A 268,488-nucleotide genomic window follows, 5' to 3' on the forward strand; every position below is an offset into this window, starting at 1 on the left:
CCTTTTGGGTTTTGTTTCTATGTATACCTATTTTACTATGCATTTATAATTAAGCTGGGTGTGCATTTTTAACACATTTATGTAGGTCAAGTAATAAATATAACATTGGGCTGCTCAGTACTGAAAATAGAAAAGCATACAATCCTAATAAAATGGATTTTTAGTTTTCCCATACCTGGTTAAGTCAATTCTTTCTTCTTCAATTCCCTTCTGCTGTTTTAGAGGCTGAATCATTTAAATCATTGATTCTCTAACTTTTCTGTGTATCTGATAAATTCAGTGTGTATTAGAACCACCTGGTAAAGGGGGCCTGGTGAAATAAGATTGCTTGGCCCCACCCCAGAGTCTCTCTGATGTAGTAGGTCTGGGGAGCATCTGGAGAATTTGCTTTTTTTTTTTTTTTTGCATTTCTTACCTTATTGTAAGGTTGTGTGTGTGTGTGTGTGTGTGTGTAAGAGTTTATGTATGTATGTATGTATGTATGTATGTATGTGAGAGGATGGGGAAGGGCAGAGGGAAAGACTCCATGCTGAGTGCAGAGCCTGACGCAGAGCTGGATCCCATGACCCAGATGAGCCGAAATCAAGAGTTAAATGTTCAACCGATGAGTCACCCAGGCACCCCTGGAGAATTTGCGTTTCTAACATGTTCCCAGATGATGCTGATTATGCCCATCTGTGAATTGCCCTCAGAGGCTACTGATCTCTCCAGATAGTTTCCTAAGTCCCCTTAATTTTTTGTCATATATTACACTAAAACAGCCTGTATTATATTTGATGTTAATTAAGTTTATGAAGCAACAATACTTTTCTTTGTATATGCCTTCTGAAAATTTTCAATTTATTGTTTTTAAGTTGCAAGGAGCATTTAGTATTATTTTATATAAATTAGGGACCCTAATTAATGACTGGTTTTCTATTTTTTGTTATTCGTATTTTTCTCATCAGGCTGACAGGCTAGGTATGATTTCAGTAGGGGGATAAGGAAAGATATTGAAAGGTAATGAGGTACAGTGGAGGATGCAAGCAAGGTGATTTGAACTCAAGAACAAACGCTTATAATTTAGATAATATACTTCCTCGGCTACACTTTTTTTATTGAAATATATTTGGCATACAACATTGTGTGATATTTAAGGTATATATGTTAATTTGATACATTTATAAATGTATGATTGCCATTGCAACAATAATTATCAGCTTTACTTTTCTTATCTATAATGAGTTTAAAAATTAATAAAAATATTTTTGTTGTATTCTTCTGGAAATATTTATATCCTTTGCAAATTCTTGAATCCTTTCCTGAATGCAAAATCTTTTGTTGTAGGATATTTGGGAAAGAAGGGAAATCCAGCTCCCCATTCTAAAATTTAAGAGCCAGGAACATGATTAAACCTGTTCATCTGGGAAATGATCTGGTGTCCACTTATTTGGGAGAGAGAGATTCATTGAAGAGTTAGTCAAGCCATTTACACAACCTGTGGGAGGAGTAATTCTAGAATGCACAGAGCTATTTTTGTTTAAGCTATACAATTTAAAATTGATTGCTTATTTAAGTGTAAATAAATAGCTGTTATTATAGCAATCTTTGGAAACCCCTAATTTATTTGGAAAAGCATGGCATTATGAAAAAGTAGTATTTTCAGAATCTGCTATAAAAATTGGTAAAGATTGCAGGAAGCTTGTCAAAAGGACACTGAAAAATGAATATAATTTGCTATATCAGAAAAATGTTTTTCCAAAAGAGAAAGTGAGAGAGACAAACAAAAGGGAGAATTTCCAGGATGAAGAGAGAGATGGCATGGGATTGGGGATGAAAAATAATGATGTTGATACTAAATACAGATAAAGGAATAGGAAATTTAGGTAGAATTCAGATTTTAAAAATAAATAAACATATAGAGTTTGTTATTGCACATTACATTTACAGTAAATGCCAGTATTTTGATCATCTTATGTTTTTGGCTCCAATTTATCTTTTAGATTTCTGGCCTTTAAAATGGCCACTTGAAATAATTTTTTACCAATATTCTATAGAAAGGAAGTCTAATAAGCATACCAACTAGGGAAAGACAGTCTATTCAAAAATAATATCTGGCTGAGTGAAGTAAGTCAGTCGGAGAAGGACAAACATTATATGTTCTCATTCATTTGGGGAATATAAATAATAGTGAAAGGGAATATAGGGGAAGGTAGAAGAAATGTGTGGGAAATATCAGAAAGGGAGACAGAACGTAAAGACTGCTAACTCTGGGAAACGAACTAGGGGTGGTAGAAGGGGAGGAGGGCGGGGGGTGGGAGTGATAGGGTGACGGGCACTGGGGGTTATTCTGTACGTTGGTAAATTGAACACCAATAAAAAATAAATTTAAAAAAAACTAATAAAAAAAATAATATCTGGCTGGAGATCCTAAATTGAACATTTCCTTTTGGTTTCCTAATTAATATCAGTAGCTAAAAAATTAATGTCATTTAAAAGTATTAACTGCTATATGATTAATTTTAAGCTTAAGATAAAATTGGATGTTCCACGTTAAGCCAGGTATTTCTGTCCAGTTGCACGATTCAAGGTACAGATACACGGCTATGAATCAAATAGCCAATGAAATTAAGAAATTAAAATTAGTTCTGGATCCATGACAATTTAATGATTCCTATTCTTCAGGGGAAATTTTTTGCATTACTTCCCCAGGATTCATATAGAGTAGTAGTTCTCAATGTTGGCTGCCATTAGAATTACTTGGGATGGCTCAGGCTCTATCCAGATTTATTGAAACAGAATTTCTAGAGATGGAGCCTGGATGGAGCATTCTTGCTTGATTTCCCTGTGGTTGTTATTGTTGTTTTAAACTCTTTGTGGTATACAGCCAGAATTGGGAACAACTGATTTATTCTACAGTATGCTAAATCCAAGGAAGCAGATGGAAATCCTGTTTTGTTTCTGAAGGCAAATAGCTTCGTCTCTTAACAAACCTATGCTCAGAAATGTAAAGGGACTCTGTCACTTTGGAAACCAGTTTGATGGTTCCTCAAAAAGTTAAACATAGAATAACCAGAAGACCCAGTAATTTCACTCCTAGGTACATACTCCAAACAATTGAAAACAGGGACTCAAACAAATACTTGTACACATATGTTCAGAGCAGCACTATTCATGTTTGCCAGAAAGTGGAAACAACCCAAATGGATAAACAAATTTTAATAGTTCACCCATACAGTGGAATATTACTCTGTCATTAAAAGGAAGGAAGTGTTGGTACATTTCACATTACGATATGGATAAATCTTGAAAATATGTTAAGTGAAAGAAGCCTGACATAAAGAGTGGGCTTCATAGGATTCCATACGAAATATCCAGAATAAGTAAATCCATACAGATAGATTGCAAATTGTTGGTTGCCAGGAGCTGGAGAAGAGGGAAGGGGGAGTACTGCTTGATAGCTATGGAGTTTTCTTTTGGGATTACGAGAATGTGCTGAACTAGAGAGCAGTGGTGGTTGAACAACATTATGAATGTAGTATCTGCTACTAAATTAATTGTTCACTTTAAAGTGGTTAATTTCATGTTATATAAATTTTGCTTTAATTAAAAAAAAAGCTATGCACAAACATCAGATCTTTACATTTAATAATGTGATCTTCAACCCTGCACACCTTGGTTGTGGAGCAACCTATGGGGGTCTCCTCTGCAAATGGGCTCCTAGTGTCTCTGTCCCCGCCACCTGTAATTGTGTGCTGATTCCTGGGAGACATCACCCTCAAGGTTTCCATCAGCCCACAAGTGACAGCATGACAACCTTCCCTTCCAGTGGTAGGCTCATGGCCCCTTATAACTATCACCAGGCCTGCCTGGGTTCCAGTTCCAGTAACAGCTCCTGCAGAAGTGCAGAGCATCCTGGGGAAGCCATCCTTCACCACCCTGGTCTCCCCACAGCAACCCACACCCCACGGCCTGGTGAGCAAGCTTCTTTTTCAAGAAATCCACTCTGCCATACAGTCTTGGAGTCCCCAGAATGCTTGGACTCTTCCCAGGCCTCCAATAACATGATCACCTACCTGAGACTTGGCTCTGGAAGCCATGAGGGAGCAGCCTAGTGGCCAGCCTGGCAAAGCCAACACCAGACCCCAATCTAGAGTGGCCACACCAGGCTTAAGGAGGCACTAAACCCTCCTCTTTTGTCCCTTCTGCCCCTCCCTGTAGATTAGGCAGGCTGCAGCAAGCAGAAGCAATTGGGTTCTTTTTTTTTTTTTTAAGATTTTATTTATTCATGAGAGACACAGAGAGAGAGAGAGGTAGAGACATAGGCCGAGGGAGAAGCAGGCTTCATGCAGGGAGCCCAACGTGGGACTCGATCCCGGGTCTCCAGGATCAGGCCCTGGGCCGAAGGTGGCGCTAAACCACTGAGCCACCCAGGCTGCCCCACAATTGGGTTCTTTTATATCAAAACAGCAAAACAAAACAAAACACACACACACACGCAAAACAGCAAAACATCACAAAGTGAGTTGAGAGATCCTGTAATTATGTGCCTTGCACCAAGTGGAAAATAAACTCCAAGCAGCCAGTAAAAATAAATAAAATAAAATAAAATAAAATAAAATAAAATAAAATAAAATAAAATAAAATAAAATGTGATTTTCCTGTTAAAATTAGCTCTTCCAAAAATTAGATTAAAGCCTGTCATTAAACACAACTAATGAACCTAATTAATCATGTGATCTCATAGATAGCCTTAGGTAGAAGCTGTGACCTACCTGTTACTCAGAATATATTCTGAATATATCTAAGAATATACTGTATCGGTATCTGGAGATTTGAATTTCCTTATAACTGGGTGTTTAGGCCTTCAATGAGGAGCATGCAGGGACCAAAGGGTATTACTTGTCCCAATAATTAGTGATTTCAAAATTTCTGGCCCTGTCCTCAAAGAGTAAATGATTAATGATACTGTTTTCTCTAAAGGGCAGAGAAGAAGCAAAGCAAAGAGAGAAAAGGAAATTAAGGAAAATAAGGAGAGAATAGGAAAAGTCAGAGCAGTAGGGTTGAGAGATGTGAATATTGTCTTAAGTAACTGCAGACTTAGAGGGTGGTTTTGTTTTTTTTTTTTTAAACACACCAGAAATGTGAATTTTTCTTAAAAAAAAAAAAAGATATAAAGATGTTCTTATGATATTTTAAAATGCCAGGCAATGGGATATATTTGGAACCTAGGAAAAAGTTGCTGTTTGAGAAACAATCTTATGAAAGAGTGAATATTGTGGGTAATGTAACTATTCTACTGCAAGATTCAGTGATCAACACACAGGATCACACACATAGGGCAGAAGTGGTCAGAGGCCTGGCACCTGCCCTTGGATTCTTTCTAGCTGAACCCCCCAATCCTCAGGAAGATGGTAGGTATAACATGGAGCTGAGGCCTCAACATACCCTGGTTACATCAGCCCTTTTAAACTCTAAGTCTAGGGAACCCTGGGTGGCGCAGCGGTTTAGCGCCTGCCTTTGGCCCAGGGCGTGATCCTGGAGACACGGAGTTGAATCCCACGTCGGGCTCCCGGTGCATGGAGCCTGCTTCTCCCTCTGCCTATGCCTCTGCCTCTCTCTCTCTCTGTATGACTATTATAAATAAATAAAAATTTAAAAATAAAATAAAAATAAACCCTAAGTCTAGTCCTGAAGATAGAACACATTTTGACCTTCCCAGTTAATGTGTAAAAAATATGCTATTTGTAGGAAATCCTGCTATATTGCCATTTTGATTCATAAAAAGTGAATTGCCATGCATACCTAATAACCAGCAATTCCCTCCCCTGTTCTCCTGCTAGTCTTTGTCTTTTCAAGAAAATCATATTAAATGTAAAGATTTTGTAACATAAGCTTCTTTTCCTTCAAAATAATTACAGATTTATGGGAGAGTGCAAAGAAATGTGCAGGGAATTCCCATGTACTCTTCTCCTGGCCTCCCCACAACACTAACATCTTACACAACTATGGTATAATATCAATGCCAAGAAATCAATATTGGTACAATCCACACAGGTTATTCAGATTTTCAGATTTCACCTGTTACAGAGATACTTGTGTGTATGTGTGTGTGTGTGTGTGTGAGTAGAACTGTAAGCAATTCTATCAGACTTAGCCTTGCATAACAACCACTGCAATCAAGATACTCAACCATTTCATCCCAAGACTCTGGTAACATTCCCTTATAGCCACATTCATCCTCTCCTTCACCATCTCTAACCTTTGGCAACCACTAATCTGTTCTTCATCTCTATAATGATGTTATTTCTTGAATCTTAAGTTAATGGAACCATGTAGTATGTAACCTTTCAGCACTAGCTTTTTTTACTCAGCATAATTCCTTTTAGGAGTTTCATCCATGTTGTTGCATGTGGCAATAGCTTGTTCCTTTTTATTGCCGAGTAGCATTCCATGGTATGGATGTACCACAATTTGTTTAACCATCCCCAAGGGCGGGACATTTAGGTGGTTTCCAGTTTAGGGTTATTAAGAATAAAGCTTCTGGGGCATATGGGTGGCTCAGTGGTTGAGCGGCTGCCTTTGGCTCAGGTCATGATCCCGGCGTCCTAGGATTGAGTCTTGCATCAGGCTCCTCATGGGGAGCCTGCTTCTCTCTCTGCCTATGTCTCTGCTTCTGTCTCTCCTGAATAAATAAATAAAATCTTTAAAAAAAAAGAATAAAGGTTCTATGAACATTCATATACAAGTTCCTGTGTGAAAATCACTCTTCATTTCTCTAGGATAAATACCTAAGGGTGCCACTGGTACATAGTATGTAAGCCTATTTGTAGTTTAAAAAGAATGGCCAAATATTTTCTAGTATATGCATAGGCTTTTAAGATGGGAAAATAATCACTTTTAGAAATAATGAATTTCCCAAATGAAGTCTCCCATATTTCCGTAAATAAGAGAGATTTTTAAGGAAGAAGAGAAAGGAAATTTGTTCTTAAAATATAGGGGTGTCTGAGTGGCTCAGTCAGTCAAGTGTCCGACTCTTGGTTTTGGATGAGGCCATGATCTCATGAGATCAAACCCAGCAGTAGGCTCCTCACTCAGCAGGGAGTCTGCTTGAAGATTCTCTCCCTGCTCCTCCCCCTACTATCTCTCTCAAATAAATAAATGTTTTTTTTTAAAGATTTTATTTATTTATTCATGAGAGACACAGAGAGAGGGAGGCAGAGAGAGACACAGGCAGAGGGAGAAGCAGGCTCCATGCAGGGAGCCTGATGTGGGACTCGATCCTGAGTCTCCAGGATCACATCCTGGGCCGAAGGCAGCGCTAAACCGCTGAGCCACCCCAGCTGCCCCTCAAATAAATAAATCTTTAAAAAAAAAAAAACAGATATAGTGCTTGGATTAATTGTATGTTAAGTTTCGTGATTTGAACATTTTATTTTTGTACTTCCTCTGTAATGATTCAGATGTTGCTGAAAGCAGTTGATCCTGTGTGAGTTATGGTCTTACAGCATGTGAACATAGCACAACAGCAGAGATGGTTGTCAGTGAGTCAGCGATAAAAATAAATTTTTGTCTTTGGTTACAATAATCATGAAAACAATATTTTCAAAGAAAGATTTATGAAAGAAGAGAATAATAGTTACTATTTGCCCACTGACTTGTAAATAAAGAATCTCTCCTAGTTCAGGATTATAAAACTTCATATAATCAAACTGTGGCGGCCGCTAGCCTTCTTAAATAATGAAGGAGGGAATGAAGGACATGGAGCATTTAGTAGTTAGTATATTAGACCAGGGGGATATGGCATATTTAGAACGGGACACAGTAGATGACAGGCTAGAGAAATAAGGTATTCAGCATAAATTAACCTGTTCCTGAATCTTGTGATTTTTAAGTTTAAACTTAAAAAATTTTCTGTGCATCTTTTCACCTTCTTCGTTCCTGTCTCCTTGTCCTTTTCTCTGCCCTGGAAATCATAACCATCTGAAAAATAAGCTTTTCCCTTGGTTCATCACTAACAAAACGTTTTAAAATGCAAATATCACCTTAAACTCATAAAAATGTTAATTCCAGAGGTTTTGGCATTTCTTTCCATGCCTTCAGTCACTTTCTCTTATCTCTTCCACAGGAAGGAGGATCAATTTTCTCCAAAGAATTTCTTGAAAGGAACAGAAAACTAAATTTTGTCTGCTTCATTTGTTCTATCACAAACATGGTCATTTTCATAAACTCTATCTCATAGGGATGGAGCTATATGCAGAGAAGCTGTCCTTGGCAATTCTGAAATTAGATGTGCAGTTTTCAAAAATCAATTATTTGCAGATGATTTGCAGTTCCACTCATGTTTCCTACGCATCTAAGGAAGGCAAGAAATTGACTTTGTGGAAAACTGAAAGGAGGAGGCCTAAAATACAGAGAACATATGTCGAGGTGAAAACAGCCTTTTAAAAAAATATATTTCACTAATTGTGAAACAATTGGAGAGTTACAGAAACACGACTTTTTTTCTGAAGTGTATGAGAGTACGTCGCTAGCATAATGGTCCATCACCCCAGAATACTCTGTATTTCCTACAAACATACTTCAGTATAAAACCACAATACAACCATAAGACATCAGGAAGTTCACACGATACATTTCTGTCACCTAATTGTCTCTAAAATGTCTTTTATGGTAAAAGCATTCAATCCAGGTTCATGCATTTCATTTAGTTGTCCTGTTTCTTTAAGTCTTCAAGCTGGTATAGCTGCTCAATCTTGACTTTCAAGCCTCATCACATTTGAAGATTCCAGGCTGGTTATTTTGTAGAATGACCCTCAATTTTACTTTGTCTAACATTTTGTCATGATTAGATTCAGGCTATGCATCTTTGTCAGGAATATCACAGGAGGGATGGTGTGTTCTTCTCATCCCAGCCTCTTACGTGGCATAAGATTTTGATTTGTCCCATTACTGATGATAATCACTTTGATTACTTGATTAAAGTGGTGTCTGCCGGGCTTCTCAAATTAACATTACTCTTTGCCCTTTGTAATAAATGAATATTTTGGAGGGAGATACTTCAAAACTATGTAAATGTCTTGTTCCTCATCAAGCCTTCAGTTTATGTGTTTTAATATCTGTAGGGGTTCATATTTTATTCAAAGGGTTATAGTTCATTACTGTCATTTATTTTTTTAATTTCTCTTTTAAAAGATTTTATTTATTCATGAGAGACACAGAGAGGGGGTTGCGGGCAGAGACACAGGCAGAGGGAGAAGCAGGATCCATGCAGGGAGCCCGATGTGGGACTCGATCCCAGGAGCCCAGGATCACGCCCTGGGCTGAAAGCAGGAGCCAAACCGCTGAGCTACCCAGGTGTCCCCATTACTGTCATTTATTTGTATGCTTAAATCGGCTCCAGTTTGTTTAGTGGAAGCCCCTCCAAGCTGGCTTCCATGTCCTTTTGCCATGTCCCTAACATTTTTTGAGCACAACATTGTTTACTGACACAATAAGATGTTTTAGGCTTGCCTTGTATTTCTCCTGCCCCAATTCTGGAACCAGGCATTTTGCCAAGAATCTTTCATTTCCTGTTAGAAAATGGTATTTAGAAGCCAAGATCTGGGCACAAGGTGTGATCACTGCTATTCTCAGGCTCTGTGGAGAGTGCTAGGGAATATTTGTCCATTTGTCTATCTATCTAGCTAAAATAAACTAGCTTGAACTGTGAGTTCACACAGATGCATCCAATCCCAGTTCAACACGAGGATTCATTCTAGTTTTTACCTTTTCTGTATTTATAACTCCCTTTTTGGGATGCCTGGGTGGCTCAGTGATTGTCTACCTTCAGCTCAGGTTGTGATCCCAGAGTTCTGGAATGGAGTCCAGCATCAGGCTCCCTACAGGGAGCCTGCTTCTCCCTCTGCCTGTCTCTGCTTCTTTCTTTGTGTCTCTCATGAATAAATAAATCCATATATATATATATATATATATATATATATATATATATATATATTCTCCAACAGTGAGAATCTGATGCTTCATTATCCTTCATGTAATTACTATTTGATTAATCCTCTTTAACCATTTTGGGACCAATCTCAATGTCTGTGGGGTTTTTTTCCACACCATCAAGTAATTCTCAGACACCAGCTAAGTATCCTACAATTCAACTCAATTCTGACACTATCTGGAGCTAGTGTCAGATCCCACAGGTTAAGGGCTCAGTCCCACAAGATTGTGGCTCCCATTCCCCCAATTCAGACACTAATCATAAGTCCAAGTTGCCACCTGTGCTTCTGACCAACTTGGCTGTAGATTGGAGTTTCCAACAACCCCTCCTAGAGTGGCTCACAGAAACATTTTACTTAACAGTTGGTTAGAAAAGGATAGAACTCAGGAAGAGCCAGGTGGAAAAGATGCATAGAGTAGGAGAGCTTACCTCAAGGTGTGGAACTCCTAATACACTCTCCAAGCTGCCATTTTCCTCAATTCTCCACCAACCCAGAAACTCTCCAAACGCCATTCTTTTTGGTTTTTTGGGGACTTGTGACTTCTTAGGCAAGATTGATTACATCATTGGCTTCTAGTGATTGAATTCAATCTAGGTCAAGGGGTGGGGCTGAAAGTCCCAATCATCTATTCATCTGGTAGGTGCCCCTGGCAACCAGCCCCCAGCCTTCGGGTTTTCCAAAAGTCACCTCATTAACATAACAAAAGACACCTTCAGTGCCCTCTTGTAATTGGGAAATTAGAAGTGTTTTAGGAGCTCTGTACCAGAAACTGGAAGGAAGACAAAAAGATGTACGTTTCTTATAAATTACAATATCTCACCCTTGTAAGCACACACTTTCCAATCCCTGTCCCAACTCTCTCTGTGCCTGGATCCCTGCAGCTCCCTGCTGGGCTCTGACTCCCGTTTCTAGGCTGTCCCCCTGGGATAACTTTCTCACTCTGCTCTGTCTCCGTCTTGCCCAACCAGGCTGCCCCACGGTGTGGTTACCCTCCTGCTTGGACCCCAGCACCTGGGCCACACTGGGCCACCCTGTCTTCCTTCAACACCACTGCTCATACTATCCTTGTCATGTTCCACTTAATAGCTTTAGATTGCATTATTAGGGAAAGAAAATGCTTTTTTTTAATTAAAATATTTATTTATTTATTTATTTATTTATTTATTTATTTATTTATTTATTTATTTGATAGAGCAAGAGAGCAAAGGCAGGAGGAGTAGCAGAGGGAGAGGGAGAAGCAGGCTCCTTGCCGAGTAGGAAGTCCGGTGTATGTGGGGCTCAGTCCCAGACCCTGGGATCATGACCTAAGCTGAAGGCAGCCGCTTAACCCACTGAACCACACAGGCATCTCGGAAAATGCTTTTTTAAAAAATGAGTTTTAAATTACTTAAATACTATCTCTGTTTGTGTTTGAATAGATTCACTCTCAGTCATTCTGGGTCTCTTACCTAGTTTTAAATTGGCTCGGCAACAAAATCAGATGGTACTTTAGGCTGACATTACTAGTGAGCAATGTGCATTTTTCAAGGGCTGTTTTTTTACTTTCAGAAGCCATATAAAGCTTGAACTTTTGTTCCCTGCTCTTTATTTTCCCCTTTTCTGTTCAACTCCATGATGTCCCCTGTAAACTTTTTTTTTCCTTTGTCATCTCATCTTCTTTCATTTCTTTCTCTTTTCTTCCATTATTTAGTGAGCTCATTTCTTCCTGTTTCTCCAGGGAAGGGCCCAGAGGTTGCTATGACAGTCGAGATTGCCAGAATGGGTTTTGCTGTTATTATTAGTTCCCACGGAAAAGGAAAAGGAAGAGAACATCTCTTTCCCCTTCCCCACTGACCTCTGGTAGGGAACATGAGATTTATCTCCATGTCTGTGTTGAATTTCTAAGTCTGAGGTTTAATTGGGGATGGGCGAGGGAATCAGATCATGGAAGAAGAGAAATAGATGCTACACATTTGTTTTTTAAACTGAGATATAGCTTAATCCAGTGCCCCACTTTTAAGTATACATGTTTACATATTTATACACCTATCTAACCATTACCAGATCAAGATGTCAAACATCCCATCACCTCAAAAGTTACTGTCTTGCCCACTTATATTAATTACTCCTTCAAAGCTAAGAACTATTCTGATGCTACATCTATGAGATTCACCCATGTTAATATGAATTAGTTGGTTCTTTTTTATTGGTGAGTAATTGTTCATTGTGTCAATAAACCACTTCATCCATTTTCTGTTTTAGGACATTGGGGTCATTTCTAGCTTTGGACTATTATACATTAAGCTGCTATGAACATTCTCTTTCATGTATTTTGATAGAGATAAGCACTCATTTCTGTTTAGTATATATTCTGGAGTGGAATTGCAGGAAGGTAGGGTTTATTTGTACTTAGGATTAGTAGGTACTGAAAAACATTTTTACAAAGTGGTTATATTAATTTAGACTCCCACCAACAATGTGTAAGAGTTTTAACTGTTCTGTCCTTAAACCAACATGCAGTATGGCCAGTTTTTTAAAACCGTATTTATTTTAGTGTGGTGTACAGTGAATGCTATGCCAGTTTTAACTTGCATTTATCTAATGACTAATGATGTTGAGCACCTTTGCGTGTATTTATTAGATACTTTGATATTTTTTTTGTGAATTGCCTTCATGTCTTTTGCTTAAGTTTTAATTGAGTTAACCCCACAACTTTAAATCCTGCAGAGGTTCTTTCTTGTGCACAGAAGCATGGCACTGTTGCATCAGATCAAGCACTTTCTGCTGCAGGCAGTCATGAACTCAGTTTGGATAGTATGAGAGGCAGGACACTTTCTGGAAATGTGAGGGAAATGATCTAGCACTTTCTGGAAATGTGAGGGAAATGATCAAGCCCAGCATGTTTCTATCCTAAGTTCTGCAACTATCAGAACACTGCTTATGTCTTGAAGGAGAAAAGAAACAATTTTCAGCAGATCTTTTTTTTTTTTTAAAGATTTCTATTTATCTATTCATGAGAGACACACAGAGAGAGAAAGGCAGAGAGACACAGGCAGAGGGAGAAGCAGGCTCCATGCAGGGAGCCCGATACGGGATTTGATCCCAGGTCCCCAGGATCAGGCCCTGGGCTGAAGCGGCGCTAAACCGCTGAGCCACCTGGGCTGCCCCATTTTTTTTCTTTGTTGACAACATCTATGACTCAATTTAACAGGAAAAATTAAATTCCTTTCCAGATGCTTTTTTTTTTTTCCAGATGCTTTATAAAAATAAGATAAAGTTATTTTGGGGGGGATGTGAATCAATGAAATTACAGTCTCATCAGACCTCACTTAGATTCCTATTTTTTCTCTGGGGGATGAGTCACACACTTCTCCATTATCTACACAACCTGGCTCAGTGTGGCTCTTGGACCCTCTTCTTGATGGTGCACTGGTGCCCACAGCACCAGCGCCTGAGACTTGCTTGTGCATCTCTTTCCAACTTTGCATTTCATGACATCAAGTTGGTAGCTTGAAATTGTTACCTGGTGGGAGTATTGATACCACTAAAATTGGCAAATGCACAAATCAGAGAATGTTTTTCCCCCCACTGAGATTCATTGTTAAACATTTACCAAGACACAGCTGCTTCTTCTTCATGCAAACTGGTCATTGCCAAAGCAGTGGTCAATTTTAAATTCCCCACTTTCCCGTATAATCAGGTTTTTAAAATCTTATTTTATTTTTATTTATTCATGAGAGACAGAGAGAGAGAGGCAGAGACACAGGCAGAGAGAGAAGCAGGCTCCCTGAGGAGAGCCCATGTGGGACTAGATCCCAGGACCATGGGATCATGATCTGATCCAAAGGCAGATGCTCAACCACAGAGCCACCCAGGTGCTCCCTGTATATTTAAGTTTTGTAGCTGTCCTGGCTTAGGTCAGGTCATGAGGGTGCAGGGTGAGGGCTTGTATCATGATGGTAATATGCCCCAAAGTAGGGAAAACACAGAAGTATAAGAAAGTAGAGGAGAAGTAGCTCATATATGAAAGAAACTTAGTGCGAATCTTTCCCAACTCTAAATATTTACACAATATGACCAATAATGAGTTGCGAAGCTGGATGGAGTGTTTATAAACTATGAGCAATAAACAACAAATTATGATCAACTATGCTAGAGGAAAGTAAATTATCTTACTACCTTTCTATACTTTCTATAGAAAATATTAGAAAATTATTGCCATATGAAGAGGTGATCAGTAAGTAGGCAACCAAAAACTCTAGGAGAAATGTATTCTAGAGGTATGTCAGGCAGTTCATAAAATTATTTCCTTCCATAACTCAGATCTTGTATATATTTAACAAATGTTTACCTAACTAAACTAATTTCTGCAAATATTTGCTTGTCTACAATCTGTTTATGTGGGGGTCTTTAAATTTTAATATATTATTTGGGGTGCACTGACCATGGAAGGAACTCTTGTGCTTCTTATTTTAGGAATAATACTTCTTCCTCTGAATTCTTCTGAAGTTTATAATCTATCCCAGTTGTTACTTCTTGTACTGGGATTATCCATCAATATGCTTCTTTTCTACTAAAATGTTTCCCTCCTTTGCCTCCTTTTGTATTACAGGGAATCACATATGTGAAGGACTGTCAGGGACACCATAATGGCTAGTCGTCTGTGCCCCACCAGCTTGTGAGCTCCTTATGGTCATTGAAGGGTTAGGGACTATGTCCTTTGGTTTCTTCAGCACTCAGCACACAGTGGAGATCACGCACACACACACGCTTGTTAAAATGGGTTGAATGATCCTCTTTCTTTTATTCTATATTTTCAGACTATATCTTGATTCACCTGCCCCTTGTACTACTCATAGTCATATATGCCAGTTTTCAATTTATGGCTTCTCACTTCTCGTCTCTAATCTTCATTACCTGCTCTGTGAAAATGGAGATGGGTCTTTTTCTTCTTTTTCCAGCTGGCACAATGTTAAATGCTGGAGACATGGAAGGAGGAAGGGGCTAGGCAATCTACTGCAGCCCCTGAGTGTCCCTATTCACCACTATTAACCCGGGGCATTTCTCAGGGTTGTGTGGGTAGGAGTAACCTCGAGGACAAAGAGTAGGGTTGTCTACTATTTACTATAAAATCAGTGAATTCCCCAAGCTCGGTGGATTCCCCATCTGCTCCTGTGACTTTTGGGGGCAAGAGGAATTAACCCAAACTAGAATAGTCACACTTGTTTTTTTACTTTGGGTGAAAAGGCCATTTTCTCTGCCCCAGTTAAGTGTTCTCTGCTAGCATCCACGAAACAGTAACAGGCTAATTTACTAGCCTGCAAGTAGGGCAGTCAAATCCCAGACCATGATAACCAGCCAATCCTGCGTGAGTCTAACGGTCTGTAATGGTACATAATTCTCTATACCAAACCTCTGTTCCAGTGATAGTGCGGTTTCTGTCTCCCTGACTGATACAGTACCGCTACAGAATCCTCCTCCTCACATCCTTAGAATTTTAAAGCACTTGTCTCTCTTAAATTATATTAAATTGTAAACAATGGATTTATGACTTTCTCCTAATGGCTCATTCTGTCATTTCCATTCATTACTGCTCCACCCAGCATCCCTGCTCTTTGCTCTATTGACAGTAACAGTTCTCTGCACCTGGGTCATTAAATATGCCATCCTCACTAAAATGCCCTTCTTTTGTCCTCTCATAACAGAGCGGCACTTATTAAGGGCCTGTTTGTGTGCGTGTGCATATGCACTCATGCACATAATAGGAAGAATTACATATCCTGTTCCTACTCATTAAAAGCGAACATTTAAAATATGGCACAGATGTGATGAGGACACTATCACAACATCTGACCTTGGCATCCAGTTTGTGGTCATCCTATGTAATAAGACAGCTGAAGCTCACCTCCATGTGGCAGTCTTGCATAGGTTTTTAAAAAACCTCTAAGGTCATACGGATCTGGTTGGTATTTATTTATTTATTTATTTATTTATTTATTTATTTATTTATTTTCTTTTTAAGATTTTTATTTATTCATTCATGAGAGACACACAGAGAGAGAGTTGCATAGACACAGGCAGAGGGAGAAGCAGGCTCCGTGCAGGGAGCCCGACTCGATCCCGGGTCCCCAGGATCACACTCCCGGCTGCAGGCAGCGCTAAATCGCTGTGCCACCGGGGCTGCCCTCTTGTTGGTTTTTAAATTTGCCTGTGCCATTTACTAGCTAATTTCCACACCATTAAGTGGGAATAGTCATATCTACTTCATAGGGTTACTGTAAAAACCTTAAAAATTATCATGTATATGAAGTGCTTAGCACAGTAACTGCCACATAATTAACTCAAACTCTCTATATTTCAGTAAACAAATGACCAAGTCTGAGGCAATTTAATAAAAAAAAAAAAAAAAAAAAAAGCTTTTAACCCAATTTCACTTGGCTGCCTCACAGCTAAGAGAGTCTCTAATCATCCTCCGGCCCACAGAAGACTTCCCCAGAGACTCAGTGGGGAGGCCAGACATTCCTCAGACTTTCCTCCTCTGTCTTCTTCCAATCATTCTTGCTATTGAAAGCTCCCTCTTGGTTTACCAGCTTCTTTGTTATGTATTTTTCTCATTTCCACCCTCTCAGAGGTCTTATCTCCTAAGTGATTGAAAAATGATTCTTTATGCACAGGTTGGCAAACTTTTTCTGTAAATGTCAAGAAAAAGATATGGTTTCTGTCACAACGACTCAATTTGCTGTCATGCACTAAAGCAGCCATAGACAATATGTAAACAGGCCCATCTGTGTTCCAATAACACTTCACTTATACCGTAAATGGCAGACAGATTTGCCCTCTGGGTTATAGTCTGTTGACCTTCAATCTGTAGTTTCTCTGCCTTTTAGCCTTTGGACCTAGAGATCTGAAGTATCATTTTGAGTTGGCCATTTTTCTCTGTGTTTGCTGGTCAAAAGAGGAACTCATTTATGGAACTTCGCCTCGCCACAGGTAAAATATTCATTTTAAAAATATTCCCGGGATCCCTGGGTGGCGCAGCGGTTTGGCGCCTGCCTTTGGCCCAGGGCGCGATCCTGGAGACCCAGGATCGAGTCCCACATCGGGCTCCCGGTGCATGGAGCCTGCTTCTCCCTCTGCCTGTGTCTCTGCCTCTCTCTCTCTCTCTCTCTCTCTCTCTCTCTGTGACTATCATAAATAAATACAAATCAAAAAAATAAAAATAAAAATATTCCCTATTCCAGTAGTACTTCTTATATTTTATCATGGACCTTCATTGAATGGTTCTCCCTGGTTACCTGAAATTCTATAGTCACAGGTTATTTATTATATGGATGTAGGTGATTAGATAAAAATACCTTTGGCTCAAATCTTTTTATTTTAAGATTTTTATTTATTTATTTATTCATGAGAGACACACAGAGAGAGGCAGAGACATAGGCAAAGGAAGAAGTAGGCTCCCTGTGGGGAGCCTGATGTGGGACTTGATCCCAGGATCCAGGGATCACACCCTGAGCTGAAGGCAGATGCTCAACCACTGAGTCACCCAGGCCCCCCATTAGCTCAAATCTTAAAACACTATGCAATTAATGAAAAAAAATGGCAATGTACTGAACAGCATTAACTATATAGTATCAATGAACAACTCAGAATCGGCACAATTTTAATACTTTGATGGAATATTAGGAAGTCCACAATCTAAAATTTCTCCTGCATTAAGACAAAGACTGAATGATTTTTATCAGTAAGAGAGAATGATTTCAAAATAATGACTATTAAAATGTTTAATATTAATTAAGTCTTTTTTTTTTTTTTTTTTTTGGTCAAAGAACTTGTCACCATTATGCAGTCATGGATATATTGGGATTTGGGTTCTCTTAACTAGCCTGTCGATATTTTGTAGGTTTTACAATTCTTTCTGAATACTCAAACATTATATAACATGATTATACTAATGGCAGTCATTGTAGTGAACCATATAGAAGACTAGATAGAATTTGAGAATTATCTTTCACCGTATTTTGAGTAATTACAGAATTAGTTTAATAAAATTAATAAAGTTTGGTATTGTTGAAAGTCATATGAATGAGAGAAATATTTTATCGAAATTGTGTAGATAGGACATTTCTTTGACCATTTTTCTGAAAATAATTTCCTGAGCACATATTACTATGTTTAAATACATTTCAGAAAGACAGTCTTCCTTGACTGCTAGAAATTGCCGATGAAAATATGGCCTGGAGTTTTCTTTGTGAGATTTTCTTTAAATGATTATAGAACTGTTCAGACTCCCTAGGTCTCCTGTAAAGTAAATCTGGGCTACAGCTTTATGGTAGGTGTGTGTATGTGTGTGTGTGTGTGTGGCTTGTGGTCACCTGTTCTTAGAGATCTCAAGGCATTTTTTTTTCTCCTTTTCTCTTTCTCTTCCTTTTTCCTGTATTTTTTTCTTTCTTTCTTCTTTCTCCTTCCTTCCTTCCTTCCTTCCTTCCTTCCTTCCTTCCTTCCTTCCTTCCTTCCTTCCTTCTTTCTTTCCCTCCCTCCCTCCCTCCATCCTTCCTTCTTTCCTTCCTTCCTTCCTTCCTTCCTTCCTTCCTTCCTTCCTTCCTTCCTTCCTTCCTCTTTCTTTTTCAATCTCCTAATAATGGAGAATGAGGTAGGTATTATCTTGGTTTGCCATTTCCCTTTCCCTTGAGCTGTAGCATGTTGAGGTCTCAGCTTTATAGAATAGAGTCTTTCTACCTTGGGCATATCTTGGGTTTTGACTTTCCTGGCCCATACCCTAGGAGGCCAACAAAATCAAAGGAAAAGTCCCGGAGTTTGGGGAATGCTCTTAGGGTAAAAGAGGTTCAGTGCTCAGCTCATCTTTCTGGGTCTTTCCTTTCACTTAGCTTTTTGTCTTCATAATCTTTAATATTTTGTTTGTTCTTTAATGCATTAAGGAGAATGTATTTTATTCAGAATTTTTGGTTGTTTTAAGCAGGATGATTCATCTAAATAGTCTACTCAACCATATTACCAGAAACAGAAGTCTGCTCTGAGTTGGTCATGTTTTTTCAAAGCTGTTCTTCATTTTAGACCATCAAAAATATCTTCTTAAATAACTTTGTTAAAAATATTCCATTTCTTCTACAAAAATACTATATAGCCTCACTGATTTGGTATAATTTGGGAAAAGCTCATGTAAATTGCGAAAACCTCTAAATGGTATGTTATTTTAAAATAAATTGTGTACTTTGCACATGCTAAATAAAGCTAGCAAAATATCTCGTAGTGGTCCTTGGGGGAACTTGAGCAGATAAAAATGATTTGCAATCTCATAATTATGTGACTAAATGGCTCTCCTAGAAGTGTTTGAGGGTGCTTGAAAAGTTTGTTCTTGGTATAGCACTGTGGTAGTCTGTTCCAGCTACTATAAAGAGAATATCACAGACCAGATGATTTATAAACAACAGAAATTTATTGCTTATAGTTCTGGAGGCTAGAAGTTCAAGATCAGGGGCCACATGGTGAGTGAGGACCCTCTTCTGGTTGCAGACTTCTGGGGATATCCTCACAAGGCAGAAGGATCTAGGGATCTCTTTGGAGCCTTTATTTAAGACACTAACCCCATCCAGGAGGCTTTATTCCCTCATGACTTATAAGCACTTCCCAAAGGCTCTACCTACTAATACCATAGCTTTTGGGGAATAGGATCTTAACACACGACTACTGAGGGGACAAAACCACTCTGACTATAGCAAGCACAAGGGCCTTGGTGTGAAGAAGTTGGCAAGCAGTGACATAGTCTGAAGGGAGTGAAGCCACAGCATGTGACATTGACTTAGGTAATGGTTCTCTATTGTGGCTACACATTAGGATCACTTCTGGCTGCGACTGACATCCTGAGATGGCACCAGGAGTCTTTTTAAAATTCATCAAGTAATCCTGATGTGATGCCATGGCTGAGAATCACTGGACTAGACAGTGCTAGCAATGGGGTGATCACTTCATAGCATTCTGGTTCTGGCTGGTTTAGTATCCCCAACTATCATATCTGGTGGATGGGAGTGCTGAGAGATAGTCAGATGATATTCAACAAACATTTAAAAATTTTTTTTATTTATTTGACACAGAGAGAGCACATCAGGGGGAGTGGCAGGCTAGAGGGAGCAGCAGTTCTCTCGCGGAGTGGGGAGCTTGACACAGGGCCTTGATCTCAGGACCCTGAGATTGTGACCTGAACCAAAGGCAGACCCTACTGAGTCACCCAGGCACTCCTGGGTGACTCCAGCTCCATTAACTTACGTTAATGAATACTGGAGCTGGAAGGGACCTGAGCAGTCATCTAGTACAATCTTTGCAAAGACTATTTCTTACACAAGATTTATCTAACAGGGAAAATACAAAATTTCCCTACCACCCAAATATTGAGTTAAATGTCCATGATATTTGAAAATTGTAATTGTTGGGGCTCCCGGGAGGCTCAATCGGTTATGCATTGGCCTTTGGCTCAGGTCATGATCTCAACAATATATAACCTAGCTTCAGGCTCCCTGCTCAATGAGGAGGCCTGCTTCTCCCTCTCCCCTCCATAAACCCCACCTCCACACCACGGCTCATGCTCTCTTGCTCTCTCTCACTCTCTTAAATAAATAAATAAAATCTTAAAAAAAAAAGAAAATTGTAATTGTTGTAATATTGCTGGGAGAAGAGAAAACAGACCATTTAGTTGATACATTTTAGCTGAAAGTGGTCCATATGGCTACTTAAACAAGGTCAGAGGGCAAGAGCAGGTCGACAGAGTATAATGGAGGCCTACCTGGAGACTGCATCCCTAGCAGTTAGTTATAACCATCTGGAGCTTTTTCATATTATTTTAGAGATCGTGTGCAGATAGAAATGATGTCTGTCATTCTTAATTTGAATAAAACAACAAATTAGCCAATATTTCTCTCCATCGCCTGCATGTATCTCATGCAGCAGTCAGCTTGGGTTGATCCTTCCTTCCTGTACATATTCTAGTTTTCTCACTCCCAGGCTCATGCTTTCTACCCCTCTCCTAATGTCATAACCCTCTTTCAAAATGTGAACAAGGATGGGATCCTTGGGTGGCGCAGTGGTTTGGCGCCTGCCTTTGGCCCAGGGCGCGATCCTGGAGACCCGGGATCGAATCCCACATCGGGCTCCCGGTGCATGGAGCCTGCTTCTCCCTCTGCCTATGTCTCTGCCTCTCTCTCTCTCTCTCTCTGTGACTATCATAAATAAATAAAAAATTAAAAAAAAAAAAACAAAATGTGAACAAGGAAATCTCATAAATTCTTTTTATTCTCTTTCAGAATCTGTTACTATAAACCCATAATTCAATACCCCCGTAGTGATTGATCTCAAAGACCAAGTCTATTCCATATTTACATCAACCAATAATTAGCAAGAGCCTATTATGTGAATGTGCAACAGTGGGTAAAATGCTAAGTGCTGCAGTAGATACAGAAATACACCCCAGTATGTGCCTTTAAGGAACTCACATTCTTTCCATCCTTTGTGTCATAATCAATGATTGTATAAGATTTTAGTCTCCCTACTGCTCTGCTCAATGCCTTATTGATCAGAAAGTTTATGAGATAAATGAATTCTCAATTGGATTAGCTCCCCCCACCCCCAGTCCTTTTCTGCAGCTTTGCTACTGAGTTTGTAATACAGAGACAGGTAAGTAGGTCAGCTTTTGCCAAACTTACTACCTAGCATTTTCTTTCTTTGAAGTTCTCACACAGCCCAGCTATTCTTGTCACTGACACAGACAGCTCTTTCAATGACAGCTTCTCTCTAACCTCATTGTTCCCGCTACGACTAAGCAAGGACCTCTTTCCTTCTACAAACTTTACTCCATCTAAGTCTCTTTTGAACTGCTCAGTTTATCATATATTTAGATTTGTAAAGATGCATAACTTTAAAGAAAACTGTTTGAAAAATTTAGTTGATTCTACTTCTCAATTTCAATGGAGTGTTTGTACTCTCTTAAAAAGTGACCATAGATTTTCCAAGTAGAATTCACTCAGAAAAATAGAAATAAACAATCTGACTAGTTTTGAAAACTAGTGTAGTCATGATAATTTTAATACCTTGAGCATGCCACCACTCCTGGTATAACCAAATGGTCACTGAGTCATTGTTTGCCTTCCCAGTCTCTATTATTTTTTAGGCAGAAACATATTATATAAGTAGCATTCATTCAACAATATAGAACTATTTAAAAATATATCAATTAAATATATGTGTACTATCCACAAAGAAATGTCACCGAATTGAACCAATTTCAGCTTGGGCAAAGATGGAATGCACTGAACATGGTTCTCATGCTTCCTTGGCTTCACCCCTTAGATATGTCTCATTAGCCAAAGGAAATAATTACCCAGGGCTGGGGGAAAATAGGGTAGAGTAAATGCTAGTCATGATGTTCATACCTACATCAATCAATACTGCATTTCTTCAAGAGATTCACAAAATGCCAGAGTTGCTCAGGCCCAGGAGAAGATACAAAACAAACATGGTATATTCTTAAGTTTCAGAGTCTCTGATAGGGGAATTGGTCCATTTTTATAAATCATGGAAGGTATCTGAGATTGAGAAGGATGAAAATGCCAAAAGTAGGCTTTAATTTTTCATGGCATTTGATTTTTTTACTCCAATTAAAAAATGAAATAGAATGAAAATATTACAGGGAAATTTATAATCCAGAGTAAAATGTCATTTTACTGAATATTTGTTCCTCAATAACAGTTAAGATAGCATAACAATTTTTTTTTAAAGATTTATTATTTTATTTATTCATAGAGACACACAGAGAGAGGCAGAGACACAGGCAGAGGGAGAAGCAGGCTCCATGCAGGGAGCCCAACTTGGGACTCGATCCCTAGTCTCCAGGATCACACCCCGGGCTGCAGGTGGCACTAAACTGCTGTACCACCGGGGCTGCCCACAATTTCAAGCATTATACAGAGTTTATGAAAAGATACTTACTTGTACTTTTAACATTAATGGAATGCCTGTTGTATACCAGGCATTGCTAAAGAGCTTCCAATCAAAATTTCCTCTTTGTCATCATTTCTCACTCTTAGACTAGAATTACAATCTAAAGAGATTTTCTCTCAGACTTTAAAAAAATCCATTTACTTGTAGATTACATTTAGAAAAAATCTCTTTTGGGATGAATATAAATGCAGAGTTTCAATCCTAGTAATACAGAGAGAATGCCCATTGTTATGCATTGAAATAACAATTTTAAATGTACCTATTAAGGTTTTTATTGTTGTAAAATATACATAAAATTTGTCATAAGTGGCAGTCAGTACCTTCCCATGTTGTGTAATCATCTCTAGTTCCAGAACATTTTTATCACCCTGAAAGGAAACTCCTTACTCATTAAGCAGTCATCCCCCACTCCCTCTTCCTTTCACATTTTGCCTGGTTCCACAAATTTGCCTATCTTGTATATTTCATATAAATGGAAGATACAATAAGTGGTCTTTCATGTCTGGCTTATTTTACTTAGCATAATGTTTTCAAGGTTCAGTGTTGTCGTATGTATCTGTACTTCTTTTTATGGCTGAAAAATATTATGTTATGCACCACAATTTGTTTATTCATCAGCTGATGGACATTTAGGTTGTTTCTACCTTTTGGCTACTATAAATAATGTTGCTATGAATATTTTTGTGGAAATTTTTGTTTGAACATCTATTTTCAGGGTTTCTTATTTTAGTGGGAGTATATATATATACCCAAGGGTGGAATTGCTTGGTCACATGGCAATTCTATGTTTAATTTATTGAGGATCCACCAAATTGTTTTCCACTATACCTATACCATTTAACCATCCCACAAGCAATGTACAAAAGTTCCAATTTCTCCACATTCTCTCCAACACTTATTTTCTGTTTTAAAAATTATAGTCACCCTAGTGGATTTTAAATGGTATCAAAGTATGGTTTTGATTGCACTTCCCTAATGAGTAATTATGTTGAGCATCTGTTCATGTGCTTGTTGACCACTTACCTTCATTGGAGAAATGTCTATTCAAGTACTTTGCTCATTTTTAAATGGGTTGTTTAGCTGTTTGTTGTTGAGTGTAGGGTTTTTTTTACTTATTTTGGATAGAATCTTACATGATTTGCAAATGTTTTCTCATTCTGTGGGCTGTCTTTTCATTTTTTTTTGTCTTTTCACTTTCTTGATAGTGTTCTGTGATGCATAGAAGCTTTTAATTTTGATGAAGTCCAACTTATCTATTTTTTGTTGCCTTATGCTTTTAGTATAAAATATGTGAAACCATTGCCAAATCCAAGGTCATGAAGATTTATGCCTATATTTTCTCTTCAGAGTTTTATGGTTTTATCTCTTATATGTAGATCTTTGATTTATTTTGGGTTAAAATTTATACATTTGTGAATTAAGTGTCCAATTTCATTCTTTTCCACATGAATAATGTTGTTTCAGCACCATTTGGTGAAGAGACTATTCTTTTTTTTTTTTTTTTTTTTGAGACCATTCTTTATTGAACAGTCTTGGTACCCTTGTTGAAAATCATTTGCTCATAGTGTATTGACCATAGTTTATTTCTGGACTTTGTATTTCATAATACTGGTCTATGTATTTATCCTCATACCAGTTTTTAATCACTGTAGCTTTGTAATACATTTTGAAGTCAGGAAATGGGAGTCCTTTAACTTTGTTTTTTTAAAGATTATTTTAGCTCTTTGGGTCACTTGCAGTCTCATATGAATTTTAGGATTAGCTTTTCCATTTCTTTTTTTTTTTTTTTTAGCTTTTCCATTTCTGCAAAAAAAGGGCCATTGGATTTTTGATAGGGATTGCACTGAATCTGTAGACTACTTTGGAGACTAAAGTCATCTAAACAATAAGTCTTCTAATCCATGAACGTGGGATGTCTTTCCATTTATTTAGATCTTTATCTCAGCAATGCTTTGCACTTTTCATTGTGTAAGCCTTGCACTTCCTCAGTTAAATTTATTACCAAGTACTTTATTCTTTGTGATGCTACTATAAATGGGCTTGTTTTTTAAAATTTCCTTCTTGGATTTTTAAAAATTTCCTTCTTGTCTTGTATAGACATTTGTTGTTGTTGTTTTTTTTTTTTTGTATAGACATTTGTGTGTTGATCTTGTATCTTGTAACATTACTGAATTTATTAGCTCTCAAGTTTTGTTGTGTGTGTGTGTATGAATTCTTTAGAATTTTTAATATATAGGATCATGTCAGCTACAGTCTTACTTCTTCCTAATTGAGATTCCTTTTATTTCTTTTTCTTGCCTAACTGCTCTTGCTAGAACTTCTGGTGCAATGTTGACTAGCAGTGGTTAAGAGGGCTTTTTCCTGATCTTAAAGAGATAGTTTTCAATCTTTCACCATTTAGTATGTTGTTAACTGTGGGTTTTTCACGAATGCCTTTCAATAGTTTGAGGAAATTCCATTTCTCCCTAGTTTGTGGAATGTTTTTTTAACATGAAAGGGTGTTGGATTTTGTCAAATTATTTTTCTTATCAATTGAGATGATCATGTTGTTCATATCTCCCTTCATTCTTCTTATAATAAAGAGCTTTGTTTTCAAGTCATTGTCCTAGTTTCTTCTAGCTGTTGATTCCTTCATGCTACTAATGTGATATATTACATTGATTGATTTTCATATGGTGAAACATCCTTGTATTCCTACAATAAATATTACTTTGTCATAGTGTATACTCTTTGTCTGGCTTGGTATCAAAGTAATGCTAGTCTTATTGAATAAATTAGGAAGTGTTCCTCCTATTTTTTTTTTTTTGGACGAGTTTAAGAAGAATTGCTGTTAACTTCTCTTTAAATGTTTGGTAGAATTCACTAGTGAATCCACCTGCTGCTGTACCTTCTTTGTTGGGAGATTTTGATTATTGATTCAATCACTTTACTTGTTTTAGGTCTGTTCAGACTTTTTATTTCTTTTTGAGTCAGTTTTGGTATTTTGTGTTTCTAGGAATTTGCCCATTTCATCTAGGTTATCTAATTTTTTTGGCAATAAAGCCTTTTTGATAAGTAAATTTGTTTATGGTTCAGTCATCCAAAATGCCATGCAATTTATCTAATATTTATAAAATGTGAAGTATATACACGTTTTCTTACATTTACCTTTCTAAAGCAAATTGTATGTAAAATTCCATGAGATTTAAACAAAATTTCCCCACGAGGCTAAAGAACCAAAATTTTCTGAGAGGAGTATGACCAGTATAAATTTTACTTCTAAAAAGCATAAACTTTTTTCATTTTCTTTTTGTTAAAATAAATGATTGTTCATTTATTAAAATGAAACCTCTCTTTTTCTACCTAGAGAAAGAAATGAGTATGGACTCTCATGCAGAGTGCCTGCATTCAAATTCCTGTCCTACCACTTACTTGCTATTTGTGAGCATAGGGTAACTTCTCTGTGCCTCGGTCTCCTTACCTGTAAGAATGAGAATAATAATAGAACCTACCTCATAAGGCTGTTGTGATGGTTAAGTGCATTAATGCGTGCAAAAAACTTAGTTCTTAATTCATAATAAGCATTCAGTATTAACAAACATTATTTTTATAAGGTATCAGTAATTGAGGTTAAAATAAAGAACATCTAGACATAATCATCAATGAAAAAGCAAGTAAAAGGCAGCAATGTTGGATGATGGGTACAAAAAAGAGTCATATTTTCCTCTAGATTTATAAGACCCCAGACTAGGAGAAGAATGAATGTTTTGGCAAGTGTTCTGTCACTAGAAAAGAAATGGTTCTCTTAATTGGTATTCAGGAAAGCAGGTCCTCTTGACTATAGTTGACCTTTGAGCAACATGGGTTTGAATGGTACGGGTCCACTTATATGAGGATTTTTTTGATCAATATAGTACTGTACATGTATTTTTCTCTTCCTTATGATTTTTTATATAACATTTTCTTTTCTGTAGCATTCTTTAAGAATACAGTATATAATACATGCAATATACAAAATGTGTGTTAGCCATCCGTTTGTATTATTAAGGCTTCTTGGTCAACGGTAAGCTATCAGTAGTTAAGTTTTGAGGGAGTCAAAGTTGTATGCAGATTTTTTGCTGTGCAGGGAGTTGGCACCCCTAAACCCTGTGTTGTTCAAGGGTCAACTGTACAAAACTGTATTAAAAAGGCTCTCTCTCAGGGTAGAAAAATCAAAGGCACTATTCATGAATCCCATAAAGGAAAGGAAGGTCCTCAGAGAGGAGAATCAGTTCTTTTAAAATGAGTCTGGCCTCCACCATGGGCCACAGGTAATCAGAGAGTGGATGGTGAGTGTTCAAAGGAATAATCACAACTATAAGTACTTCCTTTCAAATTGCAGGCCTATGCCTCTTAGGAAAGCGATGATGTACTAACACAGTTCTGCTTTTGATTGTTTTGTTTTGTTTCTTAGATCTTTTGCTTTCTCTTCTCCTAGGTACATAAATATACTCTAAGGCTGATCCCTCCTTGTCATGAATACAATTGAATTTATATCCATAATATAATGAATAGATAAAACATTAATTATTGAATTATTTTCACTATCACTATTATTTTCTTTGTGGCCACACCAATAAAACGACCACAAGGTTTGTTTTGGGAATGGAAGTACTCAGTTTCTTGGTTTCCAAGGAAGAAACATTTTAAGAGCATTCAAAATCGGCTCCCTCTGCACCCCCAAAAAGAGCTTGGTTTAATTTTTTAGAGAAATCAACTAAAATGAGTCTACCTTGATATAAAATGTAAATCACATCAACCACAGCAGTGTATTTTAAAAGATGGGAATTTAGATTATGCTCATTTTTATAGTAAGACATAAGTTAATGACTTTAATATCTTAAAGGATTTATCATAAAATGTTACTGCCCAATGAGTTTTTTGCAGACAATAAACAATTCACTGAGAGTATTAACATTCACATGTGTAATTGGCGTTTACAAATGTACAAAACTTTGGGTAATAAACACTTTAAACTTATTTTTCAAAATTCAATAAACCCATTCCCCTCAAACTGTTTGATTACAAAGAAGCACAAAAGGTTACTAACAGCAGCAAAATGTGAGAAACAAAGCAAGGGAGGCAAATCCAGACAAGAGAACATAAGAGTATCTGAAGAGTTTTGTTAATATCAAACGACAAAATCAAGACATCTTTTATAATATAAAGGAAAACAAATCCATATAATTATTACTTAGGCAAAAGAACATTATAGGGTATATAACATTTATTTACTCTACATAAATTTGCATATCTTAAATTTAATGCAAAACACCATGTTTCTTTTTTTTTTTTCTTCCATGTTTCAATTCTAATTTGAGAATATCATAACACGTAGCTCTTAGGAATCCTAAATATAACTGGGTGAATATTTTAAAAGACCTCAAAGATCATTTTGTTTTCAATTGGTCATTATTGTTTTAACTCTCATTTTTCTTCATTCATTAGACTAAGTCAATTTAGAAATAAAATCCACAAAGTGTATATAATGCAGCTATTTCTGAAAAAACTAAATATTAGCATAGTGTTTAGTATGTCATTAAAGTTGTAGTTGCAGTTAAACAAACGAATAAGAATTACTGCAACTAATGTATGATAAAGTTACAAAGCAAACATTAAAAGTGTCATCTGGTGTATGTGCACTGTAGTAAAAGAAATCTGGATAACGTGAGTAAAATGTGGTTGATTATTAATAAATGAAATTCCCAGCTAATACCACATTGCATTTAGGAGCAATGCATTTGTCCTCCCTCATATGTTACATCAGGAACATATGTTCACAATCCACCAGCTGTAGTTTTGATTTGCTGAGAAATGAATTCCTAAGAAATGGAGGATTTAATCCTGGTTCATCCACTTGTTCCTCCCTTGTTTTACCATCTTCACTTTGAGATTGGGCACCCTGTGCCCAGGAATGTGGCATTGCAAATTTACTAAAAATGTATCCATTGGTAGTAGAATAATTTTACTAAATTCATAAGGAAGACAATATCTTCATTTAGAAAACAAAGCATTATGTTATAATTTGACAGTTACAACGCAAGCCCCAGCTCTTCCTAGGCACAGTGGAGCAACCTAAAACAAAAACAAAAACAAAAAAGACATATTTGTTGGGTTTATAGGTACAGATGTTGATAAAACCATACCAGTAGGTCAAATACTGAAAGAGTATGTACTTGTCAAAGAGCTGCTGACAAACTGCTCCCCCACCCTTACTGTGGGCTGGGCCAGGGCCCTTCTTCCAAGCCCCCTGCTGATGTTAAAGTTCCACAGACTAAATTGTTCGGGTATATCACATTATTATGCAGTATTCCCTTTTCTTTAAAGGTAATTGTAAAAGAAAATTGCTCAGGACTTATTCTACCTGAAACACTTTATTTGGCCAAAATGATGCAGGATATGGATAATGAGGAAATGCTGAACACTTTAACTTTGTAACCAATGTGGTGAGAACATCAAGTATTATCTAGAGAGGCCCTGGAACAGATATCTCAGAACACACCAGATATGCTGCATGCCTGGCTGCTTATTCCAGGGGAACCAGTAATTTCACATTTACTGACTGCCTTCTCTGTGCATGGCTGGAAAGTCTAAACCCATTTTACTATTTTTTAGCACAGTAAATAAATAATAAATACTACTCCAACTCCCTAGGAGTAAAAACAAACTTGGTGAATGAACTCTATGACGATGAGACAGAAGTGCAGGGTGCTAGGGAAAGGAATATAATCTTAGTTTATGGATAAGGAATAATCTTTCACCTACTTTTTTTTTTTTTTTTTTTTTTGAGTACCCTAGACACTGGAAACTAAAAGTGTGGACAAGGATAGCTTTTAAAGGATTACTTCTTTGAGCACAGTAAGACCCAAGAATTAAAACAATAGTATTTAGGGAAGAAGTGACTAATCCAAAGCACTGAGAAAATTTCTTTTGTACTTTTATATGTGGGGGCATGTAATAAAGTGTTTTTGTCAAATACGGGATACTGAAATGCCTCCCTAATCAGTTTGGCCTCTCTCCCAACCTTTCTAGACCAGCAAGTGGATTTTAAGAACACACCTGATGTCAGCTGTCAGAATATACTCAGTTGTTCTCTATCTGAATCAGGTGTTTTGATCACTGTTCTATCTCCTTGAACAATCAAATCACCTACTTTAAAACCGTACCTATTTACAGTATTTCAGGAGTAACCTCTAAGTCATTTCAATCAAAATGTCTGTCTGTAATTAGCAGCTTTTCTTAAAACACTGAAGACCTGAAGTCTTTATACTGTAAAGAGTTGATGTTGCCATGACAACCAGCTAGAAAGTTCAGCTTAGCATATTTACTAAATACAATGCAGTCACCTCTGCTTTGGGTCAAGGTAGCAGGGTGGGTGATTGCTTTGGACTTTATAATCTCATTCCCTGAACAAACGTCCTCCTGTCCATTTGTTAGAACACTAAATGGAAAACATTCGTTTTCCAGATTCTACAGTTATAAGTTCAAATTTAAGTGCTTACAAATAGTAATAGAGGTGGCATGCAAACAAAATGGATATGTGGTCACAGATCATTAATTTTGATAAGAGAGTGATTCAGCATAAAGCATCTGTTACCTATAATAACAAGTCTCAAAAACAGGCCAAAAGATTTCCTTAAAACTAGGCTAAGAGCATATGTATGTCAAATACAGCTCAGGAAAAGAGATTCTTACATCTCTTTTTGGGCTCCTTGGTTATCATTCACATTGCCATGGTGAGAGGCTGATGGTAGAAAATCACATCATTTCTTCTTTTTAAATTGATTTATTTATATTAGGGAGGGGGTGCAGAGGGAGAGGAGGACAGAAAATCTCAAGCAGACTTCCTGCTGAGGGCAGAGTCTGACGTTGGGCTCCTTCTCACGACCCTGAGATCATGACCTGAGCTGAAACCAAGAGTCAGCTACTTAACCTAGTGAGTCACCTGGGTGCCCCAATCACACAATTTCTAATGAAATTCTGTAGCTCTGATTTAAAATCTCAAATGATCTCTTCTGATCCCAGTGACCCCACTTAAACTTAAGAAACAGGATCAAGGGTCACATAAAGTCCCTTTTTCTATCCTCCTCATTTAAAAATACCCTGTCCCTTCTATAAGTAAATACACAATATACTCATATTCTCATCTTTTCCTCCAGCCTTGGAAGAGATCTTTCCTCCAGCTTGAGGAAAACCAGAATTTGCTCTCAATTTGGTTTCCTGCTTTTCTTTCAGGAAAGAACCCTTCATTGTTGCTCTCTTTTTAGCATCTGAAATCTCTACTCTGTTTTCACCTCTATTGTGAAAAAGACCTATGGCTCAAATTTCTAACTTCAACATTGACTTACTGTGTGACTTGGGTCAACTATTTAACCTCTCTGCATCTCAGATTCCTCATCCAATAGAGCCTGGTCCATAAAATGTGTTCAACAGATGTTAACTTTCTATTATCATCATTATTTGAAAATTGTATGCCCCTCTAGCTCATGCATTTACTTATTTTTCTCTTTATTTTTCACCCTATATAGTGGCTTCTTCTAGCACATCCTCAAAGGTTCTTATAACTTCATGAATGGCAACTTAGCTTCATTCATCCTTATACTGTTGAAACCTTGTCTCCTCTCTCTAAATGCTCTATTCCATTATTTTATCTAAGCCACTCTCTGGTCTTTTATTTGCTATTTTCTTCAGAAGTTGAACCTTCAATCCTACCCAGTAAGTGTAGAAAGAATAGATAGGACTTGGTAATATCTCTTGAATCCACCTATAGAGTTGATACTCAAGCCCTACAAGTGCTTCTTCTAAATGTTTTATTTTTATCCAGTCTTTGCTTCCCCTGCCCCTAACCCAATTTATCCTGTTTCCAACTGCCACGTGAACTTTCTATTAGTGCATCACTCTCCTGGTTAAAAGTCTCGACCGTTTCCCACTATCAAATTCTTGAAGCATGGCCTTCAAAGATTTCCAACCTGACCCCAAACTTGTTCTCCAATAAGAACTTCTGCTCTTATTAAGCAAGTATCCCTATAACCAGCCATCCTTCTTAAACATATCTTGCATATTTCTGCTTCAGTGACATTTCTTTTGTGTTTTCTCACACAATTTCCCACCTCTTTCTGCCCTTTTGAATTGGATTTTGAATTCATTAAGGATTAGCTTAAATTCAACTTCTTCTCACTAAAGCACTCTTAACAGCCATTGTATTTTTTTCTCCTTGATTTCCTACACCACTCAATGCCTATACAATAGCGTACTTCCTACCAACTGTTCTACATTGTGGGTTCTACCCTTACACATGCAGATTATACCTACCTAAGTAGCTAAATTCTGTGGTAGCGGGGATTCTTTTAAGTTTCACTTTCTTGATAGTACTTACCATTTCTCCTTGTATGTAGGAAAACCTTGGCTCAATTAAACATCTGAGTGTCTTTCAGGTGCCAGATACCGAATTGGCATGAAAAATTCCTAATTCTTTTCTTGGTAATGATGGAAACAAAGATCTCAAAAGATCATTCTTAGAAGTGCTAAGCCCTCTGGAAATAGACACAGCTGAATGTCTTCTGTTTATAAGCTTACCAGGTCAAGTTTCTTACTTCTTAATGAAATTTAAAGTTGCCATCTTTGTTAGGTGATGACCAGACACTTGGTCTGCTCCCATATATCACTGGCTTGAATATTTCAAACATTATTGCTCATGTATGCGTAAGTGATTCACATTTTTCTGATTTCTATCTTTGTTTCTTATTTTCCACAATCTGCCCTCCCTTTGCCATAGTTCTCTTGTGGTCCTATCTACTCTATCTATACTAGAACATCTCATCAATTCCCAGCAAATGGTGGCAGATCAAAACTATTAATAATTCCTCTGAGCAGTAATTTATACTTTAAAGATAATTTTGGATTTTAATTATGTTATAAAATTAAACATTCCTTGTTTCCATATGTTTATCAAGAGGTGATTTTATCATGCTTATGTTGATATTGGACAAAATTAAGAGGATCTTTTTACCAAATGAATTGTTTTAATAAAAACAGAGAAGTGTAATAATGAAAAATGAAATGCCATACCTGGGTCCACTCATTTGTCTGGGGATCATAAGCCTCCACTGTATTAAGATAAGTTTGTCCATCATAGCCTCCAACAGCATATAATTTATCACCAAGTAAACAGACCCCTACTGCATCTCTGCTGATGCTCATAGATGCCACTGCAGTCCACATATCTGTTTTGGGATCATATCTGAAAGAAAATTTTAGAACTGGAGCTGACATTGTCCTCACAATATTTTTATGTAAAAATAGTTTATGAATGAAAGATTTGCATGTAAGACCTATATCATAAAACTCCTAGAAGAAAACATAGGGGGTAAACTTCTTGACACTGGTCTTGGCAATGATTTTTTGGATTTGACACCAAAAAGTAAATGCAATAAAAGTAAAAATAAACAAATGGGACGTCAAACTAAAAATCTTCTGCATAGTAAAGGAAATCATCAACAAAATGAAATGGCAACCTATGGAATGGGAAAAAAACATTCTCAAATCCTGTATTTGATAAGGGGTTAATATCTAGAAGATATAAAGAATTATACAACTCAATGACCCCCTCCAAACCCTCATATAAACCAATTAAAAACTGGGCAGAGGGTCTCAATAGACGTTTTTCCAAAGAAGACATATAGATAGCCAATAAGTACACGAAAACATCACTAATCATCAAGAAAATGTAAATCAAAACCACAATGGCTGTTATCAGAAAGATAATAAGTGTTGGTGAAGATGTGAAGAAAAGGGAACCCTCGTGTACTGTTGGTAATGTGAATTACTGCAACTGCTATAGAAAACAGTATGGAGAGGTACCTGGGTGGCTCAGTCCACTAAGCATCTGCCTTCAGCTCAGGTCATGATCACAGGGTCCTGGATCAAGCCCCATATAGGGCTCCCTGCTTAGCAGGGAGTCTGCTTCCCCTCTCCCTCTGCCCTTCCCTCCAGCTCGTGCTCACTCTCCTCTTTCAAATAAATAAATAAAATCTTAAAGAAAAAAAAACAGTATGGAGATTCGTGAAAAAATTAAAAATAGAAATACTATATGATCCAGTAATTCTATTTCTGGGTATTTATATAAAGAAAATGAAAATGAAAACACTAATTCGAAAAGATATACTTACCCCCATTTTCACTGTAGCATTATTTACAGTAGCCAAGACATGGAAACCTAAGTGTTCATCAATGGCTGAATGGGTAAAGAAAATGTGGTACATATAGAACACACACACACACACACACAACCAGAATATTATTTGCCCATAAAAACGAATGAAATCTTGCCACTTCAACAACATGGATGGATCTTGAGGGTATTATGCTAAATGAAATAAGCCAAAGAAAACAAATACCTATGATCTCACTTATATGTGGATTCTAAGACAAAAAAAACCCTAAGCTCATAGATTGGTGGTTGCCAGAGGTGGGGTGAAATGGGGGATGGGCATCAAAAGGGACAAATTTCTAGTTATAAAATACATTAGTTATGAGGATGTAATGTATAGCATTGTGATATAGTTAATAATACTGTACTGTATATTTGAAAGTTGCTAAGAAAGTAGAACTTAAAAGCTCTCATCACACACAAAAATTGTAACTATATATGGTGATGGATGTTAACTAGACTTACTGTACTCATTTTTCAATATATACAAATGTCAAATCATTGTTATACACTTAGATGAATATAATGTTATATGTCAATTACACCTCAATAAAAGAATACCTACATATTCAGAAACACCTGGGAGAGGCAGTATGCAAAATGGTTAGATAATGGGTTTAGATTTGAGCTGAAGAATCTCGAGTCCTTATTCTTCCAGTTACTCACTCTGTGGTATTGGAAAGTTACTTAAAATTGTTACATCTTAATTTCTTTATTGGTGAAAATACTACTCACCACCTAGCAAATGCACGGTAAGCACTCAATAAATGTCATCTTAAAGATGGGTTCATTTATTACAATTTTTTCCTATTGGCAAAGAATGCGTTCCTTTAACAAAAGTTCAAAGATTACAAAAATATATAAAAAATGCAATAGCTAGCCTCATTTCCTTCCAACTTTAATTACAGAGTCAAGTGGTAACCACTATTAACAATTTGGTTTGTATTTGATCTTCTAAATATTTCACTTTTTATTCTCAGGGCTTGAGAGGGTATTTCAGGACATGTTTTTTTTATTTAACTTAACGTTTTCTTTCCATGTAAACTTTAATATTTTTTTCTTTCAGCAAATACAAATAGTTTCATTCTTTAAGCCTACCTTTTATCTTATTACTGCTATCTAAAGTACATTTGAATGTATTTTAGAAAAAATATCAATATTTTCCTGCACACTTTTAACTTACAATATTAATAGATTCACTTAATAAATCCATAACACTTAACGTATTCAAAAGAGCTAAAGTAAATATTGAAAACTGCTTTAAGATTTTTCGATTGCCTACTGAAAATCTGAGGAAATCAATACGTGAAACTTACGTAAGATGGCTCACAGACACAATCATTACAGCTGTCCACTTTTGAACCTTGTTCCTCTCATGAAATATATTAACTAGAACAGCCCAAAATTGTCTATCTATGAGCAGATACTTCATGCTAAAGTGACCTATATTGCTTCTAATAGTTCTTTTTTTTTATTTTTTTAAAATTTATTTATGATAGTCACACAGAGAGAGAGAGAGAGGCAGAAGAGGCTGCATGAAGCAGGCTCCATGCACCGGGAGCCCAACGTGGGATTCGATCCCAGGTCTCCAGGATCGCGCCCTGGGCCAAAGGCAGGCGCCAAACCGCTGCGCCACCCAGGGATCCCTGTTTCTAATAGTTCTTGTACAATGAACAATTTTTCATTGGGTGTACTACTGCAGTGGACCTGTAATTTACAGGATAAAGTATACAAAGACATTCATATTCCTTTCCTGGAATATAACATGCAGCAAGTATAGACTGGATTACTTTCTCCCTAACACAGATGAAATGCTGGTATAACTTTCCAGCTTTTTCAAAAGACAACAAACTAACCCTCCTTATAATTTTGCAGAAAGCACTCATTGTCATCAAACTTAGATTTCACTTTTTACCTCTCTTCCAATCATGTATAATTAAACAACACGCACACACGTGAATGCTTACTAACTTCCCATTGCTCTTTAAAATCCAGAATCCTTAGGACTCTTCGTGATTTGTCCCCATCTCTACTCTAGTCCGCCTCCTTTCCTGCCACTGTTTCCCTCACTCTGTTCTCCAGACACACTAGCTGCCTTTTGGTTTTCTGAATGAACCATTTCCTTCCTGCTTTGGAGGGTTTGTACATGCTCTCGTTGACTCTATATCCTAACTCCATTCAATTTTCTCCATTCTTTGAACTGGACTAAAGATAACAGATGGGAGCCTGAACTATTATCCAAATTGTCCATTGATGTTAGGCTCTTTACCTGGCCCCCGACTTGAGTTTCATGAAGCCAGTTTGGATGACTTGTATAACCTTTTAAGCCATATTAGTTTTTTATTTTATTTTAGTATTTCATAGTATTTCGTTTTATCAAAACGTGTTAGAAATGTTCTCCTTTTCACTTCTTATTTAGCCTCCAGCACCTATGCCTTCTCTCTGAAATTCATCAAGCTCCTTTCCTTTTCTTGTCAGGTACAGTATCCAGTATAAAATATGCACACAACAAATATTTGTCATATGACTCAATTAATAAATTATATAATCAATTGTAAGGTAATATTCTAGGCAGTATTATGAGAGAGAATCTGAGTAGACTGTTAGGAGATAGACCAAGAGATGGCCAGAGCAGACAACCCAGTGTTTACCAAGCTGTGAAGAACTGCCTTGCATGTGGAAGATGTTCATTAAGAAGTCATTAATCTGTCTAGAAGTGTCAGGCAAAGTTTCCCTTCACAGGAAATTACCTCTCCACACAGTCTGAGAGTCTGGAAGTCAAGTTGGATGCAGGAGCATCGTGTCCTCCAATAGCATACAGCAATCCATTCCAGGTAGTTACTCCTACTCCCCCTCTCCTTTTGGACATTTGTGCACAGAGCGTCCATTTATTAGTATGAGGATCAAAACATTCTACTGATTTGAGGCAAGAACTTCCATCACGACCACCAACTGCATAAAGTCTATAAGAATAAATAAAATAATAAAAAAAATAGTGCCATTATTAAGATTAAGGCAGAGATTATTCTCAGAGTATTTCATCGAATTCGAGGTGCCACAGATTATAAAACACACTGTCAATTTACGTGCCATCAAGACAGAAGATATGCTACCAAAGTTATATGACATATGTATATGTCTATATATATATCATATGTATATGTCATATGTATATATCATATACATATCACTCTTATCACTCTGTCTATACATAAAAGAGAACAAACTCACATGAAAGCAATGACAACTATTTCTGACAAGTCACCACTGATTAAAAACATGCATCACAATTTTAGAGGTATAAAATGTGTCTTGGAATAGGGAAAATGTGGTATCTAAATATACCATGACTTATTTCTTAAATAACTAAAATAGGACTAGGTTATAAAGGAAAGAAACTAGCCTTCCCTGCACATACCATAGGCTAGACATTTTACCTGTATTAATTTAATCACCTCAATGATGCTATGAGAAGTGATTTATATTCCTGTTTCATGGGTGAAGAAACAGGCTCGTGGAGATTAAGAGGCTTATACAGGGTCAGAAGCAGAACCAGGACGCAGTTAGAGTAATGAACAGTTGTACTGTACTGTGAGCAGTCACCTGAGATGTTCTTGCAGTAGTGAAATATGAGAATAAAAGAATTGCTTGAAACAGTGGTATATAAATTAATATTTATTACAACTGAATAGTGATTCTTCATTAATTTAAATTACTGCAGAGAAGGATACTGTAAGTTATCTAAAATGAATACAGCATGTTAATGTCCTAAGTGTTGCCTAGTAGATAAATTTTAATTCATTACTAATCAATATACTGCATTAATTTAAGTCCTTTACTCAACTTGAAATATATAAAATACTATATTTTTCTAATAGTTTTTTCAAAAGAATAATAAATTCAGATCATTGCTTATTTAAAAGTCCTCACATTCTGAACTTACATATACATTAATTAATATTTAACTATATTTTTTACCTTAAGAAATAAAATTTGAACTATACCAAATGTCTGCCAATTAAAACTCTCAGTATTTACATTTACATATTTATATATATATGGTATCTTTAAGACATTTGTTAATTTTAATTCATAATGTAAAGTATACTATGCTACTTAAATTGGTTCTTAAGTGAGAAGATGACCATATCTTAGACAGCAACATATGGCTGTAGCAATATCTTATTCTAAACGTTGTATTAATAGTATGGAAACTGAAATTTATTTGCAACTTTGTTAAAATTATTTATCCATCAAAAACTACTTGCTTGTGTTAACTAACACTTGGTAGATTAATTGTCTGAATATGGATCACAGAATTTCAGAAGACATCAGCAATTAGAAAATATAACTAAAAAACCATGTACACACATGTGCACACACACACACACTAGGATTCAAGGCACCACCTCCTCTTCACAGTGAACACATGAGTCTTGACTGTGTAAAGTGGTGTATAACAGGGGTTAAGGGGTGGAGCCACAGTCTCAGGATTTGAATTTTGGTTCTCACACTTACTAATCCTGACTGTGGACAAGTTATTTAATCTCCGCCCGCTTGAATTTTATCATCCAAAACATCTCTAAGCTCTGCTTCATAGGATTATTGATGACCAAATTTAAAATAGTCTGAACAGTGCCTTCTACATGGTAAACATGGTGTTAAATGTTTAAGAGAAAAAAATGAATTCTGTCTCTGTATTCTTTTAGAAAATGGCATTTTTAGATCTTAAAGTTGTACAAACAACATGCATATTGAGCTAATGTTAAGGGGTAAAATGTATCAATAACATTTTCTAAAGAAATACTATCTCAAGCAATGGTTTTCAAATTTCTTTTTTTTCTTAAGAATTTATTTATTTGACAGAGAAAGAGCACAAGCAGCGGGAGTGGTAGGCAGAGAGAGGGGAGGAAGCAGGCTCTCCATTGAGCAGGGAGCCTGACAGATGTGGGGCTTGATCCCAGGACCTTGGAATCATGACTTGAGATGATGGCAGATGCTTAACCCACTGAGCCATCCAGGCATCCCTCAAATTGTTTTCTAATAATAGGATTCTGTGGATTATTTGAGGAGGTCCCAAAAATGGTGTATTTGAAATTCAAGTTGGGGGGCGGTTAGAGAGAGAAAGTGCATGTTACGCTCACACGTAAGTGAGGGGGGAGTGGCAGAGGGAGATGGGAGAAAGAGAATCTCAAGCAGGCTCCACACTCAACCCAGGGTCCATTATGGGGCTCGATCCCATGCCCCTGAGATCACAACGTGAGTGGAAATCAAGAGTCCAATGTCTAAATGACTAAGCTACCCAGGTTCCTCTGAAATTCAAGTTTTAATAAGTTTCAAAATAATTTTCACCTAGCTCAATTAAATGCCATGCAAAATTCAGAACTCATCTTTTTTCTCCATGACAGTATCTATTACAGTAAAAAGAAAAATATTACGTCAAATTGGAGATTGCATCAAATTGTATTGTATGATGTGCTTTAAAATAAGATTTAGTCTTGCCTGACTTAAAATTATGATCAAGGATGCAGGCGTTGGTGATATTGAGATTTAACTTAGAAAAAAATTTCTACTACTTTCAAACTACCTCAACAATTTAACTGAAAAGTTTCCCAAGATTCCAATTAAATTGCTCTAGTAGTTAAAGCAACTGTTCTCATTTCCAGCTACTTAGCTGTGAATCAGGATTTTCTTTAAACTGAACAAGAAAAACAAGACATAGAAATAATATAGATGTTCTTTAAAACAGATGTGGTCTTCTACATTGATTTTTATAATAAATCCATGCTACAAACTTGAACTTACAATGAATTTAAGATAGGTTCAGAATAAACTTGAATTTCCATTTGCATTAAGTATTGAGGTTTTTGCAAGGTTTCATTTGAAAGAAAGATTCTACTGCCAAAAATGTTTGCCAACAAGTGGCTTAAAAGTAGCCTGAGCAACTGGAATTCTAAATATAAATAAAGCTTTTTTTTAGAAAGAAAATTTTAACTCTTTGAAATTTTCAAGATACAAGATGTAACTCATAAAACATTCAAACAGTTCCTCCCTAAAGAAACAATTATATTTTGCATCAGGAAGTATTATAAAATAAGTTAAAATAACAAAAACAGTAGTTAATCTAGGCTTTATCATTCTGTAGATTAAAAGATTGAGGCACAGGGAAATGATTTGTTCTAAATCATAAAGGAGTAGTAAAGAGGCATAATTTTTTTTTTCAATCAGCTGCATATTTTTATAGAAAACAACATGATCTCTGTTTTTCCAGATTCTGGATATGTACCTAAAAATGGAAACCAACAAAATATTTTAAAATATTGCTGCTTTGTTTTAAACCAACTTTAGAAAAATGCTAGTTGATAGACTAACACATCCTCTTCTTGCGGGCGATTAAAATACCATTGCATCTAAGTGGTACCATAACATTTTTTTTTTATTTTTATTTATTTATGATAGTCACAGAGAGAGAGAGAGAGAGAGGCAGAGACATAGGCAGAGGGAGAAGCAGGCTCCATGCACCGGGAGCCCGATGTGGGATTCGATCCCGGGTCTCCAGGATCGCGCCCCAGGCCAAAGGCAGGCGCCAAACCGCTGCGCCACCCAGGGATCCCCCCCATAACATTCTTCAATAAGATTACACACTTCAGGTTATGTTCCAGGTACCATGCTAGGTATAAGGAACAAAATGTCAGACCAGATTATTCAAGACTGTAATCTACTATAGGAGATGGAGGAGTAAATAACAATAACAATAGAGTGCTTCATGCTCTAATACAATCATACACAAATTATGCACAGTAAAGATGCTGAGAATGGAATGGACAGTTAGAAGGTGGGGGGGGGGGGGGCGAGGGAGGGAGGGAAAGGTGGCTAGGAGATGGGAATGGAAATGGGAAAGTTTTCCAGAGATGACTTTTGAGTAAGTTTCAGGGATGCTGAATTTGCCAGGTTCAAAACTGGGGAGACAATACTCTAAGACAGATGGAATGGGTTAAAAGATAATGGTAGTGTGAAACAAAATGTATTTTTCACAAATAGGTTAGTTCTGCTGGAGTGTAATATGCAAGGGTAGAGAGGAATGGACAGAAGTGGACAGAAGCAAGACCATAAAGGAGCCTTGGTCACATAAGCTACTGAAACCTTTTAAGCAGGAAAATGACGTGGTCCTATTTGTATTTTAGGTAGAGTATTAGGTTAAGTCTTTAAAGTACGAAAGTGAGAGAGTTAAGATTTGGGGCAAAGTGACCAAAGGACACCATCCCCTCACTCTAGGAGTTTTAACTGAAGGGTCAAGACTGAAATGACACTGCTAGTTTTCTCTCTTTTTTCAGATTAATGAGCTTCTTTGGTGGCTGACTGCTACCAAAGAATGAGGAAAGATACCTAGTGATAAATTCTGAAGTTCTTTCTTTAGCTAAAACAAAGGAAGGGAGGGGTGTGGAGATCAGATTTATTTTATTTTATTTTAAGATTTTATTTATTTATTCACGAGAAACACATACAGAGAGAGGCAGAGACACAGGCAGAGGGAAAAGCAGGCTCCATGCAGGGAGTCTGATGCGGAACTTGATCCCAGGTATCCAGGATCAGGCCCTGGGCTGAAAGCGGCGCTAAGCTGCTGAGCCATGCAGGCTGCCCAATCAGGTCCATTTTAAAAAGTGGGTTTCTATTTCTCTAGCTCATCTCTTGTGATAGTGCTAAAAATGAATATAAATAAAATCTAAAAAGTGGAACATAATAGATCCCCAGGAACCAAAGCCTTTGGTCATAAAATATAAAAATTCTGCTAATATTTTCTCATTTTTCTTTTACCAATCAATAACACAATTCTATATCTAGTTTTAAGTCCCTTTCTGGAAATGAAAATAAAGCATTTTAAGTGAGGAAGGGTATGCAACAAACAGCTTTTATATAATAACCCTGTAGGGTTTCATTTAATGGAAGAAGGGCCTTTCATATGTAGTTAGTCCCTGACTTACCAAGAGCTGTATTGGTAATGGCTCTGTCCACATCTGTTAACTCTAGTTAGAGGAGCCAAGAGCCAAGAGAGCACCTTTCTAAATCTATTTCAGTTTTCAGATGTTTACCAAGATAAGAAAGGAGAAGTAAAGATAAGTCAGTAGAAGAGAGGGAAGGAATTATTTAGGAGAACACTGAGAGGGTCAATACTACATTTAAAACACTTTACGCGGGGATCCCTCAGTGGCTCAGCGGTTTGGCACCTGCCTTTGGCCTAGGGCGTGGTCCTGGAGTCCCGGGATGGAGTCCCACATCGGGCTCCCTGCATGGAGCCTGCTTCTTCCTGCTTCTCTACCTGTTTCTCTGCCTCTCTCTGTCTCTCATGAATAAACAAAATCTTAAAAAAAAAAAATTATATGCCTTTTTCCTTAAAATTTTTTAAATTTAAATTCAATTAATTAACACAGAATGTATTATTGGTTTTATTGGTATTATTATATATTATATGTTATATTATATAAAATATGTTATATGTTATATAATATATAGTAAGTATATATTATAAAATAATATAATGTATTATCGGTATTATTGGTTTCAGAGGTAGAGATCAGTGATCCATCACTTGTAGATAACACCCCATGCTCATCACATCATGTGCCCTCCTTACTGCCCATCACCCACTTAACCCCATCCCCTCCAGCAACCCTCAGTTTGTTTTCTACAGTTAAGAGTCTCTTATGGTTTGTCTCCCTCTCTGATTTCATTTTAAAACACTATATACTTTCAAAGCTATATAAACTACTGGATTTGTACTAAGTTGAATATGTATATAAAACTTCTTCACTCAAAATAACTTGAAATTTATAATATCTGCACATTAGAATAAAAACCTAACATGACTGAGTTATTTAAATTTAGTACTATGATAAAAAGAGACTATTTTAAAAGTTTGCATCACTCCAAGTTTTTTTTGTGATTTATTTATGTACTTTTTAATGTATATTTTTAAGTTAGAGCTCAATAAATTTGGTTTACTGTGTTTTAAATGGAATTTTAAATATTTCCTTACTTTCCACTTAGAACTGCTACACCTACTGTGCTTCTGGGGGTAGACATAGTGGCAACAAAATTCCACTGGCGAGCCTGAGGGTCCCATCTTTCCACTGTATTCAGGTAGCTCCAGCCATCGTGTCCACCTACTGCATACATGGGACCTTCCAATACAGCCACACCTACAAGGTGACAGGAAAGAAGCAAGGCCTTGAGATTTGCTGCCAAGTCTTAAAAATCACATTTTAATTGAAATATACAGTTTACCACTTAGTGTTTTCATCTGAGATTTATGGTTCCAAGTCTTATGGTCAAGTCTTTAATCCATCTTGAGTTTATATTTGTGTTTGCTGTAAGATAATGGTCCACTTTCATTCTTTTGCACTTGACTATCTAGTTTTCCCAGTACCATTTATTGAAGACTGTCCTTTCCCCATTGCTTATTCTTGGCTCCTTTGTTCTAAGCTAGTTGCCCACATAGGCATGGGGGTTATTTCTGGACTCTATTCTGTTCCATTGATCTATGTGTCTGGTTTTAAGCCAACTATCATAATGTCTTAATTCCTACAGCTTTGTAGTATAGTTTGAAATCAGGGAGTTTGGTGCCTCCAACTTTGTCCTTCTTTCTCAAGTTTACTTTGCTATTGTTTTTTTCTTTTTTTTTTTTGTGGCTTTGTACAAATTTTAGGATTATTTGTTCTATGTCTTTGAAAAATGTCATTGGAATTTTGATAGGGATTGCACTGAATTGGTAAATTGCTTTGGGTAGCACAATGAACCTTAAACATGCTAATTTAATTAAGGAAACATTTACGGTAAAGATAACTGGGTTTCCAGGGGATCTCTGGGTGGCTCAGTAGTTTAGCGCCTGCCTTTGGCCCAGGGCCTGATCCTGGAGTCCCGGGATCGAGTCCCACATCAGGCTCCCTGCATGGAGCCTGCTTCTCCCTCTGCCTGTGTCTCTGCCTCTCTTTCTCTCTCTCATGAATAAATAAATAAAATCTTAAAAAAAAAAAAAAAAGGTAACTGGTTCCCTTACAGCTCTTCCTGGTTGGTAGGTGGATAGGTGAGAGGGGGAAGCAGCACTACAGCTCTGCTCTATAAGTTTTAGAGGCAGGATCTTGAGGTCCAACAGTGGAAAGTTACTTAAAACTACACAAGATGCACACACTGCCATATTTAAAAGATTTTTCAATAATTCAGATTTAAGCTATATTTGAAAAATCACTTTTATTCCTTTCCCCCTATTTATTCAAATTCGTGAGATTTTATAGTAGTTAAATTTGATACCACAATCTATTGGTATGATTCATCACCAGGGAATCAAGCCAGATTCATTTGTTCCCTTATTCAACTAATATCTGTTTAGTTTTTATTAAGCACTTAATAGAAGATAACAGAAAGGGCCCTGCCATCATAACTATTCTAGTTAGTAAACAAGCAAAGTATATTTCAGGTATTCATCAAGGCCAACAAGAAAAATGGAATGGAGGAAAAGGGTAGAGAGGGTTAGGGGACACCTCTTGGGTAAAGAGACATTGGAACAGAAACATGAATAAAGTTAAGAAATCAGACACAGAGATATCAGAGAAGAGGTGAGGCAAAGGGAACAGTATATACAGACTACACACACACACACACGCAATCCAAGTGTGTGTGTGTATATATATATATATATATATACATATATATATATACATATATATATATATATACCCAATTATATGTGTATATGTATGTGTCTATAATTAATTAAAGAGCTGGAAGAAAAATTAATGAGTCCATCTAGTTCAACTCCTCAAACAATATTTTTGAAAATAAATTTTAGCAGAACTACTTCAAGATGAAATCTTTAATTCTCACATGTAAAAGAGATAAAAGGAGTGTTTCCTATATAAAAGTTTCTAAGTTCAAATTATAACACTGATTTATTATAAGGTAAATTAGTAAAAACGAAAATGACAGAAAGAGGGCAGCCCCGGTGGCTCAGCGGTTTAGCGCCACTTTCAGTCCAGGATGTGATCCTGGAGACCTGGGATCGAGTCCCATGTCAGGCTCCCTGCATGGAGCCTGCTTCTCCCTCTGCCTCTCTCTCTCTCTCTCTGTGTCTCTCATGAATAAATAAATAAAATCTTAAAAAAAAAAAAAAGAATGACAGAAAGATTTGGGAAAAAGCTTAAAGAAGACATTTGAACTATATGATTATACTCCTTCGAACTTGCTTCAATAAAACAGTTTGTATGGTACTTAGAATTAATGATAATACTCTATGCACAATCTAATCTGCACAAAACGTAGCTGGATCATGGGCATTCTCATTCTCTGTACTAGAAGAATTTGCCTTAAGTTAAAATTAAATTTCTTTTCTCCATAGTGGGGGAAGTATGCAGGTGCAAACTTGCACCTTGGAATTTTATGGATTTTATGGTCAACTCAAGTTTCATTCATGCTGCTTTTAAGATACATTCCCATTTTGTGCCTATGTAAGAAGTTGATTTTATGAACTCAAGATTAATATTTTATCAGTTAATTTTACGCTCTCCTCTCAGTACTTTACCCCAATCCTCTGGTTTTACTTCATTAGCGAACTTGAAACTTGATCACCTTGAACTGAAAACTAATTGCAAATAGTAGAATTACTTGTTTCTTTGATTTTTTTGCTATACCCATGATCAGACCAATTGTAATGCCTAGATAATTTTCATTACTGGCTATTGGCTTTTTTCTGGCAGCCTCTAGTCTGGTGCTCGACATTAATAAATTGAATGTAGTACAAAGCTACGCTATCTAAACTGAGCTAGAACTTCATTGCTACCTCATCCATCTTTTAACTCATCTTTTTGATGATTTATCAAAATTTTTATTGTAACTAATTTAAACCTTTTTCAGACTGTGATACACTGCAATATGACCATAAATTCTTCCTATCACTGAATGCATACATATTTTCATGGTGACTCTACAGCTTCTCCCACCAAGAAGAGTAGTGTCCATTAATAGATGAATGGATAAGAAAGATGTTGTATCTTTCTCACACACACACACACACAGAGGAATATCACACTGGAATATTATAAAATGATGAGATCATGCCATTTAAGACAACATGAATGGACCTAGGGGGTATTATGCTACGTGAAACAAGTCAGACTGAGAAAGACAAATACCATATGATTCTACTCATAAATGGAATCTAAGAAATGAATAAACAAAGGACAGAATCAGAACTATGAATATAGAAACAAACTGATGATTGAAGGAGGGGAGGGAGATGGAAGGCTGGGCAAAACAGGTGGAGAGGGAGACATAGGCTTCCAGTTACAGAATGAGTAGGTCACAGAATTAAGAGAGCAAAAGGAATACAGTCAATGATAATGATACAGGGATGTGTAATGGGACAGATGGTAGCTATACCTGTGGTGAACACAGAATAACGTATAAACTTATCAAATCACTTAGTTGTATACCTGAAACCAATGTAACATTGTGTATCAACTAGACTCAAATAAATATGATTATAAATAAAAATAAAAATATATATACATATACTATTATATATATAGTATATACTAATATATATATAGTCTTTTTCTCTAGTCTTGAATCTGGGCTTGCCCATGTGACTTGTTTTGGCCAGGGCAACATTAGCAAACATGATGCAAGCAGAAGTTTGAAAAGTTTGTGCACTGTGGCTTGCCTTATGCTGCTTTTGAAACCTTGTGACTGCTACCATGTGAAGAAGCCAGGTTAACCTGCTGAATGATTAGAGGCATGTGGCCCAGGTGTCTCGGTTGCCCAGGCCAACAACCTGCCTACCACTACACATGTGAATGAGGCCATTCTAGATCACCTAACTGACCTACCAGTCCACCGGAGATCCATGAGAAAACCCAGCAGAAATACTCCAAGGTAGCCTAAACCAGAAAAATGGCTCAGCTGACCCATAGATCCATGAGCTAAATATATCATTGTTGTTTTAAACCTCTATTTTGCTATGTAATGCAGGAAAAGTTGGGTGATACAGATACATGTCAAGCCCCATCAAATTTTATTCCCACCTGTTTCACTCTCATCAAACAGTTCTATTTCACCTATTCTTTCTCCTATCAAAAAAAAAAATAGATCATGTGCTACAAGATCCTAAATTATCTTCTGTCATCTCAGAGTGAGCCATCAGTTCCTTTAGAGTAAAGACAGTGTCTTCGTCATCTTTGTATACCTACTGAGCAAAGAGCATGGCACATAGTACATGTTAATCAATGTCAGTTCAGTGAAATGCTGAATGAAAGAACAAAAAGTCTTTATCATATTCTCTGTGCCACCTTATGATTTCTCTGGGTTTTTACTCATTTCTGCTGAAAAACCAAGGATATAGATGGGAACAATAATGCTAAAGATTTTAAATCACCATTTCACTCAGTTTAGATTAATACTGATTGTCAAAACAAAGCACATATTTAAAAAGGTGGCCTATCACTCCATCATGCTACAATCAAATCCTTAAATATCCATGTTTTTACTTGTGCTGGTTGCTGTTATATTTTTGTATATTCTTGTCTTCTCTGATGCTGTTTCTTAGTTCAGGAGCACATAAAGGAATGCTTGGTGACTAACTGTTGCTCACAATGGTCTACTTCTGCCTGGTATGGAATGGAAAAATGTAATGGATGCCTAATATATGATATCATGAATGAACCTGCATAATTATACTCACCAAGGCCATGCCTATGGGTGGACATAGGAGGCATCACACTCCAGGTTTTTGTTTTGGGGTTGTAGCATTCTACAGTGTTCAAAGTCTTCAGTCCATCTCTTCCTCCAACCACATACAGTTTGTCATCTAACACTGCAACACCAAACTGTAGCCTCCTCCCATTCATATTTGCTACAGGAGTCCACATATTTGTACGAAGATCATACTTTTCAATGCTTGTTGCTCCTTTAACAGTAATATATGGAAATTATGGAAATAAAAATCTCACCAGGTTTGAGTATTTTATGAATTCATACATATAAAACAAATCATGATTTTCTAGCATTGACAATAATAATTTTATTGTATTTCAATGAGCTTCTGCATGGTCAGGATTCTGCTTATATCTCTGACCCCATCTCCTCCTATTCTCTAGGCCATACACAAGGCTCTGTATTAAAAGGTCAAGTGAGAAAGGATTATTTGTAACGGCTAGAAGTTGGGGGAAAAGGAAGGTAGATTAGTGTCATGGAAGCCAACGTAAAAAAAAAATTGTAGCAGATCGTTTTGAAGGAAGATGGAGGCAGAGTAAGAGGACCCTAGGCTCCCCAACTCCCATGAATACAACTAGATAAACAGCAAATCCTAAATAGGAAAGAATCTGAAGACTGACAGAACAAATTCCACAACTAAAGGTAGGGAAGAGGCCACAATGAAGATGGCAGGACGTGTGGAGGCACGGCTTGGGAGAGAAATGGATTGTGGCTAATGCAGTGAGGAGGGAGCCATGGTCTCAGATAAGGGTAGGAGGCAAACTAGCACACAGGGGGTACATGGGAAAATAAATCCCCTTGGCAATTGGTTTGGCAAGTGAGAGGGCCTGAATTTCACGAGTTCTTGCAACCAGTGGGGCTTAAAGTCTGGAGTTTTAACAGTTAGCATGCTTGGCTCTGGGAGAGGTTGGAGGACACTGGGGCTGCCCCTGAAGAAGAGGCAAGGGAAACAGAATGCAGACGTACAACATGGAAACAGCGATCTGAAGAGCACCTGGGGCACACAGTGAGCATGTCCCAGGGAGGCAGCATTCATGGAGGCCTCTCCAGGAACAAAGGAATTGGTAGATGCCATGTCCTTCCTCTTGCTCCTCAGCAGAAGCATGGGGCTACCTACAGGAACCAGTGCAGTGCCAACACTTACCACCTACCTTATTTACACCAAGTTCTGTTCCCCCAAACTCCAGCAGAACTGCCCTTCCCAGTCACACTTGCCTCAGTCCCAGCACAGCAGGCCCCTTCCTCAGAAGACTAGCCCAAAACCCTGCCAACCAAGGAGTTTTGTGAGGCCTCAGTTCCAGTGGTGGTGGTGATAGGTCTCATTTCACAAGCAGACCAGAGCATGCCTAGTTCAAATGCACAACACTCAGGCCAGGCACCAAATGCTGCCTGTAACAAGCAAAGACAGCCTCTGCAGACAACTGGTCTGAAGGATAAAGTGACCAGGCCACAATAGCAGAGTACACACAGCACACTGGAGACATTCCCAGAAGCACAAGGCCCTGGAAACTATTCTGCCGGGCACTATAAGATCTCTTATTCAGGAGATGCAGCTGACTTTTCTAACATAGAGAAATAGGCACGGAGACTTAGACAAAATAAGAAGACAGGAATTGGATCCAAATGAAAGAATAGGACAAGATCACAGCTGGAGATCTAAGCAAAACAGATTTAAGTAACATGCCTGATGGAGAATTTAAAGCAATGATCATAAGGATACTCACTGGTCTTGAGAAAGGAGTGGAGGACATCAGTGAGACTGAGAATAAACTTAGAGAATTCAGTGACTCCATCAAACATAATTAAGATTCATATTATAGGAGTCCCAGAAGAAGAAGGGACAGAAAAAAGGGCAGAGACTTATTTAAAGAAATAATAGCTGAAAACTTCCCTAACTTGGGGAAGGAAACACATATCCAGATCCAGGAGGCACAGGATCCCCCAACAAAGTCAGTAAAAGCAGACCTACACCAAGGCTCTGTAACCCACACCAAAATATCTTGTAATTAAAATGGTAAAATATAATGATAAAAAATATTCAAGGCAGCAAGACAAAAGAACATAATTACATACAAAGAAACCCTATAATGCCAGCAGCAGATTTTTCAACAGAAACTGTCTATGCCAGAAACTTACCAGGCCAGAAAAGAATGGCATAATATATTCAAAGTACCAAGTGGGGAATATTTGCAACTAAGAATACTCTATCCAACAAGGCTATCATACAGAATAGAAGGAGAGATAAAGAGTTTCTCAGACAAACAAAAAATAAAGAAGTTCATGACCACTAAACCAGCCCTGTGAGAGATATAAAAGGGACTTTTTGATGGAAAGGAATGACAAAACAAAAAACAAACAACAACAACAACAAAACAGTATGAAGGTAGGACACACAAAAGCAGTAAAAAGAATATTTCTTTTAAAAGTTGGTTAAGAAACTCACAAATAAAAGGTTGTAAAATAGGATACCATATATCCAAAATGTAGGGAGGACAGAAGAATGAATGGGTTCAAACCTAAATGACCATCAACTTAATATAGACTGCTATATACAAACCTAATGGTAACCACAAATCAAAAAACATTAATAAATATGCAAAGAATAAAGAGAAAGAAATCCAAATATATCAAAATATATCACTAAAGAAAACAAGCAAACCATGAAAGAAAGACAAAGAATCAGAGAAAATCTCCAGAACAACCATAAAGCAAGTAATAAAATGGCAATAAATACGTATCAATAATTACTTTGAATGTAAATGGACAAATCAAAAGATAATCAAAAGATATAGTATGACAGAACGAATAAAAAAACAACAACCCATCTGTCTGCTGCCTAGAAGAAACTCATTTTTGACCTAAAGACATTTGCAGGTTGAAAGTGAGGGGGTAGAGAAACATTTATCCTGCAAATGGATGTCAAATAAAGCTGGCGTAGCAATACTTATATCAGAAAAAAACACACTTTAAAACAAAGATTGTAACAAGAGACAAAGAAGGACACTACTTAATAATAAAAAAGACAATCAAACAAGAAAATATAACAATGTAAATATTTATGCATGCAACACAGGAGAACCCAAATACATAAAACAATTAACAAACATAAAGGACCCAATTGATAACAATACAATAATAGCAGGGGGACTTTAACACCCCACTTATATCAATGGATAGATAATCTAAACATAAAATGAACAAGGAAACAATGGATTTAGATGACACAGTGGACCAGATGGATTTAGCAGTTATACACAGAACATTTCACCCTAAAACAATATAATATACATTCTTTTCAAGTACACATGGAACATTCTCCAGAACAGATCACATATGAGGCCACAAAACAAGTCTCAAAAAATTTAAAAAGACTGAAGTCATACCATAAATCTTTTCTGACTACAATATTTTGAAACTAGAAGTCAACCACAAGAAAATCTGGAAAGACCACAAATATATGAAGGTTAAATAACATGTTAACTAAACAATGAATGGGTCAACCAGGAAATAAAAGAAGAAATTTAAAAATACATGGAAACAAATGAAAATGAAAATATAATGTTTTAAAACCTTTGGGATATAGCAAAAGTGGTTCTAAGAGGGTAGTGTATAGTAATATAGGCCTATAAGAAAAATCTCAAATAAACACCTAGCTTTTTTTTTTTTTAATTTTTTATTTATTTATGATAGTCACAGAGAGAGAAAGAGAGAGAGGCAGAGACACAGGCAGAGGGAGAAGCAGGCTCCACGCACCACGAGCCTGATGTGGGATTCGATCCCGGGTCTCCAGGATTGCGCCCTGGGCCAACGGCAGGCGCCAAACCGCTGCGCCACCCAGGGATCCCAACACCTAGCTTTACACCTAAAGAATAAACAAAACCTAAAATCAGCAGAAGGAAGGAAATAAGAGAGATCAGAGCAGAAAGAAATGATATAGAAAATAAAAAAAAACAGATCAATGAAACCAGGAGATGGTTCTTTGAAAAAAATAAATCAATAAAATTGATAAATCTCTAGCCAGACTTATCAAGAAGAAAAGAGAAAGGATCCAAATAAATAAAATCACAAATGAGAATGTAGAAATAACAACCAATACCATAAAAATACAAGCAATTATAAGAGAATATTATGAAAAACTATATGCCCACAAATTGGACAACCTAGAAGAAATGGATAAATTCCTAGAAACATAAAACCTACCAAAAGTGAAACAGGAAGAAGTAGGAAATTTGAACAGACTAATAATCAGCAAAAAACTGAATCAGCAATCAAAAAACTCCTAGCAAACTAAAGTCCAGGACCAGATGGCTTCATGAGAAAAATCTACCAAACATTTAAAGAAGAGTTAATACCAATTTTTCTCAAACTATTCAAAAAAAGAGAAAAAGAAGGACAATTTCCAAATTCATTCTATGAGGCCAGTATTCCCCTGATACCAAAACCAGATAAAGCCACCATACACAAAAAAGAGTGACAGGACGATATCCCTGATGAACACAGATACAAAAATTCTCAACAAAATACTAGTAAATTGAATACAACAAATACATTTAAAAAATCAATCACCACGATCAAGTGGGATCTATTCCTGGGTTGCAAGGATGGTTCAATATTCACAAATCAACCAACATCACATCAATAAGAGAAAGGATACAAACCATATGATCATTTCTTTTCTTTCTTTTTTTTTTTTTTTAGAGAGAGAGAGCAAGAGCATGAGCATGTGAGTGAGTTAGAGGAGGGGGTGCATAGGGAAAATGAGCATGAGAATCTCAAGCAGCCTCCATGCCCAGGGTGGAGGCTGATGTAGAGCTCAATCTCATGACCCTGAGACCATGACCTGAGCTAAAATCAAGAGTCAGACACATTTAACTGACTGAGCCACCCAGGTGCCCCATTATCATTTCAATAGATGTAGAAAAAGCTTTATCAAGAAAAAAGGATTTTCTGGATAAAAATCCTCAACAAAGTAGCTTTAGAGGGAAGGTACCTCAACATAATAAAGGCCATGGCTAACATCATCCTCAATAGAGGAAAACTTAGGGAACAAGACAAGGATGAATACTCTAACCACTTTTATTCAACATAATACTAGAAGTCCTAGCTACAGCAGTCAGACAACAAAAAGAAAAAGGCATCCAAATTGGTAAAGAAGAAGCAAAAGTTCCACTATTTGCAGATGACATGATAATATATATAGAAAATCCAAAAGATAGAAAATCCAAAAGACTCCACCAAAAAACTGTTAGAAGTGATAAACGAATTCAGTAACAGGGTAAAAAATCAATTCTACAGAAATCTATTGCATTTTTATATGCCAATAATGAAGCAGAGAAAGAGAAATTAAGAAAACAATCCTATATACAATAACACCAAAAATAATAAGATATCTAGGAATAATCCTAACCAAAGAGATGAAAGACTTGTACTCTGAAAACTATAAAACATTTCTTTCTAATGAAAGAAATTGAAAATGACACAAAGAAATGGAAATACATTCCATGCTTATGGACTGGAAGACCAAATGTTGTAAAATGTCCACACTACCCAAAGCAGCTACTTTATAGCCTGCTATAAAGCAAGCTACCCTATCTATCTATCTATCTATCTATCTATCTATCTATCTATCTATCTATCTATCTATCCATCCATCCATCCATCTGTTTTTTTAAGTGGGCTCCATACCCAGCATGGAGCCCAACATGGGGCTTGAACTCACAACCCTGAGATCAAGGGCTCAGAGCAGAAGTTGGATACTTAACTGACTGAGCCACTGAGGTGCCTCTATCTATCTATCTATCTATCTATCTATCTATCTATCTATCTATCTATCATCTATCTATCTTTAAATAATCTCTATGCCCAATGCCCAATGTGGGGCTTGAACTCACAATCCCAGATCAAGAGTCACATGCTCTACTGTCTGAGCCAGCCAGACACCCCTGCAATCTATTCATTTAATGAAATTCCTCTCAAAATGCCAACAGCATTTTTCACAGAACTAGAACAACCCACCCTAAAATGTGTATGGAACCAGAAAAGACCCCAAATAGCCAAAGAAACCTTGAAAAAGAAGAGCAAAACTGGAGGCATCACAATTCCAGACCTCAAGTTATATTACAAAACTGTAGTGATCAAAATAGCATGTTACCGGCACAAAAATAACACATGTACATCAGCAGAATGGAATAAAAAATCCAGGAAAAAAACCCCACAGTTACATGGTCAATTAATCTTTGACAAAACAGGCAAGAATATCCAATGGGAAATATGCAGACTCTTCAACAAATTGTATTAGGAAAACCCGACAGCAACATGCAAAAGAATGAAACTGGACCACTTTCTTACGCTATATACAAAAACAAATTCAAAATGGATGAAAGCCCTAAATGTGAGACCTGAAACCATAAAAATCCTAGAAGAGAGCACAGGCAGTAATTTCTTTGACATTGGTTACAGCAACTTTTTTCTAGATAGATTCCCTGAGGCAAGGGAAAAAGCAAAAATAAACTATTGAGCCTATACCAAAATGAAGTTTCTGCACAGCAAAGGAAACAATCAACAAAACTAAAAGGCAACCTATGGAATGGGAGAAGATATTTGTAAATGACATATCTGATAAGGGGGGAGTATCCAAAATATATAAAAAAACTTATATAACTCAACATCCAGAAAACAAATAATCCAATTAAAAAATGGGTAGAAGACGTGAACAGATGTTTATTCAAAGAAGACAAACAGATGGCCAATGACACATGAAAAGATGCTCATCATCACTCACCATCAGGGAAATGCAAATCAAAACTACAATGAGATATCACTGCCCACCTGTCAGAATGGCTAAACTAAACAACACAAGAAACAACAGGTGTTGGTGAAGATGTGGAGAAAGAAGGACCCTCTTGCACGGTTGGTGGGAATGCAAACTGGTGTGGCCACCGTGGAAAGCAGTATGAAGGTTCCTCAAAAGGTTAAAAACAGAACTACTTTACAATCTAACAATTGCAGTATGGGGTATTTACCCAAAGAATACAAAAGCACTAATTCAGAGGTGCCTGGGTGGCTCAGTCAATTAAGCAATCGACTCTTGATCTCAGCTCAGGTCTCAATCTCAGGGTCATGTGTTCAAGCCCCACATTGGGCTCCATGCTAGGCATAGAGCCTACTTTAAAAAAATTAATTCAAAGGGATACATGTACCCCTATATTTATAACAGCATTATTTATGATAGCCAAGATATGGAAGAAGCCAGAATATCCACAAATTGATGAATGGATAAAGAAGCTGTGGTATATACGTACAATGAAATATTACTCAGCCATAAAAAATAATGAAATTTTGCCATTTGCAATGGCATGGATGGAGCCAGAGAGTATAATGGTAATGCTAAATGAAATAAGTCAGAGAAAGACAAATACCATGTGATTTCACTCATATCGGAATTTAATGAAAACAAAACAAACGAACATGGGGGAAAAGAAAAGAGGTAAACCAAGAAGCAGACTCTTAACTATAGAGAACAAAATGATGTTACCAGAGGAGAGGTGGGGGGATGGGTGAAATAGGTGATGGGGATTAAGGAATGCAATCATGATGAGTACCAGGTGATTAAAATAAAAACTTAAAAAAATTTTTTGTAGCAAGTAAAAACTACTAACAGTATTAAATGCTACCTAGGGGAGCAAGTAAGATTAAGACTACAAAGTATTATTGGATTTAGCTTCATGGAAGTCATTGACAACTTTATGGAGAGTCCCTTGTCTGACTGGCTAAGACATGATAGGGAGGTGAGAGGATGATAGATAATGAGCATAGATGATTCTATGAGAAGTTCAGCTATAAAAGGGAGGAGAGAGATGGGAGTTACTAGGTAGATTGAGAGAGGTTTTGTTTTGTTTTGAAAACTTGATAAATTTGAGTTTGCTTGAATGCTAATGGGAAGGATCTAGTTGGGAGGAAAGAAGCTGAAAATACAGATGGAAGGCATCCACTTAAGAAGAAGGTTCCTGAAAAAAAAAAAAAAAAAGAAAGAAAGAAAAAAGAAAAAAAAAAAGAAGGTTCCTGGGCAGCTCGGGTGGCTCAGCGGTTTAGCGCTGCCTTCAGCCCAGGGTGTGATCCTGGAGACCCGGGATTGAGTCCCACGTCACTGAGTTCCACTTCGGGCTCCCTGCATGGAGCCTGCTTCTCCCTCTGCCTGTGTCTCTGCCTCTCTCTCTCTGTGTCTCTCATAAATAATTTTTTTTTTTTTTTTAAAAAGAAGAAGGTTCCTGAGGAGGCAGGAAAGGGCAGTGTCAGAACACAGGTGTGGGGCTGGCTTTCCTAGGAGGAGGGAGGGGATACACATTCTGTTGCAACATGGAAGGACAAGAGTGTAAGTGCAAATCATGAACTTTGGAAACTAAGAATGTGGGAAGTCCAGGAGTAACTGTCTGTTCCTATCTACATTTTTTTAAGAATTAAAGTATTCCAGTCCATTAAGTGTTATCTGACTTTTGATTTCAGCTCAGGTCATTATCTCATGGTTGTGGGATCGATCCCCGCATCAGGCTCTGCACTCAGCATGGAGTCTGCTTCAGACTATCTCTCCCTCTCCCTCCCACTCACTCATTCACTCTCTCTCTCTCTTTTTCTCTCTCTGAAAATAATAAAGAAAATCTTAAGAAAAAAAGAATTAGAAGATTCCAATAACTCTTTTGTTTTCTTTATGAGGTGAGAAAGTTAAAAGCCTCACCCCTCTAAAATAATCCAACCTCCATTTATGAAGAGTTCAATTAGATTCTATTTTACTTCTCTCTTTCTAAGTGTCTAATACAACATGCAATCAGAGCTATTTTTAGAGAATTAGAATCAGGACAAATATTTATTCCAAAGTATTTGTTATAATTGGTTCATCAGAGCACCAATACTATTGATAGTCATATATATATAGATAGATATAGATACACATACACATACACAGAATATTCTATTTTCTGATGTTATGGTTTTTATTTTTTGATATACCCTACAAAATTCATAAGCTACTTGAAATATGTTCCAAATCTTTTTCCATCTCTGTATTCTTTTTGTTTTTTTTGTTTTTTTTTAAGATTTTAAGTAATCTCTACACCACCCAGCATGAGCTTGAACTCACAGCCCTGAGATCAAGAGCCACACATTCCACAGACCAAGCCAGCCAGGTGCCCCTATTTGTTTTCACAGCAACAAACAGAGTTCCTTGTATATAGTAGCTGTTCAAAAATAATTTTTTTTTAAATAATTTTTGAGCTTGAATAATCTTTATAATTTTTAGCTATAATGAGATTTTATTCATACACTCAGATTATTTTATGTAATAGGATAGTTTATACATCACTCTAAATTTGATGTTTAAAATTATCTTCATTCTGTCATACAAAAAATCCAGTTCACTAAGCAGCATCATGGTTCTACGAATTGGTAACTAAAATTTCCTTTGCTAACACCAAACAGATTCTTTTTTTTTTTTGACATTCATCTTCCAAATTTTATTCATAACTGTTGAATATGTGTGTAAGAATGCAAATACATCATTACTAGAAAGATAATTTAAATAGCTAAATAGACATGGTATAAATAACTGCAACACAATGATACTACTGAATAAGTCAAAGCATGATCTTTTATGACATTTTTGCAAAAAAAAAAAGGGATATTTTTTATGGGGTACTTTATATAATATTTATTTTTTAAAAAGATTTATTTATTTTAGGTGGGGGGTGCAGAGGGAGAGAGAAAATCTCAAGAAGACTTCCAGCTGAGCCCCACTTGGGGCTTAATCTCACCACCTGAGATCATGACCTGAGCTGAAATCAAGAGTCGGATACTTAACTGACTGAGGCACCCAGGTACCCCTATAATATTTCATTTAAAAAGAGGTAATATTGTTATCAGGGCTGTTGAACAGTGTTCTCCCCCCAAATCCATGTTTATCCAGAACCTCAGAATATAAACTATTTTGAAAATGTGGCTTTTTTTTTTTTTTGATATAATTAGTTAAGATGGCAACATGTCATGGAAAAGTATGTTTGTGTGAGCAAACATAATTCTTAAAAAAAATAAAACCCAAATATCTTCAAGTAACAAATTCCTAATAATTACAAAATTCTATATAAAAGGTTAAAACTTCCTTATACTAAAAGATTAACCTTTAAAAAAGTAAGCAGAAAAAAAAATTAAAAAGTAAGCAGAAATATATTCTAACTTTTTCTTAATGGCTATTTAGAAACATTTCCAGCTTATTTGTTGGGCCCTGTACTAAGGTATATGAAAGGACCAAGAACCCAATGATCCAGACTGGATGCAAATTGCTCTTCATTATAAAGACTTTGGGTATAAAATAAGTTATGGCCAGGGAAGATAGCTTGCATCGGATAGAAGGTGAGAACAACTGGCATCTAGGAAAGACTCAGAAATAAAGCTGGTCAAGTAATAATGGCCAGATTACAGAAAATCTTGGAAACTAGAAAGAGGATTTTACATCTTATGTGGTAAGAAATGAAGATCACTGTAGCGTTGAGCAGAGAAATGTTATGTAAACAGAAGAATTAATGAAGCAGAGGGTGTAGTCTCCAGAGTCCTTGCCTTATTTGAATCCTGATTCCATCACTCGTTAGCTGTGTACTCCTGGGAAAGACAGTTAACTTTTCTAGGGACAGGTATCCTAGGGCAATAACAACATTCAGCTCTTAGAATTATTATGAATATGAGATTAAAAATGATAGGTGAGGCACTTAGCATAATTCCGGGCACATAGTAACAACACAATGAATGAATGCTATTCACACTAAATGAACATGATTAAAAGATGTAGGCTGATAGGAGGCTACCAGGAACTGGAAAGTAGCAATGGAAATTTAGAAGGATAAGACCCATTTGAAAGAAGACTTGGTGATTGTCAGAAGATAAGATCTGGAAGGAAGAGAGGGAGGGAGGGAGGGAGGGAAGTGTATTATTTACTTTGGTACTTAGTAGCTGAGCTCCCCTGCTTATGCATGGGAACTTTTCCACTGTACAAAAGAGGTTTGATGAGAGGCAGGAACTGAATCTCCCATAAACCTGGAAAGACAGATATTTATTCTCACCGTCCTTAGAAGTTTAGGGTTCAGGACTACCCTAAAGCTAGTAACCTACCTTACTTGAACCTAGGATTTAAAATCCAAGGCAGGCATGATAAGTAAGGTACAGTGGATATAGTTCTTCACCATTTTGAACAGCCTTCTTTATCTGCTTAAATGAGCCAGGGATGATGTCCATTGATGCCATTGAAAAACAATGAATTGTAGTTCCAAGTCCTCAAGTCTGGGACACATGGTCAGAGAAGACTTGAATACACATAGTTTGAGATGAAAGCTGAGCAGTGAACAAGTATTTTATGCAAGTTGAAAATATGAGAATAAAAGCAACACAAGAGTACAAGCAATAGAGAAATAACAAAGCCTTGAAAAAGAGAGGAAAAGATAGAAAGGAAGGAGTGCTAGTAAGGACTACAAGGCTGAACACCAGTTCCAGGCATACAGTAAACAATAAGTATTTGCAAGTTGATTACCTGGACTGCGGCACTCTCTAAAAATTTCAAATATTTATACAATAACTCTCACCAGTTTTCTAACTTTACATATTTCTGTACCATTCAGTGATCAAGCCTTATTTAGACCTTAAGCATCTACAAATATAAAGCACCATATTATATGAGATAATATCTACATCCATATCTTTGTTACCATAAAGCTAAAAGTTAAATTACAGTAAAACTCTTCCAATTAGAGCTCCTATTTTTATATTCATTAAAGATGTCACATGGAAATCTTTAGATGTGAATAATGCATCGAGGGCTTCAGTCATACAAATAATTCAAGAAATGGGGAAGGACAACCTTCATTTATATGGCAAATATTTATTGATGCTGCCTATGTGCAAGGAACTGTTCTAGGTGCTGTGGGATATATTGTTGAGAAAAACAAAACAAAACAAGTTTCTTGCTTCCCAGAGCTTACTTGGGGGGAAGAAGTAGACAGATCAGGTGTTATGAAGAAATATAAGCAGAAGAATGAGATAGAAGGAGGTAGGCAAAAGATTAGAAAGTGATGGACAGGTGATGATTGGCCATGAAAGTCTTTTTTTTTTTTTTTTTTTTTTGTAAATTGATGTTTGGAGATGAGTGAATAATTTCTGCTAGGCATTCCAGGAGAGGGAACAGCTAATGGAGTAGCCCAGATGTGGGAGAATGTTTGACTTGTTCCATGAAGGAAGCGGAAGCCAGCAGGGCTAGAACTGGAAGAGTGAGGGGAGAAGTAGAATGAAGTGAGTTCAGAGATGTATTCCCAAGTCAGAGAGGTGCTGTCAGGGGATTGCAGGCTATCAGTGCTAGGAATTCAGAGGAAAGGAAGATCAATGTACTGAGAGATAATACACAGAAAGCTTCTAGCACACCACTTGGCAGAGGAGGCACTATACATGATGTTTGTTACTATTATTGTTGCTGTAACAACTGTTGCAAAAACAGTACAAAGAATTCCCAAATACCTTAACCCCAGATTTCCCAAATGTTGTTTTACATTTGCTTTTGCTGTATACGCGTGTGTATAATTTTTTTTTTCCTGAACTGTTTTAAGATCAAGTTGTAGAGATGATGCCCTTGTACTCTAAATATTTCAGTGTATCTTTCTCAAAGCAAGAAACCCTGTTACGGAACAATACAATCATCGAAATCTGGAACTTAACATTTACACAACGCTGTTATCTGACCAACAGACTTTATTTGGATGTTATCACCTGCTCCAGTTATGTCCTTTAGAGCAAAAGAAATTCAAGGTGATGCAGTATAATAGCTGTCATATCTCTTCAGTCTCCTGAAATGTGGCACGAATTCCTGAGTCTTTTCTGTATTTTGCGACATTAACATTTTGGAAAACTACAGACACAGAAGTCATTTTGGAGAACGTCTCTCAACTTGGATTTGTTTGTTTTTTCCTCACGATTAAATTTGAGTTGTTCACTTCTGGCGAGGATACCACAGATGTACAGCTGAGTTGTCCTTTGTATACTCCTAAGAGGCACATGCTGCTGATTAGTCTCATTACTGGCCATAGGATAATAGCTCATTCGGTTGATGTGCTGTCTGCCCCGTTTCTCCACTGTAAAGATACTAGTTTACCCTTTGTCACTAATAAGCAAGTGGTTGGAAGATACATTGAGTTGAAGCTAATTATCTGTTCTCAAACTTTCACCTACTGGTGGTAGCATCTATTGATAATTTTTGACTGAATTAGTTATCATGATAAATTATAATTTTTTTAGTCCTTTCTTTCTGTAATTATTAGTTGGCCTTCTAATAATAATTCTAAAGCTGTCCCTCCCCTCGTCTTTATTTGTACCAGTGTGGACTCATGAATACATACTGATTTAATAAATGATAATCTTTTATCATCATTATCTATTTTGGTGTTGAAATTATCCCAGATTTGGACAGTGGTGGTCCCTACAAACTGTCTCTTCTGTCCCTTGTACTGTCTTCAGTAGTTGTTGAGCACTTCTTTATTTTCTGGGACTATAAGATGTTCTGGGTTTACCTTGTATTTTTCCAGTCCTGGAACCAGCTGTTTCTCTAAAGAGCTCTTTGGTCATGTGTTGTTACTAACTAAAACTTCTTTTTTTTCCCCCTTGTTCCCCCAAATAAAAGATTATTTAATACCTTTTGTTGAATCCATTCCTCCAACTGCAAATAATGTTCCAACTGTTGACTTTCTAGGTTTTGTCCGAGGGCTTTGTAACATGGGTCGTCTCTCTGGTAATAAATGGTACTTCATTGCTTCCATAATAAGTTTCTGACATTCTATATCATCCCGAAAAAGTGCATTATTTTCCATGTCTGCCAGGAACTAGAAAAGAGTGGTGAGGATGTATACTAAATGAGCAAGAAAATAGTAATTAAAAGAACATATAGTTCACAAATGGAAATGATCTCACTAGGAAAAAAAAATCCAAGCCTGGACACTTTTTTTTTTTTAAGATTTTATTTATTTATTCATGAGACACACACACACAGAGGTAGAGACACAGACAGAGGGAGAAGCAGGCTCGATGCAGGGAGCCCAATGCAAGACTTGATCCCTGGACTCGGAATCACACCCTGAGCGAAAGGCAGATGCTCAACCGCTGAGCCACCCAGGTCTCCCCTGGACACCTATTTTTAACTAATATATTCAATATTTACAAGATCGGCATTTTAAGTTTCATTGAAAAATATAAATTGAAGAAGATAGGTGGTATGCTCTGAAACCTGAATAGTGCTTTTCTCTGGATAGTGGAGAAATTGGTGCTTTTTAATAATCTTTTTTACTGCTTTTCTAAAAAAATCACTTTATTTTTAAAATTAGAAATAATTTTAACTGAAGAAGAGTAATTATAAATAGAAATTGACTAATTAGACTGCATTTACCTGACCTCTCTAAACAGTGCTCAAAGAACAGCAGGGGTGCCTGGGTAACTCAATGGGTCAGCATCCAACTCTTGATTTTGGCCCAGGTCATGATCTCAGGGTCCTGAGATCTAACCCTTAGAAGGGCTCTGTGCTAGGCAGGGAGTCTGCTTGAGATTCTCTCTCTTCCTCTCCCTGTGCCCCTCCCCCTTCTAAAAAAAAAACAACAGCAAAAACACCTTACAGTTTCTTAAGGGCAAAGAACTCTAAATGGTGATTACCCTAAAAAAATTTAAATCCCTTCTGCTTCATTGAATCCAAGTTTTAAACTTTATGTAATTTTATACAAATGTATAGAAATGATTTCATCCTGACTTTTAAAAAATGCATTTCTTTTCCTTTTGTGTTTATTTCTCCAACTACCTCCCACCCCTCTTTTTGCTGTATTTCTTTTATTTACTATTGATTCATGTGAAATTAATTTTTAAATAGAGTATGAGCTGAAGAATATTTTAATTTCCTTCAAGGTAGATGGCCAGTTCTGTACCACCACCATTTATTAAATAATCTTCATTTTCAAGTGAATTGAACTTTGTTTATATATTATATTCTTATAAATATATCTCAGGATATATGAGACCTGTTTTCCGATTCTTTATTCTTTTCCATTGATCTATTTGTCTATTCCTACTCTAATATCAAATTTTTTAGTGTCTTTATAGCACACTCTGGTTTTCTGATATAAATCTATCCTTACTGTTCATTTTCATAGTTTTCTTGGCTATTTTTGAGTTTTTAACTTTCCATATAAGCTAAAGATAAATTTATCTAATTCCCCTTCACCATCTTGACCCTGTTGGAATTCTAATATGAACTGCATTAAATTATTTATTAATTGTGGAAGAATTTACATTTTTATGATATTGTCTTTCCATTCAGGAAGCCTTTCCATTTGCTGTATACCTTTCTTCATATAGGTCTTATGCCTTTCTTGTATTAAATATACATATTTAATATACATATTACAGATTTTATTATTTTTATTGCTATTGGGAATGGATTCTTAAATTTACATTCTGCAAATATTTTGCTGGAGAGAAAAACCTTTTGATTATTTTATCCTTATATTATAATCTATTATTTTACCACATTCCCTTATAAAACTGTAGTTATTAGGCATACAATCATAATCACCACCCTACAGGGATAGTTGACATCTCTTTCTAATGTGTATGCCAATTACTTCATTTGTATTTTATTATTACAATTGCTAAAACATAAAGCAATGTTAAATAATTAGTGATACAGAGTACCCCTTTTCTGGTTTGAATTGATATGGTTTTAGTGTTTGACTATTTAGGATGAAAGTTGCTATAGCATTTAGTAATCCATCTTTATTCTATTTAGGCTATTTTCTTCTCTTTCTATTTTACTTCAGAGTTTTAAAACTGAGAATGGTTCCCACATTTTTCCCAAATGCCTTTTACAAATGATATGATCATATGGCTTTTTCTCCTTTAACTTATTGATATAATTTTCTTGACAGATTTACTTATAATCACGGAAAAAGGAAAAAGGCTTGCCTGGTCATAGTGTATCATTCTTTTGATACACTGCAGGACAGTATTTGATAATATAAGACACATTTTACATATCACATGATTCACTATTTCAAGTATATAATTCAGTGGTTTTTTAGCAAATCTGCCAAGTTGTACAACCATGACCATAAACAGTTTTGGAACATTTTCATCACCCCAGTTAGAGCTCACATGCTGTTTGCTGTTTAAACTGTTTCCCATCTCCTGTCTCATGGGCTTATGTGTCTCTATAGATTTGCCTTTTTGGGGGGATGTTTTATATAAAGCCATACAATATGCTGACTTGCTTTTTAAAATTATGTTTTTAAGGTTTACCCATGTGTAGCATGTATCAGTACTTCATTTCTTTCATAAAAAATTTTTTTTATTGTAGTTGGTACACAGTGTACAACATTGTTTCAGGTGTACAACATAGTGATTCAACAACTCTATACATTATGCCCACCACAAGTGTATGCTTACCCACCATTGGTCACTGTTCAACACTGTTACAATACCACTGGCTATATTCCCTATGCTGTCTTTTTTACCCATGACTTATTTATTCCATATGCAGAACCCTATATCTCCCACTCCCCTTTACCCATTTTGTTCATCCCCCAACCTCTACTGCTCTGGCAACCATCAGTTTGTACTTATGGCTCTGATTCTTTTTGTTTTTAGATTCCACATAGAAGTTAAATCAATGGTATTTGTCTTTCTCTGTCTGACTTCTTTCACTCAGTGTAACACCTTCTAGGCCTATCTATATTGTCACAGATGGCAAGATCTCATCCATTTTTATGGCTGAATAATATTCTGGTGTGTGTGTGTGTGTGTGTATACCACATATTCTTTATCCACTCATCTATTGATGGAATCATGGGTTGCTTCCATATCTTAGCTATTTTAAGTAATGCTGCAATAAACACAGGATTGTGTATAATTTTTTGAATGAGTGTTGTTTTCTTTGGATAAATACTCAGTAGTGGAATTACTGGATCATATGGTATTTCTATTTTTAATGTTCTGAAGAACCTCCATACTGTCTTCCACAGTGGTGAGGCCAATTTAAATTTCCACCAACAGTGCATGAGTGTTCCTTAGTACTTCTTTTTATTGCTAAATGATATTCCATTTACGGATATACCACATTTTGTCTATCTGTTCACAGTTGATGGACACAGATTATTTCCAGTTTTTGGCTGTTATGAATAAAACTGCTACGAGCATTTGCATGCAAGTCTTTATGTAGATAAATGTTTTCATTTCTCTTGGGTAGATAACTAGAAATAGAATTGCTGGGTTATATGGTAAATACATGTTAACTTTTTAAGAAACTGCCAAACAATTTTCCAAGTAGCTACATCATTTTATGTTCCCACCAGCAATATATGAGGGTTCCTGTTCCTCCACATTTCTACTAACAGTTGTTACTATCTCCTTTTATTTTAGCCATTTGAGTGGGTGGGGAATGCAGTTTTACTTTGCAAATGCAAATGAGTAATAATGTTGAGAATATGTTCATATCTTGATAATGGAAGAGTCTCTAACAAAAGTCACTGTAAAAAAAAGTTCATGGTTTTTGGAAACTGAGAACAGCATGCTAACAGTAAAAAAGCCAAATTAAGACATAAGTCTCAGGACCTGTGCCAGAGTATATATTATGATATTAATTATTCCATATTTTTTCTACACACACAAAATATAGTTATATTTGCTATAGAAACCGTTGCTGAATATGCACTGAGTTGGCTCATTTTGACTGATCTTAATGTTTATATTACTTTTGCTATATGTAATTAGTCCTTTCTAAATAAAAATAAATGTGAAAAAATTATAGAAAGTAAAGTCTTGGGAGACTTAATAGTTACTGCAATTTGAAGTAAAAAAAATATATACATATTTTAAAATTTTTATTTATTTATGATAGTCACACACAGAGAGAGAGAGAGAGAGAGAGAGAGGCAGAGACATAGGCAGAGAGAGAAGCAGGCTCCATGCACCGGGAGCGCGACGTGGGACTCGATCCCAGATCTCCAGGATCGCGCCCTGGGCCAAAGGCAGGCGCTAAACTGCTGCGCCACCCAGGGATCCCTAAAATATATTTTTAATCATGCTAACAGTCTCTATACTTAATGAATAATGGGATTAATCATATTTAAGTAGGAGATGAGAGTAACAGAAGGGAATGTAAAACCATTAACCCACATATCAGATTAATCAAATGGAAGGTACCAGAAATCATTTGGAAAATCATTCAGAAGGCACTGAAAGAGAAAAAATACAGACTTGTATTCTCTGCATTTTAGGTGAACACTATGTGTCTTATCCACTATTAGAGAATGACAAATAACTTAAATGAAAATATGTAGAAAAAAGAAACATTTTCAATGTGTAAATTTTTATCCTTACTCACATACCTAATCTCCATATGATTATTTCTCTACAACTGTCCCAGTACTACTTAGTGTATAAAATAGAATGTGAATATTTCTGAATTCTACAGGTTTTAAAAATGTTTCGGCATCAAAAACAGGTAAATTAAAAGAATGGTAAAGGTAAATACTGGCTCATTTTATATTTTTGACTTTCAGTAAAAAACAGTAATGAGAATTGAGAACAGAATAGTGAAGACCAAGATACTTATAATGCAAGCTAACCATTGGGAACTTTAAGAATTTAGGTGTCAAAATATTTTAAATAATGTACACTTCTCCTAGTATTCCTATCCACATTGTTTGAAGCTTGATCAAATAGAAAAACTTGTGATGCATTCAAAGGTAAACAAAAATCCACAAACATGTATCTTCTGGATTATTCAGAATTAAAAAAAAAAACACATCACAACAAACCACACTAAATGATCATTTGGTAGAGGATGACAATTACATATATATTTCTTAGGTCATTTTAAGGATCTACTACGGGAGACACTATAAAAAATTACTATATATGTAAGTTACATCCTTTCTAGCTAGACTCAATAGTGTTTCATATTAACAAAGTAGGGTAAAAGCTCATTGGGAAAGAAACTATTTCACAAAATAAATTCTTTTTAAAAATTTTATTTATTGTTTTTAAATTTCATTTATTTTGTTTAATTCCACTATAATTAACATATAGTGTTATATTAGCTTCAGGTGTATAATATAATGATTTGGCAACTCTACATTACTCAGTGCTCATCATGATAAGTGTATTCTTAATCTGCTTCACCTATTTACAAAGTAAATTCTTTAGGTATTTTTAAATATTAGTCACTTATTATTTGATACCCACTGGACAGTTTAAATAATTGTCATATGTTTCTATCTTTTACAATAAAACATACAGAATATAATCCAATGTTTTCTTCATGAGAATAACTGGGTTAATCCAGTGGATCTTCTGTCCTTATCATGTCTCCTGTGTAATATCAGATTATGTTAAAATTTCCTCCTCCTTGACCTTAGAATCTATTTTATTTTATTTTATTTTATTTTATTTTATTTTATTTTATTTTATTATTTTAATTTAATTTTAAAATCTCTTTTTAATGGCCCTCCAGTTATTTAGGCAAATTTAGGAATTACTACTAAACACTACTGTTTCTGAGGGTTCCATCTCTAGTGCCCTTGCTTTTGCTTTGGCCAAGTCATTCTCTTCCTTTTGGCTGCAACAACCTAAATAAGAAGTTTTCAAAACTTCTTCCTAGACTCCAAGAGGATGAAAGGTACCAAGAAACTCTGGGAACACAATTCTTCCATCTTCTTTCCACTGTAAAATCAGCACTCCATTTTGTATTTTTTGCCTTAAATGACAGCACTTCCCTTAACTTAGTTGCACAAATCAGAATCATTCTGGATCCCCTTTTTTTTGTACCCCACACCTTTAAGTTGTACCAATTCTACATCCTAAACAGCTCTTGAGCCTGGTAATTTCTCTACCTGCACTGCCAGCAAGCACCTAATTCACTTGTCTGAATACAATAGTCTTCCTAATGGATTTCTACTTTGACTGCTCTAATTCAATTTCCGCAATACAGTTAGAGAGGATCCTTCTTCCTAAGCAAGATGGTACTTATATCATTCCCTGCTTAAAATCCTTTAGTGCTTCCCCACTGCTTTGGGGATAAAATGCAAACTCCTTGGCATAGCCAGAGATTCTTTGTCTTCCCACTCTGCCCTTTTATGTCTGCACTTGAGCCATTAAAGCTCTCTTGCTTGATGTATTTGCTCACGACTCCATAACTAGGTCCAGTCTCCTATCTCTCCTGGGCTATCATGCCCCAGTCTTCTGGGTAGCTACTCAGTATGCCGACCAAGTGACACTTCAGAAAGTTCTCCCAGCTTCCCCACCATCAGCCTGGGTGGGCTACTCCAATTATTTTTATAATGCCATATTCATATATTCATCACAGCCTTCCTCTCATTATATCATAATCACACATTTATTTTTTAACTTACTTCTTCCTCCACTTGATATACCTCCCCAACCCAGAAATTTTACACACAATATGTTCAAGGGGCAGAATGGTTCAGTGAAAAAGGCACAGAACTTAACTCTGTCTCTTATTAGCTCTATGTTAGCCAAGTAGCAAAGGCAAATAAAACTACAATGCAGAAGGACAGAAATTTATGCAATCACTTTAGGATTGTGAGCATATGGTTTTACTTTTTTGGCTGGTTACTTCATTTGTACAACAGGTGTTAGGCTAAATGAGTGCCTTTCCACTCTAAGATCTTGTGGTTATGATTATCAGCAGTATCCTGGATAACAGAAACGTGAAATGTCTCTAGGAATCATGCAAATATAGTATCATAAATATTTGAAACTGCAGGACTTAAGTCAATTGTCAGGTTATGGAATCACACAGATTCTTTTCAAAGTCTACTAGGATTTTTTAGATTTAATTTTCTTTAACCTAGAAAATGATAAGGAAAAAACTTCAGCTAGGTACCAGTAAAACAGAACTCTCTTTTTGAAATCTGATTTCAAGGGAAACGTTTTAGAATGTTAGTTTTCTTGAATTGTCAACATTTCATATGGTTTCACTTCTACGAATTCATATGATAGTTTACCTCTGAAAAGGAAGTCTTTCTTATTAAGGATTGGTAGTACTTTTTGTTTTTATAAGGTAGAGAGCAAACAGTGACTTCTGCTAACAACTGCTAGATGAAATACATAATCCTCAAGATAAATACAAATAAGATAAAATTTATGGCACTCGAACAACAAAAATCTGAGCTTGAGTAGTCACAGCTCATTCTTCTTGTACTTTCAAGGCCTCTTTCTCTAATTCAAGCCTTCAGGATAAGCAGTAAAGGAGGTAGAGGAAATTATAGTACAGTGGTCTCCCTTAACCATGGAGGATATGTTCCAAGAACCTCAGGGGATGCCTGAAACCACAAATAGTACTGAACCCCATATATATTTTTTTCCTATACATACATACCTATGATAAAGTTTAATTTAAAAGTCAGGCACAGTAAGAGAATAACAGATAATAAAATAGAACAATGAAACTGTAATAAAAGTTATGTGAATGTGGTCTAAGTATCTTATGCACCTTCCTTCCTCTCGTGATGACACGAGATGATAAAATGCCTATGTGATGAGATGAAGTGAAGTGAGTGACACAGGCTCTGTGATGTGTAGTTGGCTACCGCTGACCTTCCAACAAGAGGTCAGAAGGAGGATCACCTGCTTCCTGACCATGGCTGACCACGGGTAACTGACACCATGGGAACGTGAAACTGCAGATAAGGGGGGGGACCACAGTATATTCCGGTTAAAACTGTACAAAGGGGAAAGTATGCATGCAAATGTGTTCTGACTGATTGCCTTGAATACACTAACTAGATATCTCTCAATTCTAAAATAATGCTAATAATTCTACCATGATTATTTGTAGCACATTTGATCTCACCGAGCACTTTTATCATCTTTACAATAATCCTGAGAGATAGTCAAAGAGGATGTTATCTCCACCTAACAGATATAAGAGAATGGGGTGTGTGACTATGCCAAGACACAGAGTTTTAAAATGTCAGAGCTGGAGGGCAGTCCCAGTGGCCCAGCGGTTTAGCGCCACCTTCAGCCCGGAGTGTGATCCTGGAGACCCAGGATCGAGTCCCACGTCAGGATCCCTGCACGGAGCCTGCTTCTCCCTCTGCCTGTTTCTCTCTCTCTCTCTCTCTCTGTCATGAATAAATAAATAAAATCTAAAAAAAAATGCCAGAGCTGGAACTCTTACCATGCCTCAGTTAATACATCACCAGAATCTGGCATTTAACGGATACTTAATAGATGTGTAGCAAATGAATTAATTTACATTTTCTGGCTCCTGGCATCTACTGCAAATTTAACCCGCAGCTTTACTAATTCTCCAATTGCTAGGATAGGTTTGTAAGCTGAGTCAAATAAAATTACTAACCCCCTTAGGGACAATGTTATTTAATTGACGTAATTTAGGCAGCCAGACCTTCTGGGTCAAAAACACAAGCAGAAGTTTTTTTAGCTAAGTATCTTTTCACCTACACATTTCATAGGAGTATAGGTAAAATAGCCTTATTGAATAGAATAGCCAAAGGAAAAAACCTACAGACATGTACGTATTAACATGATTAACATAAAATCAATACCCAAATATTGTTGAAATTAGGATACTGATTTTAAATAATCAAAAATAGTTTACCTGGGGTGCAAGAAGAGGTAGCCTAATATAAGCCAAAAGTTTACTGAGATCTTTCCGTCTCTGTTCCAAATCATGACGAACCCAAGTAAGAAGTGCATTCAGTATTGTCTCCTCATTAGGAATGTTCATGTCATCACTCGCCAAAAGCTTTGCAATTTCACTGGCTGGTAATAATACAAATTCCTGGTTTCGAATTACTTCCATGAAATGCTCCTAGAAGGGAAAAGTAGCATATCAACAATGTCGTTTCTTCTATCCATCAGTTTATTTAAGAGTAAATACAAATTTTTGAATCAGGTGCTAAAACACATTTATATGTTCATTAGACCTTCCTTACAATAGCATTACTGTTTCCTAGAAAGAAACACAGTATAAAATAACATTAAACTGCAAATTATGTTGTTACACTGTAAGTGTCTCCATATCAATAGAATTAAATTTTACCTCTTGGTACATTTTATATTTTTTAAGATTTATTTATGAGGGGGGGAGGAGAGAAAAAGAGATAGCACTTGAGCAGGGGGAGGGGCAGAAGGAGAGGGACAGAAAGAATCCTCAAGCAGACTCCCCGATGAGTACGGAGACTGATGTGGGGCTTGATCCAAGGACTCTGAGATCATGACCTGAGTCAAAATCGAGAACCAGCCACTTATCTGACTGAGCCACCCAGGCGCCCTTACCATTTGGGACACTTTAAAAATGGAGCCGGGATTTTTAGGTTTTGCTTTGCTCAAGTTAGAGAATAGTTTTGGCAAGTCTTTCAGGAGGTGGAGGGTAGAAAAAAATGAATTAGACTCTGAGATGTAGGATAGTCTGACATCAAAGTCTAGTTACATTTGTGGTTGCTGAAGAATTTGGTTTATAGTGCAGCCAGTTACCTGGGTGAGTCATGAAGATTTCTCTTACCCAGAAATGACTGCCAGGCAGGCTGGATTTCCCAGGACCATCCTGTACCACAAAAATCTTCTCCGACTGCCCAGAGAAGACTATATATACTTAGGGCTATCCTGGCTCTGATTGGCCTTGGCCTGAAGAGTGTTTTAATGTAGTTCACAAAGCATTTTAGGTCAGTTTTAAAAATTTCTAAACTGATTTACGTCTGAAGTTCTTTTCATCTCAGAGAAAAAGAGCCAAAGCAAAAGTGTTAACATACAATGTACTGGGATTCCAGGACCTTGGACTGAAGATAATTCAGTTGCAGATACTACTAGAATTAGGCTCCTTATAATTTGAAATGGGGGACAGAAATGACTTTAGCTGTGCGATAATGACTTTTACTAGGTTGTTATGCTAAACAATCCAAAGATATGGGAAATTTACTCTCTGGAGTACAGGTTACAAGTCTTAATGCATGGATTGTTTACTTAGCTATAATATAAATGCAAATGCTACACAAATTGCCCCTTGATGTTTTTCTTATAGTTCCTAGTGTGCTGTGGCTGTCTCAGCATACATGGTTTTAGTGAAATAGCTAAGGCCACTTAAATTAGAGCTAGAGATAAGGATTACCAGTAACTATCTTCTATATTAAAATGAGAATTATATGTCCCATATACCTTGCAGTAACCCAAATTAGGTACTGATCTAAAATATATCTTGGGTTGAAATTCCTTTATTAGAAATTCTTAACAGGAAGCCATACATGAATAATTAACTAAATTCAATTGCTTCAATTCATCACGATTTGTTAAAAATGCCCAAATGTATCTATTTTAAATGACTATCATTTTCAGAAATATATTTTAATAAAACCTCAATGTTGGCTTCAAGCAAACTGTTCTACTCAACTGTGTACTGACATTATAAAATAATCTGGTAACACATTGCAAGAGCTATAAAAATGCTGAAGCTCTCAACCAGTTATCCTACTAGCAGTTTAATCCTTAATAAATAATTCACAAGAGGAAAAAAAAAGCTGATGCTTCCCTAATGATGCTTCTCTGTATTATTATTTATAATAGTATAAAATGGGAATTAGCCTAAAGGTCCAGCTATAGGGGGTTGTAACTCAATGGGCTATTAAGCAGGCATTAAACATTTCAAAAACAAAGATCACATAGATACATGGAAACACATTTATTATATAATGTTAAGTAAGATTCTCAAGAAATCAAAATAATCTACATTTCTAATTGCTCAATGGTAGTGTACAATATAATCAATATTTATAACATTTACACCATTCTGACCGTACTGATACAACTATTGCTTTGCATTCGAATGGTATTAATGGCATTACCAATGCAATGGTATTAATTCAAGCAGAAAAGAACTATTATATATATTATTATTTATTTGTTGATTTTCTATTTCAGAACTGTGCCCATTCTGACCTAGTACAATTCATTTTAAGTGAAAATTGAGTCTCTCAACAACTGAACTCAAGGTTAAATACAGAGTGTTTTTCAAAAGTATTACTTGGTGTTACACCAGGTATTTTAGCAGAATTCAGTCTTTTCTTCTAGGTTGAGAACCAAAATTCAAAAATTCAAAATTAAATGCTTATATTTATTTCACAAATCCATAATGCCATTAATTATTTGTAATGATATACCCAGTGTTAGACTTTTGGCAGAGGTTAAAGGACTCATGCCAGGTCACATTCAATGGCAGTCAGAGTAAGAACAAGCTCCTAGATTTCAGGATTATAAGAAGGAACTCCTCATTCTTTCCTACCTGTATTCATAGAGGATGAGTGAATGTCCCAAGTACGTGCAACATTTACTGATTGTGACAACTGAATTCACTATGTGGCATTATGCTTACTTCAGATTTTAAATCTTTTTTTGTGTTGTTGTATGAGCACAGGGTGATATATGGAATTACTGAATCACTAAATTGTACACCTGAAACTAATATAACACTGTATGTTAACTAACTGGAATTAAAATTAAAACTTAAAAAAATCTATTTTGTGATATAAATAGCTATCATGCTACCAAACACTTGCTAGCATTATGCCCTTTCTTCATTTGGAATTAGTTTTTAAGCAAATGAAATTACTGAGGGATTTATTTAAATTGAAGATTGAATTTTGGTATACATTTTCATTGGGTTCCCATAGCAACAATTCAAATCAGACAATCTGCCACTAAATGACTTATTGTTATTAGAATTAAATTTCACCTCTGTTGAAACTGAATAATGTCAGATAATAGCCTTGAGACAAAAAAACACTCAACTAATTGGCTATGAAAATAGCTTTAAAAACATTGAGCTAAATCAATAATAATGTAAAAACTCTGTATGGTTACAGAACATAACTACACTTATCATGGTAAGCCTTGTATAATGTATCGAATTGTTGAATCACTATGTTGTACACCTGAAACTAAAATAACACTGCATGTGAACTTTACTTTAATAATAAAAAGAAAGAGCCAAGGGCAGCCTGGGTGGCTCAGTGGTTTAGTGCCTGCCTTTGGCCCAGGGCATGATCCTGGAGACCCGGGATCGAGTCCCATGTCGGGGTCCCTGCATGGAGCCTGCTTCTCTCTCTGCCTGTGTCTCTGCCTCTCTCTTTCTCTCTCTCTCTGTGTCTCTCATGAATAAATAAAATCTTTAAAAAAAAATAGCCAATTTAAACTTATATCTAAGCCTTTATATCTATCAGCCACTGTGCCTCTACTGTAAACAACAGGAGTGACCAAAATGCATACAAATGTTTTCATGTGAATAAAACTCTTTTTTAGGAAAGAGATATTACTTAAATGATAAACTGATTCTGAAGAAAAGAAACCCAGCTTTATTTTAGTCATCTTACTCCTAAAATTATTTGAACCTAAAGTTTAAGGTCAAAATGAGATATCTGCAAGGAAAGATACAGACGTAGGTGGGGAAAAATCTTCCATGAGACTGAATTTAGAAGATGCTAGGTCTATCTGGTATTGCCTTTTGTATGAGGGCTTTTGTTCACTCACATCCAATTCTATGTATTGAATAGAGTAAATTTGTACAATGATGGTAACAGCAATGAGGATATCATTTATTGACTGGGGATACTGTGTGTCAATCACTATTTTAAGTGCGACACTTCTATTAACTCATTTAATCCTCATTTTGAGCTTATGAAGGAGGTAGAATTATCCTTCCCAAGAGTTGTAAACATCTGTTCTTATCATTTTTCACATCTCTATTTCTGTAGTGAAAAATTCCTAAAGTATTTGTCAGTCTCTTCACAGACAAACCAACTTAATGGAAGAATGGAGGAAAAGGTAGACAAAAGCATCTTCTTAATTTTGATACAATCAATAATATGGATAACTGGTATGTTTGTGAGAATGTTCACATTCTTTCTTAAGAGCTATATTGCCCTAATTTCAGGATTTAAAGCAATAGTCTTCGATTTTTGCCCAGCTGGGAAGACCTAACTGCCATAGTGTAACAAGATGGTCATTCCTTAAAAATCCAGATATCCCCACTTCTCCATGTCCCTGTACTATGAAGATTATGGGGCCTGGTCCTAACAATATGCCCTCAATATGCCCTTCTTTTCTTGCTATCCTAGATCAATCTATATCCATTATCCTCCTGAGTCTGAATGAGAACCTCCTCTGCGATTTATTTTGAGCACATAATTTGCTTCAATTCATAAGAACATCTTTCTACATAGCTAAAAAACACTTCTTACATATAATCTTACAATTGTCTTCTTACAATTATCTTACATATAATCTTACATATAATCACTTCTTACATATAATTTTTTAATAAAAAGCCTCCCTTTGATCCTATTGTCTGTACCGCACCAATACCCCACAATCACTGTCACCAATTTCCATCTGTAAATATGTGGGCCATTCTGAAATTCATCCAGTGCTACAAAGTAAAACGTAGGGGAAATCTTGCTCTGCAATGCAGTAGATCTGAAAAATCTTGAATAGGACAGTCCTTGACCACTGCTCTGCCTTTTAGCAACTGTAACAACTCAGGCTGGACTCATAGATCCAGGAGAAATATTACTTGGTGTTCTCTCCTTATAACTCAATGAAAATGTTCTGCAATAGACAGTGAACCTGAACCTCAAGACGTGTGGCAGAGCCATGGGAAAACAGCAGCACGTAGATAAACCTGCAGCATTAAGGAATGAGGTAAAGAGCATATGACTTTCTGCTTCTCAGAGAATACATACCATAGTATAATTGTGAGCCACTTTATGCAAATCTGTACAACCTTGGGCATCAGCAAAAGAACGGATTCCAAGACAGTTGGATGGGTGAAGCTGTTTCATCAAAAACTTACAGCAAGCTTCCACAACCTGTGAAAGCTGAAGGAGGCAAGCTGTAGACAGCAGGCACTCAATATTATCTTCTTTTAATTCAAGGCGGCCTTAATGACAAAAAGACATTCCATGAACCATAGAACTGTATAACTTTGATGTATAAAATAATCAGTGTTAACAGTAATAATTCTACACAAGAGCTCCTTATATGAATTCTAGACCTAGATGATTTCAGATTGAAAAGACAAAGTACAAAATGTGAAAAAACATGATTAGTTCTGTGACTTCTATTAAAATAAAAAACTAATGGTTTATTTTCAGAATTTTTAAATGATGCTTTAATTAAGTAGCATATCTATTATATATAACTCTCAAATTTTAGGTGCAATAATTTAAAAACATTATATAAGTCATCTAATTATTATATTAACATTTAAAAATACCAATCATAAGGCTAAGTATGACAATCATTTTATTTCATTTTTAAAATATTGTATTTATCCATTTGACAAAGAGAGCACAAGTGGGGGTACGGGAGTGGTAGGCAGAGGGAGAGGGAGAAGCAGATTCCCTGCCAACCAGGAAGCCTGATGGGGGGCTCCATCCCGGGACTCTGGGACCATGGGCTGAGCTGAAGGCAAACATTTAACCTAGTGAGCCACCCTTAACAACAGTTTTAAAGATTCTAATATAGAGATTTTAACTTTTATAAAGGTATCACCAGGAGTGATGATTACAATAGCAGAATTCACTGTTAGCTATGTATGGCAGGCTTTACTAAAAGCAGGAAACTGAAATCGAATTATACAACATAATTTTAAGAGGTTTTAGATTTATGTTTTCAGATTTATTACCTGTATATGCATACTGAATCAAAGACCAGAGTGAATTTGGTTCAACACCTTCCATTTTTATTTCTTCTTGTCTTGCTTCCCTGACATCATTAGTAAACATGGCAGCAAAATAATCCGAGACAGAGGAGAGCACCAATCTGAGAACGTACCAGAAGAAAAAAAAAATCAGTGACCACATTAAAGTTGATGTTCATTAATAAATACTGCTTCTTCTCTCTCTCCCTCTCTTTTTAAAATTTGTTACCCACAGAAAGTGCATGGTACTGGGAAATGCATTTTAAGTTTGACAAATTGCTTTATGCTCTAGTTCCTTCCATGGAGTAATAAATTACCATTACTGAAAATTTTCTGCTGAGGTAAATGATTTACCCATTCATTACTCAAATACCATTTTATAACATCCAGAAGAAAAGCTAAAGCCCACAGTGTTAAACTGACTATATAAAAAAAGAAAAAAATCATAAAGGTTATTTTCTGTTTATCCCTTTTGGAAATAACCTAAGGTTTATTTGGTTTTTGTTTTTATTCAATTTAATTGTAGAAGTAGTAGACATATGGGAGAAACTTGAGAATGGTTTTAGCAGGTTGTTTTTAATTTTTGTGATTTATTATTATTATTATAATGTTCACATTTTGTCATCAAATGATAATACTTTTGTTATAACACTACAAAACTATAATATTTTTATAATAGTACATTATTATATATTAGGTACATCTCTGACCAGATTTTTGATAGCCCTATATGAACAAAAATAGGTTATAAATATACATTTTGAAACGTAGATTTTATTTGATGTCTTGGAGATATTTCTATGTTGGCACATTTATATAGATTTACTTTATGTATGTATGTATGTATGTATTTATTTATTTTTAAAGAAATATGAACAGTGAACAGTTGAAGCTCCCTTGCGTTCCCCTCTACTTCCATTCTCCTCCGTCCCAGGAGTACACTGCGGGGTGGTTTGCCAGATTGCTCTCCAAGGTGCTGTGCCAATTTAGATCCCCAGCAGCATTGTACGAGAGAGAACACTTTCCCACAACATTGTCAGATGTTAAAATTTTTGGCCATCTGCAATGTGTTAAATGGTGTCTCGTTGTCATTTTAATCTTCATTCCTCCGATTGCTAGTGAGACTACAGATCTTTTCAAATGGATATTGATTGTTCAGGTTTCTTCTGAGAATTGCCTATTTATTCATCAACTCACTAAAGAAATTCACACCTAATAAGTACTGGGCACTGCTCTAGGTCCTTGGACACATGCGGTTCAAACAGAGTGCGCAAGGACAGAATGTCAGAGGGCAATGGCCATCACACAGGCCACTGGGCTCTCACAGTAATGTGAGGAGTCATTGGAAAGTTCGATCATAAGAGTGACCAGATCTGAGTTCTATTTTAAAGGATCACTCAGATAGCTGCAGAAAACAGAATGTAGGGGAAGAGAGTAAAAACAGGGAGACCAGTTTGCAGTTTCTGCCACTGGTAACCAGAATGAGATGGTAAGAGTTCACACATATGTGGTAGTGAAGTAATGAACTCTGTTGTAGAAACAAAGAATTTGAGATGTCTCTGAAATGCAGGTTGAGGCATCTTCATCTTTTCTAATAAAATGCAGGTTGAGGCATCTTCATCTTTTCTAATAAACCCACGCTCATAACACAAACTTTTTGTCATGTTCTAATAGCATCTCAATAAATGTATGCCCACTGAATCACTGGGAACTAAGACCAAGCCCATTTTTTCCTAATGATTTCACTTCCACTTTGGAAAGTTTAAGAAAATCTTTGGGACAGAATGTAATTAGTTTTTAAAAGCATTTAAAAAAAACCCTTAGGGGTCATAACAGTGATTAATACAGAACAATTCAATATGGAATTATCAAAAGAAACATAATGAATTGTTCTTTATTAAACATCTCTTTTCTTATTTAAAAAAAGATAGTACTTTATTTGTGTTAAAGGCTTTTGTTCCCTAACATCACTGCTTTTCTTACTTCTTGGAGATCAGGAAATAGAAGTTGGGATAGATGTTGCTATTTTAAAACTGCAGTTTTTGCCATTTCATTCCACTAGGTTTTCTGCTTCTAAATATTCAGCTCAAATTTCCATTGAGTTTGCTTATTTAATTGGTAGAATTTAAGAGAAAAACTGCTCATAGAAGCTGAAATCTATACCAAGTAATACTAACTGATCTGAGGTCAGTGTGTTTTGTTTTTGTGTTTCTACAAAGGAAAGTGACTCTTTTGGGGTCATTTAATATATAATAATTTCATGTGCACTGTTTTCTTCGTAGAAATCCCATGAAAGATATCCCTTTCCAAAAGCGTATGGAATAGTTAGTTGGAGCAATATCTCAATGTACATATAAGTAAATTAGTATGGAAATATTTCTCACATATAGAGATTTAGAAAACAATTACCTATGCGCTGGAATTCTGCGATCACCAGCAACTAGAATTACATCACACAACTGTTTATGCCTCAAATAGTTTTCCATCTTTTTAAATGTTTGTTCAGCATGATTAAGGGCTTGGAAAAATTCATCTGATGAACATGGCTCCATAGTATGGCAGGATGATAATGTCTGACTACTATTGGAAGTCCTGAAAAGAAAGACAACACATCTTTTGAAATATTGCTATCACATTGAAAAGATCTTTTCTATCAAGTCCTTTAAAAACCTTTAAATGTACTAGAAGTCATCAATGCTGCCAGTCAATAGTAACATGTAATCATTCATCATTTTTGGCTTTTAAATTCAATGATGGCTCAAATTCTAGGTGTGTCTTGTAAAAATTGTGAGTGAATGTGACATGTTAGTTAATTACTACATATATTCTTTGTGGTGTCTATTTTTGAGATTTTTTTGCTGGTCAAAATAATTTCTCTGTTGAAAAAGAGCCAAGCTATATTCATAATGATAGTATATCTCCTAACATTATATTTAAGGGTATAAGAGATCATTCTTTGGAAGCAGAAAGGCAATGAAACTATTTTAGAAACATAAGTCCAAGCCATCCTTAACTTAAAAATGGGTTATAGTCCACAGTTCATTTATAGGATAACTGTTAGAACATAAAACACAGTTGACCTTGGACCAATATGGGCTTAAATTGTCTGGGTCCACTTATACATGGATTTTTTCCAATAAACATAGTGCAGTACTAAAAATGTATTTTTCTTCCTTATATTAGTCTTAATAACATTTTCTTTATTCTAGTTTACTTTATTGTAAGAATATAGTATATAATACGTAAAACACAAAAATTTTATGGACTCTTCATAATATTTGTAAGGTTTCCAGTCAAGAGCAGGCTATTACTAGTTAAGTTTTCAGGGAGTAAAAAGTTCTATGTGGATTTTTTACTGTATGGGTGTTGGTGTCCCTAATTCCCACATTGTTCAAGGGTCAACGTATACTGTAATAAAAACAATGTTACAAATAATTCATTTGACTCTCTAGCCTGTCTTCAAAAGCCCAGATAACCTGTAACTTATATTATAGGTAAAAGAAATCTGATGGCCTAACTTAGGTATCTAAACATTATATGAAATTTCCAAATCATTAATTTGAAAGTAGGAGTTCTATGGTTTCATTTGATTTACTGATGGAAATGGTGAAAAAGTAAAAGGGTTACTATTAGGAACTAAGTCCTAGGTCTACCCCTCCCTGCACCGTCCCCCACCAGATCACTTGAATCATGTAATCAACATCCATTGGCTATGCAATTAACTACCAATAACACCATAACTTAATTCTCATTTCTTGTCAGATCCACTTTTAGGGATATTATGATTCTGACAAATGCTTTGTCGATTCAATCCTCACTGTATCTTGAGATTATTCTTAATATAAACATTTAATAATCCTATCAAAAAAGAAAGTCACTGGATCTTTCACTTTTAAAGTAGAGAAGGGAAGCCATGGAGATTAAGTGCTTTGCCAGGAGTCACGCAGTTTGTTCATGACAGAGACAGGGCTGTCACAGAGACCACTATGTGTTCACTTTTAAAGCCCTTTTTCTTTTTCTTTGGAGAATATAACTAGACCGCATTACCAGCCTCTCTAAGACAGGTGTGGTCTTATAATGGAAACAAACTGCATCACGTCCAGGGTACCGTGGCTAAGAGCAGGTGTTCCTTTCTCGTGCTTTCTTTCTCTTTACAGGAGCTGAGTGAAGAGGAGGGCTTAGAGGAAGGAACAGATAAACATACACATGGAAGGTCACCCAGGTAAGAACATTCACATAAGTTACACTCACAAGAATTCTCGCATTGTATGGAGATTTATCCATTTCAGCAGAAACTCTACCTAAATTCTCCCACCCAACACATTTTTAATGCATACAAATATGTAATGCATACAAAAATGTTCTTGGAAAATAATTGTCAATAACAATAATACAAGCAAAATATATATTATCTGGAATGCATGTGTTTATACACTATGAATATTATTGGTGTAAGGACTTGGAAAACCCAGGATAAGATACTCAACATCTAAGAGAATTATTATAAAACTATATTGAGTAATGTGTAATTATAGGTTGCTTACAGAAATGAATGAGAATTAAAAATCATTTTAAAATCTAGGAGAAGGGATCCCTGGGTGGTGCAGCGGTTTAGCGCCTGCCTTTGGCCCAGGGCGCGATCCTGGAGACCCGGGATCGAATCCCACATCGGGCTCCCGGTGCATGGAGCCTGCTTCTCCCTCTGCCTATGTCTCTGCCTCTCTCTCTCTCTCTCTCTCTCTCTATCATAAATAAATAAAAATTTAAAAAAAAATAAAATAAAGTCTAGGAGAAAACATAATATGAGCAATGACAGATGATGGTAATTTTGGTGAAGAACAATTTGAAGATTTAAAACATATTGCAATAAAATGAAGTTTTATATTGTCAAAATACTGACAAATGATTAGAAGAGTTTTACTAATCTAATAATGAAAGAAAATTAGAATTTTTAATTTTCATAAACCACAAATTCTTTCAAGAACAAGATTAAGTAAGGAAATCAAGTACTTCTTTCTTAGGGTTCCTATATTTTGTATTACATTTCTTATATTAAATTCTTATTGGTGGCAAGACAGTTGAATGTTTTTGAGTTAGTTGAATGTTTTTGAGTGATGAATTGCCATCATCCAAACATAAATGCTAATCAGTGTTAACTTTTGAAAGACCAATAGAATTTTATAATAGGATTACAAGGCTAGTTTTGATGTTGGTATATAAGCCTAATTAATAAATCAGCAATACCTTTTCCTATCAAGAACTTTCAGGATGCTTGGCTCTTTAACTTCTGGAATGAGTAAGAACAGCCTGAGGACACTTTCAGCATCTGTGTTCAGAGCCTCATTCCCTAAGACTGATTCGCTACGTCTGAGATGGAACCCGAACTTACATTTTTTGAAAGCCCTACAGATGATCTGAACACACATCACAGGCTGAAAAGCAGTGGTGTATACTTGAGGAAGAGATTACACAAATTAGCATGTGATGAACTTACAGGTTCAAAGCACCACTTTATACCATAGATACTTTATTTCAAACATGTGTAAACTGAATTTTTTTGACTTAAATATTTTAAATGAACTAGTTGAACTTAATGGAATATTTGTTATTTTTAAAATGAGCATAAAGGTAAAACATCAAAAATCATTTATATCTAAACATGTTAACAAACGGTAACATTTTTCTAAAATAACATTTCAAACTTTGTTATTTGCTTTCAAGACTTCTACTGCCATCATATGTTAAATAAGCATATTATTTCATTGTGACAATTAATTCACTGAGATTTCTGGGTACAGAAATCACTTCCATCCACTGCTACAAAAGGAATGCAGGCTTCTGATTTGTATCCTATGGAAAAGTGAAGCCACCCATTCACAAAAGGAGCATGAAAAAGTAAGAAACAGAGCTATTAAAAAGACTTGAAGTGGGGCAGCCCAGGTGGCTCAGTGGTTTAGTGCCGCCTTCAGCCCAGGGCCTGATCCTGGAGACCTGGGGATCAAGTCCCATGTCAGGCTCCCTGCATGGAGCCTGCTTCTCCCTCTGCCTGTGTCTCTGCCTCTCTCTGTGTCTCTCATTAATAAATAAAATCTTAAAAAAAAAAAAAAAAGACTTGAAGAGCTGCACAGCTTTCTGGCATTTCTTGTTTTGTTTTTAAGAAACTTGGGAGTTTATATATATAATTTTAATAATACAAGAATTTACTAAAAAAAATTACTGCATCACTATACAATTACAGGATATTGGCCATTAAAAATTTATATACAGAATTTTTACATCTAGGAGGAACCTATGCATTTAATTCAATTCCCTTATTTTGAGATGAGAAAATCTGAAGCCTAAAATGGACAAAGTAATCCACTAAAGACACATAGGCAGCCAGTTACAAAGCTAGGATCAGGAAGCCTTCAGAGAAAAAAAAAAAAAAAAAAAAAAGGAAGCCTTCAGAGTGTTGCCCAAACCACTCACAAATAAATGGAAATTCTTAGGCCTTTACCCTTAAGGTATCAGTGAGCTCAAGGGCTAAGGGTACGAAAGGAGAATGATAGTACAATATGAATGAAGGTAATCTCACAGAAAGAAAAGAGAATTAAGAATTTTAGACAAAATACCGCTATGTGGCTGCCCCTTTGTTGGGTATGAGAACAAGATGTCTTTTAGGTTTCCAAGGAACAGAGGTCACATCTATATCCCTGACTAATCAGACTGCTTTTAATACTATGGCTCCGTGTAATTTACAATATTAATATTTCCTTATTACTTCTTTTCCTATTATGTGCTTTGGTTTGGAGATTTGAATTGGAGAGGTGTAGTGTAGTGGTTAAGAACATTTTAGGAAAATTCTAGAGCTGTGCCGTCTAATACAATTACCACTAGCCTCATTGTGCTATTTTAATTTAATTACAATTATGTTAAAAACTCAGTTCTTTAGTTAGACGAGTCATATTTCAAATACTCAATCTCAGGAGGATAATGGCTGCCAAAATGAATAGTGCAGATTATAGGACATTTCTGTCAATGCAGAAAGTTCTATTAACTTTTTCCAATAGCAAAACGGGAATAAGTAACACATGGTACTTTCTTTAGTGGATACCTCATGGGGGAATCATTAAATGAAATGATGAATGCACCGCTCTAGCACACAATAAATACATAGTCAAGGTAAACTACTGTTGGTAGAACCTAGGTTTTCAATGGCAAATGGAAATGCCTATCTTTTGTCTTTACATAATGCTGTTTGGCTGGTTGGTTGGTTGGTTGGTTGTCTTTTAAAAAAATGATCCCCAGCATTATCAATTTTATAATTAATTCTCATACTTCCTAATTAAAGTGGTCTTTTAGTAAACCTGACAGACATCACAACACACAATACAAATATTTGGGAATAGGCCATTTATGGAGCATTTAATATATACTTCTTTCAATATATTCTACTCCATCTTTTACATGATTATAGAGGGAATACATCTAACCTCTCTGCTTCATTTTATTTATATGATGTTACTAGGATGGTAAATCATTAAAATCTTTCATAGGAGATGTTCACTGTAGAGAACTATGCATTGCTGAATATTTGCAGGCTATAACGAAACATTTAATTTTTAGCCTATTGTCCCTCTGCAGTAGGCAATGAACTTGTAAGTCAGAAAAACACCTAAACATAGAAAAGAGGCAAGTATCAAACAGAATCAAGTTATCAACGATTTACAGAGCAACTCCTATTATGCGATATTGCACCAGTTGTTAGAAACTGTGGAGATGCAAAGAAAGAGAGGATTCTTTAGTGAAGAAATCTGAAGAGTCAAGTTTCATGAACTGGAAAAAAAAAAATTAAATAGCAACATTGCCTAGCCCTTCAGATTTCATACATGTGCACACTTGCATATACACATACAAAGTATGTTCCAGGACTAATACTACCTTTTAGTAAAAACGACTTAGAGCTCTTCACTTTTGTCATCAGAATTTGCATTAGGCTTTCTTCATGGAGTAATTTTTCAAAATAAGTTTTAAAAATCACTTCATAAGAATTACATTGTATGTAGATTTGAGTAGAAAACAAAGCTGCATTGAGATTCTAACTGGTCTGTTTGGCTCACTCCCTCGGTAAGTGATTTACTCCCAGCTATCTGCCTCATAGCTTTTGGTATTCAGAATTCATGCTTTTGCAAAAGTGCAAACTACCGTATCATGAATCTTTTGGCATTCTCTACAAATATTCAAAACCACAAATGTAAAATAAGAATGTAAATTGCTTTGTATAGGCTAACAGTTTCTAAATCTTTTTTATGCATATCCTTTCCTGTATACTTTTAAGCATGTGCCCAAATATATGGATGTTTATCAGTTTATAAAAGATAGATACCACTGTACAATTATTGTTTGTATTCTAAAACATAGAAAAAAAAAGCTTTAAAGGGATAAAGGGATGCAGTTAATAATATTGTAACAACTTTGTATGGTGACAGATGGTAGCTAGATTTATCATAGTGATCACTTCATAATGTATATAAATGATCACTGTTGTACACCTGAAACTAAAATTGCATGTCAACTACATTTGAATAAAAAAGGCATCAAATGAAATGTAAATAGAAGCTCTATTTTTACCATCTCTCCAGCTGATCATTTTGTACATCCCCAATTGGAGTATAATTGCTATTAGAATACAGAGAAGGGAAAGATCAATATGAGCTAGTGTTTGGAAAGGCAACACGTACGAAGTGAGATCTGAAATGTGCCTTGGAATTAAGTGGGTAAGGTAAAAGAGGATTCAGGGTGTCTCCTTTAAGGGGAGGACAGAGCAGGTATATACGGAGAAACGACAAGAGGGAAGGAAAAAAGAATACGTTCACCTCTTCCCTTCTCAAGACAAAGATTTTTGATTTTGGAATTTAAAGGCATTTGTCCTGGTACTATGGCCAGAATATCTACAGTGAAGGGAATTAAATGTTTGTAAGAATCAAATTTTCTTAAATAATAGCCAGTGTGAAGGGGAAGGGCCAGGGGACAATTTTATACAACGCTCCTGAGAATGAAAATAATAGTAATGTTCCTGAAATAACTTTGAGAATATAAATCAAACATCCTAAAAATGCGCACATCCTTGGGACTTTATCCAAAGGAAACAATCATGTTTGTATACAGATCTCACTATATGGAGGGTTTATCACAGGTTGTTTCTTTTCTTTTTTTTTTTTTAAGATTTTATTTATTTATTCATGAGAGACAGAGAGAGAGAGGGAGTGACACAGGCAGAGGGAGAAGCAGGCTCCCTGCAGGGGGACCTGACATGGGACTTGATCCCCGGTCTCCAGGATCATGCCCTGGGCTGAAGGTGGCCCTAAACCACTGAGCCACCAGGGCTGCCCTCACAGGTTGTTTCTAACAGGAAAATATTGGAAACAATCTAAATCCCAAAAAGAAACAGAACATTGGTTAAACAAGAGATGTATCTGTGCATAGGAGGATGATGCAGCCATTTAAAAAGTGGATGACATGGAGAACTGTTTTAGTGGACATTGTTTTTGCCTCTCCAGGATTCTTTCTTATGGTGAGAGACTCATTTCTACCTTTTGGGAAACCATACATTCCCCAAGTCAGTCCACATGACATGGGGAGAGATGAATCTTCCCCTGGACAAAAATAAACAAGGGACTGGGACCTGGCTAGTAAAAGTATTGTATCTCCTGGCAGTTATGATTGTTTGACAGAACTCATGATTCAAATAAGGCCAATCAGAGTCAATTTTAAGATGTTGGTTGGCACTCTAGAAGAGTCACTCTCTTTCCACCGAGGTTGCTAATAAAAAGTAAACTTGCAGTTGCAAGTGGTTTTTGCTACCACACTGAGAGCCTGCGTGAGAAAATCCCATCACAAAGGAAAACAGAGTCTAGACAGGGAGAATAATCGATTTCTAGTGTTATTTGAGTATCTGAATTCAGCCATGAATAAAGCTAAGATCTATTCTTGGATTTTTTATTTACTTACATCAATAAAAAATTTCTAGTTTTTGCTTAAATCAGTTTGAGTTGGGTTTCTGTCTTGTGTGACAAGAGTCCTAATTTTAATATTTACATTAGAGTAAAAAAGTCGGTTACAAAATAGTAGGGACGCTAGGGTGGTTCAGTAGTTAAGCGTCTGCCTTCGGCTCAGGGCATGATCCTGGAGTTCCAGGATCGAGTCCCACATTGGGCTCCCTGCATGGAGCCTGCTTCTCCCTCTTCCTGTGTCTCTGCCTCTGTGTGTGTGTGTCTCTCATGAATAAATAAATAAAATCTTTTAAAAAAAATAGTATCTACAGTAAGGCTCAGATTTTCACTCTAAAGATACATATTTTTATTATACACGTACAGAAAATATACTGGAAGGACACTTCCCCAGATTGTCAGTGGCTGTTATTTTGGGGTGGCAGGGTTATTAGCGGTTGTTCTGTTTTTTTTAAAAAAATATTTATTTATTCATGAGAGACAGAGAGAGAGAGAGAGAGAGAGGCAGAGACGCAGACAGAGGAGAAGCAGGCTCCATGCAGGAAGCCTGATGTGGGACTCGATCCCGGGACTCCAGGATCACGCCGTGGGCCAAAGGCAGGCGCCAAACTGCTGAGCCACCCAGGGATCCCCTCTGTTTTTACCTATTTCTACTCTCCAATGTCTCTATGGTCAAAATATTACATAATGGGGGGGGGGGGGAGTTTAAAAATCCGTTCTGAAGAATTCTGTTCAGCTATCTTCACCTCTTGCACCTGTTGATTATAACTCCTAGATCATTCTTTCCTTCTACCACAGTAATGAGTTTTGCTGGACACTTGGCTATGCAGATAAAGATTACAGTAGTTCTGAGTCTTCCTTGCAGCTAATTGTGACCACATGTCTAGGTCTCACCAATAGGATGTCAACAGAGCTGATACATGCAACTTGTATTATTGGCCTAACGTCCTCCCTTTCCTTTTGCTGGGCTTTCCCACAGGCTGGAATGCAGAGAGGGAGTTGAGTAAGCTAGCTTTGAACATAAAGAAAGGATAATACCCTACAGGATGGAGAAACAGTATGGAAAGCATCTTGGTCTCTGAGTGAACTTGTGAAGCAGAGCTCCTTATCTGCCCTGAGCCACTTGCCCATCTGTTAGGAAATAGTGAAATAAACCTGTTTTATTTGAGTCACTGTATTTCTGAATCTCTTCTCATCTTAGCCTATTCTCTACTAATAGGCTCCCTAAAGTTAAATGACCAAATTACATGGCTATGCACATATGGGTGTATATGTAGGGTGTGTGTGTGTGATTGTTTTCATGCCTAATATACCTAATATTAAAAAATGTAAAACCTCACTATCTAGTTCCAAATGGATAAAAATGAAATATAAGCAGTAAGCGGCATAAAGGCAGTTTCTTCTGCCTGGAAAATCTGAAGTTAAAAGGGCCAGTTGTGTAACTGAACTGCCTATTCTTTGTCCTAGGCCGATTCTTCAGCTTTCCCAGCAGTTCTGGGAACTAATACAATTCCAGTAAATCCCCATTTTGTTTAAATCACCCAGTGAACTTCAGTGGCTTAAAGCTGAGAAGGGCAGCCTGGGTGGCTCAGCGGTTTAAGTGCCTGCCTTTGGCCCAGGGCGTGATCCTGGAGTCCCAGGATCGAGTCCCACGTCAGGCTCCCTGCATGGAGCCTGCATCTCCCTCTGCCTGTGTCTCTGCCTCTCTCTGTCTATCATGAATAAATAAATAAAAATCTTTAAAAAAACCTGATAAGTAAGAGTGATAAGAGCAGACAGAGATGCTTCAGAAGGTACATGAGCTCCTTGAACTGTAGAGAAAATATTTAACACTCACATGTGCACACACAGGCCTGCATATACCTGCAAATGCACACACAGTGTCTTGTGAGAAGATGTTCCAAGGTTTATGTCAAAGGAATTCCAGCTATGGCTTGGACATTTACATGTGAGGGAGGACATGCAATATAGTCTTCCCAGGTACTAGCGCATTATAGTTGAGCTTCTTTGCCAATTCTGGGAACAGAATTCGCTTCATGTGGAAATGTTGAGGATTTCATTTCAAACTGTACCAGAATTAGGGCAGCCCCAGTGGCTCAGCGGTTTAGCACCGCCTTCAGCCCAGGGCCTGATCCTGGAGACTCAGGATCGAGTCCCACGTCGAGCTCCCTGCACAGAGCCTGCTTCTCCCTCTGCCTGTGTCTCTGCCTCTCTCTCTCATTAATAAATAAATAAAATCTTAAAAAAAAAAAAAAAGATGTGATTCTTCACATCTCAACAAACTATACCAGAATTAATACACTGGTTCAAACAAGAAGATGCAGAGATAACATAAAGAAGGTCAAGAAAAAGAAGGTAGCACTTGAGAAAAGGTAAAGATCACTCCTTGTTGGGAGATGAGGAAGCCCTAAATGCCTTCAAGAGGCATCAAAGAAGAGTGTTGTGCATCTGCAGTTGAAATATGGGGGGAATAAGCCACCAAGTAACACGAGTCAGATAGATGGCTGTGGTTGAAGAGTTGTGGCCCCATTAAAAGACTATACCTGGGGCAGCTCCAGTGGCCCGGGGGTTTGGCGCCGCCTTCTGCCCAGGGCGTGATCCAGGGGAATCGGGATCGAGTCCCACGTCAGGCTCCCTGCATGGGGCCTGCTTCTCCCTCTGCCTGTGTCTCTGCCTCCCTCTCTCTGTCTGTCATGAATAAATAAATAAAATCTTTTTTAAAAAAAAAAAAGACTATACCTGTAAGCAAGCTAGGCTTGGCATTTTCAAGAACAGGCTGAGAAAATTAGCTGAGGAGAGAAGGTGAAAGTGGTTAGAGTGAATCATCAACTATTATGTTAATCCAAGTTGAACTTGGTGATGAAACAGTCATAGACAGCTGCCTACTGGTGTGTGAACATGAAATCGACATCTTAATTCTTTGGGTTCAAAATGCAGCTACTTCCAAATAATCAAGGTCAATATCAACAGCGTAAGTCAGGCTGATAGTATGCATCCTTGATGTGATGTGATGTGATGAAAATGCACTTTACACCTTTGTGGCCTTCCTCTGCAAACTCATAACCTCAGTTTAATCACAAAGAAAACATCATATAAATCTCAATTGAGAAAACATTCTACAAAACACTTGACCCCACTCCCCAAACTGCCAAGGTCATCAGAAACAATGGAAGTCTGAGAAACTATCGCAGCCCAGAGAAGCCAAAGGAGACATGATAACTAAATGTAACGTGGTATTCTGGATGGGATCTTACAACAGAAAAAGGACATTAGGTAGAAATTCAGAAAATGTGAATAAAGTATGGACTTTTGTTAATAATAATTTATCAATATTGGTTTATTAAGTAACACATGTGCCATACTAATATATTACACATAGGAGAAACTGGGTGTGGGGTATAAAGGAATTCACTATACTGTTTTTCAATTTTCCTATAAATCTAAAACAGTTGTAAAGATATAAAGTTTTTTTTAAGGCAGTTTTATTTCACTTACTGACCTTGAGCAAGTTATTTAGCTTTTCTGTTCCTCATTGGCTCATCTATAAAATTAGAATAACTGGCTAATTCTGGCTATCTCAGAAATTTGTTGTGAAGATTAAATGAATTAAATGAAATGCTTAAAACAGTGCTTTGCAGATACTAAGCACCCAGCTAGTATTAGCTATTGCTGTTTTTGAGTATTTATAAAGCACAGTAATATTTTACACATAGACTAAATATGTGACATACAGATCTGACATATAAAATATTAAATTCTATGAACAAAGCTTGAAATAGTGTAATTTCTCTTAAGATGTCAAAAAATCCATAACTTCAAAGCTGGCTCGTCAAGTGAAGTGTAAACTGTGTTTGTACTGTATGTGCTCACACAGTGGGTCACAATGTAAACTTTTCTGGCCCTGGAAAAAATTCATCCTGAATTAAGGTATTAGAAACCTACTGCACAGTGATAATCCCCCTTAGTGTCTAAAATTCCTCATAGTTTGAAAAATAAGGATTGTATTTCACTATCAAAGTAATGACTTAGATGATTCCCATGGAGAAACTGCTGGCTAGGCTACAGGCCTAAGATCTAAGCTAAAATACGAAAACTTCTGGGCACCTGTGTGGCTCAGTAGGTGAGCACCTGCTTTCAGCTCAGATTGTGATCCCAGGGTTCTGGGATCAAGTCCCGCATCCAGCTCCCTGCAGGAAGCTTGCTTCTTCCTTTGCGTATGTCTCTGCCTCTCTTCTGTGTCTCTCATGAATAAATAAATACAATCTTTTAAAAAATATGAAAACTTTTAAAGATTTTATTTATTTAGAGAGCAAGAGCAGGGAGGGGCAGAGGGAGCAGGAGAGAGAGAGAGAATCACAAGCAGACTCTATGTTCAGCATAGGACTGAATGTGAGGCTCCATCTCAAGACCTGAGCTGAAATCAAGAGGTGGACTCTCAACCAACCAAGCCACCCAGGTGCCTCCAAAAGATGAAAACTTTAAAATCACTTAGATGTGTGGCAGGAGAAATTAGCAGAAGTCAAAGGGCTTAGGTTGACATTTCTCCTAGTTAGAATGCAACTAATCAAACATATAAACAACATATGATGCCTTGAACATCTGTCTTAAATTGTGCAGATCCACTGTGGGTACTAAGATTTTGTGTAGGTAAAACCGCTCAGCTGTTTTCCCTTTTTTCTAATAATTCAAAATTTCAGTCTAAGTTCTGAGCTCTACCTAATTATTATGAATGCTTAAATTAGAAATTCTCCATATATCATGTTATATATTTCCTCGTTAGGTCTTTAATATTTTAAGATACCAATCTCTAACATACTCGCATGTTTACTATGTTTCATCTTTTGTAAATATTACATAAAAAAAAGTATTGTTCCCAAGTTCTATACAAAAATTTGATGTCAGTGTAGCTTCCTTTGACATTAACAGTGACAGCCTTTGATTTGTTTACAGAGGAAGGGCAACCACCTAAAGAGACTGCTCACTTAATCAAAAAGCTAGGGGCAAATAAATGTATCCTTACGACAAAGAGCTGAAGGACTGAAGGAAGATGAGAGAATCAGATATATTTAATCTAGAAAAAAACAGAAGAGGAGTAGTGTACACACAAATGACATTTCTAAATCTAGAATGGTTTGTCTTTTGGTTTTTTGCAGTAAGAAATTAGTATAGAAATTTCAAATCTTTGCGAATATCGAGTTGCTTTGAAACAAGTCTCCTCTTCTATCTAAAATTCAGAGACCTTTTAAAAGTACATTTTATTTTTGAAATAATATTTTAGGAATAGTTTGGCCACTGCAGATGTACACTATTTATTCCCAACTTATTATTTACTTTCTCAAGCTTCTTGATTAGCATTTTAAAAACAATTACATTTAGATTTTTTTAAATATCGTTGTCTTTCTTTTATATATCCTGTAAGTAAAAATGTCAATTTTAAGTCCTTGAAGTACACATATAGCAATCTCTCACTAAAAAAAAAAAAAAAAAAAAAAAAAAGTAGTCTTTTTCTTTCATACTGAATACCTCACTAAGATGGTATTTCGATATGGATACTAAAGAATACAATAACTTAATGTCAATAATCATTAGCTATGCATACTACCTTTGTTGTAAGGAAGTAAATTATAGGAACCAATGTGTGTATAACCTTTCCAACTTCATACATTGTATATAAATTTTATACTCGCATATGTATAACTCTCCAGGTAGTAGATGTATGTTAAGATTTTTATGATTTATGGTGATGAACGAATGTTTTGTTTTTCTGATTTTGTTAAAATAGTTTTGATACACTGCATTTATTTTCAAATGGAAAGATGGTTACTTTTTGGTTTTCCACAAAAATGATAAACCCTGAACCTTTTACTATATATATTATTATTCTCTTTATGGCAACAAGTCTCTAAAGAAAATACAAACCAATCATACCATACTAACTCAAACTGATCTCCATATTAAAATTATTTGTGGCTCTTATTCATCTAATGCCAAGTCACGAACTAATTAAAAACATTTTAAATTAAATACACTAGTTACCTATGTAAAGATATGCCCCTCTTTCCATTATACAAATGATTATAGATGGCTGGTCTATATTTATTATTATTCCAACACCACAGTTCAGAATTCCATGTTCTGAAGGTTAGAAAAGGAGAAGGCAATAAATATCCCCAAGTAAGAGATACGTGAATATATGAACTCATTTTGTCTCCATCTCTTATGATGTCTATAATTAAGAACCAACATACAAATTCCAAATGTTATCAAAACCTGCAGAGAAATTTTTTAAAAAGAATCCAGGAATCAAATTAGACAAATAGCCTTTAAATATTTAGAAATATTTTTGCATGAAAATGAACCAGAAAGATGATTTTCATGCTGTCACTTGTTACATAATATGCTACAGAAGTTTAAACTGATTGACAAGAAAATTCATTTCAAAGATAAAGCCAGGTTTCAAAAGGGAAGATGAATAAAGTCATTGAGAAATCAACCAATTTTTTTCCTTACGTTCTCTCCTCAAACTCACTCTCCCTTCTCCTCTCCCTGTTTCAGCAGCTGACCATATCTAGCCCCTGTGTTTCCTTAAACTCTCGTGAAGAATGTCCTTCACTTCCCTAAATAGCACAATTTTCAGTGAAGTGAAGGTAACGGGAATTAGAAGCTGTCATCTCAGAAAGAGACATGCTACTGTATTTTCTGCATTAGTCTGGAGGGCTGCAACATAGGACAAAGAGAAATAACCGTAAGAAAAATATTATTGTAACTACAATGGTGTAAAAAAATTTACTGACGACTACAATGTGCATCTCCTTGTAAAACCTTCCATTTTCATTAAAATTAAAAAATGACTCCATAATCTGTTGCAAAGTAAAATGTCATGTCTTCTATAGTTTTGCTATAACTATAGAAGGTAAATGAATGAAGCAAACTGCAAGGCAATGATGCATAAAATTGCTACTATGTATTATTTTCAAGGTAGAGCCATATCTATATATGGAACACAAGATATTTCAAAATGAATGCAACTTGTTGTCTTTACAATTTTATAGAATTAAAATTAATATTAGAACATTTTAGTAAACCCTAGCAAAAGTACCATATATGCATACCAGGATGTTATACATGTATATGTACATAGAGGTATGTATATTATCATAGATAAATAAATAATAATACTAAATTATTAACACTATAGAGAATATACCCCCACACCCCATTTCTAACGGTAAGAAAATAATCAACCTGCATGAACTGGAATCAGATTCATTTTCTTCTTCACTAGTGCCATCATCCACTTCTGGTCTATCCAGCCAATGTGCACCGCCACAATCTTCAGCTGTAAACTCAAATGCAGGGACTTCAGAGGTGGATGCCATTGGCCAAGAAGGTGAATTCTGAAAATCCAGTTGGCTGGACCTTCGGTAACCAATTGAAGCCAAAGGCAATTGTAGGCTACATGGATCTAAAAACTTTCTCCCACCGTTTGCTCCAGTCTGTCCTCGATTCCAAAATTCTCCCTGCTGGCTGTCAACTGTAGAATTAGATGATGCTTGATGGCTAAACCACCTCCATCTGATTTTCAAAATCTGCTTCACATCAAACTCTTTACGAGAACCAGACATCCTCAGAGAAACCAAGTGATCGTCTAGGCAACGGGCAAAAAGCACTGCACACAGATTTGTGCATCCAACCAAGACAAGAGAAGTATATGCCCTGCTGTACACAATAAACAGATTGAAAGGAAATAAATCACGTTCACATATATATCTACATTAACTTTTATACCAATATAGCAGATTATAAAGAACAAAGGAGAATGAATAGCGATGAAACACGGTGGAACATTCCGTTCAATCAGAGCAAACTCTCATCCACCTATCCTGAAGCAGCTAGACCACTTTCCCCCCTCTTTTCCCATACTGACCATTAGCTCCCACGAACACTGACAGCATTCATTAAAGTCCTTTCAAATGCAGAACACCACCCTCTTTTCTTAAACCGCAAATGACAGAAACAGAAAGCACTATCCCATTGCAATATCTCAGTCTCTGCTGCTTAGTATATTAACTCTTTCACTGCTGAAACCAGGAATTTATTCCAGAACATTTTCCTTTGTACATAAAAATCACCGTCAAACTAAAATGTTTCCATTTTGATACTAAATTCCTAAATGACATATCACAAAATAAGCATTTTTTTAAAAAAGCATGTTTTAATTAGATGAGTTATCGTGACTTTCAAGCTGTGCTCTTTAGATGGCAGGGGAGGGAGGAATACAAAGGTGGGGCTCCAGTTTGTTGCTTTCCGCTTCTATCTTCTTCCTTCGGGAAAGGAGTGTATTTAATTAACATGGTAAGATCTGGGGTAAGGTTTCATTTGATCAAAGGATAAGAACAAGGAGAAAGAAAAAGTCTGAAAACTACAAAGGATCAAAATATGACAGTACTTACTCTCTTGTCAAATAAATAACTTGAAGCCAACATTGCTCTATAGTTAGGACTGGGTGGCTTTGATTTAGTATAATTTCCAAAATTGTGTGACACCATTTAGAAAGAGGAGAGTGTGGCTCAAGAAAGCTACCAAGGACTGGGACAGGATTATTTCTTGGGTGTACGAGTACCCTAATGGTGCCCTCTGTCGTTAGCAAAACAAAACAATGGTCTGAACATGGTTACAGTTAGGGCAAACTGAGGAAGAAAATTTTTAAAAAATCAAAATTTAAAATGCTGAGTAGTTATTGTGAGCAAGACACTCTGCTAGGCATTGTGGGGGACACAGTTACATAATATCTTACTTCCTCCCTTCAAAAAGACTTAAACCGAGTTACTGAAACAAAAAGTACTTGACCATTTAAATAGAAGACACATGATAATCCTGCAATATTAATATACTGTGATCTACAAATACAGAATTAAGTTTTTGGGGTGCTCAATATCTAATGTTATTTCAATCAAAAGACAATGCTTATTATCAATCGACTAAAAAAAAGAGGCTGCTTCGGAGGCTTACAAAATGATTGGGAGGCATAGATCTTAACTTCACACAGCTCTTTAGAAGAATAAAAATTATTCAGGGAAATAAGAATGAGAGTCATGAAAAGCTCTCTATAATTTTGTCCCCAGTAGGTAGAACAAATAATAAATACAGTAAGAAAAAGAGATATTGGGATGGTGTGGAGTGGTACGGGCCAGTTTCATTAGGGAGAAGGCCTCTGGGAATAGGAAGTTGTATAGAAAGAATGAAGATAGATTTCATAAAGGAAGAAACATATTAATAAAAGCATGCAGTGAGCATACTGACAAAGAAAGAGGGGGAAAAATGGCAGTTTGATCAACCAGCCAGACATACCTAATTAATTTTAAGGACTAATAAGACATAAACTGGAATGAATACGATGAGATAAAATACCTTGAACATAAAGCAAAGGTATAAAGACTCACAGGCAATATTAAGTGGACCGTTGAACAGGGCAATGTTTTAGAAAATTAATTTGGCAGTGGTATGCAGGATGCATTCGAGAGTAAAACGATGCTGTTCCTGTCTGTTCACCTCCATCCCACTCCTTCATATCAACCATTCCAACTCCACTCTACCTAGCCAACTTTATTTCTATTTTCCAACAAGAACATACTGCTTCATCAGGTAAGACAGAGTCTACATTATGTTGCTCTCTCTTTTATATACTGTATGTGTCCCAAGGTCTCTGGTTTTAAGGTCTTACTCATCCTCAGAGGTTAGCCCAGGTGGCACTGCCCAGAGAGAAGCTGCTCCAATCACTCTAGCCTTGTGGGTCTCAACAAGCATGGCACCAAGCCTCTGCTCCTACCCCCAAAAAAGGCTTCTGGAAGTCGTATAGTTGTTGGATGACCAGAGAGTGCCACAGGTAAACATACAAGCATCAAAATACATTCTGTAGCTCAGACATTTTAGTTGTTTCTAGAGACTCTTGCAAGTAATGCTGCTATGCACGTTCTTGTCTGTGTTATATGATGCACATACATACGCATTCCTATGAAGTATATACGTACAGAATCAAAACTGCTAGATTAGAAGGTATGCATATGTTCAACTTAATTGCTATTACTGATTTATACTCCTGCAACCATATGAGAATTCTAGTTACTCCACAGGCAGCCCACACTGGTGTTGTCAATCTTTAATTTTAGTCATCCTGATGAGTGCGTAGTGGAATCCCATTTGATTTTACCTTGCATTTCTTTGGTTATTAATAGTCGTTGGATAACTTTTCATGTTTAGTAGGCATTTGGATATCCTCTTTGTGAAAGGGCTTTTGCTTAGTCTTCTTCGTCTTTTTTTCAATTTAGCTATCTGTACCTTTTTGATTTGTTGGAGCCCTTTTTATTTCTAATAGGAGACCTCTACTATCAATTTTAATGTAAACCACTCTTTCCACTGAATGAGGTATTGTTATTAATTAGCATCTCATATATGCAGAGATCAATTTTGGGGTGCTAATTCTGTTCTACTATTTACCTATTTTTATGCCAAAAGTACAGTATTTTAATTATAATCTATCTGTAAGATATTTAATATTTGTTAAAGCAAGTTCCTACTTCCACATATATCCTTTTAAAATAATTTTTAAAGCTGGGTGCCTGGATGGCTCAGTCAGTTAAGCATCTGACTCTTGATTTAGGCTCAGGTCATGATCTCAGGGATGCAGGATTGAGCTCCCTGTTGGCTCTGTGTTCAGCAGGGAGACTGCCTGGGATTCTTGTTCTCCCTCTCTGCTGCTCCCTGCCTAAAATAAAGAAATGAATCTCAAAAAATAAATTTATTTTTAAAGCTAATTTTAGATATTTACCCTTCTGTATATATGTTAAAGTAACATTACCCAATCTTCTCCTCAACAAAAAGCTCTGACCCTAATAAGATTCTAAATGGAATTACATTAAACCTGCATATTAATTGAGATGATTGGCATTATATGAGATTAAGGCTTCACTTCTAAGCATATATGTTGTTTAGTTTATTCAGATTTCATATTCACCGATAAGATTTTAAAATCTTTTAACTATAGGTTCTATGCTTTTCTTACTAAATTTTTTTATTAAGTCCTTTCAACTTTCTTTTTTTGTCACCATAGTAAATGCAATAATTTTTTCTAGTTTCATTTCCACATGGTTATTACTATTATAATAAAAGTATTGAAGGGCGCATGTGTGGCTCAGTCCATTAAGCGTCTGCCTTTGGCTCAGGTCATGATCTCAGGGTCCTGGAATGGAGTCCCGCATCAGACTCCCCACTGAGCTCTCCCTCTGACTCTCCTCCCCACTTGTGTTCTCTCTCCCCCTCTCTGTCTCAAATAAATAAGATCTTTAACAAAAAGTATTGAGTATATTTACCTTATATCCATTTTATTACATTTCCTCATTAGTTATATTTTTTAAATTGGTGTTCATTTCTCATTATGTTAAGTTACATGTACCTTTGAGACATCTAAGTGGAGATGTCAGATAGTTGGATAAATGTTCCCAGAACTTAGATCTAAGCTCCAAAAAACTCTAAGAGAAGTCTAATAGTGGAGAAGCCACCAAAGGAGACTGGAAAGGAATAACCAATAAAGTAGAGGAAAATCCTCAGGATCTGGTGTCAGGTAAGTCAAAGGATAAAGGTGTTTCACAACAAAAGGCATAGTCACAATATCAAATAAGAGGCTTGGAACCACATGCAAAGAAAAATGTCCGCTGGAATTGTCACTATAAAGATTTTGCCAAATCAGATAGGAGCAGTTTCAGTAAAAGGGGTGCAGACAAAGCCAGACTGTGGTGGGATTAAGAACTAATGGAATATGAGAGGAATAAGAGAGGAAGTGTATACACAACTTGTTCAGAAAATCTGAACGGTGAGGCTGCAGAATGGGATTGGAGCTGGAAGAGGTGAGGAACTGAGGTAATGGATTTGCTTATTTGCTGATTTTTTAAAATATGGAACATATTAGAATGATGAAAACAGTCCAGCAGGAAGATGAGATTGATGATTGTAGGGAGAAGCAGTGAAGCAAAAAACAGTGAAGACTTTGATAGAAGGGGAGGAAGGCACCTGAGCACAGTGGATGGTTTAGATAATCACAGGAGGAGGGATACTCCTTCTGTTGTAAGATTTATAACTTTCTAAATGCATCGATTATTTAAAAGGAAAGGCATGCATTAAGCAGTCTGCTCAAGATGAAAATCAAATCAGCCCTCTAAAAGGAGTCATGAAATAATAAAGATTAGAGGAGAAACTAAAGAATTAAGAAATAAAGTGACAGAGTTAATAAAGATCCAGCTGTTAAAAAATTTGCCAGTATATTCTCTTACGTTCTAGCAATTATAATCAAAGAAAAAAACAAATAAAAACCTAGAAAAGAGGGGGCACCTTGGTGGCTCAGCGGTTGAGCATTTGCTTTTGGCTCAAGTCATGATCCTGGGGTCCTGGGATCGAGTCCTGCATTGGTCTCCCCCCAGGGAGACTACTTCTCCCTCTGCCTATGTCTCTACCTCTCTGTGTGTGTCTCTCATGAGTAAATAAATAAAATATTTAAAAAGTTAAAACAATTTTAAAAAAGGACCTAGAGGGATCCCTGGGTGGCGCAGTGGTTTAGTGCCTGCCTTTGGCCCAGGGCGTGATCCTGGAGATCCAGGATCGAATCCCACGTCGGGCTCCCGGTGCATGGAGACTGCTTCTCCCTCTGCCTGTGTCTCTGCCTCTCTCTCTCTCACTGTGTGCCTATCATAAATAAATAAAAAAATTTTAAAAAAGGACCTAGAAAGAGGATAAAATAACAGTTATAGTAAAGTAGAACATTTTAATAAGAGTTAAAAAATAAAAGACTAATATGGCCACAAAAATTCTAAATGTCAAATTGAATGAGGGAAATGCTGGCAAGTGGAGAGAATTTAGGCAAGCGAAGTTGGAAAGTAGTCTTCAAGGACAGAATTTGCTCAAAATCCCTTACAGCTAAATCTCTATTTAATAGTTTTGCCTAAGGTTAAGCTTGTCTAAGCATGGGTACTTTGGGGAAAAATCTTCATTCTGGCAAAAAAGTCAAAAAATTATCTATTGATACAGTAGCTTATTAACCCCATGTTAGAAAGAGCTTTATGGAAATTATTTCCCAGCTTTAACTCAATTCTTGGGCCACACTTTATGAAAAAATATGTAGTAAGCTTAAGAATGAACACTTTCATGGCATGAAATACACCATTTAAAAAAAAAATTTATTTATTTATAAGAGAGAGAGTATGGGGAGCAACAGAGAGAGAGGGACAAGCAGACCCATGCTAAGCACAGAGCCGGCTTGGGGATCGATCCCAGGATCCTGAGATCATGACCTGAGCCAAAGGCAGACGCTTAACCAACTGAGCCACCAGGAGTCTCTTAGCATTTATTTAACTTAAACTTTTCCTTCTTTCTCATCAACTTTTGCCAAACAATAAAAAATTGTTTTGCTCAAAAACTATTCAGCTCTGATGAGAAGTACTTCTTACAGTAACTATTTTATACAAGATCAATACATATTAAAAGTCATTATACTGAGCACCTGGGTGGCTCAGTCGGCTGAGCCTCTGCTTTCAGTTTGTGTCACAATCACAGAGTCCTGAGATCGAGCCCCAAGTGGGGCTCCTCACTCAGCCAGGAATCTGCTTCTCCCTCTGCCCCTCCCTCTGCTGGTGCTCTCTCTCTCTCTCTCTCTCTCTCTCAAAATAAATAAAATCAAAAAGAAAAAAAATAAAAGTCAGTATATTGTTATATTATCAAAGTGGCCTGCATGGACTACTCCTTATAAATTAGATCCCTCCCTGTTCTCTATCCCCTGACTCTTGAACTTCCTTTCATAGCACTTATCATTGCCTGGCATACTAGATGTTTATTCCTTTAGTTACCGTCTTTATCATTACTACAAAGTAAGCTCCAGTAGGGCTTTGGTTACTCATTATAGCCTTTGTACTTAAGCATGGTATCTGGCAGACAGTAGGTGCTCAATAAATAGTTCTCTAATGAATGAATATATCCAACAATTATGAGAAATAATAAAAATATATACATTTTTGAAATTATTAAAGACTAATTTTTAAAATATTAAAAAAAACACATTTACTTCTGATGACAAAACCTTCCCAGTATTTATTTTTTCAGCTTAAGAGAAAAATCACAACATGTTACTCTAACAATTTCCTTCTTCTATTTCATTCTTTAGGCATGAAGTTTTTTTATCACTTTGAAATCTAATGGCTAAATAGCCAATGTTTTTTCAGGGTGACCAATATTTTCTTCAAACTGATTATCAAATTATACTTTGTACCTCTCTTTTAGTTTAATAAGTTGGCTTTCCTGAAACTTGAGGTAGAGCTCAAACTACTTAAAATGGGAAAGTGTTGATTATGAATACATTTTTCAAAATGTAATTAAAGAGTCCACATGCAATTTCTGCTTCAACTCTGCTCAAATGTTAGCTTATGAATTTATGAGCTGACTCTATTCAGTATTGTAACAGCAACACTGAAATGTCATTAAGATAAACTGTAGACGAGCTCACTTTAACAGGGTGACTTCTAAAGGCACAGCTTTACTCCACAATAAAAATCAAAGCTACTGAATAACTGGGTTATATGGGTAATTGTTATTATACAAACCTTTCTTCACATAGAGTTTTTAAGACAACAATATTTGTTTTATGAGTAATCAACTATAATGAATCTATTCCTGTAGTTTTATGTGTAATATAGATTGCATAAACACTTCAATAATTTTGTTTTCCTTCAACTATGAGAAGGAGTTACAACACATGATTTCAAAGAATCTTTTAAAGTCTGATGTTCCAGGATACTTTTAAAACTTAGTCAAAATAGGTCTTTTATCAGAATTTGGCTTAAACATTTGAAAACTAATATAATTCCATGAACTCTTAAATTCCAAACATTTCAAAATGCTGGCAGAAAATAATTTACACAGATTAGAAAATATGTAAAATTTAAGCTTTAATTTCAGAAATATATCAGATATTCTGTACCTCTCCTCCAACTCCATAAAAAGCGAATGTTATAAATGTGGGGAAAAAAAAACCTGTTTATGTAAATTCAACACATCTTTGTGCTGTATGCAGAAAGAACTTAAAAAAGAAAACAGACAATAATATCTATCAGGGTGCGGACCACTATATCCCTAACACCTGATATAGTGCATAGCATTCAAATATCTACTAAATTTAAATCAAAGAATAAATAAATAAATTAACGACACAGATCTTGATTTCAAAGGTCTTAAAATGTAGTAGAAGAGGGTTTTGAATGATGCTCTTACTGAATTATCAAGGAGGAAGTATGTCCTTTATCTGTGAGATGATGAGGTTCGAGTCAAATGAGGTATGCTTCAAAAAAATTTGGCAACAGTGAAGAACAGATTTGTGAGGGAAGAGGCTGCCAGTAGGGAAACCAGTTAGAAAACTTTTCAAGGTGAGAGGTATAGTTTAACCTTGGCTGGAGGCAATGAGATCTGACAGGGAGATGGGCATTAAAGATATTACAGAGACAGAAGTTAGAAGATGTCTGTCGCAAATGAACAGGAAGCACTCAAAGATGACAGCATTTTCAAACTTGGGTGCTTGGAAGAATGGTAACATCAACCAGAAGAAAGAAGTAAGAAAGTTACAGATTTCAGGAGGATTGAGTGTAGTTTAGGTAAATTTGGTTTTAATTAAGTATCTAGCAACCAAATAGAGGAACAGAGTTCTGGAGTCTTTCTATTTTACAGTTAAATATCAATCTCTTTAAGAAATCAGAAATTTAAAGTGTGCATAGATGGGCCCTGGGCTGTTAACACTGGTTATTTTTCCATTCTTTTCACTAGTTACAACACATGGCATCAAAAATTTCTTTTGTAATTAAAAAAAAACAAAAAACCTTAGAATACAATATGAAATTCAAAATAAGGATTCTAGCACAATGTTAAATCTTTTACTTTGTTAAAAAACAATTGGGAAATAGTTCTGGTTTAATCCATAATTGAAAATTAAAAATAAATATTGAATTTAAATTCAGTTGTAATATCGTAAGAGATTCAGCTTTGTAAACTATGCAGAGGATTAAAAGCTCAGCAGTTGAGAACTCTGAAATACACTGAAAATTGAAGTTGTTTCATGGTAAAAGCTATCTAATATAGGAATTTTATTTCTTTGTGTACCCTCAAAGCACTGTGTCACGTACTTACATAAGATCAAGGTGAAAAAAATGACTAAGGTAAATTTTAACCTTCGAACTCAATTATGTCTCCTTGTTACATGATCAGACTGCATCCAAAACTACTTGTGTAGATAATTCAATAATCCCACAGAAATTACTTACTTAATGTCTGCCTTCTTCCCTAGACTAGAAACTCTATGAAGGTAATAGAAAGAACCATGGCTTTTGAGACACTTACAATGTAGGAATTGACATTCAATTTAAAAATTACAATACAGCATGGTAAAGATACACAGAGGCATGCATAGGATGGAAGGTCAAAGAATATATTTTCAGTCTAGCTGGATGTCTGTAAAAGCCCTTTGTCAGATGGAAACTCATAGTTAGTCCATTAAATGGAAACGTCAGTAGCTGTAAAAATTATATTCACATATCTTTATTTTATTTTTTAAAATATATTTATTTATTTATTCATGAGAGCCACAGAGAGAGAAAGAGAAAGGCAGAGACACAGGCAGAGGGAGAAGCAGGCTCCATGCAGAGAGCCCGATGTGGGACTCGATCCCTGGTCTCCAGGATCACGCCCTGGATTGAAGGCGGCGCTAAACCGCTGAGCCACCCGGGCTGCCCTATTCACATATCTTTAAAGATTTTAACCGAAACACATACATATACATTCATTCACGGATCTTTTCATATAGGGTCAATGCCACATATTTGATGTGGGCCCCCTACTGAGTCCGGGTCCTTTCTTGTAGAAGCCATGCCCACAATGACCCAACATCCATGATTTCCATTTAGGGTTTCTATTAATGGAGAGAGAACTTAAAAGCACTTCAAAAATAATATGAATACAGAATCTATTAGACTACTGGTCTGTCTACCATGAGATAAAAAGCTTGTGCCAGAATGTAAATTAATGCACTTCTTTGAAGGAGAAAGTGTTACCATGAAAAAAAAAAAAGTCAGCTGAACAAAACAGTGTGCTTAGTGATGTGGCTTATTTACATTTCAGGGTGAGTTCACTTCCTTGAGACTACTAATGGTCTAAAACCATTTAGATGGCCCATGAACTTTAACACTCACTGCTTTAGACTTTGATGATCTCCAACATACACCCACCCCCAAACTCACCCCCACCCCCCCAACCTTCATCAAATTTGATAACAAATTTGTTAAGAACTTTTATACTAAGATGTCCCAGAGTATTCAACTTCATTTTCAAAAAATGACTTCTCTTTTCTTTATCCTCATTAACACACTTATACGTAATTATTTATTATTATAAGCAAACTGTTAAAAACATAATTTTCATGATTATTATAATAAGCATAACTGTTAAAACATAACATTCATAATTATTATAATAAGCATTACTGTTAAAAACAGGTTTGTGAATAAACACAAGCAACTTTTGGTGAGTACTCATCAGGTAAGCACACAGTTTGTGCACGGTTGTGCCCTACTACAGGGCATCCTATTTAGCCATATTTAGTTGGCCCTGGGGACCAGTAAGTACAATTTATAGAGAGAAGGGAGTGCATTAGGTTAAAACTATGAGTCAACTCAGAGGAAGCTATTTGAGGGTGCTTCTGCTATTATTTTCTCACATTATTACTTATTAATGGTAGCCTAAGTGATATAGCAGAAAGCTTGAGTCAATAACTAATACACCAGCTAGCTGTATAATTTGGGCAAATCACCTCTTTGGCCTTCAGTTTTCTTTTGAGTTCAATGGGATTAAGTAAATAGTATGTGCAAATATTAAGGATTTGGATTTCTAATGGCAGCTACTATTTCCTAAGTGCGCAAATGTGAATGGTAATATATGAAGTATTCTACATTGAGTGGGTCTTTAGTTGTCTCACTCTAGCAAACAGGTGTCATTCCTCTCTCCCCTGACATATGAAGACACTGAAGTCAAGTGAGGTTACAGATATCTGCTGAGTATCAGGGTTCAATGTGAATCCAGGACTGACTCTAAAGACTATATACTTTCAAGTATACCACATTGCTTCTTGCATAAAAAGTATTCTCATTTGGAACTCAAAACTACATTGTGAGAAGGTAGAGTAGATATTTACCCCCATTGTCCGAATGGGTAGCAGATTCAGACTATTGTTGATTTGTACAAGGTTAGATATCAAGGAGTTGTAGAGCAGACTTAAATTCTTTACCAATAAGATCTGACTAAAATAAAAGCAAATAAGGCACTAAAAGTAAAAAAAGAAACCAACCAACCAAACCAAAACAAAACAAAACAAAGACAACCCTTAAAGCACACATCACTCCCAATATAACAAAATACTAAATTCATGACAATTACAACTAAATGCTAAAGTGGCCTTTATTCCTAAAGTACAAGAGTCTCCCAGATTGACTCCTTCCCAACTTCTGTCACTAAAGACAAGAGTCTCCCCCTTGACTCCTTCCCAACTTCTGTCACTAATTCTTATAGGGTAAAGGGCTGACCTATATTAATATATATCAAAAGTACCTTTTCATCTCCCAGCTATTTATTGGTACTAATATCTGGTAGTAAAGCAAACAACACTTAAAACATCAGTTAAATATTATATGGTCTTTTAATCCCTGAACTCATCTATAAAAGTTATCACAGTTGATACTATGAAGACCACAACATAATTATAACAAAATGTTTACTTTTTAAAAAAGCCCTTTAACTTGATGATAGGTTAAAAAAAAAGAGATATTTCCTTGCCACCCACTCTTAGATTTTGTGAATTTCTGTATATATTCACTGTGGCACAAGGATGAAGACTGTAATACCATAAAGATAATGGCAAACCACAAAGTACTGCTTGATCCTTTATGGTTGGCATGTGCTGAGACACCCAACTGTCTTATGTGCCATAAAAAGTAATAATCTGGATAACCATCATTTTGTCTTTTACTGACCTGAACCGAATCCAGTATTTCTATCTTCTGTGTAGCCTTATGGTGATGGAGGAGAATAAAGTAATCAATCAGTACTCTCTAGACACAAATATAATCAAGCAAAATTAGCTGGGTTCTCTGTACATGTAATAAGCCAATCACAGATCAAGTTGATTCTGCTGCAGAACCAATCAGATTTTATAAACTGTTTATTAGATGGAATAGTGAAAGCTGGGTCAGGGTAGTAAAGGACAATGTAAGCAATAGAGAAAAATGTGGAGCATTCTCTCAGCTGCTTGTAATTAGAAAGTTAATACAAATGTTACACCGGTTAACCATTATAAAGAAACTCTCTGGCTTGCCCTATAACTAAACCTTTAAAAAATAAAAAAGGCACCAGTTCATTCTGTAATTCAACTCTGGCAAAAAGCAAAATGAGTGATGTCAGTGAGTCAAAGGGCAATCAGTGGAGGCAGTTCAGAGCAGTCCCCCCAAACTCCTCATTGCCAGTGGGGGTGGGAGGAGTGACAAATTTAGGACAAACTGGTCAGGCCCCTCCAAAGCACCATGCTGAATCTGCCCACCAATACCCTCCTGTGGAGCAGGAGAATTGAGTAGTCCCCTTTCTGCTGATCAGAGAAATATCTCCCCAAAGAAAGGCAAATATTAACTAAAAGTGAACCAGCCTCAAGTCTAATCTCCTTTCATTCACTCTCCACACTACAGCCAAAGTAACCTCCCCAAATCCAATTCTTCTTTTTTTTTTCCAAATCCAATTCTTGACCATACTACTTAAAACTTTTGTTTTCTATCACCCACAAACTAATTAAAAGCCAAGATCTTTAGTATGGAAATCAGTGTTTCTAACAATCTAGTAGTTCTTGCTAACTTTCCAACCTTACTTTCTTTTCAACCTTTCTTCCTATTTCACACTCTGTCATAAAAAGAGTTAAAACACACTACATCAAATGAAGCAAAATGGCTATTAATGAATACTTTCCAAAAGAAAAGGGCTATGGAAGACACTATGGGGAATACAACTGTGAGTGAAGTTAAACCTTTTTCTCTTCTGCATTTAACCTTCAGTTAACTCTCTTAGCTCTGTTCCCTGGCGATCTGATAAAAGTTAGGTATGCCAACTATGTTACTAGGCAACATTGCTTATAGTAAGAATGATTAGTAAATTTGCATCTGGACCCAGGGGAACTATAAATAAACTATAAATACCTCATAGGAAACCATAATTTTGACTTCCCCGAGTGTGATAGCTCTTACAATTGTTATATCCCTTATGGGATCCCTGGAAGCTAAGTCTGTGGAGCTGTATGGCATAGTCTTCTGTGACACACAAGATTTTTTTCAAACCAAGGCAGCTCCTGCATCTACCTTTTGTGAGCTTTCTCTCCTTCAGCTGAGCTTTCACTTGAAGCAAGGACTCCCAGATGGCTACAGGAACTGCTTACATGGACTGCTGTGAGGATCACAGCCACTGATGAGGAACATTTGATGCTGCCTCGCTGGCAAGCTGTGGTTCCTGTCTGATATCCTTCTAAGTAAACAAGCCTATGGTGGTTTTCTGTTTAGTTGAACCTAAAAAGACTCGTCCATTTGCACAGCAAGAAAAGTAAAAGAACACTTTAGAATGACATTCCAGGTGTTCTATAATCTGGACCCAAACCCCTCCCCACCATCTGCTCTTTTAGATTAATATATATCCCTGACAAATCAAATACACAGCTCTTTACTCACCACTCCCTGTTGTTATTCCTTTTCTGGGGAGAACATCTTCCAGGTAACATATACTACGTCCCCTTAGTCCATTCCTTCAGTCATCTGTTGAGATGAAGCTATGGATATTTGCAACCAGAAAGAAAAGAGATATTGCCTAGGTAAAGAATGCAAGGAAAATTTGCTAAGAGAAGCGAAGTGTACACACTTAACAGAAAAAGAATGGAAATTCATTGAGAATAAAAAATAGGTTGAAGCTGATGGAGAGGTATGGCAATAGCAAGTTAAAGTATAAAATGTCCAGATAGAGTACCTACACCAATTGTAGAAAAGTGCAGAGCAAGGCTGTATATCGAATGCTCCCTTTTTTCCACATTATTAGCCATGGAGGGAGAAGCCAAGGAGCCCTGTATCAGTATCAAAAGCAGGTGACTTGTAAGAGTTAGACAATTCAGTAATACCTACCTTAGGAGAGAGAGAAGGGATGGAGGAAAGGATTACAAAGGAGATAGAGTTTACCAGTGGTTCAGTGAAGGAACAGTGTTGTTACAAGTCAGTTCTAACTCTACCTCCTTACCCCAATTATCCTAATCAGCCTGCCCTGATAGAATGTGCAAGTTGATGTTAATTGTGTAGTGGAACTTTCAATGGCATCATCAGCTTTCTTTAATTCCAAACTATTAGAACTGCCTCCTTCTCTATTACAAAGTTGCCAACTACCCTAACTTGTTATTCTTTAGGGTCAACTCTATTATTTCCAAATTCTGATAGTGGTTAACTTAAAAACTAACCAAGATGTGGCACTGAGGAAAAAAAAAAAAAAACTTAGTTCTTCTGGACTTGCTCATGGCTCTAGTTAGTTTCCCTTAAGTGTGTGAATTCTTAGGTTAAAACACCCATTTAAAAGCAAAATAATCAGTCAACAGAGAAAAAGGAATGAAGTATACATGCAGAGAGACACTAGCAAGATTATCAAGGAAACGTGGAGAGGAAGAGCAGCCCCAAGCTCCTAACTTCCTGTTACTGGTGTCAGTTGCCTCTGAGACTGAGCTGCCCTCCCTGCTCTTGGACTCTGTGACATAGAGCTATATCCTTTTTTTCATGAAACATTCCTTTTGCTTAAGCTAGTTTAATTTGTCACCAAAAAAAAATCCCTACCCCAAAACAGTGATTGGGGTAAAGTGTATACATAATCAGGTTTTACCATATTGAAAAATTGTTAATGTTGCTTTGAAGAGAGAGAGAGAACTCAATTACAGCTATTTTATTTGGGGTTGTAAACTCCCATTCATCTTTTTATTCTCACAGGATCTAACAGTGCTTTATACACACATTTAACACATTTAAATGTTTACTGAATGAACATATAATTAGAAAAGAAGGAAATCTACTTGGTCAAAACAGTATGTCTAATTATGGAGTTTTCAAAAGCATTTCATTTCTAATTAATAAAAAATATTCTTTGCAATTCTCATTAGCATAATTCTATGAATAAACACACATACATACACAAAAGATGCTGTATTCTGTGCTCTAAGTACTAAAGGCATAATTTGGATTTCATTTATTCAGATTTTGTGTTCACTCATGGGACTACACCATCCCCTTACTAATGTCATTAAGACTGTCTGCAGACTGTTTCAGTTCTCCTCCTTCTGGGCACATGATAGAATTGCATTTCTCAATCTCCTGGAAGTTGGGTGTAGCCACATGACTTGTTTGGCCAAATAAAAGGGCAGGGGAAATTAACAGGAGTCATATCCAGGGAGAAGCCTTTAAAAGACAATGTGTAATTCAATACCCCCAGGCCTAAAATTGTGGAAGCAAGTGTTAAGATAGAGCCTCTGATAAACTGAAGCTCCAGATGACTACCTGGAACAGAATTCTCCTGTTGACTCTAATTGGACATGTCCTGTGACTAAGAAACAAACCTTTTTCTAAACCACTGAAATGTGAGGGTCTTCTGTTACAATAGCATAATTTACCCTACCTGATATATTCATCAAACACTTCTCTCATACATGGCGTGTAAAAATGAATAGCTCTGGTTTTCAATTCATCTACAGATTAGTAACATTTTGTATAGCACTGCATCATTTATAGACTACTTTCTTCTAGAAGTGCACCTCATCATCCAGACTCTCAAAACCCAAACACAGGAGCTGATGGAGTCAGATACATTTTTGGACCAATCCCTCATTCTCTCAACTCCCACCACCTGCTGTCTGAAATTCAGGAACCAAACACATTTGGATGAGGTGATACTCCTTGCCTTCCAAAACTCTTGCCATCTGAACTCGGGAATGGAAAAAAAAAAAAAAAAGTAAAGGATTCGTGACACATTTTGAACATATTTTATTTGTTCCCTTAAAACTGTTTTTCTACCACAATACCTATTAGACCCTCAACCTCTATTGAATGAACTATACGCTGTTATCATTCAAATTTTACAAACAAGGAAAAAGATTCAGGAAGGTTCATAAACTTACTGGGAACAACTTTACACATTAGTAGCACAATCCCAGATTTTTCTGGCTTCAGATTCCTTGCTCTTTCCACTATGTACCATGCTTTCTAAAGTCTCATAGCTACAGAATTCCAGGATTTGATACTAATAGTTGCAATAGTGTTTGTGATTTTAAAAAACCAAACAAACATGTTAATCACATAGTTACAGCCAAGAATAATTAAAGTCATTCTTTAAGCAATTCTACTTGCCTGAACATAGTCTAATTCAGGACCCTGAGTGCCTGACAGGACAAAACAGGAAGAAGTCCTAGACATCACTTGGTCAAACAGGCAACTTGCAGAACAGTGAGGAACTATGAAAGAATTCAGGGGAGAGATAGCTTTTTCCATACATATACATACAGTATACTTAAAATCCTGACTTATAGATGATCTTCACTTTGGTTCTTACCAAATTGGCTAACCTCAAACTCTTTGCTCTCCCAATTTTTATCAGACCTTAGTTTAGGAACTACTTGTGAAGGATTGCCTGTCCATCCATTTCTATAGGTTCAGTGGTTCTCAATAGTCAAATTTGGAAAAGGTCAGCAAACATATCCTCCTTTAAAAGAGTAATCTTTGGGGCACCTGGGTGGCTCAGCGGTTGAGCATCTGCCTTCCACCCAGGGCGTGATCCTGAGGTCCCGGGATCAAGTCCCACATCGGGCTCCCTGCATGGAGCCTCCTTCTCCCTCTGCCTCTCTCTCTGTCTCTCATGAGTAAATAAATAAAAAAATAAAATCTTAAAAAAAAATAAAAGAGTAATCTTTCACTTTAGCCAAGAAATTGAGCTAAAAGCTATTGAAATTTGTCTAACCCAGCTATTTCAAAGTTATAGGAGTTCAGACTCTTATTTCAAGAAATAAACTATTGATTGCTCATTTCTTAGAAAACAGTTTGGGAAATACTGTTCTAGGTAATTCTAAATGTTATGAATGGATCAAGTTGAGCCTTCAGGGAACTTTATCTTGAGTTTTATTACTGCCCTACATTGAAGAACACTGTCTAAAATTCATTACTTTCTGTAAGAATTTTTTTAAAGATGTTGCCAACTGCATCATACAATCTAATCTTTTTTTTTTATCAGGGCCCATGAGAGAATGCTCTTCTCAAGCCTTATCAAGAGAAAATGCCCTGCTTGTTTCTATCTTGTAAGTAGAAACACACTGAAGCTTACTTCTCCCTCCTCCACTTTTTTTTTTTTTTTTTGCTGGCTGCTATGAAGCCCAAGGCCAAAACTGTGACTCACTTTTAGTACAGGATCTTACAGTATGAACTTGGTATTTTCTTTTCCCTTGACTTTCTTTTTTTTTTTCCTGCTGTGCCTCGGTTTTCTCTTTTAGTTTTATCCTTTTGTACCATATGGACACTAAGGTGGCTTCAAATCACTTTTGGAACTCTACGTTGCATATATTAAGTCCTACCTTAAAAAAAAAAAAGATTTTATCTATTTATTCATGAGACACAGAGAGAAAGGCAGAGACACAGGCAGAGGGAGAAGCAGGCTCCCTCTGGAGAGCCCTGTGTGGGACTTGATCCCAGGACACAAGGATCAAGACCTGAGCCAAAGGCAGACGCTCAACCACTGAGCCATCCAGGGATCCCAAGTCCTATCTTAACTACTTTCATATTGATTTTTCCCTACATGCTCCATTACCCAAAAATATCTGTGTTCACCTTTTTGTAAAAGCATTCATAGTTATGACACCAATAGAACAACACATTCACAATACAGTCAAATCTACAAATGCCTAAAACTACAAAAAAGTCATTATTGTTGTTTTAGCGGTCTAATAACCAAAACGACGTATTCAACGGTGCTCTTAACGGAAGGAAAAGTATCACTTATTGGGGATCAGTAAGTGCCAGGCACATAACAGACAAGTTTCACTTTTTAAAAAATGAAACTAGGGCATTTGCAAATTACACCATCTCTGAAAAGATGAATTAGAAACTGGTAATATTGGGGGGAAAAAAGAAACTGGTAATATTAGTTGCCTGGGGGTGCACGAGTGGGCGGGGAGAGACTTCGTATATCCGTTTTGTACCTTTTGAATTTTTGTGCATGTATCCACTATTCCAAAATATTTTTAAAAATCGAATGAGAGACAGTAATAAAGATGGCAGTAACGCTTTTACTCTTTGCTACCGCCAACTTTTTCCATCAGCTTTGGATCTCCGAGTATGCACTGAAATGCCCCAAGGAGTTTCAAGCAGGCTCGCCGGGTTTTATTGAAATAGTCCCTTTCTGATTCTCCATACTTCGGGACGCGGCAATCACTTAAAATAGGAACTGAGATTGTGCTAGCCTGAGGATAACGATAAAAAAAAAAAAAAAAAAAAATCCGAAATGGTTTCCAGTCGGTTTTATTAGTGGAAAAGTGCGGGCAGGAGGCGCCGCAGGGCACGCTCGGCCGGCGCCGCTCCACCGCGTGCGGAACTTTGCCCAAGTCGGAGCGCGGCCCACTCGCGGGTCCCGGGCCCGGCTGCGCGGCGGGGAGGCCGGGCCGGGGCTCGAACCCCGGACGCCGCCGGGGCCCAGCTCGGCCTGGCCCGAGGGGCGCGTGGGGGCGGGGAGCGGGCCTGGTCGCGCGGCCCGCCCGCCGCAGCCCCCTCCCCGCCGCCGAGGAGGGCGCACTTACCGCGTCGGGCTCCGGAGGCGGCCGGGGGTCACGGCGGGGCGGGGCGGCCGGGCGGCGGGCGGCGGGCAGGCGGGGGGCGGGGGCCACCGGGCCGGGGACGGGGATGCTCGGCCCCACGGGCGCCCCCAACCCCTCCCCGGCAGCCTCACCCCGGGCGCCGGCCGGCGCGGAGCCGGCCACTCCCCCTCCTTCAGGCTGCACCGGGCCGAGGGGACGCGAACTCGGCGGGCAGCCCTGGAGGGGGCGGGCGAGCTGGCGGGGGTCCGGCCGGCTCGCCCGTCAGTCCCGGCGCGGCGCGCGCGGCTGCCCGCCCCGCCCCCGCCCCCAGGCCCCGCCCCCAGGCCCCGCCCTGCCCCCGCCCGCAGGCCCCGCCCCGCCCGCAGGCCCCGCCCCGCCCGCAGGCCCCGCCCCCTCCGCGTCGGGCCGCGTGCCCTGGGAGACCGGAGACGGCCGCCGCCGCCGCCGCCGCTTGGCACTTTCCCTTCGTCGCCCTCCCACAGCGCGGCGCGCGCGGACGGCCTGGGTCGGGGAGGGAGAAGGGGGGGACGAGGGAGGCGGCGGGGTGGAGGGGATGGGGAGGAGAGGCGAGGCGCCGGCCGCGGCTGGGGGCGCTCGGGGGGAGGAAGCCCCGTGGGGGAGGGGCGGCGGAGGCCGGGGGCGGGGCTCCGGGAGGGGCGGGGCGCGGGGCGGCGGACCTGACCCATATCCCGGTTGTGCCCGCCCCTTGGAGCGGGGTTAGGGGGCCCTGGGGCTGGAAGTTAGGAGGAGGCCCCGCGCTGCTCTTGGCCGCTGGGAGAACGCGGGCCTGGGCGTCTCGGTTGCTTAGACTCAGGGCTGTATTGTCCTCGAGCTTTGAGACTCCCCAGGAGTTGCGTCTCTTCTCCATCCCTTGCAACAGTCTGAAAATTACCGTGTACCAGGTAGTGGGTTTGTGCCATAGCAATTAGGATCCTTAACTGCTTGTTTTCAGATGGGCGGGGCGGGGGGAGGCGGAGAATAATAGGAATTAGACAGAAGTAGGTTCCTTCTTCATTCCTGGAGCCAGCGTGTATTAAGCAACAAACTATATGCTAGGTGCTGAGAATAACGAGAACTAAATTTATTTAGCGCTGAGAATAATGAGAACTAAATTTATTTAGTGCCTGTATGCCAAACACAAATTTAAAGGGCTTTACATTTGTTAGCTCGTTATCAGTCTTGGGCGAAACAGCTAAGGTCTCTGCCTCCGTGGAGCTCATGGTGCAAAAAGAAGGGAAGAATTTTCCTTAGTGGGTCTCGGTGACGTGTAAAAGAAATGTCCACCTGCTTTCGGTTCTCAAAAAGTAATGCATATATATATATATTTTTTTTTTGCAGATTCAGTTTATGCTACTTTGAACTACCTGTATGCTGTCCTTGAGGATTGAATGTGGTCAATCTCCTTCACAAAATGACATTTGCTTAGTAGATCTTCAGTATGTCTCCACAATAAATAAAAAAAAAAAAAATCCAGTGCTAGCATGTGGTCCAGAAAACTGATAAGTCGTCAACACAAAAACAGGGCAATTATAGAAGCGGCCTGGGATGGTTGGGAGATCTCTAGGGATCCGTTTTGTACCGTCCCGCTTGAGGAAGTGGTAAAGGAAAAGCAACATAATATAAAACAATGAAGCATTGACAAGACCGCTAGCTCAAAGGGAAGTGGATGGGCCTTCTCAAAACTTAGAATCAGGAAAGACACCACAAAATCGACCACTGAGGGCTCTGATTACAAAGCACAGGATATATTTTTTTATCAGAGCTCTGTGGTTGTGACTTCCACCCCACCCAAACCCATACCTTTTGCAACCATACCTATACGCACAAGCAAAAATTACTTCAGTAGCATTGTTTTTAAGTACAGAAGGTAGTTGTGTAAACCTTTGACCAGAATTTTTGGAATTTGGTACTACTTTTCAGCCCTTGGTTGATTTTTTTCAGTGTTAACATTTGTGCACAGTGACAGCAAATAACATTCTTCTAGTTTCCCCCCACCCCCATTTGTTGTTTAGTTTTAGAATTTTAATTCAGCCTTTCTCTTTTGGGTCTGTAGTAAGAAAGATTGGAAAAACATTGCAGTTGGGGCACTTGTGTGGCTCAGTGTTTGATCCTCTGCCTTTGGCTCAGGGCGTGGTCCCCGGGTCCTGGGACTGAGTCCCTCCCTCTGCTTATGTCTCTGCCTCTCTCTGTGTGTTTCTCATGAATGAATAAATAAAATCTTTAAAAAAAAAAAGAAAAACATTGCAGTCAGATTACAATTGCAGTAAAAAATGAATCCTACTACTTTAAGACAGGAATTCCTCTAAACCCTTTCCTTTTATTCATGTCAAACAGATTGTCACAAAATCTGTTTTCTTTGATTTACTTAGTTGTATTTTCAGTTTAATTGCTCTATCCCCTTGATAAAAGCAAATTAAATAAAACATTCCTCATGATCTCGTACCCTGCTGCTGGCCTCAGCTCCTACCTTGCTTGTTCTCAGGCTGTTCCCCACATTGGACTCCTTCTGCCAACACACCAAACACTTGCCAGCAAAGCCTTTGCTTGTCCCTCTGTCTGGAAGGCTTTCAGCTTAATCTCGTGACTGTCTCCCTTTTCCTTCATGTCTCCTGTCCTGACTAGCCTGTGTAAACCTGCAAACTGTGCCTCCCCTCACTGTCTAGCTCCTCATTTCTCAGCACTTAGCACCACCTGACATATATACTACCTGTCTCTGTTCCCACTAGAATGTGAACCCCATGAGAACAGAATTTTGCCTGTTTGGCTCAATGTTACACCTCAGTGTCTATTATTTATCAAGTCTGTCACATAGTAGATACTCAACAAATACTTTTGAATGAGTGAATGGCTTCACATAGGAAAGATGGCGGGTATTCCTTTTTGTAATAGTCAAAGGGCTTTTGTGCAATTCATCTTATAACTGAGTCTTAGGACTTAGATGTATTGGTAAGGTCTAAAATAAAGCCCACTTTCACCCTACTTAATATTTGAAATAACTGTTTTTAATCTCCTTTTCTGGCAATATACTTTGGAACAGGGTTTGAAAAAGTGTTTACAGCTAAAAATTTATGCTGAGATTTTACAACTTGGCCCATAAATGGATCCATGGGATCAGAGAGTAATGATAGACCAGTAAATCCTGTCAAAGGCTTAATATTTTTCCCTGAGATGAAACAATATAGCAGTGATCAGAAGTGGAATAATTGAGCTTAAATGTGATGACTGATAACTTGATAGATAGTATTAATGCTCTTTTGTTAGTTACTCTAATAATTTTAATTGATACTTGTGTTGGTGAAGTTAGCCATGTTTTAATCTGGTTAAAGTGCAGTTCTGATAGAGAGCAAACATAACTTAATCCTAGTGTGTAGAAACTTTTAATAAAGAAATGGTATGACTTTATTACATTTTCTGCCTTTCTGCCCTCATTACGTTTGTGTGGGTGGGGAAGGAGGATTAGAGCCTTAAATATAATTATATACAGAGTCTACATTCAAAATCTGCATCCCAGAGATGGGATGTCTTTTAGAGGATTTAGGATTTCTTTCAAAAGTACTGCTGACGTCCATGTTTTGGCATGAAACAGCCTCCTATTAAAACATGGAGCTTTGTTTTATTTTTTTATTTTTTGTTAAGATTTTATTTTTATTTATTCATGAGAGACACAGGCAGAAGGAGAAGCAGGTTCCATTCAGGGAACCCAATATGGGACTCGATCCCAGGACTCCAGGTTCACACCCTGGGCTGAGGGCAGCTGCTTTAACTGCTGAGCCACCCAGGCATCCCAATATGGAGCTTTAAAAGGCCGGAGTAGATCATACCCTTGGAAGGACAATCTCCATGTTGACAGAGACAGCTGGCCAAGTAAACTCAACTCAAACTTTGTCTCCTGGAAGTTCACCTCAGATTTTCACTCAGGTTTCTCTTGGTTCTCCAGGGTAATTCATTCATAGTTTAAATACAAAAAAGTGAGGGGGAGGTGGGTAGGGAAGCAGTGGGGGTGAAGAATGAAAGAAAGAAAAAGGAAAAAAAAAAAAAAAAAAGCTTCCTTGGCTTCTTTTTACCAAAGCCAAGCCAATCTGGAATTTTCACAATGAACTTTATTAAAATCTAAAGGAGAAGAAAAATGGAATTGTTATGAAAAATGTAAGCAACTCACAGAAGTCCATTCATTTGTTAAGTGGCTCTTTTACAGTTTCCATTCTTCTAGGAACAAATAATCTGTCCTGAAAGGGCAGGTATAAATTTGCAGGATTCTCCTAGCTTCTTCCCCTCTTGACTCCCTTTCTCCACATATTAGATCACTCTTCTGTCTTTCACATAAGAGCCATCAAGCCTGTCCTGATCACAGTCAAGGCTAAAAGCCTCACTTGTACTGTTCAGTTCTTACCTGTGGTTCACAGCAATATAGCATGGTCCCAGGCTTGGGGGCTGACGCTATATGTGAGCTCCTTCCTCAGGTGGAAGTCTCTTTCCGCACCTAGAAAAGGTCATCCCAGCCCACCATCTGGCCACTCCCTTCATTCCCCAGAACTGCTCTAGTGCTGGGGCCTTTGGGAAGGAATGCACATTCTCTCATGCACATATTTCCATCCACCCATAGTAAGTAGCCTCCTACAATCAATCAGGTCACATTCTCTGACTGAGAAAAAAAATAAAAAGGTTTTTGTAAAATAACTTTAAGTACTTCCTGCCAGTCCCCTCAACCTTTCTGAAAATCACAAACCTGATTCTGTTTATTTCCCAGGACTCTGCTTAACACACTTCAGTGACTCTTCACTGTCTTCAAAGTAAAGATCAAACAGCACAGTTTTAAGACCCTTCATAATCTAACTCTTCTCTGTCTCCCCAGGCCTGTGCCCATTGCAGTGTCCAGCATGTATCATTTCTCCCACAATTATATCATTAAATAGGTTTCCTCCATCTGGACTGCCCTGCCTTTCCAATCCCTGCTTCCCTAAGTCCCTTAAGACTCAATTTAAGGGGGACACCTGGGTGGCTCTGTGGTTGAGCATCTGCCTTTAGCTCAGGTCGTGATCCTGGGGTCGTGGGATCGAGTCTCTCATTGGGCTTCCCCATGGGGAAGCCCTGCTTCTCCTTCTGCCTGTGTCTCTGCCTCTCTCCCTGTGTCTCTCATGAATAAATAAATAACATCTTAAAAAAAAAGACCTAACTTAAGGCTTACCTCCTTTGGCAGTCTTTACCCTGATCTCTCTAGGCTGAGTGTGTTTCTCCTCTGTATTCACGTAATACTGCAGGGGAGGAAGAATAATTTTCCCTCTACTCTTCTAAAGTTCTTGGCTGAGACACTCCCTGTAACCTAAGGTTAATAGAAAAACAAACAAAAGTTTAATAATATATATACCTCCTGTATCCATGGGAAATATCAGGAAAACTGAGTAACTCCCCTACATAGTCCAAGCCACAACCTTAAATACCATCTCCAGTAAAGACAAGAGATGTTAGGGTGGGTGGGAGACCCGTTATGGGACATTACCAGGCAAAGCACAGTAAACAACGGTATAGTTGTTTAAGATTTAAAACAGTTGCTTTTTCCATAGAAGTTTCTACAGATTTAGTCATCCTTCTCTCCTGGTACAGAGGAGACACCCTTAAAAATGGAGATTTGCTGGGTGCCAGGGTGGCATAGTCTGTTAAGCATCAGTTATGATCTCAGGGTCCTGATCTCAGGGTCCTGAGATAGAGCCCTGTCCACGCTTAGTACAGAGTCTGCTTATGAGTCTTTCTCCCTCCACCTCTGCCCCTCCCCACTGTGTGTTCTCTCTCTTTAAAATAAATCTTTTTTAAAAATGGAGATTTGGGGATGCCTGGGTGGCTCAGTGGTTGAGCCTCTGCCTTCAGCTCAGGGCGTGATCCTGAGGTCCAGGATCGAGTCCCACATTGGCTCCTTGAGGGAGCCTGGTTCTCCCTCTGACTGTGTCTTTGCCTCTCTGTGTCTCTCATGAATAAATAAAATCTTTTAAAAAAAATGGAGATTTGCCTTATGAATGTAAATGTCGCTTACAAAACGGTAACTTCTGGGATCCCTGGGTGGCACAGCGGTTTGGCGCCTGCCTTTGGCCCAGGGCGCGATCCTGGAGACCCGGGATCGAATCCCACGTCAGGCTCCCGGTGCATGGAGCCTGCTTCTCCCTCTGCCTCTCTCTCTCTTTCTCTCTCTCTCTCTCTGTGACTATCATAAATAAATAAAAATTAAAAAAAAAAAGAAAGAAAAAAAAATGGTAACTTCTACTTGGTTTTCAGTGTCTTTGTTGTTTCTTAAAAATAATCAGCCTAAAATAATCCGTATGCCAAAGGGGCATATTTTGGGGTGATATATTTTACTCCTCTCCAAAATTCTGTGTGCCCCTCTATTGTAGCAATTACTTGATGTACTGTGGACATTAGCTAACTTGTTTCTCTTCCTGACTAGCTAAGAGGTCTATGACCACAAGTACTCATAAAGATTTGTTGAATGAATGAATGAATGAATGAATGAATGAAAAAAATACCCCTTGCCTATGAAGCCTTGAAAAATAATTTATTAGAGATGGCCATTTTTTTCCTCTGAGCGCTATAACATGTACAAACAGGCCCTTTCCACTAATTTATAGCATCAGACTACCAGTTTCATGAAACTTTAGAAATCCTTAATTTAGGATTCTGTAAGCTTCAAGGCAAAGGAATGAATGCAAAGTACTTATATTTATTTTTATGCATTAAAAAAATTCTTTCAGCATTTCTGTATACTTTTAAAACAAGCAGCTTTACTGATTTTACTTTTAAAAAATAACAGTTGTAAGGCTACAAATCAATGTCGATTTCTTATGAGTTAAAAAAAAGTTCCAGGATGTATCTTCATATTTGATATATGACTTCCTGATTCACCAACAGACAGGAACCACTCAACCTGGCTTCCATTCTAATGTTCTCAGAGCACAAGTTCATAACCACTGGACAAGGTCTGTCACTGTGCTGATGGTTTACTTAAAGAACATTCATTCAGCAACACTCACCAGCTATGATGAAGAGGCCCACAGCATAGGAGACGCTGTGTTGCTTGTTATACGGAAGAGAATGGATGAAGATGAAATCAGATGTGTAAACTGAAAAGTCCTTATCAATCATTATGCTTCTTCTTCCTCCTCCATTTTGTTCATCTTTTTCAAAGCCTTTGTGTTCTATATTCAGTGACTATACTTAGCACAGAATTCTCGGGGAGTGATTCTGGCTGAGTAACAAGCAGCTGACCTGAGACCAGAACAGAGTAGGTGAGAAGAAGGTGGCACGCACTACAGACATTCGAAGCCATTCAGAGTCAGTGGTCTAAGCAATACAAAGAGGGAAGAAAATAAGCATTTCATTCTCCTCTCCTAAAAAAAAAAAAATCAAGAAATAGTATTACTTACAGAGTCCACGGAAAAGAGACAGAAGAGCACAATCAAAATATTCTTCATGATGCTAGAATAAAACAACTTTGACTCTTTACAAAATAGAGTCATAGTAATTGCTCTATCAGTATGAAGTCTAATTGGTCCAGTCTGAGATGAAAAGAACTGGCTGCAACAAGAGGGCTCTTCTGAATCTAAGTAATACTATTTATTGATTTTCTTGATGGGTGGAGGGGAAAAGAATGAAATGCATTCATAATTTGACATTGAAATGCCCTCTTGGGGATCCTTGGGTGGCTCAGCGGTTTGGCGCCTGCCTTTGGCCCAGGGCATGATCCTGGAGTCCCAGGATCAAGTCCCACATAGAACTCCTTGCATGGAGCCTGCTTCTCCCTCTGCCTGTGTCTCTGCCTCTCTGTGCTCTCATGAATAAATAAATAAAAATCTTAAAAAAAAAAAAAAAAAGAAAAAGAAATGCCCTCTTGTTACAGCTTGTTCTTTTTTTTACCACGGACTGGACCTCTTAGACCTGATACTTTCAGACTCTGAACAATTGATTTTACTCTATTTCCTGGAGAATCAAAGATTGTTATATTCTAGCGTCATGAAGAATGTTTTGATTTGTATTTTCCTGTTTCTTTATACATGTAATTAATAAGAGTGCATTTCAATGTCAAATTAGTTGCCAGAAACTTTGTTCCCAAAGGCTAAAATATTGTAGCAGTACTAGGGATCCATTCCAGGGTGATTTTCCCTTCTTTTTCTTCTTCTTCTTTTTTTTTTTTTTCCTTTCTTTTTTTTTAAGAATTATTTATTTCCTTGAGAGAGAGAGACAGAGAGTATGTAAGTGGTGGGGGGGGGGGGGGGAGAGGGAAAAGAAGAGACTCTCAAGCAGACTCCCTGCTGAGCACAGCACCTGCTGGCAGTCATAGGGCTGGATCTCCGGACCTGAGATTATGACCCTGAGATCATGACCTGAGCCAAAGATCAAGAGTCAGATGCTTAACTGACTGAGCCATCCAGATGCTCTGGTTTTCCCTTCTTGTTTCCCTTCTCTGAGTATACTTGCCGGGCAGACAAGCCTGCTTCATATTCCTTTTAAGGATAGTGACCCCACCAGGTTCTGTCCTCCATAGGATGATAACTTGGTGCAGGGGGTTTTGTTACAACAGACTCCATTTTCCCTGCGACAAGTGATCAGAGGTGGGGACAGCGTAGGCAAACAGCCATACGTGGGCTGGCCATGAGAAGGCCAGACACCTCTGCGGTGGCCTGTGTGTGAAGGCCTCAGGTAAACTCTGCCCAACCTCCAGAATAGGGGCAGATCAAACCAGATATTCCCCAGAGGGGAGGTGAACAGAGAGAAGGCAGTGCAGTGAACCACAGCCTATAGTCTGAGCCATGCTGAGCACCTGTTCTGGCTCTCTGAGGGGCTGGCTGTACTTTCCAGGTTGGCCTGGCTACCTGGTCACTGGGTTTCTTTGCAACAGCCTCACCACAGCTACTGAAAGCAAGCAGGGAACAGAATTCTGGTCTCCTCTGGCCTGAGCTGAGGCTTTCTCTGAATTTCTATTCAATTAAGTTCAAGCTCTGGCCCTGGCTCCCAGCCCCTTTCTCAGTAATCTCCATTTCTAAAACAGCCAAAAAGCCTCTGTGGAGTGGAGCAGAGGAAAACTTTTCTTTTCTTTCTTTCTGGATTCTTTGGCTGGCCTCATAATTAAATTGACGTAAGACAGATTAACGGGAGAAAAACAAACAAAATTTCATATATACCAGAGTTCATAGAAATATAAGGTTCACAGAAGTAACCAAATCTGGCAGTTTTTATATCTTTTAGACAAACAATTATTTGTGAAGATTTGACAAGGGGTTTGAGGTTGGGGTAACGAATTAATAAGTAAATAACAAGGTTTGTGTATATAGTCTTCTTGGACATAGGATGCCTTCTACCCTCGAGGTGCAAAGAACGTACTCTTCATGTGGAGAATTTATTTCACGCTTTCAGCTGAGTAAAGGAGGGTCAGAGTGTCCTTCTTACACTGTTTCTTAAGTAATTTAAATTGAAGATAATAATATATCAAAGTGGCATGTTTGGGGGTGGCCTTCCTTGAACCCCATCAGGAGAGAAAGAGAGAGAAAATGTTTATTGGGTTATAATTTACATATAGTAAAATCCATCCCTGTTGGTGTACAGTTCTAGAGTTTTGACTAACACAAATAATTGTAAAGCACCACATCATCAAGATGTAATTCCCATATAGAACATTTCCATCAGCCTAAAAATTTCCTCAGGCACCTTTGTAGTCAACCCTTCCTCTACCTCCAGCCTCTGGCAAACACTGATGTATTTTCTGTTCCTGTAGATTTGCCTTTTCGCTAGAGTCATTTAAATGGATCCTACAAGATTTTCTTTAACATTCTTATTTAAAGCAACATGTGCCCCATCCACCTCTCTGTTAGGACATCATATTTTGTCTTATTTTTTTTTCAGAATATTTAACATTATCTGGAAATAAACTGTTGTCATTATTTGATTATTGTCTGTCACTGGAATGTACACTCCTACTAGAATGTGAGTGTAAAGGCTGCTTCATTTGCTACTTCATCTCCAGGGTTCAGAACACTGCCTGACCTTCTGTAGGTGTTTAGTAAACATTTGTAGAATGAGGATGATGGAACTTCCCCAAACCCCCTCCATACTCAGGCAGACTTCGTTAATAAGAGGCTATCTCTTCCAACAAAATGTGTTAATCCAAGCATTGCCATGTTGTCAAAGTAGTTTGTCATCAAGCAATACAATAAGAAGTAATTTGGCTGATCCAGATTATGAATTGTCTTTTAAATTCACTTTCTGGATGATTAGATTACCTGGAATAGAACTGTCTGAAATGAGTAAAATGGAAGTAATGATAGTAACTATTTCATAGGTTTGTAAGGAGGATTAAATGACTTCATGTAAATGAAGTGTTAGGCGCAGTGGTTCTCAAGTGGAAGCTTGCTATTATCATTATTATTTTATAAGTGACCCTTGAAAAATGTTGTCATAGTCTGAGTGTGGAGAGATAGCACAGTGGTTGAAAGCTTTAAGTCTGCAGTGAGAATCTCAGGGTTTGAAGCCAAAGCTTTACTTTGTGTTAACAATGTGATTTTGAGCACTTTCTTGACTTTTCAATACCTAATATTCTTTGCTTGTAAAATTAGAATAACAGTAGTAACTCCCTCAGAGATTTGCTGGTGGATTGAATAAAATAATCCATATAAAACACTCAATACTGCGCAGGAGCACAAGATAAATGTTCAATAAATGTCACTGATCATTGCTACTGTTTTCATTGACCCCAAAAAACCTCTCTACGTAATATAGTGAAGGGATTAAGGATCATTTCAGTGAGAAGAGAAATAGAAAATATATAGCTCAGACAAAGTATATTCAAGTGTGTATCTCACATAATAATAGATGACTACATAGAAGTTAATCCAAGCCATCCTCTTTAAGGTTATTAGTTATTATTTTTTAGAAGTATGTTTCTCTTGCTTCCTTGGATAGAGCAGCTCCTGGAAATAAAGAACTCTGTCATTTAAAAAATTTGTGTCCAGGCGTGCCTGGGTAGCAAAGTCAGTTAAGTGTCTGACTTTTTTTCAGCTCAGGTCGTGATCTCAGGATTGTGACTGAGTCCTTCCCCTCTCCTGCTTTCTCTCTCAAATAAATAAATAAATCTTTAAAAAGATTTGTATCTAGAACACAATGTGCAATTTTAATTAAGTCTTTCAGTCTTGATTAAAATATAAACACTTTAAAGTAGTTTGAGAGCCTGAGTCTATGATATGAAGTATAAGACTTAGGAAACTTAAACACTAATTTAGCAACACTCTCTTGAGTTTTAGATTTATTAATTTCTTACTCCTTCATTGAGGTAGGAGAGAGAAGCCCACTGTGGATGGATAATAGCAGATTTGTACTTGTGTTGCTAGCTTCTTCCTTCATAATCTACTATCTGTGAAGGTGCTTTGGAAATTGTAAAATAAAATTATACAGCTGTGGTCCACTACATTATTATCAAATCTCTAACAATTTATTACAGGGGGATGTTTCTATTGTTAAAAAGATGACCAGGGTTTTTAGTTTGTTATTAGGCATTCCAGGCAGCCAAAATCAGGCTGCAAGTATATTTTGTATTGAAGAGTAAACGACTTGATAAGCTATAAATTGTTTGGTTTAGTATTACAAATATAATGAGAAAGGATTGTGTTTCTTAGCATAAAACTTTTAAGTCCATAATATATCATATTTTACACTCTGTCATAAATAGGGGAGAAAAAACCCACCCATCAAAGGAAATGAACATGACAACCTGGGAAAATGTTTGCAATGTATATGGCAAGAGATACATATTCCCAGCAGAGAAAAAGGTCTGTAAAACAACAACAAGGATATGAATGGTCCAGTAAAAGTCATGAACAGGCAATTCATTAGAAATTCAAATTGCCAGCAAATATCAAAAATGTTTAGACCTACCAGCAATCAAAGAAATGAAAATTAAAATAAATTTTTTTTCTTCCCTTTCAAATTGACAAACATTAAGAGAATAAAATAGCCAATATTGAAGTTTGGTGACATATGGGCACTCTCATATACTGTTGGTTGAATATATATTGACTCACTTCTTCTGGGAGACAGTTGCCTATATGAATTAAGAACTTCAAAAATCTTTACACTGTCTGTTTTAGTAATTCCACTCCATAATCAGACAACACAAAGATTTATGCATGTGAATATTCACACTGTAGTGCTACATAAACAAATATATTTAAATTATATAATTGGAGGGCCATTAAATGAATAGTTTGTCTAAAGACCATTAAAAATCTGGGGTGCCTGGGTGGCTCAGTGGTTGAGCATCTACCTTTGGCTCAAGTCATGATCCTGGAGTCCTGGGATTGAGTGCTCCTGGTGGGGAGCCTGCTTTGCCCCCTGCCTGTGTCTCTGCTACTCTGTGTGTCTCTCATGAATAAACAAATAAAACATTAAAAAAACTCTAATGAAGTCTTTAGAAATAAGTTATTCTGCAGAGTTTTCATGTTTGGTTGATTGAGAGGTTATGGTACAGTTAAAAGAAGTATGAAAGGAAGGAGAACACAGATGTAAGAGGAGGACATCACAAGAAGAGTGCCGGGCAGCAAGGAAGACCCTCATTCACTTCTAAAGCTCTGGGAGCTGCCTTTGCTTCTCACAGTTCCTCAAGGTAAATAACCAAATTAAATTCTAACAATAACCCAGGGTCATGCATATAAAGGTTTAGACCTTGCCATTCCTCTGTTCCTTCATAGTATATAAATAAAAGTCACAAGTAACATCGTTAAAGAAAGCTTTTTTTTACACACCACTTGATGCTTGTCTATTACATGTTTGCTCCTTCCCTCTTTCCCTTCCTTTCTCCCTCCCTTCCTTTCTTTTTAAAAGATTTTATTTTTAAGTAATCTCTACATCCAATGTGGGGCTTGAACGCACAACCCCAAGATCAAGAGTCACATGCTCCACCAACAGAGCCAGCCAGGTGCCCTGTTTTGCTCATTTCTGACTTTTCTGTTACTTGAGTTCTATTTTCAGAATAAAATTAAAAGTTAAATAATTAAATACATACCCTTATGTTTACTGCTACCCCTATGTTTATTTACAAAAACCAAGATATGGAAGCAACCCAAGTGTCCATTAATAGATGATCAGATAAAGCAGATGTGGTATATATAATGGAATATTACTCAAGCTTAAAAAAAGATGAAATCTTGTCATTCAGAAACCATGGATGGACCTAGAGGGTATAATGCTAAGTGAGATAAGTCAGAGAAAGACATACCACATCATTTTACTTATATGTGAAATCCAAAAAATAAAACAAATTAAGAAACAACAAAGTAATAGAAACAGACTCATAAATACAGAGAGCAAATTTGTGGTTGCCAAAGGGGCAGAAGGTGGGGGGTGGGGTAGGCAAAATAGGTGAAGGGAATTAAGAGGTAAAAAATTTTGGTTATAAAATAAGTCACAGGGATGAAAAGCATAGTATAGGGCACAGAGTCAATAATATTATAATAAGTACTTCAATCAAAAATAAAAAGTTAAATCAAAAGTGAGTGCAAACTCTATTTTTTAAAAAATTTATTTGGGAGAAAATGAGCAGGAGTTGGGGGGCAGGGAGAGCAGAAGAGAGAGAGAAGCAGACTTTCCACTAAGCAGGGAACCAATGCAGAGCTCTATCCCAGGCCCCAGGATTATGACCTGAGCTGAAGGCAGACCCTTAACCGACTGAGCTACCCAGGTGACCCTATTTGTTTATCTCTAAGAAACTATCATTTAAAGTTGGATTACCTATAAGAAACTGCATCTTAATTCTTAAATTTTAGTGATTGCTTATATTTAAAATGCAAACATTTAATACTGTAATTTATGTAACAATTTCAGTTATAAAATATTTTAGTGGATAAATTTTGACAGTCAGAGCAAGATATTTTGACTCTTTAATTTTAACCCTTGACATTGAATCTTGGAGGATTTCACCCAGGGGATATTTGAAACTTGCCATTGGTCATTGTTCTGCTAACATTTTATGCAGAGGGCAGAATGATTGAAAGTGTTTATATAAAACTTAGATTCAGATATAGTCGAAAAATCATGGACAATAAAAGATTCTTGAAATATCTGAGGGCGTATTATATTTCTCATAATCTGCTGCTAAATCAGAGATGACACACTGGTGTCCAGCAAGTGGATTACAGGCCAGGTGTGAGATACTGACTCCCCCATATCGTCAGAGCAGTGAGACAGTGGCCTGGGTTTTAGGAACCCTGGTTGGTCTCCTGACATCCACTATCTGAGGAGCACCAGAGAAGCCAGCTGCAGAGAACATGGGTCAGCACATTATGTACAAAGAGCCCATGGAGCTTACTAGGGAAATTTGTCTTTCAGGTGCTCAAGAATAAAATAACCAGTCTGAGGCCATATCAGGGGTAGGGGTAGGTAAGGAAGGAGGAGGTCTGCAAGAATGCTACCACAAAGACAACTCACAAATCAATAAAATTTGATGTGGACAAGAGAATTCATCAATGAACCAACATGTTGTTCATAAAAAAAAAAATAGATACTAACAAAAGTAGTTTCAGTAAAATCAGAGTAGAAGAATAAAGAAGTGGTTTACTTGCCCTTTTAAAGAAAATTAATCAAGGAATTAGACTAACTTGATAGTGTAACATCAGGTTAATATTTTCTTTTTTTTAAAGATTTTATTTATTTATTCATGAGAGACACAGAGAGAGAGAGAGAAAGAGAGAGAGGCAGAGACACAGTCAGAGGGAGAAACAGACTCCATGCAGGGAGCCCGATGCAGGACTCAATCCCGGGACTCCAGGATCACACTCTGCGCCAAAGGCAGGTGCCAAACCGTTGAGCCACCCAGGGATCCCCCAGATTAATATATATAATTTTAAATTTTATTTATTTATTTATTTATTTATTTATTTATTTATTTATTGGTTAATATTTTCTTGATCAATTTCTTCTCTAGTAGGAAAATTATGGTTGGAATGTGTGTATTCATAAATAAAAATTAGGAATCAAAACAAGGTCAAATGGGGAGTAGAAAGTCCACTGTCACTTAGTGCCACCTGTAGGATGGGAAAGAATTAAGGGACAGAGTCTCTTACCCCTTTCCACCAGCATCTTTACTGAAGACGCTGCCGGACTCGTAACACAATATATCTCAGTTCAGTAAGCTGTGTAGGCATTGACTCTCATCAACTCCTCTCTTCCTTAGAATGACCCTGATGCTATTCATAAAATAAGTCTAACGTTTGAAGTTCTAGTCCCATTTTGACTGTCCTTAGATTCAGTTTTTAAGGTCTCTTAACCCACTATTCCCATCTGTCTATCAAATCCCCACACCCAATCAGAAGATGAGTCAGTTCATTTGTATTCACAATCTATCCACAGCACAACCTCTGTTTCCTGCCTCCTGCTCCTCACTCACCCATTGTGTCATAAAGCCCAGAGTTGCACGGGTAAGAGCAGATAGGGTGAATGGAAACAGATGGGGTGATGGAGGTACCAGAGGGAACCAGCAAGCAGAAATTGATTGGAGATACCCCCTACCATTTTTTTTAAAAACCAGAAGGCAATGGAATAAAAGTGTTTGCACATATTCTTTTTTAACCATGGACTTTTCTTACTCTTCATTTGTATTCTAAAACAAAGTATTTTACTTCACTGAGATTACAATGAAAGATCATTTTTTTGAAACGAGAACTGACAGTGTAGATTCGGTAACAGTTGTCACAATGTTTATAGGCATCATGATAATGAGTCCCATTCCACTGCCTTATACAGGGTAGTAAAGTAGAATTGAGATTTTGGTTTATCCTTACATTCATCCTCACATTTATACTGTTTGCTGTCTTACAGACACACTCTTTTCCGAACACCAGGATGCAGTTCAGCCTGGTACATATAAGGGGTCATCAATCATTTAATAAGCAAATGAGGAAATGGACATGACTGACCATCATTTTATTTTGGGTGTCAATATTGTGGGTTTATATTTACTCATACAGATTGGTAAATATGGGAAAATAGCTTCAAATCCAGATGAGAACAAGACCCCTTAGCCTCTTGAGATTTTTTTTTTTTTTTTTTTTTTTTACTCTTTCTTTTTTTAGAAGATAGTTTGAAAGTGTCTTCCTTATTAGATGGTAGTTTTCACAATGGTAAGTGACTCAAAATGAAGTCTCAGTTCAAGCCCTCTTTTTTTTTTTTTTTTTTTTTTAAGTCTTACCCAAAAGGAAGTGAGTATGAAGTAAATTGCATAAACTTAAAGCACCACAGAGATGAAGCCCGAAGCAGGAAGAAACATGCTACCGATGTCCCAGAAGGGAACACATTGTATCATGTGAAGAGACATGACAAAAACAGCCCTCTTTAAATTACTTTTGGCAATAGTGGTCACATTCATTTTAATTTTGCCAGAATATTTTAAGACATCAAAAGGTGAGTATGTAATTTATCTTTTCTTTTTCTAATTTTTAAAAATTATGATAGCTAATGGTTACAGGAAAGGTCTTTTTGGACACATGCTGCATGAGCTGAAGCTCTATGTCTGAAAAGTTAGGAAAATGAGATTGTAATTTTAGCTGTTAGAGAGCACAGTAACCTTATTCACAGTACTTAATTATTGTGGCACACAATAATGAGATAAAAAATGAAGAGAACTATTTAAACTCTATAGTCTAGATTTTAAACATTAATTTACATTAATTTTATCACATGATTTTGCTCTTTGAAAAGGAGTTTCCTTCAAAACAGTTTTAAGTATACTTTTACATTCTGGAGTTATTTTATAAAGCAAGTAATATTTATTATGTTAAAATGCTTGATTTCCCTCCATCACAGCTATTTCACACAAATAACTCACTGTTGCCTTTTGACAAGTAAGATTATTGAAAAATACAATTAAAATAAGATGAGTGAAAATTTCAGCAGGTGTGTGTACGTGGATTCGTAACTGATGAAAAAAATGAACTCTATGGGTAATTCAGGGACTTGTGATCTGATTGCTGAAGCCTAGGATAAGAAAATAAGTAAATGTAAACTATTTTTACATCGTTTTGAAAATATATTAATGTGACTGTTTAGATGATCATTGTGCTCCTCAGCATTTAATAAGAAAAAAGGATAAAAAGAAAGTGCTGTATTCTATCATTAAAGTTACATGAATTTGCTTAAAATCAGGGAAAAGCTTATTTTTGAGACTTGCTGGGATGATTATGGTTGCATATACATGGCATTAAGTGGCCAGAGAACAATATTTTACTAAATAAACACTATGTGCAATTTTGTGAATGACTGTATTTTTCAAAATTTTCTTGGTTTTCTGGTATTCTGTTGCTTAGATTAAACAATCATAACATGTATTTTAAATTTTTGATTCCACTCAGGTGAAAATATAAAGAGAATAATTAGAATTGGAATAGAGACAACATATTTCAATTTTTAAGCTTTTTGTGGTGGAGAGTAAGCTCATTTAATGGTATCTAAGGTAGGCCATAAAGGTGCACCTTGTACTTCCAAAAAGGCAGGTTCATCTAATGAAAACCAGGTAATCAGCCTTTCATAAACTGTTTGCTAACTGTCGGTTAGTGTTTTATAAGACCTGGTGATTGCTAGAGCATGCTAGAAGTTTTTCTTTTGGGGGCAGATGCCTTGACAGTAATCAACCATCAATGATTTTTGTTTTCTTACTTTCATAACTGATTAGATCAGCTTTCAATACTCCCTGTATTGCCTCCCCAAACTGAAAATGGCCATTTCTCTTTTCCTAGACCAAGAATAGTATAGATATTTCCTTGGACATTTTGGGGGGGATGGATTTACTTGGGAATTTTGTTTCAAAGGGACCCTCCCTGGGGCCAACAAACAAAAATGTTTGAAAATCATCATCTTAATCCTGAGTCATGTTGTGGTAGAAGGAATTTTGCACAGAGCCACCATCAATGAAAGGTCGATGGTTGAGCAAAATATTTTACACATGCAATAGTGCAAAATAATACTTTATATTTCACAATGGCTTATGGATCACCAGGAACAAGTTCATATAGCCTCACCTTATATAGTTTAATATAGATTCAACTAAGGGCACATATTGTTTCACTTTTTCTCAGTACTTTTTTTTTTTAAGATTTTATTTATTTATTCATGACAGAGAGAGAGAGAGAGAGAGAGAGAGAGAGAGGCAGAGACACAGGCAGAGGGAGAAGCAGTTTCCATGCAGAGAGCCCGACGTGGGACTCGATCCCGGGTCTCCAGGATCACACCCCAGGCTGAAGGCGCCGCTAAACCGCTGGGCCACTGGGGCTGCCTCTCTCAGTACTTTTTAAATCACAATAATAGTTGCCTCACGAAGTGAGTTGACTTATCAACTAGTATATTTTATAAAATAAAATATATGGTAAAATTATTTATATGATAAGCTAAGAGTGTTCAAGAAGTGCTAAAATTAACTTTGAGACTCTCCCTATTACTTGGGTTACTTGGGTTCTTTTTTTTCAGTTTTTTCTTATATTCTATTCACTTTAATTTCTAAGATAAATATTATAAAATGATTTTTACTTATAAATTATTCACAGATACTGTGTCGTTAAGATATCAAATTAATTCAGAAGGAATCTTAATGAGGAATAATGTATTCACGAAGTTTAATAGATTTGATTTCAAAATAATAAACCCTCTGAAGGCCTAAGTTAAAAATAGAGAACCGTGTTTGATCATTTTTCATCAAGAATGTATCTGAGACCCTGAATAATCATTACTCGGAATATTCAATTATCATAATTACACAGTATAAGCTATCTAGTCTAACTTCGCCAAAGAAGAGAAACTTCTTCAATGGTGTTTTGGACTTTTAATGAGTTTGCATTGAGCATGCACTGGCAAGAAAAACCACTTTAGTACTTTCAGTTTATTTGAAAGGCAGCTTATCCTAAGATACGGTAGTTAATATAATGATTTGATACACGCATATTGCATATAGATAATAGAGATAGAAAAGGGAATGCATATATTTTGATTCAGAACTGCTTGCAATTAAGGGAGCCTGGGTAGCCCCAAACAAGAGACTTCACCAACCTTTTATTGAATTTACAGTGTTTGGGAGAGAACTGGTTAACTCCTATAAATCTCAGTGATCTTTTATTTATTTATTGATACTTCCACTTATGAATAGTGCCTACCTGTGGTCGCTTTGGCCCATATACTGATATTGAAATGAATAGTGTCTACCTGTACCAGGAACCCAGGGCCACAGAAACAAAAGGCAATTCTTCTTTCAAGGAGTTTTCAGTTAGGGGGATGCCTGACTGATAAATAATTAAATATAATACTATAATTACTAAAATAGCAATGTAAAAAGTGTGATGGGAACATAAAAGTTGCTTCCATTCCTGTCTGGGGTAGATGTTCCTTCCATTTTTGTTGCAAAGAAAAACCACTGTCACAGTTCTAATGATCAGCTAATATTTCTCCTTACCTACTTGCAGAAGCACTCTCTAAGAGCAGTAATTATTGTTGATTTTCAAATAAAATGTACTCATCTAAATATCTCAGAAGTTCTGGAAACCAGAAACTGTAGTGAGTTATAAAAGTGCCTTACTGATACTGAGGCAAGGCAAGACAGGAATAGCAGAGATGAAAATACCTGAAACCTAATTTTATCTAGCTGTCTGACTTCCTCACTTACATTTAAGAAACAAACTGACATGAACCATGTTTACCAGCTTTCATTTCCCCCTTGCATTTCATACTTTTTGATGGAAATGGTAGTATAATGGTCAGTGAACTTTAAGAAAAAAATGGATAGGGATCCCTGGGTGGCGCAGCAGTTTGGCGCCTGCCTTTGGCCCAGGGCGCGGTCCTGGAGACCCGGGATCGAATCCCACGTCGGGCTCCCGGAGCATGGAGCCTGCTTCTCCCTCTGCCTGTGTCTCTGCCTCTCTCTCTCTCTCTCACTGTGTGCCTATCATAAATAAATAAATAAATAAAAGTTTAAAAAAAAAAAAAAGAAAAGAAAACAATGGATAAAAGAACTTTACTCATGAACTATAGGATAAACCCTGAAGTATATGAGCTTATGTACACTTTACTCAGGTCTGTATGATAAAGAAGAGTGTTATCAAGGGTAACTGCAACTAATTTGCCTGAAAGGATTATTTTAGTTCTTAGAGATGGGCACTTTATTTCCCTCCTATTGACTGGCTCATTAAAAAGTTAATCAGTAATTCCCAGTAAGGTCTGGGAAAGAGACTAGAGACTTAAAAAAAAAAAGATTTTTTTATTTATTTGAGAGAGTAGAGAGAGAGAGAGAGAGAGAGGGAGAGAGAGAGAGAGCGGCGTTTACGACCAAACATGGGTGGGGGGAGGGACAGAAGGAGAGAGAGAATCTCAAGTAGACTCCTTGCCTACCTCAGAGCTTGTTGGGGGGCTTGATCTTACTACCCTGAGATCATGAGCTGAGCAGAGATCATGACCTGGGCCAAAATCAAGAGTTGAAGAGCCGAAATCAAAAGTTGGATGCTTAACCAACGAGCTACCCAAGCACCCCTAAAAAAGTTTTAAAAATGTAATACTTACACATGTACCAGGTACCATACCAAGTACTTTTACATATAAAAATTTTTTTAAAAAAGATTTTATTTATTTATTCATGAGAAACACACACGGAGAGAGAGGCAGAGACAAAGCGAAGGGAGAAGCAGGTTCCCCATGGGGAACCCAATGCGGGACTCCATCCCAGGACCCCAGGATCATGACCTGAGCCAAGGGCAGTTGCTCAACCACTGAGCCATTCAGGCATCCCATGTCTCATTACAACACATTAAGTATTTCAAATCATTCATGGTGAAGCATCATTCTGAAGAGTGACTTTTCTTGAAATATTCAGAGAGAAGGAATAAAATTAGATGGATAGATTTACTTCGTTGTAACATTTTTTTTCTAAAAAAAAAACAAAAAAAAACATTTTTTTTCTTATGGAATTTTCTGAATCTTTGTAGCATGGAAATGGATAATAATCAATACAATATGTTTACTTATATTTTTAGACAATAGGTGCTGGTTAAAAAAAAAGGATATTGATGAATATAATGCTTTCCACTGCTTTCACAGAACTGTTTTATTCTCTCCTCTCTTATATTATATACCAGCAACCCTTGCTTGGGATGCTTTTGCTATCAGCTTGTCTTATTGCATTGGTAGATAAATGCTCTCTCTGTATATCTTTTTTGTTTTTATAGAAAAAACAACTTTCTTTAAAACAGCATATGGTGATATATCTTACCCCTATACTGCTCTGTTTCTTTTCTCCATAGCACTTATACCCTATATAACTGACTTATTTATTATATATACTTCTTGTCTTATTTCTCCAAATAGAATGTAAGCTCAATGGAAATGAGATTTTTGTCTGTTTGGTCATATTTTAAGCACTTAGGACAGTACACGTCACATTAGGAGGAACTCACTGAGTATTTGTTGATTGAGTGAATTTTCTGAGTCATATTGTAAAGGAGATAAAAGGGAAACATATTTAAAGGAAGCATTTCTTGGCTGATCCTCACAACCACCTTCTGATTCAGGCAGACCAGGCATTATTATCTTCATGTTACACTTTTGAAACAAAATTTTTCTGCACACCTAGAATTTTTAGGGTCCTAGGATTGAGCCGTGCCTCTAGCTTCTAGTTCAGTGGAGTGGAGTCGGCTTATCCCTCTGCCCCTCCCCCCAATTGTGCACACACTCTCTCTCTCTCCCTTCCTCTCAAATAAATAAATAAAATCTTAAAAAAATAAATTGTCTTTCCCAAATGTTCTATGAATAAATCCATTCGTAGGGATGCCTGCATTCAGCTCAGGTCATGATCCTGGGGTCCTGGGATGGAGCCCCACATCGGGCTTCCTGCTCAGTGGGGAGTCTGCTTTTCCTCTACCCCTACCTCCTGCTTGTGCTCTCTCTCTCTGTTAAATAAATAAAGTCTTTAAAAAAAATTTAAAAGCAAAACTAAAAAATTATCTTTATCATATCCAGACTCCCCCATTCCTTATCTGGTAACACCATGGGTATATTATTCATTTGCAACATGATATATTTTTACCCTTTCCCACTCAATATTACTAGAGAAGCTTCAATTACTGAGCCCCAAATAGAAATAAAATGATTTGAGCTTTTGCTATTGAAATTGGTACTCTGTGAGTCGTTGCCAGTTGTTAAAGAGGCTGACCTGTGACCAAAGGACAACAATGTACATTAACTAGTATCTCTGTAAATGAGGCTGCTAAGCCATAAGCTTTTTTCTCTCCTGGCAGCTAATATTTTTAAATTGCTGAATTATGATACATAATCTCCAATAACGATGAAAGATACTTAGAAACCATTGTCTGTGTTTTGTTTAGTTTCGTTGTTTTTAAAGGCACAACTTACAATAAAATACAAAGATCTTAAATGTTTGGTTTTATAAATTTTGACAATTGTATGTGCCTCTGTAACTACAGCCCCATACAAAATACAGATTTTCATCAGTACCAGAAAGATTCCTTTTGCTCTTTCCTGTCAAATCTCCTCCTCTCCCCAAGGCAACTTTCCGACCTATGTCATCATAGCTTAGCTTTATCCCTTCTTATACTTTATATAGATGGAATCATCACATAGTGCCTACTTTTGGTCTGTTTTTTTAGCTCAGCATAATGTTTTTGAGATTCATTTGTGATGAAGTACATCAGTGCCTCATTTCTATTTATTGCTAAATATTCCATTGTAAGAATAACATCACATCTGTCCTTTTGGCCGTCACATTTGTCCTTTTTGGTTGTTTCCAGCCTTTGGCCATTATAAATATGCTGCTATGAACCTTCTTGTACAACTCTTTGTATGAAAATATGTTTTTGTTTCTATCAGGTAAATAGTAGTAAAATAGCTTACTTTTATAAAAAAAAAAACCGTGCATCTTCAAAGTGGCTGTTTCTAGTGGTAAAAATTTCTTATTTTCTTCAGCTTGCATTTCATATATTGAAGAAATAACACCTAAAATACGTACTGTCTGAAATAATCCATGCTTCCTCCAAAGTTTCTTGACAACTCATTAAAAGAGAAATAGCTTAGGTATTGAGAAAATATGACTTGACATACAGTAGTTTCTGGAGCTCCTATTGTCTGTCAAACAATGAAGGTTTTCCTGTAAATTCTCACTTTTTTTGAAGGTCAACAGAGAGTTGAGACTTTTGTTCTTGCAGTTGTAACTTGGAAAATACACTTGGCACAAAATATCTAAAAATGTGAGATTAAAACATTGAAGACAACTACCAAAAAACACATAGTTGAAGTAGTAAGAAAATAAGAAAACTCCTTAAAGGTGGAAAAGGATTAGAAATTACGAATCCAGGGCCGCCCAGGTGGCTCAGTGGTTTAGCGCCGCCTTCAGCCCAAGGCGTGATCCTGGAAACTTGGGATCCAGTCCCACATCCGGCTCCCTGCATGGAGCCTGCTTCTCCTTCTGCCTGTGTCTCTGCCTCTCTCATGAATAAATAAATAATATCTTAAAAAAAAAAAAAGAAATTACGAATCGAGATAGGTAAGCAAGAGTGAACAGATTGGTGTGATCTGAGGAACATCTACAAATTCCTGGTGGCCTAGAGTCTTGGTTTCCTGGGTCACACATGGAGGAACAGAAGCCAAAGCTTAACATTGGGATGCAAAGGTAACATGCTCTGTGAGGGAGTAAGGAGTAGTCTAGGAAAAGTCTTGCTTGGCTGTGAGGAAATTTGTCTATCTCCATCTAGGCCGTAGAGAGAGCAAGGAAAAAATTTCCCTGGAGAGTTTGTGAATATGTACTAGCCATAACTTGGATATTAATACTCATTGCCTATGAGGTGTGAAAAGCCCAATCCAATTGGGCTTTAATTTAATTAATTAAATTAATTTTTGCTTTTGTTTTTTTTTTTCTTGGATAAATTTGACATATGAGTTTGTATAAATTTAAGGGGTATAGCCTGTTACTTTGATACATTTATATATTTGTAATATGGTTGCCATCATAACAATAATTATCATATCACATACTTAAAGTAAAATGTTACTATGATCAATCACATTAGATATCTATGACTTATTTAGTACTTATTTAATTACAAATGTGTACCTTTAAATACCATCAATCTTGTCCCCCCAGGGGCACCTGGGTTGAGTGTCTGTTTTTGGCTCAGATCATGATTCCAGGGTCCTGGGATTGAGTCTCACATTGGACTCCCTGCAGGGAGCCTGCTTCTCCCTCTGACTATGTCTCTGCCTCTCTTTGTGTGTCTCTCATGAGTAAATAAATAAAATCTTTTTTTTAAAGATTTTATTTATTTACTCATGAGAGACAGAGAGAGAGAGCTTGGCAGAGACACAAGCAGAGGGAGAAGCAGGCTCCACACAGGGAGCCCGACGTGGGACTCAATCCCGGGTCCCCAGGATCACACCCTGGGCCAAAGACGGCGCTAAACCGCTGAGCCACCCGGGCTGTCCCTAAATAAATAAAATCTTAAAAAAAAAAATCTTGCCCCTCTATCCTCATCCCTTGGTTTGTTTTACTCTCTCTTTTTAACTGCATTTTAAAAATATTTTTAAGTTTTTATTTAAATTCCAGTTAACATACAGTGTAATATTAGTTTCATGTGTACAATATAGTGATTGAACACTTCCATACAATACTCTGTGCTCATGACAAGTGTCCTCCTTAATCCCCATCACCTATTTAACCCATATTTCCAGAATGGCTGCACCAGTTTGCATTCCCACCAACAGTGCAAGAGGGTTGCCCTTTCTCCACATCCTTGCCAACATCTGTTGTTTCACGTGTCAATTTTAGTCATTCTGACAAGTGTAAGATATTTCGTTGTAGTTTTGATTTGCATTTCCCTGATGATCACTTATATTGAGCATCTTTTCATGTGTCTGTTGGCCATCTGTACATCTTCTTTGGAAAAATGTCTATTCATGTCTTCTGCCCACTTTTTCATTGGATTATTCATTTTTGGAATGTTGAGTTTTAGTTTTGTTAAATGTTTCCTTCACACTGGAGAAGCTTTTTATTTTGATGAAGTCCAATAATTTCTTTTTGTGTTTGTTTCCCTTGCCTCAGGAGACATATTTAGAAAGAAGTTGCTATAGCTGATTTCAAAGAGGTTACTGCCTCTAGGACTTTTATGGTCTCATGTCTCACATTTAGGTCTCTAATCCATTTTGAATTTATTTTTGTGTATGGTATAAGAAAGTGATCCAATTTCATGCTTTTGCTTTTTGCTGCCCAGTTTTCCCAACACTATTTGTTGAAAAGCCTGTTTTTTCCCCATTGGATATTCCTTCCTGCTTTGTCAAAGATTAATTGACCGTATAGTTGTGGGTTCATTTATAGGTTTTCTATTCTGTTCTACTGATCTATGTGTCTATTTTTGTTGCCAGTACCATACTGTTTTGATTATTACAGTTTTGTAATATAACTTGAAGTTTGGAATAGTGATGCCTCCAGCTGTTCTTTTTCAAGGTTTCTTTGGCTAGTTAGGGTCTTTTGTGGTTCAACACAAATTTTAGGATTATTCCAGCCCTGTGAAAAACCCTGTTGGTATTTTATTAGGAATTGCATTACATATATAGATTACTTTGGATAGTATAGACATTCTTGCAATATTTGTTCTTCTAATCCATAAGTATGGAATGTCTTGTGTGTCATTTCCTTGTGTCATCTTCAATTTCTTTCATCAGTATTTTATAGTTAGAGTACAGGTTTTTCACCTCTTTGGTTAGGTTTATTCTTAGGTATTATAGAATGAATATGGAAGTTTTCCTTTCTTTTCTATTTTTTTGAATAGTTTGAGAAGAATAGACATTAACTCTTCTTTAAATGTTTGGTAGAATTCACCTGTTAAGACTTCTGGCCCTGAAATTTTGTTTTTTGGGAATTTTTTGATTCTTGATTCAATTTCTTTGCTAATTATCAATCTGTTCAAGTTTTCTATTTCTTCCTGTTTCAGGTAATTTATATGTTTTTAGGAATTTATAAATTTCTTCCAGGCTGTCTCATTTGTTGGCATATACTTTTTCATAATATTCTCTTATAATTGTATTTCTATGGTATTGGTTGTTTTTTCTCCTCTCTCATTTGTGATTTTTTTTTTAAATTAGGTTCTTCTCTTTTCTTTTTGATAAGTCTGGATTCTTTTTGATAAGTCTGCCATTGATAAGAATAGAACAACAATTTGTTCTATTGTTTGTTTAGTTTCTATATCATTTATCTCTGCCCTAATCTTTAGTATTTCCCCTCCTTCTTCTGGCTTTAGGCTTTGTTTGCTGTTCTTTTTTGAGCTCCTTTAGGTGTAAGGTTAAGTCATTTTTTGAGATTTTTTTTTTTTTCCTGAAGTAGGCCTGCATTGCTGTATACTTCCCTCTTAAGACTGCTTGTGCTGCATCCCAAAGGTTCTAAACCATTGTATTTTCATTTTTATTTATTTTCATGTATTTAAAAAATTTCTTCCTTTTTGATTTAAATTTTGTTTATTTAACATATAGTAGAACATTAGTTTCTGGAGTAGAATTCAGTGATTCATTACTTACATACAATACCTAGTGATCATCATTAATTTCTTCTTGGATTTTCTGGTTGACCCATTCATTAGTTAGTAGAATGTTTTGTAACCTCCATGTATTTGTGGTCTTCCCTATTTTTTTCTTTCGGTTGACTTCTAGTTTCAAAGTATTGTGGACAAAAAACGGTGCATGGTACGATTTCGATCTTTTTGTATCCGTTGAGCCGTTTTATGACCTAATACATGATCTATTCTGGAGAATATTCTATGTGCACTTGAAAAGAATGTGTATTCTGCTGTTTTACAATGAAATGTTCTGAATATATCTGTTAAATCCATCTTGTCCAGTGTGTCACTGAAAGCCATTATTTCCCTGTTCATTTTCAGTTTAGATGATCTGTTCATTGATGTAAGTGGGATGTTAAGGTCCCCTACTATTATTGTATTATTATTTATTATTCCTTTATGTTTGTCATTAACTGTTTTATATATTTGGGTGCTTCCATGTTTTGTGCATATTTATAATTGTTAGACCTTTTTGTTGGATTGTCCCTTTCATTATGATATAGTGCCCTTCTTTACTCTTGTTACAAGTCTTTGTTTTAAAATCTAGTTTGTCCAATATAAGTATTATTACTCCAGCTTTCTTTTTTTTTCCAGCTTTCTGGAATTTGCATGATAAATATTTGCATGATAAATATTTCTCCATTCCCCTCACTTTCAATTTTCAGGCGTCCTTAGGTCTAAAACAAATCTCTTGTAGGCAGCAGATAGATGGGTCTTGTTTTTTGTTTTAATTTATTCTGATACCCTATGTCTTTTGATTGGAGCATTTAGTCCCCTTATATTCAAAGCAATTATTGATAGATATATATTTATTTCCGTTTTATTTCTTGTTTTGTGGTTGATTCTGGAGATTTTCTCTAATCCTTTCTTGTCATTTTGGTCTTTCCTTTTCACTCAAGGAGTCCTCTTTAATATTTCTTGTAGACCTATTTAGTGGTCACAAAATTATTTAGTTTTTTTCTATCTCAGAAACTCGTTGCCTATCCTTTTTATTCTGAATGATAGTTTTGCTGGACAGAGTATTCTTGGCTGTAGGTTTTTCCCATTTAGCACTTTAAATATATCATGCCAATCTCTTCTGGCTTGCCAAGTTTCTGTTGAGAAATCTTCAGCTAGCCTTATGGGTCTTCTCTTGTAAATTAAAGACTTCTGTCTTGCTGCTTTTTTTTTTTTTTAAGATTTTTTATTTATTCATGAGAGACAGAGAGAGAAAGAGGCAGAGACATAGGCAGAGGGAGAAGCAGGCTTCCTGCAGGGAGCCTGATGTGGGACTCAATTCCAGGACCCTGGGATCATGCCCTGAGCCAAAGGCAGACATTTGTTTTGGTTGCTCTATCCTTCAGCCTAGTCATCTGCAGAGGCTCTCCTTGCCTGCTATGGGCAGTGTTTGGTCCTTGGCCAATTTTAACTAGGTGTGCTCTATCTGCTTGTGAGATGAGACCTGATATCACTTCCACCAGAACTGGGACCCTACAGAACTCTCAGGTCAGGAGATGTGCTGTAGGTAGGAGTTTGTGCTGGCCTTTCCAATGAGGGGCTCACCAAGCTGAGACTGAGGCAGGCTTGCCCAAGAAGGGCAGTCTAGTCAGAGAGCAGGTGTGGGGGGCTTGGCGTAAGCAACACTAGCTAGTGTTGGTGCTGCCCTGACTCCTGCCAGTGGCTCTGGGTCTATGCTGAGGGTCAAGAGAGGGAAATGGCACCAGCCAGCTCCTTTGTTCCCAGAGAGGAGTCTCCATGAGCACTTCCTCTCAGGGACATGCTCTGAGAAGAGCAAATAATCTCCCCACTGTGTGCCTCAGGCACTCTTCAGACTGTTGTTTTCATGCCATCTGCCTTCCATCCCCGGGTTGTTTGCCTGTCTTCTCTCCAGGAGCAGAACAGTGTCCTCTAGGCTCTATTTCAACCAAGCCTACTGACCTTTCAAACTCCAGGCTTTAAGCCCTGCTGGTTGCAAGAACTCACAAAATTCAGCCCCTCTCATTTTCCAAGTCCATCACATCGGGGAATCATTCTCCTTGTGCATTCCCCTGTGTGCTCCTCTCTCTCTCTTTGCCTTTCTGCATGACCATGGCTTCCTCCCCTCATAGCACCTGTGATCCCGTTTCTCCCCTAAACCATATCTCCACATTTCCTACCTTCTTTTATGTGACCTCTTCTCTCTCTTTAGTTGTAGAGTTTGTTCTGTCAGTCTTCAGGTGATTTCTGGGGTGATAGGATGATTTGATAGTTATCTAGCTGTGTTCATGGGATGAGATGAGCCTACGGTCCTCCTACTCTGACATCATCCTCCCTCTCTCCCATTTGACCTTTTTAGATTTTACATATATATTATATCATATAGTAATTGTCTTTCTCTGTCTTATGTCAGAATAATGTGCTCAAGTGCATCCATGTTGTTACAAGTAACAGGATATTCTTCTTTCCCGTAAGTGAATAATATTCCATTGTATATGTAACATATCTTCTTTATTCGTTCACCCATTGATGGTCATTTGGGTTGTTTCCATATCTTGGCTATTATGAATAATACTGTGATAAACATGGGAATACTGTGAACCTGTTTTCATTTCCTTTGGGTATCTACCCAGAAGTGGAATTTTTGGATGATATGGTCTGTTTTTAATTTTTTGATGATCCTCCATATTGTTTTCCATAGTGGATGAACTAATTTACATAACAACAGTATATAAGGGTTCCTTTTTTTTTTCCACCACGCCCAGAAATTTAATTTAAAGTAGTTTTGAGATAATGTGTTATTAGACACCAAGCAGAGGTAAACACCAATCCTCTCTGGAGGAAAATATCTTCAAACCAGATCTCAAATATTTCACAAACAAAATTCTAAGGAACATAGCTACTACTAAAAATCATAAAACACATGAAGACATAATAGACAAGAGTCAACAGAGACTAAAAGGGAGAATCAGATTTTTAAGGAATTCAGATATTGGAGTTATGAGATATATAACACAAAGTAAGTATTTGGTTTGTTTCAATAAAAATGATATAAAAAAGTATGAGTAGGAAACAAGACTATTAAAAATAATCAGGCAGATTTTTGAATCACTATATTGTACACCTGAAACCAATATAACACTGTATGTTAACAATACTGGAATCTCAAATTAAATTTAATTTAAAAATATAATCAGGTAGATTTGAAAGAGTCAACTGAAAATTCTAATTATAAAAATATAATAACATGATGTAGAAACACAAGGAATGAGTAAATGGATCAGACACAACTGAATAGTGAATTAATGACTGGGAATATAGATCTGAATAAATTATTGAGAACATATCACAGAGAGCCAGAGAAAGAGAAAATATGAAACAGAGGTTAAGAGACACAGAGAACAGAGGGAGAGATCTCTAATTGAAGTTACCACAGGAGAGAAGAGACAAAATGGGGAAAAGACAATGTTTGAAGAGAGTGGCTGAGAATTTTACAAAAGTGATGAAAGACACAAATCCTCAGATTCAGGAAACCCAACATGTCCCAAACAAAATAAATTTAAAAATTCCATGGAACATGAAAACTAAAGAGATAAACCAGAGATTAAGACTGATGGTCTTCACAGGAATAATAATTAGCCTGGCAGCTCATTTCTTGAAAGCAACAATGAAATTCAGAGGCCAGTGGAATAATGTCTGCAAAGTGTTGAGGTAAAATTAATGTCAAACTGGAATTGGTGAGATACATTTTCACATGAGCAAAAACAGACAGTTTATGACCAGCAGATCTTTAGTGAAGGAATTTGTAGAGAATTAACTTCAGGAGAAAAACCATAATCCTAGAAGGGAGGCCAGAGATGTAAGAAATGGCAGGGAAAAGACTCTCAATAATTATAAGCATGTGGATATCTAAGTAAATCTTGAAAATATTAGCTGCGTAAAACAAAAATAACTACTAATTTGTATATCAATGAAAAAGTAAGAGAACTAAAATGCGTACAAAAATAGCATTCCTTTCAGAAGCTGTAGGTGAGAATCAATTTTGTTTACTTTTCCAGTTTTTGGAAGCTGCCTGTATGCCCCAGTTTGTGTCTTCCTTCCACCTTCAAAGCCAGCAATGGCCTGTTGAGTCTTTGTCACATTGTGTTATCTGACACAGACTCTTTTGCCTCTCCTTCCCACATTTGTGATTATATTAGGCCCTTGGATAATCTAGAATAATTTCCCAGTTAAAACTTTTTTTAAAAAGATTTATTTATTTATTTTAGAGAGAGAAAGAAGGGGCAGAGGGAGAGGTAGAAAGAGAATCCTTGAGCGCACTCCCCACTGAGCATGGAGCTTGATGTGGGGCTGGATCCCAGGACTCTGGGAACATGACCTGAGCCAAAATCAAGGGTGGGACACTTAACCGACTGAGCTACCCAGGCACCCCAATAATTTCCCTATTTTAAGATAAATGTACAAGATACCTTCATTCCTTCTTCTGCCTTAATTTCTCTTTAGCATGTACCATAAACACATTTATAGGTTCTGGGAATTAGGATGTGGACATTCTTAGGAGGCCATTACTCTGTCTATTAGAATTGAATAATCAAAAAACAAGCAAGAACAAGTAAGAAATGTTAGGACTGGAAATGGACATAGTAGAAATTTAAAATGTAGTAAGAGTATTATGAATAACTTTAAGTCAATAAATTTAAAACATTAAGGACATATTTATGGAAAAATATAATGTACCCAAACCTACTTTGGAAGAAATGGAAAACTGAAGAGTTGTAGAACTCAAAGAAATTGAGCCAATAGGTTATATTCCCTGAAGGAAACACTAGGTTTCAATAATTTTACATGGTTTTCTGCCAAACTTTCAAGAAATAGATTCAATAGATAAATGCAATTTTACAATAAACCTTTCCAGAAGATAGAAACAGGGGAATATTTTCCAATTTAATTTTAAGTCTAATTTACCTTGGTACCCACGCCTAACAAAGATAAAACAAAAAAGAAAAACTTATAGGCAAATCTCATTTATAAACAGACAAATTTGAAAAGGGGTTGGCTGGTTGGTTGGCTCAGTTGGTTAAGCATCTAACTCTTGATTTCAGCTCAGTTCTTGATTTCAGTGTTGTGAGTTCAAGCCCGGGTTGGGCTTTATGCTGGGCATGGAGCCTACATTAAAACATTAAGAATCTACTTGGATAAAAATGATCAAATATGTATAAAAATGTGTAAAATTATCAAATTAGATTTATGCTTGGAATTCATGATGAGTCAGCATTAGAAAATCTAATAATATAATTTGCTGTATTAATGATTATTTATGAGAGACTACATAATCATCTCAAAGTTGTTGAATGAACATTCAATTATATTCAGCAGCCCTTATAATGAAAAACTGTTCCTTCTATAAGGAACAGAAGAGAACTTCCTCCAAAAATGATTATGTAAAATATTATTCTCAGTGATGAGACATTGTAAGTATTCTTCTTAAGATTAAGAGCAAGCAAGGATGACCTCTCCCCACATGCCTGTTCATTGTGGTACTGGGGGTCATGACAGGGCAATAAGAAAAGTAAAAGAAATAGGACACCTGGGTTGCTCAGTTAGTTGGGTGTCTAACTCTTGGTTTTGGCTCGGGTCATGATTTCAGCGTTGTGAGATCAAACCCCACTTCAGGCTCTGTGCTCAGTGGGGAGTCTGCTCCAGATTCTTTCCTCTACCACACCCTCCCTCTCTGTTCCTCCCTCTGCTTGTACACATATGTACTCTTTCTTGCTCTCAAATAAATAAATAAAATCTTTTTAAAAAATTAAAAGAAATAAATGTATGGAGATTGGAAATCCAGATATAAAGCTGTCATTATGTATAATTGATATGCGTATCTGCATAGAAAGCCCAAAAGATTTAATTTGTAAGAAACAGAAGTTAATAAGGAAGTTTGTAAAGTGGCAAAAATAAAATTGATATTCAAAAGTTAATTGTGTTTCCATATACCACTAACAAACTGAAAACATATTCCTTAGAAGATAGCGTTGGCACTGGAAACAGAAAGAACAGTACCTAGGAGGAAATGTAATAAAAGATAAATGAGACCATCATGGAGAGAATTTGGAAATTTCACTGAACAATATCAAAGAAAACTCATACAAATAGAGAAAGAAAGTAAGAAAAAAGTGATAGGAGGAACTCAGATTTTATCTTCTCCAGTGGATTTCAAGATTCAAGTCAGAATTGCAACTAGGTTCTTCACTGAACTTAAGCTGATTCTAAAATTTATTGCAAAGAGCAAAGGGCCAAGGATAGGTAAGACACTCTTAAAGGAGATGAACGAGGGGACTTTTCCTATCAGATATAAAAGCTTTTACAAAGAAAACGTAATTAAATAAGTATAATATCTTTGCCAAGATAGAACAATGGAATATAGAACAAAATTCAGACCCCAGAAACACACCCATATGTCTATGGATACTTGTTATATGGTAGAGGCACTTTATAGGTAGTGAGGAAAAGATAGACAATCTAATAAATGCTAGTGCAATTGCTTATCACATGTGGAAAAACTAATGTGGCTTTCCACACTGAACCAATTTCAGATAGATGAGGAACATACATGGGGACATCTGGGTGGCTCAGTCAGTTAAGTGTCTGACTCTTGATTTCAGCTTGGGTCACAGTCTCAGGGTCATGAGATAGAGCCCTGAGTTGGGCTGCAGGCTGGGTGTGGAGCCTGATTAAGATTCTCTCTCTCAGGGCACCTGGGTGGCTCAATGATTGAGCGTCTGTCTTTGGCTCAGGGCGTGATTCCGGGGTCCTGGGATTGAGTCCCACATTGAGCTCCTCTGCGTCAGCCTCTGTGCTCAGCATGGAGCCTGCATGAGATTCTCTCCTTTTCCGTCTCCCTCCCCTTCTACCTCTCCCCCTTCTTGCACACACACGGTGTACTGTCTCTGTCAAATAAATGAAGAAATAAAAAAATTTAAAATATTAAATAAAAAACTTAAAATTTTAAACAAAAAACTTAAGGAACTCCTAAATAGTAATAAGAAAAAGACAAACAGGGGCACCTGGGTGGTTCAGTAGGTTAAGCCGCTGCCTTCCCCTCAGGTCATGATCTTGGGTCCTGTGATCAAGCCCCGCATTGGCTTTTCTGCTCAGCAGGGAGTTTGCTTCTCCCTCTACCTCTGTGCTCTCTCTCCCTCTGTCACTCTCTCTCAAATAAATAAAATCTTAAAAAAAAAAAAAAAGAAAAAACAAAAACAGAAAAAAAATGGAGAAGTAGAAAAAATGAAAGAAAGTACACTTTTAAACCATCATAAGATTCTATTTAACACTGACTAAATTGGCAAAACTTGAAAAGCCTTGACCAAGATGTATGTCAGGTGGAGCTTTTATACATTGCATGTAAGAGTATTAATTGGTACAATCACTTCATATAATGAATTGACATTTTCTAGAAAAATCAAAGATGTGCATACTGAATACCCAGCAATTTTACTCAGTATGTATACTAGAGGAACTTCTGTATTTTTGTACCAGCAGATACATTCATGAATATTCATAGCAGTATTCAAAAATAAAATTTGAGATAAAATATACATATAATAAAATGTTCTCATTTTAAGTGTATAAAGTTTGACAAATGTTTACATCAATGTAACTAGCACTACTATCAAGATAAAAACTTTCCAATATCCCCCAAAGATCCCTCTTTCTCCTCTGCAGAAAAACCCTTCTCCCACTGTCAATATACTTTTTCATTTCCCAGGATATCATATAAATGGAATAATGAACTATGTAATCACTTGTCTTGCTTCTTTTTCTTGGCATAATACACTTCAGATTCGTTGTGTACACGTTGTTGTTTGGATCAGTATTTTCTTGCTTTTTGTTGCTGAGTAGTATTCTATTGTATAGATATATCAGGAATCGCTTTAATAATTCACTAGTTGTTGGGCTTTTAGATTGTTTCCAGTTCTTGGCTCTTACAAATAAAAGAGCTGCCATGAAAATTCATGTACAGGTATTTTTATTTTTCTTGTGTAAATTCCTAGGAGTAGAATTATTGGGTCAAAAAATAAGTATATATTTAACATATAAGAGATATAATTCTGTTTTCCAAAGTGGTTGCACTATTTTACGTTCCCACTAGCAATATATGAGGGCTATGGTTCATAGCAGCGTTATTCATAACAGCAAAAATAGAAACAACCCAAATGTTTACTGTCAGAAGAATGAATAAATTATGGTATATTCATTCAAAAGAACACAACAGACAATTAAATTAACCATAGCTATATGGAGCAACATGACTAAAACTTATTTAAAAAGGCAAGTCATAGATGAATACATAAAGTCTATTCCATATATATATATATATATATATATATATATATACACACACACACATGTCTAAAATATGCTAAATGAAACAATGTTATTTAGGAATATATACATTTTGGAAAGGCTCTAAGATAAAGCAAAGGAGTGATAAACACAAAATTCATGATAGTGGTTAACCTCTGTGAAAAGATTATGTAGGGATGGGAATGGATAGTGTTTTTCAAAGATATTGGTAATATTGATATCCTTAATCTTCATGATAGATAGATGCATGGCATTTATCTTTGTTATTCTTTAACTGGCACCAACATTTTACATATGCTTATATATGATAAAGTTTTATAACAAAAAATTAAAAGGAAACATATTTGATATTTCTTTAGCCTTACTGTCAGGTTTCCTTAAGGAAAAAAAGATTGACTTGAGCATTTGTCCTATACTGTAATATATTTTCCTAATTCTATTTAGTATTCTGTATACTATGCTTAGAGATTGTAGTCATAGTACTGGAATAATTCTGGAATGCATTTCTTTCTATGGGAGTAAGAAGCTAGATGTCTGACTCCCAGCAATATTAATGGCAGTAATTAAATTCATATATCCTTGTTTATGGAGATGAGAATATAGTCCACCTGATAACAACAATGATTGAATAGAATTCATTATTTCTTAAAATTATGCCAGGGAAGGATATATATCTTCTATTTATTTCCTTTCCAACTGAATAATTTAAAACTAGGGTTTAAAAACCATCATAAAATGACCTCAAAGTCAAAAATATGTCATTAATTCTAGAAAGCCTGGGTGGTCACTTTATTGGGTAAGAGGACTATAATATAGACAGTAGAAATTTCTCTATTTTGGTTGTATCTTAGGCATACAAGTTCAAGAAGTGGAAAATTTTGTAAGATGAAAAATCCCAGTGAGTAAAATAGAAACATGCAAGAAATGTTTTTATGTATTTTGTTAGTATAAAAAACCCCATAGGTTATAGAGTTCCATCAGATGGTACATTTCTGTCTCTTTCCTGGGATATTATTACTGAAGACAATTGTTTAAAAAATTAGTTACAATTTGATCTTTGTTTATCTACTTTGTTTACAAATATATTAAGACATAAAATTGTGAATTTGAGTAAAATACCATCTTCTCCCCCAAAAAAACCTTTACAGCAACTCAAGTATGAAACGTGTTTGTAGCTGGAAATCACATGTGAATTATTACAGAAACAACTTCAAATGTAGAGGGCTGGTAATGAGCTTCTCATTTTATTAAATAATAAAAATATAATAATCGTAAGGAGATACTTAAGGAATTACTATTAGAGTACAAATTCCACAAATAAAAAATTCCTTAATACCAATCAATAGCCTGGTTTACTCTTAAGATTGAACCAAGTTGTATGACTAGCAGTAATCATTTTAAGAACTAATGTGATACTTTCATTGTGCTCCACATTACTTAGAAAAAATTTAAAAAATTATTTTGACCTATATGATTAGATAAGAAATGGTAAAGAAAGCCACATAAAGGTACAATTGAGCATGTGAGTTATTTTCTCATACTAGCAAATGATTGTCAGACTAGGAATACCTGAGAGAGAGGTTTCCTATTCCTTAAATGATCATCACTGACAAATAGGGATTCTGGATTTTTATACAGTGAGCTTTAATTACTTGTGTGAATTGGATCACAGATAATCCTACTCTAAATGAAGGTTGAATTTTCATTTTCACTTTGGAATATAAGTTTGAATTTTTTAAAAAAGATTTATTTACTGGGGCACCTGGGTGGCTCAGTGGTTGAGCATCTGCCTTCTGCTCAGGTGGTAATCCAGGGGTCCTGGGATCAAGACCCACATCAGGCTCCCTTCATGGAGCCTTCTTCTCCCTTTGCCTATGTCTCTTCCTCTCTTTGTGTGTCTCTCATGAATAAATACATAAAATCTTTTGTAAAAAGATTTACTCATTTTAGAGAGAGAGTGCACATACATGAGTGGGGGGAGGGCATAGGGAGAGAATCTTCAAGCAGACTCTACACTCAGCATGGAGCCCAATGTGGGGCTGGAGCCCAAGGTGGGGCTCGATCCCATGACCATGAGATCATGACCTGAGCCAAAACCAAGAGTCAGTTGCTTAACCAACTGACTATAGAGATAGGTTTGAATTTTAAATAATATACATTTGTGCAAATTTCAAAAATGTTTTCATATGTACCATACACTTGAAGCTACTATAACCCTATGACGTTAGTGGGATCTATAGTTACTTTTCTCTATTTTGCTGATGAGAAAACAAGACTTATGGAGATTAATTGTCCAAGTATCTTGCCTAATGACTGGAGTCCTTGTATTATATTTTGAATACAGTGCTCTTTCTTCTGTATATCATTTCCATATCTGATGTTTGTCTTCAGACAAAAATAAAAATTATGATGTCATCTTGTTACATTTCATCTTTGTAGGTTCAGGTAGGTTGAGTAATGGCTACCCAAAGGTATCATGTGCTAATGCCTGGGACTTGTACATGTTACCTTATGAGGAAAAAAGATTTCCACAGATGTGATTAACTTCAGGATCTTGAGATAGGGAGATAATCCTGCATTATCCAGGTGAAACTATATCCCATCAGAAGTGTCCCATATAAGATGCTTATAAGAGAGAAGCAGAGGGATATGACACAGAAGAGTAGAAGACAGAGACACAGAGGAAAAGGCAACGTGACCAGAAAGTCAGAGACTGGAGGGATGTGGCCACAAGCCAAGGAATGCCAACATCCAGCAAAAGTTGGAAGAGGAACAAAGAACAGAGCCTTCCCTGGAGCTTTAAAAAGGAATGGTGGTCAATGCAAACACCGAGATTTCAGACCAGTTAAATTGATGTTGAACTTTTGGCCTCTAGAGCTTTCCTAGGAGAGAATGGTTAAAATGTTAGGGTTTATAAGAATATCTCTAGTTCTCGTCTCTGAAAATTAATAGGGAATATTTACATATTTTAAAAGGAAATATTTAAGTGAAGTAGATATTGTTAATTCATGTAAAAACAAAGTCATATCACTGACAAACTGAAGTATACTGTATCCATCTAAGAAAAACTGGGAGCTTATTGTGTATTTATTTGAATGACAAAACCTCAGTATTTCATTTCATAGTAAACAATTTTTTTTTCTTTTATAGGAAATATATTGGAGCTATCATGTCTGGAAGTATGTTTACAACCTAATTTCAATTATTCACTCCCCTCTTTAAATTTTTCTTTTGTGACTTTTCTGAAACCATTAAGAGAAACTCAGACTATTATGGGAATCTTTCTAAATCACTCCAACTTTCAAAACTTCACCAGAATTTGCCAAGGCATCACAGGTGAATTCAAAATGTGCTCTCCGTGTTTGGCTTGTAAGTCCAAAAAGAGCATGGATTTTATTTCTCAGGAACGAACATCAAAAGGTAAAATGATAATAGAATTTATCAAGAATAAATTACCTTAGTCTGTTAAAAAAATAATGATATATTACAATTTTAAATCCAATAGTATCAGAACACTCAGCAGTGTGGCTTTTGATGAGTGACTTGCAGGGCTTTGGGATATTACTTGTTCTTGGTTTAGTTTATCTAAAACAAAATATCTACTTTTAAAAGATATCAAAATGCCACCATAATTTATGTATGTTTGATGGTTAAAAGATTATTTAGCATGCTCTCTTCAGAGGTATTGCAATTTTTTAATTGAAAAAAAAATTCTAAGTAAATCTGTAGGCTCTCAAGTAAAATCAAACTTTGATTTCCTAAGAGGTCATTGAATCCTTGATACATTTGTACCTTCCCCTGCCTAACATTTATTCACTGTGTATGAATTATCTTTTTACTTGTCTAACTGTCCAGTGAGCCACTTGATGTTAGGGACTTTGTCTTTATTCATGATATTTCTAGATCTTAGAATAATGCCTGCCATTAGGCACTCAATAAATATTTCTTTAATGAATAAACAAACGAAAGAATAACCATGTATTATGTGTAATGTCTAACTGAATCTTGCATCTATTTTGAGATCAATATATGTTATTTAATTAAATTAAATCAGCTTTCATCATTGAGAAATTAAATGACTCATTTGTAGTCATAAAATATACTTGTGGCCTCAGGCCCAAGCATCAAATTTATTATTTATACCCTATTCAGTGAAATTGCCCTCTGTATCACTCCATATTGGCATCTTTCCCATTCTTTCAGGATGGGAATGAGATTTCTTGGCATGGAATTTGGATAAAAGACAAAAGATCTTTTTCTGAGTTCTTGCTCATGTAGTGCTGTAACTATTGCACTGTTCTGGGTCAAATTCACCAGAGAGTAAGCTGAGGTGATAAACCTTTATGCTGAGAGAGAACTAGGAAGTGTTTTGAGGGTTGCTAACTCACAGATGCTACTTCTCTGCCTCCTTGAAATGTGAGACACTGCATTGATAAGTTATGCCTGTTGCTATGGCTGTATAACATACCACCTGGAAACTCAGTGGCTTACACAATGGCAATCATTTTATTCTTTCTCTTCCTTTCCTTGTCTTCCTTTTCTTTCCCTCTGTCTCCCTTCTCCTTCTTCTCTGGTTGGCCAGGGATTCAGAATGGGCATAATGGGGACATTTCTGGCTTGGAACATTATAATCTGTCCCACAAGTCCTCAGAGAAAGGTCTCTATTTTGTTGAGATACTCCAATTCTATTTCAACCCTACCGTGACCTGGTTTTCACAATTAAAAAAAAATGTAAACACTACTTTATCTGTAGAGGAAAGACGGTGTTTAGTTCTGAGTGGTGTGTGTCTTCTTAATATGTATTACTATTTTGCAAATAATATTTTCTTAATCTCTTTCTAGTTCTTACCATGAAAGGATCAACAGAAGTGAAGGCAAATGATTTTCATTCACCCTGTCGACATTTTAACTTCACTGCAGCTCCTACATTTGATCCCTTGGAAGAATATAACATTACTTGTAATCTAAAAACCCACACGAGAAGGTTAGCAATCATGGAGGAAAATCCACCCAAGGAAAAGTCTAGGAACTATACTTGTAGGACTATGGAAATCCTGAACAATTGTACATACATTTCTCTGTACCTAGAAATGGATGTCAAAAGTAAGTACTTAAGGAAGTTAGAGGGAAAAGAGAATTGGATACAAAATCAAATAAAGGTTAACTAACACATTAACTTCATTAAAAGTTAAATAGTTGAAGACTTTGTTGATGAATATGACTAGAAAGAAGCTAGTCCTTTTACCTGTTTATATTTTTTCTTTCAAAATTTGCTTTTCCTGAGTACAGCTAGACCTGTACTGAGAAACAGAGAAGGCATCTGTGGGTTGTGATTTGAGGGGCACTAGCAAGACCTCAGAGTAAACTTTGGACATGCCTATTAGCTGTACTTGAAGTAACACTATGACACCTTCATAGTGTCACAGAGTATTAAAGGGTGAAATTTATTTATTTATTTTTGGTGAAATTTATTTTTAAATGCAAATATCCATGTACCTTGGGATGGGCTATTAAAATCTTACTTTGGATAGACTTATGTCTTCTAGAGTTGAGAACCAGGACTAAATAAAGATTTTTGATGTAAAGCCATAGAGATAGGCAGTGTGCAGATGAGGCATTTTGGGTCACTGGATAGCTCTGAGGCAAAGGGAGTAGCCCAAAAGATAAACATCACACATATCTTATTAGCTTATTAGCTTCCTAGGCACCCTATTCGCAATTACCACAATTGATCCTTTCCACTAAGCAGTATGCCCCACTTTACCTATAAAATCTATTTTTGAAGAGTATTTTATGATATAACCATTTAATAAGTGCCTACTGTATGGCAAGCAATATGCTAGCATTAGGGACACAAAAGTAGATGAATGTCAAACAATTCAGGAAGTGTGTCCAGTGTAACAGAAGCTATGGTAGAGTAAGTTGCTGAGCTTTTTGATACTCCAGACATATGGAAGCCTTTCGTATTGCCTTAGAGTGCTTTTTTAAAAGCTTTAATTTTTTAGAAGTAATTCTTTTATTTTTAAAAATATTTTATTTAAATTCAATTTGCCAACGTATAGTGCCCTCCTATAGAGGTAATTATTTTTAAAATATTATATATATTTTCAAGCAAATAAACTATGTAATATGTATGCATTTTTAAAGTAAAATATAAGGCTTCAAAGGAATTTCTTTTGTGAGTTAGTCTGCAGGGCCATACAGCATCTGCAATTAGGGGTTATTTCAAGGTGTGTGTATGTGTGTAAGATACGGGGAGGATCTGAGATGATCTGAACAGAGGTCAATTCTCTTGGGTTTAGGAGTGAGGTTAGAAGGTAGGGTTTGGAAGGACTGCATAGAGATGGTGACAATGATGGAATGTGAAAGATAAAGAGGTTTAGATTACAAATATTAAAAATCATATTTATTTCCATGTATCCATCGAATTGCTTGTTTTCTAAAACATGAAGTAAAAATAAGCATTTCTATAATTATGATTTCAAGAGAATTTTCTGTGTTAATGAAAAAATCCATAAATGCTAGTCAAAGTGAAATAGTAGTTAACATAATTCAGAAAGATACAGTCTAAACAAACATATAGTCTTGTATTCTGGAAAAAGTATATCTATTTGCCACATGTAGAAGATATAACATTTATGTGTATTTTACTCTGCTGTGCAGAGACTAATTTGATCTCCCTTAAAAGCCCTATCCCCCAGCAGGTGAAAGTAAATTTAGTCCAATTTGGTAAATTTACTCTGAAACAATAATTTAAATTCTCTCTTCAGATTTTTTTTTCAGATCCCTGTCTGTTCCCCCTTGCTTCTCTCCAAGATGACTGCTGGGATGGGGGATAGGTAGGCAGCATGGGATGTGGGAGAGACACTCTTCTGCATTTGCATCAGGGCTTTGGTGGCTGTACAGGCTGGCCTGGCCCCAGTTGCACACATTCTGCTATTGCTAGATAAAGTTGGTGAATGTGTCATTCTTTTTTCATAGATTGATCAGTGCTCAACAACTCTTTGAGCATTGGCCCACCGTGGCTCTTGCTGGCACTGTAAGGCTTCTATTCCAATTAACTGCTGAGCAAGGAATGCAAATTTGCAGCTGAATAGCATGGGATGATTTGGGGGACACTGAGAGATGCCATCCCAGTCAACGTTTACCCTTTTAGCATTTAGCCTCTTTTCTGAATAAATGTTGGATGGCTATATAATGTACATCTGCTCATGGGGGTAGGTCCTGTGAAAGGGGTACCCAAATAGTGAACCCCACAAGGACAATCATCCAAGGGGATAAACAAGTTATATATCCTGCTAACTTTGAGCAAGTGTTGTGCTTTGTGTTCAAGAAAGAGGGTATATAGGGTGGCTTGGGAAGACAGTAGGCAGTTATATCTTGGACATGGCGAGGTCACCTTTCATTATGTCACTGATTCCTAGGTCCACTGGCCAGTGTATCTTTATGAGACCAAAGGAGATGGTGCTAAGCTATTGTTGGATGGGGACTATCCTTCCCGTGTGCCTCACTGTCATTTGAATGAACAAGTTTTTACTTAGGGTAACGGCATGTTTAATTAATGTGTGCACCTGCTCTGATCATTGCAGAGAGTCCATGCAGAAGGGGGGTTCTGATTATTCATCTGCCTTGGCTTCTCATATGCTCAGTCCAACCTTTTCTCTGTATTTTTCTTTCCTCTACATCTTTCTTACACTCACTATATCTTTGTCAATTTGAGGGCCATAATTACAAATGGCCTTGACTTTGGGACTCAGCTTGTTGTAGTCTTAGCTTTGAGATAGTAACCCCAAGGAAACTATCACCAACATAAATAATCTGTAACTGAAATTAATCCCACAATTTCGGAATTAGAGGGATCCCTGGAAGCTCTCTGGTCAAATTTCTTCACTTAATACAATCATTTGACATATCAGAGAAGAAATAAAGATAGCAAATGACCCTATAACAGAGATGATCATATATTCAGTGTTTCAGTTAAGGCCAGAATATGTAGTAGAACACAACTACTCCACCATAAGGCCTCTCTCTGTTGCATCATTTTATTGTATTTTTTGTGTGTGTGCACGTGTGTTTTTATTGTATTTTAATAGTACTTTTTTTCTTTGTAGATTTCACTTGTTCCATGAAGATGACTTGGTATGTTTTAGTTCTAGTCGTTATTATATTTTTTCTCATCCTCACTATCCATAAAATACTTGAAAGCCACAGAAGAATGTGGAAATGGCAGAGTAAGTATTGAGGGATAAATCCATTGTTTGGGACAATCCATTTAGGGTCTTACTTATAGATTTACATTTTTTTAAGGTTCAATTTATCACTTATTGAGCACCTACTATAAGTGGCAGTTCTAGGTAACCCAAGGAATATAAGCATAAGTAAGACACAGTATTGGCACTCAAGGAGCTTTGTGCATCTTTCTCTACTTAGACAAGCAAATAGGGAGGCTGAGCAGACGCTTAATGAACGTGAAGACAGAAGACAGGTAGAAGAATAAGGAGTGGTGATAAAGAATTTCAGAGTTGGAGATCTTAAACAGAGTGGTTCTAGGTGATGAGGGTGAATGGGAATGAATCTTTAATAAGTATAAGGGTGTCAGTAGAGTTTTGGTTGGGCAGAGGTATAATGTGTCATTGGAATCAGGCAATAGGGATGATACTAAAATTTTTAACTAGCATGACACAGGCATCCACCTATCAGGATGGACACTGACTGTAAACTACTCAGGTCACCCTAGTGGTCTGTACCCACACACATATACCAACCCTTCTCGTGTGTACCTATGCATGTACTGACACTACTAGTAAGTACCCATGCATATACTGCCTGAATATCAGGCCTGAGGGATGGGGGAGAGGGAGAGAAAGAGAGAGAATCCTAAGCAGGCTCCATACCCAGCACAGAGCCCCACATGGGGCTCGATCTCACGACCCCGAAATCATGACCTGAGCCCAAATCAAGAGTCAGATGTGTAATTGACTGAGCCACCTAGGTGCCCCTGTTGCAGATATTTCTGAGAGCAGTTTCAAATCATTGTCCTTGATACCTTAGTGCATAGTTTTGAGTTTCTTGATCTATTTTGCCACATAACTGCATATCAGGAAAGAGAGAGAAGCCAGATAGAGAAAATGTCTGGAAAGGAACCAATAGTGAGGAGTGAACATCCCTATAAACATCCACCCAAATGACGGGCTTAGCGGCTTTTGAAGGCTTGCCTCACAAATCCAAGTGTATGAAGTAATGAAACATGTCTCGCCATTTAGGGCATTAAAATCATTAAATATTAAATATGCATTAAATATTCTGTAAATATCTATGTATATATAATAATGTAAATAATATAATATTCTGTACATAAGACCTGGTGCTTTTCATTAGAGGCAATGGCATGATGGCACTGGCGGTCGTGGAGAAACCACTTGTTTTAGAAAGAACCTGTGTTTGCTCATGGAAAACCACTTAATGAGGAAAGCCCTTAATGTCTTGTTACTCCTGGCTCTATTGTAAATGGCCCATTTTCCTCAGTAACCTTTTGAATCAACATGGGGAATGTATATTAAGAATGTGCTTGTTTTTCATTTAAATATTTAATTTCTTTTCTTGGACTAGATCATAAATACAAACCTACATCTGCTCTCTTACGAGGACAAGATTCTGAGAAACTGCGAACACTGCACGTGCAGGTTATTTCAGGTGAGTTTTGTGGCCCGCAGCAGAGCATGGCTTTGAAAATCCCAGCGCTTCACCATTTTACTATAGACCCATGATCGAATGATCTGAGCTCCTTTAAATTAGCCTTGTATCTGGAAGAAAGGAGCTGCGGGCAAATGAAATCTAGTTTAATATGTCTCATTATCAGGGGACAGTTATGATCAAAACTAGCTCCTTAAATAATGGAAAGTTTGCCTAATTGGCAAGAAGAAATTCATGTGAGTGGGCAGAGGAGAGAAAGCAATAAGGAAGAAGCCTCAGATTTATTTTTAAATGAGACAAGATACCATTATTCCTCAGAATTGCAAGAGGTAATTGCAGAGTGGGCATGGCTTTTGCTGGAGCTTTCACTTAGCAAAGGGTGTCATTGTGTAAAGAGAACTTCTAATAGCCCCAATTAAAAAGTCCCCTGTCCTCTCCCGAGAAAGAGGAATGGAAGGGGGACCCCTAATTAGAGCAGTGAAGGGAGCTGTTAGCACAGACGCTGTGGTTCGATCTCCTAATTGCGAAGCCTCCTTCGGAATTCAAGCTGTCACATCCTATTAAAAAGGGAGAGAGGGAGAATGTGACGCGAGCAAAGTCCTCTTCATCAGGGAGACATCATATCCTCAGCTCTTTGAAAAACCGCAGCATGATGAGTGATAATTTCTCCAGCTCCTTGTGTACAGCCGGTGAGCGAGCAGTCGTCTTCACACTTTGAGAAGTCAGATAAGGAGGCTTCAGGTTGGGTGTATGAACGGTTTCCAAAAATGAAAGGAAAGTGAACAAAGCCCAGTCCCCCACCCCCCACGCCCCACAGCTGCATCTGCAGCCACATGCACATCTGCACAGCATTTCACTGGAAACTCTGCTCCCGAGGCTTTTCTCACCTATTTAAATTAGCAGTGACTCAGCAACCCTGAGCTGGAGGAAAAATCAGATGGAATGTACCTAGAGAACTCAATTAAAAAAAAAAAAAATCAGGCTTTCTGTTCTCGGCATTAGCAGTAAGTATTCGCCTGTGGCTGATAATAGGCAGTAGCTAAGTAGTCATTTGATACCAGCTAAATGTGGGGACCATTGATGGAAGTGTTGTGTGCTCAATGACAGTTCTGTTTGATTAATGAAATGAAAATCAGCAGGTTGTTTCAAATGCCCAAATTCACCTTTATAGGGGAAAAAAAAATGCCATTCCTCTTGTTCTCCCCTCTGTGGCTGGACCCAGGCCTTGACATTCACGCACCCTTATAACCTTGTTCTGTTGAGCTTTTTCCGTGGCCTCAGGAATCCTGGTCCTGCCTCTTTTTTGAATCATAATTTTGAGCACTGCAGCTTCGTCTGAGAAAAAGGCAATAGTCCCCCTGTCAATTCATATCATCAGGGGGATCACAAATTTAAAGTACTAGCTAACCACAAGGCTAACCTCACAAGTTGTTTTTATGAGCCTTTGATTTTAATTCAGCAGAGGAAACGGTCTTGGCCATCCGCTCCCTTTAACAGCTCTCACTAAAAATCCTCGAGCTTTATCACCAGGTATATAATATTAATGTTTCAAGCAAGCCAAGAGGGGAAAGACTTTAAAAAAAAAAAATCAAGAGTCCTTTTGAGGCTTAGCATCTTAAGGGGGGGTGGGGCAGGAAGAAGCAGATTCTTTCTTGTTATTTATAATCCTTTAACCTGAATGCCATTTTCCCCCCTCCTATTATAAGTTGCTCTTTCTGAGAGAGAAACGGGAAGGAAATAATGTCTCCCTCGAGTGCCGTTTTTAAGGCCTCTCTTTGTAATGATGGATTACAGGCAGCAGTGAGAATGGAAGGAAAAAACGTGCCAGCCTGGTTTTCTGGCGAAGCAGTAACGCGAGTGCAAAAAAACCAGTTCAAAGGGAGTTGACTACTGTCACATTCAGTGGAGCAGCTTGCTGCTGTCTCAGGCTGTATGTTCCAGAATGTCTCTCCAGTTGTTCATATATTACAAAGGAAGTGTTGTCACTCAGAGATAGATGGGCTCACACCCTCGAAAGACGGGAGAGAAATAAAGGGAGATGACCTTGACCTTGGCGCTGCGCGGTGCCTGGCGCCGCCCGGAGCCCAGTGACCACTGGCAGAAGACGTGCGTCTCCTGGCTGCAGAAAGCCGTGTCCCAAAGAATCAAATCCCAAGCTTTTATATGCCTCTGATGTTCTGAGAAGCGTGATGGCTTCTGTTGCCTGCCTTGGCATTTATCTACATTTTATTCAGCCGAGTGTTACCTTCACACAGGTGCTGACTCTCTTTTTTCAGCTTTGGATCCTTGTCTCCAGCATAATATCTGGCACTGTAGTTAGTGTGTGCACCAGAAAAGCTTATTAAGTCACATAAAGCCTAACAGGAAAGGAGTATAGAGTGAAAAAGAGCAGATGAGCAAGGAATGAATCTTGGGGTTTGAGAAAGGTGAAAAGAGAGAGTGATCAGAAGAGACATAATTCAACTTCATCAAAGAATATGTAACTTGGGGCATCTGTGTGGCTCAGTGGTTGAGCATCTGCCTTCGGCTCAGGTCGTGATCCTGGGGTCCTGGGATCGAGTCCCGCATGGGGTTCCCCGTGAGGAGCCTGCTTCTCCCTCTGCCTATGTCTCTGCCTCTCTCTGTGTCTCTCATGAATAAATAAAATCTTAAAAAAGAAAAGACTATGTAACCCTATAGAATTGCCAAGGATATTAAAGAATCACGGAATATATCAACTGTCTAGAAGAAGAGATTTTGAGAACTATGCAAAAGTAAATTTGAAATATATCCCTAGAAACAGTGTTTAAAGGTTGATCACATTGGGAGACCAGAGTCAAGAGCAGGAGCAGGGGACTAGGACCCCAATAACTGGATACAAACAATAGCAATCAACTTGGCTGGCTTGGCAGAAAGGAAACGTGTTGGAATACCAGCAGGTAACCCATAGAAACAACGGGAATGTTAGGCATTCAGAGATTGAAGATGAACAGGAGCTAAGGGAGGACAGGCAGCCAAAAGTACAATGAAAGTCATGATGGGAATGGTCCTGTGAGAATGCCTCTCTGTTGGTATCACCACCACTAGACATTCCCTCGGAGCTTCCAGACCTATCCTTTGATCATTCAGCTTTGCATCACTGTCCAGGATTGTAAGCCCTGACTGAGTGCAGGCCATGGATTGGTACTCTGGGTGCCAGGAAGCAGGGAGAAGGACTATCTGCCCCTCTGGCTTCCTGCATCTTTGAGAGCACCCCAGAGATGTCCCCATTGTTGGATTGCCAATAACTAAGTTTCTACGACACCAGGTTTCTAGGATTAGAGCCTCCACAGACTTGCTGCATGGGTTGGTGAAGGGGCTCACTTCATCTCTCCACTCTATGTCCACTGAAAATGGTGAAATCTTTAAAACTTGAAATTCTTCACCTTCAACTATTCAACCAAAATCTGTTGGACACTAAGGGCCAGGCATTACGCTAAGCACTGATGATACAGTGGCACAGCCCAGCACGGTCTCCGCTTTCACAGAGCTGATGTCAAGGTTAAGGAGATTCTATGCCCCCCACCCCCACCCCTCCACCTACCCTGTGGCCTTAGGAGAAGGGAAATCTGGTTAAACTATAAACATTCACTAAGCAACTTTCATAGACCACATTTTATTTCACAAGAATCTTACTTTTTTCCTGATGAGAAAAACTGGAACTAAGAGAGTTTTAGTAACTGACCCACAGCCAGTTCCTGGCACAGTCAGGGTTCAAACTCAGTTTTGTCCAGCGGGCTTTTCGGCACAGCACTTACCGGCTTTGGTGCACTGGGGAGTTTACCCCTGCTGGTTCAAGTCACAGATCAAAACTCACCTTGTTCTTTTACATTTAACATTGGAAACTGAGATGAAACATTTTTCCCTATGCTGTATAAGGTTGTGGGAGCTTGTGTGTGACAGTGTGAGTCACCCTCAAAGTAACACTTCAGCTTTAGTGAAATGTTTTTTGCAGTTAATGTGGGTGGGTTCTTAGGGACCATGAAGCAAACAAAATGGAATTTTACTGTGAAAGAGAATTACTAAATGCCAAAAGTAAGTGGATGACCCTATAATTTGTATTACCCCAAAATATAACTAATGGCAACGTAAAATCATAATTTGCAACATGTTTACGGCCAGCATAATAAAGACTAAATCCGTTTCGATTTCCAGCAGAGGAGAAGATAAATTACCCATGCCAGATGTCCAACAACCAAGCAAAATAACATGGAAATTTAATTTTTACTTGCTTAACTATAATATTTATGACTCTTAGAGTACAGATTTGGGTTCATAAAACAGTAAAGGTTGAAGCCATCTGCTTGATAACAGAGCAGACTGCGGAGAGTGACTCTTTATGCTGAAAGAATTTCTTAAGTGTGGAGAATCTACAGGCCAAATAGAATGATTTATTCTGTTCATTCATTGGATGCCTTTATGTGATGGCCTTTTGTGCAAGGTCTGGAAGACCTGATGATAAAACATATACAGACCAACCTCTTCTCCATCTTTGCGCAGATTCTCCTCGCCAGGACCATCCTGCCTCCCTTGCCCCTCCTTGCAGATCTCCCTTCCTCTTACCCTGCCTTTGTCTAGCTCATGCCAGCCCTCACTTCTGATCTCAGCTCCACAAACACTTCCTCAAAGAAATTATACTGGGCCTCCGAGTCTAGGTCAGTTCCCCTTCTTACCCTCATAACACCACACATCTCTCCCTGTGCCGGCTGTCACTACTGTTATTTTATTTGTGTTATTTTAAAAGAGACTTTTATTTATTTATTCATGAGAGATACAGAGAGAGAGAGGCAGAGACATAGGCAAAGGGAGGCAGGCCCCTGTAGGAAGCCTGATGTGGGACTTGATCCCAGGACCCTGGGACCCAGGACCCTAGGGTTCACGCCTTGAGCCAAAGGCAGATGCTCAACCACTGAGCCACCCAGGCATCCATATATTTGTGTTATTTGATTGATATTGTTCCCATGAGTCACCTAGCTCCTTGAGATCAGGAACTCTACCTAATAATATTCATCACTGCATCCCCAGCTCATAGCATAGTGCATATGGGGGCACAGAGTAGGTACCAATAAATATGTGTGAGATAAATACAGTTCTACATTGACTATGTGGAAAGTACAGCTGCTGTGGTGTCTTACGAAGACCCTTCAAAAACTCTTCCCCCCTAAATTATAACTGAGATCAGAAGTGAGGGCTGGCATGAGCTAGACAAAGGCACTTTATCAGCTTCATTCCTTGAAGTGCCAAGGATATCCACAGTGTGAATGAACTAGGAGTTGAGACAATAGCTCAGAATATTGGCAGCTGTCTGTTCTCTTTAGTCGTTAATTCTAGGTAATTTTGCAATCATGTACTTTCCCATCCTCATTTGATTTTCACACTGGCCAGATTTGGAACAGCTGAGTGGTTTTAGGATCACTGTTAACAGATGGAGCTTTGAATGTAGTAGAAAGTTGGCTCCTTGAATAATGGAAGTCTATTTCAAGCTGCCATAATTGGTTCTATTAGCCCTAAAAAGCAAGTAGCTATCTTGGGCTTGCACAAAAGTGCCCAGGTTTTTATGTGCTAAAAAGGTCAGAATGATGCATAGCAACGCTGAAGTTTTGGGTTCCTGGGGCAGTAAGAAGAAATAAGACTGGAAGGTTTTTTGGAGCCAGATTAGAGAACTGATTAAGAATCACCAAACCATCTGAAAATGCCCACATCCATCTTGACTACGGTCATCTGGGAGGGTTAATGTGAGTTCCTTCTTTTCTGGGGAAGCTCTTAAAAGGAAAGCCGGTACTTTGTGGGTACCAGGGTAGACATTATTGCCATTGGCACCACAGAGTCATAGCTGAATCTCCCAAAGTACGGGGAGAGGAAGGAAGCGCTAAGGTCCCCATTTCCAAGGTCAGCCATCCTGCTGAGCACCTATGCGGTCCCACCCAATTCCAAAAATACCCCTCGAGTGGGCTTAAAATGATGCTTGAAAAATACTCTGTTTTACAGTTGGTAGTGCTTTCTATTTTTCAAAGTACATCAAAATACACCTTAATTACCTCAATTACCCTTACCTTTAGTTTCTTCCATGTAGCTTCAAGGCAGCCACACTAGCTTTGCTGACGTCACAAGGAAGTTCAGGTGTTGTATCCACTGCTGAACCTTTAAAGAGAACCTGTGGGGAGAGGCCAGCGGGGACTGCCTCACTGCTCCACCCACCAGGCAACACGAGTGCCTCATGTAGGTGACTACTTGGTCCAGGGCCTTCCTTCAGGCTTGTAGGCTCAGCCTTCTGCAATAGCGGCCTACCAAAAAAGATCCATTGTGTGATCCAGCCCACAAAACAGGTTAATAAGAGCAGAAGGCCAATGCATTAATTCACAATGAGCAACACAATCGAGAGAAAATATGGACCAAAACACTTCAGACAGCTAACACGTGTGTCCTCTCTCCGTAGACAAAACCACGTGGGAAGTCAAATCACGGCTAAGGCTTGTTTGGTAGGTCTTAAAAGTAGATTCCTTTGCCAACACAGCTTGACAGGCCTTCTCCCCAACTTTAGGGGTAGCCTGACTGGCTCACTTAACATAGCACTTTTAACACATAATAGGCTTTAACTTTGTTTGGAGTGATTTCTGAAGACGACTTTGCATGTTTCTGTGTAATCATGAGTTGATTTTACAGGCCAGCTCTCAGAGGACAATCTTATTTTCTTATCCCCAAATTCCTAGGTGGCACCTCAGAGTTGACTTCTTGTACTGCTTGGACCCCCACACTTTTATTAAGAAAAATGAAACTCAAAGAAGTTAGGTGTCATTCTTTCAGTCATTCAACATTTTTTTTTTTTTTAACCTGTTATGGGTCATGCCCCAAGGTTGGTTTTGGGGAAAATGGGTTGCATAAAATACAGTCTTTGTACACAAGGAGGCAGGCAAATAAGCAGTTGCAACAAAATCGGATAAATTCACTATCAGGAAATAGAAGTCACAAGATTATAGTCTGGATCCCTAGCTCTGTCTACTACTCCTTGTTTTGTTGGTTGTTATTTTATTTCGACTTTCCAATTTCATACCCAAGTAGAGCTGAACAAGTAGTTTTGTAAATACAAATATAAAAAATTGATGGATCGATGGGGCAAAACTCTCTAAGCAGCCAAGAGATTCCCAGCTAGGACGAGGAGGTTTTAGATGTACCATCACCATGGGGGATGCGCCTTGTCTTTGACATGAAAATCATCAAGAAGCAAAGTGAAGAAAAGACCTTGCAAGTTTCCATTACTCAGTGGGAATCAAAAATTACTTTGGAAAGGTGAATTAAGGTTAGATACCAGATGTTATAGACATAAAGCACTTTTGAAAAGTGACAGAGATCTAAAAAAAAAAAAAAAAGAAGAAGAAGAAGAAAGGAAATATCAGAGGGCCATCTGGACATTGTCATGGCCAATGTGACAGGGGCTTATTCAAGAATATAAGGCATGGAATTTTAATTCAAGTTTCTACTGCTGGAAATTCATTTTGTGTACTAGATTCAGGCAGGTCAAAACTTATACTAAGGTTCTTTTTAATTTTTAAGGCTCTTCCAAGGTTCCTGAAAAAAAAAGTCAAAGAAGTATTTGGTTCAGACCTTTGACAAATTCATGAATAGACTTCTGTGAAGATTTAAAATATTCCTGACAGCTTCTGCTGCCTTAACTAGTCCTGGTGAATTAATATTATTTGAAAGAAATTCTATTTCCCAGTGTAGAATCAGAATAATATCCCACTCATCTTAGCTATTCTGAAGAAGGCCTACCTTTTTGCCTTTTTATCAATTTTTCAGAAATTTTTCTATTAGCATATAAGTTACATTTCCTTGGATATGAGGAGAAACAGAATATAATGCACTACTAGAAAATTATTTTGGACTAGCCACCATTTTGACAGATAATAGCTTTATATAGTAAATTATGGTTACACCATATTATCCAACATCAGCAAACCAAATAACTCACAAATGATGAACAGTTTGGCTTTCCAACCAAAAGAGCTCTGCTAATTTTCTTTGATAATTATTTAATGTCATGAATAGGTTCTTTTGATATTTTATCCATAGAAAGAACTGCCTCCAAATCTCAAATTCTGTATATAAGATACTTTGTCAAAGATTACCTAAGCAATTATCTGCATTCTGAAGCCTTAATGTGTATCAGAATCAACTTGGATGTCTGTAAAATTTCAGGCCCTTGGACCATTTTGAAGAGAGATTATAATTCAGTAGATTTGGGACAGGGTTCTAGAACCTGCATTCTAAACTCAACTTCTTGTGGTTTGCAGGCCAAGGGTCCGTTGATCACTTTATTTGTTTTCTATTGTTGTGTGAAAAATTACCACAAATTTGAAGCCTTAAAATAACACTCTTGTTATTTCAGTTTCTGTGGGTCAGAAATCTGGCCATAGTTTTGCTGGATCTTGGGGTCTGACAAGGCTAAAATAAAGATGAGAGCTGGCCTCTATTCTCATCTGGAGGCTCTACTTTATTTTATTTTATTTTATTTTATTTTATTTTATATTTTATTTTATTTATTCATGAGAGAGGCAGAGACATAGGCAGAGGGAGAAGCAGGATCCCCATGGGGTGCCAGATGTGGGATTTGATCCCAGGACCCCAGGATCATGACTTGAGCTGAAGGCAGATGCTCAGCCGCTGAGCCACTCAGGGGTCCCCTGGAGGCTCTACTTCTAATCTCATTTAGATTGTTGGCAGGATGCATTTCTTTGAGGTTCTATACTAAGGGCCCTGGCTTCTTACCACCTGTCTGCCTGAAGTACCTCAGCATCCAGAGGCCACCTGCAGACTCCCACTAACTGACCTTTCCATAGACAGTTCACAGCATGGCAGTTTGCTTCCTGGAGCCCCACAAGAGATCCTCTCCAATTTCAGGTTAGGCCCAGTCTCTTTTGTAAGGGCTTTTACCCCATGAGGTCAGGCACACCCAGAATAATCTCCCTTTTCAGTAACTCAACATCAACTGATTTGGAGTGTTAAATACACCTGCAAAAATCTCATCTTTGCCATATAATGTAACCAAATCACAAGAGGGAAATCCCATTCATGGTCCTGCACACACTCAAGGGAAAGGAATTAGAAGAGGCATTGTGCCAGGGGATGGGAATCTCAGGAGCTGTCTTAGAGTTCTGCCTACAACACTCACCTGTGGAGAAGGTGAGATTTAGAAAGACAAAAATCACAGATTCCTAGGAACTTTCAGTGTGAGACAAATAGGGCTTATAGAATTATCCCCATAGATGTGGTTGTCCTTATAGACAATAAGGTAAAAATAAAGGATGCTAAGGTAATCAAATGCGATGGGTCTGTGAGGAAGAGAGCAAGGAGATGAGAGCTTGGTGTCCACATAAAAACCGGTCTCATTTTCTCACCTTTGTCCCAGCCAGTCAGGAAAGCTTTGTCAATCACTTTTTAGAAGGCTAAATATTGTGTAAGAAGAAATTCTGGCTTTGGTGGTTATTTTAGCATTTTCATAGGAATGGAAGGGTCCTCAATGTCTGTTGAAATGGCCCCTAAAAGGCATCATTCCTGCCCCTTAAAGAGTAGTTGCTACTTTTTAACATCTCTAATTAACATTGATAATTTTCTGGAAAATTTTACAAAACCTGATACCAGAGGAGATAGAAAATCTAGACAAAACCATTATCATAGAAGAAATAGAAAATTTGTCAGTTACCCCTCAGAAAGTAACAGAGCAGTTCATGGGGGAATTTTTACCAATCACCAAAGAATAGATTTTCTTTCTTTCTTTCTTTTTTTTTTTTTTTTTAAGATTTTATTTATTTATTTACTCATGATAGACACAGAGAGAGAGAGAGAGAGAGAGAGAGAGAGGCAGAGACACAGGCAGAGGGAGGAGCAGGCTCCATGCCAGGAGCCGGACACAGGACTTGATCCCGGGACTTGAGGATCGTGTCCTGGGCCAAAGGCAGGCGCCAAACCGCTGGGCCACCCAGGGATCCCCGAGAATAGATATTTTCAATGTATTTATTATTGGCCATAGAAAAGAAGGCTGCTTCCAAATTCTATTGTAAAGTAAACATTAATAATATTTTATTTTATTTTTTTTTTTATTTTTATTTTTATTTTTTTAATTTTTCTATTTATTATTTATGATAGTCACACACAGAGAGAGAGAGAGGCAGAGACACAGGCAGAGGGACAAGCAGGCTCCATGTACTGGGAGCCCGACGTGGGATTCGATCCCGGGTCTCTAGGATCGCGCCCTGGGCCAAAGGCAGGCGCCAAACCGCTGCGCCACCCAGGGATCCCAATAATATTTTAAACTAAGAAAGATTGTGCCTAAAATTAAATCATTGAGCAATATTGCTTATGTATATAGATGCAAAAACCCTAAACAAATATTATCAAAAGAACCCAGTAGTAGCACAGTTTAAAAAATATATGTATCTGGGCAGCCCGGGTGGCTCAGTGGTTTAGCACCGCCTTCAGCCCAGGGCCTGATCCTGGAGACCTGGGATTGAGTCCCACGTCAGGCTCCCTGCAGAGAGCCTGCTTCTGCCTCTGCCTGTGTCTCTGCCTCTCTCTCTCTCTCTCATAAATAAGTAAATAAAATGTTTAAAAATATATATATATGTATCTATACATACATATATACACTCCTACTTATTCCAAGACTATAGGAACAGTTTGCCATTAGGAGATATCTACTAACATCACTCATTAATAGATCTAAGGGAAAATTTGTTTGGTTATCTTTCTACATCCTAAAAATGCATTTGACAAACTCTAATGTCCATCCTTCATAAAACTCCCAACCAATAAAAATAAGATAAACAGGTACTTCCTTAACATGATAAAATATATCTATCTCAAACAAAAACCCAGAATTATATTTATTAGGGAAACACTAAAAGCATGTCTATAAAGCCAGCAATTTTCAAGACTGTCCACTGTTGCCACTTTACCTACCATCATCCTGGAAGTACTGGTCAACATAATTAGGTAAGAGACAGAAATCGGAAAGGTAAAATGATCACTTTATGTACTGGAAAATTTAAGAGAATTCTCTAGAAAAATTTAAAAGTAAAATTCAATAAGGGGCAAGGTATGAAATTAATACAAAAAATCAATACCATTCATATATTTAAACAACTAGTTAAAAGATATGCTGCATTTAAAACAACCATAAAAAGATAAAATAACTAGGAATAAAATTAATATAAAGAAATGAGTAAGAGCTTTCTGAAGAAACCCAGAAAAATGCTCCTGAGAGACATAAAAATGACTTGAAGAACAACAAAAAGGTATATCATGTTCTTGAATAAAAAGATGAATATGTAAAGTTGCCAGTTCTTCCTAAATCATAAACAAGGTCATTTTAGCATCCTGATGAAAAATAAGCTGTCAGTAATAGCCAGATAAAAATTGACAGAGAAGACTAAAGAAGAGAAGGATCTGTTCCACCATGGTACAGGCACATAAGTAGATAAATATATTTAATGAAGGGCACCTGGGTGGCTCAGTCAGTTAACTGTCCAACACTTGGCTTTGGCTCAGGTTGTGATCTGAGGGTTGTGAGGCTGAGCCCTGTGTCCAGCTCCCCTGCTCAGCATGGAGTCTGCTTAAGATTCTCTCTCCCTCTTCCCTTCCTGCTTCTGCTCTCTCAAATAAATAAATAAATCTTTAAAAAATATATATCTAATGAAATATGAGAAAGTTTAAGACTTGAGTAAATGATGAGAGTCGCATATCTAATTGGTAGGAAAGAGAAGGATTACTGAATGAATGGTATTGGGACAACTGAATAACCACCAAAAACATTTCCTTTTTTTTTTTTTTAAGATTTTATTTATTTATGGCAGAGAGGGAGAGAGAGAGGCAGAGACACAGGCAGAGGGAGAAGCAGGCTCCATGCAGGGAGCCTGATGTGGGACTCGATCCTGGGACTCTGGGACCACGCTCTGGGCCAAAGGCAGGTGCTAAACCGCTGAGCCACCCAGGGTTCCCTGGAAAAAAATTTTCTTACTCCAGAGTTCACACTAGTATGAGGGTAAATTTCAAATGGATCAATAATTTTAATGTAAACATGAAACCATAAAAGTAATAGAAACAATGGTAGAATTAATTTATAATCACAAAGTAGGGCTTTCTATCCATGACACAAAATTCAGTTAAAAGACTGATAAATATAACTATGTGAAAAAGAATGTACATAGCAAAACCCACTAGGAAAAAATTATTTGCAGTTCGTCACATATGATAAGCAAACTTTCCTGGTAAAAAAGGAAGTTCTAATAATTGATAGAAGATCATAACCCAATAGACAAATGGATAAGGATATAAATGGACTGTTTACAGAAAAGAAACTACAAATGGCTCTTAAATATATGAAAGGTTGTTCAGTCTCATTAACAATAAATTCTTTCAAAAGAAACTTTTCTTTTGATGTCTACTATGTGCCAAATAATATTGGCCTTCTGGGAGTAGGACACACAGCAATGAGCCAAATAAAGATCTCTGTTTTGTTGAGCTTACATTCAGGTGGCAATGAAAATTAAAGTTACATGGAAATGCCATTTTCATCTACCAGATTGGTAAAAATCCAGAAGTTAGATATATTCTGTAGCAAGGGGCAATAGGCGTTCTGCATTCTCATACTTGGCTAAGGTAAACCGACAGGCTAAAATGAGTAACAACTTCTATGATATGTAATTTCAAAGTTACAAATATACAAGCCCTTTGAGCCAGCAATTCTATTTCTAGGAATTTTTCCCATGGATTGCTTATATATGACAGAAATGACAAAAGTACAATGTTTATTGCTAGCGTGTTTGCAGTATGAGACTGGACACAATCTAATAGGATGTGTTTGAAGACAGGATGATACATCCATACTATGGAGTACCAGGAAATTGTAAAAAAGAATGAGGAAGCATTTATGGAAAGATCTTAGCCATACCGTTAAATATACATATATATGTATAGTATGCTACCAGCTGTGTAAATAAAGACAAAAATAACATATATGTACATATGAAAGTGTAAATCTATCTACCTATTATCTATATATCTATCCCCCCATATCTAAAAGCCTTGGTTGCCTGTGGCAAAGAAAGGAAAGAAGGAAGAGAATTATCTGGTGTGGTAGAAAGTGATTGTCTATAGCAAATGGAGTAAGAGGGAGACATTTTGCTGAATATTCCTTTATAGTTTGTAAAATTTTAATCATGTTTATGTGTCCCTTATTCAGAAAATTAAATCCCCAAAATAAGTCTTTCTTATTAAATGTTTTTCTAATTAAAAGTAAATAATTCCAAAAAAAATTTTTTTTAAAGTATATAATTCCAAGAGATGGTTTGACAGTATTTCTATTTTGGTAACCTATTCCAGTGTTTAATCATCTTCATGAATAAGAAACATGATATTCTTTTTTTATGCATATGGAAATTTCTTTAAAATTTAAAAGCGTTTTTGATAAGCATCATATTCTTGATTACACTTAAGTCTTTTTGATTTGTCTTCTTCAGAAGCAGCTACTCAAACTTCTCTTTAAATTATAGGTCACCTCATTTCCATTCATGTCCATGGCTTTGTATAAAAAGTAGAGACATCTGTGAAGCAAAAACCACATGTATTATGTAAAACTCTAGTTTCAGTATAAAAACTAGAAAAGCAAGGCCCTAGATCCCAGTGGAATGAAAGAGATACCATATGCCATGGGCCTGAAATTTCATCTCCTACCTTGAAGTCAGCTGCAGATAATATTAGAAGGATTTGATGCCACATAGTCTTTGAAAAGGAGGACAGACTAGAATTCATCTGATTTGTAACTTGGTTTCTTGGTAAAATTGTCCCTGAAATCAAAGATGTTGTTAATAAAAATTCTTAGGGACCTATTTTAACGAAATGCAGAGATGGAAATGTTTGCAGTCAATTTCCATACTAAAGTTCTATTCTTTCTACTTGGCATTGTATGGAAAAAATGGTTTTCTCTGCTTTGCTCCTCCTTTAACAGTGCTTCGGGGCTTGTACTCAGGAAGTGGGGAGAGAGGAGAAATGAAAAAAACAGAGTTAAGAGAAATGGGTAAAAGGTATCACAGTTGTAGGCAGGAAATTCAGTGAGTGAGGGAAACTGCCAGTATCCTTGCCAGATGGAGGGCATGATTCTCTTAGTACGTTGGAAAATGTTGGATCTGTTTTTGCATTGCTATTAACTAAACACAGACTGGAACAGCTCTCTTTCTTAAAAACTAGAGACCAAGCAAAGGCTGCCCTTGAATCAGGTCAAGAAAGTGCTTCCTCCAATACCAGAACTAGAAGTTACTTCCACGGTGCATCCGCAAGATCAATATACACGGTGAGTGATGATTTGGCCTTCTTAATGATTTGCCTTTATCCAATTAAAAACATAAAAAAAAACATGAAAAGACCTGAGGAGGTACAGTTTACCCCAGCCTCCCAACCTTCTTTTCTATCTGCGTGTAGGATACAAAAAGTGATGAACTTGCAAAAGCAGTTTATATGAATTAGATGACATGAAATAAAATCACTATTTCTTCCAAGGTCTAGGAAGTACGAATAAACTAATCTTTGTCTGTTAAACAGCATCTGCCCCTGAAATGTCAGCTCATCCCTTGGCTGTTTCCGGGGTTGAGTTATAGATGATTCTAGCAGGCCAATCGTTGTTTCAGTCAGAACATGAGAGAAGAGAGAATGCAAATTTATAAGCCGAGCTACCCACTGACCCTCAATTACTGAAATTAAAAAAACTTTCCTCGACATAACATCTGATGACCTAATTAACATGCACCGATTTTCAGGTGCTGGAATCCAGACTGTGGTCAGAAGTGTCTTAGAAATTGTTTTTCATTCATTCAACAAATATTTATTAAGTAGCTATTATGTTAAGGCACTATTGATAGCTATTGTAGAGGCTATAAAAATTATAAGGAAGAGGGGCGACACTAGCATTTACTAGTATCCTTCTCTTGTGCTTGGTAGCGATAGGCTACATCGTTTACTCTTTTTTATTTTTTTCAGTTTCAGGCGTAGACTTTAGTAATTCAAAACTTATGTACAACACCTGGTGCTCATCACAACTGCCCTCCTTAATCCCCATCACCTATTTCAACCATCCACCCCCACCCCTCCACCAACCTCACCTCTGGCAACCATGTTAAGAGTCTGTTTCTTGGTTCTCCCTTTTCTTCCCCCCCTATATTTGTTTGTTCTGTTTCTTAAATTCCACATGAGTAAAATCACATGGTATTTGTCTTTCTCTGACTTATTTCACTTAGCATAATACTCTCTAATTCCATCCACATCATTGCAAATGGCACGATTTCATTCTTTTTTAAAAAAAAAAATTTTTTCTTTTTAAATTTATTTATTCATGATAGTCACACGGAGAGAGAGAGAGAGGCAGAGACACAGGCAGAGGGAGAAGCAGGCTCCAAGCACCGGGAGCCCGATGTGGGATTCGATCCCGGGTCTCCAGGATCGCGCCCTGGGCCAAAGGCAGGCGCCAAACCGCTGCGCCACCCAGGGATCCCGATTTCATTCTTTTTTATGAAGTGGTATACCTATATCTCCCTATTTACTCTTCATGATACTTGAGTAGTTACCAGTCAAGATTCTAGCAGGAAACTAATAGTATACTCAAATTGGATCATTTGAGGTGAATTTAATAAAGGGTCTATTAACTCAGGATGTGGGAAAATCCAAAAGGAGAGCACAGCACTGAAAACTAGTAGTAGTGGGGCACTGCCACTGTCCCTAAGACTAAAGTGGCAAGGAACCCAGAGAGACAGAGGCACACACACACACAAACACACACACACACACTCTCTCTCTCTGATGGACTACGTGGGGAGGGCTACTGCTAGGAACTGTGATTTTTAGTCAAGTGACACAACAGCCTGTGATTGCCCTGAAGAGAGAGAATACTTCAATTTGGCTGTCCTGTTCTCTTTCCCCCATGTGATAGTACTTCCCATTGGTCAAACCCAACCAGAGCCAGAAGACACTGAAGCTGGACTGAAGCAGTTCATATAGATTGGCCTCCCAGGGTACCAAACAGGGTGGCAAAAAATGAAATGCAGATCTAGAGAAGCAACCAAAGGGATCGAGTGTAGGTGGCTCAATATGTCAAACTGGAAACTAAGGGCTAAGGAGATACTTGTGTTCAGGCTTAGAGAGAAGCAGGTCTTAGTGGAATCAGAGTCTGCTATTGGTTCAGAAATCGTTAGGTAGACTAATGTAATCATACAGTTGTTTTAATGAAATAGGATGTTTGATACCTCTCATTCCAGTCCTTATTCTGGGATGATTAGCCTTGCCTATGAGGAGATTCTCTTTGTTCATTCACCTAATGCTTTTTGAGAACTACTGTATTTCCAGAGTTCTGCTATTCATTGGCAAAATAACATGCAGTCAGTGGGGAAATCAGATTGAGGAATCCCAATTCCAACAGAATGCCAATAATGTGATAGAAGTATCACAGGGAACTCACAGAGCACAACGGAGAGACCCCTCATTCTGAGGAAATCCTGCCTAGCATTTAGTAGATGTCCAATAAGTATATGTTGAATGCATGATTAAGTTCCAATTTTTATGTCTCTTTAAAAGAACTTGTGTGTAGGGCGCCCCTGGGTGGCTCAGCGGTTTGGTGTCTGCCTTTGGCCCAAGGTGTGATCCTGGAGTCCTGGGATCGAGTCCCACATCGGGCTCCCTGCATGGGGCCTGCTCTCTCTCTGCCTGTGTCTCTGCCTCTCTCTCTGTGTCTCTCATGAATAAAAAAATAAAATCTTAAAAAAAAAAAAAAAAGAAACTTGTGTGAACACTTACACTTTCATTCTATAGAAGAGGAAAATAACCCAAACATACTGTGGTGACAAAAGCTCAAGGAGACCCTAGGTTTCTTTCCTGGGTCCTAGGCTGAGGAGTTGTTACCACTAACCACACTGTCTTCCTAGGCTTATTATGGAGGTTCCATTGCCTAACACAGGATTGGAAAGAGATGTTAATTAGTGATATTGGGAAGGTTTTTGGTATTCTTATAAGACACAGTTTTAATAAATGGTTTAAAAATTATTATCCACTAATCTTTTCATCTTTGTGTAAATAATATTTGTCTTTTTTCCCTTTCAATCTTCAGAATATCCTTATGAATTCCTCTGGACTGTTTGGACTGAATCCTTTTGAAGAATACTCATAATTTTACTTTGGGAATGAGTTAACTAGTGAATATATGGGTTCAGCTGAGAATTCACAATAGGAAACAGTAGGAATGCTGACTGGTTGATGAAAACTGGCTCAAGAGCATTCATTTGCCCCACGAGATCAAAGAAATGAGTTTTTTTTCCAGGAAGGCATCATGAGTCATGAAAAACAAGCTGATGAAACCCATGGAAACAACAAGGGAATGCTCACTGTCCTTGCATATCTGTCATTCTACAGCTTACAATGGACCCAAGATTTAGATTTTGAAAGGAACCAAAACCAGGATCAAGGAAGAAAATCTTTTCTCTCATTAGCCCACATTGCAGATTCTCATGTGATAGGTTTTCTTATATAAATGGATTCTATTTGGTAAATTACTTAACAGTGCCTGGGTTGTTTGTTTATACATTTGTTTGGATTTATAAATTTTGCCTCCTTTCAGCACTGAGGATGTTTTAAAAAAATCAAAGATATCAAAATAAAATTAATTTAAATGAAATACTAAGTGAAACTTGAATATTTAAATCTAATAGCAAAATGTTTCCTCTGATTCTTTTTGGTGTCATATTTTTCATAGCTGTTACTGATGTCAAGAAAAATGATAGTTATTAATTACAATAAAAGCACATATAGACAAAAGGGCATCTCTTAACATTGAAAAATAGAAAAATATCTTTCCAGAGTTAGGGTAGAATTTAATCAGTTGGCATCGATATATGGTTACAATTGCTTCTCTGAGCAGATTTCTAGAGTTTAACTTCAGGGTCAGATTTAATGTTAAGCGACCTAACAGGCATGGATGATTCAGCACACAGAGGTTTTCCCTTGTACTCTTTTCTTTCTTTCTTTTTGCTAGACCACAAACTGAGATTCTAATCATAACATTTAGGGGTTGAAGATTTGGCAAATGGAATTCTAGTAGCCTCACTTTTTATTGTCTCTGTAAACTTGATTAATAGGTGAGTCAGGCTCAGGTCTGGCATTATTCAGCAGGAGTTTAGGGGTATCACACTCCATGAAGGATGGATATTATACAATTTCTGAGAGGCCAAATTATTGTTTCCTCGCACACTGCCTATTATGTTCAGACAAATGACTTGAAAATCAATGGGAACTTGGCTTACAAAAGGCATAAATTAAGCTTCAAATTCTGTTAAATTGTGGCAGCTTTCTGGAAGCTAGTTTTGCTTATTTATTGAAATAATAGACTCTAATAGATATTATGAAGCGTTCGAACATGTAGATGGCCTGCTGTCTGCCTACAAAGAGTCCAAAATCTGGTAGAGGAGACGGGGCATGCATACTACTAGTTATAATGCTAGACACAATAGGGTAAGATAAATGTCATTTATAGGCTCCACGCTTCCCGCTGAGAATTCACAGGCCAGTAGAATCATTTCCTGTTGGAGGTAAGCAGGGTAGGCTTTTCAAGAAAGTGGGTTTAGGAAGCACTGAAAATGGTTTCTCTTGGTCTTTTAGAAGAGGTCAAATTTCTCAAGGATACACTTTCTCAGCCCCCATAGCCCTTTTCATATCTGTTATTTACATTTATTTTCATGGTTACTAATTTATTCTGTTGCCCTTTCTAGACTGATTCTGCTCACCATAATATCCCTGGCAGCTGGTATGATGCTTGGTTCACAGAAGGTTCTTAATACATATTTATTGGATAAGAGACTATTAACCCCCCTGTATATCAGGCACATGTCCTCTATTGTCTCACTTCTTCCCTCCAATGACTCCAGGAGACAGATGTCATCGTCCCTAAGGAACCTCAGCCTGAGAAGCTCACCAATTTGCCTATGGTCTCAGGATTAATATGTAGTTTCCGTCCTAGATTGAAGTATATAAAATACATACACTTTTTGTATCTATATTTAATAAACCTAAATTTTACAAAAGACAAGTATCATATGAATTGCGTTTTCCTTTCTCCCTCTGTCAGTAGATAGCTTCTGTCTGTCTACCTTCTCTCTTTTGCTCTCCCAACTTATTTCTTTCTGTTCATGTAAAACATGATAGAATAAAGACTTGAACACAATTTTCTGACAATTTATTCTCATAATTTGACTTTGATTGCTTCCTTCTCTGTTTCTTTTTTACTCTACTTCTCTTTTCTGTCTACATCTTTCATAACCATCTCTAACTATTGGTGCTATTCTGATGGATGGTGATCTTAGGACAATGAGGGGGAGGAAGTTCTTACATTTTAAAAATCTAAGTAGGATATGTTATCAATTAACCTAGAGGTATGACAACACAAGGTGCATTAAAAACCCCTCTGTGAACTGGAAATCGTGTACTTTAGTAAAAGCAAAAGAGTCTAGAAGTTTCTGTGATTTGAAGGACAAGGTGAAGTGTACATGCCTAGCTAGGAAGGGGGAAATCAGAACATCCTGGTAAAAATATACTTCATAAAATCCTCTGGATAAGTCATTTTCCTTCCTGAGAGCTAAGGCTGTTCCAGAGGGAAATATGGATCTACCATGGCTATTTACTGGAAGAAAATCATTTTACGGGCTATCAGTTAAGATATTTTCATTTGTAAATAATAACAGGCCCAAGTCAAAATGCCTTAAATGATAAAATGTATTGTCTTACCTAACAGGAATTCTGAAAGGAACACTTCCAGAATTGGTGAATTCAAGAACTCCCACCGAAATACAACCAGGTTTCCCCCCACTTTCCTTTCTGCCCTCATCAACTTGCTCGCTTTTGTCTTCAGGTGCTTTGTCTCACGGTTCCAAGAAGAGATGAGATGGTGGTACCACAGTGCCAGCAACCATCACATCCACAATGCCATTTTTAAGAGTAAAGAAACCTTTATAAGAAGCCTCCCCCCGCCCCCCCAAAAAAAGAAGCCTCCCCAGATTTCTCCTCATGTCAGAGCATCTAGAATTGGATTATAGATGTGCTCTTACACCAACCAATGGTGAGGGAATGGGGCCATTGTTATAAATTCAGGAGGATCAAGATTTGCCCGGTTCTTAAGGTGGGGAAAGGAATTGACAGTTAGAATCAAAACAGGACTCTGCAAATATGGAAGACAGAAGACTGGCAGGTGCCTCTGTGCACATGTCACCTCAATTCCAGGGAGATGTGAGGAGAGAAACTGACTAAAAATAAAACCCAGGCTTGGTTTTCCCCAGAACAATCCCTTGAAGCATGTTAAGGCTACTCTTCAAGTATGTGCTGTTGCCCAAACTTTCATGATGGGTGTCCACAAAGTTGTCATGGCATCATAATCTCGCTCCAAAGTTCTGTTTATTTTCAGATGGGCTGTAAAAATAGCCCATCTCTTTGCACATAGAAGAGTGATATCAGTGTGCAATATTACAAAAGCAGGCACAACATCCATAGTGAAGAGCCACATAGTAGGCATTATCTTTCTTTCATAGCCTTATACCAGTTTCCTCTTAGGGAATTACCTCTCACCCATGGAATGATGTCTTGACAGGACAGTAAATCAAGGTTTCTTGTCAATCAGCCAAGGGGTGACATGTGGCCAGAGCTAGACCACTTTGATCCTCTATGTCAGGACTTGGATTTATGGGTGCAATGATGTACGTGTGGAAAAAAAGACTTGGGTTTGTTCATTCCAGCAGCAGAGTTGAGTCATTTCTGCTTTTGGATACCCCAGTACACCCCGAACTCCCACCCAACTGCTTTGGTTCCGAGCTTGCTTCTCCAGCCTTCCCTTTGATTCTGTGAGCTACCAATAATATCCTTGCAGAAAGATCCTTTTCCTGCTTAAGTTTCCAGACTTGGCTTCTGTTGCCTGCTGAATATAACATCTAACATCTATTTTATTTCATAAAGTCAGGATGTCTGAACTGTAGGAAATCTTAGAGATCATCCGGTTAACTCCCTCGTTTTACAGCTGAAGAAACTGAAGTCTCCCAGGCTGAGGCTTTCACCCAAGTTCACATCACAGACTTCATCTGTGACAGAATTGAGATGAAGGCAAGGTCTTCTTTGCCCAGGGTCCTAGAGTCTGCTTTTTATTTTAATTCCTTTTTAGTACAAACCACAGCCTCCTTCTCTGTCTCTCTTCTCTCTCTCTCTCTTTCTCCCTGCAATGCTTAATAGAAAATAGTGGCCTAAAAATCACCCCCCCCCCCAACTGACAACTTGCTTTGTATAGTTTAAAAACTTGTTTCAGAGATAGTCCTTTCTGGGATTTGGCATCTGGTAAGGACAGGCATCAGTTTATATCCTTATATGGAGCCTTGATTCTTCCCAGCTATCTTTAAATGTTTATTTTCCTCTTACATGAAAATAATGTTGGGAAAGGAAGTGGTTCGCTCTAGGGAAATGTATGGGCTGAGGTTCTCAAAGTGATTACTTACCACTTCCAAGTCTGTCTGACTTTTAGCTGTGTGTATTTGGAGAGAGCCTTTCTTCTTGCACACTAACAGATAATATATCTGCTGTATTTTTTTTTCAGTTGTTTTAGGGCAGTCATAGCTCATGCAATCACTGCCAAAAGGGCCAAATGTTGGGGTAGGAGTTGGGTAGGGGATTAATAATGATAAGTACTCTTCCCTTATCTGTGGGGGATATGTTCCAAGATCCTCAGTGGATGCCTGAAACCATGGATAGTGCCAAGCCCTATGTATACAATGTTCTTTCCTACACATACATACCTCGAGTTTAATTTATAAACTAGGCACAGTAGAAGATTAACAGCAATAACTAATCATAGAGAAAAATTATAACAATACACTATAATAAAAGTTATGAGAATGTGGTCTCTCTCTTGAAATATCTTACCGTACAGCCCTCACCTTTCTTCTTGTAATGGGGTGAGATGAGAAAATGCCTCCTTGATAAGATGAAATGACAAGAACCACTTAGGCCTTACAATGTAGTGTTGGGCTACTTTTGACCTTCTGCTGATTCCTTGGGAGGATCACCTGCCTCCAGACCACCAGTAACTGATCCCAAGGAAAGTGAAACCCTGGATAAGGGGGCAGGACTGTAGCACTAATTATGTGCCAGCTACTACTATAGGCACCTAGCAGGGATTGGTTAATTGGTTTTGTCTCATAACACTCACAGCTATACCTTCCATCCCCCTTTTGGAGAGTTAAAATGCACAGTAACGACCTAAAACGTTTGCTGTGTCCTTGTAGTTAAATTTTTTTTTTTAAAAGGTTTACTAGTGGTTAAAGATAGTTCTCAGGAAAATCCTTTTCTTTTTCTTCCCAATTATCCCTAAATACCAGTACTGAAGCAGGAGGTAAGGACTATTATCAATCACCCCAATTTACAGGTGGAAAAATGAAGGCAAAGAGAGGTTATGTAACTTACTCAAGATCACACAGCTATTAAGTGGCAGAGTTGAGGGGAACCTGGGTGGTACAGTCTGTTAAGCCTCTGACTCTTTGTTTTGGCTCAGTTTTTGAGCTCAGGATCCTGGGATGGAGCACCTCATTGGGCTCCGTGCTCAGTGTTGAGTCTGCTTGACATTCTCCCTTCCTCTCCCTCCCACTCCTGTCTCTCTCTCTCTCTCTTTCAAAAATAAATAAATAAATAAATCTTAAAAAAATAAGTGGCAGGGTTGAGAATCGAACCCAGAGAGTCTAGGTTTAAACTCCATGCTTTTAACCCTCTACTCTGTTGCATCATAATCATGGACTCTCTCTTTATGTAGGGAAGATTGGTTTATTTTTCTTAGGAAAAAAAATATCGTCCAATACAGACAAATGCCTTCTGTAAACACTTCCAACGGGGGTTCTGTATCATGAATTTCTGTGTTTCAACAATGCTTGGAGGGTACACTACAAACAATACTCTACCACAAGTATTCTTACGCCGCAAATGCTTCTATCTACCCGTGTATCAAAGTACCTTCATAGAACTGAATCATTTGGTGACTGTGAGAAGAATTGCACAGAATGAAGCTTTTGGCTCTAGATACTCATAAAATAACTCAACAAATCATTGTTTCATCATTGTGTCATTGATTACTTGAAAGAGTTAAAATCTTTTCATTCATTTCAAGATCCCCTGTGGTGGAAGATAATAATGACAATGCAAAAACAGCCAAATATTGATGAAGAAAGGCTGTGAATTGAGTACCTGAAAGTCTCTTTCTACTCACTAGGTTCAAAACATATTTTTTGACTTGAAATTTGCTACACAGAGACAGGAAATCATCTCTAGTCCCCTCCCTATTTTGGCAAACGGACAATATAGGTTTTATTTTTAAACAATGTAGCATAACAAAGTTCCACTGTGTCAAAACAAACAACAGTGCTTAATAATTACATCATAGCAAGATTTTTTTTCTTATTTTATTCTTTATTCAGAGTGAAAAATTCAGTAGGAAAAAAAAAGTGTTTTAAAAACTTGTCTATTTTATTCTATCTAAATAACAGACTAATACCAGAAGAAAAGTTTTCCATTATTCAGTAATTGTTACTTTTTTTACAGAACAATTAGATTAATGTGAGCAAAAAAGATCTTTTTCAATGGCATGTTTTAGTGCCAGAAATTCCATCAGAGACAGAAATCACATAGGCCATATTCTAGACAATGTTCTCATTTGGAATGAATAATGGTGGAGGAGCAAGAGTGAGGTCAGAAAAGGAGAGAGGACATTATCCTGCCTCTCTTGAGAACCAGTGGTATGAGCCCTGCAACTCAGGTTGGCCTACCTGTGCTCCAAACAAGCCAGTGTTTGAAAGTCCATCTTTCCTTCCCATTTAATTAATCCCACCACAATATTTGAGCAGTGTAGAACCTTCCCTACCATCTCAGTACCCAGACTTAATTTTTATTAGCAGTTTTTTTTCAGTGAAATTTAATTAAAGCTTTAGATGGGCTCCCTTTTAACATATTGCTGAAGTGCAGTCTTTTAGTTATTCATCCACTCGTTAATATATCAGCTACTTTATTTATTCTATTCTTTATTTTACCTGTCCCATAACCAAGACAGGTAATCCAGACAGTTATAATGCAGCCTGAAAAGAGCTGGGCTGGGGCTTACGTCCTTGAGGAACTGATTTCATCCGTCTTTGAATTCCTAGTACCAAACCAGATGCCTGATATGGAAATAACCCAATAAATGTTTGTGGACTTAATGAATGGAGTGCGATGGTACCCAGACAAGGGGCACCTAAATGGAGGAGGAAGACAGAACTGAGGGAAGACTTCCTGGAGGAGGGGACACAATCTCTTCCAGGAAGGAACACATATATAAAGACACCTGGGTGATGATGTACAGGAAAGGAGGCCCTACATCAAGATCTATGTGTTCTTCAAACACACACACACACACACACACACACACACACACACACACAGGGGCTGACATGCAGGAGACAGAAATATGCTCTCTTTTCAAATAGTAATAACTATGCTATTCTCTATTTCAAGGACATCACAGTAATTAATATGTGACAGAGATGGCCTTTGTTAAACTTGAGAATGCCAGAGTTCTGCAGGAGAAATTGACAATACTGTGATCTATTGTGATATTTTTCACACTATATAATTTGAGCTTGTAACTGCTTACCCAATTAAAGATTAAGCAGGCAGGCCTTAAATGCTACTGCACAACTGAAAGAATGATTTATTACAGCAAAGGATATTGGAATAGAGGGAAGGCAGATTGCAATCAGAGGAGCACCATTGCAGGGTGTTGTTCACTGGTGCTCCGGAACCAGGCTTTCCTATTCAACCTGGAGAAAAGCTGTCCCTTAAATCCACCTTCTAGAGAGTTCCAGTGAACAATAACTAACTAAAAGTCCCTATAGTTTAAAAAAGGCACGTGTGTGTGTGTGTGTGTGAAGGGGGGTCTCATTAATGGTTAAACACACTTTTTAGGAAAATCCTTTTTTCCCCCCCAAATTATTCCTAAATACCAGCTTTGAATCATTGCAGTAAGAGAAGACTGAGACACTGGAGGATTTATGGAATTTCATCCCACCTTTGGGGTTATACTATAGCCAAATTTTTAAAATCCAGTCAAAAATAAATTCCATTAAATACAGTTTCAGTTGTGCTAATGATGTTATACTGATTTTGGAATGCATTGTTCTATGATGTCATCAGTATTGTTCAATACTTCAATCCATGAGGGCCCTTCATGAGCTCCAGCTATGCATGGTGGCAGTTATATATGTTCAATTGCCACTACATAGAGATGAGAGGGGGCATGGTGCCAGGGACAGTCCGCAAGAATCTCTGTGAGTTTGACCCTTGAGTTGGTAAGGAATTGATGAAAGTGCTAGAAAATGTAGAACCAAAGTGTAAGGACTTGTTTGGGTATTTTCCAGAATACTGAGGCTAGTCAGTGAAGGTTTTAGTCAAGGGATTTCTCAGAGAGTCCGTCCCAATCCACTTCCATGGAGGAGTACTAGGACCTGTGTTGACATCAAGTTGGTGTTGAGGAGGAAAAATAATTTCCCCCCTACCTTTCTGAGTTCTTAGCTGAGACCCTTGTAATAAAAGTCAGAATAACAAGAGAAAAACAAAAACAAGTTTATTACCTTGTAACCTCATGTAACATTAGTGATACCCAGGGGAAAATGAGTAACTCAAAGAGGTGGCTTAGTTCAGGCTTATACACCATTACTAGGGAAAGAGGAGGAAGATACAGACCTCTTAGGAGAAAGCAAATGATTTTTAGGAAAGATGAGTCCGCCCTGAAAAGAACAGATGGGAGGTATGATGGGTTGTGATGAAATCTGCCTGGGTGTGGTGTCACTTCTAGTCTCCTCTCCTGTAGTTAGAGTTTACCACCTCTGGTTTGATGAATCTCCAGAGGAAAGGATTTGTGACAACTAAGTTCCTCTTTGGGAATTTTAGGCAGATAAAGGGAGCGCAGAGGAAGCCTTTCCCTGCATTTGCGGTTTTTCAAGTGCCTACAGCTCAAAGTAATCAACATACCGAAGCACCATATTTTGAGGTGTACATCCTAAGCCCCACAGTCACATAGTGGAGTGCCATATCCTGCTATCCTTCAATATCTTTTACACCAGTTCATAGAACAGAAAAGAAGAAAGTGAAACAAGACTGAGGCAATGGGATAACGGAAGATACAAAGAGAAGTGATAGAACTTGGCAACTGAATGAATGTTGAAGGTGAAGAGAAGCAGCAGCCTAGGGTGGCAGCTAGGCTTCTGACAGAAGTAACACCATGTATCCAACATAGGATGTAGGAGGAGAAAGAAAGATGATGGATTCAATTTGGACACATTCAGATTAAGTTTAGTGGGATATCGAAATACTGATGTACAGGTGTCTGGTAGGAAGACAATTCCGGTTAAAATTTAGGAGTGATGTTAGGGTTCCAGGTAGAAATTTGAGTGTCATTAGCATAGTGGGTGTTTGTAGAACCATGGATATACCTACTGGATTTCTTGGCTCAAACTAATTTACCTAATTTTGGATGGGAGAAAGGCAAAGTGAATTTCAAATTGAACCCTATGTTGAGACCTACTGGATAGATATATGAATGGATAAGTGATTGAAGAAAGAGTATAGGTTCATGAACATCAATAAATGTTCTCTTTATCTCATGATTTACTTCAGCTTTAGCTCTGGTTAAGAAAAAAAAAATGACTACTTCAAAAGGCAAAAGGGCAACATTTGTGTGCAAAATATGGAGGACTTTATTCCTGCTTTTAAAAATCCTTTCCTAGCCTTTCATTTTTCAAGCTAACTAATTTGAGACCATTTGATGTGTTATTCTCATTAGGTATCAATGACCTAGCAATGACTGACCAACTACTGCCATTGCAGCAAATCCTGATGGAGATGACCAGTCAAGTGACAGACTGGGTACTGGTCAGCAAGCAAACATGTTATTTTGCACCTGACTTCACTTAAGTAAATGTGAGTCTTCATGTTCCTTGCCAAAGACCAGGTGGTTTTAAAAGAAAGAGAGATGTGGGATACCAGGCATTGGTTTGTAACATCCACATCTTAGATAAATGGTCATATATGGTCCCAGGAGCTGCAGGACAAACAAGACTCCTTAGTAATCAATCACAACACTCCTCGCAACTCCCTTCCATCAAGGTAATGTACAGGGCAGGATGGAAACAAGTCTTTCATTACCACTGATGAATCATTTTTACCTTGCCAGGGAAAGGTAGTTCTGACCCTTCATGAATCGTTGAGGAAATGCTTAAAACATACAGTTGTGGCCCAAAATGGCCAAAATGTTTTCACACCTCACTACAGCCACCAAATAGTTTGGGCAATGCCAAATAAATTGCAAATCCATTTTGTAGTTCAGGAAGGTCATTAGGACTCAGATTCGTTTTCTACTGAGACTTTGCTTTGCTTTCCATTTATTACTCTCCTTTGAGTGAAATGGAGCCGTAGGAGGAGAGCAGAGACCTCAGTTCATTCAACCCTGACACATTATTCGTGTCTATGATTTCGCCATAAATTTGGAGGGGAGACAGAAATTGCAAATGCAGGGATTTAAATCCCCTTGTGCTACATTTGTCAAGAAGAGCAGATTGTAAACTGCTTCTTGCAAATATGATATGCATTTGGGCATCAAGCTAATAACTCTGAACCACAGACTCATTTATTTGTGTGGTGTTTCCCTCCAGAAGTTTCTGAAATTGCTTCTGTTGCCATTACGTATCTCAGAGCTGTTTGGATTTAGCAGGAAGATTACAGAGACTATCTGGCTAAGAAAGAAAGAGTCCTTCTCCAGTGAGATGAAAATGACAAATTTTTCTGTTTACATCATCACAGTCTTTACAAACTATGCTTTTGGAATACCTGGTTTGGGCTTCTCTGAAGAAAGCAAGAGATTTGTATAGTCATCAAACTTGTCTGAGAACCTTATAGAAATATTGATGATGAAGAAATCCAAATCATGAACATGCCCCCACTCACACTTCTGGCTCTTCTATTGAGAAATAATTTGTCTTTTACTTTTTAAATCACTGGTAGGGCCCTATCTTCTTGTCTTCCCAATCAGAAGCAATTTTCTTTTGCTTCTTGTTTTGATTTTTCTTGAGGGAGGGGGCGAAGAGGGAGAGAGAGACGATCTCAAGCAGGTTCCACACCCAACACAGAGCCTCATGTGGGGCTTGATCTCACAACCCTGAGATCCTGACTTGAGCTGAAATTGAGAGTCAGATGCTTAACCAACTAAGCCACCCAGGCACCCAGCTTCTTGTTTTGATTTTTTAAAATTTTGTTACATGTCATCTATTAATACATTTTCATTGTAAAAACAATTATTACAAATAACAACGGAGTTCCCTTTGATTACTATGCCAAATTCTGAAGTTCTCCTCTACCTTATCACAACACTTCCCACTCCTGGTAACAGCATTGTTGGTGGTTATATGTGTATCTTTCTAGATCTTCTTCTAGGGATGTGTGTCTGTGTGTAGTCTATCTTTGTGTGTGTGTCTGTGCGTGCGTTGTTTTAGATAATATTATACAAGTACCACCATACTGTGAATTTCTTTTTTTCAGTCAATAATACACCTTGGGGATCTGTTAGTACAGAGATCTATTCCATCCTGCCATGGACTGAATATTTGTGTTCCCCAAAATTCAGCATAATCCCCAGTATACTGATATTTGGAGAGATGGAACTTTGGGAGGTAATTGGGTCATAAGAGGGGAACCCTCATGAATGAGATTAATGCTCTTATAAGAAGAGACACAATAGAGCTTGCTTCCTGTTTCTCTGCTCTCTGCCACAGGAGGATACAGTGAGAAGACAGTCATCTGCAAACCAGGATACTAGATTTCACCAGACACTGGGTCTGCCAGCACCTTGACCTTGGACTTCTCAGTCTCCAGAACTGTAGAAATAAATGTTTGTTCTTTAAGCCCCCCAGTCTATGCTGTATTTGTTGCACCAATCCCAAATGACTAAGACATTCTTTTTTATTTCTTGCAATGGTTGCATACTATTCCACAGTATTGGTATACCATAGTTATGCAGGTGGTTTTAATTTTTCACCATAGGCTACCTCTGCTTGATAAGAGTCTTGAAAAATCTCTCAGGGAGTGAATTCCCCTAAGTTAAAAATGCAAACTCCATTCACTTTAATGGAAAAATGTTTATATATTTCTAAGCCTCCAAATCATATCTATTTGTCCCATGACATCAAATACCATTATAACGGACACAACTACTTCTATAGTTAACATTTCATAATCTAATTCAACCATTTTCTCATTAATTGCCCTATAATATGGCTGTTTCCAACCTCTCATTCAGTATTCACAGATTGTACATTTAAGACTTTGATGGATTTGTTCAAATAATTACTGAGCACCCACTATGTGCGAAGCACCAGCTTTGGGTATAGAGAATATGGTAACAGACAAAAAAAAAATCTCTGTCTTGTGGAATTTATATCCTAGTGCAAGAGGCAGATAATAGACAAGTAAGATACAAAGGATGTTAGCTAGTGATACATCTGAAGGAGAAAAAGACAAAGCCAGGAAAGGGAATATGAAATATTGGGAAGGTTGCAATTTGACCTGGAGAGACCTCACTGACAAGGTGGCTTTTGAATGAAGACCCAGGAGAAGTGAGGGAGGGAGCTGTGAGTCTGCCAGGAACAAAACTATCCCACACACCGGTGACAGAGGTGCCCTCTAGGACTAAATCATTCTTTCTGACAGAAATGGCCAAAGTCTTTCAGCCCTGCAGTTCATCATTTGGTTTCTTGTCCTTTATCACATTTCCTAGCCATGGGATTTTTTTTGCAAAGATGGCGGACTAGAGTTTTCCTGCAGAGGTGTCAAAAAAGGCAATCAGTGTTTTCAGTGAGAAATGGATCATCCAATGTGAGGTTTATAACATGAGGGAGAATGGGATGTATAGATTGCCCACCTTCTCTTGGGATTGGAGGTGTCTGCAGGAAAAATGTGGTTAGACTTCTGACAAGGAGATTTGTGGAACAATTTCTCTCTGCCTGAAGCCACAGGATAGGAAGAGGAGAACCCAGATATTAGCTGGAGGAGGACTCAACCCAAATGAAAATGTCCTTTTTAGGACCAGGTCTTTGCTTGTCTGTGGGCTCTATTATTTTACTGCCTGGACATAAATCCTAGCTCTTCCAATTATTAGTTGGATAAACATAGAGATTATTCGATCTGAGCTTCATTTTTCACCTGTAAAATGGGTATAATAAAAGCTATCTTATAAAATTGACATTGGGGATTAAATGAGATCCTGGAGATAAAGAGTCTGGAACATAGTAAGTACTCAATAACTAAGAATGCCGCCGCCACCACCACCACTACCACCACCATCATTTCTTGGGCTTCCTAGGGAACAGCACCAAGGCCAAGACAAGAAGGTATGATGTAGCACATCTTTAAAACATTTATGAGGATCTCACAGCACCTGGTACTGAAGATCCAGCTAAACGGCTGCCTAGATAAACCGATAATCTTCAAGACAACATGAAAACATCCTGGTGCTCCAGGCAGGCAGGAGAGGGTTAAGGATTTTCAGGAAGGTGGTGATTTACAAATGGGTTTCCCTGGCACCTGGGAAGGGGGTTGGTGAGGAGAAGGAAATGAAGCCATTTTAGGCATTTCAAAGGCACCCGTGAGACAGGATGCTGTGTTGATGGCCAGGAAGCTGCTTGACATAAATGTCTGTGAAGCAGTGTTGTGGCCAGCCTGGAGTGAGAATAATCCAGGGGTGACCTTGCATGGCTTCATTTTGTGTCTCTTTAGTCCCCAGTTTGTTCTCAGTTGCATGGAAACAACCAAAGCTGACAACAGAGTCTTTCAGCTACAAATCCACCTCATGGTGTAAAAGAGAGCTAAACATATAAGGTTCAGATGTCTCTAAAAATAGCATTACGTTTCTTTTTGTTTGGAGGCTGTGTGTATGGTGCGTTAAAATGCTAGCTTGTCTGGTCAAACTGCCCTGGGTTTGAATCCTGGCTCTGTTTTACTAGTTGTGTAATGTTGGATGAATTATATAATTTCTCTGGGTCTCGGTGTTCTCATTTGGGCAGTGGAGATTGTAATAATAATTATCCAATAGAGTAATTACGGAGATGAGATGGGACAATGCTTATAAAACACTCAGCCCGGTGTCCGGCACATAGTAAACACGTATTAATTATTATTATTATTGAAATCTTTTGGATGGATTGTTTTCTGATGAGATCAACAGGGAAAGGGTCATATAATCTTAAAGAAAGGGGAAGGAGTGATGCGGAACACAGAAGCAGGACTGTACAAGCTGATCCCGGGAAGGAGGCACTTACTGTCAAAAAAAAGGAAAAAAATCCTGAGAGAGAAAAAGGATAAAGATGGCAGAGGCTCAAAGGCAGAGGCTTAGCTTTGCTTTTTGCCAAGGTTCCATCCATCTGGCCTTGGCTTCAACGCGGGCTTTTTGCTCCAAATGACAGCTCTAGAAGCCCAGTGGTGAAACCCAGGGCAGGGAGATAGATCATCTCGGAAGCACCCTAAATTCTGTAGTCAGGAAAGGCATATAAAAATGTACATATTATTCTTTTGAAGTATAGAAGTCCCCTGAGACCAATAGGAGAGACAGGCCTGTCAAGTGAGTCAGCAGTGACCACAGGCAGACATAATCCCATTGCTTTCTGGTTGACAGCTCATGCAGAGGAAAATATTCTCTGATCCACACAAAGGTAAATGTGGCTTCAATCCCAACACAAAATTCTAACTGTAATCATCTTCTATGCCCAGTCGATGATGAATGAACCCAGATGCCAGAAATATCAGGACCACCACCAATACATTTCTTACCATTGGGTTGTAATAGCTTAATCATCGCTAATGGTAAGATGCTCAAAGGGCAGGATAACTCAGGTTACCTTCAGATCTAAGCAAAACAAAACAAAACAACAGAATGACATCTTTCCTCACATTTGTTTAATAGTGGATATTGCAGCAGAGCATCTATTATGGGTGAACATACAGAAAATGAGAACCAACCCGAATAAGTCATAAGAGATCTAGAAAAATAAAACACATGGTGAGCCACATGATTTTTTCTTCTTTAATGTGAAAGAAGGGTGGCTGGTCTGAACCCACTCCTCTAGCTTTTTGAATTCTAATCAACTGTAAAAACAAGGAAAAGCTGCAGCTCTAAAACGGATTTTCGGTATGATCTCTTCTGATGTGTCTTCACAAACACAATAATTTAAGAAACCGAGTTGAAGCCTGGATCTGAGTTTTCAGAATGTGGGGCATGCTTCAGAGGAAGATCAAAGGGCAATTTTTACATTACAAAAATTAGCTTGATGCAGAAGAATAACTGCTCTTATAAAATGAAACATGGATTGAAAACATGTATTATGATCCTCACCATCTGTTCAGCATATACTTTATCATCTGTCTGTCTATCTATCATCTTTCTCTCTATATATGTATATTTTTTAAGGAGAGAAATCTGTTTATTTTACTTTTTTGCTAAATTACTTCTCTAAGCCATTATTCCTAGACCTCTGGGATGGCTTTGATTGAAATCTGCCTGTTTTCATTTCTGATTTAAGTGCAGCATGGCCAGTCTACGCAGAAGGTGACTTTCCAGACAGGTGAGCTCCTGGGTCAGCTGATTTCTACAAAGCACAGGAAATGCTCTCATTTCTGTGTTCAGACTTCCACCCTATAGTTAGCACTTTCCTTTAGCCCACCCGAGGCCAGCGCTTCTCCAGCCCCTTGGAGCCCTGCTGCCAGAGGTCCATGGCTCCTTAGCTGGTGTTGCTGAGGCTCCTGCATCCTGCACCCCCACCCCCACTCCTGCCACCACCTCAGCTCATCCCACTATTCATTTAATCATGAGCTTGATGTGCAGCCCAGTGTGAGACCCAGAGAGAAGATGGAATTCTGTTCTCGGTGGGATAGAATATTTAAGCCTAGGCCTCTGCTTTAAGATTTGGGACTCAATTTTACCCTTTAGAGCTGTATGTATCAATACCCCAAAGCAATTTTTCTTGGATGCATTTTGCTTTGAATTGGAAATATGCTTTTGATGTTTTTATATTTAATAAGGCACAGGCATAGGACTACATTCATTATTTAGACTAGAACTTATTTTGCACTTGATGTAAGAGAAAAAGCTGGTACACTTGTTCAGGGTAATTGCATAGAGTGAAATGAACCCAATTTATGTAAAGGATTATTGAAGGGATACAAAACATCCCAAGTAAGCCTGCTAAATCATTCATTCAGAAACTGATTGACGTTTGCCCAGACCTGGATCCCGCACTTTGCTAGGTTTTAAAGCAAAGCAAAGAAGCAATTATTTAAAAGTGATGATGAGAAACAGCATTCTTGAAAGAGCAGTCCTGGAGGGTGGATATATTTTAAGTGATTATTCTCTCTTAAATAATGTAATTCATAGACCATTGAGGAAGGCCCCTGGAATCAGCTCTCAGCCTATGTTTCTACCTGGCAACCTTTGATATTCTATCATTGAAAGATATGTAAGTGCAATGTAAATAATGTCAACTACGTTTTTAAAGGATAATTATCTCTTTTATTCTGCAGATTCCTGTTTCATTTTGTGATTTAAAATGTTGCTATAAACTAAATGGGTGCAGTTGGGCTTAAAGTCTATTTCTGGGATTCTAGCTCCTTTGAAACTACTTGGTCCTATTACATTTCCAGTTAACATCTATAAATTCGTCTGATGCTAAAAAATCTCATGTGAAGAAACTGTAAATCTAAGTTCTTTCGTCTGCTCTATACACGTTACGTCCAAAATTTACAGAGGTAAAATCAACATTTTCATTAGTTAATTGTTCTCTCGACTTACTATCAGAAACATTTCAGGCAATCAGGAAGCAAGAGGGGGGAAGAAAGAATCTTTAATTGATTCCTCAGAGAATTCTTTTCCAAATTGTAAATAATTGTTTTTATGTTTTCTATTTGGCTGGTTCAGGAGATACACAAACAAATGCAGACAAATAAAATGCTAATAAGACACAGGAAAATATTAAAATAGTCCCACCTTGCCTATATGGGAAAAAGGCTGTCCACTCCATCAGGAGAATTAAAGCAAATGTGAATGAAGGATTTTTACCCTTCTAAGAGTACAAGCTTCCTCTGCCTTGGAGAGAGCCATGGAGCAAAACATCTTGTGATGATTGATTCCTGTAGGGTTGCTGATGGGGCTCTGAAATAGGAGGAGTATATGAACCCCCACTGGCAATGAACTTAGGGAGCTCAGGAGAAGTGGCCACTGACAGTCAATGCCTCCCCTGGCTGCAGGGTCTTCTGGGCAGCCTTTCATGGATCAATACACCAGTCAGTCAGTCCATGCATTGGTATTTTCTGCCCTTTAGAAACAATGATGGTATTTACCATTGGTGAGTGTGATCTGTGTATTTATAGAATATCTTGCCTCAGATTTAAAAAATGCAGTCTAAGGGTCTCCTGTGTTGAAATCTCTTTAATTTTCTATTTGGATATTTCCAAGCTTTGTAATTATGCTATCATGCACTTATGCTCATAAAAAGTCAAGTTTAAATGGAATACTCTTTAGTACCCCTTTTTTCAGATATATTTTCACCCCAAATCTAAAGTTTGGGATCAAAAAGTCAAGGCAATGTGGAAAAATTCAATAATACGCTGAAAGAACATTAAAAAAAAAAAAACCACTAGTTTACTTTGTTCTTCAAATTTTTTTAAGGTTTAGAATATACATTAGTATTTTTAAGCATTTTAAGAATTATTAAAAACCCTCTTTTAGAGCATCTATCTAGAGGTCCCTGGCTGGCTCAGTCTGTAGAGCATGCAACTCTTGATCTCAGAGTTGTAAGTCTGAGCCCCAGGTTCGGTGTAGAGATACTTACAGTGTTTGTCTCTACTGGGTTGAGATCATGATCCTCTATTATGAGCACACAGTAGGAGCTCAAAGAAAGCTTGTTTTCAGAATGAGTTAGTATAAAGAGATACTTACTGTTTTTCTTTTACCATAATAGGTAATATCTATAAGTAGTGTTATCTTTGCCTATGATATTTATGTGACAAAACTAGGTTCAGTATAATTGATTTAAAATAATACTATCAGAATGGGAAATTGAGAGGCGGGTATTTAAAGGATTAAAAAAAAAGTCTAAGATCTGCTCACGAATTTCAAAACATAGCATGCTTGACCAGGAAAATGGAAATGAATACTGGCGACCGAACTCCAAATCAAAGGAAATTATTAAGATAAAGCCATGTACATTTAAATTAATATAAAGAAAACACAATTATTTGTGAAAACCGCCATATACATTAAGAGAAATGATATTCCCTCTATTGCATTCTTCATACTGTCCGTGCAAAAATTGCGTGTAGAGTCCTCAATGGGGCGTGTGGGGCCAGAGGTGTCGAAAACATCCCCTGAAATGGTATGTATCAAAGCACTGTGACCTGCCTGCTTTTTTAACTAGACGGAGTCTAGGCCAGGTTACGGCTGTGCTTCTGAACAACTGGTCTGGATGTGTGACACCTGCAGGACAGGCAGCAGCAGCTGGAAGGCGTCCTGTATGTACGTGGTGCTGTTGCAGCCCTGGGGAGAGGGAGAAAGGTGGTTGAAGGGTTGTTTCACAGGTCAGTCTTGACAGTTCTTCCAATTTGATAACGGCCCCTCTCTTCAAACTTCACAACATCTCGCCCTTAATGCTGGTGCTTAAACCAAATGTAAACCCGCTCCTTTGGATGGACTGATTGCACTTAGCTCTTAATTATCTATATTAACGAGGGGAAGAATGCACTCAACACGAGGCAAGTCCTTCCCATAGACACAGGGGCCACATCGATAGGCGTATTTTCATGACCCAATAGGTCTGGTCTTCCCCATCCTTCTCCCAGACCAAACCCACTGTCCTGAAATAACATGCAAGCCCAGGGTGAAGGCAACTCTAGTGTGTCCCAGCCTAGAGATGAGTAAACAAGAATGCGCCACATAAAGGTAACTGGAGGTATCATTCATTGTGCAGTTATCCGTGGCAAATCCTTGGGTGCTGTCATCCTCCTGTGCACACGTGTTGCTACCCTCTACTTGGTTTGGATATTTGATGTTGCCATTTGTGTTCTCGGGCAGAGAGAACAGTGGGCAGAGAGGCCATTTGATGTTCAGGTCACTAAATCATAAGAACCCCCCCATCCTGGGGAAATGAATAAACATTTGACCTCATATTCTTCATGACTGACATAGTAAATTAATCTGCTGATGCCTCCTGGGTGGCCAGGGAGACATTTTCTTATTCCACGTTCTGTCCTGACTACCTGGCTTTCTTTGTAGCTGTGGCCTCCAGACCTTACCCCTACTGCTCCTCACCCCTTCCAGGTGACTTCATCCCACCGTGCGGCTGTGTCCTAAACAGTAACCCTTGATGCCAACACTGTGTTACTTTCGTACCTTCATAGTTTTCCGTAACAGCAAGGCAAATTTCCCACAAACATATATATATGAATGAATTTGGTAAAATTTCCAAACCCTGCACTCAGCAGCTACTTTAGACAGCAAAAAACTACGGTGGATGTGTTGCCCATGTTCAAAACTTAACCTGTGGCTTCAGCTGCATGCCCCGGGGCTACAGATGTGCCAGTTCCTTATAGTTAGGCCCCCCATGGAAAGTTTTCCTCCACTGGCCACAGATAGAACACAGCAAGAATGAAGCCTCTCAGGCTTATTTTCTTCTCTCTTATGGCCCTGCTTCTGGCAAAATCACAGCAATAGGGGGAGGCTTCAAGCAGTGTTACAGAGTCCTGGTGAGCTAGCAGGCCAGAGAGTGAGTGGTCTCTGAGGACAGAGCCTCTGGTCATTGACCTGGCTGAGGCTAAACAGACAGCTTGTCACCATTGCTAGTCCTAAACTTAGACCCAGCAGAACCAAAGGTTATCGGGAATGGAGAGAAGCACCCATTTTTACAAAAATCACCACGGAGCAAGAATCCCTCATTGCAGCCAATAATCACAGTGTTAAATCTGGTGTCAAACTTGGCAGCAGAAATGTGCTTCTGCCGGAGGAAACAGCAACAGAAATAACGTGCAAGCTTAGCATTTCTCTTTATAATCAGGGATTCTTGAAAATTAGGTATTGTTGCTTCACGCAAGGGTTTACAGCTGGTTGGGCTATACAACTGTACTCAAAAAACACTGTTGATGATAAGATTTAGAATTGCAACAACACTTGCTGCCTGGGAAAGATACAAAAAAAAAAAAAAAGTAGCTCTAAGATTTGCTTTGATTCAGAAGCACTTTCTCCCTTGGGGGCTACTTACCTCTAACAATACACTGTTGATCATGGGGTTAAGGACCTCAGCCTTCTTGTTGCTCTGTGGAATCAAAAGGATGAGATTGACTGATTAGGTGCTCATACTATAAGGCTTGTCACATAAAATGTCATGCTGGCTTTGAAAGAGGAGGGAGAGGAGTGGAGTGTTTATTATAGACCAGGTTTCACATTTGGTGCTTCTTCTATATAGTCTTATTTAATTTTGACAGCAATCCTGGTAGGTAGGTACCATGATAACCTTAATTTAAAGATGAGAAACTAGGAATCAGGAAGGTGGAGTAACTTGTTTAAGGTCACACAGCTAGACATTTAAACACAGACGTTTTTAACTATTGACAGCTTGTAGCATGTCTGGGATTATGGGGGCGGGGGAGTGTGAGGCTGAGTTGTACAAGTACAGGATTGAGTCCTGTCTCTACTTGAAATGTTGATGTTTTGTTCATCGTGATCTTTTTGCGTTCATTTTCATTTTTAAAATTTTTACATTAAAATATCTATCTAGATGACTGATGTTTCTTTGTCTTTTTGGGGAGCCTGGGAGCAGCGTAAACTCTTAAATTTTGTGGGTGAGTTAAGTCCCTTACTTGCCCACCCTAGTTAGACCCAGCCCTGGTCAGTAGCCTTATTTTCTTTCTTGTTTTAAATGCAAATATAGGTACTTGGTTATAGGGCATGTCTTCTAGATTAGCAGCAGAAATAACACAGTCTTTTTTTAAAAGACCTTTTTAAATTCTTTTTTAAAGATTTAATTATTTATTTTAGAGACAGAGGGAGAGAAGCATGTGCTTTCTCTTGCATGCCAGGGGCAGGGAGGGGCAGAGGGAGTGGGAGAAAGAAAATCCTCAAACTGACTCCCTGCTGAGTGCAGAGCCAGTGTAGGGCTTAATCCCAGGACCCTGAGATCATGACCTGAGCCGAAATCAAGAGTCTGATGCCTAACCAAATGAATCAACCAGGTGTCCCCAAATCAACACATTCTTAAATAGAACTTATAGTCAGATCTGCAGATTCCAGTTTGTAACACATGAATATACATAAAGCACAGAAATACAGAGCCTGATATTAAGTAGGTCTTCAAAAAGTGAGAGTTAGTGTTAGTATCATTATTATTATTTCCACTACTAGTCTATCAATCAACACTCTTCTCCAAGTGTTCACTTTACTCTTAGACAATAAATAATTAAAGGGACTGGAAAGAGAGAGGGCAAGTTTAATGGGCTGGTTTTCTTTACTGTACCCAGAAGACTTTATGGTAAACAGAAGTATATAGATGAAATACATCTTTCCCGAGCGGCACACTTTCAATGACACCACTCTACTGAGGGCAGAGTAATGTCTTATGAGGGAAACCATAATGGAGTCTTGGGGAAAAACTCTTTAAAAACCCAGTCATTTTAGTAACTAACCAGAAAATCCATTATGGTATTTGCTTTCATGTTTATTTGATTATCAAAAAACCTCTAAAATATAATCAATATGAGGGCAATAAAATGACATTGGTTTTCAGAATCAATGAGATGTGCAAGCAATTTAAATGGAGTCTGGAGAGTAATATGCACTCATTAACTTCAAGTTATGAATAATGGCTGTTTTAGAGAACAGCAACTCAACATAAATGATTCATCCTAGCACAGGATCAGGGGTATTGTTGTGATGGGACGGCATTTCAGTAAACTCTGTTCAGCTTTAGCTCTTTTTTTCTCCAACGTGGTAACTTGTGTCTTTTGGATTTTGTGTACACAAACATTTGCACACAATATATATGTGTGTACGCAAGTGTAAGTCCAAGTGTACACCCAATTGCTAGAACCTTGCTACTCAGAATGTACACCGTGGATCAGGAACATTGTTCTCATCTGGGAGCTTATTAGATATACAGAATCTCAGTCCTCATCTCCAGCCTACAGACTCAGAACCTGCCTTTAACAAGGTCTCCAGGAGATGTGCCTTCACATTGAGATTTGAGAAGCACTGCGCCAGAAGACAATATGTCAAAAGAAATGGGAAGCAATACTGTGAATATTACCCATGAATATAAATAAATGAATGTTCAACATGAATCATATATAACATATGACACACACACATCCTCATCACTAGATAGCTGTAGAGAAACAAAAAGTTGGCCATCTGTCTTCTGGGCAGCTGCCTGGGAGGTGAGAGATCAATGGAGAGGCCTGGGGGAGTCGGTCGCCCCTCTAGGTCTCAGTTTCCCACCTAGTGAACTGGGGAAAGAATGAGAAGAGGGTCCAGAGAGCCTTGGGCAGCTGGGTGGCTGAGGCTGTCTCATCCTGATTAAAATCTCACACCTCTCTGTAAACCTGGCAGTTACACCAAAGTCCACAGGGGTGGGTTACCCAGACAACACTGAGCACATAAATGTATTTTATCAAGCCTATCATATCAATGAACTTCTATCTCCCCCTTCACTCTGCCTACATATAGTGAAGCTCTTATTGCTGAAGCCCCCAAATTATACAAGTATGAAAGCTCATGCTTTACAAAATAGGAGAAGCAAACTAGATTCCTTGACAACAGAATGAGTAAGTGGTATGTAGTTCATCCCTAATTAATTGAGTCGCTTATCTGCTGACAGGCAGGTCTGCAATCATTTCCACTTCTTTTGAGAACTGCCCTTAGCGAGTGGGGGCGGGGGAAGTGCAGCCTCACAGTCAGGTAGGTCTGTATGATATGATCCTGTCCCCAAGTCACTACAGGTGACCCACACTGATGAGCCTTTCAACCTTCTCACCCAGGAACCCAGAATCTGAATGGAAAGACATGGGGTCCGGGAACTGCTACAACTGAGTCACATTAACGGTAACACTTTGGCGAGAGAGGGTATATGTATTCTGGTGCTGGGTCCCACAGCTTCTCCCATTCCTCCACTGCCTTTAGTAAAGTCCCTTTTCTGCATAGATTACATAGATTTCTCCATAGATTATGGGCTGAATGGTGTCATCCCAGAGAGATACACTGCAGTTCTCACCTCCATGACACCAGAATGTGACCTTACTTGGAGATAGGGTCAGTCATTGCACATGTGATTATAAGATGAGGTCACACTGGTCAGACCTGAATCCAATACAAATGGTGTCCTCAGAAGAGAAATATGGACACACATAGGCCTAGAGGGAGGATGATGTGAAGACAGATAAAGAGATTACAGTTAGGCTGCCACGAGCCAAAGAATGCCTGGAGCTCCAGTGGCCAGAAGAGGCGAGAAATGATCCTCCTCTAGAGGCTCCTTGGGAGAGTGTTGGCCTGCCCATGCCCTGACTTCAGACTTCCAGCCTCTAGAAGTTTCTGTTTCTGCTGCCAGTTCATGAGACCTGTCATGGCAGCCCCAGCAAACTAACACATTCGCAACCCCCAAAGGCCAGAACTCAAACAGGAAATAAAACCTGCTGTTCCTCATGGCAAGGATCATCTCTACCTGCCCTTGCATTGAGGGCCTTAAAAGAAAAAGTAGAAAGGTTAAAAAGGAATATTTTCCACTTGTCTTCCCGATCCCACTAAAGGGGACTTTCTGAAGAAACTGTGACTGGTTTCTGAAGAAAATAATAATCAGAAGTCACACCTCCAAACCAACGCGAAACCTTTCAAAGTTGTTCCCTTGAGAAGAGAGCCGCTTACGCTAATTGGTAAATTTTTTTCTTTTCGTTAAAGCTGAAGTGTAATAATCAAGGAAAGAAACCTCTCACCTCGGGGAGCCCACAGGACAGGCTCTGAGGGCAATAGTGAATGTGAATATTCAAAATTATTTTAATAGGGATTCTTGAATTATGTATCACAGATATTAAGTAACGAAAGGAACTTCTATTTGACTTTTTAAAATCACTTATTCAATATTTTGTAAAAGATTTTATTTATTTATTTTTGTGGGGGAGAAAAGGGGTAAAGAGCTGAGGGGGAGGGAGAAGCAGATTCCTCTGCTGAGCAGGGAGCCAGAGGGCAGGGCTCAATCCCAGGACCCTGGGATCACCACCTGCCCTGAAGGCAGACGCTTAACTGGCTGAGCCACCCAGGTATCCTTTACTTCTTTTTAAACAAATAAAATGAGGCCCAGAAATGTTCCAAAACCCACCTAATATCTTGTAAGTCAGAGATGGCAGTGTCAGAACTAGAACCCTCGGCTGTCCATCCTGACACAAAGCTCCTGGCCTGCTTTTAGTGGACATCATGGCACAGCTTCTGTTTATGGAGCCATCAAAGAAGGCATTGCATCCTGCCCTGCTCCTCACAGTTCCTCACAGACCCATCTTCCATAAAAGAATCAGTATTATAAACTTACCCCAACAGTGGTTAAAGAATTCATAAACTTCTTTGATAAGGAGGCCACTTCTTTACACATCGCAGTAGTTAATCTGAAAGGAAAAAAAAGGGGTTGGGAATTTTCCATCAGATCAAATAATTGAACCATCAAGACAATTACTGATATTGATACCATATTCCATTTAAAAGAACACACACAAGTTTTAGGATGCTCTGTAGAAATGTGTTCCTCAACAATCTTCCAAGATTCACAATCACAGTTGAATTGAATCCTTGTTTTCTCGGCATGTATAATTAACGAATAATCACCTAATTCACCCTACTTCCTTTTAGAATCAAAAGTGTATGCAGGAAAATTTGAGCCTTGAGCTCCATACATTTAGAGGTATAAGCCTCTTGCCAAGTAGCTTTTCTCTAGCTTTTGGTCATTTTGAAATAATAAGGAGCATTCACTGGGGTACTATGTTAAGTACTTTTATATGCACAATCATATATAATCCTCATAGTGACTTTATGGATTACATTAATATCTCCATTTTATAGATGATAAAACTGGCATTTAAGAAAGTTATGTAACTTTTTTTTTTTTTTAAGTAGGCCCCACACCCAACATGGGGCTTGAACTCATGACCATGAGATAGAGCCACATGTTTACTGACTGAACCATCCAGGCACCTTAAGAAGGTTAAGTAACTTGCTTAGGACACCCTGGGACAGAGCTGGGATTTAAACTCAGATGTCTCTTGATTTCTTGATTATGTTTTTATTAGATGCCTCGTAATAAAGATCCTGTAAAATCTGTTTGAAGACTTAAATCAAAACTTCAAGTTTATTCTAGCCATTTGACTTGTAGGACTTTACCCCAAGAAAAGAATGCAAGACCGGTACAAATATTTAACAAAGCAGTGTCTGTTATGACATCACAGGTGATGACAAAAACCAAAAACAACCCAGTTAATGTAACAATGTATTGTTTTCTTTTATAGTTAGTATATATGACTTTTATGAATAGTGGTTAAAATGCTACTAGAAAAACAGTAACTCCTAATCAAGAAAAAGATCTAGTAAAATCAGTAGAAGTAAGCTTTCTTTTGATAAATACGGGTTCTAAGTTATGTATTTAGATTTATTGAGTTCTATCTGTCCACCATTCCATCCATCCATCCAATCATGCACCTAAAACTTAGCTGTAGAAAGAGTCAGGAGTAAGGTCCAGGGATAGCCCAGAGCCATTTTTGTCTATGTCCTTGGGCAGGTGGGTGGAAAGGCACTTATTATACAGACAAATGTGAGGTCTTGTTACCTTTTGCTCGTGGCAACTTGGTAAGGTTGAGACAATCTGGACTGGAAATCAGAGGTGCTAAGAGTAAGGTCCTGCTATATACATGCTTAGAGACTTCTTAACATTCTCCCTTTACAAACAAGTGCCACATACATAAAAGAGCACTTAGGTGTTTTCCTCAATACTTTAAACTTTTCCTTCTTTTCCTTTTCTTCTTCCTTTTATACACTGAAGTAAGTACATATTCTTCCTAAGTCCATTAAGTGCAGGATTGTACGGTTTTTATAATACCTTTCATTTTGGGGATGCCTGGGTGGCTCAGCGATTGAGCACCTGCCTTTGGCTCAGGTCGTGATCCTGGGGTCCTGGGATCTAGTCTCACACCAGGCTCCCTGCAGGGAGCCTGCTTCTCTCTCTGTCTGTGTCTCTGCTTCACTCTCTGTCTCTCATGAATACATAAAATCTTTAAAAAAATATCTTTCATCTTCACATAGGGAAATCTAGACTTGTAAGACATCCTTACAAGTGAGGAGAAGTGCTACCAGTAGGACAAAGATGCTAACATTGACTTTTTGGAAGGTTCTTTGACTAAACATTTGCTCCCCAATCTACAAGGCCAAATGCAGTAATAAGCAAAGACTAGTTAGCTAGCAAAGCAAATGGGTGTATTGAGATGTGTGTGCCTGTACTCATATATTTTTAGGAGGCTCTATTTTGACTTCTGTGTCTGTGTAGTAACGAGAAGGTACTTGGATCTGTGCTAATTTTCTATACCACGGCATACAGTCATGCGCGTAAAGTTAACAGCTTGTTTTTCAGCTCCATACCAACTATTTTAATATATGCTTCATACCAACTATTTTCATGTATATAAGGTTACACTGATACACATGACTATTTCACTAGATAAACTAATAATAATGGCTACTATTTGTTGAAGAATATAACATATGACAGCACATATGCACACACACGCAATCCACAGGGAACTGGCTTACATCAACAACCATCACTGCCAGAATTCAGAATACGCAAAGCGGTATAAGTCGCATCCAGGTGTTCTTTCTCTATTCTTGTAGTACGTTAAAAATGCGATTTCCCTTAAAGGTCCGTGCTTCTAAGACTTCGATCTACGAAAATAAACACTTACCTTTGAATGATGTAGTGTGTCTTTCCTTAAATCTCTTCATAAATCCTAGTTAATTATTATTATTCTTGCTAACATGATTCAGCTAAGAATCTTATGACTCCTAAGAGACTCTATTTCCTAAGATGACCACAGAACAACATTATGCAAATTCAGAACTTGTAATTTAAATCTTTAGTAGCCCCAGGTGTGTGGGTGCATGGGTGTGCTTGTGTGTGTGTGTGCATTTGAATGGCTTGTGTACATAAAACTGGAAAAATAAGAATTAAAAGTAACATTTACTTTATCAGCACTCTTGCTTGGTCCTGCGCTGGTTTTTCCTCTTCTTGTCCGTGAAGAATCAATTCTGCTACTTTATGAAGCTGCTCGATACAGCGTGCTGTTACTTCTGCCAGACTTTCGATGGATAGCATATATACTTCCTGAAATAGATAAATGCAAGTAAGACAATTATTCACCGAGCAGAAGCTTTTTTTAAAAGAAAAAAAACCTGTGACGCAAGGCACCTGGCTGGTTCGGTCGGTAGAGCATGTGACTCTTGACCTCTGAGTTGTGAGTTCAAGTTCCACATTGGGGATAGAGTTTACTTAACAACAACAACAACAACAACAACAACAACCCTATAATGTCAAAAAAAAAAAAAAAGATGTAATTCTTGAAAAAAATGTCCTGAAAAGTTTACCCAAAGATTAACTGAGTGTATCTGAGACTCTTCTAAGTAAAAATGCTGCCATCAAATGCCAGTGCTTCCAGGTCCCAGGTGACATGCAAGCCTTACAGCTGTGTCCCTACTTCTCAGAGCAGTTCTGCACACACTACAGGGAGGTGCTCAGAAGGGCAACCGAATAAATAAACCTCAATGGCCATTTGTCTTTAAAGTGACAGGATTTAAAAAGTTACTTTCATGGGGCACCGGGTGGCTCAGTCGGTTTAGCATCTGACTCCTAGTTTTGGCTCAGGTCATGATCTCACAGTTGTGGGACTGAACCCCTCATTGGGCTCTACGCTCAGCGCAGGGTCTCCTTCAGAATCTCTATCCCTCTCCCTCCACTCACTCTCTCTCACAAATACATAAATAAAATCTTAAAGAAAAAAAATAAAAAGTTACTTTCTCTAAAATGGAAATTCAATGTAGAGATGAAGTTATTGCAAACTCATTTGTGAACACAGGCAGGCTATAAATTATGCACACATAAATTTATTAAATTACAGATTAAAAACTACGGCCGTGAAATTTTTTGGAAAAAAGCTTCAATTACCTCATTAGTTTATGGGGCATAAAGACATTTTATAGTTACACATTTGCATATCAGATGGAATTTTATCCTAATGATAAATCAACTATGTTCTTAAAGATCTTTTTTTTTTTCCTTTCAATTATCATCGTGAAGCTCTGGAGAAAAACTACAATATCTATGCTAAGTCCCGAATTGTCTTGGCACTGAGAAATTTTAGTGTTTATCACGTTAATCCTCATATTTCTATACTGTTTGAAACAGGGTACAAACGAAAATGAAATGGTTTCTGCTCACTTGAAATTCAGCTAACAAAACTAAAGTAATATTACCACTCTTTAGGGGCACCTTGGTGGCTCAGTGGTTGAGCGTCTACCTTTGGCTCTGGTCATGATCCCGGGGTCCTGGGATCAAGACCCACGTCGGGCTCCCCATAGGGAGCCTGCTTCTCCCTCTGCCTGTGTCTCTGCCTCTCTCTGTGTCTCTCGGGAATAAATAAATAAAATCTTTAAAAAACATATTAGTGCTCTTTAGGTGGCTAATCTCCAATAAATTTACCTCAACTGTCTTAGTTTTCGTTTCTTCTTTTTTATCTTCTTTGGGATTTTCTGGTCTCTCTTCCTTTTCTTCCTCTTTAGTGTTCTCCTCCGACTCTTCCATCATATCTACTGACACTGTAGCTTGATTTTCTTCCACCCAGTCATGAGCCTTTTTCATGGCCTGTGAAGCACCCCCAACCAAAGCAACTCATTTGTTATGCAAATTTGGAGACTAAGAAATTCCAATTCCCAGACTAGAATCCAGTTGCCCTACACCTTCCACAGTGGTTCTCTGTACATTCAAAAAGCGATGGGGCATTTCCCTAGGCTCCTTAAAAACACCATGTTGGTGCCTTCTGGTGAATCTAAAGTAAGGAAGGGGGACAGAAAAGAAAGGAAGTATGGAGAGAACCTTGCAGGACCTGTTTAAGGAGCACTGTAAAATGCTACACAGATAGGCATAAAAAATGACTGTCACCTTGAAAGAGCAATAGTATATTTTTCACTTTTCATGACCAACTATAAAAGAATAACAGTACTTTTTTTATATATATGGGTTAGAGATTTAGCCAGGGTCATTGCTAAAGCAAATTTCCTCATTTGATATGTCTCATGAAGCCCTTAATGTATCATGAACCTAATAATGTATCAAGCAGGGAAGATGAAGAATGGCTCTGCTCTTCCCCAGTCATGTCAGGCGAGGAGAGAGGCTGTTGGAAAGACCTGGAGCTGCTCTGTGACTAGTTTAATCTCACACAAGTGCCGCTGGAGACACCTGTAGCCGAAAAAATTATGGCTAACTTGAACAGGCATAGCAGCTTCTCTGTTATTCCCTGAATTTACAAAGGGCAGACTCCTCCAGCTTTGATCCTTGGAGTTTAAAGCTGTTTGCTTAAGTGCAAGTCGTATCTGAGCTTATGTTAGACTTTCTTCTCATCTTAGAGCTCACCTATATCAACAGGCCCATGGGATGTTGGAGGCACCACACACACACACACACACACACACACACACACACACACATTCTCTCGCTCTCTCTCTCTCCGCCCTGGAGCAGGGGCAGGTGCTGCACAGAGATGAATGAGGCAATTTCCCACTGTGTTCAAGTCACTGACCTGTCAGAATCAGTGACCTCTATCTGAGATAAAGAAATTACTCATGTCTCCCCCTCACTGCCTCATCCTGCCCTTTTCTCACCCACCTTGATAAGTGAGGGCCTGCGTCACCTACTGCTTGCTAAAGAGGAGGAGGAAAAAAGAGAGAGAGAATAGGGAAAAAAAAATACACAGTTTTAAGTAATTAATAATGAGTGTCCTTATTAAGAATCTCCACCGCAAGACCATATACTAACTTGCAGAACATACAATTAGAAGCAGCCAGACCAACAGCTGGATCGTGCTTGGGCACCACGTGGCACCAGCATTGGGGTAGGGGTAGGGCTGGGATACGGGGCGTGTGGCTGACCTGCCCGATGGGCTTCTCTCTGCCGTATTCTCACATGGCACCCCAGGCAGGGAGTGGAGGTGGAATCTGAAAAAGCTCTTACAGTGATTCTGTACCCCTCTTCCTTCCCCTGCGCTGAAGATACCTACTGCTCTGATATACAGTCCTACTTCGAGGAGAAGTGACTTGTCCAAGGTCACAGAGTAATTACGAGGGGGCTGCAACTAAAATGCCTGGTTTGTGGCACAGTCTTGCACGTTCTCTCCTGTCACACCTCATTATGTTGCCTCCTGGGATCTTAATTACAGACCTCAGACTCTCCTCCCCTCCTGTGCCATTTGGGGTTTGGGGTTTTTCCATTTTGGGTGGATCACTTGAATTTTATAAGCAATACCTTTAAAAAGAACACCAACAAATAAAAACTCAGACTTGGACAGCGCTGACCTTATTGAGTTTGTCAGGTGTGGCTGCAACATGTAATTCAAAGAGAAGTTCTGTGAGCCTGCTAGCAAATTCTTCTCCCTTTTCTTCTAAGGCTGGAAATAGAAAATGACAGAAGTAAGAAGCATGATTTATTTTTCATCCTTCAAAATGTGGCAGCTGACCTGACCTGATGGCCTGCAGTCAGAGTAGAAGTGGGGGCTGCAGCGGCCTGCCCCCTAACCCCCATCCCCACCCCAGCTGCAGAGGGCAGCTTAGGAGCTGCCCACTTACAAGCGTGACAGTCAAGCAGGCAGCTGCTGCAGTGTGAGGGGCTGCCCTAGCCCTGTTGCTCGATGTTCTAGCTGGGGTGTCCCAGGCTGGCCTGAAGGCAGCATGAGGATGGGGAGGGGACTTATCTGTCTTATTTACAGCTATAGGTGATCAGCAGCTATTTGTTGAAGGAATGACTGAATGAACATATGAATGCTGTATCTCGGGTCTAGAAGACCTGGACCACACTGTATTTACACCCTGGAGGATTGCTATGCTGAGCACTGCAACCCTAATAATACCCAGGGCACCCTTTTATGTCCACAGAGCCCCAGTGCTGGGCAAGCAGAACCAGTCTCCATGGGCCATACACTATCTGATGTAACTACACTGTGTCTCTGGAGAAACAAGGTTTCCGAGGACACCTGTTGGTCCTATAATATTTCTTAATAGCCTTCCCTCCAGAATGGGAGCTATCTAAGGATGGACATGGTATTTGTTTCTGCTTATTCTTGAATCCAGAGCATCTAACACAGTGCCTGGAACATAGTGGGTACTAACATGAGTATTTATTAAATAAATTGTTGATAAATTATAGAGAATAACATACAGACCCCATATATCATGTTATGCATAATATGTCATCAAATAAAAATAAGTTGATGTCATTGGTGGGCCGGAAAGAGGGATTTTTAAGTTACAATCTTACTTCTTTTCCTCATTTATATCTATGGGTTGAAGCCATTTTTAGAGTTTCAAAGTGCTAAAGAGTTGTTTCCACAATGGGTTAACCACCAGTTTGGGGGGAAATAAAAGCATCATTAATCTGCCCTGATTACACGATCTCAAAACACTCTGGCTCACATCAGTGGGTGAAGGCAGTAGCTTCAGCAAAAGCTAAGCCACGTGAGAAAAACTGTATCTAACACTTGTGTGCATGTGCTCTTTCCTGTTTTACAGACAAAAGGCTAATTAGCAGCCCGTGAAGATAGCCAGGGTAACCTGTAGGTCTTTGTTCAAAACATTTGGCTTAATCCGTTTATTATCACCTTGAATCCATATAACCTCAGGGGGGAAGGCAGATTAATAAATAGAATAGAGAAGTAAGACATATATGTCAGGTGATACGTTTTGTGGAGAAGCATAAGCCAAGGAAGAGGAACAGGGATGGGTTTGGAAAGCAAGTGGGCAACTGACAAGGTGCCATTTGAGTAATGACCTGATGAAGGAGAGAGGTGAGCAACACCGGATGGGGTGCAGGAAGAGATTTCCAGCCAGAGGCTTCACCAGTGCAAAGTCCAGGAGGCTGTGTTCCTGGGCTTGCTCAGGGGGGCAGTGGGGGGGAGAGAGGTGTGTGCCTTGGGGGTGGAGGGAGAGAGATGGCTGTCTTTGTTCAGGATGAAGGGGACACTAGCAAATCATTATAATCCAAAGAGGTAAGTGCACTGATTGAGGAGGCTTTTCCAGTATTGAATCTTGTCCTCAGAGGGGTGTTAAGAAGGCTTCCTGGAGACGATGATACCTGAACCTAGTCTTCAAGAATGAGAAGGCATTAGCTACTTGTAAAAGAAGTAGAGATGGAGGACTAGAGAGAGACACACACACACAAAGCTGAGACACTCTCTCTGCTGGGCAGAGGTCTTAGTCTCTTCCTCTCTAAGCAGGCAAAGTAAGAGGGGGCAGGGACATATCTGGGCAGCATGGCCTAGGTCTCATTCCCAAACTGCTTGGTCCTTCTCATTCTGTATGAGGCAACGCTGCAGGGCAGAAAGAGCCCTGGCTTAGGTGTGGGTTTTAACCCCAGCTCCTGTATTCAGAGACTCTGTGGCCTGGAGGGGCTACTCATGGGTCTTCGCAGCTTCCACACCCTCCTGTAAATTTAGGCTAATAAAACCCACCCATCTCAGTTGTAGCACTGTTGTAAGGATCAAATCATACAACAAATGTGAAAGTATTTTGTCAACACTAGTTTTATCTAACTATATTGTTATGTGCTACAAAGATATAAACACTGAGAGATTAAAAATATTGGGGAATCATCACCAATAAATTAGGATGCCAGGACTCTGTATAGCTCCAGCTTTTGAATGTGCATTTGGGGGGCACCTGGATGGCTCAATGGCTGAGTGTCTGCCTTCAGCGCAGACTGTGATCCCGGGGTCCTGGGATCGAATCTTGCATCGGGCTCGCCGCAGGGAGCCTGCTTCCCCCTCTGTCTATGTCTCTGCCTCTCTGTGTGTCTCTCATGAATAAATAAATATTTTAAAAATGTACATTCTATAAAACAGAAAGGTTTTAACTTTTAGCAAACTTTTAGCAAAGATTTTAGGGAAAAAAGTCACAGGAAAAAAATGGAAGTGGATAAGAACAGATGATAAACAAAGTTGCAATAAAGAATACCTATAACTACAGCTCTTGGTTCGTACATATGGTCCAGATCTTCACCAAGGCAATAAAAATAGAAAATAGCCTCTTAAAATCTCTTCACAACAGTGGTAAACCAAATTAGAGACCCATGGCAGTGTGATAAAATTACATGCTGCTGGAAAGACAAACCTGCAGATCATTAGCTAACGCTATCAAATGCAGAGGAGCCCGATATGGAGTTTATCTAAAAATGACAGTTTGTTGCATTTTTCCAACACTTGCAAATGAATTATTAAGGTGTTAAGAGGCTTTTAGAAAGGTAAATGCTTACAAGAAAAAACAATGGATGAAAATGCTCTGGTTTCTCCCCGAGTTTTCCTCCTGGCTTGTCTGCTCACCCCCACTGATGAGATTCCTCTTTATAGCTTTTAGATAATCCCTCCACCTCTGGAGTTGTCACACTATCCTAATTGGATTGATTTAATGACAACCCTGCTATTCTTCCCTCCCAGTTTTTCTTTACGTGTTTGACATTTATTTATTAAACTAAGCTAATTAAAATTAATAGTGTTTTGATAATCTGGAGATGCCCTTTGGGAAAATGGAAATGTTCTGGGAGATAACAGGGTACTGTCACTTAAGAAAAGACCAGTCTACCATTTAAGCATGCTGTTCACAACTTCAATTTTTTTTTTTTTGTCATATGAAAAAAAAAAATCCCAATTTACTGAGGCTCTATATTAAGACTGGAACACATCAGATGTAGTAACATTTTCTATTTAGAAGTATTGAATCAAGGTTCCTCTCTAAGAAATTGTGCTAGCTGGGGATGACTTGCACTGGCAACACTATTGCTTGGATGTTAGGAGAAATCTGGGATCTTTTTACCCTTTCTGAATGACACACCCTATAGGATCAAGGTCTCCCTTAAAAATCAGGAAACCAAAGAAAAATTACCTGGATCTTTTTGGGTGATCATTACTCTGGAAAACAGGCAGCTCTACTGGTTCACCATGGGCCCATAATAATACCTGTATGAACTCTGGTGGCTGGCGTCTTAGTTTCTCATTATTAAAACAGAGGCTGTCATCCGTTGTGACTCTTGTGAAACACACAAATGCCCCAAAACATTATTCTCCAACAGCCTCTTTGCTATTGGCCTCTGTCTATTCTTCAGTATAATTGAGTCTTCTATTTTGATGCAATGAGCATAAATCTCATTACACTGAAGGCACATAAGGTCAGTATGGGAGACTAAAGCCGGAGATGGTATTTAAATAACAGTTTGCAAATGCTTAGAATAATTTTGCCCTGAGCGTTGAGGCTGAAGCACTTGGCTCTCCAGGTTGAGCTTCGATTAAAGGGATGCAACACACCTGGACACAAAGACACTTCCAGCTACTCAACTGGGATGAATGAGCATGATCGGTACTCTGCGTGTGGTTAACAGCAAGTACAATCGTAAATAAAAGCTATGGTTTATCGTACTTTTGCTATTTTCCCCACCTTGTTTTAGCACTTGAAATAACAATACCAGCTCACATTTTTGAGCAGTTCTGTGTGCCAAGCTCTGTACAATATACCTTTACATACGTTATCTAATCTGAGCCCCACAATAGCCTTGGGGAATATGCATCAGTGTCTCTGTTTTATAGGTGCAGATAATGAGTTTCGGAAAGGTTATATAACTTGCTCTAGGCCAATGCAGCCAATTAGTGGTGAAAATGTTTCAAATGGACCTTTGAGACAGTCCTAGGAGAAGCCAGCCTTGTGTGTCCATGGTTGACCTGTGTGTCAGCATGATTCAAACAATTGTGGTTGCAGGGGTAGGTGATAATACCAGTAAGAAATCACTCTCCTTGTACACAGCAAAGGTTTTGCTATCTTCTGTTCCTAAATGGGCAACCTCAAATAACTCTTTTTTTGTAAAAATTTATTTATTCATAAGAGACAGAGAGAGAAGCATAGAGATAGGCAGAGGGAGAAGCAGGCTCCCTATAGGGAGCCTGATGCGGACCTCGATCCCAGGACCCCAGGATCATGATCTGCACTGAAGGCAGATGCTCAACCACTGAGCCAGCTAGGTGCCCAACCTCAAGTAAGTCTTAAGCATGTCTAACTTTGAAAACTCTTTTTCCCCTCTCAGGGAAGACAAAACAGGTCCTGGTCTCCTTGGGGTCCGGCCATTGGGTGGCTGGAGGATTCTCAGGGGCATGCACCTGGCTCAATGCAGTGTCTGACAATCTGACACATCACACCCCAAGGCCCTGGGTGCCATTGTCAGAACCCCACTTTCTAGGTGGACAGCAGGCCACTTACAAATACACCTTAATTCCTACGCATATAAGTGAAACATAGTAAGAAGAATGTAACAAGAAATCCATTGAGAGGGACGCCTGGGTGGCTCAGCGGTTGAGCAATGCCTTGGCCCGGGGTGTGATCCTGGAGTCCCAAGATCGAGTCCCGCATTGGGTTCCCTGCATGGAGCCTGCTTCTCCCTCTCCCTGTGTCCCTGCCTCTCTCTCTGTGTGTGTGTGTCTCTCATGAGTAAGTAAATAACATCTTTAAAAAAAAAAAAAACATAAAAAGAAATCCATTGAGAGACCTGCTCACCGCATGCAGATAAAAAAGTTAGATCTCAGAGCATAAGCTCTAGTCATCAGGGCCTGGCTCGGCCCACCGCAATCTCGGTTCGTTCGACCCTCTGTGTGTACTGCACGCCTGTGATGTGCCAGGAACTGTGCCACCCACCACAGCAATAAAGATGCTTCTGTCAGGAGAGAGGATGATAGATCTACGTGGCCTGCTCCTGTCAGAAGAGCAGGTGCACAGAGTGTGGGGAGGAGAGGAGGAGGAGCACTTGAATGAAATCCTGCCCTGTTCAGAGGGCGATCTTTATTAACAGCTTGTTTGGCTGTTTCACTGCTTATTTTCCTTTACCTTGTTCTTGAGTGTCTTCATTCTCTAATTCTTTGGCTGCAAAGATGTCTTTAATGGAAATTAGGTCAGTTTTTAAGAGTTCCAGCTTCTCTCCATCGAGTGATGCTAAAAATGACTGAACCTGAAAAAAGAAATAGGTCAGCATCACTGTCATCATTTCTTCCTGTTAATCATGTTTACGTCCAGCTGTCCCCGGTTCTCCCAGGACTGAGGCGATCGGTGGGGGACGGGGGGGTTGGGGCGAGGCCGAGTTGAATGGGCTGAGTTCCATAAGCTCCCTGGGCCTCAGTTTTTAAAATTTTCAAGTGCGATCTACTCTTCGTTGTGATCCTCTGTGAGGAAAATCAAACAGCGAACATGAGACACATTCCACAGGTGCACACAGCAGCGGCTGAATAAATAGTGGTGGTGGCCCTTCTGGCCTCGTGGTTAAAAACACGCGGGCTGTCAACTCTGAATTCAAATAGGAGCCCCTCACTTGTGACTTGTGCGCCCTCGGGTAATTTATTGACCTTTCCTTCCTTATCTGTAAAATGAGGACTAACAGCATAGCATCTACCCTGTAAGGTTATTTTGAGGGTTAAATGAAATAATGTACTTAAAAGTACTTGTAGGCATGCCTGGCCGGCTCAAGGGGAAGAGCATGCAACTCTTGATCTCGGGGTGGTGAGTTCAAGCCCCACGTTGGCTGCAGAGATTACTAAGAAAAAAATAAACTTAAAGAAAAGTGCTTGTAGTGAAGGTCAAGAAATTACATACATATTATGTATATATATAATAATGTGAACATATGCGTATATATAATACATATACGTGTAAACAAACACATAAAGAAATGTTTTATGTATACAGATACGCATACATATACACTTGCTACACGTGGGTTCTGGAACCGGGGTCACAAAAACACACGAGACACATTTTTCTCCTCAGAGATCTTGCAGGCGGGAGGTGGGAGGCCCAGGGTAGCTGCTAACCGCCGTGTCAGGGGTGAGTGGAGTGGTAACAGGGCACCAGGAGGGAACCTCAGTTCTCCTTAGGGGGGCGACAGGGCGGGCAGGGAGAGTCCTCAGAGGGTAAGGTGTGAACTGACATCCTTGCTGCTTATGGTCTTCAGAGCCCTTCTCTGGAAACTGTCCTCTGTAAACACTTAAAAATTACTTGCACGCCTGGCCAGTCATCCTCTGTGAATCTAAAGACTGATATGAATTTCCAAGGTGGCCAGAGCACATGGAGAACCATATAAAAAGTGAAGTTGGACTCTACATAGGAGTGCCAGGGTGGTTCACTCGGTTAAGCAGCTGCCTTTCGGCTCAGGTCATGATCCCCGGGTCCTGGGATCAAGTCCCGCCATTGGGCTCCCTGCTCAGCGGAGAGCCTGCTTCTCCCTCTCCCTCTGCCTGCCACTCCCTCTGCTTGTGCTCTCATGTACTCTCTGTCAAATAAATAAATAAACTCTTTAAAAAAATCCGTAAAGTAGTAAGGTTTTTATGTTTTCATTCTGCAGGTCAAACACCTGCTCTGGAGGGAGAGCCAGCAGAGGAGCCGCATGCTCTTTGGAATATGTTTTAATATTCATGATGGTACTAGATTCACACATCAGGACAAGGAGAGAGTCAGAGAGGGAATCAGGGATGCCAGGCACCATTTTCCTAAAAATTGTAATGAATATCACCAGGGCATAATGCAATCGGCAAGGAGGCTCAGGAGAAGCTTAGCAGGAAGTCATCAACACAAAACCCATTAGTTATAGAGTTCAGCAGGTGCAAGCTAATGCTCTCAGCCTGATGGCTGCCACCGTGCCTTTTTGCTCTGACCCTTCCAGAACCTTCTTTTCAGCTCATATACTCATGATTAGGTCTCAGTGTCCTAGATAGGCCCACAGCAGAGTCCTACACTTTATTACTATTTTTAAATATTCATAATGACTAGTTTTTAAGATTTTATTTGACAGAGAGAGAACACAAGCAGGGGGAACAGCAGGCAGAGGGAGAGGGAGAAGCAGACTCCTCACCGAGCAGGGAGCCCAATGTGGGCTCAATCCCAGGACCTCGGGATCATGACTTGAACTAAAAGCAGATGCTTAGGAACACCTGGGTGGCTCAGTGGTTGAGCGTCTGCCTTTGGCTCAGGGTGTGATCCTGGGGTCCTGGGATCCAGTCCCGCAGTGGGCTCCCCACGGAGAGCCTGCTTCTCCCTCTGCCTGTGTCTGTGTCTCTCATGAATAAATAAAATCTTTAAAAAAAAAGAACTTTTTAAAAAAAAAAAGACTTAACTGACTGAGCCACCCAGGTGCTCAGATTCCAATACTTCAGATATATTTTCTAAACATTAGTTTTCTAAGAGTAAAATTAAAAGGTAATTATTGAACACATGCTTGAGCACAAAACTAGTGAAAATGTATATACACATGTGGGATATTATGATTTCCCCATGTCTTCTGGAGGGTAGCCACCCTCTGGGAGGGAATGCACTGGGGTTTTATGCTTTGGGCATCCACTGGGTGGGGTTCTTTTTAGCACAGGACTCTATTGTCAGCATCTTTCTGCCACAGTATCTCTTTTGCTTCCTTCTAGATCACTGCATTAATGCCAAGGTAATGAGCAATGAGTCTTTACTTCATCCAATAATAAATAATCATGCACTCCTCAATAAATATTCATAGAATGCTGACTAGATGCTTGGCACAGTGCTAAGTGTTGCCGGGAACACAAGGATAGACAGTCTGCCTTGTCAATCTTTTCCCTGAAATGGAGCATGGGGCGCCATTTTGAAGACTCTTGTTTACTTTTTTTGTTAGCTATTGAGTATAATAGCAATAAAAATTATCAGGTGTTTTCTTAAGAGTTATAGTGTACCACATTGCCATGCCTGTTCCTAGAATCAATCTCCTAGAATAGCAATGATAGTAATTCCTTATATTTCCATACAGTGTGTCAGTTTTAGCCAATGAAATGTCAACAGAGGTGATGTGTATCATTTTTGGGCCAAAGCTCTTAAAAACTGGGACTGAGCCCACATCGGGCTCCCTGCATGGAGCCTGCTTCTCCCTCTGCCTGTGTCTCTGCCTCTCTCTCTCTCTCTATCTCATGAATAAATAAATAAAAATTTAAAAAATGGGACTGAGGAGCACCTAGGTGGTGCATTGATTGAGTGTCCAACTCTTGGTAGGTCATGATCTCAAGGTTGTGAGATCGGGCCCCGCAACAGGCTTCACACTAGGTGGGGCATCTGCTTGGGATTCTCTCTCCCTCTCCCTTTGCCCCTCCTGCTCATGCTCTATTTCTTTCTAAAACTAAACAAATATTTTTAAAAAATGGGAGTGTACCCTCTACACTTCTGTCCTTACACTGGTAGGATAAAGATGAATAAAGATGACAAGGAGGCTCTAGAGGATGGTGACCCAGACATACGGGAGGCCACAGGCCCAAAGGGATGTGCCCAGTACTAATGTTACTAAAGTTACCCTTCCATAGCCTGTATGGATCTCTTGCCAGGCTGTGCTCCTTGTGTTGGGACCATCCACTGGAGGGTGCATCCCTAGGTCTAAAGGATGGCTAAGAGGTGGCTGTTTGCAGGGCTGCAGGTACAGCGTAAACCAGGGCATCCTCACATGTGCACATAAAGCTCCTTGAAGTGAGAGACAGCTGGAAATAAAGGGATAAGAGCAGGAGGAGGGTGGCATGGAAACGTGAGGAGTTTGAGAATTCTAGATGGGAATCTGATTTTCAAAGTCATTATAATATATTCTTTAACAGCTTGTTTCAAAAGTCCTCTTAACTTTTTTAAAAAAGATTTTTATTTAGTTATTTAACAGAGAGATTGAGAGAGAGCGAGAGCATGTGAGCACAAGCAGGGGGAGTGCCAGAGGGAGAGGGAGAAGCAGCAGACTCTTCCCTGAGCAGGGATCCAATGCAGGGTTTGATCCCAGGACCCCGGGATCATGACCTGAGCCGAAGGGACACTTAACTGAGTCACCCAGGTACCCCAAAAGTCCTTTAACTTGAAAGTATTTGGTATGTATAGGAGGTCTAGTTAAATTTTAATTCTAGATAAACAATTCTAGATAAAAAAATGAATATTATCTTAGTATGAGAGTGTGTCCCAAATATTGCACAGGACATATTTACACTAAAAAAGTATCTAATGTTTATAAATAGTTGAAGTTTCACTTGGCATCCTGTGTTTTTATTTGCTAAATCTGACAACCCCAGCAGGAGTCTCCATTTGTATTCTGGCCAGGAGCCTGTGAACATCTGGATGAGTCGAGGGGAGACATAAAATGGACAGAGCCTGGCCCCTGAATCCCTAAGGCAAGAAAGCCTTCTGATGACCAGGCAATCCCATCTTGGACTGTTACAGAACTGAGGATAACTCCTACTGGTTTTGACCCATACATTTTTAGGACTTGTTTATTATAGCACCCGGTAACTATCGTTACTAATCCAAGAAAACATTCTGCATTCCTTACCATGAATACTACAAAAATCTCCAGGCTGGGGGAAAGGAAGCAAAGCTTGCAGGAGCAGTGTGCAGACAGAGGGGAATGCATCCCTCCAGGGACCCAACCCCCTTCCTAGCAACATCAGTCCTTTGGGGCTCTTTTCCAGGAACCTGGAACTCTCCCAGATGAGACCTGTAACAGACCCCACCAGAGTGGAATCGCTCTACCAGCATGATAACTTCAAGGCACCATGCATGCCTGTCATGTTTTTAATAATAACAACACACACACACACATATAAAACATAAGGATGCATGTAAAAATAAGATGTCATCGACATTATTCATTGCATATACATATATGTATAAAAAGGTAGCTAACATTTGTTGAGAATTTATGTACTAAGCAAGCTGCAACTGGCTTCACATGGATTACCTCATTGAATTCTTTTAATATTCCTATGAGACAGGTTTTATTATTATTCCCATTTCCTGGATAAGGAGATTGAAGTGAGAGGGGTCCAAAATCATGCAGCTACTGAGGAATATTTGATCACATAATGTCTGACTCAAAACCCAGCTTTTGGAGGAACAATTTACGCTTCCGTGGAAAACTGCATTTTTTAGAGCATACGTTACCGATTATCTGAGTCTATGGGAGCAATTTCACAACTCTTTAGATTGTAGCTAGCTGATAGCAGTGCAAAATAATTCTTGTCCACAGACATGTGAATAGATTCCGGAGGCAGAGGGGCAACCTCACCTCCTGTGGAAAAACGAGGTTTATGCCCATTTGCACATGCACTGCAAAATTGCTCTACTCCATACAAATGTGCGCGTTGGCTTTTTCCCTTGAACCACTTGTAACATCTACTTCCTTCATTTAATGAAGGGGCTAAACAAATTCTTTAATTCGTGTGCATTTTGTATCTGTATATGAGGTATGATTTTGTTTTTTAAAAAATTACCCTTTAACAGTTTAACTGGAAGACTGTCACTGATGACTCCAGGATAACACGAGGAAATAAACACAGATAGTAACTCAGTAATCTGGAGGGAGGGGGATTTCCATCCTGTTTGGTTCTTAGTTGCCTGTTGCATGGCAGATGCCATTTTTCCCTGCCTAGGTGGGCATCAAGAATGTCTCAACCCTTTAAAGTCCAAACTTAGAGGATGTGGCCGAGAGAGAGTAAAAAATCACTTCTCTGTTCTAAAGCTCACTTCCAATTTCCTCTTCTCACCGGAGGGCTTGCTTCCCTCCAGCGATGTCACCAAGATGACCCAGAGCCTCTCCCAGAAGGCTCAGAGGGTGCTGGCCTGTGGTTTCTACTGGAAAAATACCCCAGAGTATAGTCAGCCTGACATCCACACAGAAGAGCTGTATATACAGGAATAATAGTTTTAAACTGCTTACAAGAGTGACTATATAAGTACCATGTGAGTATTTGCTAAATAACCCTCCCTCCCACATAGATACTTGAAAAAAAAAAAAAATCTCCAAACTCTGCTGATTTCTGTTATTTCTGTTCTGCTTCTTGAGATCCCAATGGGGGAATGTGAATGGTCAGGGCTGTTAGGAAATTCCCAGGTTTCTGTTTAGGAACAGTCTCAAAAAGAACTTTAACTCCCAGTAAGATGATCCTGCTCTTTGTGCAGGCAATTTAACAAACAGGTGAATAAATCATTACCTAGCCCATAAAACCCCAAAACTTTGCAGTCTGGAAGAAACCTCGATGCTTTGTTTTCACTGGGTGGAAGTGGTGACCTGGCCTGGGGGTAAGGATCACTTTTATTTTGCTGGCCCTCTTCGGGGCTGGGGCGGGGTCATAGCACAGCACAGAGAGGAAATAATATGGAGCATGTGGGAGTCATCAGGCTTTATAATATTTGTAACCCTAGCACAATACTCATGAGGTCCTAAAAATGAGATATTTTAATGGCAGATTTTCTTGTTTCTTTTGTGTGTAAGAAAACACATTGGTGAACATGGTGTTTCAAGTGACCATACCTTGCTTTCACTTTCATTGGATAGAATTTCCAGGGCTTCCAGGTGTGACAAACCTTGATACTCATCAAACAGCATCCCATAGTGTGCAGTCCTCTCGGCCGTGAGCTGCTGGGCCAGTCTCTGTTTCTCTTTCTCTTTGGCTTCCCTTAACATCTGCAGAAATACACACAATGTTTGTGCACTAGATCGTGCTCGTAATGAGCGCTTACTCATTTCCTGTGTAAGACGTAGGAGGAGATGAGGGCTGGCTTTGTATTTGTGAAGAGTAGGTTTTAGTCGCTTGGGAATTTCTAACAAAATGATTCTTTCATTGACTCTACCGACAATTTTTACATAATATTCCACTTCAAATTTTACATGTTCATTATGTATGCAACAAAACAAAGCAAAAATTCTCTGCCTGGGAACAGGATTGGAAAGAAGCAACACAGAAGCTGAGCGAACAATGCTTTCCGCCAAAGTGTTTTCCATGTGTGTGATTTTCTTATCTTCTAAAATACCCAAATTTTCCATAATGAGCAAATTGATGTGCACCGGGAAAGTCTCATCTATTGTGACAGGGTTCATTGCAACTTCTGCACCCAGGACGACCTCAGAGCAGCCACATGCTGGTCTGCTTTGATCTGAGTTAACATTATTTTGAAAATTTTATGTGCGTGGTTATTAACCATCTTTGATGAAAAAAATTAATAAAATATAAACTCATCATGCATTCCTCATCAGGTACTGAGTATAAACAAGAATAGGAGCTTATCAGTTCTTGAGAAGGATGACTGTGAACGGCATCCCTCTCCATGCTGATCAAAATTTTTCTCCAGTTTTCTTTTTTGTTGATGACATAAAGAGAACAAAATGAACACGAGTCCCTCAGTCAATCCCAATTTCCTGCCTTTGCTTTCTGTGATTCTAAGCATCTTTTATTTGGTTCCTCATTAAGTTTACTGGGCATTGTGTTTATAGGGTTCTTTAGTATCTAAGGAGAACGCCATAAACACAGTGGCCGCCACAAGTTCACAAGGGAAAGATCAATGGGAGAACAGACTGTGGTTTTTACTGTGGGTCAATAAAACAATCAAGCTCCTTCTCCTTTTGGGTTCCTGAGGCTGGTAGCCAAAAACTCCCTGGGCTGCAGAAAGAATTCTCCCCTCTGTCGGTCTTTAAGACTAAATACGCACAAGCTCTGAATTTTAAAGTTTTCAAAACAACCTCGTCAAATTACCACTGGGGTTTTTTTAACACTTAGCAATAAAACCCCACTGTTCCCACTGATCTTTCTGGCTCCGCGATGGTGGTAAAAACGAGACAACTGGACACTGAAATCGCTTCCTTTCCCTACGACAACTCCCATCTCTAAACCTGGGCTTTGGGACCGAGGGGAAGGGATGAAGCGAAGGGGGAGGAAAGGTCGCTCTGCAGGGATTCTGATGCCCTTGAAAAAGCTGCAGGGAAATTAAGGTTGCCTGGAGAAGAACCGGCTTTCCAGGGGAGATGGGCTGAGCACAGGAGCGGCTCTGGCGTGGGAGTCTTCCCGCCTCTGGGCAGCTCTGCAGACTTGCACCTGTGGGCCCCTCCGGAGGGGGCGGGGACCCTGTGCCACGGGGACAGGACAAGGGGCCAGTTCCGGGAGCTGGTGTAGGAACACCTCGGGTGCCCCTGGTTATGTCGTGTGGATGCGGAAAATCCCAGCAGAGCTCCCGAAGTCAGGGGTGACAGCTTCGTCCCGCCAGGGCTCGGGCTGATGACCCAGGAGGCGCTCTTGCTGCCTCCGTATGTCACACCCCGCGTTCCCTCCATTGGGCAGTCTGGGGGGACCTTCCAGAATCTCCCCGGAATTTGCATTCGCCACGGCTTCCTCCTGCTCAGGTAATAGCCCTGGCCCCAAGGATGCGGGGGGATGCCCGGGGCCTGGATGCTCCACCGGCACCAGGGCGCGCTCCCTGATCCAGTCCCAGGGCAGCGGGGACACTGCGGGGAGCCGTCCTGGCAGATGGGGACCCCTCTGTCAGCGCCTTCAGCTCACGGACTGTCCCAGGGCTCTGCTGGGCCTTCCTGAGGACACGGGCACCTTGGGCGCTTCCATCTCATCTCCTGACCTCTGCCCCTCTCTGGGGCCAGGCTAGCATCTTGATCTGAGGGACCCCCCGACCTTCTTACCCCCCACCTCCATTTCCTTTCTTTGCATTTCCCCTAATGAAATCCTCACGCGTTAAGGCCACCTTGGCCTCTACTTCTGGGAGAGCCTGGGCTGGGACACCCTCTCTCCACCTGGTCTCCTTGCCCTGGGCCCTTCCCACACCCAGTCTGTCCTCAACACAGTAACTAGAATGATCCTGTTACAGTCAGAGCTCATCACTCCTCTTTCGGAAATGCTGTAACGTGTTCCCCATTTCATTAACAGCAAAACCCAAAGTCCCTACAAATGCCCTCCAGGATCTGCCATGACCTGTTCTCCATTACCACTCTAGCCTCATCTGTAACAGCTCTCCTCCCGGCTCACTCCTCTCCCACCATGTAGCGTCCTTGTTCCTTGTCCACACTAGACAGTCTTGCCTCAGGGCCTTTGCACAAGCTGTTCTCATGGCATGGAATGTGCATCACTCAGATTTCAACATGGTCAAGCCCCTGATCTCCTTCAATTATTTGCTCAAATGTTATCTCCATGACATCCTCTCACAATCCAATTTAATACTTAACCTGCCTCCTCACTCCCACATTCCTGCTCTAGTTTTTCTTTTTTTTTCCACAGCACTCAATCATGTTTTAAAATACTAGATAATGTTGATGGTCTGTTTGTCTCTCCTAGCTGTAATGAAAACTCCTTAAGGACAGGGATTTTAATCTATTTTGGCTCCTGATGTATCTCAAGTGCTTGGAACAGTGCCTGGCACGGAGTGGACATTCGAAATGCATCTGTGGAATGAATGAATGAATAAATGAATGAAAACTTACTGTTTGGAAGGAGAATGGAGTCAGTAGTATTGTGGTGATCCAGTTTCAGCAAGGCAGGGGAATTAGAGATGCCATGCTCAAGTGTGCCCCAGAATGTATATCATACTCGTTGCACTTTTCCAATGTGTGATGGGAATAAACACTGCAGATGGCTAGTGTGGATTCTCAGGTGACGTATTTACATGAGTGTTGCTACTTAGTTTTTAGCAATAGCCTGATAAAAATTGTGAAAGTGGCCCCAAACCTACAGTTATCTGGGAAGCTGACCACATCCAATTCTCCATTTTATAGGTGTATAGATTGAAACCAAAGAAGAGTACAGTTAGCCAGTCTCTGGACTAGGTCACATTTTTCCCATACAGCTTCTCAACTAGAATCAAATTTATACATATTCACATATACTTATTTATGTATACATATGAATGCTTATATGTTCATACATGTGATATATAATATATCGTATATATGTATATATAAATTTTATGTAAATATAAAGTCTGTGACAAAAAATATTCCTACAAGCTCACCAAATACCCTCTTCCTCCTAGACACATGGCTAAACTATATTTCTCAGCCCGCCTGAGTTGAATTAGGTAGATCCTGCGATAAGTTTTGGCCAAAGGAATGAGGGTAAAGTCCTCCATTGTCCCATCTAGCCCTCTCCATCCTACCTTCCCCTCTCTGTGAGAGTAGAAGTAAAAAATTTTAGGATGGAGGAGCCACAGGATAGGAGTTCAGAAAAAAGGCTGCCTAGAGAGTCCCTGAATAGGAACACTCACATCGTAGGAGCAAAAGATAGACCTTTTTTTGGTCTCAGTCACACTGATCCTCGGGGGTTAGTTTTTTTGTTTTGCTTTTGGTTTTTTGCAACATCTACTATTAATGACCTGATTCATATAAATCTGTTTTCTTTTTAAGGATCAGTAGGGTAGTGGTTTAGATGATCCCGCCAAGTTCTGACCTGAGCTATAATATCAGAGTGGTTATGTGAGTGTTTTTCCGGAAGAGACAAGAGGAAACAGTTTAAGACCAAACCCTTTCAGGAACTGCCACTAACATGATGTCAGTGATAGCTCCTTAGTGGCTTCTTGGGACTGAGCCGTGAGAAGATGTGTTTGTCCGGCCTGTAAAATTTACAAAATCCAGGGCCATATCAGCTGCTCTTGATTTTAGGAAGGCAAGGACTGAGGTGTATCTGACCGCTAGGGAGGAAGGGGATGGGTGGTGTGCTTGTACTCTGGAATATGAACAGGGCATGTGCCGTCTATAAAAGTAAGTTCAGTATTAGGGTTTTATACTTAAAAAATAAGAGAAATACTATTTTTAATTTACTTGACTACTATAAGTAAGGAAAACACAGATTAAATCCTTTTCTATTTTTTTAAGTAAGCCCTACATTTGATGTAGGGCTTCAACTCATGACCCCAAGATCAAGAATCGCATGCTCTACTGACTGAGCCAGCCAGGCGCCCCATAGATTCAATTCCTCATATCATATTTCTCAAGGAGGGCTGGAAAACTTTAAAGCTGGACGTGTGAGAACCTCATCCTTGCACATAGTAAGAGGACTATGAATTAAAATTCCAATGAGATACCATTTCCAACTATTATATTGACGTGTAATGACAATAACAATAACAAGCACTCCTGAGTGTTTGCTAAGAGTCAGGTACTATGTGAACTTATTTAATCCTTACCTCAAAGCTATCAGTAGGTATTGATGTTATAACCACTGTATAGATGAACAAACCAGGACACAGAAGGGTTAAGTAACCAGCACAAGGTCATGTAACTAGAAAGTGGTAGAGTGGGAATACACACAATAGTGTTTTATATATATGTGTGTGTGTGTGTGTGTGTGTGTATTTAAGATTTAATTTATTTATTCATGATAGACACAGAGAGAGAGTCCGAAACATAGGCAGAGGAAGAAGCAGGTCCCCCACAAGAAGCCCAATGCAGGACTTGATCTCAGGACCTGGGGATCATGACCTGAGCCAAAGGCAGATGCTCAACCATTTAGCCACCCAGGTGTTCCTACAATAGTGTTATAAACTGAAGGCTTGTGTCTCCCCCGAAGTCTTATGTTGAGATCTAACCGCCATGATGGTATTTGGAGGTGGGGTCTTTGGGAGGGGATTAGGTCGAGAGTGAAGCCCTCATGAATGGGATTAGTGTCCTGATAAAAGAAACCCCCGCAGAGCTCCTTGCCCCTTCTACCATGTGAGGACATAGCAAGAAGACAGCTGTCTATGAACCAGAATGGGCCACCACCAGACACGGAATCGGCCAGTACCTTGATTTTGGGTTTCCCAGCCTCCAGAACTGTGAGAAATCAGTGTTTGTTGCTTGTAAGACACCCAGTCTATAGTACTCTGTTAAAGCAGCCTGGGTGGACTGAGACAAATGGCAAAAACGTAATAATCTTCAAGAAATCATTAAATAAATAAAGCAAGGTACAAAAGAGTGTGGTTAGTATGCTACCGTTTGTCTGAAAAGGTAGATATGTGTGTATCTGTACCTCTATTGCATGAACACACGTACGCATGCCCGTATCTATAGTTTTATGATAATTTCAACAGAATCCATAAGAAGCTCTTAACAGTGTTTATCTCCCATGAGAAACCAAGTGGCTGGGGAAAGAGGTGTATTAGAAACTCAATTTTCATTCTCTACTATCCTATGTTATTTGAATTTAAGTCATGTGCTTTAAAATACCTATTTAAAAAGATGAATAAAATATATTTATTTTACAGACTGAAAGAAAACGTTGCAAAAGTATATAATCCCACCTGTGATAAGGAAACGGTTCTCTCCATGAGTGTCTTGGTCCGCTTAAAGCCTGGGTCACTCTCCGCAAGGACATTCATGGTTTTCTTACCGATAAATTCCAAAGCGTCAAGACCGCCCGTTAAGACACTTTTACCCTGCAGATGAGATAATTGCAGGAGATTAGTTTTTGCCTTTTGCTATTCCACAGCAGTCAGCAACTCCTAAATGGCACCGTCTTCAAATATTAAAATCAATATAAAGTCACAATTTTTTCTTATCAGGGATTTAATATTCGCTTAATCCTATTTTCTTTTACTTGGAAAAGCATAAATCATATAATTTCTAGGATATATGATATTATTTAAAAAGGATGCTTAGGAAAAGCCAAAGCAAATTTGGGATTAATTTTGCTGGCTCTGTGTGTATGAGTAGATATGTATCTAAGACAAAAAATTAATAGGTGATCCCATTACTGTTTTTGTTTGAAAAAATGTTAACCCAAGTAACAGAATTATTTGGAGCAGTCTATTAAAATGTCAGATACTCTTGCCAATTACTGAATTCTTTAATCTAGGGCCTCGGAGTGTAAGACCCTTAGGCTGTTTCAGATGGCTCTTGCATACTTTCAGAAAATAGTAATAACCGCCCATAATTAGTATATTCATGAAATAAGACAGGTTGATTTCCATATACCACTGGCTTTGGAAACTGTTCTATCATACAGTTATCCTGTTGCAAATCCTCTTGTCAGTCATTGTTTTTCTTAAAAAAGAAAGATTACAACAACCAAGGTTTACTCACATAAACTGTTCATATAAATAGAACTGCTTACATTTCTTTGCAACTTCTGTCCAGATACTCCCACTGGACAACTACAATTATAGTATGTGTACATCTGTGTTTTTTCCACCTTACATGAATTGATATACATTATTATATCATTGCCTATATATATTTCTAATCTTCTTAATTAATGCTTCATTAGCAATATTAGACTTCACTGAATATGCTTTAGTAGTCATTTCCATCTCAGACACTTAGCCTTTGTTTTCAGATTTGGGAGCCAATCAATTAGTCACACTATAAAACAGATTTTAACACACACATATTGTAGAAGGACTATGGGATACATCAGCAATTTATATTTTTGCCTAATTTGGTTTATTTTAACATCCTATGAGGGAGTACGCTGGTAAAGCATAAAATGGGAGAAGGAAGGACATAGGGACTTTGATTAAGGGACTTTGGTGGGAGCGTCTGGAGCTTTGGAAAAGGAAGTATCGGAAGGTAGAAGGAAACACAGAAAGGAAATGAGGTACTAAAGACAAACTCAGAGGGCCCTGCCTTGTTGCTCAGGGAGACGATGAATGCATGTCTCACAACCAGGGATAAGGAAGGTGCTCCTCCCCATCCCTGACCATATCCACCCCACACTGTAGACATGTACTCCTGAAACATATTTGCTGCTTTTCATTCACCCTACTTAGTCTAGAGGACCTCAAGTTTCAAGAAGAGCAGGTATTTTCTAATTGTGGGTAAGATACCCTCACATGTGTGTCCACATCCTTCTCTTCTTCCTGCATTGCACTGTACTTGCCTGTTGAGTTGTCTCTGTCTTCCAGAATGTTATGCCGTCTTATTTGTCAACATATGCCCAGCATCTAGCATAGCTCCTGGTACACAGTGACAGCTGACCACTTTTCTTTTTAAATGAATGAATGAATAAGTTGGACATCAACTATATTTCTAGAAAAACTAGTTGGTTGGTCTTACACAGCAGAAAATAAACCTTTTCTTCTTGGCACTGAAGACCAGCTAGTTGTGTCATCTCAGTTGGAGTGACTCCCCCTTTCTGCATTATTCATCAGTGTGCTGTTTTTTTTTAAAGATTTATTCATTCATTCATTCATTCATGAGAGATACAGAGAGAGAGGTAGAGACATAGGCAGAGGGAGAAGCAGACTCCATGCTGGGAGCCAGATGCAGGACTTGATCCCAGGACCCCAGGATCACACCCTGAGCTGAAGGCAGATGCTCAACCGCTGAGCCACCCAGGCATCTCTGTTCATCAGTGTTATGTTGCTTCTTCAGGACGCAGGCAAGGGTCTGGGGTGGGGGATAAATTCAGGCTTACCTAAGGTAGGGGGAGAGTAGGAATTGGGAGGTAGGGGTGGGGTAAGAATGTTGGTCTTAGTTATCTGGAAACACTTCAGAAACATCTCAGGATGTTGTTCCCAATTCCCTACCAGCATTTTTTAAAAAAATTTGAATGGCTTTATCATTTTCAAATTGTTAAGAGACACAGACCACCTAGGAAAAACAGCTGTCTCAGCTCTAAGAAAGAGGCCTCCCTACTCCCCGAGCCGGGGGCTGTCCTTGCAGCTGTTGGAAAGGACACCGTCACATCAGACAGAAAACATTCCTTCTAAGCAGCTCTTTGCTTTGAAACATAAAATATTTTTTTTTGCCCTTATTCTTTTAGTGCCAAGGTTACGCCCACTCTGTAGGAGAAAGCAAAACAAAACCCTAATCCAAAGTTATGAGCAAGGCCATCTTCTCTCTGATGTTTCTAGGTCACTGGTAAATACAGATATCAAAAGGAGGCGCTGGGAGACGCAGGGCAAACAGAGAAGCAGCTAACAACTCACTGTGTTTTGAACCACGTTGGTGATGGTTGACAGCACACCCCGAGACCCGGAGGCAGAAGCGGGTGGGCTTTCTGCAGGGCTCTGATCTGCGGCCACATCTGCTGGTAAGGAGAAAAAAATCCTCATAGAGCTCATCCTGCTGGTCTGAACTCAGAAATCTCCCATTTGTGCACATAACACACTACAGCCCAAGCCCAACATGCCCCCAAATAAATGCACCACTCACTCCGAGGGCCTCCACTTCCAGCATCAGATTGGGCCCCTTCGGAAGAGCTGGAGTTTCCGCTATGAATCCGCAGGGTGGCCCCTGCTTTTTCCTTGACTGCTGTCAATCCGTGACCTGTCAGGAAACAAAAATATGGTTCACGAATACTCTAGAAATCTGCAGTCTGCCAATTCAATAGCTCATGTTCCAGAGCTGTTGCAGGCTGTAGGTGTACACCCCGGTTGTAAGAGTGTGGCGGTGAACAGCGTGGCCTTCTCCTCTTTCCTAAACTCCTCAAAACCCGGGCATGCATCATCCATTCTTGGATTCCTTGCAGGCCCAGCCTGTCACAGACACTCAGTTAATGTTTGTTGAATTGAAATCAGAGGCTCAATATGCTCTCTCAAACTGTTGGGTGCTCTTTTGGTGCAGAGGGTGCAAGGTCTGGAGCTGACAGGTCAAAATTAAAAGGCAGATCAATGAGAAGACCCGGAAGGGCACCCACTGGCTCTGACAGTCATCGGAAGCAGTCACAGTGGGGACACGAGCTCTAACTGGTCAGCCAGGATGAGGGACACTGGCTTTACCCCATCTGAGCAGGGCCAGTATACCCATATTCTCCACAGCCCAGCACAGTGGGTGTTTGATAACTATTTGGTAAACACAGAGCTGCCCTCCTCATCCCAGCACCCCCTGCCACTCACACAAGCAACCCCTGGCCTGACAGATAAATACTCTTGTCTGCATTTTATTCTGGAGCAATTCTTTTTTTCTCCTTAGAGTCCCCCATGATGAGCTGTAGCTTTTCTCAAGTTCCCAAACAGAACAGCAAAATTAATAGTCTACTGACAGTGCTAGGTGGCTGTGTGAGTTCTTGAAGGAGAAATAGCCCGGCATGCCATTGTCCCCTTAGCCTGCAGGGAGAAAGGAAAAGATTTCCTCGGGAACCCAGGCAACATCAGGTTGTTAAAACCCAAGACGGCAGCAATATTAATACATGGGGTGGGGGGAACCCCAAATCATGGCAGGGTTTGAGAGCCAAAGAGAACCACCTACTCTTAGAAAGCACTGCTAAAATGACCAATTATTCATCTCCTAAATAAGAGAAATGGATGAATCCCAAACCCAAATAGTAGTATTTTACCAGTTGTAACTTTATTTCTCAGAGTGATCGTAATATAATCAGGGCACTGATATTTACCAAACAGAGGGCTAATTATATCCAGTGGAAATCACCTGTCATTACACACAATCTAGGAAAGAGGGAAATTTAAGAAACAGTATTTACAATGTTTACAACATTAATTTCATAGAGACGTAGGTCTATATTCATGTGTAGCTCATTAGATACAGTTCAAATTATTACTGAGTTACTTGGAAAAAAACATGCCCTGTAACTGCTAAAACTGAGCCTTGAATTCATGTGCCCTACCTTCCAATAAATTCCAAGCATTTCAATGGAAACTTCCTGGAGTTTCAGTAACACACTGAAGTTATAGGATATCATCGCACTTATTTACACACCGAGTCCATACTCCTTGCCATATTTTAAAAACACATATATTTTTTAATTAAAACATTTTTTTGACATTTTTTGTTACATTTATTTTCCAAAAGGAAATAATGTATGTCCAAGCCACAACCCTGATTCTCATTGAGATTTCTGTGGGCTAAAATAAGGGAATAAATGAGTTTGAGAAGGCTGGGAGGTGTCTGCTACACTTTCTTTGTGAAAGCCATGCAGGAAAGATGATTCCACATCCTTCCTTGAGAACAGGCAGGGTTTAGCGAAGTTCACTGCCGTCATCATCTCCTCCTTCATCTTCTATATCCTTCTCATGTGAGGGCCACGTCTGATTCATTAACGAGGGAAAACCAGCTTCTCACCATCTCAGAACACAAATGATCAGAGTATGTCTGCATTCACTGCCTCTAGAAGTTACTTTGTTTTTGGAGGGAAATACTACCTCTGTGTTCATATAAATGGGATGTGCCTGTTTATTACACATGATACTATGTTGAAACTCCAGACACACAGACACGCACACACACTCACGGTTTTAGTGAGGCGTAACTGAGATTTAAACATTTTTGAAAAAAAGATAAATAAAAATAAAAAAATTTGTACATGTTTAAGTTTGCTCCACTTGGATCTTCTGATGAACAATTCTCTTTTCTGAATTCTTTTGCTAGTTAAAGTACATCTTCACTGCATTCTGCTAGAAAGAGAAAGCTAAAACCTTCACAGAGAAGGTTTAGAGGATACCACACCCTACTTTGAAGAATAACTTCTAAAACTTTACTAAGTGTGACATCTAGTGCCCAGAACAAGGAAGTAATAATATGGAGTCTGTTGCCTTTTGATTGTGATTCATGCTCAGAGATATTGATCAGATTTTACCAATAATAGGAAAAAAACCCAACCAACAAATACAAATAATGCTATAGTGTAGTATAGCATGGATTCTTCACATGTTATCCTGAACTCTTCCTCAAAGAAATGAAACTCCTCCAAATTCTATGGAGGAGTTTCAATATAGAATATCCTCTCTGCCTTGACTTACTGCAGCAAAAATTGGTGAATATTGCAAAGAAGATAAGGATGTTGTGCAAATGCTGTGATACTGTATCATTTTAAAGCAAACGTTCAATGACTGGCTGGCGTTTCTCACCTATACTCTAGTGGAAAGCATCCTAAACTTTGGAGTCAGGAGACTCGTGGAGGAATTTGGTTTCCATCACATACTAGGTGTGTGGTCTTCGGGAGTTACTTAACCTCTCTGAGTATCTACTGTTGTGTCTTCCCTGAAAGGAGGATGATAACATCTATTTCCCAGGGTTCTACAAGGTCGGGAAGGAGAAATACGTGAAATCCTTGGTCCTGGCCAACAGTTACTGATCACTTACTCTGTCCCAGGCACTGAACTAAGTATTTTTAGTATAGTGAATTATCTCATTTAGCCTTCTCCATATGAGGAAAGGGATATTATTATACTCATTTTACAACGGAGAAAACTGAGATCTGGTGACATGAAATCATTTGCCCAAGGTCCCAAAGCCAATAAGGGGCGGAGGCAGGATTTGAACCCAGTTCCAACTCTAGAACTTACATACTTAATCACTATATTATATTGAGAAAGTTTTATATGTCATTTACAGTTTATTAAATATCATTTTAGTCCCATTTCTTTTTTTTAAGATTTTATTTATTTATTCATGAGAGTCACAGAGAGAGGGGCAGAGACACAGGCATAGGGAGAAGCAGGCTCCCTGCAGGGAGCCCGATGTGGGACTCGATCCCAGGATCCCAGGATCATGCCCCGAGCCAAAGGCAGATGCTCAACCACTGAGCCATCCAGGCGTCCCTTAGTCCCATTTCTATAACTGCTTGGAAATCATATCCTTGATCAGGAGCTTTCTTATTTTGAAAACACTGGCTTAGGTTTAAATTACTTGACTTACCTAACTTTGACCAGACAGCAAGGTGAAGGTCACCTCTGGAATGGAACCTTTCTCTAATCCTGCCCCTTTCAGCCAGGTCTTGGGTTGACCTACAACCCTGGGTTGGTGATATTTTTAGAACCATCCTCTGCTGTACAGGCACAGATCCTAAGACATAATCACTTTCCTGATATATCTTATACATCCAGCTTATTTTTTTTTCTTAAAAGGCACTGTGCTATCACCAAGCCATTATCTTGTGAATTCCACCAAGATCAAAACAAATAAAAAAAAAAAGTGTTGGGGTTGAGAGGGTCTCTCTGGCAAAGTGGTAACTTATGGAAGCAATAGCAGTTCCCTGCACCACCCTGGATGACCGACTAGCTCTAGGGGTACTTTCTAGTGGTTCCCTATAGTAAAGCACCTGTAAATAGGGCATCAACTAACTCATTCAGAGGGCTCCCTCCATGCTTTAATTTTTAATGTGATGTTTCTTTTTTTTTCCATTTCTTTTCCTTTAAAAATGGATACGTAAAAAATAAACTTTTTAAAAATCTCATAATCTCATTTTCCTGATATATCTGTTTGATTTTGATTTAAAAATTTTTTATTTATTTTTAAAGATTTTATCCATTTGTTTAGAGAGAGACAGAGAGAGTAGAAGCAGGGGGAAGGGCAGAAGAAGACAGAGAGAGCCCCAAACAGACTACAGGCTGAATATGGAGACTGAGGCAGGGCTTGATCCCATGACCCTGAGCCGAAATCAAGAGTCCGACGCTTAAAAGACTGAGCCACCTGGCACCCTTCTGGTTGGTTTTTAAAACAAAAAATGTACATATTATCAAATTCAAAGAGTTTAAAAACACAGACTACAGAGAGTGGACCAGTCTCTCTCTCCCTCAACCACTTCTGACTTACTAACATAATAGGCAATAGAGTCCATGAACTTATAAGGGCCTATGGGAGCTGAGCTGAGATCAAGAGTCAGACCCTCAACCTACTGAGCCACCCAGGCACACCCTATGGAAATACTTAAGCCCTGAAAAAAAAATATTGCTTCTAAAAGACAAAAAAAAAAAAAAAAAAAAAAAAGGAAAATTTGCCAATTGGAAATAGAAACTATTCAATATTTACTTCAATGTATTCAAAATGTGATATAAGGTCAACTGGATCAACTGTAGTTAAATGAATCCAACTCTTACATAGTTATATGTAAATTATGTATTTAATGAGGCATGTGGCTATATTTCATTGCATTTGCTGTGATATGAGGGACTTCAAATAGAAATGTGCTTGGCGCTCTTAAAAGACTGTGACTCTGCCTTCCTCCTCACCACCCCACCCCCCATTTCCCTCTAAAGATAACAGCTGTTTGTTTCTTGTTATTTCTTTCATAAAAAATCTTAAAAAGTATACCTACTTCGAAGTGTTCTGGACTTGGCTTCTCCCACTTCAAAATATACAGCAGAGGTCTCAGCACATGCAAGTGCTCCTCTGCATCAATGCAAGACATCTTTGAGGAGTCATCCTGACCCCCAACCCCCTCAGCTCCCTAGGGCTGAGGCAGGCAGAGGCCTCAGACACAACTGCATTATAGTTCAGCTTCTCCTATGGCCCAGTTCTGCTTCCCAATTCACTTTCCTACAAGGCTTCCTCCTGACAGCACTTCACACAGAAACTCCCACAGCCTAATTTCTGCTTGTGTCTCTCCTGGGCATCTGATCTAGAACACTGATCTATCTGCTTCCTTCTTTTTAATGGTTGCACAGATTATTCTTCCAAATGGCCATGTCACATTTTAACATTCTCTGTGGGTGCATACTTGGGGTGTTTCAAGTTTTTCACATCTGCTGGGTGAACGCCCTCACTTCCTTTAGGTCTGCTCAAATATCACTTCCTTGAGGACTATCCTTCACCATCATTTTAAAACCTTAACTCCATTTTATGTTTTTCGTGGACTTGCCAGTTTCTAGCCATCTTTGTTGTTTTACTGTTCACTCTAATGCATTGTTTATTGTCTGTCTCCTCCCACTTGTATGTAAGGCCTACAAGGGTGAGGATCTTTGTGTCATTTGTCACTGCTTATCTCAAGTGCCTACAATAGCATCTGGCACAGTAAGTATTTGCTGGGTGAATTCAACATTGAACATCTTTATATATATTAAAGAATTTTTGCAACAGATCAACAGAACTGTTGGGTTAGAAGTTATGTGCATATCAAATTTTAAGGACAGTGCTAACTGCTTTTCTGAAAGTTGCATCAATTTACACTCTGGGTGAGTTTTTGAGAAATACGATAGTTTGGAAATACCTGCTTCATCTCAGACTCCTATCAAGGAATTGAAGATAGTATAAAAAGTTGTGAGGAGTCATTGTTTAGAAAAACACACTGATGATGTTGCTTCACTCAGCTAAAGCAAACGTCAGTGCAGCAAAAAGAGGAGGCATTCAAACTTTCTTCTGGAAAAATCTTCTCTCTCCATAATGAGGGTTGGTGTCCACTCTGTAATCAGATAGTCACTTTTTTTTAGGTTCAAAATTGATGGGGTGCCTGGGTGGCTCAGCGGTTGAGCATCAGCCTTTGGCTCAGGGCATAATTCCGGAGTCCTGGGATCGAGTCCCATATTGGGCTCCCTGCAGGGAGCCTGCTTCTCCCTCTGCCTGTGTCTCTGCCTCTGTTTCATTGTGTCTCTCATGAATAAATAAATAAAAATTTAAAAAATTTGACAAGAGTCTCTGAACTGAGAGCGTATGCCTGGCCATCAGAGATTCATTAACTAAAAAAAAAAAAAAAAAAAAAAAAGAGAGAGAGAGATTCACTAACTCCTGGGTCTTATTCATAGATTATAAATGATCGTGAACAAACTCCATGCACCAACCTATAATCCTGTAATCTTTTGTATTGACAATTCTTGAGAATTTTCACATCATCAGTGATGTCACCTTCAAAAATGAATCCATAAAAAAAAAAAATGAATCCATGTGATATCGATAGTGATTTGTCCCTTTAAGAGTTCTCATTGTAGTATGATTTTGACAAGTTTGCCATTCTCTGGAATAAAATGCTGTCATTATTTCTGACAGTGCTGGTAGAAGGGTTTCATTAAAATGTGCAGAAGGGGAAAACTGTGTAACTTGGAAGAGGGTGGGAAACAGGAAGACTGGTAATTTTGAAAAGATAAATATAGACATCAGATACACCTCTCCCCTCTCAGGTAGTCCTATATAGGGTGTTTAGACTTATAAAACTGTCAAAACTAGAATTAAAAACAACAAACAAACTGGGATGCCTGGGTGGCTCAGCAGTTGAGCGTCTGCCTTCAGGCCCAGGGTGTGATCCTGGAGTCCCGGGATCGAGTCCCACCATCAGGTTCCCTGATGGAGCCTGCTTCTCCCTCTGCTTGTGTCTGCCCCACCCCCCCTCTGTCTCTCATGAATAAATAAAATCTTTACAAAAGAAATTTAAAAATTAAAAAAAAACTAAACATTCAGGACATTTGTGGTATCTAGAAAGAACTTGCTCTATTCTTCTATAGAAGAATCTTTACCTTGGTATATTCATGTATGTTTCAGCATTGTCGACTTTCACGTTGATTGTCAGGTTATCTATCCCTTAGCTTAGCAATATAGTCTAGGAATAAGTCAGGTCTCTAAGATGCTGGCAGGAAATCACATCTGGTTCTCACAGTATCATTTTGAAATGATTGTGAAAATAATAATTTTTTTTACGCTTTCTGCCTGGATCTAAAATAATAACCATTTTAATTTCATTTTATGAACTTGTCTAAAGGCAGGGGTGGCAGGTGATCAAGTTTTCTTAGAATGTGATGACAGTGTAGCTGCAGATGAAGCTAATGCAAGAGTTACAGTATCTCCAAAAATAGTTGTTGGCTGAGAACTGTTTGATTTTATATAAGCATTGGGGAGGTCACTTTTTCTTGTTTTTCCCTTAACCTTTGGGTCAAAGTAGTGAGGCAAAAGACAAAATATAAAAGGAGTAGCAAGAAGTCAATCAGCTTCTTGTATTTTCCCACTTAGTATGGGGTTATAAATATCTTTCTCCTCCTATATATAGCCATAGACTATGGAATCATCACATTACAGAAATTGGAAGGAATCTTAGAATTTCTCAAGTTCCCCCACCCACACTTTTCCAAATAAGGAATCTGAGTCTGAGAGAGGTTAGGTGCATGGTGTTGCTAGTTAGTGACCAACCTCTGTGATCACAGGTTAGTAGCAGTGAGGACCGGGGCTCAGGTCTTTGTGACTCCTTGGGTCCAGTGCCGTTTCCAAGAGAGAACCACTCTCCAAATCCAAATGTTTCAATTCCAAGTACTCTCTTGCTAACTATGCACAGTTCAAACTACTGTGACTGCAGTTTTTCAACAAGTGTAAGAAGTATTGGTTTCTGTTTCTAGTGTTCAATGACAGCTCTGTGTTTTGTTACCGACTACGTGTTTTGCACTCCTGTCTGCAACTGGATTTACCCTGGGGGTGACAAGAGGTTTCCAAGTGGGAATCAATTGCAATGGAATATGCAGTTATTTTCTTTCTTTACTTTCCACAGGCAATTTATAAACTTTCAAGAGCTCATCTATCGCTGTGAGTGCTCTGTTTTCCAATATGTTTCTTTGCCCTGTGATAATAACCTATTAGCACTGCAAAGTCTTAGGCAGATATTATGGTTGTACATAAAAGTGTGTCTGGCTTGCTTCTCTCAATCCCTAGGCAGCAGCTTGATGTAGATGACAATCCAGGATGGCACCCATAGCTTTTTAAGCCCTATTCCGACCCTCTGTTTCAGACCGTGAGCCTAGCTATGGCACCCCTCCATTTGTGGGATGCTAGTGATCCCTATTATGTTTTGGGAGTCAAATTCCCAGCCATTACGATTGCCCATTTCCAGCCTCGGAACCCATAACTTCAGCCTTTCCCGATGCTACATGTTGTAGTTCTCTCTCATGTCCACAGAGAAATACTTACCCAGTGTTAAAGTACATATTACTATTAATTTAGTTACTGTTACCATGGATAGGCATGATACCATGTCTTTACCAGAAATCTCCAAAATATGCCTTCAGAGCAACTTAGGGATGGTATTCAGGATTATTGCTTTGGCATTCATTGGGGTTGTGACAACCAGGAACAGGTTTCAGCTCTGCTTTTCTATTTTTCTTTTTTAAAAAAATATTTTATTTACTTATTCATGAGAGACACAGAGAGAGGCAGAGACATAAGCAGAGGTAGAAGCAGGTTCCCCGCAGGGAGTGTGATGTGGGACTCGATCCCAGGACCCCGGGATCACAACGACCCGAGCCAAAGGCAGACACTCAACCACTGAGCCACCCAGGTGCCCCCTGGCTCTGCTTTTCTAAAGATAGCTCCAATTTGTCTAATAGGATTCTTAGAATAGGCATCAGCATTTCAAAATGTCTTTGAGCCCCTTTATGTGACCTTTGTACCTTGTGGATGCAAACAAGATTTAAATGCATCTAAACACCCCAGCATGTAGCTAGAGCCATAAAAAATAATAGGTTTCCGGACTTAGTCATATAACTGAGGAAGACTTCGAACAGAAAACAGAAGTGTGCTAGGTAGTTTCAAGAGAGTGACCTGCAGTTTCTGGGTCATTCCCCTCCCTCTTTGAGCATGGGCAAAACTGTGGAAAAGATGAGATTTCACTCCCGGGATTAGGTGACGTTATATGGCAAAGGTGAAGGGACTTTTCAGTTAAGTAAGGTCCTTAATCCGTTGAATTTGAGTTCATCAAAGGAGATCATCCTAGGTGGGGCTGATTTATCAAACAATCTTTCAAAGGGCTGAGGCTCTTCCTGAAGGGAGAGATTGGAAACCTGGGTGACATTACCCTGTTGGCTTTGAATAAGGCAGCTTGTAGGAGCTGAGAGTGACCCCTGGCCAATAACCAGCAAGAAAATGGGGGTGTCAACCCTACAACCTCAAGGAATTGAATTTCGCCAACAACTTGGATAACTTCAAAAGATAACCCTGGATATCACACGAGGACACAGCCAGCTGACTGATTTCAGCCCGGCAAGGTCACTCAGCAAACAGCCCAGCTACCCCCTCCCTGAGCTCCTGACCCACAGAAACTGAGATAATCAACGCATATCATTTTAAGCCTCTTAATTTGTGGCAATTAATACTGTGTACAGCAGTAGCAATGAATATAAGAGGTTATATTGAACTTCATTCTGATAGTTTATGGGGTGATGTGCAAATGTCATATAGTCTCAGAAAAACTGTATCTGCACCAACCACAGAAGGGAAAGTGGCAACAGTGAGCGGCACAAGGATCCTGCTGGTCCACGACAATTCTCTCTCTCTAGGCTTTTCCAGATCAATTACTGCACAAAGCCAGAAGAGAATCACCAGAGATTTTAAGCGGCTGCAACATTAACAAGGTCCAAGCATTTCTCATCTTCATGGTGCCTTAGACACAGGGAAACTTCAAGAGTAACAGCAAATACAAGCCCAGGCTACAGGTTAAATACACTGACTTCAGATCAGATTAAAAGATGAAATGTCCCACCAGTATGAGGTGGGACCTGCCACAGGAATCACAGCCTGCTTTTTAAGCACTAAAGCAAGCATCATCTACTGGTTGCACTTGAACCAGGTAACAAAACCCAGAGGCCCTGGAACGCAGTCCACTGGACCACAGCTGCACTCAGCTCTATTTGTGCAAAGGTCAGATTACAACAGGACACCTAAGAAGATAATGGACGGTAAATTTAACAGGCAAGCTGTCCATCGGTGGGTGGAAAACTCTGTAAGGATCCAGTGAAGCTCAAAGTCAAAGGAGTAGACATAGCTGCTGACTGGCAAGACACAACAGCAAACACACCAGCTGGCAGCAGAACAGGTACAGGTAGGGGCACCTGTACGCGTAGCAAAAACACCCGAACTGCTACCCACGGGGCAGCTGGTTTCAGAGTCTACTGTGGAAGGAGCTTATATTTAAAATTTTAATGAGAAAGTAAATCCTTCCTATAATAGAAACTTTCAAAGCACCGAATTCATTATAAGGGCAGGGCAGCTCTGGACATGATTTGTACTGCTAGAAGCCCCCAGAATACTTGATGTTTTATGACCTAAACCATGAGGAGAGCTGTATAATTTGGTAACCATATTATTTACTGTTCTATGGCTTATCAAGTGTCAAAAACTTTTGGAACCCCGCAGTTTTAGCTTTGGGGTCAGAAAGCATGTCACTTTTATATGCCGTCCTGGGGCAAGATCCATGTGAGAGCCATTAAAAGCTCAAATGTTTTCCTTAGGAAGCAAGATGCCTCCAGGCACCTGTCTTCAGTCTCCTGAAGAGACTCTATCCTGATCAGAAAACAAAACAGGCCCCTCTACTTTAACTTGGCTGGTTTTTCCATCTGCGTATGTAGTATCCACAGCACACCTGGCCCCTTCAATAAGCAACAGAAAGAATCTGCTCTCCAGGGTCTCCTCAAAGACCAACATTTATCTGACCACCATCTCCTTCTTGCCAGAGTTCCCTGATATTCCAGTCATGAGGTAGAGGAATGTAGTCTACCTATTCTTGTAGGCAGTCTAAGTTCTATCAGATTAGACATCTGGCCCTTAAACTGGAACCACAGTCCATTGGAGTGGGGCAAAGGACCTTTGGCTTCCTATCCCTTCCGCTTTTAGGACTAACAGCCATGGGCTACACCGTGAGAACACCTGACTCAGATGACCTGACAGCTATGTTACCCGGGGCTTCCCCTGTCCTGCTCCTTGCTCTCCACCTTCAAGATGAAATGCCTTTGCTAAATTAGCTTAGACATGTTGATGTTACACCTTCAGTTCTTAAAAAGAATGCACATGAGAAATCGTCACACGATGAATATTTTGACAAACCCATACCGATGAAGACATTGTCCAATATATTTTCTCTTTGTATATACAGAGACAATACAAGAAATGACTCCAAAAATTTAACACCAGGAAAAGCAATTTATCTAGATAAACTAAGTTTTGGGCTATCATTCCATGAAAAATTGATTATCTACTGGCAGCCAAGAAGCTCAGAGTCAAGGTCAATGCTCAATTATAGTAACTCTATCGGCCTTGGGATATATATGCTATATCCTTCATACCTGCATATGTTATTGAAATACCTCAAATCCTTTCAAGAAGTGGGTTAGTTGTATATTTTTAAACATTCAGGGGGGGAGGATAAATACAAAACTTTAAGGATAGAAGAGCCCAAATCTTATATTTTAAGATGCAATATAATATAGTGGTTAAATCTATATTACTTGGTTCAAATCTCAGCCCAGCTACTTTTTTTTTTAATATTTTATTTATTCATGAGACAGAGAGAGAGGGAGAGAGGCAGAGACACAGGAGAGGGAAAAGCAGGCTCCATGCAGGGAGCCTGACGTGGGACTGGATCCCTGGTCTCCAGGATCTGGCCCCAAGCTGAAGGCGGCGCTAAACCGCTAAGCTACCGGGGCTGCCCAGCCCAGCTACTTCTGACTTTGGACAAAGTCTTACCCTCTCTGTGATTCACCTTCTTTACCTCTAAAATGGACAAAACAAAAATACCTCTTTCTAGGGATATTTTGAGGAACAAATGTATCAATATATGTGAAGCACTTGGAATGGCAAGCACTAAAAATGATTGCTCTTCTTATCTCACAGGCTAATGGTAAGCTCTATCAGTACATGGTATGATCAAAATGTCAAATGCTATTATTAGGCTTTTGAACTTCATCCACTCAAATGCAACATATAATTCTTACCGACTGTAGCAGATGCTGATGAGAGCAGAGATTTGCCCCAGGAGCCCCAGCCTGCCCATCCCCCTCCAGGTGAAGGTGAATCCACAGTCTGTAGGAAAACAGATTAGCAGAAGGTTAGCAATTCAGTACATGCAGGAATGAAAAAACACTCATTGGTTCGAAACAAAAAGGTTTTTAAAGAAGTTACCAGTAACCATATCTCCCTGGCTTAAAGTTTATAAGGGCCATAAAAGAATACACCAACCCACGTTTCAATGTGTACTTTGGAACAAAATTGTTTAGTAGTGGTGTTGGCTTCAACTGGCTCAGCTTGAAGTGAGAGGAAGGGAGTTTGATGTTAAAAAGACCCATATGTCCCCTTGTCTGGAAGAGAGGGACCAGGCTCCAGGGGGAAACCATTTAATACATTAGGGCACAAAGTGATTTGAAGAAGTTCAAAACTCTGGCAACTCTGACACAACTAAACAAATATTCTCTTCCAGGTAGAGGTAACTTTCAGATCTCTGAGGTGATAGGAGGGAGCTCTGGGATGTCAGGTAAAGAAGTGTCTAGAAAAGCACCAATGAGCTGGGGGATGGGGAGAGCAAAACAGGTACACTTTTGAGGTAGACATTTTTTTTTAAGGTTTATTTACTTCTTTGAGAGGGGTTGGGGAGGGAGCAGAGGGATAGTTTTAAACAGACTCCACGCTGAGTGTGGAGCCTGACACTGGGCTTCATCTCATGACCCTGAGATCATGACCTGAGCCGAAATCAAGAGTCAGATGCTCAACCGACTGAGCCACCCAGGTGCCCTGAGGCAGACACCGTTCAAGGTGTCCACTCCACTCACAATGACCCCTGTAACTGTCTCTCTCACTGTCCCTGGGCTCCGTGGATTCAAATTCTTCTGCCTAAGTATTTGGATGGAGATTGAGAGACCAGTTCAGCTTAAGCTGGTTGCCTGACTAGAAGATGAAAACTCAGGCAATGTAGGGTGACCATATTCAATCCAACATGCCAACTAAGGATGAAGAGAAATCAGAGTGAGTAGAATGAAAGGTGTACGCTCAGAGAAGCTGCTAAATCCCTGACAGCTTCTCAGCCCCTGCTTCCTGTCCTTCTTAAGGCCCTACTGCCTTCCTATCTTTGGGTTCCATAAGATTGCTGCAGAGTCTGTTTCTTTTTTAAATATTTTGTTCCCTGATGTATCTCCAGAGCCTAGACAAGGACATGGCACATAATGAGTGCTTAGTACATTTATTTGTTGAATAAATGATTGAAATTCATCCATTTTCTTAAGTATATAATAGTTTCTGTTACTTGCAACTGCTGAGCCCTGACTCAGTTAGTGGAACTATAGCTTTCCCTTATTATCTAGGAATATAGTCTAGAAAATGAGGCAACCCGATGTTTCTAGCAGCAATGTCCACAATAGCCAAACTGTGGAAGGAGCCTCGGTGTCCATCAAAAGATGAAAGGATAAAGAAGATGTGGTCTATGTATACAATGGAATATTCCTCAGCCATTAGAAATGACAAATACCCACCATTTGCTTCGACATGGATGGAACTGGAGGGTATTATGCTGAGTGAAATAAGTCAATCGGAGAAGGACAAACATATGGTCTCATTCATTTGGGGAATATAAAAAATAGTGAAAGGGAATAAAGGGGAAAGGAGAAAAAATGAGTGGGAAATATCAGAAAGGGAGACAGAACATGAAAGACTCTTAACTCTGGGAAGCTAACTAGGGGTGGTGGAAGGGGAGGTGGGCGGGGTTTGGGGGTGACTAGGTGACAGGCACTGAGGTGGGCACTTGACGGGATGAGCACTGGGTGTTATTCTATATGTTGGCAGATTGAATACCAATAAAAAAAATTATAAAAATAAAAAAAGAAAGAAAATGAGGCAAGATTACATTAGGAGTAATACATTAGGTACTGGAAAATCACAGCTCTTTCCTCCAAAAACAGAAAGAAGTTCAGTGAAATATTCCTACAGAGTTTGTAGCTTCTATAACTTTTGACCCAAGGTTGTCTATCAGTCAGACCCCCCCCTACTCCCTGCTGCCTTCTGCCTTTGCAGATGAGGGTGGTCATGTCAAAGAGTTTGGGCCAATGAGAAATAAATGAGAAGGCTTTTGCTTTCATGATAAACTATACACTTATGGCCAGTACCAACTCTTCCCACCATCCTTTTTTTCTGCCCTGAATGTGAATATGATGCTTGAAAATGAAGCAGCCATTTTTGTGGCCATGAGGGAAAGGCCAAGGAAGCATAGAGTCACTGGTCCTGCTACTGTTGAGCTACTAAAGCAATGTTTGAGTAGTTGACTGTCTTCATTCTTTCTGTTAAGTGAGAAAAAATAAGTTGCTATTTGGTAAGCTAGTCTATGTTGGATTCTAGTTATTTGTGCCCAAATTCTTAACTGATTCACCTATTAAATATCAAACACCAACCATCAGTGTAGAATACTGTCAAGAGAAAAGGTTATGGAATTAAATCACCTGGGCTTGACTCCAGGCTCTGTCATTTGGGGTAAGTTATTTAAGTCTTTCAAGCCATCATTTACTCATTACAAAATGAGACAAATGGTAGTATAAGAACCATAAATTTAAGAACCAATAACTTCACACAATTATTGTGAATTTAAAAAAAAATAATTCATATAAAGCTTTGAGCATAGTGTCTGGCACATAATAAATACTTCACCAATGTTAACTAGTACTAATAATAATTATTAATATTAATAATAAAACTATTTTTTTAACACTAAGAAGCAAAAAGCTTTGAAAGTTGGCTGACATTTATTTCTATCTGGAAACAATGAGGAGCTTGTTAACATGAATGGAAATACTCATGATTCATGACTGTCTGCTTTCATTTTTGGTGTCTACGTTGATTTACTTCACTTCTGCAATGGAAGCCAGTGGCAATTTTATACCATCATGAAGACAGATGTAAGTTGGTGATTAATATCATTCTTTCACAGGACAAATCACTACCTATGTGACTAGGGAAAGTTAATACACTTAGGGGTGACAGCTTCTGACTCAAATTTATAATACTTAATATGCTCTGACAGCTGGTAATTGACTAGCAAATGAAAATAAATGTTAAATGAGTCTAGAACTTTTCTGCAGTATAAATGACTACTTCAATTGCTTTATTAATAAAACTCCTTTGACATTGAGCTGTGACCTCGTGATCAGCTGCAAAGAATATTTGCTATCAATGGCAAATACTCAAATGACTAAATGTGTACATTTAATATAAAAACCATCTAAACTGTTCAACATGAATTCTCATCTTGAGTAGTCTCCACTTTATTTTTTTAAAAGGTTTTATTTATTTTTTAGAGGGAGAGAGAAAGTGTACAAGTAGGGGGAGCAGTAGGCAGAGGGAGAGATGTGGGGCTCAAACCTAGGACTCCAGGATCATGACCTGAGCTGTGAACAGACACTTAACTGACTGAGCCACCCAGGATCCCCTTATCTCCACTTTAAATGGCTTTAATGTCACACACTTATGAGTCTATAAAGTAGGCAGCATGATCTATTCAGATCTTTCATGATCAAGTATGATTATTTTAAAACTTTTTTTCTCATCCTCATCCCATGTAACCCCCACCGCCTTTAACAGCTTCACATACTAATTTGCAGAGAAAACAGGGGCCACTGGATGGGAACTCTCTTAACTTCCCATCCCCCCTCATAAACTCTCAGAAGGATGAACTCATTTCACAAGAGTGAATCAGACTTGGGTTGATGAAGAAGGGTAGCCAGAACTCAATTGAAGATCATAAACATCTGCAATTGTTGTGTGGTCCCAAGAATATGAAGAATGCAGGATTCCATAAAGTTCAAATTTCTTTAAATAGAAAATATATGTACGTATCTGGCATCCCATTTAAAGGTCTTTAACATTAGATGGAAAATACATTTATTTTAGCCTATCGTCTTTACATGTATCATTAGATAGAAAAGGAATGTACAAATGTTAGCATTCCATAGAATTTGAAGGTCTTTAACATTCAAATGGAAACATAAGTACCTGTTGTAAAAGAGCAAAGATCCACCTGGTTGTCTTATTTTCTTGAGTAGATCAAGAAACAGGTACTGTCCATTGCTCATATCTGTGAGATCAAACTCATTTTTAAGTTTTGTTACTCATGACAGAGCTGCTCTAAAAAGGGGCTCAGTGTGATGTTCAAGAAGATGGAAATTGCTCTGGCTGCCTGCAGTTCTGTCAAAATACTTGCTTGAAAATAGCTTCAGTTATTTCCCAGTAATTTTCTCCTTGGTGAAGTATGCATTATTCCATTCTGGGAATATTTAAAATTAAATGTACAAAGATTTAAAGCGTCAAAATCATGCTATTAATATTTTAATGCATATTTTGTCTTTTCTGCACTAAGAGAGTGAAACTTTAAAAAAAAACTAAGTGAATAATTGAATGATTAGATTTCTGATTTTAAGTTGAAATCATCCTATGTTTATACATTGTATTATAACATCCAACAGGTCCTCAGTTTCACTCTATAATTTAATTTAATAGGTTTATAATACTTCCTATACACTCAGCAAGGTTTTGTTTGAGTAGACAAATGAGGTGCTTAAAAAAGAAAACAGAATATATTGCATTTATATAGACACAGTTTTAAAATATTTGAACATATTTATGTTGGTAAAAAGGACCGACCATCCATCAAAAACCTCTTGAAAGTGCCTGTTCAATTTTGCTAGACTCAAATAGAGTAAGATTTGTGAAATGGATATAAAGTCTAGGAAATTGCATTTTTGAATTTATAACCTTAATACATTGAACAGTAATTATTTAAACCGAATTAAAAGTCTGAGTAGTCCTTTTTATTTTTAATATTTTTAAAGATTTATCTATTTATTTATTTGAGACAGATACAGAGTGAGAGAGAGAGAGAGAGAATAAGCAGGGGGAGAGACAGAGACAGAGAAGGGAGAAGTAGGCTCCCCACTGAGCCAGGAGCCCACTGTAGGGCTCCATCTCAGGACCAGGAGATTACAACCTGAGATGAAGGTAGATGCTTAACCATCTGAGCCACCCGGGTGCCCCTGTATCTAAATTTTTTATAAAAGATTTATTTATTTTAGAGAGAGCGAGAAGGAGAGAGAGATGGAGGGAGGGGCAAAAGGAGAGAGAGAGAATCTAGAGCAGACTCCCACTGAGTATGAAGCCTCATGCGGGGCTTGATCCCAGGACCCCAAGATCACAACCTGAACTGAAATCAAGAGTCAGATGCTCAACCAACCGAGCCACCCAGGCACCTTACGAGTAATCCCTTTTATGTCCAAAACACACACTAGCCTATACCAAAAACCCATCTAAACACAAATTTAACATAATTGCACCACCACTCACAATTATCTCCTTCCCTTCTAAAGCATTATGGAAGTGATATCTTCCTCTTAGTTAAAATTATCACCTCCACCAGAACCCTCCTGGGCCTGAATAGGTTGGTCTTCCCTTCTCTCCTGGCTTTTCAACCTTTCTCTATCTGCTACTTCCCAATTTAATCATGCACATGATTCCTCCACCTTAAAAATCAACAAGTGAAAATCACAATGACAAAATATTTCTTTAAAACCAGTCTGGTTTCTGCTCTACATCCTGCTTCTTCACCTCTTACAAAAAGTGCCCACTGTCCATACCCGCCCCCCTCCATTCTCCCACCTGCCACAGTACTCTCCCATGGCCATCAGTACTGCATAAAACCATTCTCATCAACGTCACAGCAGCTTCCTTTAGTAATTTTATTTCATGACCTTTCACTAGCATCTGAAGCTTAACCACTTCTATATATATATATATATATATATATATATATATATATATATTTTTTTTTTTTTTATTCATGAGAGACACACACAGAGAGAGGCAGAGACACAGGCAGAAGGAGAAGCAGGTTCCTTGAGGGGAGCCCGATGCAGGACTTGAACCCAGGACCCCAGGATCATAACCTGAGTCACAGGCAGATGCTCAACCACTGAATCACCTAAGTGCCCCTTACCTGTGTTTAAAAAAAAAAAATTCAACTGAGTAGATTTTAAAGATCTTCTTGACTTTATTCACTGATTTATGAACTGACCAGCATAACTGCCCCCACTTCATATTCTTAAACTACTCTATTTTCATGGCTCTGTCTTCTGACTCTTACTTTTTTGGCCCAACTTTTATCTTTATGATTTCAGTTTACTTTAGAAGTTTCTAAATGCATATTTAGATATTATGGGGAGTGCTTAATTAAGCTATATAATCCAAGTGCTTCCAGCATTCCAATAAAATATGCATAGTTCAGGGTGGTCAGCTGATATCCTAATCAGGAAAGCCATATTCCAGAGGCATCTATAATGAGCATTTCTATTATCTGTCACTTAATTAACACTGGATGCTTTGCTAATTAGCATACTAAATTGCAGAAGTGGGTTTTAACTGGGAGACATGGTGAACTATTAACAAGCATTCTGAATATCTGAAAGGGGGTCTATCTGGTGAAATTAAACATATTCAAGAGTTACTGATGGCTAAATTTATTTTAGAGCCTCTTTCGATCTTTTTATTTTAAAAAATATTTATTTATTTACGAGAGACACACAGAAAGAGAAAGAGGCAGAGACACAGGCAGAGGGAGAAGCAGGCTCCATGCAGGGAACCCGATGCGGGACTCGATCCTGGGTCTCCAGGATCAGGCCCTGGACTGTAGGCAGCACTAAACTGCTGAGCCACCCAGGCTGCCCTTGATTTTTTTATGATCAGGGCATAAGAATGTTTTTGCCCTGTGCTAAACGGGGTTCTATCCAGCTCTGAACTCTGGGGAATTCCAGTGTTTTGCTGCCAGCTCAAAAGGAAGAAAACCCTGCCTCTAGAATCCTAGGCATTTGTCTCGAGTGAAACTCATTCTGGGTAGTGGTCAAAGCACCTAAAAGGACAAATCACTGGGACATTCTCAAGCCTCCATGAAAAACAGTAATCATGAACTGTTTTTAATTTTCTGGTTAATTAATGTTCAATTTTAAAATATCAGCATGGTACAGTGTGATTTGTGGTTTGATTTCCCTTGTAGAACGTGACGATAAGATAGTGCAGAGAAGAGGTAACCCTCACCATCTCAGCTTCTGGCTGCCACAACTTATCAAAAAGAATCTAAGAGCCAAATTGGCCTGGAGACAGGAACCTTCCAGGGCCCACGCCTTGGCCTCTGTGCTTCTTTAATAAACATATAACACTGGAGGTAATCTCAACCACTCCCATTTCTTAAATAACACCCAAGTATTAACAACCTCCAAATCTCCCTCCTGGACTTTAGGCTATTATAACTAAGTGCCCACAAAATGCCTTCACTTGGACCCATGGCATGTTCAATACTGAATTCACCATCTTCTTAGTCTCATCTGATGCCCTGATTATCTCTTTCTGTGTCCTAGTATTAGTAGTTCCCAAACACCAGCCCATAGATTGACTGCAAGAGTATTACTTATGGGAACTTATTAAAAATACAGAGTCTTAGCTCCCATTGTGATCTTTTTGAAAAAGAATCTCAATGTAGAGTTTAGGAATCTGAATTTTTAACAATCTCCCTGGGTTAGTCCAATACACCACCAGATTTAGGAAGTACTGCCCTATATGGCCAAATTGCACCAGTATCCACCAAAGCCAAACACCGAGTGCCATCATGTAGAGTAGGCTTGAAGGGGGAAATACTCCAAAAGAAGAGGAGCAAACGCTACTTATTCATTTAAGAGGCAAAAATCTGCCATCGTGTATCCTGGTCTACATTCGCTCTTTTTCGTCTCCCTTAACAGCAATTTCATGGCTCTTATCCATTCTGATTTTCTTTTTCTAGGGAGAGAACTAACCAGTGGTAGTCTATGTTTTCCTTTGTGAGTACCTTTAGTGAAAACGTTGAAATTCTCTACTTTCATAATTGGCCTTGTATATTGGTGTTGAACAGTAGAGATGACTTTTTTCCCCACTCTGGGTAACATTTCTTGGTATTAAGAACTTAAGAGAAATTTGATTTAGATTGGATCTTGTAGGGGCTGAAATTCCGTATATAATGAAGTCCCAAGAAATCTCTGGAAATAAATGTCACTCCTGCCTAGCACTTAAGACAAACATCTCTAAATTGAGGCTGAAGATGTCCCCGACTCCTGAAGATTGATCTAATTGCCCTATCTAAGGCTTCCCTTGTGTCTGCCCTGTCTAGTACTATAGGATATGCTATCATTACTTTTATACAACACTCCCTTCTCCAACTAGACTGTAGGCATCCTGAAGATAGTTCCACCGCTTAGATTCCTGGGCACGACACATGGTGTCATGGGGCATGTAGAGGCCCTTGAGAGTCTAATCTAACCTCCAATGTTCAAATGAGTTTGAGGGTCATCTCTCATGGATGTTGTAGAGTAGATCCTGCACGAAGTCTCAACTCAATGGCCTCTAGTCTGTACATCATAATGGATGAGAAAAAAAAGGAGCACCAAAGACAGAGGTAGCTTCTTGAGAGCATAAACTGTGAGTGGTATGATCCTTCAAAGCAGAGGTGCCAGCTGAGCAGCTGCCAGAACCACTGGCCTCTTTCTCTTCTCCAGGCCTCTCCTAGTCACACCCCTATACCTGCCAGGTTACAGCCACTGGGCTGACTCAGGCAAAGCGTAGCTAATAAAGTGGATTTTGAGGGGACCCAGACCCAAAGTCACCATGCAGATTCAAGTCACTTAAAGAAAAAAAATATATATATATACATCTAAGCACATTATCACAAAATGTAGTGTATCCTCGAAGATACCGGTTTATACTTTCTCAAAGGCTACTTGGCCAGTTTGTTGTTATTTACAAAACAGGCATTTTCCCCACAGAAGCTTGTTTAAAAGGATAATGAGGTACTTTTAGGCTCAGACAGACCTGGGATCAAGTAGGCTTTTGAGCTTGGCTGTTTTTCTATTGGACCTGCCACTCCTTAGGGAACCTATGTTCAAGTTCCAAACAGACAATGTGTCAATGAACTTTTGATTCAAGGTTTTCTGTAGAATTAATTCTCTTCTGGACCAAGAGAAAAATAGTTGTTTTCATCATTGCAAAAGGATTTTTCATAAGTATCCAGCAAGGCAATAACACAGAGCAAATGAACAATGCTTGAAGACAAGGCACAAAATTGATTTCTTGCATTAACTTAAAAGGATAAGTTACCAAGAGAGAAAGTAGAACCCCCTTCTCTGGGTAATCCTTAAAAAAAAAAAAAAAAAAAAAAAGGACAAAATTTGCATCTACTTAGAAGGGTTTAAATATGACCTGGGTGGAAGAGATATCCTCCTCCTGCAAGGCCCTTCCACCAGCCGTATCGGTTTTCTATCTTCTTAGAACAAACATACAGATGGGCACTCCTCCCACATCTTGGTTTCATCTGAGCTCCTGGTGCAATGCCACACACATACACCCAGAGCCACAGTCCCAACCCTGTGGCCAATATTTGTACTTCAATCCAGATAGTTTTGTGATACTTCATTATGAAGAAATACTCCTTTTCAAGTCCTTGAAAACTCTCAGTGTTATGCAGGGAGAAGAGGGAAGTATCTGTCTACTAATTGGCTCTAACCCTGTAGCATTAAGGTGTGTGTGTGTGTGTGTGTGTGTGTGTGTGTGTGTTTAAAGATTTATTTATTTATTTATTCATGAGAGACAGAAAGAGAGGCAGAGACATAGGTAGAAGGAGAAGCAGGCTCCCCAAGGGGACCCCGATGCAGGACTTGATCCCAGGATCGTGAGATCAGGACCTGAGCCAAAGGCGGATGCTCAATCACTGAGCCAACCAGGCAACCTGCGTTAAGGAAGTTTATTTATTTTTTTTTATCTGTATATTTTTTTATTGGAGTTCGATTTGCCAATATATAGTGTAACACCCAGTGCTCATCCCATCAAGTGCCCCCTCAGTGCCCGTCACCCTATCACCCTGTCCCCCTTCCCCTTCCACTACCCCTTGATCATTTCCCAGAATTAGGAGTCTCTCATGTTTTGTCACCCTCTCTAATTTTTCCCACTCATTTTCTCTGCTTTCCTGTGTAATCCCTTTCACTATTTTTTATATTCCCCATATGAGTGAAACCATATAATGATTGTTTAAGGAGATTTATAAAGAGCTTTAAAGGCAGGATTCATTCAGTTTGCTCAAAAAATTAAGAAGGCAGATATGTAGGAGCATACTAACTTTCTGTAGTGCTATCTTTATTAGAAATCTCATTTTCATTACTAGAAATCTGGAATTGGAATGTATAACCTATCTATCAGGAGCATATATATTTTGAATTAGTGGAGCTTGTGTAGTTTCTTTAGGTCACAATGCTGTAGTCAAACTATGGTTTTCTTAATGTACAAAGATATTTATTAACAGTAGCACTTATAATAAGAATTGAGAATCAATGATTCTCACAATAGAAAGATAGTGTGCAGGGCAAACAGGTTCCAGTGTCATGTATCTGGGTATGAATAGCGATAGGATTTTTAAATATATAACCTATTGGCTCTGTTTCTCTACAGAACTCACTAATACAGTATCAGCATTTTCTAAAGCTTTCCCAGTGGTTGAAATGTTCAGCTCGAGTTGAGAACCTCCGGTCTAAAAGTGCTTAATCCCTTAGGGGGTGCATAGATGGCTTTGAAGAGTCCGTGAACCCTTGGAACTCACACATGACATTTTGCCTGTATGTTTACCATATCTCATTCCAACTCTCAGCTGGTCCTCAGAGCCGCTCCCTGACATCGCTGCAAAACCACTGTTTGCTTTTGTTTAAACATCTCTGGTCATGAGGAACACCCTCCTCCCTGAGGCAGTCCATCTCCTCTCAGAACAGTTCTAAAAGTCAAACCCCTTGAGGAAACTGAGGCACAAAGAGCCTAATTTCAAATGAAAGAACCACAAAACATTAGTCAGACGACTACCTAGTGCAAACTCTTCATTTTATAAAGGGAAAAATTAAGGCTCGGAGAAATTAGGTGCCTTGCCCGAATTAATAGTGTTACTATTGGGTATGAGGGGGAAAGCTAGGCCCCCTGGTTCCCTGATAAGTTTCCTCCCTTCATTACATGCAGTAGAGTCCCTTCAAGTAGGTAACCTGTGGTGGTACACTTCAGATGAGTCAGGGCTGGGGCCTGACTGAGGGGAAACCCCGATTCTCCATCTGGTGCCATCACTCTGGAAGGCAGGATTAGAAGGGAGTGGCCTGCTTCCTTCTTTCATGCTGAGCGCCTCTCCATCTCCACCAGCCCCCACATGACTGAAGGTGAAGATCCCAAGAAAACCCAGCTCAATGGTCATACTGATGTTGTACCAGGTACCAACTGGGAGACACTGGCCTATCTTATCCCCCAGAAAGATAGGTACAGGTATCAAAGGGAAAGGGCAATGAACCTGCTCTGCCTCTGGTTCTCTGGAAGGTGGTGTGTGATGATAAAATAGTGATCTGAAGGTTTGAGATCCCCACAGTGGATTTGTAAATATGTGTTAAAACGTAAGTGATACTAAAGAAACACTGACTTGTTTAGGGTAGAATCAGGTTCATTAATAACCTGGACTCGTTATATTCAATATTTCAATATCTTCCATTTGTTACCAGTGGTGTAATATCTTACTAGGTTGCTTACTACCTCTGAGCCGGATTGCCTTGTCTATAAATTAAGATTAATAATATCCAGCTTAGAACCGCAAAGAACTGTTGTATGGAGGGAATTACATCACATATAAAGTGGCTAGTGGGGTGCCTGGCATACAGGACGTAGCCAGTCAGTCAGTGGTGGCTGTTACTATTATTAGAACTATCAAAATGCAAATATTATAATAACCAGTTATTCTCATGTACGCCTTTTCTCACCACACAGCACCCTTTTGATGACAGAGGTGATGTCACAGTATCTGAATCCCCACCCCCTGCTGCCCCCAGTCCCTGTAAGCATAGAAAATACCCCAAACTGTGCCCATGGGGGCTATCCATAAGAATGTAGTTAAACTGAATCGAATGAACCACACCTACCGGATTACTCTGGTCTTTCAGGGGTATTTCAGATCCAAGTTCTGCCTCAAAGCTGACAGAGTCAATGCATTCAACAAGTGCATCCTCAGTCACTTCTCCATTGAGGGGGGGCTCCATGGCACTGGTGTGTTGGGGCTGCTCATGCTGCCCAGTGTCAGTAGTCTCTGCACCCTGAACAGTGGCATTTTCATGCCCATCTTCTCTGCCATCAGCTGTTGTCGGCTCATCTGAAATCATAGCTGAATCACAGTGTGCTTCTGTGTCTTCGGGCACAAACTCATTCTTGGGCATCTTGGCAATTTCTGCTTTGTCTCCAGTGGCTGAAGGGTCACCAGCATCGTCAGACATTTTAATATCTGTCAACATGATTACAAACAAACACTTTCTGCTTTAATCTGAGTTGTTAAACTTAAATCCAAAGCCCCAAGTACTTAAATATGGTAGGGGAAAACTTTCTTCTACCAGTAAGAAACTTTATGTAACCTTGGGGTAGGCTAAAATACGGCCCCCAAAGGGATTTCCTGAATCCTAGGAATCTGTGAATGTTACCTTTTACAGCAAAAAGGATTTTGCATATATGGTTGAATCAAGGCTCTTGGGATGGGGAGATTATCCTGGATTATCTGGGTGGGTCTTAAATGAAACTGTAGGTGATTTGACAGAAAGGCAGAAGATTTGTTGGGTTTTAAAAAAGACTTTCATTTATTTACTCAAGAGAGACACAGACAGAGGCAGAGACATAGGCAGAAGGAGAAGCAGGCTCCCTTGGGGGAGCCTGATGCAGAACTCAATCCTAGGGCCCCAGAATCATGACCTAAACCAAAGGCAGATGTTCAAACACTGAGCGACCCCGGTGCCCAGGAGAATTGATTACAAAGAGGGGAAGGGGATAAGAAGACAAGAGTAGAGCTTGGGGTGATGAAGATGAAGGAGGGGCCATGAGTAAGGGAATATGGGTGGCCACTAGAAGCTACAAAAGTCAAGGAAACCATTCTCCCCTCAGAGATGCCAGAAGGAACCAGACCTACCAACACCTTGACTTTAGCTCAGTGAAACTGGTTTTGGACTTCTGACCTCCATAACTATAAGAGAGTAACTTTGTGTAGTTAGAAGCCACTAAGTTTGTTGTAATTTGTTATAGCAGCCATAGGAAACTAATACAACCCTACAGTGCTATCTCTAAACTCTCATTGATCTCTTACTTGGTACTCAGGGATATGTGTGTGGAAACTAAGAGTAAGAGTATTAGCTATATCTGTGAAGTTATTTAACATCACTTTATTAGTTATAATCATAGCAATAATGAGAATAAGCATAGAAAATACCTGAGAGCTTATCAAAAACTACTTGACATTTAGCTTCACATCGCTATCAGAGATTCACATGGAGAAAGAGACACATATACACATAAATGTGCTTTGTTGGACACCAGCTGGTGAAGGCCTGTTGGACCACAGTTTACACAGGGAAACACAGGAGGAGTTGGAAGGGAAAGAAGCAGTATTAAGTCAGATGAGGAATGTCACCATTATGAAATTACCTGTAAAGCTGAAAGCTCTTTACAAAGCTTGCAAGTTATTGTATTATGTAAGACAGAATGATTCAATAGAAGTTTCTGTGATCATGAAAATGTTCTATGTCCATACTGTCCAATGTTGTAGTTAATAGCCACACGTGCCCCTTGAGCATGTGCAGTGTGGCTGGTGCAACAAGCAACTACATTTTTTGTTAAAGATTTTATTAATTTATTCATGAGAGACAGAGAGAGAGAGAGAGAGAGAGAGAGAGGCAGAGACACAGGCAGAGGGAGAAGCAGGCTCCATGCAGGGAGCCCGATGTGGAACTCGATCCCAGGACTCCAGGATCACACCCTGGGCCGAAGGCAGGCACCAAACCGCTGAACCTCCCAGGGATCCCCAGCAACTACATTTTTTGAAAAAAGATTTATTTGAGAGAGAGAGAAAGCAGGGGTGAGGGGAGAGGGACAGAGAGGGAATCTCAAATAGACTGCCTGCAGAGCATGGAGCCTGATGTGGGGCTTGATACCATGACTCTGAGATCACGACCTGAGGCAAAATCAAGAGTCGGATGCTTAATTGACTGAGCAACTCAGCCTCCCTCCACCCCACTTTTTACAAGTAGGTTCCACACTCAGCGTGGTACCCAATGTGGGGCTTAAATTCATGACCCTGAGATCAAGACCTGAGGGTCAGATGATTATTCGACTGAGCCACCCAGGTGCCCCAGAAACTACATTTTAAATTTTATGTAATTTTATGTAATCATTTTTATGTAATCATTTGATTTAAGTTTACATTTTACATAGGCATGTGTAGCTACTGGCTACCTTACTGGATAGCACTGATCTAGAAGGCTTGTTTGAGGTGATAATTTTCTTAGGCTAACATGAAAACAGTGTTCTCACTATAACAGAAGCCAAGTCTCAGTGAAATCAGCTGGTATTTTTGTTGAGCTGTGTTTACTAGTTGGTCAAACATCAAGTTGCCATTAGAGCCATGGTAGGTAAGTAGCCACTTAACATATTGGCTACATGGAATCCAGGCTTAGAATCACATGCACATGAAACTCTCTGGTCCCCTCATGTAGCCATCCCCAAGGTCCTCTGGCTATTGTCTCTGCTCATGCAACATTCTCTCCCTTGGTGAATCACATCCCTTTCTCAGGGTTTCATACACCACTCTCATGTTGTGAGTTTTGAATATCTATCTCATTCCATTGAGATGGAAGGTGAATTAGTCGTTTCCAGGAGCTGAAGGGAATAAGGAGGGACGACTAATGGGTACAGACTCCTTTCTTTGGTGTATGATGAAAACGTTCTAAAGTTAGATAGTGATAATGGGTGCACAACTGTGCAAATATTTTGAAGACCACTGAACTGCAAAGAGTAAATTTTGAGGCACGTGAATTATATCTCAATATATTAAGAGTATCTGTAACACATATAACCTAGTGCTTCATGTTAATAATGCTGTTATTAGAAAAAATTCTACTTCTGTATAAGTAGTTCCAATGGCCAGTTGGTCATCTGTTCCCATCCAAAATGGAGTCTGTTGTTTTATTGTTAATACTAGTTCTTCTTCTTGACTTTTGAGTTTCCTTTAATGGTGCCTAGATTTCCCCTCAATAACCCAGGCTTAACACCTCAGGGCTGTCATTAACTAAACCTTCACCCTCTCAAGAATATATAACATCAATAGCTATCATTTATGGAGTGCCTGTCAAGTGCAGGCTCCTTAAATGTATTATCTCCTATTAGATATTATGAGCTCCATTTTACAGGTGAGACAACTGAAGCTCAGAAGTCACACTTTCAGCAAGTTGTTAGATTTGAGATTTGTACCCACATCTAACTTTGAAATTGAACCATATCAGAACTGTATCTGCAATACCACCAGCCTCTGCTCTCACATTCAACCAGTGGCCAAATCCTAGAAGCTCTTTATTCAGAATTCATGTCTTTTTTTTTTTTTTTTTTTTTTTTTTTACCTCTTCTCACTGCCACCACTCCAGCTCAGGCTCTCATTATGGTTCACACTGATGATTTCAACATTGGATTCAGCCCTTCCCTGTTGCTCTCCCTTTCACTTCCCCATACCTCCCCATCCTGTTCATACATCCCCAGGGTTTTCCCATTTACTATGGAGATGAGGCCACCAGCTTTAGTTGGCATTCAAGCACCTCTGCACATCGATGCCACTAGCCTTACTCCACAGGTCCCTCCCAAAACCTAGAATGAGACCATGTAAGCATGTGTGCAATGTCTGACATTCACAGAAGATCCTCACATGGCTGTTGGTTCAAAATGTTGTCTTTCACACATTTAAAACCCAGTTAAAATAACCACTGCCTCCACTGTTTGTTCTTCCCAACTGGATATATTTTTTCTTCCTCTGAAGTGCCGAGTGCTTTGTGTCTGTCTCACCTTGGTGAGAGCTGCTTCAGTGTTTTCCTTGTACAGTATGTTGGAAATACTATGAAGACAAGGATCTTCCTTGTCTAGTTTTCATGTTTTATGTGGCACTTAACCTGGTTTCTTGAACATATTGGGGAGCTCAACAAATATGTGTGTTGTTATATTAATATATTTGGAGACTTAAAATTAAAATGTAATTTGGATTACTGTTTTTGTATTTCTTGGGTAAATACTCAGTAGTACAATTACTGGATTGTAGGCACACCTCTGTTTATAGCAGTGTTATTTACAATAGCCAAACTGAGGAAGCAGCCCATGTCCATCAGATCAACGGAAAAAGAAGATGTGAAATATATATATATATTTAAGTATATATATAAAAATATATAAGTATATATATATTATTCAGCCAGCAAAAAAGAATGAAATCTTGTCATCTGCAATGATGCGTGGAACTAGAGTATAATGCTAAATAAGTCAGCGAGATAAAGACAAATATCACATGATTTCATTCATATGTAGAATTTAAGAAATATAACCAACAAGCAAATTAAAAAAAAAAAAAACAGAGAGCAAGAGCAAGAGAGCGAGACACACCAAGAAACAGGCTCTTGACTATAGAGAACAAACTGATGGTTACCAGAGGGGAGGAGGGTGCGGGTTGGGGGAGACAGGTGATAGGGATTAAGGAATACACTTGTGATAATCACCAGTGGATGTATAGAACTGTTGAATCACTATATTGTACACCTAAAACTAATATAACCCTGTATGCTAATTATATTGGAGTTAAAAAAATTTTTAATGTAATTTGAAATGAAAACTAGCAGAAAATGCCTTTACCCTATTTACTACTCAAGAGCTACTTTACAGCAAATGGTTCCAAATGATCCATATTGTCTTTCCTTGGTTCCTTCAACGTCTAACGTCTCCTTTTAAATAAAAATCCTTGAATTTAGTAATAACACTCCTGTAAACAAGTCTATGAGTGGGAAAGGCAAAAAATGCATACTTCCTTTTAGCTGGCATATAAAGAAAATCTCTGAGTCAGAACCAGGTTAGGACAGGGGGTTGGCAAATTGCAGCCTTCTGGCCAGATCTTGCCCTCTGCCTGCTTCGGTAAATAAGATTTTGTTGGGACACAAACACATTCATTTGTTGATGTACTGTCTATGGCTTTTCTAGCACTGCAGCACCTGAGTTGGGTATTAGAAAAGACCATATGGCTCACGAAGTCGCAAAGCCTAAAATGTTTACTATCTGGCCCTTGACAAAAATGTTTGCTGACCCATGGTCTAGAAGATTGCCTGGTTGCCATGACCTAAATATTGTTTTAATTTATCCTATGAGTCCTAGGGGCATAAGGAGAATGGGTTTGTGAATAAATGATGCTTTGACATCACTTTTGTTCCCAGTTTTTATTCATCAATAGCTGGTTCCTGGTATTGTCTGATATTTTTGTGTAAGGTAATTTGAAAATCGTATTATTAATCTGATTTAGGCACTTAATCAGTGCCAAACTATTTCACTTTTCTGTAAGTAGGGACATGGGACTAAACCTGGCTATAATAAACATTCATGGGCAAATAAAAAACATTTTGGACACTTTGTCGATTATGCTTTGCCCTAAATGTGTCGCCAGGCTATTCATCATGTACTCTAAAATCCTTCAGCATATATCGTGGGACATACATGCCGGTTAGTTGTAATTTACAGCCTGGGGTGGTTGGTTAACATCCCAAGTGCCCTATTCAGGAATATACTCTCTGGAGGACTTCAGTTGGCATTCAAAATCTATAGTTGTCCACCTCTAGAGAGGGTTTCCCAATCACCCTTTTGAGTCAGTACCCCCAAGATGTGCTAATTAGAAATTCCACTGGTGAAACGGAAAATGCTGAAGATATGTGGACTGGCAAGCAATAATGGACAGGTCAGTCTGCCCTTCTATCACCAGGGCAGAAGATATTATTGGATATTATTGAGTTCAGCAGCTTAGCCCTCTTTGAGATATTTTCTAGTTGCGCTTGAATTGCAGGAGAACCCCAAAGCCTGATTGGGTTAGCTGAGCTCTGCCTCTAGAGCAGTCCTCACCAAAGGCCAGAGAGGACGGAGAACACAGGTTTCATCAAGCTTGTAAAAACAAGCTGAGGGCCAACCTGCCTTAGGTCCGTTCACCTCAATTGCAGAGAAATGGCTGTGACAAAAACCTCCTTCCCTGCAACTGCTCTGCATGTTCAACCAGCAGTAGGAAGCCACCCCTTCAGAAATACCCCACATCAGCTGTAAGGTGTTGAACCCACACCGTTAAAAATATTTACGGATGACTTCTATGTTTCAAGACATTTTCACATCAGTTTGGATAATAAAAATGGTCACTATAGTTTTCAGCCCTACTTTAATTTCTTATATATATCTTTAATCTCTATTTCCTTCTACCTGCTACAGGTCTGTATTTTCTCTAAACCAAAACCAAAACCAGAAATCTTTTTCCTTTGTTCTCGTAGATCTTTATCTCCTCTGGGTGTTATGACAGGAAAGACGGAGTTAGTTTTAGACTGTGCCCTTTTCTCTGAGGCCATCAGAAAGTATCGCATCCTAAAGACACAGCTGCTTGGGGCCAGTGACTGTCGGAGTCCACCAGGACTACAGCTGTGACACATGCTGTTTCCTAGGACAGTCCCCATCTCGGCCTGGGTGCCCCAGAAGCAGTCAGACTTATAAATCTCTCCTGATTTATGGTTTGGAACGTTGATCACTGCAGCCATGTCTTGTGGCTTTGATGCTAGTGAAACTCAACCCACAGAAACAAGGAGGCTTCTTTAGAAAAACTCAAGGAGAGGAAGAGTAGCATATAAAGGAGCCTTTGTGGGCTGGGAATAAGTTAGTTTTTCATGAGTAAATTCATTCATCACCTAAAACGCTCCCAGAACTATGCTAGGTATTGGAGCAGCAACATCATAGGCTCCAAAAATAAGTTTAAAACGGAAGACACGGCTACTATCCTTCAGAAAATGAATAATCTGTTTTCATTTTAGCTCTGGTCAATGAAGGTCCACGAAACTACTTCAGCAAACATGAGATGGTTAAACGATGATACAAAACAGCACACCGAATGAGGGAAAGATGTGCCTGAATTAGACTGACCTTGTGCAAAGGAGAACCTTGAAAATAGCTTTGATAGGATTACTTGGGCCTGATGGGAAAAGAGTATGTGCAAATGCCCTGCATCAGGAACGAATTCTAGATAATCAGGATGAACATCTGTGTGGCCCAACCAGGAGGCAGTCTAGAGGAACAGTGAGGGCAGGTCAGTGGTAGGAGTGGAGGGGGGGTGGGTACTCTGAGGCAGAAAGAGTGTTCTCTGGTCCCACCATCTCTTTGTGGGCACACAACTCACTCCTGTTGGGCTTCCTCACTTCCTCCTCTGTAAAGACTGGACAAAATGACCTGGATATTTGGTTCCCAAACACCAAAGACTGCGGGACTGGGACCAGTCCATGATGATAGAGAAAAATGAGGACAAGATAGCAAGTTTTTCATCCATCTAAATTTATTAAAGGGCTGCCTTCATCTTGCAAGTTTAGCCTTCATGCTTTTCTTGGTATTAAATGTCTTTAATTTTACCGCATAGTAGTGCAGTGGATGGATTTTTTTTAAAAGGCCACTTTCGGCAAAATATGAATTTGGTAATGCAATACCCTGGATAAGATCACTGCCCCCAATTTTAAAAAGGGCTGGTCAATGAGGACCAGGAACAAAAACTCTGGGTGAGAGGTTAATCAGCAGCTAAGGTTCCCTCCTATGAAGCTCAACATGTGCCCCAGCCCAAGCTCCCCCTGCACCCAGCCTGTTTCCTCCCCTCTCCACCTGTCTCCTATGTTTTTTTTTCTGAAACACAGATGGGACCTATTTGCTCCCCTGTTTAAAACCACCAGGATTAAACACCTTTGCATGACACCTGTGGCCCCACACGGTTCTGCTCCGATCTCTTCATCCACCTCTTGTAACTCTTGGTACACCGAGCACTGTCGCCTGGCCAGACTCCCTCAGTGACCGCAGCCTGCAAATGTGCCCCCCTTGCCTTTGCCTCCCTGCTTTCTCCGCCCCTGGGGCTGCCCTGCCTGTAACTGCCGGGCAAACTCCCATTTGTCTCTTTCCACATCTAGCATCACTTTTTACTCTATCATTGTCCTTAATTTCCTCCACCCTTTTCTCGCATTAACTGCTTCCCCTTCCACGTCCTGTGTGTGTCCGTGTGATCCTCTGCACTGACTTCTATGGCATTTATAAGGAGTCTGCATCTGTGTCATTTCCTCCTCATGGACTGTGACCAACACGCACTCAGCTCGGGTTCTGATCCTCAGATGTTTACAGAACTGAACTATATAATTGTCTGATATTGATCCAAGAGAAAGAATATTTGACATAAGTCAGACCTATAAATACACGGCTACTTATATGGGCTGAATCCTTGGTATTCTAGAAGGCTCCCTCTCACCCTCCAATTCCTTCTGCACTGGCTCCGTTGTGCTTCTGACACCACCCTGGAAGTTTCATGCCTTCGCTTAAAGCTTACAGGGTCAGGAGCTGTCAGTCTTCCCTGAGCTCGGGTTCTGAGGGAGGAAAGGGAGGAGGGCGCAGGGGGTGAATATGGGTGAGGTTGGGAGGGGCCTCCGAGGAGAGAGACTGTCTCTCCGGTGACCTCGGGGTGGAGGTCGAGAGACGCGGATTTCAGAAGCCACCTGCTCGTACCCTTAATGTTCGGGATGGGATGGGATGGCGTGAATGGGGCCAGATCCTGCCCTGAGCCCACACTGAGAGGTCTCCGGACTCTAGGAGAGGGCAGCGCAGCTCAGGCGCCCGAGCGGAGGCGGCGGGAAATACTCACCCGATTCCGGGGCCCAAAGGGAGACAGTGGGTGAGCGGGTGGGGCCTGGGAGCTGGGGGGCTTGCAGCCAGGGCGCGCTGGCTCTTCGGGCGCTGGCTGGGGCGCTGGCTGGGGCGCACGCGAGGCCGCCGAGGGAGGGAGGACCCAGGCGGGTGGGGGTCACGGCCAGAGCCCCCCGGCTCTCCCACGGCGGGCCAGCCGGGGAGGGAGGCCTCTGCCTTACGGGGCCCCGCTCCCCCTGTGTCGCCGGCGGACCCGGGACACCGGGGAAACTTCTCCAGCCTCGCTCGGGGCCGGGACCCGAGACCTGGAGAGCTCGGGGCAGGCTCCGCGGGGGCTGACGGCGGCCGAGGGCGCAGACCCCGAGCGCGGGCGTGTGGGTGTGTGCATGAGCGTGGACCCGGAGCGACACACACTCACACACACACACTCACACGCCCGCACCCACGCAGGGCCCTGGGCCGCGCCGCCCGCGCCCCCCGGACCTCCAGCCCTGAGCCCGCTCCTCCCGGTCCCGGCCGACGGCTTCCCCGGAACGCGCCGGGCGGGATGCGGGCCCAGGACGAGGAGCGCCGGCAGGGCCCCCCCGCGCCCCCCGCGCCCCCCCGCGCCCGCCCGGGGAAGGGGATGCGGAGACGGCGCCCCGGGCTCTTACCGCTCCGGCGGCCGAGTGCGCGCGGGAGCGCCCGGCGGGTCCCGCCCCGCCACGTCGGCAGGGCCGACGGGGACGCGGCCGGAGGGCGGGCCGGGGGGCGGGGGGGACCGCGCGGCCGGCCCAGGAGGAGCCCCGCCCCGCCCCGCCCCGCCCCCGAACCCGAACCCGCCCCGCGCCCCGCGCCCCGCACCGAGGGGGCCCACTGGGAGCCTCCCGCGCCGGCCGGCGCCACCCCACCTGGGGAGGACCTCGGGGTTCCCCGCCACCGTTCCCTTCCTCTCAAGGCGCCCGGAAAACCCCGCAGCGTCCCCGGGAAAGGCTCGCTTCGACTTGAGCAAGAGTTTTCCATGCGCCGATTGTGCGTTCAGCAGCTTTCCCTTCCTTCCCTGGCTTCAGGGAGCGCCATCCGATGCAAAACCAACTAAACACGAGCACTCTCTACAAGGCCAGTTCGGAAATGTAGGTCAGGATGCAAAAGCCCTGGGGCGCCCCGGTGGCTCCGCGGGGCAGCGGCTGCGCGGCTCAGGTCAGGAGCCCGGGGTCCCGGGATCGAGTCCCACAGGAGGCTCCCCGCGGGGAGCCTGCTTCTCCCTCTGCCCGCGTCTCTGCCTCTCTCTGTGTGTCTCTCATGAATGAATAAATAAAATCTTAAAAAAAAAAAAGATTCAAAAACATTAGCTGTGGCCTGGGAATTCCACATTTGCAAGTTTGTCTCAAATAGTCAAATGTAAGAATATGTATGTACAAGGATATTTACTGTGGTTGTTTATGCCCGGGAAGACGCATACATAGTCCATCCCACAATAAAGGATTTTTTTTTTTAAGATTTTATTTATTTATTCATGAGAGACACAGAGAGAGAGGCAGAGACACAGGCAGAGGGAGAAGCAGGCCCCATGCAGGGAGCCTGACGTGGGACTCGACCCTGGGTCTCCGCCGAGGCACCGGGGCTGCCCCAAAGGATTGTTTAAAGAGTAGCAGCTTCGAACAGTCTCATATGCTGTGGCCATTAAAAATTATAACTATCCATCCGACTTGTTGACATGCAAAGAAAGCAGGCCGTAGCCAAATTTCAAGTCGAGGCCTGGGGAAGTTTACCAAAGTGTATGTACGGTGTAACTCTTTTCCTGTAAATACATCTATATGTGTATATATTTTATATGAGTTAGGGAAAATACAATTTTAAAAACAGTGATTCTTTCCGAGTTCTGTAATTCTGAGTGTTGGCAAATTTTGTTCAAAAGGCGTGACAGGTGTGTTTTGGTGTTACCATGGACACAAACACTGTGCCTGTGACTTCTGCACCCGCCTACTAGGGACAGCAGGTACTTTTGCCACACCTGTCCTCCCTCTGCACTGAACGGCAAGAGCACAATCAGACCTGCCTTGTAAGGGCTGGCTGGTTTCCTTTTCTCCTTTGACCCAAACCACACCTTTCCAATAAAAGAATATCACACAAGGAACCCTAGCCACAAGGGTTTTGTTGATGACTGCAGATTATGCCCTGCTACTCAACTGCTGCTGCTTCCAAGCCCACCAGGTTTTAGTTCAAAACCTGTTATTTTTTGCAACTTAGAAATTCTTTATTCATTTAAAAAATTCCAGAGTCTTAAAACATATTGAAAAGCAGAGAATAATATGACAAATACTTATTTAAGAAAAAAAGTGGAGAATGACAATAGGTAGATTGAACAACTTTTTTGTCATATTTATTTTAGAACCTTCTTTTAAAAGAAAATAATGTTAAAGATATTTGGAAATCCTTTCCCTTCCATTCTCCACCTTCCCTGGAGGTAACCATTGTCCTGAGGTGGTTGTAAACTCTTCCCATCCTTATTTCTATATTTTACGGCACATACCTTTATCCACAGATACTATATAGGATTCTTTTTCCAGCAGCCTGGGTGGCTCAGCGGTTTAGCGCCGCCTTCAGCCCAGGGGTGATCCTGGAGACCCGGGATCCAGTCCCACATCGGGCTCCCTGCATGGAGCCTGCTTCTCCCTCTGCCTGTGTCTCTGACTTTCTCTCTGTTGTCTCTCATGAATAAATAAATAAAATCTCTCTAAAAAAAAAAAAAAAGAATTATTTTTCAATGTTTTAAAATTTTATTTTTTTTTAAAGATTTTATTTATTTATTTATTCATGATAGTCACACAGAGAGAGACAGAGAGGCAGAGACACAGGCAGAGGGAGAAGCAGGCTCCATGCAGGAAGCCCGATGTGGGATTTGATCCCGAGTCTCCAGGATCGTGCCCCGGGCCAAAGGCAGGCGCCAAACCGCTGCGCCACCCAGGGATCCCCCTGTTTTAAAATTTTATAAGTAACATCCTATACATTTGTTTACTCAACATTATATTTTTGAGAATCATTTATGTTCATATGTGTAGATCTAATACATTAATTTCGGTCTTTATAGGATTCCACTGTATGAATATCCACAATTTATCTATTTCCCAGTTGATGGAAATTTGGGGCATTTCATGTTTCACTATTACACATAGTGCTGCAATGGCCATCTTTGTATATGCTTTCTGGTATCCCAGGCTAGACATGGAATAGCCAGGCCGCCTTTCCTAGATTTTTGAAACTGTCCTTCAGTGTGGTCCAACTGAGATGAGGAAACTGAAGGGACTCCATAAAAATCTACTTTTTGTTCCCTTTCCTACTTCTATTCATGCTATGACCTGCACCCCCACCTTACACATGCCTCATAGTACAAATAATACATGTCCTCCTGTTAAGGGACAAGGAGTTAATGACTTCTTTATTTTTCCAGTACAATAGATAACATCTAAGAAAGGACTGGTTGAGAATGACCAGACAAACCATATTCCGGATCATTGGCTCTAGACATCTCAGTGCCAAGACCCCCTGGCTCCAAGGAATAAATGACTTATAGAGGATACCTGGACCCTTGTCTTTGTTCTGACCAGTTCTTGGATGCCTGAGAGGAAACATATACTAGACCACAATCTTCAATAAAAACTCCAGACCCCAAACAAAAACCACAGTAGGGACTTTGGCTTATACTTTGAATGAGAAGAGGATCTTTACAGATTTTGAGTAGGCATATGTGATGATTCTAGTGTCTGATTCTCACTGGGTTGGAGTGGGATAGGGTGAAGGTGGGTGGGTGGAGGAAAGAGCAGAGGCAAACAGACCAGTTTGGAGGCCATTGCAATTATCCATGTAAGAGATGACTATGGTTTGGCCACCATGGGAGCAGTGGAGGGCATGAGAGGTATTTTGCTTTTGGAGATATTTCCAAGAAAAACCCAATGAAATTTGCTCAAGGATTGGATGTGAGGTTTGAGGAAAAGAAAGAAGTCACACATTAGTCTAAGGATTTTGACCCGAATGACTACAAGAATAGAAGTATCATGGGGCACCTGGGTGGCATAGTCAGTTAAGCCGCGGACTCTTGGTTTCTGCTCAGGTTATGATCTCGGGGTCACGCGATCCAGCCCCATGTCAGGTACTGTGCTAAGTGCAGAGTCTGCTTGAGATTCTTTCTCCTTCTCCCTCTGCCCCTCCCTCTTGTGCTCACTCTCTCTTTCTCTTTCTTTTTCTCTCTCTCTAAAAATCAATAAATAAATCTTAAAAAAAGAATAGAAATATCACTTATTGAAATTAGGAAGAATGCAAAAGGGACAGGTTTGGGGTCTGAGGTAGTAAGGATTCAGGCATTTGATTTTCAACAAGAAATGTTTAGCAAATGCTTAGCAGGCAGTTGGATATAAGAATCTGGGGTTCGGGGGAGAAGTCTAGGCTAGAGATAGTAACTGGGGAATCTTCAGCAAATTGTTTTTTTTTTTTTAAAGATTTAATTTATTTATTCATGAGACAGAGAGAGAGAGGCAGAGACATAGGCAGAGGGAGAAGCAGGCTCCATGCAGGGAGCCCGATGTGGGGCTTGATCCTAGGTCTCCAGGATCAGGCCCTGGGCTGAAGGCTGAGCTAAACCGCTGAGCCACCCGGGCTGCCCAAATTGATTGTTTTGAAGCCACAAACCATGATGAGAATTCATGAATTGCAGAAGAGGTCCAAGACTGAGTTTTAGCTGTGCCAAATCAGATAAGGAGGACCCAGAAGAAGACTGGGAAGGAATGTAGTGATATAGTACGAAGTTGGGAGGGAGGTGTGTGTGTGGAGGGGTGGGAATGCAGTATGGGGTTCCAGAAGCCAAGTAAGGAAACTTTTCAAAGACTTTTAACTGTGTTAAATCCTGCTGATAGTTCTGATGAACATTGAGAATTGACCCTTGGATTTGTCAATGTGGAGGTCATTGGTGACTTTAACAAGAATGATTTCTCTGGAGTGGTGGAGAAAGAAACCTGATTGGAGTGGGTTTGAGAGAATAGAAGAATATTTAGAGACAGTGAGTAAGATGACTTTTTCAAGGAGTTCTGGCATAAAGAGGAGCAGAGATTAAGAGATTGGGGGTTCAAATATGAGAGAAGTTGTAGCATCATATGCTATTTAGGACCATACATTAGAGCAAAAAATGACGATGTAGTAGAAAAAAAGATAATTGCTAGAGTGAGAGAGTGCTTTTCTTGAGTAGACAAGCAGGAATGGTGTTCAGTACTCAATGGGGAGGAATTGGCTCTGGACAGAGTTCATTCAGGAGAACAGAGGGAAGTACAGCTAGACAGCTACAAGTAGGCTAGGGAGTTTTGGGGGGAGGATGTGGAAATGCTCTTCTGGTCACATTTATTGTCTGCATGAAAAATGAAGCATCATTAGCTGAGAGAGAGTAAGGAAGAAGGTATTGGAAGCACAAGAGAGGGAAAGAGGTATAAGAATGAATGGGCTTGGGAAGGGGAGTAGAAGGGGTAGTAGAATTGCAGTTCTGTCTTGAGGTTGGGATCCAGCCATGGATTTCAAGTAAAACAAGTCAACATGGATGTGTATTTTCTCCAATTGCAACCAGCGGCTCAGGCTTAGTATAGTCAGTCCAGTAATCAGTGGGATTTAACCTGGGAAGAGGAGACAGGAGGAAGGGAGCTGAGGGTGAATGCAGAGGGATGATCAAAAGGATAGATCATGACCTTTCAGTCCAGTGCAGTGGAGCTGAGGAATTGTTGGCAGCAGAGGGAAAGAGTGGGAGGTGATAGCTGGAGAGTGAGATGTCGGCAACCGAGATTACGGAAAGGGTGCAGCCATTGGTAGTAATAATATCCAGGATGTCATGAGGGAATACATGGCCGAGGTAGGTTGCAGTGTGAGATCATTAAAGGAGAGACTATCAAAGAACTAAGAAGCTGCCGGAATGAAAGAATCTCTACATAGCTATTAAAACCACTAGATTTAAAAAAAATAATCAAAAAATAAAATCATTAGACTTATGGCGGGATAGTGTTGCACTGGGACGGTGAGCAGAGCTGAAATACTCAGTGAGTAAGGAAGTGACTGCCACCGGGAGGGGTGGGTTTCAAGGGCTGATGGGAGGATGGGTGACCTGGAAGTAGCAGCAAGAGTTAGGACGCCTCCACCACCTCCAGGCACTGAGAGGTGAGGGGTGCAGTTGAGGGAGTCTAGTGACCACTAGAGGGGGATGTGTTCAGGATGGTGTTTAGATCTCAGAGTGTCCTGGTCCTTTGGAACTAGATCACCTGAAGAGCTTTTATTTTCATTTCATTTCATTTTTTTAAGAGATTTTAAAATAATACAGATGTCTGGTGCCATCCCAGACCATTTAAGTAGGAATCTCTGAACATGTACGAGAGTCCCTGTTTCCTCACATCTGTCCAACGTTTGGTGTTATTAGATGTTTTGATTTTTGTACATCCCAGGTGTGGACAATGGTATCTCCTGGTTGTCTAAATCTGTATTTTCCCATATCCTAATGAGGATCCATTCCTTATATGTTTGATATATTTACTTTCCTGTTGTCCATCTCTTTATATCCTTTGCTAATCTCCCCGCATTGAGTTTGTTAGTCATTTTCCTATTGATTTGTAAGAACTCATTATATACTTTAGATATTAATCCTTTTGTAGTTATATGTGTTGCAAATATCTTTTCCCTGAATGCAGCTAGTCTTTTTTTTTTGTTCAGCAGATTTAGATTTTAATATAAATATTTAAGTTATCAATTTTATTTCTAGCAGTTTGTATATTTTATGATATAATTTTCATATAACTTGTTTTAAAGCTCTTGCTAGACACAAATATTTATTGATTGATTTTCCAGGGAAAGAGAAAGGCAGTATGTTAAAAAGTAAAAAGCATCAAAATAATGTTTTGCTTCTGTCTGTATTGGGATGGTACATTTGCCATTCTTAGACTGTTACTTTACTTACCCCACTATGACATTTTTAAAAAGATTTTATTTATTTATTTGAGAGAGGGAGAGAAAGAGAGAGAGCAGGGGAAGAAGCAGAGGGAGAGGGATAAACAGATTCTACATGGAACATAGAGCCTGATGTGGGGCTCAATCCCACAACTCTGAGATCATGACCTGAGCAGAAATCACGAGTCAGATGCTTAACCAACTGTGCCACCCAGGCACCTCGACACTGTTTTATTTTTTAAAAATAAGACCAATGCATATACACATTAAAAAATTAAAGGACATTAAAAAGGACAAAAGAGCATAAAATGGTGCAAAAAATTTCTCTTTTGGTTCTGCTCAAAGTATACATAATAAAAAATTATGCATATAGCAGCATACTATGTAGACCCTTGTGTCAGTGTCCTGTGGCTGTCATAACAAATTCCCATAAACTGGGTGGCTTACAATAACAGAGAGAGATTCATTCTCTCACAGTTCTGGAGGCCAGATGTCCAAAATCAAGGTGCTGGCAGGGCTGTTGGCCTCTGATGGTCCCAGACATTCCTTGGCTTGTGGCTGCTGTGCTCCAATCTCTGCTGGTTTCCCAGCCTGTCCTCTCTCTCTCTGTCTCTCCTGCGGGTGTGTGTCTTGTAGAGACCCACGGTGTCTTCCAAGGCGGCCTGGTGGAGTGCTGAAGCACACAGATGCTGGGGACAGATCTTATCTGGGTTAAGGCCCCAGGCCTGGTACGCACAACCTAGGGCACTTACCTGTTGCTCCTTCTGCAGTTTAAGTGGAGATAATGATAGTACATATCTCACAGCACCTTTATGAGGGTTAAGTGAATTAATATTTGTAAAGTACTCAGAACAATGCCTGGCAAGAAAATAACCTAAGTAAATATCTCACAGATATTTACACAGATATTTATTGATTTACAATCAATTATATTGATTTTATACAAATAATATCATGCTTTCCACACTCTTCTGCTCCTTTTTTTTTTTTTTTTTCACTTAAAAGTACATTTTGGGATCCCTGGGTGGCTCAGCGGTTGAGCATCTGCCTTTGGCTCAGGTCAGGATCCCGGGGTCCTGGGATCGAGTCCCACATCGGGCTCCTGTGGGGAGCCTGCTTCTCCCTCTGCCTATGTCTCTGCCTCTCTCTCTGTGTGTCTCTCATGAATGAATGAATGAATGAATAAATAAATAAATAAATAAAATCTTTTTTAAAAAAAAGGACACCCTGACATCTTTCTACCTCAACATGTAAAAATGTAAGGCTTGTCTAGAATTCCAAAGCTCCTCACTATAATAATTTCTCTTCTGTGTCAAGCACTATTTTAGTCACTTTATATTCATCATCTTCCCTAAAAGTCACAAGTACTCCCAGTTTGGAGAAACGGAGACTCTCTGAGGTTAAGCAATTTGCCCAAGACCGCACAGCTGGAACTTGGTATTGTGAGTTCAGTCTAGTACTGTCTGTTCCACTGCCATCCTGTCTCTGTATAAGCTGAATCCTGTGGGTTTTATCACCTCCCTAAGGACATTTCTCAGAATTATAACAGCCTCAACAGGAATAGTCAGTCGCCTTGTTCTCGAAAGCCAGCATTATGAAATGTCCTTATGAGCAGTTGTTAAATCATTCTACGATGTGACCAAATCTGCAGTGATGTGTCTGTGTGTGTGTGTGTGTGTGTGTGCACGTGTGTTGTGTATGTAAATATGTGTGCGTGTTGTCTTAAAGACTTCGGTCCAGTGTTGCTGAGATTCCCTTAAAACCCCAGCTGGCCCCTTTCTCCTCTGCCTGGTTCACAAAGCTGGTTTCCCAGAGTCACAGATACCTGCTGCTCCCTAGCTGTTGCTTTTGCTGGTCCACCAGATCCCTCCACCCCTTGCTGGCCCTCCCCAGGCCGGAGAAGACTTCCTGTTATGGTCAATGAGTAAGAATGAATAGTAAGAAAGCTAGCCTTTCCCTTCCTCCAGAAAGCAGAAGTGATTCTTACCCAAACATCTCACTTTATTACAGGCCAAAGTATAGTTTTTTTTTTTTTTAAGATTTTATTTATTCATGAGAGACACAGAGGGAGAGGCAGAGACATAGGCAGAGGGAGAAGCAGGCTCCCCAAAGGGAGCCTGATGCAGGACTCAATCTTGGGACCCCAGGATCATGACCTGAGCCAAAGGCAGATAGATGTTCAGCCGCTGAGCCACCCAGGTGCCCCCAAACTGCAAGGTCTTAACTTGTTTTTTGGAAAGATGAGGTAATGCTAGACAGCAGGATTGATTATAGAATGATTGTTCAACTAATATGTTCAGTTCTTTACAGGCTCTTGATTAAGTGGAAAGTCTTGGGTATCCTGGCTGCCTGAAGTGTCTGGTTAGCTGGACACTTTCTTTTTGTATCAACCTTTGTTGATTGTTCTAATATTATTCTAAATGGCCTTTAGAAAATTGATTTTCATTTAGTCCTGCAGCATGTCAGTGTCATTTATTATTCTAGAATTAAGAATTAATGCATCTCAGGGTCCCTGAGTGGCTCAGTCAGTTAAGCATCAGCCTTCAACTCAGGTCATGATCTCAGGGTCCTGGGATCGAGTCCCACATTGGGCTTTCTGCTCAGCAGGGAGTCTGCTTCTGCCTCTCCATCTGCCCCCTATTCATGCTCGCTCTCTCTTTCTCATATAAATCAACAAAAATCTTCTTAAAAACAAAAAAAGAATTAATGCATCTCTTGACCCTTACTAGCTCTGTGA

At 38.8% G+C, this 268,488-nt stretch overlaps 3 protein-coding genes and 2 long non-coding RNA genes across 13 annotated transcripts; 3 read left to right on the forward strand and 2 right to left on the reverse strand.

Moving 5' to 3' along the window:
* Positions 1–21,487: 21,487 nt before the first annotated feature.
* LOC140621996 (uncharacterized) lies at positions 21,488–94,266 on the forward strand. Its single transcript, XR_012021733.1, has 4 exons — positions 21,488–21,635; positions 80,890–80,954; positions 93,277–93,466; positions 94,007–94,266. It is a non-coding gene; the product is annotated as an uncharacterized lncRNA (long non-coding RNA).
* Positions 27,119–112,900, reverse strand: KLHL5 (kelch like family member 5). Of its 7 annotated transcripts, XM_072807385.1 has the most exons (12): positions 93,967–94,558; positions 92,758–92,856; positions 79,142–79,324; positions 76,718–76,854; positions 75,774–75,970; positions 70,643–70,855; positions 61,658–61,844; positions 47,915–48,139; positions 43,220–43,382; positions 36,936–37,148; positions 33,045–33,216; positions 27,119–29,051 (listed from the first exon to the last, which is right to left on the reverse strand). In XM_072807385.1, the coding sequence occupies exons 1-12, from the start codon at positions 94,344–94,346 to the stop codon at positions 28,995–28,997; spliced, it is 2,226 nt and encodes a 741-aa protein (XP_072663486.1). In that variant the 5' UTR covers positions 94,347–94,558; the 3' UTR covers positions 27,119–28,994. The 7 variants fall into 7 exon arrangements, with proteins under 7 accessions (XP_072663486.1, XP_072663515.1, XP_072663507.1 ...); XM_072807414.1 differs by lacking the exons at positions 92,758–92,856; positions 93,967–94,558 and adding an exon at positions 112,685–112,900; XM_072807406.1 differs by lacking the exons at positions 92,758–92,856; positions 93,967–94,558 and adding an exon at positions 110,253–110,274.
* A 487-nt stretch (positions 112,901–113,387) lies between these two features.
* On the forward strand, positions 113,388–114,941 carry LOC140622005 (uncharacterized). The gene is made up of 2 exons (XR_012021735.1): positions 113,388–113,604; positions 114,041–114,941. It is a non-coding gene; the product is annotated as an uncharacterized lncRNA (long non-coding RNA).
* Positions 114,942–128,940: 13,999 nt separating this feature from the next.
* Positions 128,941–175,045, forward strand: TMEM156 (transmembrane protein 156). Its single transcript, XM_072807443.1, has 7 exons — positions 128,941–129,127; positions 150,778–151,047; positions 152,470–152,730; positions 155,739–155,858; positions 157,237–157,320; positions 171,580–171,682; positions 174,482–175,045. The coding sequence occupies exons 1-7, from the start codon at positions 129,040–129,042 to the stop codon at positions 174,492–174,494; spliced, it is 939 nt and encodes a 312-aa protein (XP_072663544.1). The 5' UTR covers positions 128,941–129,039; the 3' UTR covers positions 174,495–175,045.
* A 15,955-nt stretch (positions 175,046–191,000) lies between these two features.
* Positions 191,001–259,539, reverse strand: FAM114A1 (family with sequence similarity 114 member A1). 3 transcript variants are annotated; one of them, XM_072807458.1, is made up of 14 exons: positions 259,457–259,539; positions 249,980–250,335; positions 237,941–238,028; positions 225,744–225,857; positions 225,518–225,615; positions 222,890–223,024; positions 217,149–217,301; positions 210,698–210,818; positions 205,142–205,233; positions 203,274–203,435; positions 201,763–201,902; positions 199,071–199,143; positions 194,763–194,816; positions 191,001–193,045 (listed from the first exon to the last, which is right to left on the reverse strand). In XM_072807458.1, the coding sequence occupies exons 2-14, from the start codon at positions 250,325–250,327 to the stop codon at positions 192,944–192,946; spliced, it is 1,680 nt and encodes a 559-aa protein (XP_072663559.1). In that variant the 5' UTR covers positions 250,328–250,335; positions 259,457–259,539; the 3' UTR covers positions 191,001–192,943. The 3 variants fall into 3 exon arrangements, with proteins under 3 accessions (XP_072663559.1, XP_072663548.1, XP_072663550.1); XM_072807447.1 differs by having other exon boundaries at positions 225,518–225,618; XM_072807449.1 differs by lacking the exon at positions 259,457–259,539 and adding an exon at positions 258,412–258,502 and having other exon boundaries at positions 225,518–225,618.
* Positions 259,540–268,488: the final 8,949 nt, after the last annotated feature.

The sequence above is a fragment of the Canis lupus genome, chromosome 2 (genome assembly GCF_048164855.1).
Source record: "Canis lupus baileyi chromosome 2, mCanLup2.hap1, whole genome shotgun sequence".
NCBI classification, from domain to species: domain Eukaryota; kingdom Metazoa; phylum Chordata; class Mammalia; order Carnivora; family Canidae; genus Canis; species Canis lupus.

Coding starts and splice junctions, on each gene's coding strand:
- KLHL5 (XM_072807385.1), bottom strand. CDS start 94,346: ATGTCTGGTTCTCGTAAAGAGTTTGATGTGAAGCAGATTTTGAAAATC. Junction 70,856..75,773: donor TGGCTCACAATTATACTATG/GTATGTATTCTC, acceptor TTTCCCTTCTAG/GAGCATTTCATGGAAGTAAT. Junction 33,217..36,935: donor CTCTCAGACTGTGTGGAGAG/GTAATTTCCTGT, acceptor ATTTTCTTTCAG/ATATGATCCCAAAACAGATA.
- TMEM156 (XM_072807443.1), top strand. CDS start 129,040: ATGACAAAAACAGCCCTCTTTAAATTACTTTTGGCAATAGTGGTCACA. Junction 129,128..150,777: donor ATATTTTAAGACATCAAAAG/GTGAGTATGTAA, acceptor TTTCTTTTATAG/GAAATATATTGGAGCTATCA. Junction 157,321..171,579: donor GCACGTGCAGGTTATTTCAG/GTGAGTTTTGTG, acceptor CTTAAAAACTAG/AGACCAAGCAAAGGCTGCCC.
- FAM114A1 (XM_072807447.1), bottom strand. CDS start 250,327: ATGTCTGACGATGCTGGTGACCCTTCAGCCACTGGAGACAAAGCAGAA. Junction 223,025..225,517: donor CCAACGTGGTTCAAAACACA/GTGAGTTGTTAG, acceptor TCTCATCTGCAG/GGTAAAAGTGTCTTAACGGG. Junction 210,819..217,148: donor CCAATGAAAGTGAAAGCAAG/GTATGGTCACTT, acceptor TTCTTTTTTCAG/GTTCAGTCATTTTTAGCATC.